The sequence below is a fragment of the Ochlerotatus camptorhynchus genome, unplaced genomic scaffold, assembly GCF_037179485.1.
Source record: "Ochlerotatus camptorhynchus isolate MF236.1 unplaced genomic scaffold, CSIRO-AGI_Acam_v1.1 ptg000069l, whole genome shotgun sequence".
Taxonomy (NCBI): domain Eukaryota; kingdom Metazoa; phylum Arthropoda; class Insecta; order Diptera; family Culicidae; genus Ochlerotatus; species Ochlerotatus camptorhynchus.
Genome location: NW_027040559.1, coordinates 454,224 through 742,581, shown reverse-complemented (window position 1 = coordinate 742,581; position 288,358 = coordinate 454,224). Strand labels below are relative to the sequence as shown.

At 41.0% G+C, this 288,358-nt stretch overlaps 6 protein-coding genes and 6 non-coding genes across 13 annotated transcripts in view; 3 read left to right on the top strand and 9 right to left on the bottom strand.

Annotated features, from left to right (window-relative positions):
• GatB (glutamyl-tRNA(Gln) amidotransferase subunit B, mitochondrial) overlaps positions 1–9,924 on the bottom strand; it is a 10,416-nt gene extending 492 nt beyond the window's left edge. Inside the window, exons 1-4 of the mRNA XM_065216846.1 lie at positions 9,773–9,924; positions 9,279–9,716; positions 9,072–9,220; positions 63–487 (exon numbers count right to left, since the gene is read on the bottom strand). Coding sequence (XP_065072918.1) covers positions 63–487; positions 9,072–9,220; positions 9,279–9,716; positions 9,773–9,867 — 1,107 coding nt within the window. The 5' untranslated portion in view covers positions 9,868–9,924. The remainder of the gene's footprint in view (positions 1–62; positions 488–9,071; positions 9,221–9,278; positions 9,717–9,772) is intronic.
• On the bottom strand, positions 1,966–2,037 carry TRNAG-UCC (transfer RNA glycine (anticodon UCC)). Its single transcript has one exon. It is a non-coding gene; the product is annotated as a tRNA-Gly (tRNA).
• On the bottom strand, positions 8,955–9,026 carry TRNAG-UCC (transfer RNA glycine (anticodon UCC)). The gene has a single exon. It is a non-coding gene; the product is annotated as a tRNA-Gly (tRNA).
• Positions 9,925–21,557: 11,633 nt separating the features above from the next.
• On the bottom strand, positions 21,558–23,371 carry LOC135697220 (zinc finger and BTB domain-containing protein 17-like). Its single transcript, XM_065216845.1, has 2 exons — positions 22,964–23,371; positions 21,558–22,853 (listed from the first exon to the last, which is right to left on the bottom strand). Exons 1-2 carry the CDS (start codon positions 22,987–22,989, stop codon positions 21,803–21,805), a joined length of 1,077 nt encoding a protein of 358 aa, XP_065072917.1. The 5' UTR covers positions 22,990–23,371; the 3' UTR covers positions 21,558–21,802.
• A 413-nt stretch (positions 23,372–23,784) lies between these two features.
• On the bottom strand, positions 23,785–23,856 carry TRNAQ-CUG (transfer RNA glutamine (anticodon CUG)). Its single transcript has one exon. It is a non-coding gene; the product is annotated as a tRNA-Gln (tRNA).
• Positions 23,857–28,662: 4,806 nt separating this feature from the next.
• Positions 28,663–31,089, bottom strand: LOC135697227 (uncharacterized). Its single transcript, XM_065216853.1, has one exon. It carries the CDS (start codon positions 30,852–30,854, stop codon positions 29,085–29,087), a length of 1,770 nt encoding a protein of 589 aa, XP_065072925.1. The 5' UTR covers positions 30,855–31,089; the 3' UTR covers positions 28,663–29,084.
• Positions 31,090–67,147: 36,058 nt separating this feature from the next.
• On the top strand, positions 67,148–131,484 carry Root (ciliary rootlet coiled-coil, rootletin). 2 transcript variants are annotated; one of them, XM_065216854.1, is made up of 12 exons: positions 67,148–67,744; positions 100,331–100,944; positions 101,002–101,167; positions 113,719–113,928; positions 113,998–114,690; positions 114,754–114,905; positions 121,903–122,584; positions 123,810–124,680; positions 127,742–127,927; positions 127,988–128,633; positions 128,696–130,507; positions 130,590–131,484. In XM_065216854.1, the coding sequence occupies exons 1-12, from the start codon at positions 67,148–67,150 to the stop codon at positions 130,669–130,671; spliced, it is 6,711 nt and encodes a 2,236-aa protein (XP_065072926.1). In that variant the 3' UTR covers positions 130,672–131,484. The 2 variants fall into 2 exon arrangements, with proteins under 2 accessions (XP_065072926.1, XP_065072928.1); XM_065216856.1 differs by lacking the exon at positions 67,148–67,744 and adding an exon at positions 100,170–100,253 and having other exon boundaries at positions 130,590–131,478.
• On the top strand, positions 98,852–98,958 carry LOC135697235 (U6 spliceosomal RNA). Its single transcript, XR_010517417.1, has one exon. It is a non-coding gene; the product is annotated as a U6 spliceosomal RNA (small nuclear RNA).
• LOC135697211 (uncharacterized) lies at positions 106,701–112,520 on the bottom strand. Its single transcript, XM_065216838.1, has 2 exons — positions 112,418–112,520; positions 106,701–108,703 (listed from the first exon to the last, which is right to left on the bottom strand). Exons 1-2 carry the CDS (start codon positions 112,518–112,520, stop codon positions 107,133–107,135), a joined length of 1,674 nt encoding a protein of 557 aa, XP_065072910.1. The 3' UTR covers positions 106,701–107,132.
• On the bottom strand, positions 115,080–115,152 carry TRNAR-UCG (transfer RNA arginine (anticodon UCG)). Its single transcript has one exon. It is a non-coding gene; the product is annotated as a tRNA-Arg (tRNA).
• On the bottom strand, positions 123,592–123,663 carry TRNAG-UCC (transfer RNA glycine (anticodon UCC)). The gene has a single exon. It is a non-coding gene; the product is annotated as a tRNA-Gly (tRNA).
• Positions 131,485–138,783: 7,299 nt separating the features above from the next.
• On the top strand, positions 138,784–247,723 carry DNApol-alpha73 (DNA polymerase alpha subunit B). Its single transcript, XM_065216860.1, has 5 exons — positions 138,784–138,874; positions 138,936–139,270; positions 246,006–246,088; positions 246,155–247,460; positions 247,529–247,723. The coding sequence occupies exons 1-5, from the start codon at positions 138,799–138,801 to the stop codon at positions 247,676–247,678; spliced, it is 1,950 nt and encodes a 649-aa protein (XP_065072932.1). The 5' UTR covers positions 138,784–138,798; the 3' UTR covers positions 247,679–247,723.
• Positions 247,724–288,358: the final 40,635 nt, after the last annotated feature.

Sequence of the window (288,358 nt, the reverse complement as noted above, 5' to 3'; positions counted from 1 at the left end):
AATTAAACAAGGGAAAACATAAGGGAACTACTGAGCGCCAAAGCACGTATCATGAATCTTACCACTAGAATGATGGCCATTTCCGGTGTGAGGTTGTGTACTTCCACTAGCTGCTTGCGCGTTTCCTCCGGCAGTTCCGGCAAGTTTGCACCAATCTGGACGGCATCAACCACATTTTCGGCATCACATTCGCCTTCGACGACGTTCACGTGCAGCGGCGGTAGGTTCGGTTCCGGCATAAACCTGTAATCCTGAACCACTTCCTTGTCACGCATCGCTATCGTGCGCTTCCCGGTGGCATCCCAGGCACGAGTTTCGTTGAAGATTCTGCCACCATCGTCCAGGATGCCGATCTGTCGTTCGATTTCGAACTCAACCGCCTGGGCAACGGCTCGGACGGAACCAATGTTTTTGACTTCGGTTCGCGTGCCCAGGGCAGTGTTTTCCTTGTGCACCGAAATGTTGGCATCCACTCGAAGGGCACCCTCTGGGGGACGGGGGAAAAGAAGTTAGGTAGGTAAAAAAAAATCGTCTCCCCGCGACAGTGTTTTTTTGCACACTGCCGTGACCAGGATTCGAACCTGGGTTACTACGGCCACAACGTAGGGTCCTAACCACTAGACGATCACGGCTACCGAGACATGTCAAACTGCGCTCCATAAAGTTATTTTTGAATTCAATGGGGTAGAACGTTGCTCATTGGCCAGATTTACGACTTTCGAAGTAAAAAATAGAAGTCTAGTAACAGTGCTACCAAAACAGTTGCTAAATTGATTAATTGATTCGAGCAGTTGGAAATTTGGTATGGATAGAAATCTCCTTATACCTTTTGGCAAATTTCTATTGCTGATTATTCATAAAATGTATAAGTCAACTAATAAGCAGACGCCTTGCTAAAAGTTAATGAAGATCATGTGTCAAATGAAGTTACCTTTTATGCATTCTTATAGGACATATGTGGTTTGTCTTAAGGAATGTATAAGGCTGATGTTTTGGCAAAAATGTATAAGTGAAACACATGAAGAAAATAATTGATTTTCGTTTCGTGTACGTTTTTCGTTTTTAACCTGCAGCTCTATGGAAAATGTTTGTTGCTCAACCGTCCTAATATGGCCATTAAATACAAGGAAGGACACGATTGACGGAATTATTTTGTCATACAATTTGCTTTACCACTTTGCATTTCTAAGGGACCACATCTGGTGACCTACTTAATGTACATACAAAGTTCAAAATTAATCTAAATGTTTGCTGCAGAGACGGAAGCTTCGTATTTAATTTTCAGATCTATTTGAAATTCTGGTTGGCAAGATTTGGCTTATCCGATTAAATGGTTGATATCTGGTTTGATAAACCGCATCGGCTCAAGCTGAAATTTTCACAGTGAAAAGATCGCCTCAATTTCACACATAACATATCTGACGTTTGGTGTTAGAAATAGAGCGATTTCCCCGAGTTACCTTTGTTACTAACGTAAAATCGTAAAATCGTAAAATGTTAAAATCGGATTCAACACGCGTATAAAACATTCCCAATCGATAGGTCTTTGTTCCCTCTAACCGAAGACACCATATCAACAACTTGATATGATGTCTTTGCTCTAACTCAACAGTTTGATCAAATTGAATATGAGAAATCGCATCAGCAAGACAAAATTTGAGGATGTATGTGCGTCTGGGTCTGGAGGGATTTCGTGAATCTTGTCCGACTGTACATATAGGAAAGACTGTACAGAATCATTACATTCGTAGCAGATTTGGGACGACCTCCTGCCAGAGATTTTATGAAAATGAAGCAATAAATTCTAGATTGTTCAACCTTAGCATAAATAAGAACCTATTTTCTCGAGGTTCTCGAAGACAAAATATCAACATATTGTTCTCCATGGTCAAAGTTCGATTGCTAGGAAACGTCATTTTAAACTGCTCGAATGATGTGATCCATGCAGACATGCAAAAAACATCCTGCGTCGGCCGGGAATCGAACCCGGATCAACTGCTTGGAAGGCAACTATGCTGACCATTACACCACCGACGCCTTGTCAATCTAGGAGAAAATAGCACATTTGTTTCTACGGGTATGACAAGCCTGCAATATTTCTGATCGATCGTTCTTGCAACTGCGCAGTCGCAGTGAGGGTGAAAATCTATTGACCACTTTGTCAAGCAGTTTTGGCGTGACTTTCTACCAGCGATTTCACAAAACTGAACCAACTAATTTCTATTTTTTTATGAAACGCACAAATGTTGGCTACTTTTCTCGAGGTTCTAGAAGAAAAACTCTCAAAATAATGTTTCATTTCAAAGTTCGAGTGGTAGTAAACGTCATTTTATCTGCTCGAATGAAATGGTTAATTGTGAGAACTATCTGAATATCAATCAGTTCCAGTGGTGTCAGATTTTTGTTGAGATTTATTAGGTAAATTAGAAATTAATGGTCCAGAATCATGAACATCTTTCTTGGTGGATTTCTTCAACTTGTGGATTTCTAGTAATCAGTCCACAATCTTGAAAGTTGGAAATTCACACCAAATTTGTGCAAATCCACGATTAAAAAAAGTTATGGATTGTGTCCGAAGCAGGGGTTGAAATGGTTGACATTTTTACTACATTCGCTTCGTTGTCGTGCACGACATTCCGTTTCTATGCGTACACTCATGCTCTAACGTCGTCTTCCTCACACATCACAAACGGTAGAATAACATTCGAGCAAAAAGAAAATCTTCAAATTACTATCATATGACATGTGTGATTTCGTTCTAATTCCTCAATTTTGTGGAAATTAAACCATAAGCTATTTTCAGAATTCAAACAAGCACAACATCAGCAGCTCATATTATTATAAAAACTAAAATACATACATTCGTGACGGTCTGCGGCGACAGTGTCGTATGACAGAGTCTGTCATATGACATTTTAATTTGCTACTACTGGCTATGATAGCTTGTTTTTCAAGTATCAAAGGCATTGATTATCACAGAAAATGTGTCGACTACTGTGACCACTTACAAGACTGGTCCGAAGCACGACCGCATTATTGACGTAGCACTACGAGATTGTTTTTGTTCCTCCATTAAATGAACAATATAAGGCCGTTCGCAATGCTGAGTTTCAAAATTGTTTCAAACTACTCGACAGTTCTAAAATTTGAAACTGTCGAAATTTAAACTGCAACACGATCAGTGCAACGCGCAGTTTTGAACGGTGTTTGGTATTCATCTACATATATGAGAGCGTGTGCAAATTTGGTTTGGTTCAGTGATGTGTAATCCAGTGTCAGGTAACGAGTTCGAACCACGAGAAGAGGTCCCGGACGATTCTGCTGACGAAACACGTAAAGAAAGAATGATTATTTATGGACATTGCTGATTATCTGATGGTCTTTGAAACAATTTCTGAGCAACCTGGTATCGTGGGTGCATATTTGAGAGACGCGATTCAAATAGTTGGCCAGTTCAAGATCTTCAAAATTATAATAAATCAACCTGAAGATATGAGAACAACAAGTTTTTGGAGATCTCTGATCACCTGACGGCCTTTGGAATATTTTCTGAGTCACCTGGTAGCATGAGAGAATATCCTGGGAGATGTGGTTTGAATTGTTGTTGTATAGTTTGAAATCTTCATCAGAATAATACCTGATCAACCTGAAGTCTTGAAAAAGTATCCAATGGATTTTATAAACATCTTAAAACACATGGAATAATTTATTAGCTGGCTGGTATCATATGAGAGGATATCTGACAGATGTGATTTAGATTGTTAGATAGTTGGATATTTTCAGAATGTTACCTGATCAACCCAAAGTCTTGGAAACATATCTAAAGGACTTCATGAAGATCTTAGAACACCTGCAGATCATTTGAATTATTTCTGGGCAGCCTGGTATCATATGAGAGAATATCTTCTTGATGTAAAAGACCCAAGCGCTTTCATGAAATTCTGTGAAGAATCATGGATTCCTATGAAGTTCTATAATATACTATGAAATGCCGGAGACGAACCAGCCCATAGCTGAAAGTCTCCTTAATAAAGATATTAAAAAAAATTATAGGGGAAATGGGACGGTACTAATGGATATTTTTGGTTGCTATTGAAAATTGAGTCGATTGCTGAATTTATGTATGGGCCCAAATTAGGGACACTTAGGCCGACATTACAAATATTTCCCCTACTATGGAATTCCTAGAACTACGATGGTATTCCCCGATCTTTTATGAAAATCACTTCTTTGAAATGACCTGAATTGATTTTTTTAAAATACAATTTCTATACAGTTTACTGTTATCTAATAATGTCTCCGGTTTTTTGGTGAAGCTATTCGTTATTTAAACAAAGTTCTCTGAACTTTTATAAAACATCCTCAAACCTCTCAGAAATTTCCAAAATGTCGGTAAAATTCCCGAATTTCTATTGAATCTTCTCAACTTCAATTAATTTTTCTGAACATTTAGGCCTTTCGCTATGCTGTTGTATTTTATATGCACTGCTTCAATTTGAACAGAAACGCACCCCTCGCAATGCTGAGTTGTAGTTTCATCATTTGAGCACTATTTTCACCAATTTGCAACTGTTCGACTATTCTGTTTTATTTCTGAGCAGATTTGAAACATGAATGGAACTCTGTTTCAAAATTGGTAGGAAGTATTTATAGATGTTTATCTTAAATGTTCAGAGAACTTCAGTAGTTGAGAGAATTCAATAGAAATGTGGGAATTTTGCAGAAGTTGTGGAAACTTCTGAGAAGGTTGGGATATTTCATAGAAGTTCGAAGAACTGCATAAAAATACGAAGAGCTTCACACACAAATCGGAGCACTTCATAGAGAACAGTAAACTTTATGGAACTTGTATTTTTAAAAAGTTTCAGGGAGTATCATTGAAGTTTAAGTAATTTCAAAGCAGTGAGACGTAATTCATAAGAGATCGGGAAAAATCATTGAAGTGAAGCGGTGCATTTGGCAACGTGAAGAGCTGCAGTATAGAAATAATATAGGTCTAAGTTAGCCATGAGTTATTTGAATAAAATTCGTTCTTCTTTCGTCGTCGCTCTAACGGACTAGACGCTATTTTACTTTGCTCCATTCCTCCCAAGATGAAGTTCTTTGAATTTCATAGTATATTATAGAACTAGGGAAATGCATGGATCTTTACAGAATTGCATTAAAGCGCTTGCGTCTTTTAAATCAAATGAATATTTTCTTATATGATATCAGGATGCTCAGAAATTATTCCAATGATCCTCAGATGTTTTGAGATATCCATGAAGTCCTCTTTACATTTTTATTTCAATACTTCAGGTTGATCAGGTATTATTCTAAAGATCTTCCACTATCCAACAATTCAAATCACGTTTATTAGATGTTCTCTCATGTTACAAATTTGCCTTAGAAATTATTCCGAAGACCATAGAAGGTGATCAGAGATTAAGGTTCAGGTTGTTTAAGTATTATTCTGAAGATCTTCAACTGTGAAACAACTTAAATCAAGTCTGTCAGATACCAGGTTGCTCAGAAATTGTTTTAAAGGCCACCAGGAGATCAGTGATCTCTATAAATAATCAACAATCCAAATCACATCCCTAAAATATTTTCTCAGAAATTATTTCATAACCCTTCAGGTAATCCGACATCTCAACTCTTTAAGCTGTTCAGGTACTATACTGAAGACATCTGGTTGATCAGGTACTATTCTGAAAATCCCAACCTGTCCAACAATTCAAATATTGTCTCTCCTCTCAGGAAACCAGAAGATCTTCAGGCGATCAGAGATCTCCAAAAACTGCTCTGGATATGTTTTCAATACTTCTGGTTGATCGATTATTCTGAAGATCTTCTACTGTCCAATAATACAAATCACGTCTCTAAGATATTCTCTTGTGATACCACGTTGCTCCTAATTTATTCCAAATACTATCAGATGATCAGATTCCTGCTAAAATCACCGAAGCAAACAAACTTTAAACACACACACACACATATGTGGGGATGCATACCAAACACCTCTTAAAACTGTGTTTTGCGCCGACCGTGTTGCAGTTTCATTTTTGACAGTTTCAAATTTTAGAACTAACGAGTGGTTTGAAACAATTTTGAAACTCAGCATTGTGAACTGCCTTACGAGAAACATCATTAAATACATCCAAAGAAATTTGAAACAGAGATCCATTTGTGTTTCAAACCCGCTCAAAAATAAAACCGAATAGTTGAGCAGTGGCAAATCTGGTACAAAATAGTACTCGAATAATGTAACTGCAACTCAGTATTGCGAACGGCCTAAACAAACATTAGCATACCCCGTGTCCTTAGTTTAGTGCATGTCGTATTACTCCATCACTATTGAGAAATGATGAAGTTTTCGGTTTTGATACAATTGTCATTTTTGCCTTCATCCCAAGGAACCGATTCTAACTGAAAGGTCCCGCTATTTATACCCTTCGGAGTGTTGAAACACCCTCCAAAGGAGCGCCCCCTTGTCAGTCAAAACCAGATTCCTTCCTTAGCAACAAAAATAAGCAATGACACCGATAATGACCATGCATCAGAACCCGAGTCTTAACAACTTCAAACTAGAAAACAACGAATAGAAGATTAGGAGTCACATAGATGAAGACTAACTCATTTTGTTTTGCTTGTTTCAAGTTCATCTTCGGTGGACAAAGCCGAGTATTGTCACTATCAACAAGCCATAAAAAGTAACAAGGACTAAGATGCGTTCCTTTGATTACTGAAAAATCATGATCCCCTAGTTTGAACCAGTCGGGACTAAGATTCGGTAGTAGATCTTACATCCCGTAACGTATCACGAAAAGGTGATCTACCCACGTTACGGGGAAACTATGCGCTAGCAGACGATTGAAAAATTCTACCGGAGTTGACCCTGACGGTATCCCGTCTATAGCTTAGTATACAGATCGACGCGAAACGAAAATTGAAGCACGCGAAAAATCATGAAATTTCGCTAGCGATAAAGGTTGTAAAAAAATGTTTGTGGAACATTTTCCAGTTTCATTTTTTCGCAGTTTACAGTTCATGTGAAACGAAATCGATCAGTTTACACCTCCGGTGAAGTGAAAATCTGACAGATACGCACTTTCTCGAAACGTCAACTTTTCGCTTAGCTGCTGCTCTTTTCGCTAGCGCTGCATGCGCGAAAAAGATACGATCCACAAAATTAGATTTCGCTGGATCGTATCTATTTACAGTTCAAAGCGAAGTGAAAAATTTGCCAATTGCGTTTTTCACGCAGGTGAAAAAATTAGTATTTTGTATGAGGTTTTCGCTTCGCTTCGATCTCTATACAGGCCTTATAGTGGTGAATAAATGCATCCGCTCTCTCACTCTCTCTACGCACCTCTTGCTACTGTGTTCAACCTTTCATCGGAATCAGGCGTGTTCCCAAATGTGGCATAGCTGCCCTCAAAACTCTTTGAGCTGATTGGTCTGGATTTCCTTTCTCACGGCTGCTCGCCTGTTTATCTCAGAGGATGGTTCCCAAATTGACGTAATCTACATGGATTTGTCAGCAGCTTTTGACAAGATGAACAACGAAATCGCTCTAGTAAAGTACAACAAATTAAGTGTTGATTCTGGATTACTCAAATGGCTACGTTTGCAGCTGGTGGGACGTAACATGTGTGAACGCATCGGCAACCATATTTCGTCTTCGTTTCCTGTAACATCTGGTGTACCACATGGAATCTGAGACAATTACTGTTATTGGTGTTTATGAATGACGCCAACTCATTTTTGTTTCACTATGTTACGGTACTATGAGAAGTCCTATGCAGATTACTTCAAGATTTATGAGATTAACGGGGAATTGGGTAGTTTAATTTTGAAAAACATGCCTGTTTTTATTCATCATCTGAAAGAGCTTCCTTTTCTGAGCACAAATATATTTTATCGATCCCATAGACATTCATCTTGATTTGTAAACCAAGTTTTAAATTGTCAATAAATTGAATTCGATGGCATTAATATCACTTAAATGACAGTTTGCTCCATGGTGAGGGGTGCTAAAATGGTGATGCTTGAAAATGTAATCGCACTGATTTAACATAGTTCTTGTGCACCAAAATTTATGAAATTTTGGATTTAGGTTCCATTTTTAATGTAGATTACGAATATGCGAAAACATCAATACCCCTAAACAACCCCATTAGAAAACGCCGAGTTCTTACAACAACAGTTCGAAACGTTTGCTGATTGATGCAGGAAAAACCGTATGGTATTAAACCCATCAAAGTGGTCAGTGATTTCGTTTACCCGCAAATGTTCACCGCTCATCCATAACTACAATTTGTCCGGAGTGTCTCTAGCACGAGAATCTTCGGTCAAATACCTGGGAGTCCTTTTGGACTCAAAGCATCTCGAACGCATCTTCCCAGCTGGGCTTCATATTTCGCTTCACTAATGGTTGCAACACAGACAAACAGACATAACACTCGCAATTGTTCATCGAACAAGCATTTACGGGTCAAATTAAAAGTATCGTAGTTGGTAGTATTGCCACCTGTGGCGTGCATCGTCAATTCCCTTGCGTTTGACGTTTACATACTAACGCCATCTGTTACGCCGTAGATCCAAGGCGGATAATAAAAGTGCCACACAAGGAAGAAGTGTTAGTTTTTTTTTACTAAAATGAACTTCCTATTTCAAAACTACCCAAATTTGGGTAGAATCCACCCAAATTGGTCAAAACTGAACCTACCCAAAAATGGGTAAACTATGTTGGGAGTGACAAGTCGACAAATGAACATAGTCGATCGGATTCATGATGATGTTGTTATTTGTAGTTATTAAATAACTAATAATAATAATAATTTTCTTGGTTCATTTTAGTGAAACCTCTGGTAGAAAGTCTCGTCGAAACTGCGGTTCGAAAATCCACATGTTTCCGAAGAAATGGCATCACTAAACAATTGATCAACAAAGCTAAATGCAAAAAAACATCCTGCGTCGGCCGGGAATCGAACCCGGATCAACTGCTTGGAAGGCAACTATGCTGACCATTACACCACCGACGCCTTGTCAGGTCCTCTGCTCGAAGCGCTATTTGAACCCTTGCCTACCTTCCATCCGGCAGGAACAGCTCCCCAGCCGGGTGAGAATCAGTATCAGCTCCTTAACTAACGCAGCAGCTTCCTCCCCCGTTTCCAAATCCGGCTCGAATACCAACTCCATCAACGGTACACCGGCTCGGTTGAGGTCCACTAGGCTCCTGAAAAAATAATAAATATAATCACACACAACCCCCGTCAATCTCGAAAGCTACGAACTTCCTTTCCACGGGATCGTGCAACGATTTCCCGCTGTCCTGCTCCAGCTGCAGCTGGAGTAGTCGGGCCGATTTGTAGTACGGCTTTCGGGTGACGCCCGGAATGAAAACCGGAAAAGTCAACAGACCTCCCCTCGCCAGGGGAGCTCGCTGCTGAGTAATCTGATAGCCGGCTGGCAGATCTGCATAGAAGTAATGCTTCCGATCGAACATCGACACCGGATTGATGGTGCAGCCCAGTGCCAGCGCGGTTCGCACCCCGAGTTCAACACATTTCCGGTTCAGCACCGGAAGCGTCCCCGGAATCGAAGCATCGAACAGGGAAACACAACCGTTGATGGGAGAAGAGAATGCCACTTCCGCTCCGGAGAACAGCTTCGAAGCGGTTAGGATCTGAGCGTGCACTTCCAACCCGATTACGCTCTTCCAACGGTTCGGTCTGAAAGCAGGTTAACACATTGGGGAAAAATATTGAGAAAACAAAGCAACACTTACCTGGATACTTCTTTGATAGCTGCTTTTGATGCATAATTCCGTTGGCGAACGTTGAAAATAATGGAATTCCGGCGAAACAACGCATTCCAGGACATTATTTTGTCAAATTTTATCTGAAAATTTATAGGAACTTTTTCGCAGACCGGCTGCGGAAAGATTTTTTGTGACAGCGCAACCACTGACCGCGGTGTTGCTATGAGTACGACTCTGTGGCAGAGGAGCGATGCAACATTCGAGCAGTTTTGTTTGTTGCATCCACCTTCGTATGCAACGTATACGAATACGAATCAGTTTCGTGATTTCGATGCCGTCGGGGCAACGTGTTGCGGTCGTTTCGGTTTTGTTTTTTGCGCGAATTCGTTGGTGAATGTGTCCTAAAATGTAATTAAAGGGTCTTAAAAAGCTGATAAATATCCACCAGTGTTGAATGTGTGATTAAAAAGTGTAATCTTGAACGATTATTGCATGCAAAAATGACCGATTGAGCTGGGATCGTAAATCGCAAAAGATTGAAAAGTGAGTAGCCATTTTCCTTAATTTGTGATAAACTGGCCCAACGGTTACTCGCAGCAGCGGATTGTTAAACATCATTTGAACTGATCTAATTACAAAGTCAGTAATGAAGAAAGGTCTTCATTTAGAAATGGGAACAAATCAAAATTAAAAAAAAAACATTCGCCGTGATCGGGAACTGCTGCATCAGCCGGTGTTTTTGTTTTGAAAATCGCTGCCAACCTTACGGAACCGAAGTGCACTTTTGTTTTGCTTTGCAGAGTATCCCGAGTAAAAAGGGATAACAAGCTTAGAACAATGGTATACATTAGGAAGGAAACGAAATTTTTGATTTGATTATTGCGCATTTCACACCAAACTGGACAGATAAGCACGTTTCCAGTTATTAAAAAAGTGTGAAAATAGTACGAGTTTCCGTCTAATCGTTTTGGTATCTTTGATGCAAGCTATAAGTGTTCCGAAGGCACCAAAACGATTTGACCGTACACTTTTATCACTTTTTTTTTGCATTTTTGGGGCAGTCCAGTTTCAGATGTAATCAGCAATAATATAGTTAATTTTTAAATTGTAAGAATCATTGCCCCTAATGTTACAACGGCGTAATCCGCTTCTTTGTTTTCCATTTCAGATATTTAATCAAACGCTTTTAAGCATCATGCGGTGAGAAGATTATGTTTTGTTCTATTGACGCAATTTGTCGGTACGGTGTTCGCGAGATTCTGCTTAAAGAACTCAATGTTGCCTAGACGATCAATAAAAATCCAACGTCCCTGCATTGAAGTGGGATCCAGATGCTCGGTAAAAATCCATTTACATCAACTGTATCCTCAATAAAAAAAACTAGTGGATTAGTGCGTCTCTGGGTGGCGTCTTATGTAAATGCAAGAATGGTAAAGTGTTAAAAGATAAGGGTTATATTTCTAAATCACGGTTTCGACTACCTGTAAAAACCGTAAAATCAGGGAATTCGCTAACTGGGCTGCGCTTTTAGCCCATAGTTAGCGAACAAGTACTGTAGATAAGCAGAGCAAGGCGTGACAAATGTTAACGACGCTGGATCTAGTTGGGTCAAACAAACAGTCATACCATTGAGTGGGTTCTTAAACAAGCACTGCTCTATTTTAGTTCTTTATTGTGTGCTCAAGTTTTAATATGTTGATGTTGCTCAAATGAAATAGGGTTAACTACCGCATTTCCGGCCTATTAAGCACAGCTCGCACTTAGTCTTTCTTAATCTAGCGCAGTTTAGCACCAAACGGAATGTTATTATTACTGATGGCTTCCAAATTTATTTACCTTTCCGTACGTACCGTAAGATTTGATAAAGAGATACCAATCGTTGAGATATTGTCAAAAGTCTAACACTGCTTCTTGACGCCAAACTCGGCCTACGGATTCTAAACTCGGCCTAACGCATTGCAACGCCATTGAAACGCCAATGAATTCACTTCGGCCTATCGGATGAAGATAAAAATTGATTCGGTCGGAGCGCTTCTTTTGTTTTTGGGAATAATGGGTGCAAACCTTCATATCACGCGTTCTCATTGACTTCGTTCGGTAGCTTATTAACTAATGTATCGTACAAAACGCATAATTGACTTGTTAACTCTGAAATCATGGATTTATTTGAAGTTGTCTGATCGATAGGCCCAAAATGGGCGATTAGGCCGAAGTAGTTCTCTACCCTATGTTTGGATTCAATGAAACTCAAGCAGGAGTTCAAGTGAAGTAAGTTCTTACAAGTTGTTCTCAGAGATGCTCTATTCGTCTCGAGTTACATCGAGCTTCAAACTGCTCGGATAGAAACTTTATTCATTCCTCATAAAGGGTGTTACGATCAAAATTTGATCGACTTAAGCTTGACGCATTTCTTTTAATTGAGCATTTAAAAAACCGTGAACGCCCCTCATTTTGTAGGTATGTGCGTGCAGAATGATGCCTCTATTCTTATAGGCTCTTTTCATGCACCACCAATGTAGAATGCGCTAGCCGATTTTGAGAGGAAATGTCATCCAATCCAATTGTTTACATCATAATGACGATTTTCAAATTAAAAAATAATGTTCATTTTATTGCACAACTTCCAAATTTCCATCGGGAGTGGTCTTATTTTTCGATTATCTACAGATCTGAATTGATTTACAACTGAAATAACCACACATTAAAAATCCGGAAGATCATAACCGGTGAGACAATTTCATAAATCTTAATTTTTCTCACCAAAAATATATGGAAGCACTATCCGGATCACTGCAAACCCGATACAGAAAACAAAATATTCCACGTGGATGATGATTTCAAGCACCTGCGGTGGATAAATTAATCAGTAAAGGTGACAATATTTCCCTTTTCCTATGATTTACGGTGAAAATTTCCACCTTCATCACTCTTTTGATGGTTCCCCTATTCACCGCCAGAAGCTGAAACAATCGCTTAGTTTCTATTGGATTCGCCTATCACGACATTTGCCCTTCACTTTTAAAAATGGCGTCCAAGCAAGAGGAGCAACACATCAAAATTTCGCACGCGCATCATGAAAATCCGAACTACTCGCACGCTGAGTTAGAGAAATCGTTAAAAGTGGACAAATCAACTGTTACCAACGGGGATCGTTTGTCGACAGCCAGGAAGCCGCAGCGACGACAAAAAGAGTGGCCTGCGGTTTCAATAGGAACTCCAACCTCTCCGTTCGAGATGTCACAAACAAGCTGGGAGTGTCGTCTACAACCGTGCATCGAGCTAAAAAACGAGCCGAACTGTCGACTTATAAGAAGGTAGTGACTCCAAATCGCGATAAACAAAACACGATGCTGACGAAGTTCGATTACGTGCTAATGGACGACAAAACCTACGTCAAGGCAGACTTCAAACAGCCTCCTGGGCAGGAGTGTTATACGGCAACCGGAAGAGGAAAGGTGGCAGACATTTTTTAAGAAAACTGTCGAAGTTCGCTTAGAAATATCTGGTTTGGCAGGCTATCTGTACCCGTGATTTTTTTTTTGCTTTATTATAGAGACTTACAGCCTTTAGCTGGTTCGTCTCTTTGAAGGATTGGGACTTCTGAGGGTTTCCCGGAGAGAGAAAATAAATAAATTACAGAGCTTAAGTATCTCAGAGTTCTGTGTCGATTGTTTTAACAGTAAGGAAGGTGAACGAAGCTGTGGTTAATTTCCGAGAGAGAGAGAATCGATGTCCGTAGTCTGCAGGGTTGTCATCGTTGTTCTTCCGTTTGACATGTCATTTAGAGAGCTGGTGTTGTCCAAGTGCCGTCGTTCGTTCGTTGTCGTGTCATTGTTCGTTGCGGGGTTCTACGTACAAATATTGATAATAGCCTGTGTCTTTAAGGAAGTCGAGAAGTGATCTTTCCCTGTCTGGGTCATTGGATAATGCGTCTCTGATGCTGAGACCGATACCGTATTGGTCTCGGAGGTTTTGATGTGCAGGGCAATTTATTATGAGATGTTCAACTGGCATTTTGGTTGAGCACCCCATACATTGTTTGTGGAATCCATCACGGGATCCGAGATCGTATGAGAATCTGGTGTAGCCGCAGCGTAATCTGGACAGTACTCTTTGGTCCTTCCAGTTTTTGGTGTCGGACCAGCTGTTAGCGACGCGATCGATTTACACGTGCGAAGGAACGCTATCGCTGCTAACAATTTATTTTATTTGTCGGGCGAAGGAGTACTCGACCAACTGCAAGTTGGAAACCTTGCTATTTTCAATTTTATTGAAATTCCCGCAGGACTCAAAGCTAGTTGCTCTACCAGGGTGAGAGCCTGTACCTATTGAGTGGAGAGAGTCTCAATCAATTGGAAATATAGTTTTTAGCTCAGAAATACCTTTGAGATTTTATGCCCAAGAGCCAGTACTCTAACTATTGTGAGAGCCTATTCTACTTTGGGAATCTACAGTTTTTCTTGAACTAGAAACTTACCAAGGAGTTTTCGGATGAAAACAACGATACAGCCGCATTGAGTATCACTTATGAACTAACTTTATTCTACAATTCTTTTCCCTTATATAGCGAAATTCTATCCTAAAAATGATCCTCGAGTAGAAAAATTCCTTAATCTAATGTGTAGGTGAAAATGAGACAACATTAAAAAACTAGATTCCTTCCTACATTTAAAGGGTGATACGGTCAAAATTTGGTCAAGGGAAAACGCGTGTAAATCGGTGAAATCGTTTATTTAAAAAATCAAATTAAATTTCTTTTTCAAGTTCAATTAGTATAAAATTCAGGAAAAATATTCAGTTAGGCTTCCGCTTTTCCAAATCCGAATTGCCGGGCCTTACGCTTGACCCCTGCCATCAGATTTTGTACAGCCACCTTGTCCAACTTCTTCGCCGCAGAAAGCCAGTTTGCCTTGAACTGCTGCTCGCCCTTAGCAGTTTTTTGGTCTTCTTTAGGTTCCGCTTGACAATAGCCCAGTATTTCTCAATTGGGCGGAGCTCTGACGTGTTGGGAGGGTTCTTGTCCTTGGGAACCACCTGCACGTTGTTGGCGGCGTACCACTCCATTGCCTTTTTACCGTAATGGCAAGATGCCAAGTCCGGCCAAAACAGTACGGAGCAACCGTGTTTCTTCAGGAAAGGCAGCAGACGTTTATTCAAACACTCTTTCACGTAAATTTCTTGGTTGACAGTCCCGGAAGCTATGAAAATGCTGCTTTTCAAGCCACAGGTACAGATGGCTTGCCAAACCAGATATTTCTTTGCGAACTTTGACAGTTTCATGTGCTTGAAAACATCTGCTACCTTTCCCCTTCCTTTTGCCGTATAAAACTCCTGTCCCGGAAGCTGCTTGTAGTCGGCTTTGACGTAGGCTTCGTCGTCCATTACCACGCAGTCAAACTTCGTCAGCATCGTCGTGTACAGCCTCCGGGATCGCGCTTTGGCCGTCGTATTTTGTTTATCATCGCGATTTGGAGTCACTACCTTCTTGTAAGTCGATAGTCCGGCTCGTTTTTTGGCTCGATGCACGGTTGTAGACGATACACCCAGCTTATTTGCGGCATCTCGGAGAGAGAGGTTAGGGTTTCGCTTGAAACTACCGGCAACTCTCTTTGTCGTCTCAGCGGCTTCCGGTTTTCGATTTCCCCCCGATCCAGACTTCCTGGCTGTCGACAAACGTTCCCCAAACACTTTAATTACATTTGTAACGGTTGATTTGGCAACTTTTAGCGATTTTGCCAACTTTGCGTGCGAGTAGCTCGGATTTTCGCGATGCGCGAGCAAAATTTTGATACGCTGCTCTTCTTGCTTGGACGGCATTTTGACAACTGAAGAGTGAATTCCAAAATCAAAATAGGAGCAACATTCTACACACACACACCTTCAAAATGAAGGGTGTTCAGGTTTTTTAAATGCAAAATTGAAAGAAATACGTCAAGTTGATATTGACCAAATTTTGACCGTATCACCCTTTAATGATAATTTGTGATGTTTAATAAACGCTGTCAACTGTTGACGAAGAAGGCAACACAAATTGTGCCTACCGATGTCAATCGCGGGATCAGCAAGTTGGAAAGATGGTATTGTGATTGTCGCCGGAGACCAAAGAAATCTTATCCACTGATGTTTGACAGCTGTATTTATTATTTTGTTGTTTCAAAGCTGTAAATGTTGATTAGAGGAAATGGCTCTAATGTTGCCCTATGGATCTAAGATTGGGTCAATCGCTAAATATCCGCTATTTATCAATTTTATCTAGATGAACGCGTCATTGGGACGGTACTAATGGATATTTTTGGTCGCTATTGAAAATTTAATCGATTGCAGAATTTATGTATGGGCTCAAATTAGGGGCATTTAGGCCGACATTACATCCATTTCCTCTGTTTGGTTTAGGTTTCAAATTTTTTTCAAAGAAAACTTTCAAATCAGTGGGCTTTTTCCACTTTACAGGCCACCAGAAAGTTAAGTTAGATCTTCAGGCACGTGTCGCTTTAAACAATTACTATACATTAATTCCTTGCCTAAGCATATAATTATCATTACTTACTTTAGATGATCAGTAATTATGGTGTACCCTGATCTAGATACAAATTCACGAATATCAATTTAATTTTCGATTGTAAATTACATTCTAAAGGAAAAAAAAACACTTCTTCACTTGAGCTCGTTTGAACGTTATTTATCATTGTTGCATTTGACAGCTCATCCTCCTTCGATCGATGCAACCAACCGGTGGAAATTAACGATTATAAATTGGCTCACTACTTGTCGGTTTGTCGGTGGTATTAGCAACAATCAATACGATACTAACGATTTTAAATTGGCTCACTACTTGACTAGCCTATTGGTCCCAAGCAAACGAATAATGTACTCCATTCTAGTCGAAATTCTAGTACTACATTATTTTTGTTTTGATTCGCTATGACAGTTTGACAGATAAAAAGAGGAGTTCGTGTATCTGCCTATATTTCGAGGGGTACTTCGATTAGCTTGGGACCAAAGTGAGTACCAGAGCTGAGCCAAAAAGTTGAGCACGTTTCTTCGGGACCTTCTGGTCTTAAAGTTACCTCTGTGGTGCAACTGCTGGCGATTAGCGTAAACACTCATTCTGTATCCTAGCCACGAACACGCGTACAAAATTTATGAGTTGGTTCGTGTTCAATCTATTTCGGACAAATTATTTTTATCTAGGTAAAACATTTCTATGGTTTTGACAGATGGGATCGCTGCACATTTGAATCGGCCGTTATGGATTCTCGATCAAGAGTTAAGTTTAAGTTTCATGTCGGTTTGTCGGTGATCTACACTCGGCAGGGTTGCCGATTCAGCTTCCACGGCGACATCCTCCCCCGGGTGCATCTTGGTGTCTCCCAAGGTTGCATTAGATTCGTTACCCACATCCAAAACAGCGAGCTTAGACGCTGGTTGCCGTAGCATTCCACTCGACGTCCTAACAAAAATTTGACTAACGCTTGCTTCCTTATCCTGGATCACTATATTCACGCGTCCTCTCACCCATTCATTACGAACGCCATCTTCAGCAGTTCACACCAGGTCGCCTTCACGTATGGCACGAACTTCGGTGAACCACTTTGCTTGTCGACGGATTACCAGCAAGTCTCTATTACTTTTTCGAAGGAACGTATCAGCTTTTGTAAACAATGCATTTGATCGTTGGTTTGACGTAACTAATACTACTATCAGGTAGGAGAAAATTTTCCCTTCTGATGGTAGTGTTAGGATACGTGGACGAGCTACCAGTTACACCAAATCAACGATCAAATACATTGTTTACAAAAGCTGATACGACCCTTCGAAAAAGTAATCAAGAAGATGTTTGCTGGCAGTGCTGGATAAAAGAATACTTAGAATACCACCGCTGCCAGAAAACTCGGTCTGACGCTGGATCTGCCACTACGTTTCCCGGTGCAATCCAGGTTGATAATCGATGTTTACCGCAAGGGCGTAAGGATAAGGGCGTCCGATTTTTCAGAATCGAGAGGCAGCTACGTCAGAGGTCTCGAATTAACTCAGCTTCCGACACCACCGTTTGCAATCCTTCTTAATTCAATGCTCCGTCAGGGTATGCAGCACCCATCGACCCATCGTTACCTTGACAGACTGCACGAGGCGCTCCCATGTGCGGGGCGTCAATGTCCACTTCGTAGAGTCGTTGGTGAAGGTTGCAGACAGTCCCTGGTCGATCTGATCTCTAAGAATTCGCTCGACACCCTGGAAATTAGTTCCGTTGTCTGAAAAGAATCATATTAAGTGTTCCACGACGGTTGACTGCGTAGGGGTAAAAGGGGCATAGTGAGCATCCCGTGCACCAGCTTGGACTTCCGGCCGTTCGGAACATATTGGTTGGTAGTAGGATCAATATCATAATAATATTGGACCTACTAGGTGGGCGTTGGCCAAATTTGGATTTTTCAGATATAATCCTAAATAGGACCTAGATTATTTAATACTCTAGTAACCTCAAGTCCGTGCTCTGTCACAATGTTTCATTGTGATTAATCAACACTCAAAAGGGCAAAATATCAAATTTGGGGTGAATTTGAAAGAAAGGGAACTTGGAGTGTAGAGCGCACTGCCCACTGGACGATTCTGAAGCCTGGCCAAGTGAGTGGGGTATGGGTTTATTTGATTGAACGTCATTTCCAATGTATATATTGATACATTCAAAGCATTGGCATTTGAGATAAGACAGAGATAGGATGCGGAGGGCCCGCTTAGGGGAAGCGTAACCCATGTTATGGTTTCCATTTATTAAATAGTTCAGAAGATAGGCTGGAAATGACAGGTTCATAGTGAGAAAATGTACCATATGGGGCCCGTTCACTGATCAAAAATCAGATTCATATCGTCAGACCCTGCTCAAGAATAAGGGGATTGACGATGTGTTGTCAAGTTTTATTTTGAATTTGCGTTTTGCATTTAATACTCTAGTAAATCTCGCGTCCGTGCTCATTCACAACAGTGTTAGGTGTCAATACTCACTGGGTCATATGTCTTAGACCAGTTCCAGATTAGTTTGCTATTAATATCTTCTGCATCGCAGTTCGCGATAGATTCCTAAATATGGGTTCTCTTTTCCGACCATAATAGTGTGAGGGAAGGGGGTGAGTTCTGGATCAACAATGGAGGGGGGCCCATCGGCATTTGTGGGCAGACCGTCCAGGGCCCGTTCCTCACGGATCGGGGGCTGCTCACGCGGGCCAACACCATCTTCGTGTAGGTGGAAGTTTCCCCTATCCGATGATGGTGTTGGTTTGCGTGGGTGGCCTTCGCTTTGTGAGTGGGGGGCTTTGGAGCGGTTTGTTTACGAGTGCTGATGGGCCCTTTTCTATTGTTGATCCAGAGTTAAACGTTGCGATATGAGAGCGAATAGAGGCAAATAAATAGGGAAGACAACACCATGACCCAAATAAGTAACCAATGCATGCGGCTCACACTTAACTTGTTCTATTTCTTTCTTTCTTCCTATCATGTACTAATATTAACTGCCTGAGGACAAATGGGAACACGACCAGAAGATCAATAGGAGAAAAAGAAAATTTGAACAAGAAAAGAAGAATTAAACTTGCACCGGCAAGAGGAAGCAGACAGAAAGGATCATGCCGGTTGGAGACAGCCAATGTATACTGGACGAAGCTTGTATCTAGGAAAAGTCGTATGTGCAGGAAACCGTAAGTAGGATAAGAATCGTAAAAGGTATGTGCTTGCTTGATAAGATCCTAACTTTACTTTAAATACACGGTAGGAATCGAATATCCATTTATGATTAAGGTTTTGCCCATTTTTCAGTGGGAGTGGCAATACTCATTGATGAGTGATTTATCGTACCCATTTATTAGTAACTGTTAGCAGCTAATGATTAATTGATTTACCTATTTTAGAATTACCTATACTTCACATCAGAACCTCATTTCCTTCAATTACTACTCCGTCGCAGCACACACCTTATATGGATCGCTAACCTTTATTTAGTTTCAGCATTTTCGACATTATAATCAAAAGGTGAGTTTTTAAAGTATAATTACCATGCATATAGATAAGTTAATGTACCAGAACCTGGACGGACACGAGCCTACCCAGGGGAGGACCCGGATACGACCACCCATGTGTGTCTAGAGTATCGCACGAGCTGACGAGTGCAACGGGAAGGACAGTAGGTGTATAGACTAGGGGGTTGGTCCCTAGATAAGCCTTCTTAGCGGAAGGCACAGCCTATGCACTGAACAATTACAATTACAATATTGGACCTACTACCAGTTGATTCGTTTCATGCAGCTAGAGATCCAGGACCAAACTGCGGGATGCTCACTATGCCTCTCCTCCCCCTACACATGAGATAAATGATGCAGTTGACAAGCTGTGCGCTATTTCCAAATGAACGGCGCGCACCGTCAAACAGATGAATAAAGCAACACATTTTTTGCAGTTGAATCTTCACAAGGAGCGAACCGAAAAATTCCACTCCTACATATCTGAAGGGACGAACATGACCGGTGAATCTGACTGCCGGTATAGGTTCCATAGGAAGAACTTGTGGTAACGACTTGCGGATTTTACAAAGCAGTTGCGGGAAACCTTCTTCACCACAGAACGGAGTTTCGGGATAGCATACGTCAGTCGTACGCTATCCCGATCTCATTGACAACCGTCTCCATGTTGCCATGCGGTGATACCAATCAATATGTAGCAGAGTGATTGGGTTATCCTTGGGGTGTATAACTGGATACAGTGTATCATACGGAATATGGTCTGATGTTCTAATTCGGCTGTTCTTGACCGTCAATTACAAGAAAATACTGGTGTAGGCACGCTGGATTTCTCTATCATTCTTTTTTCCCCTTGTAACCGTTGCTGCTCGTAGTTCATCCTGTTGAGGGCTTCCAGAATATTTCTGTTGATTTGATCTTGAGTTCAATCATTCGGAGCAGCCTTTTCCAGCGAGAGAATCTGCCGTAGTCGACTATAGGTTTGAATTTTTCTCGTTTGTAGTGGACACTGTTTGTCGGAACGCGACCATTCTTCTGAAAGCCGCAGAAAATCCGGTCCATGGAATCAATTTGAGCGTTGAAATAGGTCCGCTTCCCCACTTGGTCGCTTCGTTCGCAGGATTCATCTTCGTCGGGACCCATTTCCACTCATCAGCATACGTAGATTCGAAGATCTCTCTGACCCTATGCTGCACGTAAGGACGGTAGTTGTGCGGATCCGCCAAAATCCACGACAAAGCAGTTGATGAATCTGTCCAGAGAAACTACTTGGAGATTTGGACATTGTGGTTGTCTTGAACAAACTTCATCAATTGGGTTCCCAGCGCACAGCCCTGGAGTTCTAGTCTTGAAATCGTCCGAAAATAAACAACGCATGAGTAGGCGTTCTCGCTTGCGTCAACGAAGACGTGAAGTTGGGTGGCATTCTTCCCCAACATGGTAGGCAGCATCTCCCACTGGTTCATCCCAATCAGCACCGCTTCGCCACAGGTTTTGGATAAGTACCTTGCCATGGATTAGGAACGGTGCTAGATGTCCTAAGGGGTCATACAGAGCCATAACGCACCGACAGTCGTTATAATTCTAGGCGTATTTTCCTTCTTTAAACATGAGCAATCTTTCGAGTTATCCGACTGTGTTTTCGGCTGAAATTGCGATAACATTTCTTTCCTCAAGGCATCCCAATTACATGCCCAGCCCACAGTAGTTTGCAGGTGCCATGAGTCGATTAATTCTATGTTACTAATCCTATCTAGCTCAGTACGCCGGTGTAAATTCTCTACCAATTAAAACAATAAACTTACTTTTTGGTACATCGACGACAATCTACTATTGTAATGCTTTATTAGTTAAAATTATACTCTTTTTATCTTTGTTTGTTTTTCACGTGGGGTTAGCTCTACAATATAAATCTATATTTATATAAGTATAATATATAATAATTTTATGCTTTTCCTCTTCTTCCGTTCCGCTACTGTATGTCACTTGTCTCCACATTCTTTCATTGTGCATTTGCACGCTATCCTACTAAACCGTCTCATATCCCTATCTAAAGCCTCTCGGCCATGGCCCGGCCGACGATCTTCTCGCAGTAGCTGGTCTGGTGCCGCTTCAGATCCAGTATCCGGTCGAACTCCTTCCCACAGTAACTGCACTTGCGGTCCTTTTTGCGCATTTCCCTGTGCACCCGGTACATGTGATTCCGGTGCACGCTTCCCGACGAGAAGCTCACATTGCACTGGGTGCACAGGAACGGCCGTTCCCCGGTGTGGTAACGCATGTGGTCCTCCAGTGTGCGCTTGCTTTTGAACTGTCGGATGGGATCGGTGCACACTTGGCACTGGTAGCTTCGAATGTTCTCATGTACGGTTTTGATGTGGTTCTGCTGTACGTACTTAGTTTTGAACTGCGCCAGGCAGATGTGACACTGGAACGGTCGCTCGCCTGCGTGCAGTGGCAGGTGCGAAATCCACGCTTCTCGGGTGGAGAATTTTTCGCCGCACACCATGCAGCGGTTCTCTTCCAGATTGCTGCTCGGCCCGGTCGTCGTCGTCGTCGATTTGGAACCACTCGAACCGGTCGAAATGGTGCGAATTTTGAAGATGGCATTAAGGCTAGGATGCTGAAATTCCTCCTCTCGCATTTCCTCGGCAGTGAGCGTACTGCTGCTGCTTCCGATGTCATGCTCATCCTCGTCAGCTTCTTCCGTTTCTTCTTCGTCCTGTCGCTGCTGCTGCTGCTGCAGCTGTTTATCGGCAAGGTACTGCCTGCGGACACTCTCCAGCGTGTCATCCTCCAGTGGTTCCTGCTTAACGATCAACACCTCCGGTTCTATTCGGACCACCGCTTTCGTTCGGATGATCCGGTCGTACTCTTTCGTACGTCGGCGGAAGTGGTAGAATTCTTGCAGCACCTGGAGGCAATTCTGACAGGCGGAAGATGGGAAATCATTGTCCGCTGTTAGTTGAATGTCAGTGCACTCGAGAATGATGTCCAGCAGTTGCCGATTAACTGGTTCCAGCGTTGCCGGGTGAAAAATCGGAACCAGCTCCGTTTCCCGGAAGCAAAACCGACAATACGATCCGGGGGTCTCATTTGGTCTGTTCGATTTTCCAGACATTCCATTTTCATACAATGAGGAAGAGAGAAAAAAAAAAGTTGATAAATTTCACATCAGATACACAGCTGAATCTGCAGGAAAAACACTCACACATCACTGTAGATTGTCAGATCCATCGGATAGTCCGTGGGGCCGACTGCGGGCAATTCCGGTCGGTGAAAAACCGAATTTTCCGTTCCCGATCGAAGAGATGTGTCTCCTTCTTCTGGCAACGGGTTTGTTTACATTAGACTGACAACGACAACCAAAATGGGGGCGGGGAAGCTCGGTTCGCTTACTCGCTCTCTCTCTCTCTCCGGTGGTGGGCTTTCACTTCTTCACCGCGGTCTGCCGCCTGGTAGCTACTTTTGTGCTTACTCCTTTTGTGTCTTCTTGTCGTTGTGGTGCTAATGACGGGATCCGGAGCCCTCCTGCTGCTGCACATCAGTCGGTTGGGTGCGGTGGCGGATGTGCGGTACGGATTGTGTGTCAAAATCATAAGCTTATTTTCTACGCGCCGACTGTCGCGGAACTGTCAAAGTTGTTTGTTTCAAAAAGAGGAGACATATAACTGCTGCGGTGGTGGTAGTTGTGTTGCCTCAGAGAAAACACATGCACGGATGGTGTGTAATTGGAATGATAAGCTTTTTCTGCTTTATCGATCCAATAGGAAACATCGAATGAGGTTGATTTTAGAGGCGGAACGTTACAATTGTGTTGTGCGAAGACATTTGTGATGTGTGCTCTCGAACAGTGTTGGAAGTTCTATTCTGTTTTTATGCAACTAGGTATTTTATTGTGTGATGTAGCGTAGTTAATTAAACTGTAGAGTATTTGCTCTATATGTGTATCGATTTTTACTTGGTTAGCTGCGTAAAATGGTGATGATGGGAGATAAAAAAAAGCTTGCACTGGCAAAAAAAGACACCAGTAGGTTCCACCGAGATTTGAACTCGGATCGTTGGATTCAGAGTCCAAAGTGCTAACCATTACACCATGGAACCCGTTAGTGAGTGGGGTGGAAATAGTGAATTTGTTGATTGCCTGTCAGTACAAAGAAGCAGTTTGAACGAAAAATCATGTGGATCGTGCAAATCAAAATGATGAATGTTCCAATACCTAAACATTTCTTTTCAGTTCCAATGGATCATTTTAGATGGCTGAGTTTTGAACCCACCACAGTTTTCATTTGGCGCTACTGTATACGGACGAACCAATGTAAAATACTGTGGTAGCCACAGTACGGTGCTGTCAAAACCTCAGCATCTTCAATGATCCATTCATGATGAGCTTGAGGGATGTTGGGTTCTATCTACACCAACAATCTAAATCAAGTTTCAGCAAAATGGAATTACTGAATTGCTTCCAGCAAATGCAGTTTATACGGTTTATACTGAATGATACAGCAATCCAGAAAATGTTACTGAATGCTCAACTACCAATTTGATCTGTCTGTCAAAACAGGAATCTGTTTTTGAGATTCACATTCCAGCGTTTATTGTTTTTAATAGAAGTGCTCTTCTAACAAATTTATCGTGCGTATACTACCCTAGAAAACATAAAGTAAGAAAGTCTAATTTATCATTTTTCCAATTAAGGTATACCTACTTCCCACCTAATTTTAGGAAATACTAGTCACAAGATGTTCTTCCTGAATCGCTCAAATGAGTCGCAAGATCGCATGGCGTTGTGGCGAAACGATGTATTTAATCAGATCAACTGTTTGCCACGATTTTGTTTTTAAATAAATTATTCAATAAATATGAATGATGCATTACATATAGTGTAGGTCTTGGAGCAAGACCAGCTATTCCTCACGACAGAATGTTGAGTTCATTTTGAGTAACTCATGTTGCTCAATGTTCAAAACTCGCAGCAACCTGATTAATGTTGTTAATTGCTCAACTGTCATCTGTTAATAATTATTGTCAGTACCAAATGAAAAAGGAATTACGATTTGTGAATTAATGCAGAATCAGTACAGCATCATCGATAGGGTTAAATGAGGTGCGATCTTGTGAAATTGTTGTGCCTTGGTGTAGGTATTGCGTTAATTTATACCATTTAATAAACCGAAAATAAACAGATGAAATATTACATAAGAGGAAAACAAAAATATTGCTGGAAAACTAGCATAATGTTGTCAAAAAAAAAAAAAACATTTGCTGCAGCTTTATAAAAAAAATAACAGATTTACTGAAGCGGTAGAAGCATATTGGTGTGTATGGTGATCTAGCTCCTACCGCTTCTAACATATCGCAACAATAGGACTGTTTCCCCTAGTTCTATTCAGAATTCCTCTACCATAAATTAGGAAAATCCCTTGCAATTTTTCTTTATATCTGTTTTTATAATCTATACAAATCCTAACAAATGGAATTCGTCCTAAGATTTGCATCGAATTTATTTAAAATTCGCTTGAATTCTCAATAGAACTTTCATGTAATGTACCTCAGAAAGGTATTGAAATTCTACTCAGCATTATCTATATTCTTCTCTAAATGCCCTTGGAATCAACATCGAAAGTTCCTTAAAAATCTCGCGGAATTTCTTTGAAATTGAGCCCTCGGCATCCTTCTCAGAATTCCATTGAAATTCTCGTCAGACTTCACTTGAAGTTGTTTTTAGAATAACCATCCTCAGAATTCAATCGGAATTTCCTAGCAATTATCATCAGAACTCAAGAAATTCATCTCAGAACTTATTTGTAATATTCACTCGAAATGGACTAGGAATGCTTTTCACAATCGTCATGGTCTGAGGCGAATTGATCATCCAATGAATTCAATTCTGAATTATCCTTAATTCACCTGGGGCTTTTCTAACAACTACCTTGGAAGTCTTCCTACACACTTAGATTTTTGCCGAGATTGACACCACCGAGCGGGGCTCGGCATTTATTTATACTGAGATCTCAGCAAAGTTTATGTTGGTTGGTTGGTTGTCTTTATTAAGGAGATTTTCAGTCAGACGTTCATCTCCGGGGGGAATTTCAGGAAATTGTTGAAAACTTCACCGAAGATCTAGGGTAGTTTTGAGGAGAACTTCAAAGTAGTTTTAAGGAGAACTTCAGAGTAGTTCTGAAGAGAACTTCAGAGTAGTTTTGAGGAGAACTCCAGAGTAGTTCTGAAAAGAACTTCAGAGTAGTTTTGAGGAGAACTCCAGAGTTGTTCTGAGGAGAGCTTCAGAGTAGTTCTGAGGAGAACTTCAGAGTAGTTCTTAAGAGAACTACTGCAGAGTAGTTCTTAAGAGAACTACTGCAGAGTAGTTCTGAGGAGAACTTCAGAGTAGTTCTGAGGAGAACTTCAAAGTAGTTCTGAGGAGAACTTCAGAGTAGTTCTGAAGAGAACTTCAGATATTTCTGAGAAGAACTTCAGAGTAGTTTTGATGAGAACTCCAGAGTAGTTCTGAGGAGAACTACTGCAGAGGAGGAGGAGGACCAGAGTAGGTCTGAGGAGAACTTCAAAGTAGTTCTGAGGAGAACTTCAGAGTAGTTCTGAAGAGAACTTCAGATATTTCTGAGAAGAACTTCAGAGTAGTTCTGAGGAGAACTTCAAAGTAGTTCTGAGGAGGACTTCAGAGTAGGTCTGAGGAGAACTTCAGAGTAGTTCTGAGGGGAACTTCAGAGAAGTTCTGAAAAGAACTTCAGAGTAGTTTTGAGGAGAACTTTAGAGTAGTTTTTAGGAGAACTTCAGAGTAATTTTGAGGAGAACTCCAGAGTAGTTCTGAAAAGAACTTCAGAGTAGTTGTGAGGAGAACTCCAGAGTAGTTCTGAGGAGAACTACTGCAGAGAAGTTCTGAGGAGAACTTCAGAGTAGTTCTGAGGAGAACTTCAAAGTAGTTCTGAAGAGAACTTCAGATATTTCTGAGAAGAACTTAAGAGTAGTTTTGATGAGAACTCCAGAGTAGTTCTGAGAAGAACTACTACAGAGTAGTTCTGAGGAGGACTTCAGAGTAGGTCTGAGAAGAACTTCAGAGTAGTTCTGAGGAGAACTTCAGAGTAGTTTTGAGGAGAACTTTAGAGTAGTTTTTAGGAGAACTTCAGAGTAGTTTTGAGGAGAACTCCAGAGTAGTTTTGAGGAGAACTCCAGAGTAGTTCTGAGGAGAACTACTGCAGAGTAGTTCTGGGGAGAACTTCAGAGTTGTTCTGAGGAGAACTTCAAAGTAGTTCTGAGGAGAACTTCAAAGTAGTTCTGAGGAGAACTTCAGAGTAGTTCTGAAGAGAACTTCAGATAGTTCTGAGGAGAACTTCAGAGTAGTTCTGAGGAGAACTTCAGAGTATTTTTAAGGAGAATTCCAGAGTAGTTCTGACGAGAACTTCAGAGTAGTTTTGATGAGAACTCCAGAGTAGTTTTGAGGAGAACTTCAGAGTAGTTCTGAGGAGAACTTCAGAGTAGTTCTATATCGGAATTTTTATTACTTACTACGAATCCAACAGCACAATCTGTGTCAAAAATATCCTTGACTAAAAGGTTCATTCAACAACAAGTGATACTGAAGAACAGCGATCAAATATTAAATCGTTTAAGAATCTGGGAACATATTTAAAAATCTGGAAATTGACGTACTATTTCGGTGTATCTGGCAAAATGATAAAAACCTGGAAAATCCATATAAATCTGGAATACTGATAACGGCAATCGAATGCACACATGGAGTCTTATCGAACCCATCAACATATGGGCCGGGACCAATTGAACTTTTCCGCTGCTGCTGTTTAACTGTCAGACTTACCGCTAACATACATCAGATTCGAATGGATTAGTTCTGTTCCCGTACTTACTTTTCTGTAAGATTCTGTACAGAAAAAACTTACTTACAGAAAGCTGCAGCAACCTACAGTAAAAGCAAAAAATCAAGTTTGGGAAGAGACCTATTGTGTGCCGCTCGTAAGAGACGGGAACGTGCAATGAAAAAGACAGCAAAAACGAACTTGTCATGATATTCACAAAATTCTAGATGCATTCTTCAGAAGGTCCTATCTGCTTTTATCGATTCTCTTCATGGACTTTCTCTTTTGACAACCACGGTTACACAAACTTATATCGCGTTTTTTTGCAACACACACACGCTCATTTTCGATGAAGGAGGTTATCATCTAGAGTCCGAAACGTCAAACACAACAAGGAATCCCTAATAAAATGTGTATGGTTATTTTGCTTAACGACGTATTCAGGGTATAATCCAAACAATTTGTGTAATCGTTATATCATTTGGGTTATCGTTCGGGTATGGTATTTTTTTATTCAGGATGTTTTAACAGCCGATTTATTAACGACAGAGAAAGGCGATGAAGGGAATCAAAGATCAAAGCAGAAAGGACTATTTGAAATGTTCGTCGAGAACATTCTCTGCTGATTACGTTACAGAGCAAAAGGGATGCAAAAGTCTTCCCAAGTTAATCTCGTATTAAAATTACCTCAACGACTGTCAAAGAAAGTCATCATTGTATGATCATTGCCAACCGCAGTAACCGTAAATTAGTTACCGATGCATTCTGAACAGTCCCATCGACCTCGGACCCAAAATGGGCACCGCTGATTAATGGCAGCAGTGCGCGGCGTGGCATTATGGACCTTTGTCGATAACCTCAAGGTTGTTGTTCTCCTGTGGTGTGCAAAAGCCACACACATACAAACACAATCGATATCAGTTTGACGTGCAATCCCCTCGTCCCAAACGCAGCCCCGGACAAGTATTGACGAGCATGACGCAAATCCGCAAATCCCTTGGCAGCCCATCAGCAGCATATAGATAGTCTGTGACACAATTTCTTTCCTCTTCGCAGAAAACGATGCAGTCCAGTGAGGTTTGATTGAAAAAAAAACATTCTTTATTTAATTTGTACTTGCCATTATAAATTATGTACATTTTTGGTTAGACCCTTACATTGCTAAATCTCTTACGTTTGTATCAACCATTTTTTTTCGAACCATCCGTTGCCCAGCAACAGAGCCAAAAATTCCTCATGTCAAAGCCTGCTTAATGCATATAAGTAGATTTCTACACCGCACTAAAAACTAGAATCCGGATCCTAAGTCTAAGTCCCACTCATTCGCTCACTCATCAAAACATCACTTATCATCGCAAGTCTATTGCTTCTCTCTCCGTTCAGAAAATAATATTATAAAACCATAATCGAGTATTGGAAGAAATATTCTTAAAACAACTCAACGAATCGACACTGATAACACGCGTGGAACTGCGCGGGATCATTCGTCCGGCTCGTGGCCTATTGCACCGGCGCAGCGGCACGTGGCATCGTTCGTGTTCGCTGCCGTTTGTGCAGGAACGTTTTGACCGAGTTGAACGGCAGCTGGAAGTGGTAGTAGGCACAGTACGGCAGCGGATCCCAGTATACGAACAGGGCTTCCCGCTTGTCGATGACGGTCCCGATCAGCTGCTGGACGGCATCCACGCTGGGCCGACGAATCGCCTTCATGACGGTTTCGTGGATCCAATAGCGTCCTCCGTCCTGCACCAGTGGTCCGGAGTTTTGCCGCTTGAAGTGTGGACACGGCTTGCAGATGACCTTCGAGTGGACACCCGTGTAGCAGATGTAGGGAAGCGACACTCCGACTCGTATGCCCAGCGGAACGACCTCACCACTGGATTGACACTTGGCCAGGCGAAAGCTGATGTGACCATTCAGTGGGCGCTGGAGCCGGATCTTCCGAAAGAACTCTCTCAACCAGGTCTCTATCTCGACGTTTTCCTCCGGTACCAAGCTCCGCGTATCGTTCTGAATGATGCAGGTCACGTTCGCCACCACTTGGGAATCCTTAACCGTAGTGCAGGTTACGTACTGTGCTCCGATCACGTCCCTGATCACCACCCACTTCTGCATCTCACTGATCTCGTAGTTTAGCTTAAGATCACGACGATTCATCGGTAGAATGTACTTGGTGCGTTCCAAAATTCCCAGCAATCCGGAAGAAACCATCACGTTGCGATATCCGGAAAGCCACCCATTCTCGTACAGCCGGTTCAAATCTTCCTTGCAGTTGATTACCTGATGCGGAGGTAAGGCAATCTGGTTCAACTCGCATTTCTTCATCACCTGAAGGATGTCGTCCAGCACTGAGGTTTCCTGCGCTCCGGGAATGAAACTGGAGCAACCTCGCAGTTCCAGATGCGGTTTCGCCAGGGCATCGTAGTGAGCGGCACTTGTTGCACATACCGGAATGTAGTGGGTAGGCTGTTCCTTTTCGACGATTTCGCACAGAGCCGCAATGTATTCGTTGGACGTTTCCGGAGTCGGCCGTTGGATCGTGTAGAATTTGCTCACGGCAGTGGAAAACCTAGCCAGCGCGAACAGTCCTTCGAATTCGAACACGACAACCCGTGCTCCGGATTTGTAGAAATTCCGTGCCAAATGTAGCGACTGGATGGTACTTCCGCAGCTGATCAGGATGGTTCGCTTCTTGCGGTTGCGCTCGTGGGCCGGGGTATGCATAGCAACCAGAACCCATTTTAGGCAAGCCAGGGGCAAGGCGATCACCTTCCAGAACATCCAAAGACAGGCCGACAGCCAAAAGGCAGGAGCTGCCATCAGAAACGGACGCCAGGACAGTTGCATCAGTACTCCGAGAATCCGTTGAGCGATGGCAATCATCAGCAGCGGCCACCACAGGACCAAGCGGAGTATAATCCGACCGTTGGATATGCGGTACTTGGAAGCAGGATCATCCTGGTGCGGTGCCGATGCTGCTGATTCGGTCACCGAAACCTGATCCACGGCACGGTCTTCCGGGATCAGCATAAAGGTGCTGGAATAGTTCCTGCGTAGAGTCGACGGTGGCGATGACGACAGCGGGGAACTCGGCATCGGCGGTGAATTGTGCCGGGAAGCTACCGGAGTCCAGCGCGGACTGGTCGGAGCAGTTCGCGAGAACAACTTCACCAGATTATCCGCATTGTTGTTGTTGGACAGAAACATGCTTCCGCTGCTTTCGCTGCGGCCCCAAGGACCCATCATATTATCCTTGCCGGCGGAAGGCATGGTCGATCGCTTAGCTCTCTTCGCTTCAGAAATGTTCCAATTTCTCACTGTATTTTGGTATTCGATTTGGGAAATGATTTCCGGTTTTCAGCACATCACAAAATCGGAGGGATCTCAGTAGGTTTCAGCGCAGAGGAGAACAACTGGACCCAACACAAAGAATGGTTGAATTCGCGCGCAATCACGACCACAGTCGGTAGTTCGACGATCAATACAAGACTAAATGAGCTCCGGCCGGCGAGTTCCTATTTAAAATCTTGGAAAAGGGAAAGCGATAATGGCGCTACCGAACGACGATCGCGATGGGACGAATCCTCATAGGTGGAAGTGTGTGGGACGGACGGCAGTTGATACCGTTTGAACACCGAATCGAAGTGTAATATTGTTCAATAATAAAATCTAGCGTTCAGAACGATAAGGACCTCACGGCGATGATCGATTGTCTGCGTTGATTTTCTCTTTGCATTACTGCTGTTGAGTGAACCAATTTCCTGAACAATATAGTATGAGATTGTTGAAGCATCCAACGCACCGAGAAATGTTAATCCCACCTAGTTAGTAGCGAAAGAGAATCGATCATTGCAGCTAGGCCTTTATTATTCTGAACGCTAGCAATAATCTTGCCAAGACACAAACACACAAGTGGCAAAAGAATACAGTGGAACTGACAAGGGCTGAAACACCCGGAGAGACATAGAGTTATCATGTACTTTGGACCAGGGCTTATCGCCCGACCATTCTGAAAACCCTGTTGTGGATCCTGGTGCCTATTGACAACAGGAAGAGAAGGCGCTCAGGACCGATCTGCTCCAGAGCTATCCAATGAATGATGATGAAAACGAGACAAACACCCCCACTATGTGGGTAGTTCCACGCCTCACATCCCAGCCACTGCCGCGATGGTTAACCCAGGATCACGACCGTGTCCCGTGATTTCGGCTGTACGAAGTTTGCAGTGATCATGAACTTGAAATGTATGAAAGTAAATGTGACTTTGTTATCAGCTTCAGCAAGCAGAGAGTGCACACGGCCAGCGTCGGTGGTGGAGGCTGACTAGGGAGCTCTATTTTTAGAAGTTATTTTCACCGGTCCGAATGATCGGGACCAAATAGTGATTGACAGGGCCGACACACGGCTTGGGGCTGATTATGGAGAAACTTTCGACTGTTGAACATCTCAATTGCATGCACTCAACCTTCCGAATGCATTCTAAAAGCAGTCAACCGAATAAGGTGGTGAGGATTATGTTATCAAATATTTTGACCTGTTTGGAATTGATTTATGTAAACGGCGTTAATTGTACATCATCGGTTCGGCAGTGGATCGTGAGGTAACGTCAGATTGGTGTTTTTGAATAATAATAAATAAATTCAGCCCGATTACTGGGTGAGATGGTGCATGTTCTTAAACAATTATTGATTCTGGAACCATCTGAACCTGAATTCAACCAGATTCGAAAATAGTTCTCAAATATGCACAATCCGCCGGAAATCCAACGATGTGTGTGAACAGTTACTCTTGTTGTTTTCCTGGAATATTGGAAATTTTCTCGGTTGTGCGATATACATTTAAACTGGGTGATGCAGAGTGTTTTTTTTTTATTTCAATGTTGGCTGCGCTGACCTCATCGTAGGACGGCCTACCGAACGTGAAATGCGGAAAAAGTAGGGAATCCTTAAACCAAGGGAGAAATGACGGAAAAAAGTCAGAAATTCATTCGTATGAACGTAGTTTTTACAGTCGAACGCCCTAATTAAAGAGCAAATTGAAGTCATGAAAGATAAGTAGGCGTGGATTTCACGATTTTCGGGAATTTGTCGCGGATTTGAACATTCAGTCGAAATTCAATTTAATAGCGCGAATTGTTTACGGTAATTTTTAAAAAATATAACGATTTTCTTTTTATCGTGTATTATGAATTATGATGAACAGAGCAGTGATGCCAACATTCCAGTTTTTTTTGACGCATCCAGTCAAGCAGTTAATATTTAAAATTTTCCAGTTTTTTTTTGAGAATTCATCCAGTTTTCCATGACTAATAGCAATTTATTTTGAAGTATGATCACCAGGACATAATGATTAACATGCTTACACTTTAAACTTTTATATTGGATTGAAATCTAGAAATGAAGGTTCTAACTTAAATCGAATATAATATATTAACAATATGATCCACTTGTTCACTTAGCTGGCGAACCAAATTTTTAGCGATGGAAGCACATTTGTGGTCAAAAAAGCTACCAATGTATTTGTTTATCTTCACGAGGGGTAAACAAATTAAAATTTGTATAATATTTAAATGTATTTATTTCAGCATATTATTTTATTTGTTGAAAACAGTGACACGTCAGACAAATTTTCATGTAATATGCTAAACATAATTAGTGCAAATACTATGAATTTTATTTTTGTAATAAGTACTATATTCGCGCCCCTCGATTGTAATTTGATGATTGTTGCTGACCTTTTGTAACGATCTGGAATTTTGTATGAGTTTGTATATAATTTAATAGGTTTAAATTATATGAATTACATTTCTTAGGGTAGGCAGTAGGAATACAAAAGCATTTTTATGCTGAAATCTTTCCTAAGACGGGTCCATTTAATTTATGGATAAGGTAGGAAAGGGACAACGGCACTTCTATCGGCCAAGTTATCTTTCGTGTCTTTGGACTCACGAAAGTACACGATTGGTTTCGGGAAAAGATGGACTTCCGGTCCGTCCGAGTCTGACATTTCCTTAATCTGAGGATTCACAGGCTCGATCATTTCGTCCGTGACTTTACACCAATTTAGAAGTGTGCACGTTTGTTCATGTCCGTTAGTAGGCAAACTAGCTCATCTGGCTGAGCGGATCAGACCCGTCCAGCTGATTAAAGGGAGTCGATTCTTTTGAACAGCTCTTTAGCTCACCTTTAAATTATAGAAATTTTGACACATTTGTCACATGCGATGATATGATCGACATCGTATTACACGATGTTTCGCCTTTTCTCAAGCTATGCAATCCAGCAATACAGATTTCATTTCTGATGTTAATTCTTCAGCAGATTTGCTCTCACTATTCTCGCTTTCAGCTCTAGATCATCAGCTCAGATCTAGAGATGGAGTCCCAAGCTGTTCTTTAGACCCGATTCATTAAAGTCAGCTGATGACCCGCGGGTCATTTTTAGGAACCGCAGCTCATCAGCTCACTGATATCATAAGTCCAATGGTGTATTCAAATATGAGCGTGCATTAAAGGAGCGGAGCAGAATTTACGTTGGAATGGGAGAGACAACTAGTACTTCTCTCCCTCTCGTACATTCGCAAAATCTCGCCCCTCGCGTGAAATATCGCTCAGGACGGAATCCACCTTGATTCTCCAGCACAATTGCTCCCACTATTCTCGGCTTCAGCTCCAGATCATCAGCTCAAATCTAGAGATGGGCACTCGAGATGTTCTATAGACCCGATTAATTAAAGTCAGCTAAATTCCTAAAAAAAGAACCGCGGGTCATCAGCTCACTTTAGTGAATCGGGTGTTTAGAACAGCTCGGGAGCGGATCGCCCATCTCTAATAGTAACCGCCATCGTATCGGCGTGTGAAACGCCGAACCGCCGTTTGCCACCGTTATCAAATGGGTAACGCTTTCTACGCGGTCATCGAACGCGACACCGAGTGCGTCGAACCCGCCGACCGGTCATCGACTGTGACCGTTGGCAGAAACCCACGTAAGCTTCTTCCATCCATCATCTGGTGAGTCAACCAAGCCTTTATCTTTTTTGTGGAGTGGCGTCCGGTGAGGGCGCCACGGAGTAGTTATTTGCCAGTCCTAAGGCTGATGTAATTTGAGTCGCGTTTCGTGACGACTTGCCGAAACTCGTGCTAAAAGCTAAAAGCATGCGCGCGTAATTCGACGCTGCAAATAATTGTCACCAAGAGCACATGCCTTGGTAGAGCCATAGAGGTAACTCTAAGACTAGAAGGTCCCGAAATAACGTGCTCAACTTTTTAGCTCAGCTCTAGTACTCTCTTTGGTCCCAAGCTAATCGATTCATCCCTCGAAACATAGGAAAAACCACTAACCCCTCATTTTATCTGTCAAACTTTCATAGCGAATCAAAACAAACATTGCGTAGTACTAGAATTTCGACTAGAACGGGGTACGTTAATCGTTTGCTAGCTGAAGATTTAAAAACAGCCTTGGTGGTCCTTAAAAAGATCCTGCTGCATGGAAACAGGTAAATGAAATAATTAAAAAAATCAATCATATCCTAATTTTCAAGTTAACATTTTAGGTCTGGTTTGACTGGAAGTCAAACTTGAAACGGAGGTTGGACAACAATCGAAGGGGGCGGCCCCAACAAGATAGTCGAATTGACCTCGCTTGAAGAAAGGGTTATCGCTCTGAATGGGCTCACCGCAGCCGTAGATGGTATAGATGATTCTATTGCGTTTGGGGCTCCTCCAGCGGCGGACGAAAATAATAGTGGTTTAGCGAATGGTTCATTTGTGGGCCATGATCACGTCAACGAATTATCTGAAGTTGAAGTTCACGAAGAGCCCATCCGCCGAAGACAACCTGGTCAGCGGAGTTTGAGATTGCTGGAAACGCAAGTTGAACAGCAGCAGAATTTCCACATCTGTTGGAAGTTTTGAAAATTCAAGCGAAAAAGCTCGACGATATGGCTGACTACAAAAGAAAATTTCTAAGCGAATAATGAAAATCCTAGCAGCCCACGCCCAACAACTTCAGGAACAACGGCGAGACAACCTGGAAATGAAAAAAAAAACCATCTAGAAAAATTGAAAACCAAAAAAGAAATTCAAGCATTGAAAATTCAGCACATGCAAATCTAATATCAATTAATATTTTGTAAGATGTCAGATGATAGGAATGCATTTCCTATAATAAAATACAAAATGATAGGAATCATTTCAGGAATTTTGGATTGCGTCAAGTGTTAATCAAATTGTCACTAATGTTAGAACTATTCCGAACTGCTTTGAATTCAAACCCTCCTCCCCTCAAATGCTTGCGTAATAATTGAAGGGCCCAATACTTGGGAGTCGCCAATTAGGTCTAAAGCACTCAATATTACCATAGAGGTAACTCTAAGACCAGAAGGTTCCGAAGAAACGAGCTCAACTTTTTGGCTCAGCTCTGGTACTATCTTCGGTCCCAAGTTAATCGATGCACCCCTCGAAACACAGGAAAATCCACGAACCCCTCATTATCTGTCAAACTTTCATAGGGAATCAAAACAAACATACACGCAAACCAAAAATCTATTACAAGGAATGTTAGTTCCGTTTCCTATCATCCTCTGTTCATGAACATCGCAGCGAATGTTAGAAGTTGACCTTACAGGCGATGTAATGGTTTTTTGTCTTTTTCATTTTGTGTTCTATCTACGCTTTCGACTATACCAGTAAGCTTGTAGAACGACGCACATCGTAGAACAATGTAGAATGACACACACACTTGCCTAGAATCTCTCCAGCAGAAAAAGCATACGAAGTCAAGTATGCGAGAAAATGAGCGCTTCATGTTTGCTTTTAGGCTATCCATATTCAGGAGCATGGAGAGAGCAGTGGAGAAAGCACAGGTCTGATAATCGAAGCGTTCTTGGTTCGAGTCCAGTCGGCAATCGGATTCCTATTTTTTTCGACATAACTAATTTACCTCACTAATACTCTCTACATTTTTCGGTCTCCAATTTTCTTGCATTGGACCGGTTGGGTGTAGTGTAGTACTGGAATTTATACTAGAATGGGGTACGTTAATCAATTTGCTTGGGAAAATAGGCTAGTCAAGTAGTGAGCCAATTTAAAATCGTTAGTTTCGTATTGATGATATTACCAACATTGGTCTTGTTCTCGAATATTAAAGTAATTTGAACGATTCCAAAACCCTGTAATTGCGCTCAATAAGACCACATCTTCGTTTAGTTTGTACAATTCCATTGCTGAGATACGTGACCTCATTCATTTCGTTACTCACTACGGTCATATGATGGCCCGGAAAAGATTCCGGGAGCCCTGGGAGAGGTGGTCAATTTTTCACTCCAAAAAAAAAACTCATCGAGCTGCATATCGTTGTTTTGAGAATTTTTTGGGCCTTAGAATATTTCTTGGATCGCATAGTGGCCCCGGAACAGGTTCTGGAAGCCCTGGGAGAGGTGGTATATTTTCAGCTTTGTACTGCAATATCTCAAGGCCCTGATGATTTAGATGAATGATTCCTCAGGGGTTCTAGGACTATTGAATGGTGGACAGGACGACTCGGAATCCTCCCGCCAGGTGGTGCTAATGAGCATTCAAAACGAATATGTTTTGTGCTACTGTATCTCAAGATTATGATTATTAAGACGAATGGTTTCTTTCTCAAATTTGATCAGGAGGACAAGGACTGCTGGATGGTGGAATTGTGGCTAGGTGGCGCTAGTGAGCATTCAGTGTCAATATATTGTTTAGTTTTATCTCAAGATCCTGATGATAAAGAAGTATGATTATTGATTTCTTCAGTAAAGTTGATTAAGAAGACAAAGGCTGTAGGATGGTGGACAGAACAATTCGGTATTCTTCCGCTAGGCGGTGCTAGTAAGCATTCAAAGCAAACATGTTTTGTACTGCTGTATCTCAAGATCCTGCGTATTTAAATGAATGATGTCTCCGGCATAGTTTATCAGGTAGCCAAGGGCTCTACAGTACAATTCGTAATTTTGCCAATATCAACATGTTTGTACTGCTGTATCTCAAGATTCATTGTTCATCATTTATTAGAGTATCATCATAGAGGTAACTCTAATACCAGAAGGTCCCGAAGAAACGTGCACAACTTTTCGGCTCAGCTCTGGTACTCTCTTCCGTCCCAAGCTAATTGATGCACCCCTCGAAACAAAATCCACGAACCCCTCATTTTATATGACATAACGAATCAAAATAAACATAGTGTAGTACTAGAATTTCGACAACAATGGGGTACGCCATAGAAGAACTATTTTGCTCGACGCATTTCTTCATCCGACATGCGTATGTTTATCCACTGAGAACAAATTTTCCTCTCAAAAAACAGTCAGCATTTCTGAAAGGATCTTTGAAAACGTTGGCTGAGCTACGGCGACATCAAACTTTTTTCCGGTTCAATGCTGATAGCTGCTTTCGGCAAAGAACCGAAGACAAGATGCGAGTTTCTCCTTCACGGAAAGGGCTTCTTGCCTTTGAGGGGGAAATTCGTCAAGAATTTCGTCAAAGATGTACAGAAATGCTTCCTTGTTCAACCGGAAGTTTTTGATGAATCTAAAACAAAATTACAAGCATTAGGACACAGTTGTAGTTGTAAACAATTATCTTAATGCACAAGTGTTATTTTATTACTTACTCGGTATCCGGCAGCTCCATAATTTCGGTAGTATTGCGCAAATTAGACCGATGCCCTCTCAAAGAGCGCAGCTCTTCCTGCTCTGCAAAGAAGGCCAACATTACAGTATCCATCCCTTCGATTTAAACGCATATTTATCTGATAATCTAATTCGATTTCTCAACTTTTTCAACAACAATTCATCATAACAAGTTTGTTCACATCGAACGCTGTTTATAGTCCTCTCCAGCCGGGTTCGTATTGGTGCGAGTTGCGTGTGTTAGTGAGATGAAATTTTTTGTTAGCTGTGAGAATTTTTTTGTTTGCTGTAATGACTGTCATTCTAAAGTAAAAATAAACAACAAAACGAAAACAAACCCTACGCTTGCACGGTAACTTGTTTTGACAGTTCTGGTTGTTCCGATTTGTTTCGAACACTTGTGTTGATGTGGCAACACTCTTTCGCATACGAATCGCATTCGAATACATTCGAACGAAAACAAGAATACTTTTTTCGAATTCGTTCGAATCGGTTCGTTCGTACGAATGTCGGATACGGCCGTAAACAAAAATAACAAAAATTACACATTCAAAGTAACGACACCATCAGGTAGATGAGTGATTCCTCTACCAGTTGGTAATGTTAATTTGTAGGAGTGAGCTTTAATTGGTTAGAAATGGTTGTCATTGTTTATAAATGCAGTTTCGCCCTAATGAAATGTTCGCACCGTTAGTGCAGCAGTCGGAATCACCAGATTTGCACCGAACTCTGCGAAATAGCCTGAGAATAGTGAGAATTTACTTACCGTCCTTCGTCGGTTCCATCTCCATCGTCGTGCTCCGTCGATGATAACATATGTCCCATCATCTTAGTTTCATCATCGTCGCTGCATCTGTAGCAAAAGAAAAAGCAGAGAAACCAGCCCCATTCCGTGATGCATATTCCATGAATTTCCCTGTGAGTCATCGGATAATAGTGATACCTGGTATCAGGCGTCGAGGGCATCGAGGACTTTGGATTCGGGTCAGCTTCGAAGCAGCAGAATCGTGATGTATCCTCCAACAGCAATGTCGAATATGAAGAAACCGAAATCCCGAATAAGGATAACGACCTCTCTAACAACGAAAATCCTACACCCCAAAAGAAAATGAAGATGTTCATTCACAGTGTGCTGGACGGTGGACAATCAAAGAAAATTTCATGATTCTGTCACGGATGCATTGACATCGTTCAGCAAAAAGTCGGGGGATTTAGTACACTACAACCGGTAGAATCCTGGAACTCGAATTAAGTCGTTTGCAGTAAGAAGTATGTCCTTTGTATTTGATCACACTCTGAAACAATAAATAAAATAATAAAATCCCAAGGACTGTCATGATTCAAAACTTCTGTGGTGCAACCGATTATGCTCGGAATGCTTAGAGTAGCTTCTCTCATACGTGTTGCAGAAATCCATGAGTTCTTGGGACTCTAAATTCCTGTGGAGACGCCCCTTAAAGGCTGTGGAGCTGCCTAACCTGTTCTGTGGAGTAACTGTTTAAGTTATGGCTTAATCATCTTTTAATCAGCTCAAATTGTTCAATTGCTCCGATTCCGGTGAATCCCAACGAAAATTCCTCTAAGTTCTAACAACTAGGCCCATTCTACGAGTCATCTGACTCTCTATCCCTCTGTAAGGTGACTCTCCATTTGATTGGCATGGAGAGTCACCTCACATAACGTGACTTTATTCACATCACAAGTGATATAGAGTCACAAGAGGTTCTACGAACTTTGGAAAAGTTTTTCGAACTAGAAGAAATTCCTGAGAACTCCAGGAAAGTTCTTAGACATTCAGAGAAGTTCAGCGTTCTTCTGAGAAGTTCATCGAAATTCAGACAAGTCCTACAAAATTCTCGATACATTTTAAAATTTTGAAGTCAACTTCAGAGGAGTTCTGTAGGACTTCTGTAAACTCCGAAAAAGGGAGTCCTTTGCACTATAAACAATTTCTTAGAAACTTAGAAACTCTGAACTTCAGGAAGTTATTCGAGATTCAGAAAAGTTCATCGAAATTCAGACAAGTCCTACAAAATTCACGAAAATTTAAAAAAATTCAAAGTCATACTTCGAAGTTTAGAGAAGTTCTGCAGGACAGTAGCGTTAATTTTCCTGAAAAAAATGCTCACGTTTAACAGTTTATTATCTTTCATGTTATTATGGTGAAATTTTCAGAGGGGTTGTCTATTACCATTTTGAGTTGTGGATTTTTAAAGTATTTGAAATTCGAGAATTTTTTTCTGGCAGTTCTGGTTGTTTGTTTATAACTCAGAAAAGGCATGATACACCACTTTTGAATTTTCACCAGAGAATTATTTTTCTCTAAGCATGAAAAATTATAGTTGGAAAAATATAAACATTTAAACATTTTCGAGGGTGGCATTTTATATTGACTGCTGAATTCGGTTTTGAAATCTGTGTTAGGGAAAGCACTTTTTACAGGTAAACGGTGATAATTTTGATCATTATTGCCACAGTTGGACATTTGTTGTAATTGATGATTTTAGCAGATTCGTAGAAAAATTTCCAATCGATTGGCTTGTTTAGAATTAAAATACAATCGCTATTGACAGAGTTATAAGTGTTCAAAACCTGACCTCTTTTCGTAACGTAGTCGATTGGTTTTTTTTTTAATTGCACCCCCAATTTGGTGCCGAAAAACGTAAACGTACGTCAAAAAATCCCCAACTGTCATGTATAAATGAATTTTGGGGTCGTACTATAAACATGTGCTCAATCCATGATACTGATACTAGTGATATTAGAACAAAATATCATGCTTGATATTGATTTGACAAGCTCCTTTGATATTTCGAGACTATTCACAACATGTAAACATAAATCTGAGAGTTGACTCGGCATAATAATGATTCAGTTGCACATCGTTTTCGGGTCACGTTAACTCACGTTCGGTTTCCATAAACGCACTTTAAAGAAAAAAACGTGAAACGACTCTTTTCACTTTTAAGAAAAGTATACGACCGTATTTTCAATATATTTACAATCAACATAATCTACAGACCCTAGGAATTCTGGTGGTACCACAATTTTTGGAATTCGTCATTAAATGGTTAAGATATGTCATTGCCAACTTACCGTTACACGTTTTTCGGAGGCTCCGTTTTTTCCCACCGTATTCGGAGTGTTAAGAGATCAGTTTTACAATCAAACCCATTGAAAGTTTGACTTAAGTCTAAGATCTCATAGAATATCAAAGCCTTCATGTTTCGGACTTTAAGTCCAAGATCTAGAAACTTTTCAAAATGCCAAAATCCCAGTCTCTACCATTTGATTAATTTCAAGTTCGTAACCTCACATTTCAAAGTTTGGCATTTCAAATATGTGTTTTCTAGTTGTTTCTAGTTAAACTTCTCACGTTCCCTAATCCCCACACCATGTCCGGAATATTTAATTTTAAATAAAACAACCTGAACCTTGAAGATTTTTTTAAATCCAGGATCATCGTATTGTCTAAGCATGAAATCTTAAAAAATCTAACCTTCAGAATTTCCATTTTCATACCAAACCTTGAACCTTTATCGTTTTTCTGTGGCCATGATCTCGAAATTTGTTATGGAAAAATTGAATTCCCTTATTATTTCCTCCATAAAACGCTTGAAAATCTGTTGTGTAGAACACTCTCTGAATGCACTCTACAATGCTCTTCATATTCTAGCAATTCCCCGAAAAATACTCACTATGTATTCTCCTGAAATTCCCATAGGAATTCGTTAATTTTGTTCAGAATTCTCATTAATTCTTTGAAATGCTCCTCATTATTTTGAATTTTCTAAAAATTGTCAACGGAGTATCCTTGGAATACTCCTAAGAATTCCTTAGAAATTTTTCTACAAATGTTGTTGGAAAAATTGGGCAAAATGGACGATTTATGCGGTCGGCACAAGATGATCTCCTCTCCATTCGATTCCCCAGACATTTTTACAATAGTCAAGTGCATCATCAGTAATTGCAGTATCTGGGGAAAATCGGATGAAATGAACAATTACTGAGGTCTGCACAAGATGATATCTTCTCGATTTGATGTGCCAGACAGTTTTACAATAGTTCAACGCATATGGGACAATATTGCTAGAACAAGTGGGATTAGTGTATGATATTCAAGGTTTCTTCCGGAACTAAGGGGAAATCGTGTCAGAAGGGCCACTTCCTGAGGTCTGCAGAAGATAAAACCATCATCATTCGACTACGTATTCACTTTTGTTTACTTAAGATAAGCAGGGCTCCTATGTAGCGACCTTCAATTACGTGGAACTTTGGGTCCCTGCATCCCCACTGTGGTAAGTAACTTTAAAAAATGTGGACATCCCTCCTCTCCCCCTAATCTCTTTCATAATTTATCTCCCTTTGGGCAGTATCAGCACCACTTCTAGGGGGCCACCCACATTAGATCTGGATCTGATGCGTTGCGGCAAAGTGACAGTTAAGTCTATTGTCTAATTGTCAAATTTACGCAAACGGATCTAATGTATCCTTTTCAAAACTATTTTCTCAAAACTCAAAATAAATTTGGAATCAACAATACCACGCAATACAGCCTAGTTGATAATTATTATAACATGTTATGTTATTAATACCGATAATAATCGAGTTCGACCTGTACTCGCCACTTTGCACTTAGATTAGTCATCTCGGCGGCGCACAATCACATTTGTTCCAGTTCATAAAAGAAAGATCGCACAGGTCATCAACCGCTCGCTCGCTCGCCACACGTATATGATTGACTGCCGGTTGGCTGCAGAAGAAGTACATAAGCCCATAATGCCTACTCGACTTACTGCTGTTGCTCTTTCTTCTGCTCGTCTCCTCCCTGGTGAACATTGCTCCCATCTCGATCAGCTTTCTTCAAAACAGAAAGCTAGCATTGTTTTGCTAAGGTTCGCACATCAGATCGCAAAGACTCCATTCGCTGCCAGTCGTTGGTCCGCTGGACCGGTGCTGGTGAACGCGGTGTGGACATTGGGCTCATTCCATGGACTTCTAATACGTTCAAATCTCGCTGGTGAACTCTTTGAGGTCAAACCAAATCAAATTTTGGGCAGTCTTTAATTTGCACCTACTGGAATATTAATTTCAATCCAACATCAGTACACCAATGCTAATGGCAGGAATGTGTCAATAGGACTAATCAATTCGTGTATTGGGGAACTGGGGTAAAATGGTTTGAACCGTGAAATCATGAAAATTATGAACCAAAACATAAACGATTGCAAAGGTGAAGATGCATCGATTGAACATGTGTGCAAAATTGATTGATATTTTGATGAATGACCACTTAGAAACGTCAAGGGTTAATTTTACCCACCATGCCCCCATATATCTCCTCGTATATACACGTGCAGTACCCGTATCAGCTGTTGACTCTGTAAATGCTAGTAGCTTGGTGTGTTCCGTGAGGTACATCTTATAAACAGCCTATTGAAGAGGAGGTGCGGAAACGGCTATATAAGCGACTGTGCGGTTGTTTACATCGTGTGGCCGCTGTCATCCCGGGACATAATTGTTATTTTTCGTGTACTCTTTTTGTTTTTGCCATAAAACTTGCGCGGATCTAATCTTAGCAAATGATAGTCCATTTGAATAATATACAGGCACATCTCGCTGGTTGGGCTACCTTTAATTGTCCGATTTAAAACGTAAAAACATCGATGTCATACCCAAAATCTCCACAGAAACGTACGATGTCGAAGCTTTACGAGTTTAACAGATCGGCCCATCGACGAAACTCCCACACTAGTTGAGCTACGCAATTAGCTCATCTAGCAATTAGAGCGATTAGACTGTAGGTATAGATTCCATCTTTCATCTATCAATGTAAACATTATTTCTATATTATAGTATCGCTTGTGCGAAACAATAACATAAACATAGGGAAAGACGGGGTAAGACCACCATCCTTAGGAAAAGATTTAGAAGCTCAATATGACCATTAATGTCATACACTGAAGGAATAAGCGTTCATTGGACATTAGACTGATGCCAAATTTGAAATTTTCGCTCCACAGTGTTCAAACGGTTTCAAATCGGGTCCTGATTAGCCTCCGAAAGTTAAAACTCATTTGATAAGAAACTGACTTGGCACAAACCATTTGAAGTTTATATGGAAATTGCTATGGGAAAACAAAACTTTTTATTCATTGTATTCTAGTCTTTTTACATATTGTACTATCAACAAATTCTACTGCTATCCTTATGGGAATTTTTATCAGCTACAACTTTGCAGAAAATCGTTTTTCAGCCAAACGTCAAATTAAATAGTAATTAATTGTTTAAGAGATTGATAACCTTATGGCAAGATTAAGCAACTGTATTGTGGGCAACACTGTATTCTGCAGTGGGACATAATAGCCATGATTTTTGTCCTCTATTCTACGCGCCATAAACACCAATGTTGCCTGCTGAACAGATGATTGAGCATAATCATAAGACATCAGTGACTTTAATCATTAATAATTTTTGTTCCTTACATTTGATCGAAAAGTGGTCTTAAACAAAAAAATTTTCAACAACCTCAGCTTTCAAATTTTCTAAAGTAGAGTGAACTGGTGAATTTTGAGATATATATGAACCAAAATTATGGTTTTTCCATAGTAATTCCCATATAAACTTCAAATGGTGCCAAGTCAGATTCTTACTAAATGAGTTCATATTTTGGGAGGCTAATCAGGGTCCAATTTGGAACCGTTTGAGCACTGTAGAGCGAAAATTTCAAATTTTGCATCAGTCTGTTGGACATACATAATAAATTTGTCTGATTTATCACGTTTTTGAAGTTTCATATTTTTTTTTTGAACAACAGAAATCTCTAATCAATAATCAAATTTTAATTATTGATTTTTGTTTGTGTAAAATTAAATAAAATTGATTAAATGCGCACTTACTAAGTTTGGAAAGTTATTGAGAAAATGAATTCGTATTTGATTTATGTTGATTTTCAGTATACTTGCAAATAAGCCACTTTTGCAATTACGTATTAAGATGTGTCATATATGCAAACAACAACCCATATCAATCGAAAATCATTTCAGAAAAAAACGTAATCGGTTTTTGTTATTAAATAAAACATAATGGCGCTTGGGACATTTTTACGAATGAACTATGAACTTCAATTTTTTTACGAACTTCAAAAAAATCTATGAATTGTTGAAAACATATCCAATAGTCTTTTCTGAAATCTTCGATCAGCTGGAAAACCTCTGAATAAGTCCTAATCAACAAGCAAAGTGTGAAAGAATATCTAAAAGTCTTTATTTTAATTTTGATCAATTGAGATATTAAGAAAAGTATTGAAAATTTGCCCTATGGACTTTGCTGAAATCTTCGACCAGATTTTTTTTCCATTACTTCCCAATCAGCCTGTCATATTGGAAGAATATCTGAGAGACGACATTTGAAATTTTGAATAGTTGGAGATCTGCACAATAAAACGTGATCTTTTTAGAGCTTCGCTACATTATAGAGATCTTTGACCAACTGAAGGCCTGATTAACCCACTATCTTGACATAATATCATACATGATTTGAATAGCTGGATAGATTTTATTAACTAGTTCGTTTATTTACTAATCGTGTGTGACTCTTTGCGGAGCCAAAAAGTCTTAATTTTTTAATTAACATTTTTAACAGAAGTAAATCTAGGTTAGTATTGGGTACCAATTACTCGTGGCGGGGCTCGAGGTTAATGGGTAACAATTTCGATTGGAAGGATCTAGGTAGGGAACTGGTTTCCTAAGCCTCTTTCATATACTACTCTCGAACGGTTGACCAAATGCTGGCTAGGCAGGGGCAAGTAGCACTTAAACAGGTGGATAATAAGACTGGGACACAACGGCGCCGGTGGTGTAGTGGTAAGCGTGATTACCTCTCACCCCAGCAGGCCTGGGTTCAATCCCAGTCGGCGCCGCCGGGATGTTCTGAGGCATAACATCTCTGATCACGCCTTCCTTCGGATGGGAAGTAAAGCTGTTGGTCCCCGGTTCATGAGTTGATGGGTCGATAGGTAGGGTCCAGGTGTGGGAGCTGCCTTCCTGGCACGTCGGTAGCATTGGTGCTCAGCACGGAAAACAAGATCGACGGAAAAAACAAACCATAGGAAAAAATAAGACTGGGACACAATGGCTGGAACATGTGTACAAAGGAGGGGATGGTCACATCAGACAAACAAAGGAATTCGTAGATCGCCTGCATGTAGGGAAGATCACGGGTTCCCAATACATCTCTTACTTCACGGAAGGGTTGTCTACCTCGGGCCACTAGGGTATCCAACAGTGGTGCTCTGGAGGCGTCATTACCCGGGCAATGCCAAACTGCGTGATCGATGTCATCATAACCGGTTTTGCACCTATATTGCTGTCAACGAGGTTTGTTCTGTAGAGATGTGCTTCAAGCGAGTAGTGGTAGACATAAGTCTTAACATCACGCAAATGAATCCCCGACTTACATCCAGACCTTTGAACCACGCTCTCGAAGAAACATTTGGAATAATGGAATGTAACCACCGCCCAAGAGAATTACTTGTCCAATCGTTTTGCCAACTTAGAAGAGAACTCTGACGTACTAATGGGAAAAATTCATCATTTGAAATTCTTCTATCATAAATCTCGCCTTGTTGTGCGCCCACCTTTGCGAGAGAGTCTGCCTTCTCATTGCCTGGGATTGAGCAATGTGAGGGGACCCATACAAAGGTAATCATATATGATCTTTCGACCAGCAAAATCATCTGTTCCCTTACCTTTGAAAAGTTTCATCGACCGAATAGCCTCATTCTAACGGAAACTATCCGAGAAGATGAAGTAATGGTCTGTGGGCATGTCGGAAATCATCCCCAATGTGAAGTTGATTGCTGCTAGCTCAGCAACATAAACGGAACAAGGTTCCTGAAGTTTTCGAATGGCATTGAATACACCGAAGCCAGTGGATCCATCAGTGAAAAATCATCTATTGAGATAGGTCGAAGATGATCTGGAACTCCTTGAACAGTCTGTTTCATGGAGAGATCATAGTCAATGGGGGAACTGTAGTTAGCAAAGCGTACAACAGGGAGGTTATAGCACGGAAGCGAATACAACATATTAACAGGCAACTTTGCCTGAATCCGAGCGACAGACACAGTAGCGCTGTGCTCGAGCGAAGGTGGAAGCAAAGCATAGAAAAATCAGCAAATGCACGAACCTTTCTTCTGAGGATGGAACCTTTGCTATCCCATCCAGTCGTTTGAGAAAATGGAAGAGATGCCAGTCTTCTTGATATGTTGTCTTCGACGGAAGGCTAATATCCGATGACATATAACTAAGGTAAATTCGCACGAATCTAGACTGGTTGATCAATTCGTGCATTGCTTCGAAGTTGTTACGGACACTACATTTGATCAATACTCTTAATGAGAGCTCCCAGAAACGGTTCTGCAGGGGTTTTACGCCCGCTAGGACCTCTAGGCTCATATTGTGTGTTGAATGCATACAGCCAAGGGCAATACGTAAACAACGATATTGAATACGTTCCAATTTGATTAGGTGGCTTTTTCTAGCCGAGAGGAAGCAAAAAGAGCCATACTCAATAAGTTAAAGAATAGTCGTTTTATACAGTTTAATGAGGTCTTCCGGGTGAGCACCCCACCATGTCCCGGAAATTGATCGTAGAAAGTTGATCCTTTGTTGACACGTTTGTTTCAAATACGTAATGTGGGTATCCTAAGTGCATTTTGAATCAAACCAGACTCCAAAGCATTTGAGAAGGTCAAAGATTGGGTAATGTCTCTGCTTAAAAGAATTATACGCAGTTGGGCTGGAAACCGCTTCCTTGGACCTCTCACCTCTTTATACGTTAGGCATAAAATACCTTGCTGTTGTGCAACTCTAGAAACATGTTTCAGGGTGGCCAGCAAACCGGGAAAACCGGGAAATATCAGGGAATTTGAAAAGTAACCGGGAAAACCGAGAAAAACCCGGGAATCCGGCGAGAGAACCGGAAAAATAAATTAACAAAGGAACATTTTTTTACACCAGAATTTCGGAATAAACCATTAAAACAGAGTGATCCTTTACCAAATGAATGTCTTGATCTATTTGCTGCATAATTTCTTCAGTTTCCCATCTTATTGTATTTAGAATTTAATCACTCAGCAATATTGTAAATTGTCGCTTCAATTGCAGATGTAAAGTGCATGGTCCTAATATTGAAGAGTCTGGACTTTGGAAACAAAAATTTGAAAAACCGAAACTGAATTATTCTTTTCCGGGGTTTTAATTTTTCGTTGTTCAAAATTCTCATGATATGAATTCCAGAATTAAATTGGAATTCTGCTCTGAAATAAACCAGAAAAGACTCTGCGTAATAATTACCGTTGAATTCTGTTTGGAATTCCCTTGAAACCCCTTCTAAGAATTTAATTGGAATCCTTCTTAGAATTCTCTTGAACCTTTACGGAGACTTTGATTCCTTTGAAAATATTTTCAAAAATTTCTTTTAACTCTGTTCAAAAAGCAGATTTTTTTCCAAATTTTATTTAGAAACCCCTTGGAGTATTTTAAAGAATTTCTTTGTTGGAGTTCTGTGATGGATCTAGGGTTGAAATTATTGCCAGAACAATCTTAGAACTCTGTTTCGTGTTGAATTCTGATCATAATTCGCTTAGAGTACTTCTTACAGTTCATCTGTGTTTTCCTCACGATCCCCATACAAATCTCCTAAGAATCATGTGGGAATTTTTCGCAAAGTTTTGTTTTTCACAACTCCTTTTTAAATCTTTTAAAATTACCTAAAAATTTAATTTAGAACTTGCATTCTTCTCCACATAAATTCATCAAACAATTTCTAAGGATTTCATGTCAGAATAATTCTGGGATTCTGCTCAGAACTTCTCCTTCGAAAACTGTGTGGGAATCCTTCTCAATATGTGTTTGAAATCAACACTTTGAATTCTTTTAAATTTACTTAAAATTCCAGGGTTTGTCCACTAAATTTTATAGATTGTTTTGTAATTTGTTATAACCCTTCAAATGCTTCCAAGTGTCAGAGCGTGACAATTATGACTCCACGACTCATAAGTATGATATTTTTTTTCGTTTTTTTTGTTGAATATTGACAACCGGGAATTTCAAAATGAAAATTCACTGGCCACCCTGATGTTTCGAGCATGGTAAACAATGCTTAAATTAGGCTAAGCGTTGAATAAAAGATGATACAAGCTATAAAAACATAGTTTATTTAAGAAGCACAGCTTGGAATCCATTATTTATAATATCATAAGTGACGTAGCTACATATTTACTTAGATCCAAGATTAGTAGCCATAGCGGTTAAGTAATCTATCAATGAAAACTTGGCATAGTTTTGATCTATATCTCGAAATCAATCGCAGAATTAAAAAAAAAATCACCCATTTGTTGTAATATATTCTTACACACATATTGCAATTGTCAAAGAAGAAAAGGTTTTCCTCCACGAACAACTCATGAAATAAAGAATGGTGAATTCCGTGATTTTTCATTCAATAGCAAAAAAACAACTAAAGTTAAATAAAAGATGATGCCAAAGAACAGCTCATGAAATGAAGAATGGTGAATTCTGTGGTTTTTCATTAAATAACAAAAATTATACCTGCTGCTTCCAGGAATTCCTCCCATACTTTTCGATACAATGATTCTGTTTTTGTTGTCATCAGAATGAAAACTAGCGGACTCGTTTGCTGATGTGAGGGAGCGATACTTCCATGAACAGTGACGAGTTGCCGAAACAAACAAGGAACTGTGGCAAACGTACCATCTGCAGCCCAATACTTTGCCTGTCCAAGACGTCATGAGCAGGGCCCGACAAAGTCACTTTCAATCGAAAATCGTCAAGCGACGACGAAGCTGTCACCATCACTTTCAATTGAAAGTCATTCTGTCTTCTCTTCGAGCAGATAGATTCCCTTCAACATCAACAGAACCACTTTCGATCAGTTTTCGTCCTGTTTGTTTTGGCTAGACACGTGTTCATTTCGCCTTTCATTGTCAAATGACCTTACTTTCGCATTGAAGCGATGCTGTTTGATCCAAATTCGCACAGTTTTTCTGACTTTTGTTCACTCGGTTAATTTTAGCGCATGCGCAAGATCTGTGCACGTGGATGTCAAATGTATCACTGTCGGGTGGTTTGTTTACCCATCAATATGGGTATTTTGGGAATCGGGGTGACGTCCTTAGGCCGGAAATCGATATCCGACGACATTTTGAAATCCATGATGGCAGCTTCCGATTTCCGAGAAAAAGTGGGAAACACTAATGCCGACCCATCAATATGGAATCGGGGTGACGTCTAGAGATAGGAAATAGATATGTGACGCCATTCTTAAATCCAATATGGTGGTCTCCATTTCAGACAAGTGGAAAATACTGTAAAATACCCTCAATATGGGTATTTTATGAATCGGGATGACGTCTAGAGAATGAAAATCGATATCCGACGCCATTTTGAAATCCATGATGGAGGCTTTCGGTTTAAGAAAAAGTGGAAATTCTATCAAATACCCATACATATGGTTTTTTTTTAGAATCCGGTGAATATGTCTTCTAGTGAATTTGTCATGTGGTATCAATGTGGGTATTTTTAAAATCCCAGTAACATCTAGAGACCAGCAACCGATGTTTGACGTCATTTTAAAATCTAAGACGGCGGCTTTGGGTCAGAAAAGTGTGAAATACTGTCAAATACCGATAAATGTGGGTATTTTTTAAATCGGGGTGACATCTAGAGGCATCGATGCCCGATGCCGATGAAATTCGAGATAGCGTCGAATATCGATTGTCTTCATTCCGAAAATACCCAGATATTAGGGTATTTAACACTTTCTCTGAAACCCGATGGCCACCATATTGGATTGCAAATTGGCTTTGGATATCGTTTTTCAGCATATACGTATTGTCCCCGTTCGATAAATACCCATATTGTAGGATATTTGAAACTTTTTATGCAACCCGATGGCTGCCATCTTGAAATTCCAAAATGGTGTCGGATATATATAGTAGGATATTATACACTTTTTCTGAAAACCGATGGCTACCATCTTGGATTCCAAAATGGCGTCAAATGTCAATTTACGGCATCTACGCGTCATCCACGTTCCGAAAATACCCATATCTTAGGATATTTTACACTTTTTCTGAGCCCAATGTCCGCCATATTGGATTCTAAAATGGCAACTGACATCGATTTTCGGCACCTTGGCGTCATCTTCATTCCGAAAATACCCATACTGTAGGGCATTTGAGACTTTTCCGGACTTAACTTAATTTCGTTAATTTAATTTGCGTTCAACCCCGAATTGAAGTGAAAGTGGACAAAACGAAGAAAGTAGTTTTGAGTCATTCATTGCGTCAATTGAAACAAGTCTTTGCTTCAAATGAAATGAACTGCCGCACTTGACGAACGAAACAAGCGATAGTGAAGTCATGTTTGACAGGAGGAATGTTTACTGTGACTCGATAACAAGAAACACAATGACTTACACGAAAATGATATTACTCGAAGTGAAGCGATTCTGCGGAGAGTTCATTTTCTTTTCTTTGTATCGAAGATGCAGAACCCTGGTCATGAGTCCCAAAAATTAAGGCTCTTTCATTATTTTCACCAAAGTCACCAATCAATAGACGGTCCCCATTATCATCCTCCTGGAATTCATCGGGTAGCCCTAATAAACAAACACCACAAACGAACTGTATCCCGGAAGGGTAAACTATCGCACAAATGGTTTAGATGATATCCCGAACACGTCGTTAAGCTCTCTTTTATTGTTATTTCTATTAGGGAGATTAGGCCTAACGTCCGTATGTCTAACGTCGTGTGCCCCTTCGGGAGCTACCAGGTGTTTCATAACGATGAAAAATGTTGCTAATCTGTCATCTATTGAATATTTGCAAGAAACTTGACGATCTCATCATGACGAACTGGCTGTGGTTCGTCTTACCATGCCGGGCGTTCTTACTCCGTCTTCCCCTAAGTGTATGTTTTTGTTTTGCACATTGGACCCCCCTGCTTTTCTTATGGTTGAAAGTAAACTCTTTTAATCATACAGTTTGTCAATGTGTGCGATGCGAGGTCCAGCCTCTCTAGAAGCTTCTGCTTCTAGGTGACCGTTCTGGAAGGAAAAAAAATATTTTTCGCTCCGCTCCAAATGTCAATCACCTCGAAATATGTTTTGACGAAATTGGAAAATGACACCGCATATCCGTCGAATGTTGTTGTGCCATTTGCATTTATTATGACACAAGAAGATAGGCGCAGGTACATAGCATCTCGGAATGTTTGCATTCGTTTTCTAGCGATAAAAGTGCGAGGAAAGGTAATGTGGCGTTTCTTTTTTTTTTTTTTTGTTCTGCTTCGATCGCTTTTTGCTATCAAAGTTAAGTCAATGCACGCAATTCGGAAATAAAAAACAATAACATTCGTTTCCCTATATTATGCGGCCTAACTGTGTGAGTGCGCGCAAAATGTATGCTTTTTAGCTAGTCGTGTCGGTGCTCGGTATATATATATGGGCGAAGGATAATCAAGAAGGGATCTATGCATGCCCGATGGGTTGGTAGAAATGATCTAGCATTCCATCCATATCAAAACAATGGGGGGTGAGTGAGTAGTAGAAGAGACCATAAAATAAACAAAATCGCTCGAAGCTAATAAATAACAATGTTGATTCGTGCGCGGTTCTACCATTAGAGGTAACGTTCTAGGAGGTAACTACTTGCCTCAATCGTTTACTGTGTGTAGCCAGGATTTTACCGGAGAACACAGGCGTTTGTGAAAATGGACAAAACTGCTGTCTCTAACATTAGTTTGCTTTAGGGTTGAAAAGATCACGGTTGTATATTTAAATTTGTGTATGCATATTTTATTAATGTAATCATATCAAAATTTAATGAGGAATATTGCAAAATTTTGCTGGGAAAATGTTACATATCTCGAGTAAGTCAATGATGAATTCCCTAAAGGACGTATCGTTACTGGTCACCATAGCCGGTCGAACTCCAGACGAAACAAGAACAACACTACCATTCATACTGGCGACAACGCTCTGATGAGACAACGAAACCTTACCCCCAAGCTCCTCCCCTGATCCTATCCTTCGACAATGTACCTCTCTAACCTCGGGTAAGCCGCGAGTATTCGGCGCAACTCATACTAGACATAGAATTAAGTGAATTTTGTTACAAACAAAGAACAATGAACTATCGGCTCCGTAAAGCTAACGCGATTGAGTCTTCCAAATAAACGAACTAGTTAAAAAAAAATAAAGGACGTATCGGCAACGCAAGCCAAAACCACCAATCAGTAAAGTCTCCTCAACATGATATGGTTTTACAGGGTGTCTACTACCTGGAAAAATCTGGAAAACCGGGAATTTACAGGGAATTTTATTTTTTCTGGAAAAACCTGGAATATTCAGGGAATATTGGTTCCACCAATTATCACTTCATTCGTAATTCAAAAGAAGTTTTTCGTTCAGTTTCTCGAAACGTTTCTTAAGGACACTGAACTTGACAAGCATCTGACAGCTAAGATAACGTGTGCGAACGCTCGCTCTTCGCTGATTTGTATGTGGAGGATCAAAATCGTCGTAAAAAGGAAACAGCCGAAAAAGAGAGACTGGCAACCGTCAAAAGGAAGCATGCGAAGCATGTATTGTATAAGAATAAGCATGCCAGACAGCAGGTCTGAGACCCAACATAGAATTTTTTTTGAGCTTCAGAGAGGGTCGGAGATCTACTGAGAAATTTGTTGAGCTTCAGGGTAGTTCGTAGATCTTGAGAACAGAACTACAAACAAATTAAAAGTTATTAACAGAAATTCATAAAAACAAAATCACAAGAAAGGTCGTAGATCTTCAGATAAATGTTCAAAGAAATTTTCAAAACTTCAAGCAAGCAAAAATAATTTCAAATCAATTTGTAAAACTATAATAATCTTCAGGGAAATTAGCATAGCTTCAGACAAGTCCAAGAATCTACAGTGAAATATAAAGTATTTCACAGAAGTTTGAAGATCCTCGAAACATTATTCAACATCAGAAAAGTTCGTAGATCTTCAGAACAAAGCTACATAACTTTGAAAAAAATTTCAAGACTTCTGAAAAAATCACAAGAATCTCAGAAATGTTAATGGATCTTCAGTAAAAATTGCAGAACTTCAGGGAAGCTCGGCGATTTAAAAAAAATATTTACACGATTTCAGGAAAATTTGTAGATCTTGAGAGAGACATTTAAAACTACAAAGAAGCGCAAATATTTTCAGATAAATTTTGACAACTTTAGGTAATCTTCAAGGAAATTTTCAAATCTTCAGGGTAACCCGAGAGGAATTTACAAAACATCAGAGAAGTTTGCAGATCTACTAAGAAATTTATTGAACCTCAAGTTTTTTTTTTTGTAGATCTTGGGAATATAGCTACGGAGCTTAAGACAACTTTACAGAACTTTAAAGATATTTGCAGGAATTTGACAAAAAGTTTTACAGTTTCACACAAATGTGAGATTTTCAGAAAAATTCGTTAAATGTCACAAAAGCACCTCAATTCCAAAAACAAATCGCAGCGAAGTACAAAAGTACAATATTTTGGAGAACTCCATGGAAGTCGGAAATAGATAGATTTAAAGAACTTCAGAGAAGTCCGTAGACCTTAAGAGAAGTCCGTAGACCTTAAAAGAAGTCCACAGATCTTAAGAGAAGTCTGTAGAACGTCAGAAAGTTTGTACGTGTTTAGAAAAAATTGCAAAACTTCAGCAAAACTCACAGATCTTCGGGAAAGTTCGCCGATCTTTAGATCAAGAATCCACAAAGAAATTTAAAGAACTTTAGAAATGTTCGGAGATCTACTGTGAAATTTATTGAACTTCAGGGCAGTTCGTAGATCTTTAGTGCAGAAATATAGTACTTCAGAAAACTTTACAGAATTTGAAATAAATTTTAGGAACTTCAGAAAAGTTCAGAGGGTAGGTCGTACATCTACTCAAAAATTAGCAGATGTTTAAATAAATTTTCAGAATTGTACTGCGGTTCTTAGATTTTGAAAGACATTTACAGAACTTCAGGTAAGTTCGCTGATATTTGCACAGCTTCAGAAAAATTAGAAAAACTTCAGAATACTTCCTAAAACTTCCGGAAAGCTCAAAAATTTCTAGATAATCTTTTAATACTTTAGAAAATTGTATAGATGTTCAGAAATATTTGCAGATATTCATTGAATCATGAAAATCTGTAGAGAAAATTACAGAACTTTCGAGAAGTTTGTAGATTATTAGAAATTTTGTGAACATCAGAGATAATTGTTGATCTTCGAGGATCTTAAATCTTCAAGGGTTCAGGAACTTTGTAGATTTTTAGGAAAATTTGCAGAACTTCTGAAGGACACACAGAACTTCAAAGAAATCTGTAGAACTACCGAGACATTTGCAGATTGTCAGGAAAGATTGTTGATCTTTAAAGAAATTTTACCGGAGAACAGAAACAAAACTTCAGGGACGTCAGAAGGTTTGAAGACCTTGCAGAATTGAATTGTTAACAGAAATTTTCAGAACTCAAGGAATCATGTATATCTAGTGAGAACTTTTCCCACTAGCTTGTCTAAAGTTGGTATCGACATCCTGGCGAAGTTTTGAAATCCATTTTCATCTTCATATCGCAGCTCTTGATGGACAAGATGAGCCAAATCCGTGCCGGTGTTCCTCTTGAGCAACCATTCCCTACACCACAAAGTTCACCTTCTCTTTCTCATTTTATTTAAAATAATAAAAGCAAATACGTCTGCCGAAACTAGAGCAATTTTCCGGTAATTCATGATGGAAGTATTTACTTTTGATTCCTGATACAATTTTGTTTTGAAATCTAAATTGACAGTTCTCTCGACATGTGCAAGCAGTGTGAACACCAGCAAATAGGGGGGCTCGACAAAGTGTGTCGAAAATAAATTCGAGCAGATTTTTCATTATGGCGGCGGCCAAAATCAGACCAAGAAATCAGATAGTCTAAACGGACCTTAAGAGATTTTAGACATGTGAAACCATGATTTATTCTGTCTTAATCTTCCAAACAGAGTTGGACTCAAACATATTATCAAAATGATATTTTGTTTTTGAAAGCATATTGTTATCAAATTTTGATATATCGTTTTATCGAAATAGTATAGACAGGTTTCTTACTTGTATTTATATTCTTGAATTAAAAAAATACTACACAAATACCAAAAAAGAATGTAATATTGATTGACGTAATGCATGCTACTGTATGAATAACTAATGTGATTGCAAAACCCAAATACAATACATACAATACAATACAATATTACCCATGGATATAATTTCTTTTCGCGAATTATGTGTAGGATAAATGCACCAATAGTGGAGGTACTTTAGTGCAATGTGTTCCTATGGTGGCTTATAGAGTCTCCCTAAGCCGCTATAGAAGTACATTGTACTAACGTACCTCCACTATTGGTGCATTTACTAAACATAAATTGTATAAATTAATATTAAACAACCTATGTGCATCTGTTCTGCTGTAATATTCAATAGCTTTTTTGCTGTGCCGACTTATAAGTACCAACGCCCAAGTTTGAACAATCGAAAATAACATAAATCAATAAGTACATAAAAGGGATTCCAGATGGATAAATAGATAAAATAATAATGTGTATAATTTGTATGTACCTGGAATTTTTTTCATCCGACCTGGAAAAACCTGGAAAACTCAGGGAATTTGATTCCTTGGATTGAGTAGACACCCTGTTTTAGTTTGCGTGGGCGTGTTAAGAATTTCAACAAATTGACGTTTGAAGATTTGTTTACAAAAGAAGATGCTTCATTTTGAAAATTCATCCTTGAAATAGTCAGAACCTCGAATATTCAGCAGTTTGGACAAATTGACGTGTCAAGCCATTGTTTCCACATTCAGTTACGACGTTCAATAGAGCTAATAAACTACAGAGAAAGAATAGCGCTGCTGCTCCTATTGTTCTGATGTGGAAACATGCCGGGTACATGTCAAACTAGATAGCGTTTTCTCGCTTTGACAGTCGTATCCCTATAAGGAGCAAGTAAAATATGTTTCGACCAAGGGGTAGGTCACTCCGAACACCAATCTTGGGTCATCTTAATGTCAGTGTGCCGCAAATATGCCGCAGGTTTGCCGATTGAGCCAGCCATAGAGCAAGCTGCGATTGTTTGTAACACACCTGACACCTTGAATGTTTTGGTTTGAAATCGCAAGGATAAATAGGATTGAGAATGACGCGGGAAGAATGTACGAAATTTTGGTGTTTTGTGTTCATATTAACTGCTAGATCCTCTGGTATATTCAATTAGAGCATGTTCCTGAATATATATACAGTCAAACAGCACGTAATGTTGTGAAAAACTTCAATGACAGTTGCCATCAGTACTCTCATTTTATTTACAACAATCCAATGCCTACGAGATTGTGTCGAATGTGTGCCGATGGATGTGCCCAAGCTGTGCCGAATCTAATTTCAGCACAATGTGCTGAGTGACTTACCCCTTGGTTTCGACAGTGACGGTAGCGTTATTCTTCCTCTATAGTGTATTAGCTCTATTGAACGTCGTAACTGAATGTGTAAACAATGACTTGGCACGTAAATTTGTCGAAACTTCTTAATATTCCAAGTACTTCGAACGTCCTTGTGATTTTATCTTCTTTATTGTAGTTCCTAAAACTTCCTTTCTTCTTTGAACTTTTTTCTGGCAGTTCCTCAAACACTAATTTTTTTTTTTTCAAAAGTCCTCAAACTTCATTTTTTGCCTATAACCGAGAGAGACGACTCTATCTGCGATCCCACGTATTCTCAAGTGTTTGAGTTCCAGATTCAGGATTTTGTCGAAACCTGGGGGCCTTCATGTTTTCATATGGTTTGATGTAGGCCAACAGTTCGTTAGCCGTAATCTCGGAAGGAATCCTGATGGAGGTTGGTTGCGTTTTCAGCAACCTCAGCTTCGTGAGGGCTCAGGTTTTGTCCGAGATTATAGGAGCTAACGAAGTGTTGACCTATTGCAGCAGCCTTCTCCTCAGAAGCTATCAGAGGAACCACTGGGTCGCCGGGATTCAAATAACAGACTTAAAGTGGTCATTTTATACGATTGTTTCAGGCGGCTGGTTCGGACTCACGCCGACAGTTCGCTCACCTGAGGACGGGACAGAAGGACCAATGTTTCAGGCGGCTGGTTCGGACTCACACCGACAGTTCACTCACCTGAGGACGGGACAGAAGGACCAATGTTTCAGGCGGCTGGTTCGGACTCACGCCGACAGTTCGCTCACCTGAAGACGGAACGGAATCTTCTTCACACGCTTTCTTATAAAACTGTGTAGAGGAATCAAACACACAGTCAAAATTAACGGGGTAACAAATTTTTTATTGATCATCAATTAACAATGGTTGTTCGGGGAATGAAAATTTTCTCCGATCTCGCTTCATGGCTTACTGATCTCCAACAACGATAGATGAGGAGATGAGAGTATAGAGTTGATAGTTCCGATCAGGGGTTGAAACAGTTGACGTTTTTTACGACACTCGCTTCTTTGTCGTGCGCGACAGTCTGTTTGTAATCGTACACTCATGCTCTACCGTCGTCTCTCTCACACAACACAACCGATAGAATAACATTCGAGCAAAAAGAAAATTATCAAATAACTATCATATGACATGAGTGATTTGGTTCTAATTCCTCAATTTGGTGTAAATTAAACCATTTATGATCAGAAATGTTGTTCCTAGGACATCATTGCTTGCTATTTTCAGAATTCACACAAGCACACAAATCTGGTTGATCATCTCTCTTTACCAAACTCCCCAGTTGGAGAGGGATGGTAAGGGGGTAATTCCTTGTATAATTTACTGTCAGAAAAATAAAGACCTTCAATCTAGGTCAACTGACAACATCTAGAATTAGCTACATGGGCTTACCCCAAGGTTCATGTGTAAGTCCCTTACTTTATAATTTCTATGTCAAAGATATTGATAACTGCTTAGATAATCGATGCACTCTTAGACAGTTTGCAGACGATGTCGTGGTTTCCCTGAGAGGTCCACGTGCGGAAATCTTGCAAAGACCATTGCAAAATTCCCTAGATAATCTGTCCCTCTGGGTCAGAAATTTGGGGATCGAGTTTTCACCGCAAAACACTGAATTGGTAGTGTTTACAAGAAAGCGGTTTCCAGCCCAACTGTGTCTAAATTTTTTAGGCAGAGACATTACCCAATCTTTGACCTTCAAATACCTTGGAGTCTGGTTTGATTCAAAAAGTACTTGGGGTACCCACATTACGTATTTGAAACAAACGTGTCAACAAAGGATCAACTTTCTACGATCAATTTCCGGGACATGCACCCCACTCGGTAAGACCTCATTAAACTATATAAAACGACTATTCTTTCAGCTCTTGCTTCCAAGAAAAATCCACCTAATCAAATTGGAACGTATTCAATATCGTTGTTTACGTATTGCCCTTGGCTGTATGCATTCAACACACAATATGAGCCTAGAGGTTCTAGCGGGCGTTAAACCCCTGCAGAACCGTTTCAAGACTATTTATGTCTATCCATATTTCTTCAATTTAATTAAAAATTATCTTTTAGGAAAATCACCAAATATTCTCGCCAAACGGTTATTATCTGGTTGGTTTATTTTGAAGGCTCAATCGTGTTAGCTTTACGGAGCCATGATCATTATCAAACAACACTATTAAAATTCAGAATGTTTTGCTGTGGCAACATCTGTCAATTTCTCTGTTAGTTGAACATCCAAACTATCTGGATCGTTTTATTTACTGATTATTGATTTCTAGATGTTCCAGATTGAAAACTGCTTTCGTCCGGATTAATGCTAAAAACAGGTAAAACGGTTTCAAAATATTGTAGCTTTCAGCTAAGTCATACCGAAATTTACCAAATGTAAACAATGACTTTAAACGTTGATTTCTCTAAAAATAGACTCATTCTGGAAAACCGCTACCAGCGTCTGAGAGATAATTTGCTCTATCAGATGATATAGCTAGTTTGTGGGGGAGAGGTAGCTCATCGATTCTTCCGGTTCGCCTCCTAGCATCGTGCTTTAAGGTACCAGGCGATAACCAGGGTAGTTGATCGATAGCTCGATGACGTCATTTCGTTGGCGTCTGCAATGGGAAATTCTCATAGCAGGCGTTGACGATGGGACGTTGTCGAGTTGTTGAATAGCAACTATCGTGGTAACTCACCGATTACCTGTCGATCTGCCAAATTTGGAAAGACGTCTGCATTGAATTGTCTCATATAATAATATTCCGCCCACTATATCACAAGAAATTGCGAGTAGCTGAGTGGAATGGAGATAAGTTAAGCATTGGGTACAGGACCAAGTCTCCCCTGGGTGGTGCCAAAAGATGAGCATCATGAGAATCATCAAGTTGCCATAAGGCACGGAATGAGACTAGTGCATGGCTGGGTAGTCAAAGTCTTCCATTCGTTAGTCATTTCAGGTGGATTATAACAGGTTTAGGTTTAGGGTGGGCGTTGGCCAGATTTGGATTTTTCAAATGTAATCCTGGATAGGACCCTGTCATTGAACGTCGCGTGAAAGGGGAACTTAATGAAGGCCTAAGTACTTTTTCGTAGTTTTAGTTTTCGGAGTTGAAAGATCGTCGGTTGCAGTGGCCTGCTTACTGAGCAGAAAAACGCTGTCCCAGGTCCTTACATATCAAAGAGATTTATGGTAAAATCGCTTGTATATCGTGTATTTTGCGAAACTCGTTGTTGTCGTTGGTTCCGGGTTTGAATGGATACACAAATTTGAGCAACGGTATTATGTGATATGAGGGGCTCGGTGGCCTTAGAGCAACCGTTTTTGCTTACTGAGCTGAACATCATGAGTCTAATCTCAGGCCCATCCACATTCAAGATTCGTCAATCGTTTTATTTGTTAATATGACTACATGGTAATAACAGCAACTCGGTGATTAAAAAGGTGCTCGTCTGCCTAGTGGCAAACGTTTTTGCTTACTGAGCAGAAGACCGTGGGTTTAGTCCCAAGCTCCTGCGCGTTATATGATCGTTAGGACATCAATTCAGCTTATCGTTTACCAAAACGAACCCTGCTGCAAACCCAACCCTCTTATCCAACATCCCAGTGATTCCTCGTGGAAGTGCAGAGGTGTTCTCGGCTTCCATCAAAGCGAGTGTCATGTCAACACAATCCTTCCCATTCCTTTCTTGACCTGTGTTCGGGCGCGGCCGGCGCTGGTATTGCCTAATTTAAGATCACCAGTTTTTACACATTGAGGATGATTGCTAGTCCCAAGCATCGTCTATTGGTTCTCTGTGTAATTACAGCTGATCTGGCAGTAACAGAGTAGCAACCGTGGGCGGTCAATCAAGCTCAAGCAAGCTCTATCAGATGATATAGCTAGTTTGAGTGGGTGTGCTGTAATTTGTGAACTCGGCTCCAAAAACATGTTCAGCTGTTCCTATCATGCAATATGCTTAATAATACTTTCTTTTAACAGACTATGCAGGAAAATTAGGCCTAAATATGAATTATTATTATTTAAAATTATTAACGAAAAATAGATTCGATGAAGAGAATCGATCAATGTAGATTTTGATCTACTTTTACTTTTCTACGTTTGACTTGTATGCCATTTCTCATGTTGGAGAACGTCCCGGTGAACTCAAATCTGCACAGTAAGAAAAAAGTAAAATTAAGTTAACTTTCACTCAACATGTGGCTTCCGTGGGGCTAGGTACAGTTAAATTAAACTAAATTTTGAGCAATCCTGATCAATAATCCACTGAGTGAAAATTACCTAACGATCAATCGAAAGCAACAGTGGAGTACGAACGAAGGCGACGGAGCACACATAAATAACAGCATCGACGGAAGCGCAGGATGCTATGACTTTCATCCAAAAATAAGTTGAAAGTACCCAACGGTGAAGTACTTTAAACTAAAAATTGAATTCTTTTCTACTTTGAATCGCAGCGTGTTTTATTAAAATTTTAATATATTGAAAAAATATTTCCATACATTCTTCGTTAGTTTTTTTTATGTATATGCACGGAAAGTACTATATCAATCGATAATGCAAAATATTACGTTTTGAGCTTAACATTAACAGAAAATGAACTTTAATATGAGTTCATCTATTATTACTCAATAGATGAGTAAATTTGAACTAACGCCACTTTTCTCATAGAACCCAACATTGAGTTTTTCTAAACTTAATTTTGAGTATTTTTTTCTTACCGTGTATGCAAATCGATTACCCAAATTTGTGTTAATGATTCCAGACGTATTGAAAGTTTGCTTCCTATCAGTTGCTGGGGGGGCAGGTTGCTGTCAAATACGAACAATCGTCGCCTACCTCGTATAACTGGTTCCAAACGACAACAAAGCCATAAGCAATGATGGTTTGTTGATATTTGGAACAAAATTCATATATGGAAAATCAGTGAGCGTAAACAGGTGAGGCCCAGTAAATTTATCGTCTCTTTCGTTCTCCGGCTGATTAAATGGATGACGGAGTTTAATGTCACGCTCCTTCAATCGTTGACACAGTGGGGAGAACGAAAGAGATGACAAACTCAATGAGCCTTACACATTTACATCTCATTGATGGATTTTCAGTAGGCCGATTTGACTGCACATCCCGCCCCTGAACAGTTGTCAATGTGGTATGTAAAGAAGGATGACCGATATAATCTGCCTTTCCTTTTATTTGTTTAGTTCACCTTCAAGCTAATAGTAATTCAAACTACACTGGAGTCGCTTTTTACGCGGTTTTTTTTTACACGGTTTTTTTTACGCGGTTTCGGAATTCACGCGGTTTTTTTTTACGCGGATTTTGTTTTTTTTTACGCGGATTTCAGAATTTACGCGGTATATCGTTATACACTAGAGTCGCTTTTTACGCGGTTTTTTTTACACGCTCTTTTTTACGCGGATTTCGGAATTTACGTGGTTTTTTTTTACGCGGATTTTGGTTTTTTTACGCGGATTTCAGAATTTACGCGGTATATCGTTATACACTAGAGTCGCTTTTTACGCGGTTTTTTTTACACGGTCTTTTTTTACGCGGATTTCGGAATCGTATCACCCGCGTAAAAAGCGACTCCAGTGTATAGCTGGAAGGCTTTCTTGATATCATATTATATTACGTTATTGATATCAACTATAGTCTGAACGTAGTATAATGTAATGACGTCATGATAGGCGTGTAAAATGCATGTTAAAGTTGATAGTAGAGGGTATTAACCTCTATGGTATTACCAACCGGTGGAAACTAACGATTTTAAATTGGCTTACACTGGACCAGCCTATCGGTTCCAAGTACATCGATGAACGTACCCCATTCTAGTCGAAATTCTAGCACTACACTATGTTTTTTCTTCTTATTCTTCTTTCTTTTATTTAACGTCGGTCTTTGTTCCGCAATCTAGTGCCAATCACCGACGGTCATCGATTGTCATCCATTGACGGCAATCGACTATGCAGTGCAGGAAGACAGCCTCCTCACACCCGCGTACAGGGTGGCCAGACCTAGTCCTACCGATTTTCGGGATCCCTACCGATTCACAGACGAAGGGTTAAAAACTACCGATTTTTCACTTTTCCTACCGAGAATCACAGATTTTTTGTAATCTTGAAAAATGTTCAATACCAATGTTTTGTTTTCCGTGTAGTCAGAACTAGCATTAGAATTATAAATATTGATTTCGACTAGTTTAAAGCAGAATAACTGAAGGACAGTATATTTTTCTGGAGCAGAGTCCCCCCCCCCCTCGCTCACAAAGGTTTCAAGTATCGGGAAAACCTTCTTAAGATGGCCTACCGATAACTACCGATAAACGTTTTGAGAAGCTACCGATAATGAAAAAAAATATCTGGCCACCCTGCCTGCGTAGGACATCGCACCCATTCAACACACATGGGTCGGGACCAACGGCTTTACGCTTATCACTCACCACCGGCGTCGGTCACGCTATGTTTGTTTTGATTCGCTATGAAAGTTTGACAGATCAAATGAGTTCCGATCTTAGAGTTACCTCTATGGTATTACTGTTGTGTCTTTTCAGAAACATATGGGAATTCGGGAAGTGAACCATATTGTTAATTTATAATATTTGCAAACATACCTTAGGGGAAATGAATGTAATGTCGGCCTAAATGCTCCTAATTCGGGCCCATACATAAATTCAGCAATCGACTAAATTTTCAATAGCGACCAATAATATCCATTAGTACCGTCCCAATTGACGCGTTCATTTAGATAAAATTGCTAAATATCAGATTTTTAGCGATGGGCCCAATCCTAGATCCATAGGCCAACATTAGAGCCATCTCCCCTATAGCATCGTTTATTTTTATAATCAGGTCCAGCGAATCCAAACACATAAAGCAACCAACGATACAAACAAAACGGTTGCTACGACTACCATGACAAACTCGCTCTGTAACATAGCTCGATCCGAGTGAGACGGATAATGATATATTGCTTGCCTGCTTTGTTGCAATATACACTGAAGAGGACATAGCTTGATATGAATCGAGAAAAGACATAACAAAAAAATTCCCATTAACACACGTGTATCATGTTCGGCTTTACTTCGTGAAGCAGCTTGTAAACAATTTGCTCGTTTCCTTCTACCGCCCCGAGTGAGTTGTGTCGCACGGGCTGCTTGTCATGAAAAAGAGGGAAGAAGATTATATCATTATTGCTTTGCACTTTTGACATAGCGTTATTATTCGGTTCGTTGATCGCTTGTCATTTTGTCATTTGGAGATATTTTTGATTCCTTGATCAGGTCAAAACTAATCGTTTCGTTCAAGCTAAAACTTCCCAACAACTAAAAAATTCTTTTAATATGAGCAAAATTTACCCAAAGTGTTTAGTAGACGTATTGCCTATTTATATAATTCTCATTTTTTTCTCGAATCAATTGGATTCGTTGAAGATAATTTATAATTCAAATTGACAGCTCACCAGTTTCAGACCAAATAAGATAAAAAATTATTAAATTAAGACTTGACCTTCACCGGTTTGCCTGAGACTTTGAATTATGTGTTATGGACAATCATTCACATTTTCGCAAAAAATCGGCCATTTTGAATCTTGTGATTTTTTGACATTTATCAATAAATTGTAGCCAGATTGCAGCAAAAGCAAGCAGCCTACTAGGACGGAAGTCTTCCACGTTGGCCCTTTGCCTACTCAACCACTCAAGTTTAGGTAACTTTAGTGAATAAATTTGAGTGTTTTTTCCTGGTAAAATTTACCAAAAAAGTGCTCACATATGAATTTCGATAGTTGATTCTTACTGTGTATAATGTTTTCGCTCATTTTCAGCCATGTTGAGCCCACTGTGCCTGTCCCTGGTCTGCCGTTGGTTCAAATACGATGTAGGTATGGGGCACGGCTAGATCAATGCGAGGGACCTCCATTGTCGAATCGGAGAATGGGCTCGCTCGAATTTTTCCAGATATTGAGGTATAGCAGCGAATCGGTTCCGTCTTGTTTTGTGTCGTCTGTGTGATTTTCCGGATAATTTATAGCTTGCGGAAATCTGGGTTGCTACTCACGAAGGTTGTCATCGGGCGATGATGATGGTGGCGATTGAATATAATCGACGATTTCCTACGATGACACGGAATTGATAACAGCATTTAGCAATCAAGCAAGGAAATATTATTTTGATCAACACACGCAGCGATAAAATTTCACGACATGCAAATCGTATCTATTAACCTAGCTCATTTGAAACCATCGATTGCTTCGGCACGCAAATATGCCTAGGACTGTTATATTACTTACGCAGATACAAAAGTGGAACAGATTTTCGGTTTGTTGCAGTTGCCTTGAATCGTTGAACGATGGGAAGTTGATCTAACTTGACCTGGAAATATGTTTCTAGGAACGCAAATATTGCTCATAACCTTTGCCCCCACAATATTCGTACCGAATCGACGCTCCTGATCACAACGGTGGAATTCAACATTCGGAGGTATGCAGATTTCGCTTCTGGGTAGCCAGACTAGCAGACAGGTACGTGTCATTGTTATCTGCTGATTCATCACTGGTGCCAAAGTTACCTCCCGCCCTACGTAAATGCAAAACGGTAACTTTCACCGAGGGGCCCTAGCTCAAGATTTGAGTGGTTTCACTGTTTGGAAACCAATACAAGTTACTTAGCACGTTGTTGCACCCCTCGGGCACCGTAACATTTCCAATCTAATTCTAATTTATCATTAAAATACCTTCGCTTTCAAAATAGCACTAATGCATCGAAGGCCTCCGTACGGGAAATGCTTTCACACCTTGATCCTGGAAATGGAGACCATTCGCCATTCCGTTCGAGTGTGTCCTTCGGTGTGGTCGCCGTTTTCACCCACAAAAAAAAATCATCCCAGATCTTCCCTGAGTTGCAGCATTCCTCGGAAAACTTCCTACGCCAATCTCTCACACGTGACATACTTTCGGGTTTTTCGAAAAGTCGAATTTCGTGCCACGCGCGTTGAAAACATTCAGAAACTTCCCCCCACAAAAAGGAGGACGGTAAAGTTTTAAATTACTTTCGCGAGCATTTTTCAAGAAGCGACAAGCATGGCCAACTGCTCCCCTCGTACATCACCCCTCCAACAACGTTCCGGATTGTACCACCAGCAAAACGAGAACGACGACGACGACGACGACGAAGACGGTCTGGAGCACGTGGTGCCGTCCCATATCGGTGCCAGATCTCGACGAGGTATTCATTCCGGTGAAAGCAGTGTTGCCAACCAACGGCAAACAACGTCACCGCCACGGCGTAGCAACCACAACAACATCCAGCGATCGTTGGACCTGCTGAAGCACTTTGTCGCCCAGGAACGGCGCATGTCGGGCCGCAGGGACGTGAAGGTGGTGTTCATCGAAATTAGCGAACTGTGCTGCGCTACCAAGGTGAACGATAAACAAATTATCTTCTGTAACAACTTCCAACGGGACGAGCCTCCTGCTGTGGGTCGCCGTCGCGGTCTTGGGCCATCAGTTCCTCGTCGTTTGTCAACCGGTGCGGAAGGTTGTTTTCGGATAGTGGCAGCGGTAGCGGTCGATAGTAGTCACTTGCTGGATTTTTTGCTGATTGATGAGTCTGTGAGTCCTGCGTCGGAGTTGGAACCGGAGGCGGAAATTGGTCGCCTGGTGGAACTTCCGGCTAGCGGTCCGGCCGCTTGGAGTGATTGCAGTGACAATTCCGGTGGTGTACGGCTAGTGCTGGGCAGTAGTAGTAATAGTGCTGGGATTAAAGCAAGTGGTGAACGTGGAAGAAGAGCTGGGCAAAGGTGGCATCCAGATAGCCAAGGATTACCGAAAGGGAATTTCAGGCGAACCTCGCTGGGAAGTGATTACTTTGAGCAGTTCTGTGTAAAGTGTCGGATTTATCTGTTGGAAAACTTTCAAAAGTTTCGGAGCAACTTTTCGATCATGTCACGTGTAAGTATGCCGCAAATGGGAGTGGTGAAATTAATGGGTGGAATAGTAGTTCAGTGTGGCCGCAACTTTAAATGGATGAAAATGAGCCCATCTTGCCAGGTTCAGGCCAGCGAAAAAAAAATTTGATTCTTACTGTCATTGCACTGATAATGAAAATTTGGAAATGTGTGATTGAATCGTACGATATTTAGAAAAAAAAATCCAGGTGTCTGATATTTCTTTGATCAGCAAATTAAAATAATTTCGACAAGTTTCAAATTACTGAAAATATGCACTGTACTATAATCGTCCCAGAAAATTATCAGCTCAGGGTGAAAAAATTTTTTTTTTTGCTCATCTGCAAAAATTGAGTTCGTATTGATATGAAGAATCATTCTATTTAAAATTATCTTTTCAAAAAGTTTACTTATTGAAGAAAGCAAACTTATTGGACGGTAGCTAGAAGCTTCAGCTAGATTTTTATCCGGCTTCAAAATTGGAACAACTTTTGCATTTTTCCATTTAGGGGCTGTTCATAAACTACGTAGACAGTTTAGGGGGGGGAGGGGTTGATAATTATCCACGGCCCATACAAATTTTAAATTTTTTGTATGGACAATTGTCTACGCAGGGGGAGGGGGGGGGTCAAGAATTAAAAAAAACTGTCTACGTAGTTTATGAACAGACCCTTATCAGGAAAGTATGCCAAATGGAAACATCTGTTAAATAATTTTACCAAGAAAGACAAGGTACTCTCTGGGAGTTTTTTGATGAGGATATAGAAAATTCCATCATCACCTGGAGCTTTCATATTTTGAAACTTTTTAGTTATAAACCTTACTTCGTCCAAATCAGTCCCCCAGGAATCATCAAAAATATTTTCCCGAGAAAAAATATTCAGATAATCCCGAGCAACCTGATTCTCAATAGGACTAGTAAGACCCAAACTGAAATTCTGAGCTTTTTCCGAATTTGTGATCAAAATTTTACCACCTTCTTTAAGCGCTGGAATAGGCTTTTGAGCTTTTTTTTCAAAATTTTTGTGAGTTTCCAAAAGGGTTTGGAACTCGGGTCAAATTTAGAAACATTATTTTCAAAAGTTTTGTTCCTCAGGACAGAGAATCGCTTTTTAATTTGTTTTTGCAAATCCCGCCAGATAACTTTCATGGCAGAATCGCGTGTTCTTTGATAATGTCTCATACAGACATTTTTAAGACGGATCAAGAGCTGAAGATCGTCGTTTATTATAATTGAATCGAATTTAACCTAGCATTTTGGTACTGAGGCAGCTCTTGCTTCAACTATAGAAGTAGTCAGACATTCAAGGGCATAATTAACTTCATCTTTGGTTTTAAAAGGAATGTTTGGATCGAAGTTATATTCCATAAATGTTCGATATTGCTCCCAATCCGCTCTATGGTAATTGAAAGTAGAGCTGTTGGGATTTCAAATTATTTCTTGGGATATTTCAAAAGTTACTGGAAGGTGGTCAGAGCCGAAGTCAGCATGAGTAACCAATTGGCTACAAAGTCGTCATGAATCAGTTAAGACCAAATCAATAGCTGAGGGATTTCTTGCAGAAGAAAAGCATGTTGGGCTATTTGGGTATTAAATAGTGTAATAACCTGCAGAACAATCATCAAACAGAATATTACCATTGGAATTGCTTTGAGCATTATTCCATGAGCGGTGTTTTGCATTAAAATCACCAATAATGAAGAATTTAGACCTATGACGGGTAAGTTTCTGGAGGTCACCCTTGAGAAAATTCTTTTGCTGGCCTACGCATTGGAATGGCAAATAGGCAGCTATAAACGTAAGTTGTCCAAATTTTGTTTCAACAGAAACTCCCAAAGTTTCACAAACTTTGGTTTCAAATGAAGAAAGAATTTTATGTTTGATTCGTCTATGCACAATGATGGCAACGCCACCACAGGGTCCATCAAGACGATCATTTCTATAAATAAAATAATGTGCGTCCGTCTTAACCTTATCGTCAGGTTTAGGGAACGTTTCAGTTATAACGAAAATATGAACTCTCAAAAAGTTAAATAACTCGTCTTCGTTATCTTTAAGAGCTCGAGCATTCCAATTTAAACTATTTAATGATTTAAAATCCATTACTGAATTTCAAAGTCATGACAATATTGTTCGCAAATTCTACTCCAGTTTGAATAGCTTCAAACATGGCATATCAGCAATCATGTCAATTAATGATTTCTGTAAAAATTCCATTTTAGAAGCAATAATGCTTCCGAAGTCAAAATTTTCAAAATTTCCATTAGAATTACGTTGGTTAGTATTTTAATTTCTACCCGGTGCAATAGCAGCATAGGTAGCTCCATTTACTCGTTGAACATTGTTAGCAGCGAGGGGAGTAGGTATAGATGAAAAATTTGAAGCAGGGGTGATATTTGTACCTACGGGTACGAATGTAGAATTTGTTCCTCGCTGACCGTTGTTAACAGCAGAGGAATTTGTACCTGTTCGGAAACGTGGAGCGTTTCCTACCTGTCGCTTAGAACGAGATTGTAGGATCGCTTTGCGAGTCTTACATTCCCAAAAAATGGATTTGTGGTTTTCACCACAATTTGAACATTTAAATGTCTTAGGATCTTCCTTCACAGAACATTCGTCCTTTGCGTAAGAGGAATCACCACAATTCATGGATTTAGCTGCCATGTAGCAATTTTTAGTTCCGTGCCCCATCCCTGGCACTAACGGCACTGAGTGAGGTTTTGGAAATTTCATCCAGTCTTCCTGAAGTGTTCCCACTTCACTCGGACATGGAGCATAAGGCTAGCTTTTTCTAAGGCCTTAAGTTTGTTTAGTTCACTAAACTTGAAGTGAACTAAATAAAAATCATTAGAAATCCCGTTGCGCGAATCGCCAGGACGGGATTTCATTTTCATTTTGATTACTTGAAGTGGCACAACTCCAAGTAATTTAGCCAGTTCATCTTTGATCTGATCCAGGGATTCACCACTGGGCAGTCCTTTCATGACAACCTTGAACACACGTTCAGTTTTGGTGTCTTAAGTACAAAATTTGTGCTGCTTCTCAGTAAGCCAATACACTGCATTCACCCCGACGTCTAATTTGTAGTGAAAACTTAACTTTCACGAAGTTCAAAAGTAACATGCAAAGAGCATGGAAATCGCAAGTGGTTAGGGGGAATCTTTTCCTTCTTGGCATTAAGCCGGGAAAGTTTACTAGAAGTTTTCCTGGATTATGGATCATTCTCATCATCCGTGAGCAAATCAAATTGATTGCTCAAGTTAATTTCATCAGAAGGGGGATCAAGAGTTTGCCCTTTTTTTTGCGCTTAGGCGCCATGGCGGCAGTAAATTTTTATCCAAATCGACTTCCAAGCAGATTACTATAAGAATCTGAAGGAAGTCGAAGAGGAATTTTCCAAATCGATATCCAAGAAGGATTACCTCGGGTAGGGTCCAAACAAGAATCGAAGAGGAATAAGAGTTGAAAAAGGTAAACTTTTTTACAGGTTGAGCACTGAAAAGTGCTGTTTAAATTTGTCGTAGCTTTAGGTAGTAGTAACACTTCCTTAAGCAAAAAGCAAGTAGATCCGCACGGCAAGAGAGCACGATGCGGATTGGGAATGCTCAGATTGATTCTGTGATCAACAAAGCAACCTGTGGTTATGCTCCAAAACTGTTGGTAGAAAATGGGGTTTGAAACCAACAATGACAATGTGGATTTACTCATCAGTAATCCATCCAAAAGTAACTTATGCTTCGTTAGTGTGGTGGCCAAAAACGAAAGAGGCTACCGCACAGAGGAAGCTGGCAAAACTACAACGTCTAGCATGTATTGCTATAACGGGTGCGATGCGCAGCACCCCATCAAAAGCGTTAGATGCAATTCTCAATCTACTGCCCTTGCATGAATACGTGCAACTAGAAGTGGAAAGAAGTGCTCTAAGGCTCAAAAGGTCTAAAAAAGTCATGCCTGGTGACCTAGTTGATCACCTAAGCATTTTACAATACTTCCAAAGAGGACCAGTGATGAGTACACACAGAGAAATGATTTTTAAATTCAAATGGATATATTTTTGGCTCAGGGCCTAATATATTTTTGGTATTGATTCAAATATATTATTCAGTTAATCCAAAGAAAAATATTTTTGAATCAACAAACCGGTTGTAGAGTCAATAATCTGTTTGTTGATTCAAAAATATGTTTCGTTGAAATAGTGATACAATATGTTTGAATCAATAAAAAAATACATTAGGCCCTGAAACAAAAATCCATTTTTCTGCGTGTATGAATGGAGACTGGATGAAACCAGAGGACAATTATGACACTCCCTTCAACGTATGTGAAATGTTGCGTTCGGATTGGGAAGTCGGTGGTTCTAGCGTTCGTCAAGGCTCAATCATATTTTTCACAGATGGCTCAAAAATTGGAACACAAACAGGTGCATGAATCTTTGGCCCTGGAACAAATATTTCAGTAGCGATGGGACATTGTCCAGCAGTGTTTCAAGCGGAAATCGTGGCCATACTTGAATGTGTAAGTGTTTGCCTAAGGAGAAAATATAGATGTGCAAATATCTGTATTTTTTCTGACAGTCAAGAAGCACTAAAAGCGCTTCATGCGTACAAATGTACATCAAAGATTGTCTGGGAATGTATTCTGTTGTTGCGACAGCTGTGCAAACAGAACTCAGTAAACTTATATTGGGTTCCTGGACACTGTGACATTGAAGGGAATGAAAGGGCAGAAATTCTGAAGTAGACCCTTTAAATTAATCTTCAATTTAAATTCCACTGTTTGACATGGTTAAAAAAATGTGGTATACACGTATGTTCTGCAAAACCATTTCATCCATTACTAATTGAAAGAATCGGCTCAACATAATCAAGGCGCCCGATAGTTTGACGGCAGTGGCATTTCAATAGCGATTTACGGGGTAACCTATTTCATCAAGCGGAATATTATTTGGCAGAATATCCTATTTCGCGTAATGTCCTACCTTGCAGAAATGTTATCCTAATTCCGCAAAATAGGATTCTGCAAATCGGAATTGCGCCAAAGAGAACTTCGCGAAATAACTCTTTTCGCAAACATACGACTCCGAGTAAATTTTTCAATTTGTTGATTTTTTTCACACTATAGAGTTTTATATTTTGATTTATTCTGATACATGTGCCCTGATGCATCTATTCTTTTAGCAAGCAATGAATAAATTATAAGTTTTTCCAGAAATGAGCGCTGGTATCAGTGGACTAAAAATGCTTCGCACTAATGGCATGGTTCCTCTGTCAAAGAGCATTACCGCAATAATATACTGGTTAGCATTGACTGACGGGGTATGCTTTAATTTCATCATTTGCTTGTATTAAGTATCCATAAGTCTTAGCTATGTAAGTAAGATAAGGGCGTAGCCAGGTTTCCAACTAGAGTTACTTTGGCAGTGGCAGTGACTATGATGTCTTATTAGCTAAACATCGATTTCAGTGACAAGGATTCTTCGTTCACTGTGTTTCATGACTTTGACTATTCGGTCAGCGACAACTTCAACCCCAGTTTCTGTTATGTTAGGTACTATCCAAATACTTAGTTTTTTCTACCGAGCTCGGCTGAGAAAATTTCGGCAGGCCATTACCACTTGTACCTGTATAACCTCTAGTGCTACATGCATTCCACAACCAAGTCACTGGTATCACATGTTGTTCAACATTGAATTTATGAAGTTCTTGTAAATGTAAGAAGATTAATTACAGATTATCGAAAAAAAAAGTTAATTAAAAATTTTTGCATAACATTTTTTTGAAACATTCACAAACCGGAAGCCACCATCTTGGATTCCAAAATGGCGTAAATCATTGATTTCCGGCCTCTGCATGTCGTCTCGGTTCCAAAAATATCCATATTGTTGGCTATTTGACAGTTTTTCACAGAACCGGAAGCCGCCATCTTGGATTCAAAAATAGTGTGAATCATCGATTTCCGGCCTCTGCATGTCGTCTCGGTTCCAAAAATATCCATATTGTTGGCTATTTGACAGTTTTTCACAGAACCGGAAGCCGCCATCTTGGATTCAAAAATGGCGTGAATCATCGATTTCCGGCCTCTGCATGTCGTTTCGGTTCCAAAAATATCCATATCGTTGGCTATTTGACAGTTTTTCACAAAACCGGAAGCCACCATCTTGAATTCCAAAATGGCGTGAATCATTGATTTCCGACCTCTGCATGTCGTCTCGGTTCCAAAAATATCCATATTGTTGGCTATTTGACAGTTTTTCACATAACCGGAAGCCGCCATCTTGGATTCAAAAATAGTGTGAATCATCGATTTCCGGCCTCTGCATGTCGTCTCGGTTCCAAAAATATCCATATTGTTGGCTATTTGACAGTTTTTCACAAAACCGGAAGCCGCCATCTTAGATTCAAAAATGGCGTGAATCATCGATTTCCGGCCTCTGCATGTCGTTTCGGTTCCAAAAATATCCATATCGTAAGCTATTTGACAGTTTTTCACAAAACCGGAAGCCACCATCTTGGATTCCAAAATGGCGTGAATCATTGATTTCCGACCTCTGCATGTCGTCTCGGTTCCAAAAATATCCATATTGTTGGCTATTTGACAGTTTTTCACAAAACCGGAAGCCGCCATCTTGGATTCAAAAAATGGTGGAATCATCGATTTCCGGCCTCTGCATGTCGTTTCGGTTCCAAAAATATCCATATCGTTGGCTATTTGACAGTTTTTCACAAAACCGGAAGCCGCCATCTTGGATTCAAAAATGGCGTGAATCATCGATTTCCGGCCTCTGCATGTCGTTTCGGTTCCAAAAATATCCATATCGTTGGCTATTTGACAGTTTTTCACAAAACCGGAAGCCACCATCTTGGATTCAAAAATGGCGTGAATCATTGATTTCCGACCTCTGCATGTCGTCTCGGTTCCAAAAATATCCATATTGTTGGCTATTTGACAGTTTTTCACATAACCGGAAGCCGCCATCTTGGATTCAAAAATAGTGTGAATCATCGATTTCCGGCCTCTGCATGTCGTCTCGGTTCCAAAAATATCCATATTGTTGGCTATTTGACAGTTTTTCACAAAACCGGAAGCCGCCATCTTGGATTCAAAAATGGCGTGAATCATCGATTTCCGGCCTCTGCATGTCGTTTCGGTTCCAAAAATATCCATATCGTTGGCTATTTGACAGTTTTTCACAAAACCGGAAGCCACCATCTTGGATTCCAAAATGGCGTGAATCATTGATTTCCGACCTCTGCATGTCGTCTCGGTTCCCAAAATATTCATATTGTTGGCTATTTGACAGTTTTTCACAAAACCGGAAGCCGCCATCTTGGATTCAAAAAATGGTGGAATCATCGATTTCCGGCCTCTGCATGTCGTTTCGGTTCCAAAAATATCCATATCGTTGGCTATTTGACAGTTTTTCACAAAACCGGAAGCCGCCATCTTGGATTCAAAAAAGGCGTGAATCATCGATTTCCGGCCTCTGCATGTCGTTTCGGTTCCAAAAATATCCATATCGTTGGCTATTTGACAGTTTTTCACAAAACCGGAAGCCACCATCTTGGAATCCAAAATGGCGTGAATCATTGATTTCTGGCCCCTGCATGTCGTCTCGGTTCCAAAAATATCCATATTATTGGCTATTTGACAGTTTTTCACAGAACCGGAAGCCGCCATCTTGGATTCAAAAATAGTGTGAATCATCGATTTCCGGCCTCTGCATGTCGTTTCGGTTCCAAACATATCCATATCGTTGGCTATTTGACAGTTTTTCACAAAACCGGAAGCCACCATCTTGGAATCCAAAATGGCGTGAATCATTGATTTCTGGCCCCTGCATGTCGTCTCGGTTCCAAAAATATCCATATTGTTGGCTATTTGACAGTTTTTCACAAAACCGGAAGCCGCCATCTTGGATTCAAAAAATGGCGGAATCATCGATTTCCGGCCTCTGCATGTCGTTTCGCTTCCAAAAATATCCATATCGTTGGCTATTTGACAGTTTTTCACAAAACCGGATGCCGCCATCTTGGATTCAAAAATGGCGTGAATCATCGATTTCCGGCCTCTGCATGTCGTTTCGGTTCCAAAAATATCCATATCGTTGGCTATTTGACAGTTTTTCACAAAACCGGAAGCCACCATCTTGGATTCCAAAATGGCGTGAATCATTGATTTCCGACCTCTGCATGTCGTCTCGGTTCCCAAAATATTCATATTGTTGGCTATTTGACAGTTTTTCACAAAACCGGAAGCCGCCATCTTGGATTCAAAAAATGGTGGAATCATCGATTTCCGGCCTCTGCATGTCGTTTCGGTTCCAAAAATATCCATATCGTTGGCTATTTGACAGTTTTTCACAAAACCGGAAGCCGCCATCTTGGATTCAAAAAAGGCGTGAATCATCGATTTCCGGCCTCTGCATGTCGTTTCGGTTCCAAAAATATCCATATCGTTGGCTATTTGACAGTTTTTCACAAAACCGGAAGCCACCATCTTGGAATCCAAAATGGCGTGAATCATTGATTTCTGGCCCCTGCATGTCGTCTCGGTTCCAAAAATATCCATATTATTGGCTATTTGACAGTTTTTCACAGAACCGGAAGCCGCCATCTTGGATTCAAAAATAGTGTGAATCATCGATTTCCGGCCTCTGCATGTCGTTTCGGTTCCAAACATATCCATATCGTTGGCTATTTGACAGTTTTTCACAAAACCGGAAGCCACCATCTTGGAATCTAAAATGGCGTGAATCATTGATTTCTGGCCCCTGCATGTCGTCTCGGTTCCAAAAATATCCATATTGTTGGCTATTTGACAGTTTTTCACAAAACCGGAAGCCGCCATCTTGGATTCAAAAAATGGCGGAATCATCGATTTCCGGCCTCTGCATGTCGTTTCGCTTCCAAAAATATCCATATCGTTGGCTATTTGACAGTTTTTCACAAAACCGGATGCCGCCATCTTGGATTCAAAAATGGCGTGAATCATCGATTTCCGGCCTCTGCATGTCGTTTCGGTTCCAAAAATATCCATATCGTTGGCTATTTGACAGTTTTTCACAAAACCGGAAGCCACCATCTTGGATTCCAAAATGGCGTGAATCATTGATTTCCGACCTCTGCATGTCGTCTCGGTTCCAAAAATATTCATATTGTTGGCTATTTGACAGTTTTTCACAGAACCGGAAGCCGCCATCTTGGATTCAAAAATAGTGTGAATCATCGATTTCCGGCCTCTGCATGTCGTCTCGGTTCCAAAAATATCCATATTGTTGGCTATTTGACAGTTTTTCACAGAACCGGAAGCCGCCATCTTTGATTCAAAAATGGCGTGAATCATCGATTTCCGGCCTCTGCATGTCGTTTCGGTTCCAAAAATATCCATATCGTTGGCTATTTGACAGTTTTTCACAAAACCGGAAGCCACCATCTTGGAATCCAAAATGGCGTGAATCATTGATTTCTGGCCCCTGCATGTCGTCTCGGTTCCAAAAATATCCATATTATTGGCTATTTGACAGTTTTTCACAGAACCGGAAGCCGCCATATTGGATTCAAAAATAGTGTGAAAAACCGCGTTATTTCGAAAATCGTCGTAAAAAAAACCGTGTAAAAAAAGACTTCAGTGTATTACCAAATACCTAGGGTAGGTGTTCCAGTAATAGTGGTGTATCTATAGTTGCGGTATGGAGGTTGTGCCGGAATAGTGAGGAGGACCCGGATAAGATTATTTTTCATCGGTAGATGTCCTAAAATAAAGCATATTTGCCCAAAAGTGACGGAAAATAATTAATTTTTCTTAAGATTTTCACTCCTTTACACCTATAGTTCCGGTAGTGTTCCTATAATAGTGGAACCCATAAGAAACCAACGCATTCCACTATTATATGAACCAAAGTTAGCAACTACCAAAACTACTGGAACAGTGTTCCTATTAATGGAGGATGAGTTTTCTAAAATTGTATGCAATTTTATTACAGTGTAATATTCAAAATAGAGGTTGAAAGCTATAGATTGACGTATAACAATTGTGTGTACATCGTATATTTATTTTTTAATTGATAAATTGGCTTAGTACCTCCACTACTGGCTCACCCACCCTACCAGGTTTCGAAACATAATGTTTAGAAATTTGGAAGTCTGTTTACAGTACTATTATCCATTTGATATCGGTAGTGTTGAACATGCGGGGCCTATTGTAAAAAGTGGCATTGGAATGGACGTGACTTCCTAGAATAAAGGGTGTCCACGATGAAATTGCCACACACAAAATTGATTCGCAAAATTCGAGTTTTCATCCGATTGCCATCAAATTTTCAGAGATTGAGAAATAACTATTAAACTTCATTTTACCATTTTACTCGTATTTTATTTACAGTCCACACGCAAATGCCCGCACCTTGGCCTTAACCCCGGCCATAAGATTCTGCACAACCTGTGAATCAACCGTTTTTTGCATGTAAACCCATACTTTCTTCAGTTCCTCGACTGTCTTCACTACCTTAGGTCGTTTAAGAAGGTGCTGCTTCATAATCGCCCAGTACTTCTTGATAGGGCGGAGCTCCGGAGTGTTGGGAGGGTTGAACATTTTCGGCACGAAATTGACCTTATTGTCCGCATACCACTTCAGCACGTCCTTGGAGTAGTGGCATGAGGCCAAATCCGGCCAGAAGATTGTTGGGACATTGTGGGCCTTCAGGAGAGGAAGCAGCCGTTCATCGTGTCCTGGGTCACGAAAGGTGCACTCCACTTCCCGCACGTGCAGATGGCTTGCCAAACCAGGAATTTCTTCGCAAATTTGGACATCTTCTGAGTGCGGACATGCTCCGGAACGCTGAACTTATACTTGGCCGTGAAAAACAGGTTGCCGGGGATCTGTTTGAAGTCGGCCTTCACATATGTTTCGTCGTCCATGATGCAGCATTCAACTTTCGTCAGCATGTTGAGGTACAACTTCCTGGCACGGGTTTTGGCGGACTTGTTCTGCTTCTCGTCGCGATTAGGGGCCTTTTGTACCTTGAACGTTCGAAGCCCAGCCTTAGTTTTGGCCTTCTGGACAAAACTTCGGCTTAGGTGCAGCTTCTTAGCCACATCCCTAACGGAAGCGTTCGGATTTCGGTTGAAGGCCCCAACTACGCGGTTGTGATTTTTGGTGTTGTACGGAATACTTTTTCCTTCACTTCTGGGCTTCCGATCGGTGGTCAACCGTTCCTCGAACCGCTTAATCACTCGCGACACCGTGGAATTCGCGATTCCCAACGTTTTAGCGATGGAACGATGCGAGAGATCCTTGTTCTCGTGATGAATGCGCAAGATTTTATCACGCACGAGCTGTTCTTTCGACTCCATTGCCGCGAGTTTTGATCACAGGACTTTAAAACTTACAGGATGTAAATAATGCACTATGAACTAAATCCACCCAAATTTTCATTAAATTCTACCCAACGGTTAAAAAGTTAGAGCAATTTCATAGTGTGGCAATTTCATCGTGGACACCCTTTAGGTTGCAGTAACTGCAATAGAGCTAGCACCTACTAATCCCCGGACTTAAACTGCTTGCAATTATCATCATTTAAACAAATAAGGTAGAGAACTACTTCGGCCTAATCGCCCATTTTGGGCCTATCGAGCAGAAAACTTCGAATAAATCCATGATTTCAGATTTAACAAGCCAATTATGCGTTTGGTATGATACTTTAGTTAATAAGCTACGGAACGAAGTCAATGAGAACGCGTGATATGAAGGTTTGCACCCATTATTCCTAAAAACAAAAGAAGCGCTCTGACCGAATCAATTTGTATCTTCATCCGATAGGCCGAAGTGAATTCATTGGCGTTTCAATGGCGTTTCAATACGTTAGGCCGAGTTTAGAATCCGTAGGCCGAGTTTGGCGTCAAGAAGCAGTGTTAGACTTTTGACAATATCTCAACGATTGGTTTCTCTTTATCAAATCTTACGGTACATACGGAAAGGTAAATTAATTTGGAAGTCATCAGTATTAATAACATTCCGTTTGGTGCTAAACTGCGCTACATTAAGAAATACTAAGTGCGGGTTGTGTTTAATAGGTCGGAAATGGGGTAGTTAACCCTATTTGAAAACATATTGTTTCCATCATAGCACTGTCGGACAGTGGAAGTTAGATTGAATACACACACACTAATTGAAAGTGATTTCATTCTAAAAATTAAAAGTGGTAAACGCTATCTTGATTATTTTCTTATGTTATTGGGTGTGTTCTGATGTGACATTATTTTAGATCACGTTCTACTCTGTTCATCTAGTACCATTATCTACGTACTAGCTAAAAAGGTTTACGATTGTCTGTCATGCGTACATTTTACATCGTCAAGAAGTTTAATTCTCTTGTAACGACTAATGCCTGTGACTGTGTGACAGACATGATTGTACTAACGTTGTACTCCTTTAAGCTAGTGCGTCGATTGTGATACTAGATTAAAAGAGTATGACGTTACTACAATCCGAGGGGGACGACTAAGATGCAGGAAAAATTTCGCTTTTCTTTTGTGAGATGCGCGCACGCTTAATAGCTAGAGAGAAGATTGATGACGATTTTGAAGATTTCCTGCAAAAAGGTGAAGAGTGATGTGAGAAGATGAATTTAGCTGCAATGTGTCGCACCCCTCGCTACAATCATGTCTGCCATGATATAAGTCTTATGTCATCCGACGTGTTCTGATGCAACATTTTACATCACCAAGAAGTTTTTTCCTAATGTAACGTCTTATGTAGATTTATGTACTTGGATGTCACATTGAAATCTAAGTAAATCAAGGCTACGACGATACACATTGTTTGTTATAAATATTTCCATTGATTGCTGCTAATGAAAATTTCCTTTTGTACTTTAGTGGAAATTTACGATTTGAACTCAAGGTTGCGTGCATAAAAAAAAATCAAGACAAATCCCGGTCACCTGACCGGATGAAGCGGATTGAACATTTTATAGCTTATTTACAAGTTACATCGGCCTTACAGCTTCCGAGTATGTAACCATTTGGACTTTGACCCGTACCTTTCGGAATTCGCTGCCGCCAATTACGACTTTAGATAGGATTTGTTCTAATAGGTAAAATGTACTTTGGTCCATATGATTGTACGTCTCAACTAGTTTACTTCGACGCTTCCCAACCAACACCAGCACGCACATACGACGCAGCGAGACGCATAGGGCAAGGTTTATTCGTCAGTAATGTCCAGTTTACGTTTCACAACGTCGCAGTCATTCTAAATCGAACTTTGAGTTTGATCCTTGAGAAATAATCGCAACAAACTAGTCTGGCCGACGACGACGACGACGACGGCAACATGATCACCGAGCAATCACCATGTGCGCTCCTCACACACTTTTACACCGTGTTTATTATTGTGACTAAACGTCTTAAACGTTTTATTTGAGTTGGAAGCTTCGATCATAGTTCACTGGGTGTTGATTGTTGATGGAATCCCCATCCATCGCCTACTGTGCAAAGTGCCTATATCGATTGATTTCAGATACATGGTGCTGGATACTTCAAAAGTCAATGTGCACATAATCTGTAATGGCGTTAGCACGAAGCAACAGCACTGAAGCGCTAAAGACAGGAACATCGCGTTGCAAGATTGCAATCGCGGAAGGAAGACGATTGTTGTTTGTCTGAAAAGTTTTCCTTCCGGGGTTTGCTAATTATATTTGTACCCATGTCCGTTGCATGAAGGGTAGGTAGGTGTGCTAGGTATTCTTGTTCTAATTTTCTAAACCGAACCAAGGTTGCTGAGACGAGGTGGTCTTGTTTAGGCATTTCCGCTCTTTTGCTTTGAATGCGTTTGAAACTGTTTTGATGATAAAATATTCTTCAATGTTGAAGCAATGGAATGTCAACAGGCTCTTCTCCCCACCTAATGAGAGGTTCTACCTGGCATACTATGTTTGCAAATATAAATATGAAAGACACCTAAGAATTCTTTCAAATACCTTGATTCACCGTGATAAACCGGAGGGACACAGCGAAGAACAAATCGATTGCAGGTGGAAAGTAGGTTGGGGCATTTGCATGCAGAAAATTGCTCTATTATTCGCCACATCTGCCGGCGGTAGCGGTGGTGGGCGCTAATGTGAAAACATTCAACCGATTAGAAAGCACCCGCTATGGCCACTACACGGATTGAGCTATTCTATCGTGATGGCATAATGGCTAGTAAACCGCAGGTTTGCGGTTAGGAAATTTTTAAACAAATTACCATCAACAAACACTAACATCAGGGAGACTACGGTGAAAGGATTCGCGTGCCGAAGCAGCGCGGAAGCGATAAATTGAATCGGATGGAAAACTTGCTCTGACGGTAAAGAGCAATTTGTAGCTGTCAAAAATGTTTCGATTTTCGACGGGCACGGGCAACAAGTTGCAGCGCGCTGACAGCCGCCGTCAAGAATGCTACAACACTTTTGAAATTTACGCTACAAACGAGTCTTGAGTCTAGAACGATGCGGAAAACTACGGAAAGCAAAGTTCAAACTTTAAATCATGGAATAGTGAAGAAGCGCCTACCATCGGTCACGTAATCGTAGCAGCAGTCAGTCTTGGTGAACATTGATCAAGGCTGACTTGACTGACTCTGAGTCTGAGTGTGAGCAGCACAGGTTATCAATCCTAGTAGACTATGGGCAGATGGAAACAGAGAAAGATTTAGTTTTCACTTTCACAATTTGAGCTAAACTAAAGTGAATCGAGACTAGTACGGGGAATATGGTTTCCAGGAGATTGAACGAACTTGCATTTGCCAAATCAGCGAAAATTCCGGCAAGCGCCTGCCTCCTACGATTCGTCCGAACCGGTCGGTACAATCGCAGTCGGCCACGTGATGCCTGCTTGATTTGTTCAAGGCTGTGGAATCTGCTTATCAGTCCCAGGCTGATGAACAATAAAAAACGAACTTTGCATATTCGTAAAAGCACTGGGCTGGATTCACCGCCATCAGCACCTGTCAAGGTAGCAGTTTTGCGAGTCCTACTCATTTTAAGTTAGATCTACAGAACCGATTTCATGTGTACGCTGAAATCGATCAAATTTTGCCCCGAGCAACCCTTCCCACCTTGTCTTGGAATCTACCCTATAAATCATCCGCAAAGCGGAACTACAGCAGGCCACGGGAGTTACTCATTTACATGCTAGGTTGTGGAACTACTCGACGCAGGCAAGTTCCTAAATTTTGGACGATTTTTTCTTCCCTCCAAGGTTGCGTGTGCGATGAGAGTGGTAACGAAGACAGAACTGCCACCCTCGTTTTACTTTCTGCCGCGTGCATTGTCTTTCGATGCGGTTGTTTGTTTATAGGTTAGGGTCGGGGGTTATTTGCCCATAAATTTGGCTTATGCGACCGATTCTTATTTGTTCCAACCCAAGGCATGAAGAATTGAGAATGTGTACAAGGAAGATGTCCGTACAATTAACTTTGTTACGGAAATTATAGCCAAAGTTAAACGAAATTTCACGGCACGATGAGCAGTTTGACAGTTGTAGGGCAGTGAAGCAGCTCTGTGTGGAAAAATTACGCTAATCCCACTATTTTGGATTGACGTTAACTATATCGATCACCGAATGTCGGTGAACTGCTTATATCTTCGTTCCGTGTGCTGTCATCACCCATCGTAAAACGGTAGTACTTTTGCACTATTATTGTGAGCCTATCACCGGCATTGGCAGCAGCAGAGGAATGAGGTGGTGGAGTTTTATTATTTTTTAGCAACGCCACTCCGTTACTAGGGTAGTGATTTATGTAGTTTTTCCCCCGCAACCCACTCACATCCAGTTATGTTGAACATAAGCAAACTGAAATTCCTGATTTTCAAACATTATTTAAATGCATAGTTATAAATCAATCGCAGCAAGCGGTGAAATCCTGAATGCAGTTCTGTCTGACGGAACGAAAATTCCCATCACTCCTCCACCGCATGCTTTGATAATGAATTAGTTCCCGTCACGCGGTGTGTTGATAAGTTGCCATCCAAATCACAACAAATTCAATACATGCAAGAGAAAAAAAGTATAACTGTTAATATTTATCAATCAACGGCTAACATGGACAGTGCGGTGATGACCCGTGACGTTTCATCGGTTGCACACATGTTCCTATTACCACCGTGTAGTCAAAACAAATAAATCTTGGGGAAATTTTTCAGAAAGGTTCTATCTGCGTGACTGTTTGTCACTATTAGCTTCGCTCTAAGGTAATTTTATATTTGGGTTGAGACCTATTCTACAAGCTAATGGAATGTTATTGTTCACGATGTATTGCTTACATTTAAACTCTAACGTAAAGTAGGAACAGTACAGACCAGAAAGTATCAACGACTTCAGATAGGACCTTTTGAAAACACTGCCTTGAAATTGGATTATGAAATCGATTGATTGCATAAATGAAGAAGAATCCTCATGCCGGATTTCATGCAATTTGGTAGAGCAATATTACCTTAACCTCGTTGGCGAAAGCGAAGCGGAATGGACTCCGTCCGTCACGTAGTCCATTTCGGCGCATGTATGGGCACAACATAAACAAAAAATCCAATCCAAAATTCCGCCCGTTCCAACATGACTAGGTTTCCCCTTGCATCTGACTAGGTTGGTTGCATCATATTGTGCGACGGACGGACGCGTCGTCCTTATCAGCCAGTTCTTACCAGTTGTAGGGGCCCGACACAGAAGAGTAGTGTACAATTAACTGCTACTTAATACTGTTGCCAACGCGCGAAAAGCACGTGCTAATCACGAGTACTCGGGTCCATAGGCAATTAAAACTTGGCCTCTCGCCCGGCTTCCACTCACTTGCTATAAAAAATTGTTTTTTTAAGAATCATGAAATCATTGCATTGAATGATATTTTGTTATTGTATATTGTTCAAGCGGAACAATGCATTAGGTCCTAAGTGTAACATTGACTGATTCCCTTCTTCGACTTTCTCTTTGCATCCTCACGACCATATTAAGACAGTCCCAGCTATTTTCATTGAATTAGAAGCTATTATCTACACACCAAAAAATTCTGAATTTTACTGGCGATGTAAACATCCATGCATTCATACATGTAAACTTCCTTTTCACGTAAACTAGTAGCTTGCAAGAAATGTTGCAAACAAAAGTGGACAGTTGCATACAATATATGAAATATTGCATGACATGTCTCATAAATTTACACGATCTATAATCTAAACTTGTTTGATATATGACGCTCCATTTATGTGCATCATAGTAACGGAAATTTACACTACTTTTTTTAGCTGTGTAGCTTCTTATACAACAAACACGACAAGAGAAGCGATCACTGTTCATTAGGACCTATTGCATTGTTCAGCTTGATTTAACAAATCTTTTGATGAAAGTGGCTCGAATATGTAGATTTCGGCTTTCTGTCCCCCACAGTAACACACAGTAATTTAAAGTACTTCATTCGAAAAATATAAGCGTTTTAAAACTTCCTCGCCGTGCAACACTTTTTAAAATCTGCCAAGTTTTAAATGCCTATTTTCAATCCGTTCTTCAGTTCGTATGCCTATACAGTACACAGCTGGTGTAGTCACCCAAGATAGAAGATGTCGAGGATGAAGTTCGGACTTTGAATAGACGGACAGTCAACCGCAACGAACGGTGAAATGTAACTGCTTTTCCGGTACAGACAACAGTTGGCAGCGGGGATGATGTAATTTAAAAAAAATGTAAGATTATCTTCAACTGTTTTGGTAATGCGCGATTAAACTGGACGAGACTGGAATTCTGATCCGAAGCTAATCGCATTGTACTTAATTTTTCGGTGATATTTTAAATCAGGTGACATTTTGAATCAGAAACGCACATTTTCGTGCTTTTATTGCTGCTGGCTACGGCTTATAAACAAGTGAGTAGAGTAAGGACTGTGAAAATCGGCCAAAACGAATACAGGAAAATCACCCGCGACGCAGTCGATTATTTGTCTTGCCCGTTCTGTAGTATGAGTTCAAATGATACATTCTACCAGGATGTATACACGCTTTTACCTGATTTTTGGACATTTTTTTTTTACTGTAACTGAAAAATATTAGAAGTAACCCGCAAATATGGTTGCAGATTTGGAGAGTGTGATAAATTTCCTTTAAGAATTCATCAAGATTTTATGATTTGAGTAGCTAAAACGGATTAGGTAGCAAATACGTTGCGTGACGCTGCAACGTTTTGTACTTTTTAACTACACTACTCAACAACTACGTTTTGAGTTACTCAAATCAGAAAGACTATATCAATTCTTATAGGAAACTAGCTGAGTGTGCCTGGCCTTGCTCGGGATTCAATATTAGCTTGAGATTATGCGCCAATTAAAAAAAAAACATGCTATATTGTACGTAGCCTTCCCCCCTTATCTAAGGGGCTAACCCCTATTACCTCCACATGCCAAATTTGGTTCCATTTGCTTGATTAGTTCTCGAGTTATGCAGAAATTTCTGTTTCGAACCATCATAAAAACCTTACCGCCAGTATCACACCCAACGTCAGTGCCTATACGCAAGCGTACTACGACGCGGCTCTCAATCAAATGAGTGACCAGTGTGATACTATCACTGCTAGACTAGATCTTTGGTTCGCTCATGCAGTGGTTTATCAGAGAGTGGAAGCTTAGTAATCCCCATTGCCTGCCCATGGCGCCATTCTATCGTGGCATGAGCCAGCAACGCTGGCCCCAAACATACCGTCTCCAACACTCCACTATAAAGCATGAAATTAAGCCCGCCCACCAACAACAAGGTGCAAAAACTAGCCAAGGGGAGGGAAGATAGTATAGCTCTATATATTGAATGGCTATGGGTATTCCAAGTGCGCTTTGAATCAAACCAGACCCCAAGGTACTTGAAAGACGATGATTGAGTAATGTTTCTGCCCAAAAGATTAGGTTCCTATAGTTATGCATGGAGACTGTAACCAACGCTTTCACGGTTACAATCGTCCTCTGATTACTGGGGCACTTAGCATTGGAAAAAATGTATATTGTAAATAATTAAAATTGTTAGTAAATGTCTAGGTATAAAATATTTGTCTGTATATACTCCACGTTGTGTTTGAGAGACGAATGTTTTATGTCTAGTAGCCCTAGGTTGGTATTTTGCGGTTTTGTATATATTTTGCATTAGTTAATTGGTTTTGTACTATTTTTGTTTACAGTTTGTATTAAAATCGAATTAAAATATAGGATTAGGGAATTTAGCATTTGCTATAAAATTTAAATTTAAATTTTGAATGTTCGCAATACCAACCTATGAAAATAAAATTGTTTGTTGCTGTCAAACCGTCATCGAACAGGAGACACCGATATGCCACGTATGCAGCATTGTGTATGGGCTTCTATTATTGTAGCGGTTCCCGAAAACCTATATAAGGATTCTGGGGACAAAAGCACGGGATCTTAGATAGTGTGTTTGCCCGGAGGAGTGACGTCGCGGCTTGTCACAAGTTACACGTGAATGCGTTTCGAAACAGTTAATTAAAATTCCGATCCTAAGGATCAAGAAAATGATCGACTGGTGTCACCACACACTCGCCAAGGGCTGGTCGATCCGTCGAGTGAGGTCATAGTGTGGTGTTTAATTTTATTCGGTCCACGGTTTTTTTTTGCCATTTAAATGATCTTTATTTCTTGTGATTGTGTGGTTTACATGTATGAATTTTTCAAGTGACACAGATGCGTCTTTTCAACTTTAGTACAGTGAGATTTTAATTATTATTTACAGTTCCTAGTCCTATCAGGTCTATTTTAAAGTATGACCACCTTGGTGGGATTGGTTTGATTTGAATTGGAAAAAGGAGTCTACTTATAACTACTATTTACAACTACAACTAACCTTCAACTACTATGTACACCTAACCTACTATATACAAATTGCTTATCAAAGCATGTTCTGATAAATTACATTTTTGTGCAAATTTAGTCTTAATTTCGTTAATTTTGGAATCTATTTTGGCAATGCCTGCCTCTTCATGTAAATTTGTTATTCTAGTGTCGAAAAGACGATCAAGAACCATCCTCAGCACTCTATTCTGAGCTACCTGAATTTTGTTCCTGTGAGTCTGTGCACATGATTCCCACACCGGAGCTGCGTAGAGGATCGCAGGTGCTATGATTTGTTTGTAGACGGCCAGTTTGTTCACCCTTGAGAGGCGGGATCTGCGGCAAATCAGCGGATACAGACTCCTAACCAAGGCGGAACACTTGACTACGGTTTTCTCCACATGCAAGCGGAATAGGAGCTTTTCGTCAAACAACATCCCGAGATAGGTTACTTCGGCGGACCACTCAACCCTTGTGCCATCCATGATTACAGTACAAGAGGGAGCCGGTTTTAGTTTGGGTGATTGTCGATGGAGGAACATGATTGTTTGTGTTTTGGAAGCATTGATTTTGATTTTCCACGTGGTGGCATAATCAGCAAAGGCGTTAAGGCATCGTTGAAGTTTGTTCGTTATTTCGCGAGGCATCCTTCCTTTGACGGCTATTGCGGTATCATCTGCGAACAGGAAAAACACGCAACCGTCTCCAAGGGGAGGAATGTCGGAAGTGTAAATGCTGTAAAGCAAGGGGCCCAGCAGACTGCCTTGCGGGACTCCTGCTGGGATGGAAAACGTGTCTGAAAGACAACCATTCAACGATACCTTAAACGACCTTTGCTGGAGGTAGCTACGGGTGATTGTAACAAGATGCAAAGGAAAGTTGAAGTTACAAAGCTTGTATACAAGCCCATTGTGCCAGACATTATCAAACGCTTTCTCAACGTCTAACAATGCCATGGCTGTAGACTTGGATACAGCCTTGTTACTTCGGATGTTATTCATCACCCGTACTAGCTGAACCCGAACTGTTCCGGTAGGAGAATGTTGTGTTCCTCGACAAACTTGAGCAAACGATTGAGAATAAGTTTCTCGAACAATTTGCTCAGCGCTGAAAGGAGGCTGATTGGTCTGTAGCTTGAAGCTAGCGTTGGGTCCTTCCCGGGTTTGCGGATAGGTATGATTTTCGCTGTTTTCCAGATACTTGGAAAGTAGTGCAGTTCCAAGCATCTGTTGAAGACAGCAGCCAGCAGAGAGTGAACCTTCATGCTGAGATTTTTCAATACTAGGTTGAATATTCCGTCAAACCCGGGGGCCTTCATGTTTTTGGTGCATTTCAGCGTTGAGCAAATCTGTTCCACTGTGATTCTATCCTCCGGAGGGATGGCACAAGGGGAGGAATCAAGGTTGAGTACGCATTGCTCAACCTGAACTTCGAGCGGACTTTGGATGTTGAAGCCAAGCAAATGCGATTTGGCAATATGCTCACCAATCGCATTTGCTTTCTCCTGAGGGGTGATTATGAGCCGATCGTCATCATTTTCATCTTTGAGTGGAGGAATGGGTTTGGGGTGCGTCTTTAGGACCTTAGCTACCTTCCAGAATGGTCTGGAGCGGTCGTCCAGATTCTGGACAAGCCGCCCGAAACTTTCGTTCTGGAGTGAGACCATTCTGGAAGCAATCTCCTTGTTCAGATCGGCCATTTCACGTCTCCTCGCTAGATCTCCGGTTCTCTGGAACTGGCGTCTACGCACATTTCTCAAGCGAATCAGTAATTGGGTGTGGGAATCAATGGCAATAAACTTACCCCTCACAGGAACTCGTCGGACGCACGCCTCGTCAGCCACGGTTATGGCTTGGTGGAGTCCCTCCAACGCGCGGTCGATGTCCTCCACGGTGTCAAGCGACGGGTTGTCGATGATGTGCCTGTCTACCACGCGTCCAAACTGGGCCCAGTTTACGCGATGGTAGTCCTTGCGCAGGCTTGAAGCAGGAGCCACGTTGCAGCCCAGTTCAGCCACCACCGGTTGGTGGTCGGAGCTGAGTTCGTTCAATGCTACCGGCTTGGACAAGCCGATATTTGTCAGGAACAGGTCTAGCGTCGATGGGTTGCCAGCCGGTGAGATAAATGTTGGCTCATCCGAAAACCAAACGGAGTACAGCCCATGCTGTGAGTGGTCGAACAGCAGACGACCGTTCTGGTTCTGCTGGTAGTTCCGCCAGGCCTCATGGCGAGCATTCAGATCTCCTCCAACTATGAAGCGGGAACCGGTACGGGTGATGGTGGACAGGTCTTTTTTGAATTTAGCCGCTAGTCCACTGCTGGCGGCACACTGTCGAGGGCAGTAGACGGCGATGAACTGGACGTATCCAGTCGACGACTCCACCTCCACACCAAGGGCCTCGATGATAGAGGTGCGGATATGAGACAGAGTGTGGTATTTTATTCCTTTCTTGACGACGACCGCAACACCACCCCCCCCCCCCCCCTGGAGCTGGTGCGATCAAGCCGAATAATGTTGTGGTCAGGCAACCAGAAGCTGTCGCCGGACTTTAGATGGGTCTCTGATAGGAGGCCCACGTCGATACTATGCTTGCGGAGGAAGTCAGCAAGCTCGAACTTTTTGGCTCGTACAGAGCAAGCGTTCCACGTGACTATAGTTAACGGTTTAGACGCCATACCGAATGATAAACTTACCGAGCACTTGGATCTGTTCGGGTTTGTTGCGGCACTGACGAAGAGCGCTGGTCATGTCGACGAAAATCTTCATCAGCTCATCCGCAGAGAAGAGATCGGGATTGGCGTTTTGTGCTTCTGGTTGTCTCCAGAACCCAGGGGGGGATGGAGAGCTTTGTCCAGCTGAGGCACCAGACGTTTCTTGACGGGGGCCGGATTGCACCCGTGGATTTGCTTGACCGTGTTGCGTACCACGAAGAGGCGGGAAGTCCTCCACCCTGAATGCCGGAGTGTTTTCCTTCTTCCGTCCTGGTTGGCTTCTTGTGGACGCTTGCTTTCGGATCCGCTTGAAATCCTCGCGTTTGGGACACTGTTTGTCGGACCCTTGATGAGCTCCACCACAGTTGGCGCATTTGCATGTTTCCGACTCGTCGACAACGCACTCGGAGGAAACATGATTTTGGGCGCATTTGCCACATCGCGGATTGATGTAGCAGTTTCGGGTGCCATGCCCGAAATTCAGGCAACGCTGACACTGGGTGACGTCGTGACGGCCGCCACGGTATGGCTCCCATTGAACAATGATGAAGTTGATGGAGCGGATGGCCTTCAACGCATTGAGCGTCACCGTTCCCTTCTGGAAATGAACCAGGAAAAGGCAATCCGGGTACGTTTTCACGTTTTCGTCTCTCCTCGTCATCCGGAAGACTGCGATTGGGGCTAGCTTGTAACGGTCCTTAAGTTCTTCTTCGATCGACTTGGGGTTGAAGTTCGGTAAGCCCCTGATGACTACCTTGAAGGGCTTCTCACCGGGGATGTCATGTGTGAAGTATTCCGCCCTGGAATCCTTCAGGTACTTCACGGTTGCTTCGTACTCCGCTATGGTACGCAGCATCACCTTGGTGCCGATCCTGCTCAGCTTGAATTCAGCTGCAACGCCCAGCGATGTGAGATCGCTAATGAGCGTGTTGAGTGGCACTTTCATCACCACCAGTGGAGGAAGCTTGACTTTTGCCGTACTCGGGACGGCAGAATTTTCATGCTCGACGGTACCGCCGAATTCACCGATGTCGCTGACGTTCGTCATGCACAGCAAAAAAATAATTTTGATATCACGTCAAAGTGAATGCACTACAATCATGTCGAAAATATGGTGTAATATTACTTGCTAAAAAGGACAAAATTATCATTAATACAATGCATGAACTGACATTACGCTGCTTTTACTGCATTTGTTTATTTATGTGGTCATAAAAATTACATGAAATTTTCGACATGATTGTAGTGCATCCACTTTGATGTGATATCAAAATTATTTTTTTGCTGTGTGGTGTCACGGCCACTCCTCACCATCAGACTGGCCCTGATTCTTCTTCCTTTTCTTCGTCCGCTTCACTTCCGCTGGTAGGGCATTCCCAACATCGGTGGGAAGAGTAGCGTACCTATTTGTGATAGGTACGCACGAGCTACCTTCACCACTATTCTCCACTTTCTCACGGAGCTTGCTCCGGGAGCGCTGCCTTCCCATCACACGATGCAACCGGCACTACGACACGAACAAACGCGCAACTTGAACAACTCGACTGAGCGAGCCAAAACCGGACTAAACTGCTTGACTACTACACTATTCGAGCCTCAGTTGGAACCATAAGGCCGTTCGCAATGCTGAGTTTCAAAATTGTTTTAAACTAATCGACAATTTTTTTTTTTCTTTATTTAAGAGATTTTTAGCCTTAGGCTAGTTTATCCTCGACAATTCTATAATTTGAAACTGTCAAAAATAAAACTGCAACACGATCAGCGCAACGCACAGTTCTAAAAGATGTTTGTAATCATCAAGTTCCATAAACTTTACTGTTTTCTATGAAGTTCATAGAGTTGTTTGTGAAGCTCTTCGAAACATCTTTAAATACATACAAAGAAATTTGAAACAGAGTTCCATTCGTGTTTCAAACTCGCTCAGAAATAAAACAGAATAGTCGAGCAGTTGCAAATCTGGTGCAAAATAGTGCTCGAATAATGAAACTGCAACTCAGCATTGCGAGAGGTGCGTTTCTGTTCTAGTTTCAAATTGAAACAATCCTTATAAAATACAACAGCATTGCGAACGGCCTAAATGTACATCAACTGGACTGAATGAGTGAAGTGCAAACGATGGAAGATCCCGTGCTTTTGTCCCCAGAATCCTTATGTAGGTTTTCGGGAACCGCTACAATAATAGAAGCCCATACACAGTGCTGTTCTCCAACAGCATCTCCAACAGAGCGAGAGTGTTTCGCTTTTACCCGACAGGGAAGAAACTGCTTTCCGTATTTCGCGTTGTAGCTTTCGGCCGCGCTCGACTGCTTCATATTTCTTCTGTATACTAGTTGACCGGGGACGAATGCTTTAGCGAACCTACGATGACGGAGATTGTATTTCGACGTGGATGATTCATGCGCTTTGTTCAGATTCCGGCTGACGATATCGTACAGATTTGCGAACATTTTCCTTCGTTCTTCTTGTTGCTCCGGCGAGAGTAAATCATTATGGCGAGCCAACTGATGATCCGTTCCGACTTCCGACAACTCGTGACCGCGCTTGATGAAGAACGGTGTGTAACCAGTCGAAGAGTGAACACTACTGTTAAGGACCATTTCGATCTCTGGGATCTTGGTATCCCATAATCGTTGGTCGTCCTTCACGTAGGTCCTAATCGCCGCGTTAATCGTCCGATTGACCCTTTCGACCGGGCTCGCCTGCGAGTGATATCTAGAATTGAGCCAATGTGTAATTTTGTACCGATCCAAGAGCTCCTTAAATTCTTTCGAAAGGAAACAACTCCCATTATCGGAAATTATGATCTCCGGTACCGAGTTCCTCAGAAACCATTGGTCCTTCAGAATGGAGCACAAAGAAGAGCTAGCCACACTCCTGACAGGCTGTATCATGACCCACTTAGAAAAGTAATCGGCCACGACCAAAATGTGAAGTTCAACCTAAAATTTAGATTTGATTAATTATTTGAAAGTTCTTTGATTGTTTTGTATTCCTATTGTTCTCATTGTTCAAATAATCCGCTTTTTTGTCTCATCCAGTAATCAGAGAAAAAGGTAAGTTGAAGTTTTTCCAGGCGACTCCATTGTAACGACCCTTAACCACAACTATCATCAAAAGAGGCACATGTTACGCCCACCCCAGACGGTTGCCGTGGCTTGACCAGCAACTAGGGGCTTAGAAAGGGGTCCATCTGACCCTGAGGAAGTAAGAGATAGTTTCACTGGCGCCCAACGCAAAAGAAAAAGTGGTTTACTCCCAAGTAAACCCCTTTTTCAACCGGTCTCCTGGAGGAATTTCAACGAACCATAGTCCATTTCAATTATCGCGTAGTCATCAGTGCGATTTTGATCGAAAAGTTTATTTTGTGGAAAGGTTGCGGAAGGGAATTTGCTGGTTATTGCGGATGATGATAAAACCACTCACCGATACCGATTGCTTGGTTATGGAAAATGATCAGAAACACAGAACCAGTATTGAAATAGCCTACTTACTTCGTCAGTTGTCAGCATTGAGTTTTGAGTCAAGTTGTGTTGCATTTCTTTCTTAGAAGTTCTGTAAATGAGTGATTTCCCCTATTTACATCTAGTAGTTTTTTTATTTATTTATTTGCATGATTTTTCAATTCACAATCTTTCAATAAACCAACATGGCACAATCAACCCTTACTTTCGATGAGGCTAGCACCTTGTTGATGAAGTGGTACCATTGCATGAGGGTAGATTACCTCACTGAAGAGGAAATCAATGATGAATTAACGGCACGTCATGTCATGATCACCAGAGACATGAACATTGCTCGTAAGCGTAAATTTTTAAGAGATAGCTTGAGGGCTGAGGGTGACGGAAAAAATGAGAGTTCCTTTTACGTCCCGGCTGACCCTAGGAACGGCTTGAATGAGTGTTCACAACGCTGTGCTGATCTAGTATGCCAATTAGAATCCGAACAGAATGAAGATAACAAACGCGTTTTGCAGCACCGTATGCTACATTACGGGGCAAACATAGTGAGATTGCTGGCAGGGTCAAGAGGTTCGCCCAATCTTTACGGTAGTATGCAGGATCTCATAGTAGAAATTGTCTCAGCAATAGAGCAGTTGTTAGGTCAACCGTCAGCAAGTGACGATCCAAATCCAGGTGACGATGATGATGACAGCGAGGAGAGTGAACACGAAGGTGGTGATGGCACTCAACCAAACGACAAATCAACGCAGTACAACATGCGGCCGGTATGGAGACAAAGCGAGCTTGATATGATTCACTCACTGCACGATAGGATCTTTACCCTGGAACAGGAGTTGAACAGACGGAAGGAAGGAAAGGATGCCGCTATTCAGACTAATTTTCCACCTCAAGCATCTCCAAACCCTTTCGATTCGTTTAGTTCAGGTCACAATTTTCAACCCCTCAATTTTCCGGAAAGTTTTTTCCATCCTCGAAACGAACCAGTACGCAATCCGATGGTCCCAGATTCGTTTCACCCTTTCACACCCCGTTATCCAAACATTGCACCGGCACCTGCTCCAGCGGCTGATCCAGCTCCGAGGCCAGTAACAAACTCCTTGGCAGCTCAGTACTCAACACCGTTTCAATCGCGCCATACTTTGCCGATATCCAAGTGGAATATCAATAAGTATAGCGGTGATGATCAGGGGTTGGGATTGAACGAATTCCTGGAGCTAGTTCAAGCCTTGTCTCTCGCTGAACACGTGACAGATCGAGAACTATTCGAGTCCGCAGTACACCTATTCACGGGATCGGCCCTGAAATGGTACATGACACAACGGTCGACCGGACGGTTGATGAATTGGGAGCATCTAGTGTTTGAGTTAAAGCGAATGTACATGCACCCGGACCTAGATGCGTTGATCAAAATGAAGATCTACCAACGGTGACAGCAGAAACAAGAATCGTTCCATGAATACTATTTCGAGATGGAAAAGCTGTTTCGAACGATGTGCGTGCAGATTCCAGATCATGAGAAGGTCCAAATCCTGCAGCAGAACATGAGAGTCGACTACAAAAGGCAGATGACGTTCATTCCGATAGTGAACTTGGAGACACTCGTGGCCGCCGGTCAGAAGCTAGATGCGCTGAACTTCTCGGCCTATAACAATATCTTTGGCAACGAGAAAACGATACATGCGATCGGAAACCAGGACACCGCCAGTAGGAATCGCCAGAAACCAGCCCAGCCATACGCTCAGCAGCAAAATCGTCCGTCAGTTAACCAGTACAGGAATCAACAAAACTCTTCAAACAAGTCGCAAAATCCACCTCCTGGGCTCAGCTCTAGCAACTCTCAAAATCCACTTAAACCACCGGCTAATTCAAATTCTCAAAAGAATTCGGAACAAAAATCGCCAGTTTCAAGGTCTTCAGGCATTTCTATGCGTCCTCAAGTCACTTTGGAACAGGTCGTTAACGGACATAAACCTCCGAATTCAAACACCTGCCTCAACTGTAGAACACCCGGCCATCACATGGTAATGTGCCGCCAACCTCGTCGTCTTTTCTGCGAAAACTGTGGTTTAAACGGCTTCCCTACTAGCTTCTGTCCATACTGTCTAAAAAACGGACCACGAGCGAACGAAAATCGCCGTTCGCAGAACCCGGAAGCGTAGATCCACCTATTTCAAATCGGAATCCTCCAGTCTACTGGGAGCGCCCTATCGAAGACTGCTACTCCCGTACAGAACAAATCTGTCAAATAACTTATCCGTTTCCGAATGATAACCGTCCCTATGTAGCCGTTAAGATTTATGGTGTCCCTTTAAAAGCTCTTTTGGGTAGTGGAAGTAATTTTACTATCATCAGCGAAAGTGTACTCGCTCGATTGAAGCCGAAGAAACTTTTCATAGTCCACCCAAACACATTTCCTTACGATCAGCAAGCGGCGATGAGCTCGAAATTCGTGGCCAAGTTCACCTTCCTTATCGTTTCCTCGACAGGATTAAGATTGTTCCGACCCTGCTTGTCCAGAATTTGTCCCTCGACTGTATATGTGGCATGGATTTTTGGAGAAAATTCCAGATCCAGCCCACTATACTACAGAGCGGGTTGTTACAGGATCCAGAAATCGTGGCGTCTACTAATCCGGTCATGGTAAATACGATTTTATCAGAGGAAGAGAGCCAACAGATCGAGGAGGTCAAACATCTGTTTCTCCCAGCAAGAGCAGGACAGTTGACTATCACTCCGCTCACCAAACAAGACTCAATACACAACTATAGGAACCTAACGCTTCTAACGTACCTCAACGATAGGAGCGTTTACCCTACCGCTTTCGAGTAAACACTACCAGTTCAGTTTTGTGCGGCTAGAATTCGATCCCTAGATTCCTAGCCCAAGAAGACAAGTTATCTAAGGAACTTTACAATGGTCCTTGCAAGGACCTCTTACGGAAAACACACCGTCACATTCTGCCAAATAGTTGTCGATATCTTTGACATAAAAGTTATAAAGAAGAAGGCTGAGACATGAGCCTCCCAACAAACAATTTTAGCTGCAGATTAGCTTATACAGCCAAAATTTGCCTTATGCAGCTAATTTTTGCCTGTATAAGTTAACCTGCAGCTAAAATTGTTTGTTGGGCTTGGGACAGGCCCATGTAACTAATTCTAGAAATTACCAGTTGTCCAAGAGAAAATTTCATTTGCTTTTTTGACAACAAATAGTACAAGAAATTATTTAAAATTGCAGAACGTCCGCATCTGTGCAGATTGTCTGATAGAATTTCGATTGAAACTGAATCAAAAGCTCCCCTAAGGTGGGTTTAGACAGGGCAAGTCAATTGATCAAGTCAGTTGAATTCAACTGACTTGATCGCGAATTGAACGTGTAAACCATGCCATTCAACTGACTTGATCAACTCACTTAAATTGAAAAAAGTTGAACCAGGCTCAACTTTTCAAGCCAATTGAATTCAACTGAGTTGATCATTTGACTTGGTATAAAGCTGGGCTCTTGTGAGAACATCGCGACTAAGTTGCGTCGTACGGCTGACCAGGGCCCCTTCTCCAATATTCATTAACGTTTTTTTTTTGAAGAATAAACATTATGTTTTTAATAAAAAATACTGAATCCGTTGAAAAAAAAATTATTTATTAACTATGACTGAAAAATTCTCATTTTTTATTGAACACCCGTTATTGTTGATCGATTGTCTTCATCGATTTTCTCTTTCGAGAATAACCCGACTGCAAATAATGAATTTCCCATTCACTGTGTTGTTTCAGGCGCAAGCTAACATCATCTTCATTGTGCTACGAGCTTAGGGAGAAGTTCGTTTATGTTGCCGTGGTCGATGAAGAGAATCGATCAACGAGGATAGGCCCTGATGTTAAGCATCTCGAACTATAGAATTAAAAAACATCTGGGATATATATTTATTTCTGGAGAACTGGCAGCGCTGCACAGAAATGTGTATACCAAAAGAGGGGAAACCGGTAAAGCTAACGATGCCTTTCTGTATCGATAACACTTCTCGTGCCCTATATTATAAAAAGCTACACCAATGCCCCTTCCTCAAGAAAGTTCAAAATTCAAAACTCTTTTAATTTTATCCTGAAGGGACTCTGGAATTCGTTCCTTAGAAGACCCAAATAATCTGAACCTGATATTTAAATTCGCGACGAGATGTTGTTGATGTTGATGATGTTGTTAACGATTACTGTCACACTCATTCAGCAGATCGTAGTGGATGCATATCTATCAAGATTAAATTTTCAATCTGCTTTTATAAACAAAGATTAAAACGTCAATGCGTCGAAACTTAGGTAGGGTGGTGTTATTTCGCGTGGGTGAGCTAAGAGTTTCGACAAACTGAGACGTCAGTCTTTGTTTACAACATCAGATACGGCTATTTGAAAATTCATTCTACATACAGAATTGTCAAACTAGTGTAGATGTTCCAGCCATGGCTATACGTTCTCAGTATGCTGTGTTTCAATTATGCGGGTATTTCATAGGAACGTACAGCCGTAGCATCTACCCGAGTTAAAGTAGAACACACTAGAATAACGATAAGGCCAGGTGACAACAAAATGATCCTTCCATCCAGTATTTATTAAGTCCTCATCAAACAGTGACCATATAAAATGTCAAAGATGATCATCAAATAGGCTAAATCACTTGAAATGGAATCATAACCAATGGAAATACACCGGCATTTTACAGTGCTTTTCCGATTTTGTCAGCCCCTCCGCACATTAGACCTTTTCCCCCCGCTAATTTTACATTCATCGATTCGCACGGCAACCTGAAAAGAAACCCATTAATGAGTAAAATTTCATCGATTTTGAATTAATGTGGCTCAAAAATACTATTTTCACGACAATCCGTTTTCGTGTACAGATTATTCTGTGTCGAAAATTGCCGACAGTAAGGAATTTTATGTAGGTAGCAGTTAAACTTGTACGTATGCGGCATCACTGTTCACTCCCCTTTAACCCTCTTTTCTTTGACAGTCGCAGTAGGCTCCGTTCATCCATCGCTAGAACTGTTTTTGCGCTTGCTTACTATATATACTCGGTTTGTTTCCTTCGTACTTGTCCTAGCTTCGGCTGGACATATACTAAAATTGGAACGATACAGAGAAGATTAGCATGGCCCCTGCGCAAGGATGACACGCAAAATCGTGAAGCGTTCCACATTTTTTTGCCAAATTGGCATTCGATGTTGCTCCGGTGGATGGTCCCTATATCTGAATGCGGCGTCGACAATGAACCTGCTGCACGGCCAATGAGTGCGACCCAAATTTGAGTTAGGTTACTCATAAATCGCAAAAAGTGCAGGAACTCTCAGCGATGAGAGTTCATGTTTTTCTAGGTTTTTCCAGGAAAAAATCCCGAATATTGAAAAGTAAAGATTGGATTCTCTCAGTCTATTGGTACTACTATACTACTTGGGTTGATCTCATTGACCGTGGATTAATGTCACCTGAAAAGCAGGACAATCAGCCAACTGTAACCGCGTAGTGAAGGGCAAGATCGGTCCAGCTTAAGGTTACTCACAAGGAACAATTCAGTCGACAGACCATTTTGATAGTTTTGTCCCTTTAAATTGTGGTCTCGTTTCCAATGTATTCAAATATAATACCAAGCACGAGTTTTGTCCCTTTAAGGTAGATTCCGTCTCCGCTAATGCACGTTCAAATCTGAATACACCATAAAACTCGCTTCCACGAGTTTTTCTATCTTCCTCCTCCCCTCGCTGCTTTTGTCCCACAAACTATTCAATACGAATAACCTTAAGCTCAACCGATCTTGGTGAATTGGGACTGAATTTTTTACCGTTCAAGGGGTGATTTTTATGAAAACGTCCAACCGATACAGCACGAATTACGCTCAATGCAATCCAGCGTTATTTAACGGTATAGTGACCAACACACTTATTTGATTTATATCGTGTTGTGGTCAGCACCCTCGCACCTTTGGAACCCTCTGATGTTGGATATTCTCACTTGTGTCATATGTGTGGATAGCGCATCGACGGTCATACAATAGAGCAAGGGTGGAAATTTAAAAGACCCTTCGTTGGTCGCTGACGTCATACATTCCACGTGGTTAGATTGAACCAGCAACGAGACAGGTATCAGCGGTAATTACTGTCCTACTTGGAATGCGTGGAAAACTCTCGCTCGGTGTAGCCTACTGAGGTAGGCTATAGAGGCTGCTTTTGGGAGAGGGGTATCGATTTTTGGTCACTTGGCCGGCCCCCCTTCTCGTGAGAAAGCGGGTGAGAAAGCAACGAATGAAATCGGGCGAGATTTGTTTGGGTTTTCCTTGGCTTGCCCGGGCAACGAATGCGGCGTGTCTGTGTCCAGTTGTTGTGGTCAGACTCAATTATTATTACATTCAGTGCGGTGAATGGAACTGAGGGTTGAGGATGTGCTCTGGTTGCTTGTTTGGGTTGTACTGGTGATCGTGATGAAGAAAGCAGTTTCTTTTAGAGTTGGTTAAATCTTTGAATGTTCGGTTTGGAGAGTCACTAATCGATGATTTTGTGTTTCTATTTTGTTGAATTGCAGTTGGGCGGCAAGGAATGCGCGCCCAGTATAGCGTCGCGCCATCTAGGTGAAGGCGGTGGCGGCGCAGGAGGAGGAGGAGGTGGGAGTTCCGGCGATCGTAAGAAGCCTTTCTCTCGTCCGTTCAGCAAGTCTCGCCTGGAAGCACCGACTGCCAGTGGTAGCGGCAGAATGTCCAGTCCATCACCGACGGATACCGGCTGCCTTATGCGGCAGAACAACGAGCTGCGTCAGCGTTTGCAGGAGGAAGCCACCACCTACCGACGCCGGCTGGAGACGTACAAGCAAGCGCAAAACAACCAAGCCGCTCTGGTAAGTCGTCTACAGGCAAAGGTCCTACAGTACAAGCAGCGTTGCAGTGAGCTGGAGACGACTCCCACGTCGAGCACTTGCCCAAGCTACAACACCAACAGGGATCACTCTCCGGGTAGACATCACGGTCCACCAGCGTCGGCGGTGGCACCTTGCAGCAGTTCGGGTGCCCCACTCAGCTTGCCGCCGTGTCCGGTGGCCCGAGAGCGTTCCCGGTCGCGATCTCGCTCGCAGTCCCCGTGTCGCAAGTACGCCGACGGAAGCCACGACGAAGTCCGCCATCAGCTTGATGAGGAACGACGAAGGTGAGTTTGCAACATGTCGAATATTCAGCAGAAAGTTTGACCGTGGTTTTATTTTAGATGCGAAAAACTACTGGTCGAGAACTCCTGCCTGCGGCAGCAGTTGGAGGAGTCCCATCGAACCAACGAAGCACTGACCAACGATCTCCAAAAGCTTACCGTCGATTGGGAAAGCTTGCGGGATGAACTACTGAGCAAGGAGGACGAGTGGAAGGAGGAGGAGCAGGTGAGTAAACTCGGAGCAGATGTTCGTAGGATGTTTATGTGATCTCTATATGGGGGTACACTTTGTGAAAACTAAAAATGGAACATGCAACAAAATTATGAAAGATTTTAAACGTTAATAACTCAACTTCCCCTGAACCAATTTCAATAACTTTAACACCAATCGATCAAAAATAGTTTTACGCATCTGTGAAATTTAAGACTTTATCATTTTTAAAAAGGTCATGTGCAACTGTTGCTATGATAATTAAAATTATCACCGATTACCTGCGAAAAGCGATTTCCCTAACACAGATTTCAAAGTTGAATTCCATCCGGTCTCACCAAACGGTGTTTATTCGTGCTCTTCGTAAGTCGCTGTGGGCCATCTATGTCAAGCGCGTCATACTAAAGAGTATAAACAGAGAGAACCCCGCTCAAATTCCTATTCCCACACAAAATGCAAGCTCCTCCTGCAGTTAACAAATAAGATTTATTATATAAGACCACGTAGTCCTGCGTCACCACTGCTTACAAACCCATAGGGCTGTCTCTTGTAGTTTTTTTTTCGGATTTCAGAACACTACTACACACTAATCCAGACCTCTGCCGTTGGGTAAATATTAATCTAGGTAAAAGTTAAACAATCAGTGAAAAATCCAACAATTAGTAAATTTATTCCGAACTTGCTCTGCTGTTAAAAAACCCGGTAAAATTCTACCGACTTCGGTGATCTGAATTAAGTGTTCAGGATGTCTATGAGACTCAGGGATGCCAGGTGTATTTTGGAAAAATCTTCATCAAGATGTAAGAAATGTCTTCAGATGTCTTCACCGCTACTTTTCACATTTGGGGGTGTTCAGATTTATAAAAATGAGCCTTTACGGCAGATCTGGGAAGTCAAGAAAACATCATTCGATATCAGGGAACTACGTAAAAGCTCAGGGAACGGTGCAGATTTTCAAATAGTTTCGTAGACCTTCAGGAGACTTCGTAGAACTTCAGGAAACTTCGCATCAAGAAATTACGTAAAAGTTTAGAAAACTTTCTAAAAGTTCAGCACAGTTCATCTTACTTTGTGGAAGTTAAGCAAACTTCAAAAAACTTACTTAAACTTCATAGTGTGTGGTTATCAATTAACTAATCTCTATGGATTGTAACAGTGGAATGAATAAATCTTCAATAACTGTCTTTACAGACTACTGTGATAATTTCAAGTTTCAGCTGGTTGCTGTGATTGTTCGTTAACTCAACACTTCTCCTTGAACTATACAGGCAGTACGCCAACTGATGATCGATGCTGGTTTGGTGAGCATGTCCACAACCATATGTTCCATTGGACAGTAGATCACGGATAGCATGCCTTATGGAACAAGATTCTTAGTGAACTGGAACTTGGTGGCTTGCTCTTCGATTTTGCTTGCTCACCTTGTCTAGTAACTTCTCTCGGGTCAGGTTTAGCGTCAAAGCATCATCAGTTCACGTTTCGAGGGCACTAGTCAACGCTTTGAATGACTTCGGCAATGCTCGCAAGATAAAGGTCACCATGGTGTCTTCTCCCAGGTCCTTTCCATCGTGTACAGATGCTCCTTTCTCGTGTGATAGCCGTCCATATTTTCACCTTCCGTGTATCGGGTCTCCGTTGCAATAGGACAGAGTGGCCTTCTGATGGTGATTGGCCAACGCTGCCCACGCTTCCTTCGAGCATTTTTCATCTCCTTCTGTCCATGCTGGCGGAACTCCCGCCACTGCTTCACCTGCTCCAGCTGCCGGTGGGTTGTTCTTCAAGTAGGTCCTCAAACCTTCCCGGATTAGCAGTGCTTCAGGGCGAAGCTTCCATGCTTCGTAGTTTGCTTTTCGCGTTAGCTTTACGGAGCCGATAGTTCATTGTTCTTTGGTTGTAACAAAATTCACTTAATTCTATATCGAGTAGGAGTTGGGCCGAATACTCGCGGCTTACTCGAGGTTAGATAGGTACATTGTCGAAGGATAGGATCAGAGGAGGAACTTGGGGGTAAAGTTTCGTTGTCTCATCAGAGCGTTGTCGCCAGAATGAATGGTAGTGTTGTTCTAGTTTCGTCTGGAGTTCGACCGGCTATGGTGGGTGACCAGTGGGCGACGATGAGACTCATCGAGACGGGGGGACAAGACAAACAAAAACTAATACAGAGAGACAAAAAACAAAGGAATTAAATTCTTATACTAGACATTTGAAAAAACACATAAACCGACTGCTTACAGCAGATATTGCGAGTTCCCAACACGTCTCTAATAGGAACATAGGGTTGTCTTCCTTAGACCTCAAGGGTATTCAAAAGTCGCTCTCTGGCGGCATCATTATCCGTACATTGCCAAATTGCGTGATCGATCGTGGAATTCTTCAGATCCATCCTATCGCAGGTTTGGCTCCGGTCTTCGAACTTCCAGAAACTTCTTTAGGAAAAAAACTACACGTTGCTAAGGGCCCATAACCTGTTAGCAGAGCGTGGTTGAAAATTAACTAATCTCTATGGATTGCAACAGTGGAATGAATGAATCTTTATTAACACTCCGAACAAGATGCTTCCGGTAAAACGTGTAACGGCAAAAATGTTTGAAAATTCATAGTTCAGCCATTTATTGACGAATGTCAAATCTTTTAGCGCCACTTGATACTACATATTTTATAGATTTATTCGGATTCAAAAGATTTGAAATCTGCTGACAAATTTTTGAGCAATTATTTTTCAATCATTGCCAATTTTTCATTATATTTTTTTTCCGGAGGCATCGTGTTTGGAGAGTAAACAAATATGTCAATCGCTGATTTCTTGCGAATAAAAGTATAATCTCGCGAACAAACTATTCCAAATGACAGAGGAATCATTCCTCTAAATGAGTGTGTTGTTAGTTTTCTGGGCTGAGTTTTAATTCGCGAGAAATCGGTGATTGAAGTGTTTGTTTACAAAAGCAATTACGCCCAAATCTCAAATCACTCCGGAGTTAACTGATTAACTGGTTACAGACTACTGTGATAATTTCAAGTTTCATATGGTTGCTGTGATTTTTTTGTTAGCTCAACACATAGAGATGCAGAAAATTATGTAGAAGTTCAGCGAATTTTGCACTTCGTCAAACATAATTGAACTTTGTAAACAATTAAGGCCCACGCACATTAGATCAGGATCGGACGCGTTGCGGCAAAGTGACAGCTAAATCTATTGTCCAATTGTCAAATTTACGTCAACGCAACGCAAACGGATCTAATGTGGGTGGCCCTTTAGCGAACCTTCGACCAATTTATATAAATTCTTTGAAGTTCAAGGGATTTTCTAAAAAGTTCAGGGATCATCGTAGAATTTCAAGAAAACTTCGAACTTTATAGACCTTCAGGGAACATGGTAAAAAATCAGGAAACTTCGTATGACTTCGTAGAATGTCAGGCAATTTCGTAGAAGTTCCGAAAACCACGTAGAAGTTCAGGAATCTTTCTAGAAGTGCAACAAATGCTTTAGAAGCTAAGCGATTTATTTTAAGTTATGAAGTTTTTTAGAAATTTGAAGAAGTTAAGTCAATTTTGTAGAACTGAATTGAACTTTGCCAAAATTTAGCGAACCTTAGATAAATTTACGGGAATTCTTTGATGAAACATAGAAAAAGTTTTAGAAATACAGCAATTTTTTTAGTAGCTCAGCATTTTTTTTAGAATTTTAGTGAACTTAAGAATTTCATTAAACTTTGTAGAAGTGCATTATGGAGAAATTCACCGAATTTTGTAGGAGTTCAGTGAAATTCGAAGAAGTTTAGTTAATTTTGTAGAAAAGAATTGTACTTTGCCAAAATTTAGCGAACCTTCGATAAATTCAGGGAAATTATAGAAATTCTTTGAAGTTCAAGGGATTTCCAAAGAAGTTCAGGGATCATCGTAGAATTTCAAGAGAACTTCGAAAACATTCTAGGAACTTTAAAGAGCAGGCAACTTCAGGCAACTTCGTAGAATTTCAGGCAATTTCGTAGAAGTTCAGGAAACTGCATAGAAGATCAGGAATCTTTCTAAAAGTGCAACAAATGTTTTAGAAATTAAGCGATTTTTCTAGAAGATTTTTAGAAATTTGAAGAAGTTTAGTCAATTTTGTAGAACTGAATTGAACTTTGCCAAAATTTAGCGAACCTTAGATAAATTAACGGAAATGCTTTGAAGCTCACCTCGCAAAGCTTCAGGTATTTCATAGAAGAAGTTTTAGAAGTACAGTAAATGTTTTAGAAGTTCAGCATTTTTTAGAATTTAAGTGAACTTCTAAGACATTCATTAAACTTTGTAGAAGTGCAAAACATTATGGAGAAAATCACAGAATTTCGTAGAAGTTCAGCGAAATTCGAAGAAGTTCACCGAATTTTGTAGAATAGAATTGAACTTTGCCAAAACTTAGCGAACCTTAAGATAAATTCAGAGAAATTCTTTAAAGTTCACATCGCTTCACACTTCAGGGACTTCAAAGAAGATCACAAATTCAGCAAACTTCGTAGGTAGAAATTCAGGAAACTTCGTAGCTCAGTTGGTTATCTTTATTAACGAGACTTCAGCTAAAGGCTGGTTCTCATCGGAGGAAACTTGGTAGGAATTATTGGAGCTTCATAGGAAACTTTGTTAAAGTGGAAACTTTGTATAAGTTTGGGGATGTTCATAGAAGTTATGAGAAAATCGTATAATTTCAGGGAATCATATGAATGTTTTAACACATGTCAGGGCACTTTTTTGAAGTTTAATGGACTTAGAATGGATCAGCGAATTCCGAAAAAGTTCAAGAAATTTCGTGGAACTTCGCGGAAAATCCAACTAGAAGGTAGAAGTGCAGCTAATTCCGTAGAAGTTAAGCTAATTACGTAGCGATTCGAGGAACTGTGTAAAACTTTATAGAAATGCAAGGAAAAAGTACATGGAATTTCGGCGAAGTTTAAAAAAATCACCGTAAGTTCAGTAAATTTCTATGAATTTCAGGGATCTTAGTTTCAGTATAAAGAACTTCCCGAGCACGAAACCATAACAAACCGATAACATTTGAATACCATAATCAGGTATGATACCATATTTTGGTATTGATTAGTTACGACTTAAATGCATCAAATAACCTACGAATACCTACATGAGTTATTAAACCTTATTTTGCTATTACTCAGTTATTGAGGTGTTTTGTAAATCACCAAACGAATAACTCAATAAGCTACGTGATATTTCAGTATTTTGGAGTTCGTAAAAAGCTTGTTGCAAATCAAACGTTTTATATTGTATAAGTTGACATAAGAAATTATTAACATTTACTTACAATGTGTTTTATTTTCATTCATATGATGATAAAAGTTCTGCTGATTTTTTTTTTTAAATATCATAAACAAATTGTGTTAATCAACCTGAATGATTACTTTACATTTTGAAATAAATTTGATTTCCTTACATTCATGTATAATTATCATATTTATGCACTGACGGATTGATTTATCAACCTTAATTATCCTTAAGTTGTCACTTTCATTATATATGTACAAATTATCAGAAACTGGTTCAACTATAAGTTGTATTCCTACAAAATAAGGCTGTTCATGCTTGTCACTGAGAATGCTATGAATGTTATAGAAATATCCATTTTTCCAAATCCAAGAATCATCGTATCGAAAGTTTTGGCATGTTAATTTGGTACAAAAGCTCAATCCATTGAAAAATATTTTGCTCTGGGTGCTAAATTCTGATTCCGAAATTCCATCTTCGAATGTTACATTGAAATCACTAGAAAACAAAAACCGTTTATCAAACTTTACCGATGGATGGTTTTTTTTCCAGAGTGATTGAACCCAAGGGTAAATAATAGAATCCTTTGGTGCGTGAGTCATGTGAACCAACCTGTTGAGACGATATTTTCGTTCAATTTGTATAATTGGTTTGTTGTTACCGCTCCTAAAGTTCAACAACATTCCATTGCCTGGAAACAAGTTTTCCTTTATACAAATTTTTACTAGAAAAACTCATAAATAATTTTACCTGATTCGTATGAAAAGAGCGAGCTATTGTATAATGCACCTGTGTTACGAGCCGTATATCCAAGATGCGTTAGCAAATGAATGTTATATGTCATGTTATCTCTTCCAAAATGTGCTTCAAATTGTCCAACAAATTCATCAATACGTTTCTCACATGCATCAATTGTTGATTGAGCTAGATTGGGATCTAGCAATAGAAAAACTACAGATGAGAGCTCTATTAGGTGATCCAGAAACGGTTGTTTCAATATTCCATATAGTGACGGATAAACATAATGCAGCAAAAAAGCCTCCCATTCATTCGCTTTATACCGTTTTTGTTCATCCAATGGTCTCGGGTTTCTTGGAAAACTGCTAGGAGGTCGGAAACTTTGCATTCGTTCGTTAACCACTTGGATTTGTCGCCCAATGTAATAATCCTGCTTGTGATTTTCAGTCTCGGTGTACAATGCTATTATCTGCTTAATTACCCCCAAATCCACGGCGTGCATGTAATCAACTGGATATCCTGCTATGATGTCAAAATTCTCAATGTACGTAAACACGGATTTCCCCATGATTCCATATGATTCCTGTCCTGTGCTATTAACTTCATCCATTTGTTTTCGAGTGATCATGTTTTCACGCATTTTCGAAGCCTTTTGAGGGTAACATCGTCCATTGCGGGTGCTTCTAGTTTCTCCTGGGTGAAGACACAAAGTGCAACCATGCTCTCCATTAAATTGCTTGCTGCACTGCACTTTACAACGAGCTACTGAATCTAAACAGTTTTGTAAAAGAACAACTTTGTATCTTTCGCCTCCAATTAGTATTCCTTCTTGCAGTTTTCGCAGCTCAATGCAAAGATATTTGAATAATAAATTTGGGTTAGGCTCTCCTTTGGACAACCACAAACCTGCCACCATTAGATTGTTCTTTTGGAACCGAATTGCTGGAGGCAAATTGTTCAACGTAACGAAAATAGGATACAGAGGTTTCCTGGTAGTAGATCGGAAGGGTGCGGCTCCATCGGTATTAATACTTAACGTAAGGTATTTTCCTGGTTCATTCTGCAATAAACGACGCGCAATCATTCCACGGTTCACATCAGCGATTCCATCACGATCGATGACCTTTGTGTATTGTTCGATTTCAAGTTGATATTTTTCAAATGTTTCCCTTAATTGAGGTTCAATTGAAGTAATAAGAAAAAAATCATTTTCAGGAGATTCACAGATAGGACATGTTACAGCTGATTCCGGCTGATTAGCGCCATAATCATATTGACAATTGATGCAGAAATAGATTCTGACTGGTGTACACGAATACGCATCGAATAAACTTGAAAAAGTTTGAAATGATTCTGGGAAAGTTTTAGTGCCTGTAATTATATTCATCATCCGCAACAAATCTTCCAAAGCTTCCTGTGTAAGGCGATGTCGAATATAATAATTCAGTAACATAAATAGAATCTCAACCGTGAGTAAATCAGAATGGATTTGAAATTGTTTGGAATGATTTTCAGAGAATATCTGAAAGTAGTGAAAGTAGTAGTAAATACTTTTTTCTTAATATGGTAAATTTAAACCTTGAAAAAATGATTCCAACTGGTCGATCGATTTTGATCCGCGTTGAGTTGCCTTTGCTCTTCGTGTAGAATGTTTTGCTTACTTGACAATGTTTCTTGTGGAACGAGCGCATGTACTGTAACTTGTACACTCTCTCGATCTTGAGCATGTTGAACGGAAAGGTCTTCTGGTAGGTCTGTCACGTCTTCTGCGAATTGGCTTGGTGGATTATGAGCCACAGGTGTTGTGATATTTTCATGCGAATCATCATCTGCTTCCACACAGGAATTGTTTAATTTTCTTCGATAATCAGCACTGCAGCTTGACATTGCGTTCACGATGGTATCCACGTCATTTGATGTGTCCTGGGTCCGATGATGAACGTTAATTTTAACCTTTAATAACACATAGCTTTAAGTTTTGCAAGCATTTACAGTGATCATATATTCAATTACCTTTTTTTCGTACTTCCGCCCATCATTAGACGGTGATAGATAATAATTCCGTCTTCTCCGTGGTTTCATAATTTAGTTTTTGCAAAAAACGTTGAATATTTTTTATAAAAACTGACTGCCTTTTTAAAAATAACAACTCCTACAAACAACATGCAATGTTGACACGATGTGCGGTATATATAGGTGAGGCAGAAGGAAACTGATCGACAATTCCGCTCTCACGGTGTTGTTATGCATGATACGACATGACGTCACGTCGAGTTATGCATAAGAACACTGTAAGAATGAAAGCATCGACTAGTTTCTTTCTGTCACACCTATAGACCTGTGCACGGGTGAACTTTAGTTCATCTACTGACATTTTTTTGACACAACAGCGGGGACCTGTTTACTAAAAATGAACACGGGAGCATTACCGTAATATTTGAAAAGGGCCTATCAACTTTTGTAAATAATTTGCTAGGTCGTTTTCACGAGAACCGAAAGTACGCCCACGAAACCAAGAGCACTATCGGAAAGGGAAGAATTTCATTTGCCCGATGGTGTTGTTAGCTTGCGTGAGCGTATTCGGTTCGCGCGAAAAAGGCTTAACAAGTTTTGTGTACATAAGTTGATAGACCCGTTTCAAATGTTACGTGAGTATTATTCATGTGTTAATTTTTAGTAAACAGGGCCCCGCTGTTGTGTCACTTTTTGTCGAGTGAGTGAACTTAAATCCATCCGTGCACTCGTCTATATATACACGCTATTTTGTGGCTACTCATTTTTGAGTCGAAAATCACTCAGTCCATCCAAAAGGGAAGTTAGCTAAAAATGAGTAAACATGATTTTACTCAAATTTGAGTAAACGAGCCTATGGAGGAAACTGGGTAACGGTTACTCAGATTATGACATTTATCAACTGAGTAAACCTTACCAATATCGGTAGAAACGAATGAATGCCCCATGAATGCTTTATATGTATGTAATTGGTTTCGTCCAGGAAGAATATTAAATAAAATATTGTGAAAATGATAATTCTGTATTTATTGATACCAAAGAACTATTTGTTAGAGTTGTATACGTAACCAACTAGCTACTGATAGCTTTCACCATCCATTTTATTACGTAGCTGCTCCATTTTCACTGTTTCACTTCTAAAAACTAATTTTAAACTCACTGCGCAAAGATCGCCCGTTCAAAGTGCGCCATTTTGAACTTAGGAAAAATTGATATCAGAACCATTTACCCACAATCTGGGTAGATCCAACTCATTGCAGTAAAACCAGTCTACTCATTTTTTGACAACTCCATACAGCATGCAAAAATGAGTGCGATCTACCCAGTCACTGAGTAGTCCACAAATAGCGTGTACAACACATATCGGTGATGACAGTTGAATGGAATGTAGTTTTTTTCTTAAATAGGTGGTCTACGTTCACAATATAGGTACACTGAAAACAAAAGCGAATTTAACATGCTGTGGATGCATACCTGAGATTGGTCTTGTTTATTTTTTTTTTTGTTTTTCGCTGAAAGTATTATTATGATAACGATTTCTATGATAAGTTGTAATCAATTATTGACAAACATATTTCAATTACTCCAAATAAATCAGAAAGTATTTGAAAATGTTTTTCAGAGAATACCATAGAGTTTACTCAGTCGCCTTAAATGTGGGTAGTTTATAACAAACGTGCAGATATTTTTTTTCATATTTTGCAATAACCATAAGAAGTGCTTAACAACCCATTCTGGTTACCACCCCAACTTTATGTGTAATGATTGCACTATGTTTGGTATGGTCCATGTATGGTAATCGTATATTAGGAAGTGCACGATTGGGTGAACCTCACTTAACTTGACAAATAAGGGTGGTTTGTTTACCAAAAAGTGAAGCTGAAAAGAGAGTGCGGGGCAAGGACGTACCACCCCGTTCTTACCCCACACCCTCTCTTCACCTTCACTGTTTGGTTAACCTACCACAATCATCTTTCAAATTAGGTAAGGTTAACCCGCTCGCGAGTACTTTTTTCTTATCGTGAAAATTTTCTTCAGTGCATTCATTTCAATGTGACAACCTCAATTGTGCTGATGAACCACTATCTTTGCTTTCACTTATTTACGCGTTTGATCTCATCCTTCTTTCTATTACGCTGTGTTGAAAATCTTCAAAAAAATGGCAAAAACTAGGAAAACTGTCAACAAAAAACAAGTGCAAAAGGCAGCCAATGCTGCAAACATGTGTGTCCTGGAAAATGTAAGTATTTATAACAAAATATCTCAAAGGAAAGTTTTTGAGACAATCATAACATCTGCACGTAACCTCAAATATTCTGTTCTGCCATAATGCATCGTTTGCATTAAATTTGTCATAAATGGAGATTTTTAGCTTAATTTTAATATATTTTTTCAATCTTATTTCAGCAAACAATCGATCCCCAGCCTGGTCCTTCGACCAAAAAACAGCGGAAGATAATCGAGGTAAAGACGATTTTAAAACGAATCCCAACACGCGCTTTCCATAACCTCAAATTGCTTGCAATGAAAAGTAACTTTAAAATATTTACAGCAAACAATCGAACCGCTGCCTGGTACTTCCGGTACTGCCGGTACGTCAACCAAACTCAAGGAAAAATCGATAAAAGTTTCAGATGAGGTAGGTTTTTCAAGTGTTTTGTTTAAATCCACGAAGATTTACACATAACCTATTATTTTTAGCCTATGGACTTGAGCACTTCGATATTTGAGGCAGTATTTGAGCATCCTGAACTCGGTGACATGAAGACGAACATTTTTGAGGAGACTGCAACACAAGTTACCACTGATATTGAATCAGTTGATCCACTGCAGGTGAATCTCGATACGGTTCGTCATGCAGACATTGCTCATTCTCAAGCAAGTCAAACTGCTGCTAACATCAACGATGATTCAAATCTCCACAAAGAATGTAACGCTCAGATCGAAAAACTACAAGAACAAAATTCGCAGTTAAAGGAGGATAATGCGAAGCTTAAAGCTGAGAATACGCAGCTGTCATCCCTTAATTTCAAGCTCCAACATAAAATGGTTCAGGACAACAATCGTTTGTTGGTTTTTACAGCAGTTGATGGTTATCCATCTTCTGAGTGGCTGCTGCGAACATCACAAGCTGCTAACAAAAGTGATTACTTATTTGTCAAGGAGCTTGTGATGATGCTGTGGCCTGATGGAGTTGGTCACGCCACAGTAACGGGCCGCAGATCAAATAATCCGAGCGGAAAGAAGAAACGCACTGACGCAAGTGTGGAAGAAACTTCAGCGTCGTCAGTAGCATCGTCGTCAAAAGCAGCATCATCCTCAGTAGCACCAGCTTCATCATCCTCATCAGAACCAGCACCATCGTCAACGTCGACAGTTGTAGACGATCTTCCCTCAAAGTTGGATCCACAGAAAGTGCAGTACATCGTAGGTATGTAAACAAAAGATACCTTTAGGAAGTTGTAATAAAGCTTAATTGTTTACAGATCGTCTGCGCGAACGACGGCAGCTTTTACAAGACCCACCCGGTGTCGCGAACGATCTGTCAAAGAAAGCAATCACTCACATTACTCGGACCCTGGCTAACAATCCAGCACTCAAATCTGTCGATCGCTGAAGAGCGGAGAATCCGGTATTATTAATTCGTTTCAATGAATTTCTTTTAAATTTCATGTAAATGTGTTATGTTTCGTTTTATCATACAGGACCAAAACGATGATTTTTTACAAAAATGAATGTAAGAATGTTAAGTTTTTACAAATAAACTTTTTTTTAAATTCATAGATGAAAGGTTTATTTTGGTGCTGAACAGGTACAAAATAAATGCTTAATTTGGTATTTTTGTGGGCTTTTTACTAACAAAAAAAAATACCAAAACGTGGTATTATACAAAACACCTTATGGAGTTATTGGTTAAGTATTGAAGACCTTCAGGATACCAAAATATGTTATTCTAACGATAAATGGCATTGATTATTCGTCAGTTATTATAATAACAAAACAAGTGATTATATTGGTATTCGAAGAACATTTCTAAGTTATTATTTTTGGTATTTTACCTCTTATGTCAGGCTCGTCAATACTTTATCAAGGTATTCAGTTATGCTGTATAGCATACCTGAGTATGTTATTCATCAGTTATTTTCTTCTGCTCGGGTTCTTAACAGTTTGTTAGAGATCTTATTTCAAAATAGCTGAATGAATTTTCTTAAACCATCTGGCATCCCTGCTTACATGAGTATTCTTCTTTATCGGCTTATTCATCCGAATAACGAATAACCCCCACCCAAGCGACACCTATCGCTACAGCGACGCACTGCCGCGCATAGACTACCAATGCGGTGAACTTCATTTAACTTAGGTTCAACATCAGGGCGTGATGAGTAGGTCTGCTCAGCAGCTCGATTGCTGATGCCGGTTGCCTCCCAATTTACCTTGTTACGAATAACAGCCGGCAGAATTGGTCTGATCCTGATTCAACCTCCCCCCCATACAATGAATACACACACACGATTCATCCTAAATGAATGATTTCTGTTTCCCTCTGCCCCCTGACGAAGGCCTTCAACGATTACTACAACAATGAACACACCCGGCTGCTGAAAATGTGGCGCGAAGTGGTCAACGTGAAACGCATGTACAAAGAGATGGTCTCCACCACCAAGGTGGAACTCGGCCGGATGCATCTGGAGCTGTCCGGTACCGGCCGGGAGGTGGTCGGTGCCTGCAGCGGCGTTGCCGTCAATATGAAGCAGACGTCAAAGATTGAGGTGATTCCGCCGCTTTCTTCCGTTGAACACTGTCCATAAATTTGCGTTTGTGTAACCTCTTTGTTGCAGGAAGCCCAACAGATGCACATCGAACGGGAGAACCTGGATCTCAAGTCGCAGCTCGGCGACCTTCGAATGCAGCACGAAAATGCCAAGCTAGAGATTGCCCAACGTGATCAGCGTCTGCAGCAGATGCTTCAAGATCTCAAGCTCATGGAGGAACGCTACGTCCAGGTGGAGAGCCAAGCCGGACAAACACAGCGTCTCAACGACGAGTTGGAGCGCCTGCAGGGCGCCTTGCGCGACATTGCCCATGCCGTGGTTCAGGACGCGGAAACTTCGGCCACAGCCGAAGCGGACACATCCACCCATCATTTGCACCTGTCGCAGTCGAGTGGTATGCCGGCCCCGCCCCGTTCCCCGAAACGGGGTACCATACGTTCGTCGCACGCGTTTGCCGAGGGAACGATTTCGGCGGTGCAGGCTGCTCTGCACAAGTACCAACTGGCGATCCACGATCTACAGGTTAAGTTGCAAACGAACACCGATGCGCTGGCCGCTACCAGGAAGCAGTTCGAGAACTGTGAACACACACGGGACGTGCTGACCGGGAAGGTGGGTGAGCTGACCGAGAAGCTGGACTCGGCCAACCATCAGCTGTCGGAGCTGTACAAGGAACGGGACAGCCTGCAGAAAACGCTGGACGGTCTCCGGACGGATAAACACAGCGTCGAGAGGGGCAAGGCGGAACTGAATTCGATTGTAATTGTGAAGCAGGTGGGTAATTGAGGCAGAATTGAATTTCGATGAGTTTTCTCATTTTAGGTCGACAGTTTAAACACTGACTACGAGAAGCTGCAGAATGTGAACAGTAAGTTGCAAAAGATGTACGACTCCCTGGAGGAGGAAAAGAAGATGCTGGAATGTGAGTTGCAGCGGGTGCAGAAGGATAAGGATATTCAGGAAATGAGTCTAAGGTAAGTGGTGATACTGTTTACTCTGGTTTACCAATATGATCGCTGTGTCGTTTCAATTTTAGTATATGTCCAAAACAAAAAACTATGATTTTGCACAAGCAATTTTGTTTTAAGTTAGGTTTGGTTTGTGTGCCAAAAATATCAAAATTACAATAAGAAAAAAATAATTGAGAGCGACCGTGACAGGACTCGAACCTGCAATCTTCGGATCCGAAGTCCGACGCCTTCTCCATTAGGCCACACGGTCAGGTGATGTGAGGCTGTTCAGAGACTCTTTTGAGCGGGAGCTCCTTGTCGATGGAAGAGACGAAAGATAGGTGCGACGGGAAGAGAAAATAAAGGGAACTTTCAAATGTCAACATGGTAAATACAGTTAATCATAAAGTTGAGCAGCTTTGAGACGACTTTCTAGCAGCGATTTTATGAAAGTGAAGTGATAAGTTCATGATTTTTCTTGCTTATCATAGCTAAGATCCTAGTTTTTTTCAGGTTATAGATGATTTTTTTTTTTTAATTTCCCACGGTTCAAGTTTGAGTGGTAGGAAATGTCATTTTAAACTGCTCGAATGATATGCCGGATTATGTATACCTACCTACTATACACATGTACTGGGTCGCTGATGATGGTGTGAAAGTCGGTAAATAAGGTAATAGCTTTCTTATTGGAAGCAGTGTTGCCAGAATTGCTAAATGATTACTATTATTTTACAGTTTCCAGTCTAATTCAGACACCCCAAGATTATTTAAACTTCAGGTGCAAACGCAAATGCAATCCACTAAATGTATCCCTATAATTGATGCCTTCTAACAAGAATGGCTATTATAATCTAATTGGTTTCATATAATGGGTCCCTACAAATGTTATATCCTAACTGGAATTAGTATACGTGAAGATTTTTCAGAGTATACTATTTCCTAATTAACCACTTCATTCGAGCAGATAAAATGACGTTTACTACCACTCGAACTTTGAAATGAAACATTATTTTGAGATTTTTTCTTCTAGAACCTCAAGAAAAGTAGCCAACATTTGTGCGTTTCATAAAAAAATAGAAATTAGTTGGTCCAGTTTTGTGAAATCGCTGGTAGAAAGTCACGCCAAAACTGCTTGACAAAGTGGTCAATTAGTTTCCAATGTATTCCAATTAGGCAAGTTGGATTTTGTCCCTTTAAAATTGCTTCTGCGAGTTTTTCCACCTAACCTGAAGTTTAAACGATCTTGGTTACTTCATATTTTGCCGCTCTTGGCAAGTCCGTCACATTAAAAATCATTTACATTCATTCCGTCCCTAATAAATATTTACACTGAAAAAAGTTTTCACTTAGTTTCTATTAGGAACGCACATAGTACTTTTCCAAAAACAAAAACAATGATTTTTACCTGCATATCACATAGCTTTAGAAATTCTATATGAGAAATCATATAGATTTCATTGGACACATAACGTTTTAGTGGTGCAATTTCCAATCATGGGATCACATTAAAGTTAATTAATTAATTTAGCTTTATTTAGGAGGCTTTCCATTAAAGTTATGTGAAATTCACATGGATATTTTCCACTGGTTATGTGATTTATTTTATGAGTGTACATATTTACATTCATGCGCCTCTACCTTTTTTCATGAACAGAATTTCGTAAAAATGATGCATTAAGCTTTTTTTTTTTGGACTTTAAATGACCTATATTTCTTGAATTTGTGTGTTTTACATGTAAAACTTATCAAGTGACACAGATGCGTCTTTTCAACTTTAGTTATATTAAATTTTAATAATTATTAATTACAGTTCCTAGTTCCATTAGGCCTGTTTAGAGAATGACCACCTTAGTGGGATTGGTTTGTTTGAAATTGGAAAACGAGACTACTTAAAACTACTATTTACAACTACTATATACACATAACCTACTATATACAAATTGCTTATCAAAGTATGTTCTGATGTATTGCATTTCTGCACAAATATGTTCCTAGTTTCGTTAATTTGAAAATCTACTTTCGGAATGTTAGCCTCTTGATGGAGGTCGGAAATGCTGGTATTGTAAGGACGACCAAGAATCATCCTCAATACCCTGTTCTGCGCTACCTGAATTTTGTTCCTGTGAGTTTGTGAACATGATTCCCACACCGGAGCTGCGTAGACAATCGCTGGCGCAATGATTTGTTTGTAGACAGTCAGTTTGTTCACTCTAGAGAGACGAGATCTGCGGCAAATTAGCGGATACAAGCACCTAAGGGCCTGTTCATAAGCTACGTAGACAGATTTTGGGGATTCTTGACCCCCCTCCCCCTGCGTAGATAATTGTCCATACAAATGTTTTTAAATTTGTATGGGCCGTGGATAATTGTCAACCCCCCCTAAACTGTCGACGTAGTTTATGAACAGCCCCTAACTAGATTGGAACACTTAACTACTGTCCTATCTATGTACGAGCGGAAAAGGAGCTTCTCGCCAAATAACATTCCAAAATATGTTACTTCGGTGGACCACTCAACCCTTTTGCCATCCATTATTACAGTACTCTTGTACTGTTTTAGTTTGGGAGATTGCCGATGGAGGAACATTATTGATTGGGTTTTGGAGGCATTGATTTTGATTTTCCACGTGTTGGCATAATCAGCAAAGGCGTCAAGGCATCGTTGAAGCTTGGGTCCTTCCCTTGACGGTTATAGCGGTATCATCTGCGGACAGAAAGAACACGCAACCGTTGCCCAAGGGAGGAATATCGGTAGTGTAGATGCTGTATAGCAAAGGGCCCAACAGACTTCCTCGCGGAACACCTACTGGGATGGAAAATGTGCTTGAATGGCAACCATTCAACGATACCTTGAACGACCTTTGCTGGAGGTAGGTGGTTTCGGGTGATTTTTACAAGATATGGTAGAAAGTTGAAGTTACAAAGCTTGTACACAAGTCCGTTGCGCCAGAGATTGTCAAACGCTTTTTCAACGTCTAACAATGCCATGGCTGTGGACTTGGATACAGCTTTGTTACTTCGAATGTTATTCATCACCCGAACTAGCTGGTGATTTGTAGAAGGCCCGTTCCTAAACTTCTCCTCGACAAACTTAAGCAAACAGTTGAGAATTAGTTTCTCGAACAATTTGCTCAGCGCTGAAAGGAGGCTGATTGGTCTGTAGCTGGAATGAGATGGATCCTTACCGGGTTTGCGGATTGGTATGATTTTTGCTACCTTGCAGATACGTCAAACCCGGGAGCCTTAATGTTCTTTGTGTTTTTCAGCGTTAAGCAAATCTGCTCCACTGTAATAATGGACGACAAAAGGGGAGGCGTCCAAGTTTAGTACACATTGTGCAACCTGATTTTCAAGCGGACTTTAGATGATGAAGCCAAGCAGATGCGACGAAGCAATGTGGTTGCCAATCGCATTTGCTTTCTCCTGCGGGGTGATTTTGAGCCGATCGTCATAATTTTCGACTCTGAGTGGTTTGGGATGAGTCTTCAAGACCTTGGCTACCTTCCAGAATGGTCTGGAGCGCTCGTCCAGATTCTGGACAACCTGCCTGAAACTTTCGTTTCTGAGGGAGACCATTCTGGAAGCAATCTCCTTGTTCAGGTCGGCTATTTATTTTATTTTTTACACAGATCACCAGTCCTCTGAAACTGGCGTCTACAAACTTTTCTTAAAAGAATCAATAATTGGGTGTGGGAATCAATGACAACAAACTTGACGAGCACACGTCTCGTCGGCCACGGAAATGGCCTGGTGAAGTCCTTCCAGCGCCCGATCGATGTCCTCTACGATGTCAAGTGGCGGATTTTCGTCGATGTTGACGTGGTGGTAGTCTTTTCGTAGGATTGGAGCAGGAGCTATGTTGACGCCGACCTCAGCCACCACCGGTTGGTTACTTACCTTACCAATCAGGCTAAGGCCTTGTTGTTCTCTGCTGTCCGAAGAAGTCGTCTCCACTCTGCTTGATCCATGGCCACAGTTCGTAATGACCATGGCCACAGTTCGTAATCTGCGAAGGGTCCGCAGGTCACCTTCTACTTGGTCGATCCACCTTGCCCGCAGCGCGCCTCTTCTTCTTGTTCCTGTTGGGTCACTTTCTAGAACCATTTTCACTGGATCGTCGTGCGGCATTCTTACGACGTGCCCAGCCCACCGTAAACGCCCAATTTTTGCATTGTGGACGATGGATGGTTCACCCAGCAGCTGGTGCAATTCGTGGTTCACGTTCCGTCATCCATCTGCACTCCACCGTAGATGGTACGCAACACCTTCCATTCGAAAACACCAAGGGCGTGTTGGTCCTCCACGAGCATAGTCCAGGTCTCATGGCCGTAGAGGGCCACCGGTCTAATCAGCGTCTTGTAGACAGTTAACTTCGTGCGGCGGCGAATTTTATTCGACCGGAGCGTCCTCCGGAATCCAAAGTAGACACGATTCCCTGCCATAATGCGTCTTTGAATTTCTCTGCTGGTATCATTATCGGCGGTCACCAGTGAGCCCAAATACAAGAACTCATCGACCACCTTGATTTCGTCACCGTCAATCTGAACTCGGGTGGGAGGCTAACATTGTCTTCCCTAGAACCTCTTCCTTTCATGTATTTTGTCTTTGATGCGTTGATGACAAGTCCAGTCCGCCTAGCTTCAGCCATCAGTTTGATGTACGTTTCTGCCATCGTCTCAAAGTTCCGTGCCATGATGTCGATGTCATCGGCGAAGCCAAGAAGCTGAATTGACTTCCTGAAGATCGTGCCACTCGTGTCTATCCCTGCTCTTCTGATCACACCTTCTAACGCGATGTTGAATAGCAGACACGAAAGTCCATTACCTTGCCGTAACCCCCTTCGAGATTCAAAGGGACTCGAGAGTGTCCCCGATACTCGAACAACGCACATCACTCGATCCATCGTCGCCTTGACCAATCGCGTCAGTTTATTCGGAAATCCGTACTCGTGCATAATCTGCCATAAGCTGATCTCGATCGATTGTGTCGTATGCGCATTTGAAATCGATGAACAAATGATGTGTGGGCACGTTGTATTCGCGGCATTTCTGCAGAACCTGCCGAATCGCGAAAATTTGGTCCGTGGTAGCGCGGGCACCCATGAATCCCGCCTGGTATTGCCCCACGAACTCTCTTGCAAATGGTGACAGGCGGCGGCATAGAATTTGGGAGAGTACCTTGTAGGTGGCGCTCAGCAGTGTGATCGCACGGTAGTTGCAGCAATCCAACTTGTCGCCCTTTTTGTAGATTGGGCATACGACACCTTCCATCCACTTCTTCGGTAATATCTCCTCCTCGCAAAACTTGGCAATTACCCAGTGCAGCGCACTAGCCAGTGCTTCACCACCGTATTTTAATATAATACAAAATGCTACAGCTAAGCGAAACAATTTTCTAGAATTTGTACAAAGCAGTGTTGTAACAGGTTGTATTAGCTATCAAAAGCACCAGCAAACGCACCGAGAAACGTTAGTTCAAGTGAGTTATTAACAAAAGAGAAATCGACGAAGAGAATCGATCATCGCGTTTACGCCCTTATGCATGCTCACTGTCGAAATCTCTTGTTCATTTTTCAAGACGTTTCTCAAATATTCTCCCAAGATGACAGATTGAACAGGTACCTAGTAAAGAGCCTGCATTTATAAAGAGACGACATCTTATCCATTTGAGACAGGTCTTCTGCTCGATTTGAATGGCTTTTCCTATGACTTTGACAGACAATAGATTGTTCCAATTTGACATGTCGCCTCTTTATAAATTTAGGCTCTAGGTACTACACTCGTGTAAACTCTACAGCTTCATGTAACCGATAATGAACGATCGTCGGTCATAGCTTGTTGGGGGAAGGTGGCCTTAGAGCGACCGTTTTTGCTTACTGAGCAGAAGATCGTGGGTTAAAACCCAAGCCTCTTAAGGCTGGCGCACAATGCATAAGTTTCCGGGTTTTTTGACAGATAATGCATGGGCTAACTGTCAAAAAACCTGAAAACTTATCCATTGTGCGCCGGCCTTTAACATTACTGAGTTTGATAGGGTCGCGTCATTTGCTTAACAGGTTTTAAAAGATCGCATCAGTTTCCAATATGAATCCATATCTAATTTACCCTTCCCACTAACAAAAACGTCCTTCCCGTGACAACCGTGCAGATGTAGAGGTATATTCGGACACTGAGAATGGATTGCTAGTCCCAAGCCCCATTCATATGGTTCTTTGTTAAAATTTCGCTAAACCTGGTCAATCACGGAGTAACAACTACTGAAATGTATGGTCGTCAATGCTCATGCTCATGCTACGTCAAATTCAAGCATCATTTCTGACAGTTCTGATTTATTTTCTAGGGGCTCATGCATGAACACTTTGGATAGTTGCCCTTCACCAAGTGGGTTATGGGTTTCGTCCAACGAGCGAAAGTTGATTGTATTTAAAAGATCTCCAGCTATTTCAAGATTTCAGTAAAATGCTGTTGATATTCAAGACGATCAAGACATATGAAGTCAAAGCAAAAATCTTCATAATATGTCTGCTTAAAATGAAAAAAAAGAACCTTCGGAAGTTTTCTTCAGTTTCAGCATGTCTACAAACTTTAAAAACATAGCTTTAAAATGTGTGTCAATCTGAAATTTATTGCATAAAATCATTGGTAGAAGGTCGTTCCAAAACTGCTCAACAATATGATTATTAGCAAGAAATCTATCATGGTCTATTAGTATCGTTCAAAATTATCACACATATCAAGTTGCAAAGTAGAAAAAAATATTTAATCAAAAAATAAATGAACCGTTCAGTATTCGGTGACACCGTGCATTCTAGTAAAAAAAAAAGCGTCTCCCCGTGACAGTGTTTTTCACACTGCCGTGACCAGGATTCGAACCTGGGTTACTACGGCCACAACGTAGGGTCCTAACCACTAGACGATCACGGCTACCGAGACATGTGAAACGTTGCTGCCTAGAACAGTATATAAGCGAACGCCCCATTCAATCATTCATTCCTCTCATTTTCTCTCATTTTCCCACACCAGAGCCGAGGAGGAGCGTTCGAGCAGACTGCGCGAAGAAACCATCACCCTGCGAGAGGAACTGAACAAGCTCTACCTGTCGCGTGACTTGCTCGAACAGCAACGTATCGAATCGGACGGGCTGCTCAACATGATTGAGAAGCAAAAGATCGAACTGGAATACGAACTGGATCGGATCATCAACGAGAAGGACGGTCTGCATATGACGCTGGAGAAAAAGAGTTCCTCCAACGGGCACCTGGAGGTGGAAATAAAACAGCTCAAGGCGGGCATCTTTCAGCTGGAAGACGAGCGGAACCGTTTGAAGACGCAGGTGTCCGACCAGGGAGTGGATCTAGCGGCACTGAAGAAGGAGCTGATCTCTGCCGAGCAGGCCAGGTTGGAACTGGATTCGGACAAGTTGGCCATCAGCGAACGGTTGAAGTGCCTGGAGATGGAGAAGGATAAGATTGACCAGGACTTGAGCTGTGTGGCTCGGGAGAGGAACGATTTGAGCAATCAACTGGCGGCAATTTCCCGCAAGAAGGAGACCATTGGGGAGGAAGTGATGCGCTTGAGACAGCGACTGGAGCAGGCCAACGAAATGAACGCCAGATTGAACCGAAATCTGGAGGATCTGGTCAAGGATAGCGAGGAAAAGGCGGTTGTCATCGAGGGGCACGAGAAGGAGCTGCAGAGGTTGCAGGTAAGTTTGTTTTCATTCGCAGCGACCACGACCTTATTCTAAAAATCAAAGGCAAATTTTCATTACATCGAAAGTAACAAAAGTAAACAAAGTCGAGCTATCAGTGTCAATCGATGCTCCTGCTATTACACTATATACTGTCCGAATATAGGATCACATCCCATTTTTAAATTTATTTACCAGTCAAATTGCTTTTTGACGTAATCACCTTCCGATCAAAATATTTTTCGATGTTACTTAAGTCACCCGATTTCGATGGATATGCCATTTGTCTTAAGTACCAGAGTGCAGAGAAACCCGTGAAAAGTGTGCATTCGTCGTTTCGCCTTCTCTTTATTAAAGTGAATAAATCAAACTGTTTGTTACTAAGATGATTTTTGGTGGTCCTAAAATGATGAATGGGCTGCACGTAAGAAGACGTGATTGATAATTCTCCCAAATATCCTGGTAAATAAACTTTGACTTAAGTAACATTAGGGGCCACCAAATGACGTATAATAACTTTAGACTCAAAAACCAGTATTTTTTAGCATTAAATAGCGATCTGCTTTCTATGATTAAAACCCTGTTTAATACGTTTAACTATCACCATGAGATTATATGTGTTTAATTGGAAATACGAATAATCGGTCATCAAAACAAAACTTTATTTTTCTCGGATCGGTGTGAATGTTACTTTCGACATAATGAAAATTCGCTCTTGAATAAGTAATTAGAGTTCACTTTCATAAAAAGAAATAAGAGTAAAAATAAGTAACATTAGGGGCCATCAAACGACGTATAATAACTTTAGACTCACAAACCAGTATTTTTTAGCATGAAAGCTAGCGATCACTGATATTATACGTGTTTATTTCGAAATAGGAATAACTTTTCGGTCATCAAAACAAAACTTTATTTTTCTCGGATCGGTGCGAATGTTACTTTCGACATAATGAAAATTCGCTCTTGAATAAGTAATAATTACTACAGTTATTAGAGTTCAAAACAAAAAACAAAAATGATCCTGCGTCGGCCGGGAATCGAACCCGGATCAACTGCTTGGAAGGCAACTATGCTGACCATTACACCACCGACGCCTTGAAGTAGGTAGCGTTCATAGCACTACCGACTCGGTGGCCCTTCTTTACCCATACTCCCTTTTTTCTTTACCCTTCCTTTTTGGTTCATTTCCTGACCCAAAAACACCGAAACTAATTTCTTCTCCCACCTCCCATCCCATCAGGAGCAACTGGCGTCGCTTCGCAGCGAAAAGGATTCCCTCGAGGCGGTGCTGTTCGACACCAACACGTCCCTCGAGGAAGCCGAAGCCCGGAAGGATGCCCTCGAGCGGGAAAATCAAGATCTCCTAATCAAACAGGAATCGCACAAAGCACTGATTGCTCGCTTGAACAAGGATTTGGAAAACACCGAACGTCGGGCGCAGGACATCAAAATACAGCTGACCAATGCTGCCGCCAATCAGGAGGCGGAATTCCTCCAAAAGTTGTCCAATTTGCGTACCTTCGGGGAGGAGAACATCAAAAAGCTGAACGAAGAAAAGGAAGCGATTCGCAATTCGTTGGAAAAGCGAATGAGCCAAACCTTGCAGGCGTTGGAAAACTGCAAGGACACCGAGATCCACGCACTGAAGGACCAGTTTGAAGCGCTTCAAATGCACCTGGAAGCACTCAACCAGCAGCACGAGGAGGTGATTCTGCGGGCGGAAAACGAGAAGCAACAGGCCCTGCTGATCGCCCACCGGGATAAGCAAGCGGTGATGGAGAAGTTGGACCTGGTCACGCGGGAGCTGAAGGTGGAACTGGACAACAGTGACCGGTTGAAGCGTGAGATGAGCGCTCGGCAGGAGAAGGATCGGACGACGATCGGCTGCTTGCGGGACGAGATTACCAAGATGCGTACCAAAATGGAGGAGGCAAGGATTCGCGCCGAGGAGGAGCTCAATCGGTTGGAGGTGATACAGGGTGCGCTACGGGATGAGAAGGACACGGCACTGAAGGAGATCGAGGAGTTGAAGGTCCAGGTCCGGCTGACGGAGGACCGATGCGACGGGGTCAGTTTGCAGCTGCAGGACACGCAGCGGAAGCTGAAAGAAGGTGAGTGGAATGTTTGGGATTTAAATATTTGCACTCGCGTGCGGATTGCTTGGCATCGACGGATATACTACATGTAGCTCTTTTACTCCTACGGGAAAAATGCCATAAGCAAAGCAACTGTCAGTCTACACGGAGAAAAAATACTACCCAAAATTTGAGTTCTTTTTACTTAATATTGACTTCAGCCTCTCACTTGCACTCGTTATTGTTGTCAAAAAAGGAACGAGAGATTCGACCCAACGATATAGTTCAGCCCAATAAGCTACTTTTGAGTAAATTGCATATTCTCAAATTTGCGTGAATTAAACTTAATATTGGGTAGAATATACTTAAGAGTAGGTAATTTTTTTTGCTGGTGTTAAATGAAAACTACTATATGCGATTTACTCAAATTTGGGTTATTGGGCTGAACCCCGGAATTGAGGGAAAAGTACTTAATTTTGGGTTGTTTTTCATCTCCGTGTATGTGCGGTGCACTGCTCCTTATGCTTTCACTCTACCGGAAAATCCCATAAGAAACTGTCATTTTTTGCGTGACTGGTCACCATCAACTGGTTATGGTAAACTCGAAAATTATGTACTTTTTATTTTGGGTTGTGCCGCTGTAAATAAACTGCTAGTGATTTTCTGCAGCGGCGTTGATGTCGGTGGAGGTTAGTCCCTAATACAATATGTATGGTTAATTTGCTTAACTACGTGCTCAGGGTATCATTTATGAAATAGTTCTATCATTTAGGTTATCGTTCGGATATGGTATTTTTTATTAGGGATGGAATTCACACAGAAGTGAAAATGAAATAAGATGCTTGCTCTCTGCAGCAGACATGTAGGTTCATTTTGAACTTAGTCCATTAAGTAGATCGCCAGATGTTTGGCCGTGAACTAGTGAAAAAATATGGACAATGGATTCCGTTAATAGAGTCCTTAAGTTTATTCCGACACCTTCTAGAAGTATTTCCTGACTTTCTCCGGAAGTTTCTTCTGAATTCTGCCAGAAGTTCCTGCTAACTTCTACCAGAAGATTTTCAGGCGCCGCCGGAGGTTTTATCCGGCTCCACGTAGAATATTCTACCGACTTATAAGGATTTTTTTTTTCTTCAGGAAATTTCTATCAGCTTCCCCTGGAAGTTTTTTTTTAATTTAGTGATAGTTCCAGTATCCGTGAAATTGTTTCCCACCCGATAGGATCTATTTTAATATTTGCTTAATACACCATCTGTCAAAATTAGAAAGGAAAAAAAAAAATATGAATTCAAATAAATTTTCATGCCAGAAAAAATACAAGCGATATTAGTTAGAAAATTAGTTTTTGACATACCGCCCAAAAATTCGGAACATCTTCGGCCATCCACTGGCCACTACAAATTTTCAAATGATTTATTTAAACTGCTATAAATTTCCCGTCAAATGCATTCGGTTACATCAAAATTGGTTTATTTTTCGAAAAGTTAAAGCTATTTCAATATTTTTCGACTTTTTCAAATTGAGACTTTGGACTTTTCTGCATGACTTTGCATAAGTTCGCGGAACTTCCCCCAGAAGTTCGTGGAGCTTCCCCAAAAGTTCGTGGCATTTCCCCCAGAAGTTCGTGGAACTTCCCCCAGAAGTTCGTGGAACTTCCCCCAGAAGATCGTGGAACTTTCTCCAGAAGTTCGTGAATTTCACCCAGAAGTTCGTGGAACTGCCCAGAAGTTCGTGGAACTGCCCAGAAGTTTGAGGACTTGCCAGCAGTTCGATTAACTTGTCAGAAGTTCGAGGAGCTTGCCAGAAATTCGAAGAACTTGCCAGCCAGAAGTTCGAAGAACTTGCCAGCCAGAAGTTCGAGGAACTTGCAGAAGATCGAGGAACTTACCAGAAGTTCGAGAAACTTGTCAGAAGTTCGAGGAACTTGCCAGAAGTTCGAGGAACTTGCCAAAAGTTTGAGGAACTTGCCAGAAATTTTCTCGGTACTTGCCAGAAGTTTTTTCAGAACTTTCCAGAAGTTTGAGGAACTTTCTAGATGTTCGAGGACTTGCCAGAAGTTGGAGGAACTTGCCAGAAGTTTTCTCGGTACTTGCAAGAAGTTTAAGGAACTTTCCATAAGTTTGAGGAACTTTCCAGATGTTTGAGGAACTTTCCAGAAGTTCGAGAAACTTGCCAGAAGTTCGAGCACTTGGCATAAGTTTGAGAATCTTTCCAAAAGTTTGAGGAACTTGCCAGTAATTTTCTCGGTACTTGCCAGAAGTTTTTTTGGTACTTTCCAGAAGTTTGAGGAACTTTCTAGATGTTCGAGGAACTTGCCAGAAGTTTTCTCGGTACTTGCCAGAAGTTTTTTTTTTCGGAACTTTCCAGATGTTCGAGGAACTTGCCAGAAGTTCGAGGAACTTGCCAGAAGTTCGAGGAACTTGCCAGAAGTTCGAGGAACTTGCCAAAAGTTTGAGGAACTTGCCAAAAGTTTGAGGAGCTTGCCAGAAGTTTTCTCGGAACTTGCCAGAATTTCGATGAACTTGCCAGAAGTTCGGGAAACTTACCAGAAGTTTGAGGAACTTGCCAAAAGTTCGAGAAACTTGCCAAAAGCTTCAGTGAAGTTGCCGACATGTTTCTTAAATTTTCAGATGTCTTGAAATTTCTCACTATTTTCCAGAATTTAATGGAACTGCCTTAAAATTCTCGAAATTTATCTGGGGTCTCAGAACTGCCCTGTAGATCGCGCAAAAAAATCTCAGAACAGCCCCAAAGGCCACGTGACTTCCCTTAAGATTTTGCAACTCAATTGAAGTGTTGGCAACTTCTGTAAAGTTCCTGCATTTTTTAAGCTAATCGAACGGCTAGACTTCAACTCAGACGACCATAAGAAAGTCAAATATGGTTAAACTTTTCTGTCCTAGAAATAACCAATAGGATTTTGATCCATATGCATCCGTTTTCAGCTGCATCAGGCTCCCTTATTTTCGAGTTCCTTGTTGACAAACGCAAAATTTCGAAAGCTCGAATCGTCTGAAGCTTTCTCCCGAACTGGTTTTCCACCAGTCGCCCAAAACTCGCTATTTTCCATCATAAATCCAACTAAACCTTATTGCAGCGGAGAACTGTATCGATGCGACCAGAAAGGACCTAACCGATACGCGCAGAACACTGGCAGACAGCAACATCGAACGAGACAAGTACGCTAACAGCAACAAGGAACTGCGAGGCCACGTGAAACGGGTCGAGGGACAACGCCGGGAGCAGGCTAGATCTATGGACGACGCACTACAGAAGATTGCAGGTTTGTACATGTACTTCCCAGTATTTTCCGGCACCAATTGACCAACGCTTACCCCTGTAGGACTCGAGGAATCCCGGAACCTGCTCGAACAGGAAAAGGTTCGTCTGCAGACCATTCTCAAGGAGACGGAAAACAACATGACCAAGCTCAATCAGGATCTGTCCACTGCCCAGACGGATATTCACAAGTTCCAGTCCCAAACGACGCAGAACGACGCAGCCGAAAAGGAGCTACAGGCTCGACTAACCAACGAATCCGAAGAGAAGGAACGTATCGTGCAGGAACTGCATCAGATCAAGAAACAAATGTCCGATTTGGAGGGTTCGCTGTGTGCTACTCGTCAGGAGCTGGCCCGAGCTCGGTGCAAGGCGAATCAGGACGAACACCGGTTCCACCAGCGAGAGCAAGAGCTTTGCACTCGCATAGAGGAAGGTAGGGGTCGAGAAAAGCGGTTGGAAGATCAGAAACACAATCTGGAGGTCTGCTTGGCCGATGCTACCCAGCAAATCCAGGAGCTGAAGGCTCGGTTGGGTGGTTCGGAGGGTCGAGTTCGCGCTTTGGACGAGCAGTTGGCACACTTGGAGGTTATCAAGAAGGAAACGGAGAATAAGCTGAGCTCGATTGGGCATACGTTGAGAAGGATTGCCGGAATTCAGATGGATGGATCGGTCAGTTTGCCGTACCGACTGCTGAGTCCATCAAGAAGGTAGGTTGAAGCGGTGTGATTTGTCTAACTCGCTGTAAACTTCCCATAATTATGCATTGCAGATATAGCCCGGCTCGTGGTCGCAGCGATCGGGATGAGTTCCATCATCATCACCATCATCACCATCAGCAAGAAACCAGAAGCCTCTCCGGGGACAATGCAATCATCGACGTCGATCCGGAAACGGTACGCAAGGGAGTGCGCACCTTGATGCAACAGGTTGCGCAAATCGAACGCGAGCGGGACGATTTCAAGATGCAGCTGTGCACGGCGAAGAAGCAACTGCACGATAGCGGTGACAATCAGATGCGATTGGAAGGTAAGATTTGCAAGTTGCAGCAGCACAATCGGGCTATTCACGAAGATAAGACCAATTTGGAGGCCAAACTGGCACAGAAAACAACTGCGCTGCAGACAACGGAGGAGACGCTGCGCCAAAAGAGCGATGATTTAAATATAACACGAGAGAAGGCCGCTCATTTGGAGCAATCTCTTGGATCAACCACTGAGGAGAAGAACCAATTTGAGGAACGTTTAGAAAAATGCAGACAGAATGCTTGTCGTTTGGAATCGGACAAGCGACACCTGCAGGATGAATTGGCTCGTACTGAAGGTCGCGCTTCGAAGTTGGACCTCCAGCGGGTCGCTCTGGAGGGAGACATCCAGCGCTTGCAGATGGCTTTGCAAGAGAAGGATTGTACCATCAGAAACCTCCAGGAGCGTTTGGAAAATCAGCAAAGATCTGGAACTCAACTTGAGGATCGTTGTGCTGCGCTCAAGAGTACTGTCGACCAATTGAAGGAACGGCTGCAGGCGGCAGCCATTACCGAAACCGAATTGCGTGGAGAAATCGCCGGGTTGCACCGTCACAATACCGACCAGGGTCATACGTTTTCACTGGGACAGGACAAGCTCAAGCAGTTGCAGAAATCGTTGACCAACAGTGAAAACGAACGTCGAGTGCTTTCGGAACGTTTGGACGCTTCGCAGCATACCATGAATGAATTGAGACGCAATCAACAGGCGGTTCAAGATCAAACGCAACGCTTGCAGGAGCAAGTGGCTGAGTGTGAGGTTCAGAAATCGGCACTGGAGTCACAGCTGAGACTGGCCAAGTGGAATCAGGAAAATGCCGAGCAATTCGGTAGTGGTACCGGTGGAGACCAGGATCTTGCTCGACAGCTGGTCAACTCACAGAGAGATCGTACTGAGTTGAAAAATAAGCTCGAGGCCATGAAAGAGAAGGTGCGTCACATGGAGAACGAGAAACTTGGTTTGGAAAAGAGCGGCAGCAAATTCTCCGGTCAGGTTCAGTTTGATCGTTCGGAAAAGAGCGGCTTTGGGGATTCGGGAGAGTTTGATTCGAACCGGTTGGAGTCTAGTGGTTACGGAGTTGGCGGTTCCGGCGGTGGGAAATTCAGCTGTGGTCTCGATCACGCTCAGATAGAGCAGGAAAGTCGTGAGCTGCGCATGAAGGTGCGTCGCATGGAGACACTGTTGGCTGAGAAGGAAGCGGAATTGGCTCGGGCCAAGGCAAAGATGTTGGAATCTCCGAGCAAGTCCAGCACCGGATACGGTGGTGGAGGTGGTGGCAGTGGCGACGTCGATCGCCATCGGAATGCGCAGATTCAGGCCGAGCGACTGTTGGATGCTAGGGAACAATCGCATCGGCAGCAGGTGCTCCGGTTGGAGAATCAAATTTCCATGTTGCGGGAGCAACTGGCTCAGGAGGCGAAGCGTCGACAGATGTACATTCTGAGGAGCTCACGAGCCGGAAGGGAGATGCAACATTTGCGGCAAACGCTTGGAGATTCGTTGAGAAACGTAACGCAGGAGCCAATCGATTCTTCGCTGTTGGAGAGCGAAGCTAGAAGGTAAGTGCGACGGGTTTGGGTGGGACGGTGAAGGACGGGGGTTAATGAGGGTGTTTGTTTTGTGTGTTTTCATGTCTTGTAGATTGGATAGCGCTGTGTCGATGAGCTTGCCTCCAACTTCCAGCCGAGATTTGGATCGGAGTTTGAGCCCCACGTATCGTTGATGTCGTAGGTGTTGAATAATATTACACTCGAAACAGTTTGGATCCGTCTATGGTTAGGAATTTTACAGAACCCAAACCAAGGATTATAGTTGTTAACTCCTTGATCACTGCTAGCTGGTAACGGGTGACAACCGTTCGTGACAAGCAAAGTGTTCATGTTATGTGGAAACCAAAGCACGGGATCATAATTTTATCTAGTCCGTAGATTGCGAAGTCTTAAAACTAAAATTGAGATCGATAAAATCACATAAAATTGACAACGTACAAAAAAAATCCACATGGAGTTTAGTTGTAAAATTGTTCGGGACGTATCAAATTAGAATGCATTATGTGCGTTGCACTCAGACATTCAATCGAAATCAAAGTATTATTTTTCTGCAGTGCAGTGAATTCATCACTCGGTGCACTCGCTCATTGATGAGTGCAACGATGAATTTGAGTTCATGCACTGACGAAAATTTGGCAGGAGAGCGGGGCAATGTTTACTAAAAATGAACACTAAGGCTGCGTTCCATTTGGTGAATTTTCACTTAAATTTGACAGATAGAAAATTTTCAAATAAACCTGCTATTGTACCAGACTTATTTCTGACAGACCAGGAATCAATTTTGACAAACACCTTCTCGAAAATAGGATGATCAACAACAGAGGGATTTTCGAACATCTTAATTTATTTTCGAAGTGTCAAATTTAAGTGAAAATTCGCCAAATGGAACACAGCCTAAGGCTGTGTTCGATTCGGTGAATTTTCACTTAAATTTGACAGATGGAAAATTTTCAAATAAAGCTGCTATTGTTCCATACTTATTTCTGACAGACCAGGAATCAATTTTGACAAACACCTTCTTGAAAATCGGAAAATCAACAACAGAGAGATTTTCGAACATTATAACAGTGCTAACATTTGAAAACGGCACAAAAGCCATTTGTAAACAAATGGTTTGTGGGCCCTTTACTCACTACTTGAAGTACACCCACGCGACACAACAGCAACATCGGGTAGGGGAAATTTTCCCCTTCCTGACGATGCTTTTGGTTTGCGTGGGCGTTCTTCGGGTAGCGAGTAAAGGGCCCACAAACCATTTGTTTACAAATGGCTTTTGCGCCGTTTTCAAATGTTAGCACTGATAAGTTATTTTCGAAGTGTCAAATTTAATTGAACATTCAAGACCAACAATTGAAATGGCCTCAACTTCAATTTGTAAACAAACCTTGTAAGGTCATTTTCTCGCGAACCAAAACCTACATTCGGAAACCTAAACCACAATCGGGTAGAGGAGAATTTCCCCTACCTGTTGATTCTGTTGTTTTGCCTTGGCGGACTTCGGTTCGCGAGAAAATGGCCTTACAATGTTTGTTTACAAAATGGAGTTGAGGCCTTTTCAATTGTTGGTCTTGAATTGACCAAATGGAACACAACCTAAATGTTCATTATTCATGAGCATTGCTCCGCGCTCCTGTCAAATTTCCATCAGTTCATGAACTCAAATTCGCACCGTCGTCGTCTATTGATGAGTGCACCGATGGTTTTAAGTTCACTCACTCGAGAAAAAGTGGCACGAGCTGTGGCCAACATTTACTAATCATGAACACTAAATGTTCATGAATAATTAATAATGAACATTTAGTGTTCATGATTAGTAAACATTGCCCGCAGCTTGTGTCACTTTTTCTCGAGTGAGTGAACTCAAATCCATCCGTGCTTTCGTCTATTGATGAGTGTACCGATGGATTTGAGTCCACACACCGATTAATAGTAGTTAATGAATGCACTGATGAAAATTTTACAGGAGAGCTGGGCAATGTTTACTAAAAATGAACACTAAATGTTCATGAATAATAAACAAATAATGAACATGGAGTGTTCATTTTTAGTAAACATTGCCCTGATCTCCTAGCAAATTTGTTCATGCAAATTTTAGTTCATGCATTGAAGAAAACATGACAGGAGAATGGGGCCTTCCCGAGGGGGACGACTCTATCTACGCTGCAGGAAAGATTGTGCTTTGCTGTGGCTGCATGCAAGCTGATTAGATAGAAAGAAGATTGATGACGATTCTGAAGATTTCATGCAAAAATATGATGCGCGATGCAAGTAGATGCGAGAAATGAAAGAAATTTTTCGAAGATTGATCGAGAAAATCTATCTAAGAAAAAATCGACTAAGTTCACATAAAGGTTAAAGATTGAGATTATGCCCGACGGTGCAAAACCTTATTTTAAAGTAAATAAGGCTCTCATTACCTGTCACATTTCATTCGGCGAGTGAACTCGAGTTCATTGGTGCACTCATCAATAGTCAACAAAGTTAGATTCAAACCAGTCAGCGATAGGCACAAGCGTCTTTAATTCACTCCAGGATCATACTTCATCCGATACCTTCAACCGATTGACTTCGATATGCCAATCAATCGCTTGTAGGATCGTTGAAGTTTAACTAAAGTAGTTTTTATTTTTACGAACTGGGAATTTACAAGAACCGTCAGTCCAACTGTGAACTGTAAACAAATACGGAAAACAGCTGCCGGAGGTGTCTCATGGATAAAAGGTTTAGACCTAGTCAAATTTAAAATACTGCCCGAAATCAAATTCTGTGATGGCTTCCACGGACCGCTCATCACAGAAGTGAAGCCTGTTTCATCATTTCATTATGTTATAAAACAAATTGAATGAAAGCGTAATTAAATTAAGAGATGAACTTCCAGAAGTTCGTTAGTTCACACTTGACACAAATCATTGATCGGATGAAACCCAATCACCCCCACTCATGACGACAACAATCTTCTCTAAAAATGACATTACTAGTCCCCTTTCCATTCGCAGGAAAGAAGACATGTAGCAAACTCATATTCCGTCGGTTAATATTTAGAACAACAAAAAAGAAAACATATAATGAGAATACATTCCTAATGTTAGCTGTGGGACTCCACCTATTCTTTGCAAAGAATACATTTCAAGATTGGCTGGAGTCTTTAGTAGAAACAGTAGATGCTATAATATCTGCACTCAGCCATTCATATTGATCAGAAGCAATCAAACAGTCAAGCTTAACGGATGAACAGACTAGAGCCGTGATTCCGTCTATTTCCCATCATCGAGCTTTTCTCATAATAGTTAATAGGCTAAAAACGTTAAAGAAAATTATTTGCTAGAATACTACTTTTGCACTCGACACATTTGTAAGGGGAATATCGGAACACACCTAAACTATAGTTGATGTCGTCACGAAAAGAAACGAGTTCGTGGAACTCTCTCTCTCAAGCTACATATTCCATTAATCTCCAGTAATAGTTCCTGTAACACAGATTGCAATGTTTTTCTTTCCACTCCGTTCATGGAATGTATGGTAATCGTAATCTATTGAGTAATTAATCATGTTGTTTGATAGCACACCTATGTACATCGTTACATAAATCAATCATTCTAATCCGTAGTAGGTACTAAAGAAAGAAAACAAAACATATAACGAATTAACAGAACAAGCGTCGAAATCATATTATATTACATCGAATATAAATAAACCACATGAACAATCATTTGTTTGGTGTATTTCCCCGTTGCAATGAATATCACAGCCTATACACTTACGAAAAAAGAAATCAGGATTAATCAGGATGGTGTTTAGTTGTGAGGAAAGTTTTAAAATCAAACGAAAGAAAGTCGACACTGACATTAAAAATCGGAAATTTTGGAAGTAGTGAGCGTGGTTTGGGATGACCTTCTGTGGGCACTCGACAAAGAACGTAGTGTCTCTACAGGTCCTGATTCGGTAGGGTATCCGATGATCCAACGTCTGCCTGTATCCATCAAAATCGCGCTGTTGCAGCTTCTAAACCGAGTCTGGCGTAGTGCCGTTTACCCTATCAGCTGGCGAACCGGAATATATAATGCCGATTCCGAAGCCAAACTGTTCTGAATCTGGACCTGCTGCTTTCCAGCCTATTAGGTTAGGTCATCGGGACGAACACTGCTTGATAGCATCGCTTGATCTGTCGAAAGCGTACGGCACCACTTGGCGGTACGGTATTTTGCGCACTCTGCGGAAGTGGCAGATCGGTGGGTGCTTATTTAACGTGCTGAACTGGTTCCTCGCCGACAGGTCTTTCCGGGTGAACGTGGAAGAACATTTATCGGGTGAAATGACATTGGAGAACGAAATCGATATTTTGCTGGTGGTATGGAGGAATAAGGAGCGTCCTCTGTATCGAGATCTACAGGCTGGAGTGAAAGCTGTCGACAAGTAGGCGAAAAGCGTCGGCTTCAGAATTTCCGCAACAAAATCAAGCATTTTCTACGGCAGTCCCAACGCCCATCGAGAACTCAGCAACGATATCCTCATCGACCGCGCAGCTGTACCAAAGACGAATCAACTTAAAGTTGTTGACGTCAAACTTGACCGGTCGCTGTCCTTCAAACACCATGGCAAGATAGTCAAAACCACGTGCGACTCTATGCTGATCTTGAAGATGATCGGGGCTAAACTTCCGCGAGGGCAACGCGATTCTCTGTTGTGTATCGGATCGGCAATCGTCACGTCGCGAGTTATCTACGTTCGTTATTTGAGCGAAGGATACGTGGTGCAGATTCTTGCCTTGGGGGCGTACGTCACCAGTCCGATTCCAGCGATCATTGCTGAAGCAGGTACATTACCGTTCAATCTAATGGTTCTGCAAGCTATAATTCGTGTTGCAATTCGTTTGATGGAGAAGGATTCTAGGAATATCGATCTTCCAGTTGTAGAACGAGCGTCCTATCGCCTGGTGGCGGTTGATGTGAAGCTTCCAAACATGCTGTACGGCTGTACGGACACGTCTCGCCAACCGAGAGTGGTACGAACCCAAACCACATATTTTTTGGAATGTGAAACGGCAGGTGAAAGCTCCAGATCCCCCGAATACAGTGCGTCCCATCGTGCTGGCAAACCGGTTTAACCGTGCTTTGGCCATTTATACGGATGGCTCTAAGGGTCACCCACATTAGATCCGGATCTGGCGGGTTGCGGTAAAGTGACAGCTAAATCTATTGTCTAACCACAAACGAAGTGACAGACGACTAACTGGCGAAGAAATCCATTAAAATAATGTGGTTCACTGTAATAGAATTTTCTTGGAAGCTTGTGCCATCAGCCACCAGATGGGTTAGTTTTTTTGTTTTGATTTGAACAAAGTTGATTTTGTGTACAATGATTCTTTGACAGTGTGCAAAGAGTGTATCATTTTGTCAATTTTTTATGCATTTCAGTTTTGAGTAGAGTGAAAGAGATAGAACCAAAACATTCTAATACATTTGGTGAAAATACTGGTACAATCCAGTAGTAGTGTTGCCATGTGGTACAATCCAGTAGTAGTGGTGTTGCCATGTGGTACACTGAAAAATTGAAATAGCAGGTTAGTCACCAAAGTTTTCGAGCCGCTCCGTCTGTCACTTCGTTTGTGGTCTAACTGTCAAATTTACGTCAACGCAACGCAAACGGATCTACTGTGGGTGCTGAAGTGCGAGAACATAGTTGGAGCAGGTGTATTTAGCAACAACATTCGCAGTAAGAGCATCACACGAACGTGTAATCATTCTGTCTGATTCGACCAGCTGTCTGTCGACCATAGAGAGTCGAAGATCGCAGCATCCGTGGATCCAGGAAATCGAGCGCTTTTACGTGGACTGCCGATCTACCTTTGTTGGATCCCTGATCATGCCGGAATCTGCGGAAACAAAGAAGCAGACCGACTGGCCAGTGAAGCACGAAACAGTCCACTAATCAACGTTAGCGTACCAAGGAATGATTTTTTTTTTATAATGCGTTTATTTTTCCAGGCTCATTTGCTATAGCTTTGCGGAGCCAATATTAATTGATTAGATTACAAAATTACTTAAAACTAACGTTAGTAAAGCGGGGGCCGATTACTCGCGGCTATCTCGAGGTTAGGGGTGACAAATTGTAACAAATGGATGGCAGGGTAGGGATTGTGAACACAAGGTTTGGAGAGCAATGTGCTCTTGATCTCGAACTAAGCGACACTCTGATGAAAAAGACAAACATGGGGGTACATCGATGGGCAGCTAACAACTTGGGAGAACACAAGATGACACTAACTACTAAATCCTCAGATCTATCCGTTTTAAAACCAAGGAATGATGCCATCAAGAACATGAACCAAGTCTTTCATCAGCAATGGGAAGCACGTTGGGCACAATTGACAAAAGGGAAACGAACGATCAGTACAGTTCTGCCGATTAACGCGTACTTACTTGTCTACGCATCGGTCATACTAGGCTTACGCATGAGTTTCTGCTAAAGAAAACATCTCCGCCAGCATATCAATGCTGTGGTACCGTTGATGAAGTTCGTCACATTATTCTGCACTGCAGAAAATCTGAAGCGACCAGGACGATACGGAATCGATTCCACAACCCCTTATACCAACAATCAATACGAAGCTAACGATTTTAAATTGGCTCACTACTTGACTAGTCTATTGGTCCCAAGCAAATCGATTAACGTACCCCATTCTAGTCGAAATTCTAGTACTAGGACCGAAGAGAGTACCAGAGCTGAGCCAAAAAGTTGAGCACATTTCTTCGGGACCTTCTGGTCTTAGAATTACCTCTATGCTTATACCATACAGGTAACTCTAAGACAAGCAGGTCCCGAAATAACGTCCTCAACTTTTTGGCTCAGCTCTGGTACTCTCTTCGGTCCCAAGCTAAACGATTCACCCCTCGAAACATGGGAAAATCCACTATCCCTCATTTTATCTGTCAAACTTTCATAGCAAATCAAAACAAACATTGTGCAGTAGTAGAATTTCGACTAGAATGGGGTACGTTAATCGTTTGCTTGGGACCAATAGGCTAGTCAAGTGGTGAGCCAATTTAAAATCGTTAGTTTCGTATTGATTGTTGCTAAAACACTATTCTAATTTTCCATTTTTCTCAACAAAAATATTTCTGAACACCAGCACGGGGGATCTGATGAAACGATGAAGAATTAAATTTATTATTTTTTATTATAAGTTAATGGAAAGAAAAGTGCAGGATGTAGGATTATAAATAAATCAATAAGTAAATAAATAAATAAATAAATCAATAAATAAATTATTAAATGAGTAAATGAGTAAATAAGTACGTAACTAAATAAATAAATAATAACTAAATAAATAGTCAATTAACAATAAATAAATAAATAATAAATTAATTAATAAAAAAAATAAATGTATAAACACTAGATTAGCCACTTCATTCGAGCAGTTCAAAATGACGTTTACTTGATTTGAACTTGACAAGATTTTGGGATTGTTTCTTCTAGAGCTACGAGAAAAGTAGCCAACATTTGTGACTTTCATAAAACACTAGTTCATTCGAAAAGTTGAAAATGACGTTTCCTATCATTTAAACTTCGAAATAAAACAATATGTTGTGATTTTGTCTTCTAAAATCACTAGAAAAGGTCCAGTTTTGTGAAATCGCTGGTAGGAAATTTCGCCAAAACTGCTTGACAGTAAAGTAGTCCATTGTAAATCAAAATTTGATTTATTCAGTCTTCTTCATTCCTTTATTTAACGTCGGTCTTTGTTCCGCAATCTAGTGCCAGTTACCAACGGACATCGATTGCCATCCATTGACGGTAATCGAATATGTAAGGAAGGCAGCTTCCACACCTGCGCAGGATATTGCACCCATTCAACACACATGGGCGGGGACCAACGGCTTTACTTCCCTTCCGGAGGAAGACGTGAACAGAGATTTTTATGCCACTTTACCACTTTTTTGCCAGTCCGTTTACGGCGCCGGCTGATTTATTCAGCCGAATCATCAAAATCATGAAATACATGAATACAGCGGCACGTACACAACGGCGCGCGGACTGATTTTACCTCTGAATCACCCCTTGTCGTGCTGCTGCTGTCAAACATAAAATTTTCGCTGCGGTGCGTGTTGTTTGATTTTTCGCCGTTTCGCGCCATTTTCGTCCGTGTTGTTTACTAATGCAGCCAATGTTATCGTCGTTTGGAGTTCGGTAACGCGTTTCAGTTTAATTTATTCGATATTTCCTGTATTTATATTAAATTTAAGTTCGCCAACTAGCCGAAAAAGTGTAAATAGTGTGAAATTTCCAACCGGTCGCTTGAAATGGTGTCACTCGAAAGCATTAGGGAGCAGTTTGACGAGCTCGGGATCGATCCCTCCGATGAGGTGTCTAACAAGTGTAAGTACCTGTAAAATTAACTGGACCGCATTTTAACGATCTTCTATCCTGAAAAAAAAAGGTATCGAAATCTGCACCCGGTACGGCATTGACGATCCGATCGAATTCGTGGAAACATGGATGGCATACAGTGTGTCGAAGCTGAGCGGAGCGGAACCGACGGTTGAGTATCTGCGCGACATGGAATCACACGAGTTCGCCAACAAGGTGCGGAAAGCGCCGGCACCGCCACCGTCCGCCGTGAGCCGCGTCAAGCATAGCGCGGGGTTTTCGTCCCCGAACCCCAAGGACGGGTCGGGTGGTTCCAGTGCCGCTGGTTTGGTGATCTACAACAATATGGAACTGGACTCCATCGAGAGCGATGTCCTTGGATCGTACGGGTGCATCACTCCGAAGGTAGGTGCCAATGTTGCTAGCTTCTCATTAGTTTGAAACGGTCATGCAATTTATAGAAACGGGTTGTTGGTTAAATTGCGGTACTTTAATATACTCAGTCCGAGTGTGATGTTTGCGATCAACATGTGAATGTAGGCATATATACTATTAAGATGTGTGCAGTGACCGTGCTTATGTTGCTTTTAGCATAGCTAATGCTATAAAATACTGTGGTTTGATTTTAGCTCTGCTAATTTGATGAGAATGTTCTGAGAAGTTTGAAGATCTTTCATGGGATGAAAATTGCACGTTGTGTGTGCAAGTTTGGTAAACATTGCAGATATTCAGGAAGCTTCCAAGAGAAACATATAGGGGAAAAGTTGGCTTCGGCAATACCTTAACCTATTATCGTCAGGGGGGGTAAACAAAGTCCTAGAGCACTCAAATTTGGCCAATAGTTGCTCTGAAACACAATGTATCCACATACCAAAATTATAGGTTAAGGTATTGCCGAGGCCAACTTTTCCCCTACTTTTGAAGCTTCTGAATTCTGTGAAATATTATCAAGTTATTTAACATTCCTGAAGTTGCCTCAACTTTGCTGCTATTTTCTTATAGTTATCTAGTACGCTTAAGCTCTTCACCTTTCTACATTGTTAAAAAAACTCCCTTTTGGATATTTCCTGAATTTTTAAGATACCTTAAGTATTAGGCCAGATGTCAACAACCTGAACGTCATTTGGCCGAGTGCTAGTATGTCGAATGCTATTTGGCGGGATGTGATTAGGTCGAAGGGGTCATTAGGCCAAATGGTCAAATGAGTAAAAGTATTTTTTTTTATTTTCATATTGACCAACTCCAATTAGTAATTTCCAGTGTTTTCTGCGAATTTGGAAAATTTCCCGGTTGTACGATACACATTCAAATTAACCATACAATTCAATGAGCTGAAAGGATCACTAAGTTAAATAAGCCATTCAAAATACAGCACAATTTGCCTATGTTTTAACAATTTTGGCAATTCGCATAGATCTCTACAGAGTTCTTTTAAATTTTTCTCATAAATTTTCTTTAACATCATTTCCTTTCACATAATTCTATTCGGAATTCCTCTAAAATAAGTTTTAAAGTATCTTTGGGATTCCCTTTGACATTTTCTTAAGTTTTCTTAGAAAGTATTGTTTGTGCCGAGTATGCAAAAAGGAGAGACCTACCTGTGAAAGGGAAATTACAATTTTTCCACCACAGAGACGTCCCGTTTTCTTATGCAAAATGATGGATGTGCGTCCAAAAAATGCAAGAAGTCTTAAAAAAGCAATATTTAGTCATTTTTGTTTTGCTCAATCGGTAGTTTATAGATACATTTGCAACATATCGCGTGAGATCTTTCCTTTATTCTTCTCTTAACTTTCATTCCATTATCATGTGAAACATTATATTACTGGTACGGGAGGGTCTACCAGGGCACCCGATTGAAGCGAAATGGATGGGGAGAGTGGAAATGCCAACTTCCTGTTTTTAAGATTTTGTGAAAAGACGGCGGGCTCTTCTCCCCACTCATTGGGGCATCCTCCTGTTGGATGGCCTGTTTTTATCGGTTGTATAATCATGTTGTTGGAAGGAGATTCTCATTTATCCCGTGAATGCACGTGGGCGATGTTGTTCACCCAAATCGTTCAGGTTCAGGTTCAGTACATCAGTTATTAAACTTGATCAAGTCGAACAGCGAGGATAACCCACAGTCTACCGACAAAGACAAAGCTATAGTGGGTAGTTCCATATAATCATCATCAATCGGTTGATAATAGATACAGTTCAGTCAAATTTCGCTCGTTGGGCTATGTTTAGATGGGCTACGTTTTAGTTGGGCTGTAGCCCATCTAAATCTAAGTTAAACGTCATTTTTGACAGTGCTATTTCTTTTTCAAAGGGCTCATGTATGAACAATTTGGATAGTTGCTAAAGAATTATGATGATAATAAACAATCGGTGTATCCCTCAACCAATTTGCAGCTTGACAGCTCAGCCCAACTAACGAAAGTCTTTCACTAATAATAGCGAATTCGTTTATTATCGGGGTTAACACCAGTTCCAACCCAGTGCGAAACCGAACTTTTTGTCAGTGTGAACCTCAACCTGAGCTAGGTTTTAAAAACAAACGAGCAAACTGACGTTTGTCAGAAATCAAACAGACCCAATCTTGATACCCGATCCAGGTTGGAACTGAATAATAAACGAATTCGCTATAAGTGGGCTACAGGTTTAGCCCAATGAGCGAAAATTGACTGTATACCAAGAATTGATTGGAGGGGTTCATCGTTAAAATGTTCTGATATACGCGATCAATTGAAAAATTTCGCTAAAAATAGGTGTAGAATTGTGCACCCCATTTATTTTAACTAGCGTCCTGAACAAAACCATAACTTAAGTTCGCTTAGATTTTCCATATGCACACCAGTACACCAGTGTATTGTGTAGTGACAGAATTGTGAACTTATCTACTCACTATTCGAAAAGTTTTGTTTATTTGAACAACTTTTTCGGTGAAAGCAACTTCACAGCTGGTCAGGATTTCAGTTGTACAATGCATGATCATGATTTCTAGTATTTTCACCGGAAGGTAAGGTTTTTTTGATTCCCTGCTGAACATACAATTTGTTATGTGTAGATAAATTTTCCAAATTCAAGAATCCATCAAAAAAGATCAAGCCTCAAATGATTCGTATCTAAGACCGTAATGTTTAAAAAGCTCCTTAGGGGTGATGCACATATTATGTCACGCTCTAAGGAGGAGGGGGTTTTTGATTTTTTGACAAGCAATGCATCAGGTATAGGAAAAATGTCACGAAAGGGGGAGGGTGACATAATAAATGGATCGCCCCTTAGTTGGAATTTGTTTTTGATTCAGTTCCAACCTGGATCGGGTATCAAGATTGGGTCTGCTTGTTGTATGTCAAACGTCAGTGTGAACATTTGTTTTCGTAGCCTGGCTCGAGTTGACAATAAGCTCGAGTTCGCATGGGTTGGAACTATAGTCGCTATATTCATAGTCTGGCGGATAGAATCTCGGGAACCAATTGAGCTGTCAAATAGCGGAACCAATCGAGCAAATCACGACCAACAACAGAAAAGAGCACATCAGCTACTCCGAACAAAATTTCGGAAACCGTTTTCTCGTGACTAAAGGCTCACCTACACAAACAAAACGCCATCTTTAGGTTGTGGAAAGTTTCCCCTATCCGATGATGCTGGTAATTTACATTCGATTGGCGAGGAAAGAATAATCAGTGTTTTGTTTATAAAAATTGATAGTACCTTTTCAATTGTTGGTCTACGATATATTGAAATGGTTCCGCTTTTTGATAGATCGAAATTCTATCCGCCAGACTATGAATATAGCGACTATAGTTGGAACTGGTTCGCTATAAGTCCAATCTATCGCTTTCCAACATTCGGTCTAATGAATTAGTGCCCTTCGAAAAACTTCGATGATTCTAGTAAATTTTCAAATTGTTTTGTCTCTGAAACAAATTTTGACGATTTTCTGCAACTAGAGTACCATTTCTTTCGTTAGCGACATCTAGCGCAAAAATCAACCATGCCGATATTCCTTTTAACTTAGGACCACGTCTTTGTCGAAGGTTAAGGGGTACGAAGCAACGTCATGAAATCATGTAAGGCTTTAAACGTTTATAACTTGGTCATTTATGGATGGAACTACATTTATTAATGTATTGCTGATTGCATTTGAAAATGGACTGCCCAAAAATGCAAAAAGTGCTCGTTTCCGTCAAATCGTTTTGGTGTTTTGAAAGCACTTATTCCTTTCATCATAAGGAATAAGAGCTCCGAAGACACCAAGACGACCTGACGGATTCTCACACTTTTATCACACTGTTTAATATGTAAAAACGCAGTTGTTTGTCCAGTTTGATGTAAAATGCTCAGTATCATTTAAATCAAATTTGATGTAAGATTTGTTTGGTATTAAAATTCTAACTGTTAGTCATTATTACACTATTGAAACATAAACAAACTTGCTTGCTTGCCTTGGCTAGCGAGTGTGGATGATAGCAATTTCCATGTTTGCATAATTTACTTAACAAATTTTCATAAATTTAGCTCTGACCAATTGTTGTCTAAGAGATACGAAACGAAACAAACAATCAATTTTTCAGCATGTTAAACTGCCATAAATCTGCTGTTTTAATAGCCAAAACCCAAAAAAATTCTTACAATTCCGTATTATACCGCATACCCACTAGCATATGTTGAACCAGTAAAGAATTTGGGAATGTAGCATCACAGACAAACAGACATAACTCTTAGAAGTAAATTCTTCAAAGAAATATCGTCAAGCGTATTTTGCATGCACACTAGCACCCTTTATCATGTACATTCCCAAGCATTGTTTTGCAACTGGAGCATATCTCCTAAGCATAGCATATGCGATTGCACAAATTGTGGGGGGCTATATAATGGTCAACCAATGCATTTTGCAGAAAATATCGTGTGTTGCCGTGAAAAAACACTTGGGATTAGTGGTTTTTCCCACACATCCCAATTTACAAAACAAGCATCGCATTATACACCTGGCCACATCCTTACAATCGCAGAGGATAGAAAGGAAAATTATTCCAACATCTACTTAAGAAGGTGCAGGGAACCCATACTACCTACATAGATGTCTCGGGATGGAACATTTGTGTTAATAGGGAGTGGAATATATTTAGGAATCTCTATTCGGCAATTTAAAGTAAAGATTCTGTGAAAATGCAACTGGAGCATCCCTTGTTCATACAATGTTTTCACTAGTTACTTTTCCCCTTGTTCTGTCAACGCGTCAGCTGTGTTGAATAAAAACAAAACAGTGATGTCGGTTCTACGAAATTTGCTGTACATCTATAGAATTCTTTGAATTTTGCAGAAATAGACTTCTCTGACGTTTGTGAAATGCACAAGTATTAGTGCAGTGCTTTGGGTAAATTGTAAGTTTAGTGCAAGAAAACCTTTGAATTTACCTAAAGTTCTGCTCTAATACTTGTGCAATTTACAAATGTCAGAGAAGTCTATGGGGCTGTTCATAAACTACCTTGACAGTTTAGGGGGGGTTGACAATTATCCACGGCCCATACAAATTAAAAAAAATTGTATGGACAATTGTCTACGCAGGGGGAGGGGGGTCATGAATCCAAAAAAAAACTGTCTACGTAGTTTATGGACAGCCCCTGTATGGATCCGTAGAAGAAATTCACAGAAGCTCAGTCTTTTTTAGGGATTTGTTTTGATTGTTTAATGTGATTTTTCTTTTGCTAGAAACATGTGGTAGTGAACATTAATGAGTGCCCTTTCTACCACAGCTCATCACTTTAATATGTACATAACAAACACTATGTATCAATGAATGTTATCCATGATGTATTGAACACCACTACTAATAAAATGATTTGTTCTCCAGACGAATCTAGAACCACACTACCGTTCATACTGGCGACATCGCTCTGATGGACAACGAAACCCTACCCCGAAGCTCCTCCCTTTCCCTAACCTTCGATAATGTACCCCTCTAACCTCGGGTAAGTCGCGAGTATTCGGCCCAACTCCTACTAGACATAGAATTAAGTGAATTTTGTTACAAACAAAGAACAATGAATTTTATCGGCTCCGTAAAGCTTGAGCCTTAAAAATAAACGAACTAGGGTAAATGTCGGCTTCGGCACCCATTGACTGTTTTCGGCAACCAAAATTTAAACGTTAATTTCACTATGTTTTACCATCAACACACTTCCCTGAATGTATCCAAACGATTCTTTAGTCTTTCAGCTTCAATCTGATTATATTTGTAGGACCGAGCAATCCTGTTATGCCAGATTTTTCTTCAAATGAAGCATACGTACTACAAAATGGGGCTGATTTCGAGTTGCCGATAATAGAACAGCTGGTTAACACGCAGTTCAAATGGAAAGGTTGCCGAAGAAAAAGAGGCTGACGACAATAGTCACACTCACCTGAGAAGTTTGGAGCGTTGTAAAAACGCTTTCAAACAGTTTTGAAGAATTCTGTCGATTGGAATGGATAGAGAAGCAAGCAGCAGATGAATTGAAACAAACAGACACGTCAAATATGTACGTGACGCTGTGAAAATGCTATTATAAGTGCGGACGCTGCTTGGATTGACGAGAATACGTAAATTCCCCTAGATAAAAAATGATTTGTTCACAAATTCTGTCTACAGCGTACAGCGTAATATTAAACATCAATTTTTGTTTGGCACCAGACCAGACCCCGGTTCTAGAAATAAGTCCTCAGGATCCTGCACAGGTAATCAGGTACCCTCATTCTATGCAGCGCTTCGGCGATGGCCTCGCAGCTGGCGCTGTTGAACGCATTCTTGACGTCAATCGTTATCACGGCGCATTATCGATCTCCTTTCCGCTTCTGTTTGGACGCCTTCTCGGCTCTCTCGACCACTGTCCGAATTGCATCCACCGTCGATCATCTCCCCTTCCGGAATCCGAACTGCCTCTCCGACAATCCGTGCTATTCGTCAGCCTGTTTAGGATGATCCTCTCCAAGAGTTTTCCGAGTGTATCCAGCAGCCAATACGATGCTGGATCCTCCGGTGGATTTCCTGGTTTCGGCAGCAACACTAGCTTCTGTATCTTCCACCTGTCAGGGAAGTGACCCTCGTCCAGGCATTTCTGCAGCACCATCCCGAACATCTCCGGGGCCGCCTGGATCGCCACTTTCAACGCTACGTTGGAGATTCCATCCGGAACGGGAGCTTTCTTCACCTTCAATTCTTTCGCCACTGCTACGAGTTCCTCGTTGGTGACTTCGATGGTATCTCCTTCTCCGTACGATGTAGATGGCCAGGTCGTTGGGTCGTGCTTCGGGAAAAGTCCTTCCACGATGACTTTCAGCTTCTCTGGGCACATTCCAGCGGGCATCGTTGGACCTCTGATCTTCGCCATGCTCTCACTAACGTTTCTGTCAGCTTGTTCGCGTTCAGAACCATGCGGCTCCTGTCCACACAGAGTGCCTCAACGAAAATATCCTTGTCGAAAGCCTTTGTCTTCCAAGTTCTCGTCCTCCGTACTGCCACAGAATTCCGTTGGCCGATGCTATATCGCACACTCTCTAATCCACTGCCCAAGTATTGAAGTCTCCTCCGACGACTACCGGTCGTCGTCCGATCAGCTCTTCGATAAGTCCATCCAGCATCTCATGAAACTTCTCTATCGTCCATCTGGGGGTGCGTAACAACTACATATGAAGATTCCGTTAATTTTGGCGATCACAAAACCTTCGTACGAGCTCGCAACCACTTCTTGAATAGGGTATCTGCCCTTAACTTGTATAGCCGCCATCCTAGCTCTATCCGCCACCCAGTTACCGTTATCGGGAGGGGCTAGATACGGTTCCGCAATAACTGCAACATCGCACTTTGTTTATGGTGTCGACTGCCACAACAGTTGCTGTGCAGTGTCGCAATGATTGAGGTTTATTTGGGTTACCTCCATTACTGTTGGCCTGCCATCGCCTTTTTGTATGCTAGGCATTTGAAGCCTTCCGTCGTATGATCGTTACCGTTCTCTTTTTTGCAGAGCATACACCTCGGTTGCTTCGTGCAGCCTCTTGCAATATGGCCTTTCTCTCCGCATTTCCTGCAAGGATCAGATCTGGCAGGGCCATAGCAGTTCCTCGTCTGGTGACCGAATCTCATGCACTTGAAGCATCGCTCCAATTGATTGGTAACCTGAGGAGTGGCTTTCAGCGAGCACACTGACCAGCCAACCTTGGCCTTGCCCGTCTCCAACAGCTTATTCGCTGCAACTGTGCCGCCGTACGCCTTCCTCATTCGGATTGACATCGGAACATCTCGCAGATCGCAGTGCACTCTCAACGCATTTCTTAACTCCTCTTCTGTAGTGATCTCGTCCAGGTCCCTGGGATAGAACTCTTACGCACGCCCCTTCGCCAAGAGATTTTTCGACGAGCTCCTTGAAGGCTGAGCTCTTGATCGCAGGATCCTTCTTCAGCTCAAAGAGCATCTCGCATTTCTGGGTGCGCTTGGTTTTCACCACTTTCTCTCCTAGTTGCTTCAATTCCGGATCCTCTCGCACCTTCCGGAGGATTGCTGCATACGACGTTTTGTCTTTTGCTTCGACGATCAGAGCATCGCCCTTACTTCGCTCCCGACGAGTCCTGGGTAGGTTCTGTTCTTCTTAACTTCTTTTTCCTTCCTTTTTTTCCACTTCTCCTTCGGCTTCTCGACGGTACGCCATCCATCCTCCTTGTTGTCTTCCTTGTCGTTCTTGACTTTTTTTAAACTCCTCTTCCTGGCGTTTCCCTTTTCCTCTTCTCCGAGCGTGGATTTCGAGGTCCCTTCGGCGTCTCCTGTGTTTCAGCTGCTGCTTTCTCCTTGGCCTCGATCAGCGCCTTTTCGGCAGTCACGGATCTCGTCCTCAGCGCATCCTGTTCACGTTCGGCAGCAATCATGGCGGATTTGATGCCCGTCAGCATTTCCTTTATTGCCTTGTGGACGTTGCTCTTATCCTTGACGAAGTCATGGAGTTCATTTATCCTCCTCCTGACCTCCATCAATACTTCTTGTGGTGTGTTACTGCTGGATTTCAGTGTGATCAGCATAAGACCTAGCTCTCTCCTTGGTGTCCTTGCTGCTCACCTTGGGGCTTATTGCTGCTGCTAGAACTCGCTGTGGCCTCCAGGTTCAACACTGGTGATCTCTGCAATATCCCGCTTCTTGCGAACACGTTCGCTTCTCCGTTTTCACTTTCTGGCGTCTTGCCGTCGTCCTTCATATATTTTTAAGGGTTTTCTCATTTTATTCTTTTTTGTTTTTCCTCCGTTTTTTTCCATTCTGTTGGGTCCCCCTCCGGGCCGCAATCTCCACTCGTTGTATGTAGTCTCCTATCGTAATCCCATGGTTATCTATGCAAGCAGGTAGGTCATACTACTGGGGGCCGTGTTCAGAGCCAGTTCGGCGTAAGTCAGGAATGTTACATCTGAGCCTACTACTCACCAACCATCAATTGGTGACGAGTTTTGAACGTATCCGGAGGCCTGCCAAGGTTTTACCGGGACGGGGGCAGCCGTACTATTAGCCCACTCGCTATTTCAAGAAGGTGTCACCCTTCTTTACTCAGGGAGTAGAATAGTACGACTGTCAGCCCTATAGCGTGGTATCCAATCCATTGTGCCGTGTCGTGTCCATAGTTCCATGCCGTGTCCAGTATGTCGTAATTAGGATCTTAGGGGCTGTCCATAAACTACGTAGACAGTTTAGGAGGGGGGGGGGGTGTTGACAATTATCCACGGTCCATACAAATTTTAAAAATTTTGTATGGGCGATTGTCTACGCAGGGGAGGGGGGGGGGTCAAGAATCCCAAAAAACTGTCTACGTAGTTTATGAACAGGCCCTTACTGGCGTTGATCCTAATGTGTCGGTTGGCACTGCTGCGGGTTGTCGAAGCATTTCCTCTATCGCCGTGCTATGGTTACCGCGCCAGTGTTCGCAGTCGCACCCCCTCGCTTTGCTATTGGACAACATTGCCCAGGCTACACCACAAGGAGGTGTGAGGTAGGAACTTGTGAGGATCAGAGCTACGTAAAACGCTCTTCCCAGGTTGTCAACTCACCATTTGTAGCCCGTCTGTCTGTCTGTCTGACCCTTATAGACTCGGAAACTACTGAACCGATCGGTGTGAAAATTTGTATGCAGGGGTTTTGGGGTCGAGAAAGGTTCTTATGATGGTTCGAGACCCCTCCCCCCTCTGTAAGGGGCCTCCCATACAAATGAAACAGACATTTCTGCATTACTCGAGAACTATTCAAGCAAAAGGAACCAAATCTGGCATATGGAGGTCATAGGGGGTATCAACTTAGATCAGAGGGGGGAGGGGGCTACGCACAATAGCATGTTTTTTTAATTGGCTCATAAGCGCAAGCTAACATTGAATCTCGAGCAAGGCCGGGCACACTCAGCTAGTATAAAATAAATGACAAAAACATTCCCGAAGACACTACACGGTAACCGTAAAATGCTCAATAATGGCTATGAAATATGCATTTTTGACGGAAAATGTAAATACTCATTAAATGGATATTTTTTTTCCATTAATGAGTATTTGTTACTATATAAATGAGTAAAAGCTATTTATTTGTGAGTAAAAGTTACTCATAAATGGGTGACTTTTTAACTCATTTAATGGGTAGTTAAATTTTCCCTCGAAAATGCATACTTTATAGTCATTATTGAGGATTTTGCGGTTACTCTGTGCATTCAGGGCTGGTAGCAGGTCACTTTTTAGTGACTTGGTCACTATTTTCAAGCCAGTCACTAAAAAGTCTCTTTTTTCATCAAAAGGTCACTAAAGTCACTATTCCTTAAAATTTAGTCACTAAAGTCACTTTTTTACCACCGATGTTGAGAGTAAAAAAAAAAACTTCAAAAACTCACATCAAATCACAGATTGATTTGGTAAAAAATGTGTGTTAGAAAGATTCATTAAAAATGCGTGTAAATTCTGACGGACAAGAAAAGTTGCGAACAGACGGAAATGTTAACTGTAAAATTGATGTTGACGAAATCACTAATATTTTTATTTGTTTGATCTCGAATTGGTTATAGACCTATCACAAATTGTAAGAGGTTTTGCAGGTTGCAATTGTCTCAATTTGGTTATGTTAGAGATCTCGAATGTTTAGGCCCAAAAAAATGGTCCAAAACCAAGGGGTAGGTCACTCCGCTCATCAATTCTGGGTCATCTTTTTTGTCAGTGTGCCACAGGTTTGCCGATTGTGCCGGTCATAGAGCAAGCTGCGATTGTTTGTAAAATACCCATCCCGGCAACCCGGTATTTCTGACACCTTGAATGTTTTGTTTAAAATCGCAGGGAATCGGATTGAGGATGACGCGGGAAGTGGCGGGTGTGCGAAATTTTGGTGTTTTGTGTTCTAAGGATAATAAAAGTTCTGTGTTTTAGGGTTTTATAATACCCTCAAAGGCAGAACAGAAACCTAGCCTTTCGTGATGTGAAAAGCAACGGTCTATTAGCAGCCGGAAAGAGTTGGAACCGGTGGGGAACATGGTTCAAGATCGACTATAGAGGATGATGAATAGACTTCTGTAGTTTTTTTGGTGTGAGTTGCAGCATTATTTGAATTAAGGGTATTAACGAGGTCTGATTAACTGCCTCTGTCTCTTGAGCCCACTCTAGAACCTACATTTCGTATTTAGATCTATATTTTAACTGCTGGTCTGAGTTCCTCTGGTATATTCAATTAGAGGATGTTACAGTTGTCTAGCAGTGCTCCCATTTTATTTAAAATGATCCAATGCCTACGAAATTGTGCCGAAGATGTGCCGATGAATGTGCCCAAGCTGTGCCGAATCTAATTTCGGCACAATGTGCTGCTTTGTCCAAAACTCTAAAATGCATCCCTAAATGCGTAATTTTTCACGATCGAGATTTTTAGACCTAGACGCATTCAAATTTTGTTTTATGTCCGTGATCTTTCCATCTGGGATAATTTTCTTCGTTGCACAGTAATGAGAGGTTTTTTTGAAAACTGCGATCTAGAAAAGTTGTCTATGTCCCACAGTTCTGAGTTTGTTTCCTTGTGTTACAGAAGATTCTCTTCTTGGAAGGAATGGAGACGACCAGCAGCTACAAATAGGAGAACGATTTTTTTTAATTAAAATACTAATCGCTTATCGCATCGCTTCATCAATATCCTAGATATTTAAAATTGACTGTCTTAATAAAATTGTCAAAATTTGTCTAAATCTTTGAATTTGAACATTTTTCTCCGTGCCTCAATTTTGCGATCTAATCATCAATGTGTGCTTTCGATGCTTATATCAACTTAGTAAATAGCACTGATGGAAAAGTTCGCAAAAAATCACTATGACTCGCAAACTTTTCGCTTGGTGAACTTCGTGAAATATCGCGAACTTTTCCAACACTGGTAAATAGTTTGTTTAAAAAAATGCTTATTCAATTGATATTTATTTTTTGAGGATAATGGGATCCATAAACCGTTTGTTTTATTTTTTAGAAACATGAAAAATGCGGGTTTGTGAGTTTATAAAATTTCTCGAAGTGGCAATCGAAATCAATGGAATATTGAAACCATATCTTTCTGACCAATAAATGTCACTATTGGTTACTTTTTTATTGTTTAAAAGTCACTATTTGGTCACTATTTTCGTTATTTTAGACACTAAAGTCACTACTATTAAATCACATACTCACTACCATCCCTGTGTGCATTAGGGTGGATCACAATGCCCTGTTCCCCACTGCACTTCCGATGTATATTGAGGAGGTCCCCAACAACGGTGTCAAATTTGAACGAATTTTGTTATGACCTGGATTTGCGGGAGAATTTTATATTTTGTATGGGAAACGAAACGAACCTATCCATTTGCTTGCCAAAAATGTAAATATCGCTCAAATTTCACCAACTCCCGGAAATAGATTAGGAATACTATGCAGAACAACTTTGTCGAAGGTTGCCAATCGATTAGACTAGTTATTATTACATTAATTTAGACCTCTTTCTCCGCGCATACCTACATGAGCTTGTAGGTGGAACACTTGGTCTAAAATGAAAGTGCGTTTTGTGCACGAATGTGCGTAATTTTTCATCAGAAAACAAGGCGTTTCCGTGATGGGAAAAATGGTTTCCCTAACACAGTCGCCGAATGTTGATACCAAGCACAATGAGCATACAAGACCTATATTTATGTCTTTTGATGCAAATTTTAAGCCCCTCCTATTAAGAGAATTATGCAAAAAAAAAATCTTGCCGAATTCTCTTCATAGAAGGGGCTTAAAATTTGCATCAAAAATAATTAACGTAGGTACCGTCCGGTAGGCTCAGATTCAGTGATTGATGTGTTTTCCTTAACACATATTTCATTTCCGCACCGCCTCGCGCACCGCTATCATCTCCAAGAACATCGAGGAAAAATGTCCACAGTATTGTTCTAAACTGGCTCCCAAGCTTCCAACCCATCAGTCCTTTTCAGGACCACAAATGACTAATGAAAGCGTTAACTAAAGAGTAATAGAGCTCTAGCTTGTATCCAAGACATAATCGTCCATGATTGACTTGTACTCAAAAACAGAACTCTCAAATTGCTTCCGAATTTCAACCAACTGAACTTTTTCACTGATCTGATATCGAGTTAAGAAATCAAATCTACGATCGTGTCTTGGATACATCCTCTTACCTCTTTAATTCAGAGGACTTTAAAATGAAGGTCAAAGTTTTACCATAAATTACCGAACACGAAAACCAAATCTTAGTGTGTAGCTTGTCTCTGCAGTCGACCGTGTGATGGCATTTTCCACGCCATGGCTTGCAGAAATTATCATACGTTTAATCACCCATTTTACCTTCCCTCCCGGTAAATGACCGCAATTTGTCAGAAGATTCAAACGATCCTCATAGTTTCCCTGTTTCAAGCGATGAAAAATGCCCATTTAACTAACGAGTCGAAAACACCCGCTTTACCTGCCTAATAACCTCGCTGACTTTAAATAGTGAAAGACCCATTTGTAAAAGCCTTGTTCGTTTCTCGTCTTGTAATCTCGAGCGCCGTTTAGCACTTGGCAAAAGAAAGAACCCGTTTTCCGATCCTCCAAAAGTCACCCAAAGAGGCAGCTGGTCGACTGGCATTTAACTAATTCCACCCCATCAACTTTGGGAGGAGGATTGGTGCAACAACCCAGCAAAATCCTAACCTGAACGACGACGGATCAAGCGCTGGGTTGTTGTGTCGGTTCGGTCTTCTTTCTGCCATTTGCGAGTGACCTCATTTTCGCGCAAAACTCTTGCTTGCGGCACTTCACGTTGAGTGTCCAAAAGAGACGTGGATCATCAACAAACACAACTCCCAAGAATTGCTTTCATTTCTGTTTCTGTTTTTCTACATAGGTGAGAGCCACCAAGAAAAGAAGCTTCGGAGTTCAACAGAATAACCGGAGTTGACCTCACGACCAGTAGGGTTACCAGATGGCTGGTTCAATAGTGAGCGGCATCTCCATTGTCAAGCCCATGGTTGGTCGCCGGGGAAGCTCGCCTTGCTCTGCGGTTGGGAGTCAATGTGCGCGATGTTATTTCAGCTCGGTTTCTTATTTGCGCAAAAAGTGATTTTTGTAAAGAGAGAGGTCACCGTCACGAATTAAGAGGATTACTTGTGTTGGTGTTGTGCCGAGGTTCCAACAACCCATGATGATGATCGAGAAAAGTCTACCATCATCAGCGAGTGGGGTTCCTCGCTTGGTGGGATTGAAGTCGTTCTCTCTTCACTTCACGGAGAAGCGATGGAAAGGAACCGTATTTCTATATACAAGTGCGTACATAAGAAATCCTCCCCAAGCGTCTACTACCTACCATCAAAAATTACCACTGGATGGGAAGAAGGTACATACAGATTTAACTGTGGCTTAAATAGACGCTCAAGAAGACGGTTATAAAAAAAAAAACATTCAGCGCTTACCATACATAAAAGGGGTAAAAGCAAGCGTCGAAGAATTACAGGTTCTTCTTTTACGACGCCTGCTGCTCTCTGTTGCTCTTTGCTCCCGGCCCCGGTTCATTCTTCCGAGAAATACGAGAGCACACATTTTTAATGTCTGTGCCGGTGGTGGAAGAGTAGAGGCATATCATTCCTCTAGCGCAAAAGCAGCCTAGCGATAAAAAGCGGTTATCTGTTGTACCACAACGGAGCAGCACAAGAGGGAAAAAAACCAAGTACATGTTTCTTACGTTTTATAATGATCTCGTGTTTTCTTTTTTTTTTTGGACTTTCCTTCTTTTCTGGTGCTGATGGCTGCTATGCTAGAGGTTCTTCTCACACAGGTACCCTCTAAACAACATATCTCTTGTGGTGCTCCATTGTGTTTGGAATCGTCTTTCGTTCGTTGGGTTGCACGTTTTGCGCGCGAAATACGATTTCGAAACGTTCAGGCTGCGCTGGGGTAGGGTGGCAGCGTTGCCAGGTAGTTTCGATAGCAATTTACTGTCATATCCGTTGTTCGTACTACACAGCGCTTGTAACATGTTAGAACTCCCAGGTATGGTCAGTGTTTCGTTTATCGGCATCCCCACCGGTAACGATCCGATTTATGACCCATGGCAGGGTGGCCAGTGAACCGGGAAACCCGGAAAATAACTGGGAATTAGTCGGAAAAGTAGTCAGGAAAACGCAATCAACCTTAGCATACCCCATCAAACATTGAAAGTTGAATAAGAGCTTAATCAAGAGCAAAAATATGCGTCTTCAGCTTAATCAGTTCACATTGTTGGGACGTTCATTCAAATTATAGGCAGTATTTTTTTTCGTTTATACTGCAGTGCTAAGATTTGACATTATCATTGAAATGCTTCACGCACTATTGACTACATTAAGGGGGGTGAGTTTAATTTTTCCTCAATTTAGCGTGACATAATAAATGGATCGTCCCTAAGGGCGTAGATGCTTGTTCATTTTAACGGCTCCATGGAATTGTTTTGCTTAATTATTTTAATGTTGTTACCAGTGGCGTTGCCTTAACCTCAATCTACCCTACCTGTGCACCAAGTCTCAAAACAAACAATTATCAAAATATTGCTTGCAATGGATACATATCGAGAAGATTAAGTGTATTTTTCAACCGATTCGAGTATGAATATGGCATTAAATCTGGAGTTGGTTGGAAATGCTAACATGAAGCTTTAGTTGATGATTTATTAGCTAGAGAATGATCTTTAGAAGAGGGTAGGTGGATAGTTCCGTTAGAGTACGGCAGTATGAAAATTGAATAGAAGTTGAAAATGAGCGAAGGGCCATTAATGCGGCAGTTTTTCAAGAGAGACGCATATTTTTGCCTAACCCGTACGACATACTTCAAGTCCCCGCGTACATCGTACGGGTTAGGCAAAAATGTGCGTCTATCTTGAAAAACTGCCGCATTAATGGCCCTTCGCTCATTTTCAACTTCTATTCAATTTTCATACTGCCGTACTCTAACGGAACTATCCACCTACCCTCTTCTAAAGATCATTCTCTAGCTAATAAATCATCAACTAAAGCTTCATATTAGCATTTCCAACCAACTCTGAAAATCGTTAACTTCGCATATGAAGTAACATAAAAACACTTTGAATGGGATTAAATCTGGTTTTGAAAGTTGGTGCACTGCACACGCACAGGTAAAAAGTGAGGTTACGGAACGCAACTGGTTGTTACAAATTTACAGGGTGGCAAGTGAACCAGGAAAACCGGGAAAAAGTCAGGAATTTATTTTCACCTGGAAAAACCAGGAAAATAATCTTGTTTGTATAATTTAAATAAGTTTTAAATTTTATGTATGTCAAAGTTTCTTTTTATAATCAGGTCAAAACTAACCATTTTGTTCAAGTTAAATCTTTCACACAACTAAACATTGATGAACAAAATTTATCCTGAGAATTTAGTAAATATATTTTGTATTTATTTTTAATTTAATTCTTTTTTTCGAATCAATTGCATGTATGATGTGTGCTTAATTGATAGCAGACTTAAGCAGTGCCGATGCCGACGCGTAACTACTTTGAAGTACCTGTGCAACATGTTCAATAAACAAGTTCTATTTCTAAAAACTTCAGATAAGGTCTTCGAACTTCATGCAAGTTCTACAAAATTCGGGAAATTCTTACAAGTTTCAGGAAAATCCTGTGAACTACTGTGATGACCTACGACGGTCAGGAAATCTCTCCGAACCTTCAGAGAAGTTCTACAAATTTCAGAGAAGTCTTACGAACTTCAGGGAATCTTTAATCTTTGGGAAATAACTACGAATTTTACAGAATTTTCTACAGATTTAATGTAACTTCTACGACATTTAGGCATTGCTTAAAACTTAAGGATAATCCTATGACACTTATGGATTTTTTTCCGAGCTTCAGAAAAGTCTTCAATACTTTTGGGAAGTCCTCTGAACTTAACATAGTTCTCCAAGTTCAATAAAGTTCCTAGAACTTCCGAGAAGATGATTGAACTACAGGTAGTCCTACGAAATTCACGGGAGCTCTCCAAACTTCAGGGAATTTCCAAGAAATTAAGGAAAAACCCACAAACTTTTGAAAAACCCTTCGATATTTAAAGCCTTATTAACTTCAGGGAAGCTCTTCTAAATTTAGGGTCCTCATATATTCAGTTAAGTCCGTCAAATTTCAGGGAAGTCCTCAGATCTTCGAGAAAGTTCTTCGAACTTGTAGGAAGACTTACGAACTTCTGAGAATTTCTACGAACTTCGTGGTACTTCTGCGATATTTAAGAAATTCCTATGAATTTCAAAAAACTCCGAACTTCAGGGAAGTCCTAAGATCTTAAAAAAAATCCTTCGAACTTCGGGGAAGTCCCATGAAATTCAGGCAATACAAACTTCAATGAACCCTTCAGGAAAGACCTTAACGCTTCAGGGAAGTTCTACGAACTATAGGGAGTTTCTATGAACTTCAGCAGTCAGTCTTTTTAATAATAAGAGTTATTAAACCAGCGTTGTTTATGAAATCTTTTAATCATAGGATTTTGAAATCAATAATCATGTTGTAATCAAAATTCCGCTAAATAAGATCCTTAATCGTTGACAATTTGCGGAAAATTTAAACAAACTGGAAATCCGTAAAATTGTTAGAAGCAAAGGTTTGTTTAAAGAGTCCTCATTCATATCACACTTCGCAATTTCACCTTGAAATAAACTAGCCCGTTGGCTAAAAATCTTAATATTAAAGTTGAAAAAATCTCAGTTTAGGGGCTTATAGATCTCTAAATTTCAGACATTAGATAGGACTCCGCGCTAGTCCGTCGTATCTCAGCTTTTCTTCGTCATACACCCCTACAATCGCTTATTTTACGGGTTATCGCAAATATTGCAGTGTCAATCGTAATTAGTCTTGTAAGCAAAGATGTTTTTGCAAAAACATGAGTGAAAACGCTTTGCTATTATAGTTTTAGCACATAGGGGCCTCATAGCCTAGTCAGTAAAGGCACGGTATTACCAAGCCGGAGGCGGCGGGTTCGATTCCTGGTCCGGTCGAGGGAATCTTTCGGGTTGGAAAATTTCTCGACTTCCCTCCCTGGGCATAGAAGTATGATTGGACTTGCCACACAATCATATCAATGCAAAAATGGTACAGGCATCGAAAGCTCTCAATTAATAACTGTGGAAGTGCATTTAGAACACTAAGTTGAGAGCACGCAATAAGCTAATATGCGCTAAGCAATAAGCTTGAAATGCGAATAAGAAGAAGAAGACATAGAACGGAAATAGGCGCCATGATACGACGAAGTAGCGCGGCTCCCTACTAGCTTCTTTACAGCAAACAATCAGATAAAGATTTCACGGGCATTCACAAGAACCTTAATACCTATTTTGGTTTGTGAAATTCCGCATTGCGCGAAGAATGATGGTACAAGGATTCACTTTTTTTTATTAAAAATTGTTTTTTAAATACATCGTTTTTAAAACCAGGAAATTTTTAAATCATTGACCAGGAAAACTAGGAAAAACCAGGAATTTCAAAATGGAAATTCACTTACCACCCTGAATTAAGCTAATAAAAAACTGCACATGTTCGTGACTGACAATTGACATGGTTTCCATTGAAGATGACTCTTAGCTGAGTGTTCCACATTACGAACTGCTCTTTTGTCATGACTTGTCAAAAAAAATACGATTCCCGGTCCGGTCTAGGAATTTTTCGGGTTGGAAAATTGCTCGACTTCCATAGGCATAGAAGTATGATACAGGCATCGAAAGCTCTCAATTAATAACTGTGGAAATGCATCTAGAACACTAAGTTGAGAGCTCGTAATAAGCTAATTTGCGATAAGCAATAAGCTTGAAATGCGAAGAAGAAGAAGAAGAAAAAAAAACACAATTCTGAATTATCATGGTAAAAGTTGACCTTAAAATACCAAAATCGCTAGTAAAATGCCAATTTGAAGGAACCAGTGGGCGCCGCGACCTATAGATTGAGAAACAGTTAGTTACTTGTTTTATCTCAGATTTGGAAGCATGTAATTTTTAAATATTGAAATGATTTACATATCAATGTATGTAGCAGAACATTTAAAGTAGATCACAGCTCTTAAAACATTTAAAAACAATCAAGGTGTTTTTATGTAACTTCATACGTGAAGTTTACGATGTTCAAAGTTGGTTGGAAATGCTACACAAATATCAACATGAAGCTTTAGTGTGATAATTTATTAGCTAGAGAAAGTTCTGAAGAGGATAGGTTGATAGTTCCACTAGACTACCCATAATCGCACATCAGTCCCATGTTTGCTTGATTTCCTATCCATATGGGACTGATAATCGGTCATGGACAGTAGAGTACGGCAGTATGAAAATTGAATAGAAGTTGAAAACGAGCGAAGGGCCATTAATGCAACAGTACTAGTCAAACGCACACTTCTTTACCTAACTCATACATTAATAGTATTTTTTTAAATCTACAGCAAGAGTTTGGTTAAATAAAGCCAAAGCAGTGTACAAACAGAAATTCTTGCTCTTTTTGGTACATAGTTTCCACAAGTTATTACTCATCAATAGTTCAAATCGTCTTCCCTACTCCAATCCAGATGTAATGTGCATGGCCTTTGAAGAAACTTTCGCTCTTTTAAATTCTCCTCCAATTTTTTAAATTTACATCATAATACGATTTGTTTGGTATTTTTCTCGGAACTTTCTTGAAGCTCTTTTCTGATTCTCTTTCAGCATTTCTTTAAAATTATCCTGAGATCACCATTTAAATTATGTTTCTATTTCTCTTGAAATCCTCCCTAAAATTTATCAGCTATTGACCTCACCTTTCCTATACCATTTTGGGACTTAATCTCATAATTAAGATTCTTCGTTGATTTTTTTCCTCAGAGTGGCCAGCGATCCGGGAAAAGTGGGAATTTGAAAGGTAGCCGGGAAACCCCGGGAATTTTGACGGGAGATCCGAGAAAAATCAATAAACGTTAACATATGGTAAACTTTTTACGTAAGTGTTTCAAAATCAATTTGTTATACTTAACTTATCTAGCTTAACATCACGTTAGCATGAGTATTTGTGGAACAAATTGATTATTTGAGAATAAAAAATCACTGGCACTTGAACGCAACTAGCCAAAAATTGTCCCACACTACTGATTAACTCTTTCCCGCTCATGATTAGTCTGGAGCAACATGTCTTTTTTGCAAGGGGTAGGTCACTCCACACACCAATCTAGAGCCAAACTTGTTCTCGCAAGGATAACATCGGTCTAGCGACAACCAAGAAGGAATGCTGGCGTGATGGATCGTGAGCGGTCTCAGCCGTCCAACAGGACACAACAAAGAAAAAAATCCGGAGCAACCGGAAGTGTCCCCGCATCCAAAACCGTTGGATGCGACAATTGAACGGCCCCGAAAAAGTCCAATATCGTGTTCAATAAGAATTCCTTCTACTGACGAATAAAACGCGACTACTCCAACTGTAAGGAACCAGAGTTTTCCCATGATGATTCGCTGCAGAAGGTGGATTGCATTCTGACCGCGGTCGGCGTAGACGAGGAAACCATATACAGCAAACCCACCTCACTGCAGAACTGGCTGCTGCGAAAAGTTCATCTTTTTCCTGACCAGTAGAAGAAGTTCGGGATGGGATGGGATGGTTCGGAATAAGAACGACAAAGACAAGGCCAATTTTGAAAAGCTGTTGGAGGCGATCAAGGGATCGCGTTCGGTGTCTTCTCCAAGGACAACTTTCCGGGTGAATTCTGTGCATCGTGGCGAGCCTTCGTCAAAAACAAGAGCTTCGACACGGTGGACATCAGCGTCCCAATCGGGTACATTATGTGCTTCAAGCCTCCTTGGTTATCACATTCAGTGCTGCAAAATTTCGACAATACACGGTGATACTCAAAGTTCTGCTTTGGTCACTCGTTTGAGCTAACAGTCATCGTCAAAGCAAACCATGTCAATTGTCAGTAGCATTTTTGTCAGTGACGAACATGTGCTGATTTGTTTATTAGCTAAATTTGAAAAGAAATTAAATGGCTTGAGCAAAACAATTACATTGATCCATTAAAGTGAATAAGCATCTACGTCCTGAACCGCTTGGATAACAATAATGTGTCTCAGAATGCAAGAAATTACACTTTCTGTTATCAGATGAATCTTTGTCATTGACGAAAAAATGAATGAGATTTTGACAAAGATTTTTTTGAGGATCAAGTCTATCATTGACTATGTGAAAAACAATTTTGTCAATATCGCGCAAAAGTCTGTCAATGACAATGACAAATCTCAGCACTGATCACATTATCAAGAAGGCCTGCCTGGTGACGGTAGGCGTATTCAACAAGTACCTCAAGGATCACATCATGGAGATTATCGATGTTGATAAGAAAGTACAACATGCTAAACTGTCGGAGGGTGTCGAGCAGGCTCTGACAGACAAAAGGTACGTCTCCGGTGTGGATACCAACTAGTTGGACATGTGCTACCCGGCGATTATCCAGTCGCATTCAACGACAAGAACTATCTGCACTTCGAATCGATCATCTGTGCTCTGGGTGCGCGTTACAAGTTCTACTGCTCCAATGTCGTCCAAACGTTGCTGGTCAATCCGACGGAAACGATTCAGAAGCACTACACCTTTCTGGAAGAGGAACTGCTTAAGGTGATGATTCCGGATAAAAAACTCTCGGAGGTTTTCGACGTCGGAATGGATTATGCCAAGAAGGAGGATCCCAAGCTAAGACGTTCGGTTTTGCCATCGGCTTGGAGTTTCGGGAGAATTCGATCATAGTACCTCAATCGAATTTAAATGTGAACCGAGAAGTGAATTGCTGGTCTGACTTCCTCTGGTATATTCAATTAGAGTATGTTTCTGATATACACTGTCAACCAGTTCGTAATGTGGTGAACAACTTCATTGACAGCTGTCCAGTAGTGCTCTCATTTTATTTGATGAAAAAAAAAATACATGCCTACAAAAAAAATACATGCCTACAAAAAAAATACATGCCTACGAGATTGTGGCGATGGATGTGCCCAAGCTGTGCCGAATCTACTTTCGAGTGCCTTACCCCTGGCTTTTTTGACATTGCACAGTGGTCCAGAATGCAGATTTAGGTGGAATGATATGTTTTGAGCCTGAAATTTAAATTTTAGACTAAAAGTCTCTTCTACAAAGTTGTTCCTTATAGTTATGCCCTCATTTTTATGACAATAAATTCTAGGGTGGTTCCTATTATCATTAAGATCAAAAATCTAACTTATTTGTTTGAATAAATTAAGGCATACATTCTTCGACAAAGTTATAGCTGAGTTAATTTCAAGCAACTTTGTAGAAACTAATTTTTTTGTATCTCTTAAATTGGCCGATTTAGAGCTATTTTCTTGAATTGAGTTAGGGTGGTTCTAAAAAAAAACTGTTGCTTTGCTCTAGTTTTCTTATTTCGAATTTCTCAGCAAAGGTGTCTTCAAATAACTTTTAGATCTTCTAGAGACTTTTAAAACTCTTTTAGACGAATGTTTTATAGCGAAATTTGTTGTCTGTATCTCTTCTAATAAAAAAGATATACCCGAATATAGTAAAAAATATGAATAAATTCAAATTGATTTTGAGTTTAAAAAATAACATAGGGTAAATGTTGGCTTCGGCACCCATTGACTGTTTTCGGCAACCAAAATTTAAACGTTAATTTCACTATGTTTTCCCATCAACGCACTTCCATGAATGTGTCCAAACAATTGTTTAGCCTTTCAGCTTCAATCTGATTATATTTGAACGATCGAGCAATCCAGTAATGCTACATTTATCTTCAAATAAAGCATACGCACTACAAAATGGGGTTGATTTCGAGTTGCCGATAATAGAACAGCTGGTTAACACGCAGTTCTAATGGGAAGGTTGCCGAAGAAAAAGAGGCTGCCGACAATAGTCACACTCACCTGAGAAGTTTGGAGCGTTGTAAAAACGCTTTCAAAACGTTTTGAAAAATTCTGTCGATTGGAATGGATAGAAAAGCAAGCAGCAGATGAATGTAAACAAACAGACAGATCATATATGTGCGTGACGCTGAGAAAATGCTAGTAGAAGTGCAGACGCTGCTTAGATTGACGAGAATACGTAAATTCGCCTACCTCCAATTTTTTTCATATTATTGAGAATAACATACGCCCTTTCAAATGCCGTAGGTAAACTTTTTTTTTTTTTGCCCCAACCAGAGATATTAACATTTGAAAAGTGCATATTTTAAGTATAAAAATGTCAATAACTCTTGATCGGCGAAAGATATTGACAAGCTTTGTGCGGCAAAAATTTGCGCCTTTTTAAGATCTAAAAGTTATTTGAAGACACCTTTGCTGAGAAATTCGAAATATGAAAACTAGAGCAAAGCAACAGTTTTTTTTAGAACTACCCTAACTCAATTCAAGAAAATAGCTCTAAATCGGCCAATTTAAGAGATACAAAAAAATGGTTTCTACAAAGTTGCTTGAAATTAGCTCAGCTATAACTTTGCCGAAGAATGTATGCCTTAATTTATTCAAACAAATAAGTTAGATTTTTGATCTTAATAATAATAGGAACCACCCTAGAATTTATTGTCATAAAAATGAGGGCATAACTATAAAGAACAACTTTGTAGAAGAGACTTTTAGTCTAAAATTTAAATTTCAGGCTCAAAACATATCATTCCACATAAATCTGCATTGTGAGCTATGTCTTTTTGAAAATACAAGCGATTTTTGTAAAACATATTATAACATAATCTGTATTAGTTCCTCTATTATCAGAAGAAAATCCAGGCTAGTATCTCAAGACACTCCTTGGAGATACTAATTATGTTAGCAAATCAATAATGAAGCAGTACTAACGTTAACATTGCCCCGTAACGTGGATATATCACCTTTTCGTGGTACGTTACGGGATATAAGATCTACCTCCGAATCCTAATCATGACTGCTTCAAACTAGGGGAACAGGATTTTTCAGGAACGCATCTTAGTCCTTGTTACTTTTTATGCCTTGTTGACAGTGTCCACCGAGGATGACCTTGAAACAAGGAAAAAATGAGTTAGTGAAGCGGTTAAGAGTAGGGTTCTGAGGAATGGTCATTATCGATATCATTGCTTATTTTTGTTGGTAAGAAATCCAATTTTGACTGACAAAAGGGCGCGCCTTTGGAGGGTGCTCTCACTCTTCGAAGGGTATAAATAGCGGGACCTTTCAATTAGAATCGATTCCTTGCGATGATGGCAAGAATGACAACTGTATCAAAACCGAATACTTCATCATTTGTCAATCGTGATGGAGTAATACGACGTACACTAAACTAAGGACACGGGATATGCTACAATATATCAAATTACTGGTCGCAGTGGTTTTATGGCCTGAACGGAGGAAGAACGTTAACATTCCCTCCCCTTGGCTAGTTTTTTAACCTGGACGTTGGTGGGCGGGCCTAATCTTATGCTTCATAGTGGAGCGTTGGAGACGGTTGGTTTAGGTCCGGCATCGTTGGCTCATGCCGTGACAGAATAGCGTCATGAGCATGCGATGAGGATTACTGAGCTTCCCCTCTCTGATGAACCATTGCATAAGAGAACCAAAGTTCTAGCCTGAAGTGATAGTATCACACTTGTTACTCTTTTATTTGAAAGCCGCGTTGTAGTACGCTTACGTATAGGCACTGACGTTGGGTGCGATACTGGTGGGTTTTGCCGCAAATCACTCTTATTTTATTTATTTTTACGCAGATAGATTTATTTGGGTTTGCAAGGGAATTATACTATTGAAATATTTCAGAAAGTGCCCAACAGTACTCCTTCTACTTGCGTGACAAGCTTTCGTTGTTGTTTTCAATGAGGTATTACTCAGGGAACAATGTTAAACACCATTTTTGTACGTGGTATTGCAACTAATCTTATGTGTGCTTCATTTTGATTTGGGATAAGTGTTTGAACTATGGCTCGGGATTTCCACTGTGGCGTGCTTCTATTGTGACATACTTACGTATTTTTGTGGTGCGACATAGTGAAAGCGTGTGAGCATAGTTGGAGCATATACCCTATGTAATTTAAAAATCAGCTAGGAAACTAACTTCAAAATGAAGCATTTTTGTCACATGAAGGTGTCACCTGGGACGAACTAATATATATTAAATATAGGTCAAAGTCAAAAACAACTTGAAACACGTTAAATTTTAGATTACATTCACAAGTGCAGGTACTTAATAAAGCATGGTAGGTAGATTAGAGATTTTAATTATTTATTAAATTAGACTAGAGATATCATAATCATCAAACGAACTTAAATAAGAAAATTTAGACAGCCTAGTAGCATTAAGTGGATTAACAGAAGAGTTAGGATGCGGAGGGTCCGCTTAGGGAGGCAACTAGCCTTTAAAGCAACTGGCAACTAGCCTTTTCATGTATTGTCTGTTTATTTTGATTATTGCTTTAAAATATCAATTTGGTATATATGTGAAGGATGAATCAGTAGGAGATGGATTTTCGGTTTCTTTACATTTAGCATCACTATGTGTTATTCCTCAAAACCCCCCAATAACCGGCCTCTTCAATCCTTTCCTTTTCCCATGGCGTTCAAGTGGTCCGCATAGACTATTCAGCCATTACCCGTCCTTTATCCTCGGCTTTGGATTGACTTGCGCTCCCATTGCCCCACCAAACGCTGCAAAATGAAAATGAAATGAAACAGAGGAAGAACGTTAACATTAATAAGGCTCGTTCTATTCGTTAGGGGCCTCCCTTAGCTCAGTCGGTAAAGGTGCAGCTACAAAGCAAGACCATGCTTGGGGTGGTTGGGTTCGATTCACGGTCCGGTCTAGGAATTTTTCGGGTTGGAAAATTTCTCGACTTCCCCGGGCATAGAGTATGATTGTGCTTGCCACACAATTATACTAATGCAATTGATGAAAGCTCTCAATTAATAACTGTGGAAGTGCACCTAGAACACTAATAGCGAATTTGTTTATTATTCAGTTCCAACCTGGATCGGGTATCAAGATCATCTCTGCTTGTTTTATGACAAACCTCAGTATGATCGTTTGATTCTAAAACCTACCTCAGGTTGAGGTTCGCACTGCCAAAAAGTTCGGTTTAACACTGGGTTGGAACTGGCACCAACCCCGATAATAAACAAATTCGCTATAAGTTAAGAGCACGCAATAAGCTAAATATACTATACGATAAGCAATAAGCTTGAAATGCTAAGAAAAATAAGAAGTCTATTCGTTGCAAAATCAAACAATTTTCTCGTTTCTCCGTAAAAATGATTCAACAGCTATTCAGACAATCAAAATTGTTTTGAGCTTTCAGTTCACCGATTTTAGTTTTAGTTTAGCTGTTTAATTTAAAATTTGACATTTCGATGTGCAGTTATACCAGTTATAATCGACTAAAGCTTAGGAAATGACTTAACTTTTTGAAGAGTGTGCAGTTTGAAGTTAAACATATTGTGCTGAGTAATATTTAAGTGTTTAAACTTTACCACCAAATCTATCCCAAATAGCCATGCAACGTAAAGTCACCTAAACCTACACACCTACACGCAAAATTTTGCTGATTTTAGACTTTATGAAAGGCCAGCAAAATAATGATACTGACTTTTCCAGCAATTTCAACATCTGTCAAAATGACAACATTTTACTGAAAATCAGTGCTGATTTCAGCAATACTTATGTACTGATTTTTTCAGTAATCCAAAATTCTGGCATTTGGCAGCATTTTGCTGATAAAACTATTAAACTCAGTAAATCAAATTTGTTTTCACTAGGAACATCCAGCTTCTGTAAAAGATCATTAATACAAAATAAAGACAAAATCGACAGGCTATTTTCCTTGTATAATTTATTGAATATAACCAGTGTCCTACCTACATAATTTTATTTATTTGTAATTGTTTTAATCTCTTCCTCCTCCTGCGGTGTTGACGATGGTGTACGAATGCAAAAATACTTGCGACTGTGATGTTAACAGTTTGACAGCTCTTTACTGTGTGTCCAGCAAACCGTTTATGTTAGCTGATTTTTCGGTAAAAAAAATCGTTTGCTGTTTTTCAGTAAAGCATTGGATTGCTGATCATGATCCAGCAACCCGTTTTACTGATATTGAAAACTTAATTTGGTGTGTACACACCAAAACTCTGAATCGAGCTCCAGCAAAATGGATTTCTGAACTTATTCCAGCAAAACCACTTTATACTGAATAATCAGCATGTCAGAAAACGTTGCTGGATTGGATGCTCCGATGCTGGATTGGATGATTGAGATTCACATTCTCGCGGTTATTGTTTTTTGAATGTGCGCTTTTTAACAAATTAATCATGCGATTACTACACGGATAGAAATCTCCTTATACCTTTTGGCAAAATTATATTGTTGATTATTCATAAAATGTATAAGTCAACTAATAAGCAGACGCCTTGCAAAAAGTTAATGAAGATCATGTGTCAAATGAAATGTATAAGCGATCACACATACCTTTTATGCATTCTTGTAGGACCTATGTGGTTTGTCTTATGGAATGTATAAGGCTGATGTTTTGGCAAAAATGTATAAGTGAAACACATAAAAAAAATAATTGATTTTCGTTTCGTGTAGCCGAATTGACCAGGAAGAGAGCCGAAGTAAGCGAATTGAATTGATCATTTGATAAATTAAGCAATATTTCCATATAAGTTTAGCACTCTTCGCAAGGTGTTCTACCTGGAATCGCAAGCTAAATGAGTCAATATTAAATGCAAGATCGCATGTTTTCACCGTATTAATTGTTTATTATGTACTTGGATTTATTTAAATAAACTATTGAATAAAGATTTAATATAGTGAATTGCATTTCCTTATACTTATTACGAAAGCGAAAACAAATGGATAAAATATTACTGATACTCCAGTAAACGTGGCAAACAAAAATATTGCTGGACATCCAGCAAAGTACTGTTAAAAGACATTTGCTGCAGGATCAGCAAAAAAAAAAGATTCAGTCAAATGTTTTCATTTTATCAGAAGCTCAAATTGCTGAATGTTTCAGTAGCTTTATTATGCTGGAAAGTTTGTTGATTTTTAGTCCAAAATCACCAACATTTTGCTGATTTTCTGCGATTTGAATTTGGTGTGTAATGCGTTTTGGATATTGAACATTGTCGGCGTTCGATACCTTCTAGATTCATCCAAATTCGTCAAAATTTATCGGACGCCATGTTCAGAAAGAGCTTCAAAGTTCCTCCCAAAGCAGAGTTTTACAATGTTTTCCGCTTAGCTCTCGTTTCTTCGGGAACAATAACAACGTTGCCGCTTAAGTGCCCACTTTTAATGAGAGATAATGTAAAATTTCAGCATGAAATAAGAGGAGCTTCAATCCATATAATTTCCTCTCGACGTGTCTTCGCCGTCCTGCATCTACATATTTTCCTATATAAACTTTTACATAAAAGATAAACCCCCTCGTCGTACCCGGCTCCACCCGGCTACACCTGGCTTCATCAAAAGAAGAACATAACCTCACTTCCAACCTGTAGCTTCTCGCCTTCTCGGTTCGATCGCGTCTTCACCGGTCGTTCGAAAAAAAAAAGCCTTTTTCTTCGCAATCGACACACCAATACCAAATAACATTTTTCCTCCTGACCACCGGTCAAACACACCGAAACAAATTGAATGTACATACACTTGAAGAAAGAGCGAACGAAATGGAGATATAGCGAGGATCATCGAAATGATGATGGTGATGATGATCGTACCACCACCCCACCGGCCGACCGATGATAATGACAATGATGATTACAGGTAATTTTTACCTGTAGCGCGCTACCCCGCCGCCTACTCTTCAACCCTCCCCTCGTCCTCTCCCGAAGCAACAGCCAGCGTCTTTTGCTGTCTTTGTCTAGTGGCTGTGAGGCTCTCCACGTATCATCCAACACACAACGCCAAACGATCTTTGAATAAAAGTTGAACACACTCTCCGTGACTTGAGAGTTTCTTATTTTCCTCTACGTCTACATCTTCCTATTGAATATGAGTGAATGTGTGTCGGTATAGGAAGCATCGTGCAGATCGGGCTTGATCATGCTTCCAAGGGGGGAAGTGCCAGGCTGTGCGAGGGTTTGAATAAAAACGAACAGGAGGAATACAGGTGATCTGAGTTCGACGCTCACTCCGATGCTGATTTACACAGGCTAGGATGGGATGGGACGGGATGACGCGGGGCCAGGGGGCCACTTTGTACAATCATGATGTGGCTTTTTACAATAATTTTTGCCCGACTCAAAACCGTTGCGATTGTACTCGGTGTGTGCTTCTCCTGTTGTATTGGCATCAGGCACTTGGGCACCGACACCGGCCGACCGACCGACCGACCGACGTAACGATCATTTTCCTCGAACGACTTAAATCGTAGCTTTGACTGGAACCGCGAATAAGTCGCGCAACGATGCGGCTGTACGGTGTGTGGTTCTGGGCCGTTTGCGCAAACGGCGACTTTTGACTCTCTGACAGAGAGTCTGGTTTCAAGTGGGGGGGAAAATTGGCAGGTATAGGGAAATTGCATCGGGTTGGGAAATTCAACGGGGTGACGTGATGCAGCGATTATTTGGAATTGGATTGCAAGTTGCGAATAATAGCACGATAATGGTTTGCAACATCGTTTTTTTTTTGCGTGGATCCCAAGCTTACCTACCAAAAGGCTCATTTGAAAAATAAATTTTCGATCTAACGTGTAAATATAAAATTAGTATTCAATAGTTTGAAATAGCATTAACTAACCTGTGAATGATGCTAGTTCACTAGCTCACCAGCTCAACCAATTAGCACGAATTTAAGTTGCTCCTGAAATCTGATGCTGGTAGACTCTGATGCCCTGTTTACATTATGCTGGCTTCTTTTTTGTACAGCAAATCCGCACAGATGTAAACACCACATAAGCAATATTCAGTTTTTTACACTAGCTATAATTCAGGGCCTTCCATTCATTTTGACTAAAAAAATGTTTTAAGAAATTATGGAATAATAAGATATTATGAAAATATTTTGATTATGTAAATAACAAGAAAAGATTGTTAAGTTTGTGTTTGACACAAAATACCTGCCAATTTTGCTACATGAGAGTCGCAATAAGCGATTTTGTAATTTATCTCACCCACTCTTCGCTCTTCACTCTTCGCGAAGAGGCGAACAGAAAAACGTTCATTGTGACTCTGTCAAAGCTAAATTTGCAGGTTTTTTGTGTGAAACACAAACTTTACAATCTTTTCTTATTACTTACATATACAAAATATCATCATAATATCTTATTATTCTATAATTTCATAAAACATTTTTTTAGTCAAAATGAATGGAAGGCACCCTGAATTAATAAAGATGGAGGGTGATTCATTTACGGTGTTGTTGTAAGACGCTTTGGACAAATCTAACAGACCTTTCGGTTCTTTAGCTATTGGGCAGCTAGAGAAATGAGCTGTGAGCTGTCAATTTGTTAGTTATATATAGTTATGTCAGAAAGCGAAGTGATTATTTTGCTTTAAGTTTCGATTTAAAAATCGAGTTGAAAGCCGAAGACAAATGACCGAAACAAATATCAGTGTGCTCAGAAAACGAAGCTCTTTCAGATCAGCGCTGTGGAGTCGGATGAAAATCCATTGTAAATTAACCGACTCTGTCAATATCCATGGGTTACTGGCCAACCGTGTTCCAAGCAGAAATTCAAGCAATTCTTGAATGCTCTGTAATATGCTTGCGCAGGAATTATAAACATTCGAATATCTGCATTATGTCTGATAGTCAAGCAGCATTAAATGCTTTAAAATCAGCAACATGCAATTCCAAACTCGTATAGGAATGTGCAATGTCACTTCAGAAATTGGCCTGTCAAAACCAAGTAAACTTATATTGGGTTCCTGGCCGCTGTGGATTGAAGGGAATGAAAAGCCGATACGTTAGCCAGGCTAGGATCATCTCAGCAATTCATAGGACCAGAACCATTCTGTGGAGTTTCTACTTGTTCTCTTAAAATGGAGATCAAGAAATGGAAAAAAAGTTGGAAGGGTTGTATTTGTATACTAGACCGCAGGGTTGGCGTTGGATAACGTCTGTTATGTGTTGTACTTAATTGTGTATATTATATTTTAGGAATATTCCTTAATAACTATTTTGCGAAAGTTTGGTGGCCCTGAAAAGGGCCGTTTTGTTGGGCTGATGTTGTTGGGTTTGCTCTACTCTGTCGCCCTGGAGGAGCTTTGGAATGATGTTGGTAGTTCGAAGACAGACAGCATCTCCCCTTCCAGCGTTCCCACACCCCAGTATAGTCCCCAAATTTAAGTGTAACTGTGATATTCTGGAAAGAAATTGTCTTCTAACTAACTCTTTGTCGAATTATTGGTGGCCCTGAAAAGGGCCGTTTTGGTTGTGGTTGGGTACCGGATGGCGATGGCGATTTTGATGAGCGGTTTGCATGCCGGGCGCTTTGCTTCAACCACGAGTGCGGTGAACTCCGGGTAAATATTATTACCGGGAAATCCACTCGAGATGTCGAGAGGGTAGATGGTTTTTTTGGAGGTTGTGATGAGGACGATTTTGGAACGGAACGGGTTGTGCTCGATGATACATCGTTCTTCTTCACACAGTCTGTGAAGACGAGTTCGATTCTGAAATAAGTTTTGTAGAAATGCAATAAAAATGGAATCTATGGCTCTGCGAAGATTCAACTTTCGATATTCAAGTGTCGGAAAGGCATTAGAAAATTAATTAATTAATTAATTTAGCTTTATTTAGGAGGCTTTCAGCCTTAGGCTGGTTCGCCTCCGATTAGAAAATTAATCGTTAAACTCTTTCTTGATAATGTTGTGGCCCTGAAAAGGGCCATTTTTCCAACGCGCTCGGCGTAGTTGCCCTTGCGGAGCAGACGGTGAATACGACCGACTGAGAACTGCAGCAGCTGGGCATTCCATGACCGTGGCCCAGTATACCGGAGCACTGGCACCAACGCACTCGGCGTAGTTGCCCTTTCGCCCCCAGGCTCTGCTTCCGCTGCTCTGGTACTGCTGCTCTGCTGCTGGGTCGACGATCGGATAGACAATGATGGAACGGGCGACCTTGTTGGACGCTTATATAGTAGAACAGAAAATATCAGAGGTGTCAGATACTCGCATCTGATGTCTCGGTTGGAGAAAGTATAAGAATATAAAAAAAATCAATCGATTTTCACCATATTTAGACAATGGTTTACTTTTAACCATTTTACAATAGTTTACAGAATGAAATCAACAGCAAATTGCTAGAAATATTCCCAATCGATTGATGCCATTATCTCGTAAATCTATCGAGAGACGGTTGAGTTATTATCGTTCAAAATCTTTTAATTTTTCGTAACGCATCCAAAATGACTGTTTTCAATTTTGTACCCCCGTATGTTGCCGAAAGACGTTATCCAACGTCAAAAATGAAAGTGGAGACCAATTGGAACAACACTTCCATTGCTAGGCAGTCGAAACGGTTCATAATTCCGAACATTTCAAAGACTAGCAAAATTCTTGAATTATCAAAGAAAGATCTCAGTGTCTATACTGGTTTGATAACAGGACATTGTCCATGTAAATATCATTTGAAGGTAATAGGAAAACTTGAAGAGGATATGTGTCGATTCTGTGGTATAGAAAAGGAAGACTCTGAACACCTGCTATGCTCTTGTGCAGCAATCTTCAATAAAAGGCGTATTTTTCTGGATAAGGGGCTGGCAGAACCCTTTAATATTTGGAATGCAGGTCCCAGTAAAGTAGTACATTTCATTCGAAATGTAATACCTGGCTGGGAAAATGCTTTTGGTCAGTTTATGTCGGTCGCTTTACAAAATAGTGATACGACATAACTGATAAAGCAATATAAAAACGGGGAATATCACAATAGATCAAAGTAATGGTCACAGTGATGAATACACCCAACACGCAAAAAAAAAACCGACTCTGACTCAAATGATAGACCAGGGGGTGTAACAACTTTTGTAAACAATGAATTCTATTGATGCTTTCTAGGAAACTTAAGGCACGCCTACGCAGACCAAGATAACCATCGGATAGGGGAAGTCTTTCCCTACGCGATGAGGATGTTGGTTTGCGTGGGCGAGCCTTGAATTTCTTCATTTGTAACAAGGCGAACCATGTAATTTGTCAGTGACGATAATGCTGTCAGTGACGAGCATGTGCAGTTTTATTATTAGCTAAATTTGAAACGAATGTAAATGGCTTGAGCAAAACAATTACATGTAGCCGTTAAAGTGAACAAGCATCTACGTCCTGAACTGCTTGGATAACAATAATGGAACTGTACGAAATTAGACTTTTTGTTACCAGGTGAATCTTTGTCATTGATATTTTGACAAAGGTTTTTTGAGTATCAAGTCTATCAGTGACTATCCCAAGTAACAATTTGGGTTTTATGAGGGTACTGTAGACCATAGTTTAGACTTGTAGAGTGCTTCAAAACCACAATAAAACTTACAATGTTACTTGGGATATGAAAAACAATTTTGTCAATATCTGTCGCTGACAATGACAAATCTCAGCGTTGATTTTAATTAAATTTTTCCAAGGCTAATGCTTTAAACCCAAGGGGTGGTTACTCTGCACACTTATTTTGCACACTACACAACTTTTCTCTCAGTGTGCCGCAGCTGTGGCTGTACCCACAGTGCCGAGAAGTCATTGAACTGACTTTTGTTTGCTTGTGAATAAAGCCTTGTTTGGCAACCCGGTATTTTAACAGCTGTTGTTTTTGTTTTGTTTTTCAATGTTTACAAAAACGACACGGACTCCAGTTGGGACTACACATTGGAAGAAGCCGTCTCCAAGGATGCCTGCAACGGACGAGCCACGATCCTACCATCTTCGGCGGAAAGCCGACCCCGTAAAACGACCGTCAATCTTTAATCAACCATCATGGTCCTAAACCAGCTCTTCTGGGAGCCGGCGGAGGAAACGGATTTGCACCGAATTTTTCACCGCCCGAGTTTCATCCGTCGGAAAACTGGAAACCAACACCGGCCGAAACACACGTCGGACTGATGAAGGACGCACCGCTGACCCGAAATGGACCAGCCAACTTCATTCAACCGGCACAGCAACGGACTCGATAACAACACAGCCAACACCGATAAGCTGTTCAATCTGTTCTGCCTGTACGAAAAAGTTGTCAAGATAAAGTTCCTGAAGAGCAAAGAGAGGGTACCGCCATATTCCAGATGGGAGACGCAATCGCAGTCGAACCAGTCGAACGCAACATCCAGCACTTGAACAACATTCCAATCGGAAATGATGGTAGCAAAATTCAGATTGTATTTTCCAAGCAGAACTACTTGTCAGAGTCCATCAACCCCTACACTCTGCCGGACAATTCGATAAGCTTCAAGGACTACAGCGCCTCCAAGAACAATCGCTTCCTTTCATTGACCCAGGCCAGAAAGAATCGCATTCGGCCACCGAGCAAGATTCTCCACTTCAATACTCCACCCGTTATATCCGGATTGTTCGAGTTGCCGAGCGTAGCCCTGGTGGTGAACGCCATCATGAAGTGCAACCACAGCGCGATCGATCACAAAAGGCACACAATTTCCGTTCATTATGAAGTTGTGATTCTGCTCGTCCAAGACGATGAACGGTGCGTGGAATAACAAGAACATCTAAAACATGGGCATGGGTCGGCAGCGGCCGCGACAGCCTCCGTCGTGGCAGCAACGTCCGGTCGTGTGACGTCCATTTCGGTGACGGACGGCTGTCTCAAATCCGAACACGATGAACCAATGTAAGATGGAGTCCATGTCCTTAGAAGGAAAGCAAGTTAGTTTGTCAGCTTCGATTCGAGACTACATACATAGCGGAAAATCGATCTTGAATAACATCCACTTATTGAAGGGAGAAAACATTGAAACAATATCAAAGCTAAATCTAAGTCACAGTCCATCGTCCGTCAAGACATAAGCTAAATAGTGTATTACTAGAGCCTCGGCTACACAAATTAGCCATTTAGCTCCCACAGCTGCGGCTGCTTCCAATGATACTGCTGCTTTGGTTGCTGCTGCTGACTCCTCTAAAATTTGTCAAAAGAAAGTTGTAGGAGACGGACCAGCAGCAGCAGCCTTGGGAGCTGCATCGCTAGTTCGTGTAGCCGTGGCCGGAAATCTCGGTCCGGTACCGATACCGCTGTCAGCTGTTCTTTATCTAGGAGGAAATGTGCCGTCACCGGTGTAACGATTTTGATAACGGTGTGTTTCTATGCAAGCGATTGTCCTGATTTCTTATGATGGGTGGTCGGAATGATTGTACGCAGTCCGGCGCGAAATGATGTACCTAGTTCTTCGGACAGGCATCAGGATGTGCGCTGACAATTCGATTTAGGAGAATCCATGGTGAGACTTACTGGAGATTCACGGTTGTGTTTGGAAAATAATTTGATTATATTGAGGCAACATCAAAACAAATTTTGAGGAAAAAGTTCAGTTTTACCAGTAATTTTAAAGATCAGAAAAATTGTAACCATGGGTGACAAACAGTGACAATGACTGTGCCCAGGTCTGCCCAAGCTTGTTTTTGGCACACTGTGCTGAGTGACCAACCCCTAATTTAAACCTTAATTGTTGTTTTTACTTATGTGTGTGTGTGTTCAATTTAATTCCCACTGGACAGCTGTGTGGCTACGGAAGAAATCTGCTTGTAATCCCCATGTTTGAAATTATTGAAAGCAGGGTTAATACGGGTCTTAGAAAGTGTTAACTCTACTTCAGATACTGTAACCCATGTTCAGAATACTATCATCAAATAACTGACGGTACGGATACACACTTCCAGATTCAAAAACAGTGCTCTTGAGTCCGGCACGTATTTAGTTGTTCAACGAAATGAGCATGTAAACTTTGTGTATGATAGGAATGGTCTCACTAAGCTCGTCGATATGATGCCAATTAGCTGCTCGAAAAAGACGTCTGGTCCCTTTAACCATCTTGAGCCGAAAATTCATGGATCTTCTTTGAGCGGTTTTTTGTCGAATTCAACTGATTGCTCTTCGCAATGAGCGTTGCTTAACAGTTTTCAATAAACACTACACGGAATACCAACCAAAACTACCCGTAACACGAAAAAGCAGATCAAAATCCGGGACGGGACTTGACAATTGAGCTTCTCATTCTTCTTAATGTTTTTGAAGAATGCCCTTCGGAAAATTGTTCGTGGTGTTTGACGAAGTTGACTAATGATGCCAGGAATTTAAAATATATTTTCTATTTTAATTTGGATTTTATTCGGAGTTTCTACCGTAGTTTAGCAGCTTGAACATCATTTTTGCTCAACATAATAAAAACAACCATAAACAAACAACAATATTCATCGCTTAAAACACGCAGTGCACTCAATTTTTCAACTTTCCTTTCGCAAATATAAACAAATATCAACGCCATTGACGTCAACATTGATTCCGGTATCACTGCCAGCCAGATTGATGCGATCCCTCTATCCTTTTTATTCCACGATTGCTACTGTCAAATCGACCAATCAGAAACTGGCTCGGATTTGACAGCAAATTGGCTCGAAACCGCTACCCGATTGTCAAGTCCCGTCCCAGATCAAAATTAAAAAAAAAACAGGGGCAACAATATTTGCGTCCAACTTCGACCACATTACACTTCGAACCTCCTTAACAATCCTTAATTCAAAGAGATCCATGTTTGCGAGTATTTGCTCGATGCAAATGCTGAGTAAAAATCTCCAGTGATTTATGTTACGTATTCTGGCATATCGTGGGAAGATATTTGAGAAATACTGCCAGGTTAGGTAGTGCATTTGCATGCTTTTGATTTACTAACATAACAATTATGCCAAAAGGTGCAATTTACTTCAACGCGTTTTCTATATATTTAATCCCAGTGTTTCGATGCATCATTTGACACTTCTTCTGAAATCGGAAGTCATCATCTTGAATTTCAAGATGGCGTCGGATATCGATTTCCGGTCGATTTCAGAAATACTCACATTAATCGGCATTTTCACACTTTTTCTGAACCAAAGCCGACATCTTAGATTTTAAAATGGCGTCAAACATCGGTTTCTGGCCTTAAGACGTGACTGGGATTTAGAAAATACCCACAATGAAGGGGATTTAACAGTAATGACAGTATATCTAACTTTTTCTGACACCAGAAGTCGCCATCTTGGATTTCAAGATGGAGTTTGACATTGATTTTCGGTATTTACGTGTCATCCCCATTCTGAAAAATTCCCATATTTTAGGGTATTTTACACATTTCCTCAAATCAGAAGCCACCGTTTTGGATTTCAAAATGGCGTCGGATATCGATCTCCGGCTTCTAGACGTTACCCTGATTCTATAAAAACGTATGTATGGATATTTGATAGAATTTCCCACTTTTTCCTTTAACCGGAAGCCACCAAAATGGATTTCAAAAAGGCGCCGGATATCGAATTTTATTCTCTGGACATCACCCCGATTCCATAAATAAATACTCTTATTGATTTGTATTTCACAGTATTTCCCACTTGTTCTTAAACTGGAAGTTTTTTTTTTTCTTTGGTTTGTTTTTCCGTCGATCTTGTTTTCCGTGCTGAGCACCAATGCTACCGACGTGCCAGGAAGGCAGCTCTAACACCTGGACCCTACCTATCGACCCATCAACTCATGAACCGGGGACCAACGGCTTTACTTCCCATCCGAAGGAAGGCGTGATCAGAGATGTTATGCCTCAGAACATCCGGCGGCGCCGACTGGGATTGAACCCAGGCCTGCTGGGGTGAGAGGTAATCTCGCTTACCACTACACCACCGGCGCCGTTGTAAACTGGAAGTCACCATCTTGAATTTCAAAATAGCATTGCATATATTTTTGCAGCCACCCTGATTCCAAAAATACCCAAAATGGCGTCGGATATCAGTTTTTATTCTCTAGACATCATCTTGATTCCAAAAATACCTGTGTTGATGGGTAATACCTAGTATTTCCCACCTTTTCTTAAACTGTAAGCCGCCTTTTTGGATTTAGAAATTGCGTCGCATATCAATTTTCGATCTCTAGGCTTCACCCCGATTCCAAAAATATCCATATTGATTGATGGGTCGACATCAGTATTTCCAATTTTTTTTCCTGAAATCGGAAGCCACCATCTTGGATTTCAAAATATCGTCCAATGTCGATGTTTGGCCTCTAGACGTCACCCCGATTAAAAAAATACTCATATTGAATTGTAATTCACAGTATTTTCCACTTGTTCTTGAACTGGAAGCCACCATCTTTAATTTCAAAATAGCATTGCATATATTTTTCCAATCTCTAGTCACCCCGATTCGAAAATACCCATATTGAAGGGTATTTTACAGTATTTCTCACTTTGTCTGCAATCGGAAACCGTCATCTTGGATTTCAAAATTTCTGTTTTTATTCTCTAGACATCATCTCGATTCCAAGAATACCTGTGTGGATGGGTATTACCCAGTATTTTCCACGTTTTCTTAAACTGTAAGCCGCCTTCTTGAATTTAAAAATTGCGTCGCATATCAATTTTCTATTTCTAGACTTCACCCCGATTCCAAAAATATGCATATTGATGGGTCGGCATCAGTATTTCCATTTTTCTTGAAATCAGAAGCCGCCATCTTGGATTTCAAAATATCGTCCCATATCGATTTCTGGCCTCTAGACGTCACCCCGATTAAAAAAATACTCATATTGATGGGTAAACAAACCACCCGACAATGATAAATTTGACATCCACGTCTACGTCACAGATCTATACGCATGCGCTTAAATGAATCGAGTGAACTAAATAGCCTACACGAATTCGGATGTTGAAGGGGATCTGCTCGAAGAGAAGACAAATGACTTTCAATTGAAAGTGGGGGATCTGCTCGAAGAGAAGACAAATGACTTTCAATTGAAAGTGATGGTTGACAGCTTCGTCATCGCTTGAAGATTTTCGATTGAAAGTGACTTTGTTGGGCCTGGATGAATTTCAAATATTAAATTGTTAATAGAGTTCTAAATGGTTGCTAAGTTGAGCAGAAATTACTTTTATGATCAGCAGAAAATTAACTTCCACTGGGTTTTGACACATCCCTGAGTTGAACTGTGATCGGAGGGTTGGTATAAAGCAAATTCAATCTTTTAGTAGATGCTAGACGTTGTTGGTTGTAGCAAAATTTAACCTTCTACTCACCTAGTAGGTTAGTGTGTCTCTGAGCAGATGCTTTACCTTATTGACTCTGACATAATGTAACGTCAAAGTAGATTGGTGCGTCTCTTGATGGACGCTTAATTTAGTTGCCTCCAACAAACAACAAACCTTTTTCGTGTAAACTAAAAGATACGTAGACAAGCAAGGTAGTCAAGGTGCCTAGAGTGGCATTATTGAGCTTTGTAGATCTTTAAATGCTTAAAAGCCTGGTTACGTCTGAAAATCAGCTTCTCAGTAAGTTCTTGCATTGTGATGGTTTTTTGATTTAATTAAGTTTCTATAATGGACGAATTTGAACTTCTTAGAGCTGCTCAGATAGAATCAACATTCATTCGTCAGAAGACTTATGTTAAACAATCGTTACAAATTGAGTCAAAGCTGTTTTTCTGACTGTTTCCGGACTTTACACAAAAGGCAGAAATTCATCTGGTTCCCCTCCATCTAGCATTTGAAACCATTGTCTTTAATCCCGTTATAACATACAGTGGTGGCCTTTAAATCAGCACAATAGGCCGATTTTCATACAAACTAGCCAACTTTGGCGTGTTGCAACTATGTTTTGTTATGATCAATTGAGCTGAAATTTTGACACAGAACTACGAATATGCTGAATTTTGCGTGTACGTAGTATCAAATTATTGGAAGCGCTTGCCCGAAATTGACGGGCTGGTTGAAAATGCCAACTAATTAGCACATTTAAAATTAAAACTACTGCTTCAAAAAGAACTATGTTTCGTCAGCTGTGTGCAAAGTTATTAGCAAATGAGCAGTTCGTTACCAAAACTGTGTATGCCAGGCATGGTGAGAAGTTTCTAATAAGCCCTCCTAGTTCCTCTGTATACAGAACAAATCTGATACTATAATCAGAAAGGCTCAGTCTCCTGAAGCAGCCGATTACATCATGGAAGTTCTATTAACAACCAAGAATTAATCGTTTGTGGCATGCTGAAGCATTATGAAGGTGATATGTTTCACTATAGGAAATCATCATAGTTGCAGATATAAAGAGACTAAACATAACCCTTTGCTTCTCCGATTTTCTGTTATTTTCTAGATTTACTCTTTGTCCTGTCCAAGGATGAGGGGCTTGATGATGATTTGTCAAGTGTCGCTATGATTTTTTTTTTTTGCAATTTGAAAAAATTGTAGTTTTTCTCCAGTTCATTGATTTGAAAGGTTCATGCGAGTTAATTTCACGGAGCCGTAAATTGTAGTTTTATCATAATTTTAATATTAGCATAAAATAAAATAGTAATTTTAAATTCGCTTTTGTAATGCTAAGGTAAATAGTTTGCTTTGAGTGTAAAGTTAATTTATAAGAAAGTTCTAACAGTTTTTTTTTTGCACTTCGTAACTTGACGGGTCATACCTCTAACATAGTAGCAGTGACAGTGTCGCATGTCCTAACAACAACTGCCTGCGACTAGTGTTCGAGGGGCCGACAGGGCTTAATACGGGTCAATACTAACAAAACTCTAACACTAACATGACCTCGAAACTAACGTTCATCTATTGCACTAATAGTTATAATGTAGTTGTACTTTCCTAATAACCCATCTATCACGGACAAACAGACATAACACTCGGTTGGACAGGTTGTTCATCGAATGCGCATTTGACGGTCAATTCGGGTGTTTTTGGTTGGTGGTGCCGCCATCTGTGGCGCGCACGGTCGGTTCCCTTGCGTTTGACGTCTGCACACTAGTGCCATCTGTTCAGCGTACTATCCATCACATGATACTCAACAGATGGCGGTGGTGTTTTAGTGACTATGTTTTGTGGAGAAAAATATTAAATGTGTTATTTCTGTTTGCCTGTGCATCTATGTTTCTTTTTCGTTATGTGTGTGTGTGTGTGTGGGGGGGGGGGGGGGGGATTAATGTAACCAATACTAATACCTTTCTTTCTGTTATTTTATTCGTTTTCTATATCCCTTCACCATCACCCCATATCTCATCATTTTGACGAGAGATGACTTACTTGCATGGTGCATGCCCAAGTCGTACTTTAGGATAATATGCTGAGCGTGGTTCTATCACAGATCAATAGAACTGAGGAATAATGAGGTAAATTCTACACAGTATTTTAAAGGAACCAACTCTAAGCAGGTAATAATAGCAATTAATAATCAAACAACCATAAAAAGGTAAGAATGAATTTATTTATTTTAAATACAGTAATGACCCGATTTTGTCAGCCCCACCGCGCTTCAGATTTTTTTTCTTTCAATAATTTCACATAATCATAAATCTAAATTTTTCTCATTCGTCATTCGTTAAGAGGTATATTTAAAGTATACTTTGGTGCAATAGGTTCAAGAAGATTACTGAAAAAGGGCATGGGTTTTGTAGAACATTGGAAAACATTTTCAAAAAAGGGGGTTGACAAAATCGGGACATTACTGTATTCCATTTGCATTTACATGATTAATCACATATTTCCGGAGAGCTTGGAGGTTGGAGCGTAGTTGCTTTTGTAGATGGGCACGTCATTTGTCGGTTTCTCGCGGATTGGGGCTCAGTCTGGAAAAACTAATAACACAAACAGGTAGAAGAATAGTTCCTCTATGATTTGTTATAGTTTGTTTGCAGGATTGTTCTTTTGTTCGCGGGAGGCCGACGATTGACGTGTTTGTTTGCAGGGGCGATTGCGCCCGGATCTCGGGGTTCTCTAGAATTAGCTAGAATCCTGCTTAGAGTACTTCGGAAATTCATATGCTGAGATTTTTCAAATTTCTCTATACATTTCACAGGGTATCGACTACCTGGGAAAAACCTGGAAAATCTGGGAATTTAAAGGAATTCGTTTTTGGACCTGGAAAATCAGGAAATTTCATTCAAATTCAGGGAAATATTTCTTAATCACAGAAATTTATTAATGAATATGACTTACTTTACTAGTTTCAAACAACTTAATTACTCGGTGTAGTTTGAGGATGGTTGTTCATTTCATATTTAAAATAGAGTTGATGCTTTTTGGAAAATTTCAAAAGCAGTTTTTTCCGACGCATTATTTCAGATTGAAAAAAGCTCACACTATTCGATTCCTTTTGATATTTCACACAAAATGACGCGAGTTTTTTGCAATCTAAAATAATGCGTCGAAAAAAACTGCTTTTGAATTTTTAAAAAATTCATCAACGTAAATTGAACCTTATTGCTTGATGTTGCATTTTTGTAAGTTGAGCAAGAATTGATCAAATAGAAGGATAGTTTTGTGATGTTGCGGGACACATTCCCAAGTTGAACTGAGATACTGAGAGATGATAAAAATCTTTCCGTAGACACTAGACGTTGTTAGTTTTAGCAAAATTGAGCCTCCAAATGCGTATGTGCGTCTATTAGTAGATGTTACACCTAATTGCGTCTGACGAAGGGTGCATTGGAGAGCTTTTGCGTAAATTCAAGAATGGTAAAGAGTTAAGAAAGAGGCTGATTTTTAATAACCTTAATAACCTGATTTGCTCAAAGAATCAACTAAATGAAAATTTAGGATAATGGTCTTGCTTGGGTGGATTTTTTCTTTGATTGCTTGGAGTAGCACTTTTATGATTAAATAATGACTCAAAGAAACGTAGACAAGATCTCTTAAGTAAATGTTCGACTAACATACCTTTCCTATCCCTACCAGTTGTAAGGACGTGGCCAAGACAATCCTTAACTGTTGGAGCGGGATATGTCTTTATCTGGGAGATGGTAATTATTTCCTACTTACTATCTGTCCAGTAATAGATATCCGTCTTGCTCTTAATAGTTTTGAATTCGTACCACCTACGATGTTGTGCAACTTGTTCGATGCTAATACTAATTCAAAGAAACGTAGACTTAGAAATACCTAATCTTACACGTGACGGAATCCTTCTTTGACAGAATGGATGATACGTAAACAAACATGTCATGTACAATTAAGGTGCTCCGAAACTGAAAAGTTCGAAGGTACGTTTGATTGAGCTGAATTTCGCGTCTATTATGACTCAATTTTATGTCAAAATTGACGCTCGTATGTGTCAGTGTGTAGGTCTTCATTGTAAATCTGGTTAGCTCGGAAGATTAGCTTCTCTGTGAAGTTTTAGTATTGCAATTGTGATGAAATGAATTTACAGAATTTTGATGGTGAAAGCGTTGTTCTTACGATTTCCCATTATAGGAATCTGGCCACGAACTAGCGTTTGGCTAAGCGTATCATCCTTGATAATTTTCTTGTGGAGCTGGATCTCAAATTGTACTCAAGAGAATACAAATATAAAGGGATTAAAGACAAGTGTTTCATATGTAAGATTTAGGGGAACTAGGTGAATATCTGTCCGTAGCGTTGAGTTCGGAAACAATTATAAAATACCTTCAAAGCACGGTTGAAAAAGTTATCGATATTTAACGAATTTCAACAAGGGAAAAGTTGAGTCATAGTGAGTGGTGAATATTTTAAACACTGCTTCTTAGGGTGAGAAAATCTCCATGCCAAGGACCTGTTCTCATATCATGGAGTAAATCGAGCAAACGTGCTGAAAATTGGAGCGATTAAGCAAGCCTTGTTTGTAGATTTATATTGAGATGGTTGCAGTTCCCTTCACACATCGCTATTGATCACGAATTGAACTGAGTTGTGGATTTAGAAAAATGCGGTGCGTTTCCGTTTTTGGCAACACGCGATTTCTGTCTTTCCTACATTATATAAAATGTATCGAACGCTTTATTCGATTTGAGATTGTACTGGACCACTCTTCATGGGTTAGAGTAGAAGAGTAGTATTTCATGAAAAAAATGTCCAGAAAGCACTACCCAACTAACAATTTTGACTGCAGACTAGCTTATACAGCAAAAAATTTCCTTATGCAGGTAATTTATGCCTGTAAAGGCTGGTCTGCAGCTAAAATTGTTTGTTGGGTATCACATATCTGAGGAAAGTAGTAGCTGATGAGGTCGTGTTGACAAAACCATGTAGGCACTGCATCTGGATTATTTTTTTTTTATTTACTGAAATATCAGGGAAATTGGTTTTATTCATTGAGCAGACACCCTGTTTTAGTAGTTAACAGCAGTGATGGATCGCTCTTTTGGGGCTTTTTCTTTACTTTTGATTATAGAATGGTAACGTAAAATCAGTAGTAAACAGTTTAGTTGGGAACTGACTCACTAGTTGACACCAGAGTACAAATAAGGTTCTTCCACGAACAACTCAGGACCGATACCAGATAGAAGTTTTCTGTCTTAAGAAAAGTTGTTCTATAATAACGGAATCTTTCTTGGGATTATTTATATAGTTTAGAATCCTTCTTAGAGTACTTGGGAAATTCAAATGCATTATAGTAGTGAACAGTTAAGTTGGAAATTGACTCACAAGGCGGCGTCAGGTTACACATAAAGTTTTTCTTGTGATAATTAGGGATAGAAACCAGATTGAACTTTTCTATCTTCTGCAAAGTTGTTCAAATGACTGAGACCCATTCAGCAATGAATATTTAAGTTGGAAATTGCCTTAGGTGGCGCCCGAGTAGATATAAAGTTCTTCTTGATATTACTCAGGATTGAAACCAGATATAAATCTCTTGCCTCAGCAAAGCTGCATATCAAGTTTTTTTTTCTAATTCAGCGATTCACTCTTATAATCGTCTATAATTTCTGTTGGGATTATACGGAATTTTTCTTGGGATTTTTGCCGAGATTTGCACAGCCGAGTGCTCGGCAATTAGTTAACTGAGACCTCAGCAAACATGATGTTTGCTGTCTTAGATTCAGCAAAACATATTCCGATACTCAGCAACCAACCGTCACTTTTGCTGAGATCTCGGTAGAATATATTTTCCGGGAGCTCGGTTGTGTAAATCTCGGTAAAAATTGCTGAGAATCGGCAAATGAAATAAAGTGTGAAATACGTTCAAGCTATTTGTTACACGTTCTCAGCCAGCTGTACTTCCTCTGCCAATCTTTCTGGTGAGATAGTTAACAAGTCAAACTCGGTGATTCCACTTATTATTAATAAATTATGCACCATGTCGAAAAGATAACAACTTACGTTTATCAGTAAATTCACTAAATCCAAGGAAATCTTCAAATCCAGCAAAAACTCGTCGACACCATGTTAGATTTTGTTTGTGCCACCACCATTTAGAAATTTTCACACCAAATTCATGTAGCGGGCCGGTGGTGTAGTGGTAAGCGTGACTGCCTCTCACCCCAAAGGGGCTGGGTTCAATCCCAGTCGGTGCCGCCGGGGTTATTTAAGATTATTGTTAATGTCTGAAGGTTACGTGTTTTTTCCAGTGTAATTTTGGTGACAAATTGTTTGAGTGTAGATTGAAACGTCAAACATCAAAATAAAACTGTCAATAACCATTTCCGCCTTTCTAATTTGGCTATGCTAACAATATCCTCATTGCTTTTAATAGAAATTTTCAACAGAAAAAAAAAAACGTTTGCAAAATCGAAGTATGTATTCCCGGTTTCTTTTACAAAAATCTTTATGCTTTCCGTCTCTGACATATCGGTTGCGTAACAAAAAGAGGTACTCTGCTTAAAATTCAAAACCCATTGGCCATATTTCAAAATCTAGATCACCTCATACGGACGACGGACGGACAGGCCACGAAGTGATACATCAGCCGGTCGGTCGGTGCTGCGGTGGTGCTGAAGACCAAGACCACGACCACGACCAACCAACCATTCGCCTTCCTACAGCCACCGTTCCGCCTTCCCAGCCTCCCCGCATCATCCGGGGAACAAAGGAAACAACTTTTCGAAAGTCGCCGTCCGAAACGCGGTTGGAGCCAAAAGATCCGTTGAAGAAGGAAAAAAGGCGCGCTCACGTCTGAACTCGTGCAAAACCCACCGAGCTCCTCGAGCAGGCCAGCGCAAAAGGGGGAAAAGGGATTCTGCAAACCAGTTCTGCGCCAAACGTCGCTGTCAGAGATGCTGTGTGCCCGTTTGGCTCCAATTTCACCGTTGCTTGGGAGCCTCACCACCACACACCACACACCAGTCGATGGCACTCGACGAACACACAAGCCTCGCTCTGCTCCCCATTATTATTATTGGCCACCAGCCTGCCAGCAGCGGATGTCTTATTATAAGAGCATATTTCTGCGCGAAGGCTCCCCCATTTCCCTCCTTTTGTCTTCTATTTTGCTCGGGGAGCTGCGCGCTTGGTGGAGTTGGGATCGCGCTTCTGCTGATACCACCTTCGAGAGGCTGGCTGATGAACAACAAGATCTTTCTGGCCGTTGCTCTTTCCATCGTGCTCGCTGGATGGCTTTGTGCCCTTTTTAATGGCTTGAAAACTCGACGCTGACTGGCGCAAAAAAAAAAGAGAAAGAAACGAGCACATGGAATGAAGAGTGGAGTCGAGGAAAAAAGTTGCAAATTCACACAGGTATTTATCTGTCGTTCCTTCATCTCCTGTGATTCTCCTGTGCACGGTGAAGGTCCGGGAACCGGATCATCAAAAAGAAGAAACCCGGTAGGCAAAGGGTAGGTCCTCGGACGTGGAGGGGCAACGGACGTTCGAGAACTAGCGCAACCAAGCGAGTAAAAAAAACTTACGGCCTGTACTCACACACACATCGGAAAAGTCTTTAGAGCGAAAGGATGTGTGCCTCTACAATGACTGACTAAGGCCCAGGTATAAATCGAAAGGGAAGGAAAATAAGAAATCGTGATGTTTTGAGAATTTCTTCGAGGTGATTCAAACCTCACCAGGGAACTAAAGAGTAATAAGAAAGACCAACACTAACGTAGTAATTATAGCAAGCCTTGAGTTTTGAGTCAGTCTCCAGAGGCAATCTCTCTAGACTTACTGCGATGGTCACTTTTTTCTTCCAGATCGAAGCCGTTCCATCATGGCCTGCTGCGGGCTACCGAGCAATGACTTCTTCTTTGCTACAACAACAACAAGAACGGCTCAACCAGCGAGCCGAGTCACGCTCACGTTCCTCCTCTGAGATGTTTTAAAAAACACTTCAACCCAGCAACGAGTGACGAGAGCCCAACAAGCCTTCATTGTGTGGTGTGGCTTCTCTAGCGACTTCACCACCGTTCTACGGTACCTACGGATGTGAGAAGGCAACAATTTTCGATTTTCCTCCATGACTTGAAGGTTTTCGGATTTGTTTTTCTGGCGGGAACTAATCGGATACGGCCGAAAATTAGACTTTTTTTTTAAAACTTTCGAGCCGGAGATTCTCAACGGACACGGAGCGACGAGCGGATTAGTTCTGCTCGCCGGTCGTGTAGGTTGCTCGATCAAGTGGAAAGTTTCTGGAAGGAGAATTCGATGGCTGAGGTACCGCTGTCGGTTCAGACAGTTTTTGGCGGGACTGTTTGCTGTAACAGTTCGTTAGATATACAAAAATAATTCAAATTGCTACCAACGCCAAGTTCGTTATTTCAAATATGGTAAAAATTTCCCCACACAGAACATGACCCAGGTGAAACGAAAAGAAAAAATCTTCGTTCTATAAATCGTTGCCCGTTCGATTTTTCTTCTTTTCTGGCATCCTCATCATCGTCATCATTGCGCTACCGTCATCAGTCAGTCAATCTTCAATCAGCAATAGCTCGGAAGAACTTCAACCTCAAAATTACCCGCCCGGCGCGTTTCACTCACTCCGTCCATCCCCAACCCCCATCAACGGCTCCCCAAACCGTACTCTTAACCAGCGACAGCCGGGGTGTGCACACGTAATTACACAAGGCAGGTGGGTGGTGGTCGGTGGGGACGGGGAGAGAATAAAAATTGCCTTTATTTTTTCCAATAATAACAATTGCCCTGTTCTTTGGCTTTGCTTTTGCTGGTCGTCTATTCAGTGACTGTTGGTTAAGGTAGTTCTGTGGAAGCGGGGTTACGCGAGGATGCCGCAAAGGTGATTGACGCAAATAGAATATTATCGAAGTACAACATTAGCAAATGGAGAAAACTTAAGCGTCTTAAAAACTATGTCACCTTCAGCAATATTGTTGATGACCAATTCCAGGCTAAATAGGGTAAACAAAATAAAATTTACGACTCGACCTTCACCGATTTGTCTGAAATTTTACATAATTATGTGTTATGAGCACTCTTTTACATCTGGTAAATTTTTTTCAAAATTACGTCTTTGACGTCACCAAATCAAAAAACGTCACTTTTGATCGAAATCACGTCTGAGACAAAGTTGTTTTGAAAAGTAAAGTAATTTTGGGGAAACTACAGGGTGCGCCATATGTTATGTCAGTATGTAAACATTGAATAACTTTGACATTTGTTATCCAATTGACTTGAGTAGACAAGTTTTAGAAACGTCATTTCAGCACAATTTTAATCATGAATCGCTTCACACCGAAATAATGTGCTGAATTTGTGAAGATGTACATTGAAAATAGTCGTTCAGTTGTGTTAACTCAACGTCGAAAATATCGTGTCAAAGAGGCACCGTCTGACAACACTATTCGTCGTGCACTGCAAATCAAACAATTCATATTTTGTAACGAAAATTCCCTGGACGTCTGGTATAAAAAAGACGATGTTGACCCAGATCTCCAAGTTTGACGCCTCAGACCGTTTACGAACTCAAGGCAAATATTCGTGCCGTATGAAAAATGCGAACATTACGAATGTTCAAAGTCATGGACACTTGAAATCTGACACAAATCGTAGAACAAGAAATTTTGGTAAAATGTTGAAGCTTTTTTTGTGTTTTTTGACGTAGACTACGTCTTACGGGAAGGTACAGGGGGTAAATCTAAAATTGCGACCATCACGAAAAGGTGTTAAGTTTCGAACGCTTATATCTTTGTCATTTATAGATGAAATTAAAATCCGAATACACCAATCGATAGGAAATAACTCTACAAGTCTACTGAAATAAATACTTTTCCAATTTATCACTGTTTTCATGATATAAACGTTTTCCTCAAACCCAGTCGTCATAATCGAGTATCACTTGGTTGCGCTTCGCGAACCTGTAAAGATATAAATCACGCTTCCGCTTAAGGTACAGCAGCAATCAGTAAAATCAGCATCGCCAGCAGTAAAAGGTGAAATATTTCCTCTCTCTGCCGTCGTGCAGATTATTCTCGCACCGAACGGTTGGCTTGTTTGGCGCAATGCACACTGGCACGTCCGTCTCACACCAATACAAATCCAGCCTCGGTCACGTCCCGGAAGGGCCAATGTGAATTGTGATTTTAGCGGAGCCTTACTAACGTGTAGCAGCAGCATTGTCCGCAGAAGGAGATGCAGTCTTTGCCTTACAACGAGTCATAAAACAGTGTCGTCTTGCAGAAAACTTCCTCGCAGGGGACGGCGTAAAAAGCGGATCACCTTGACAACCAGCGGTGAGATGGAAGGAAACTCACCGCTTCAACGAGCTGTTTTTGCATTAAGCTCAGTTCGCAGCGGTTTGTTTACCCTTTTATAGAGAACAACTGGTACAAGTTTGATCAAAGTAGTCGATTGCGTTCAGAAATAACGTCAAATGGAACTCGAAAGAAGAAAAAATATTGTGCACACACACCTGGAAAATCCGGAGTGGTCCGGTTCCAAGCTGGCTAAAGTGCTGAAGATGCCGAAAACAACAGTTTATCGAGTGCTCAACACCTACAAGAAAACCCTGAGTGGAAAGGAATCGGCGGACCTACGAAAACACTGGGATCATCAGCTGCGCAGCAAGGTGTTCAGGTGCGTTAAACCCATCTTTCGATCCGAGATGTAGCCAGAAGGTACAGATGTGACCAGGGAAGGATACAAGTCGTACAAAGCCAGTAAGTATCTGAACCGGCACATAAAGCAGAATGTCGTGGCCAAAAAGCGTGCAAGGTTCTTGTACGACCGTGTTTTGACGAAACACAAGAACTGCACTTTGATCAATGACGAAACATACGTCAAACTCGATTTTAAGTAGCTTCCCGGTCAAATGTTTTACATTACGACTGGACGTGTCGATGTCCCGGGAAGATTCAAGTTCGTGTTTGCCGACAAGTTCGCGAAGAAGGCCATGATTTGGCAAGCGATTTGCAGTTGTGACCTGAAAACGGAACCATTCGACACATCCTCGACGATGACATCCCAAGTTCACATCATCCGCAAGCATAGGGACAAAGTCATCTTTTGGCCCGATTTGGCCAGCTGCCACTACTCCAAGGTGGTTCTGGAGTGGTATGCTGCCGACAAGTTCGATTTGTCCCCAAGCTAATGAATCCTCCGAATTGCCCGGAATTTCGACCAATCGAAAAATACTGGGTAATTTCAAAGCAGCGGCTTCGACGAAGCGGCGGGGCAGTCAAGGACATTCAGCAAATGCGGGCAAAATGAAGGAAACGCGCTGATTCCGTGTCCGTTTCCACTGTGCGGGCGCTGATGGGCTCCATCAAGAGGAAGGTTCGAGATTTCGTCCGAACTGGAGAAATGTAACCACCTAATGCTGTAACTTTGAAATTTAAATAAAAGTACTGTAAAGCAACCATTAATGGACTTTTTAAACTTATTGAATCACGAATTACAGGTATTTTTGTGCGTACCAGTCTACTTTTAGTCAGCCTTTATAATAAAAACGAAAACAACTTACGAAGAGGAGTAATTCTCGCTGAAACCAGTCCTCTTTTTACATGAGGTATGGGGCTGTCCATAAACTACGTAGACAGTTTTAGGGGGGGGGGGGGTTGACAATTATCCACGGCCCATACAAATTTTAATTTTTTTGTATGGACAATTGTCTACGCTGGGGGAGGGGGGGGGGGCGAAGAATCCCAAAAAACTGTCTACGTAGTTTATGAACAGGCCCTATTCAAAAAAAAAAATTCGGTGCTCCTCCAGAAGTTCCAGTTTTGAAATTTTAAAAGGTTGAATTTATGGACCCCTTATATCTGATTGCAATTTGGGAACTAAATGTAAAAGACTATGTAGGGTAGAGAACTACTTCTGCCTAAGCGCCCATTTATGTAAATATGTAAGGCTCTGTAAATTTGCCATTTCTTTCGTTCTCCCGCTGTTTAAACGGTTGGAGAAGTGTGACGTCAAATTCCACCATCAAATTAATCAGCCGAAGAACGAAACGAACGACGACAAATTTACTGGGCCTCACCTGTTTACGCTCATTGATTTTCCAAATGTGAATTTGGTTCCAAACATCAACAAACCATCCTTGCTTGGAACCAGTTCTGCGAGGTAGGCGACGATTGTTCGTATTTGATAGCCAACTACCCCCCCCCCCCCCCCCCAGGGAACCACTAGCTATCAAAATGTTAGGAGGCAGTTTTGAATGCGCCGAATTTCTTATTATATTTTCACAGTCCATTTTTCGAAATGACAGGATGTTATGAAGAGCTTTGAGTGTGTTGGTTTATTTCCTTTAAATTCCGTTATAATTGCTTATCTTTTGACAGATACGCGTAGTTTGTCTTGCAGACTTCATCAGTGCCAAATACTCAACACCGCTGGCAGTTGGCACTGATGAAGTCTGCAAGTAGTAGACGAAATACGCGTATCTGTCAAAAGATAAGCAATTATAACAAAATTTAAGGGAAATAAACCAACACACTCAAAGCTCTTCATAAAGGAATTCCGTTAAGAGGAAAAGATTGGCAGGATGTTGTTTGCCACAGTCGTCAGGTAACCGACTTCTGTCAAAGCTTATTCATGAGTTGAATAAGACAAGTCTAGATAAACATTTCAAAAGGTCCTATCTGCATTGATTAATTCTCTTCATCGACTTTCTCTATCGTTGATAAGTCTGAAGCAAAACATTTCCATGTTGTATTTGACGTTTTGGACGCTAGATAAGAACCTCTTTTATCAAACTATGTGGTTAAAATAGCCCGAAATCTGTTTGCATAGCAGTGCTTATCAAAAGAGAAATTTCGCGGCAGTCTTCCAAGCAATTCTAGATAGAGCTGGAATTAGGACGTAACAGCCTTTGTAAACAATGACATCTCTCGTTGATTTCTCGAAATTCAAGGCACCCTACACAAACCATCATATCCATCGGGTAGGAGAAGTCTTCCTCTACTCGATGGTGATGTCGATTTGCCAGGGAGAGTCATGATCAAAGTTCAAGAGAAGTCATTGTTTACAAAAGCTGTTACGCCCTAATTCCAGCTCTATCTAGATTTGATCTAATTTATATGGCTGACCCTAATCACATACAAAAAATCAGCTCAATTCGATTAAGGACAGCCGAGACCGTCCACCTACCGCAGTATTCGGGGGATTCAAGTACTGTGTAGTTTCAGAAAAGAGCAGTTCCAGGACAAATGACAAAACAAAAATTGGATTTTTGACTCGATTTTCTTGGATGTGTATGAAATTTTGCATAATTGTTAGTTATGGGCAGTAATGGATCGCTCTTATGGAAGTTTTCCATTACTTTTTAATACAGAATGCTTGCGTTAAATCCAATTGCATTTTCAGTTAACCCATCTTAAAATAGATAGTTAAGTGCTATTAATCTCCCTATCCAAATTTAAAATTTCCGCACCGCAGAGCCACACTTAGCGTTTTCACTGAAGGTGCACTCGAGAGCGCTGTCAAGTATACCTTCAGTGCAAACACACTATAAATTCAATTGGATTTAACCGAAGACAACATATCAAGAAGACTGGCAACTCTTCCATTTTCTCATACGTCCGGTATGAGACAAGCAGAATCGCGTCATCTGCCGCTCAAAGGTAAATGCTCCGAACGAATTGGATAGCAAAGGTTCCATCCTCAGAATAAAGGTTTTTGTATTTGCTCATTTTTCTATGCGTTGCTTCCACCTTTGCTCGAGCGCAGCGCTACTGTGTCTGTCGCTTGGATTCAGGCAAAGTTGCCAGTCTTCTTGATATGCTGTCTTCGATTTAACGCTAAGTAATGAAAAAGTCTCAAAAGAGCGATCCATCCCTGGTGATGGGAAATCATTCACATTTCTAGATATACATTTCAAAGGGTCCTATCTGTACTAATTGATCAGCTGCAAAGCCTTTCCCTGTTATATTTGAAGGTTTGAACGCAAGCTCCTTTATCAAACTATAGGGTGTCTCAGAAAGTATTAGCAAAGTTTATTATTGGAACAAAACAACGTTATGTTGAACTTAAATTTTTAATTCATCTATATGTTCTCTATAGTATTATCTTTCAATTGAATGAAAATAATCCGCAGTTCCTTTAATTGTTTGCCAAGGAGCGAACTTTTGATCTGACGCTGCTAATGACCTACAGCACAGATTCCTTGGCGATAATTTTGGCCAGTCTTTTTCAAATTCATTGATTGAATTAGCTGTCTTAAAGTGTTTCCGTAGATATCCTTTGGAAAAGGCCCAACAAGTTTCGATTGACAGAGCCTCCGGACAATTCGAAGCACTCATCTCTTTTGCCACGTATTGCACTTTGTTTGCTTTATACCAAGCTACCAGGTCTTTTGAGTAGTGCTTTGACACCAAATCGGACCAAAATAGTAATGTTGACTATAGTCGTTATATTCATAGTCTGGCGGATAGAATTTCGATCTATCAAAAAGCGGAACCAATTCAATATATTGTTAACCAACAATTGAAAAGGTACTATCAACTTTTATAAACAAAACGTTGATTATTGTTTCCTCTCCACTCGAACGTAAATTGCCAGCATCATCGGATAGGGGAAACTTTCCACAGCCTAAAGATGGTTTTAGTTAGCGTAGGTGAGCCTTGAGTCACGAGAAAACGGGTTCCGAAATTTTGTTCGCAATAGCTGATGTGCTCTTTTCTGTTGTTGGTCGTGATTTGCTCGATTGGTTCCGCTATGTTGACGGGTCATGGGCCGCCGATTAAAACACTCCCGAACGTAAATTTCAGTGTTCATCTGTGTGTGGAGATCTTCGTCACAAATAGCTTTGGCAACTTGCCACACTCACATATTACACCAAACCATGGCCTTCTTACCAAATGTTTCGGTAAAAATTTACTTATCGGCATCGTCAACTTCCTGACCAACCCGAACTGTGTAGTATTGGTCTCCCGAAAGCGTCTTCTAGTCAATTTGACGTATGTTTCATCGTTCATGTTAACACATGCCAATTTTCCACATAGCAGGCTATCATCGATCCCTCTGTTTGACGGATGCAGTTTGTTTCTGGCTCCGTTTCGGCTTCTTCTGCTTCTTGAACGTTTTCAGCCCGTTGGACATTACTCTTCGATGTTCTCAGTTTTTTAGTCAAATCTCGAACAGAGGTTCTTTTTTGTTATTGACGAAAGCTTGGTGATCTTCTGGTCCATTTTTCGGTCCGCCGGTCCTGGGTTACGGCCAGATTTCGATGCGTCCTAGACGGTAACTTCTTCACCGAACTTCCGGATGGCAGTTCGGACTGCTCCGATACTTACTTCCTCCATTTTAGCCAACTTCCTTACTGATAGATTGAGAATGGTGCACCATCTGTTTGCGCAATACGTAACAGCTACGAGGATGCATAAATTTCTTTCAAAAGACCATTCAAATGGTCTTGGTAGCCTCATAAAAGAAGATGGGATATTTACTGCTGCCTCTTCTGAAACATTGGAAGAAATGATAAGGACTCACTTCCCAGGGTTGACTCCTTTGGCGGCTGAAGAAGAACAGGACTTTGACAAGGCAAGCCTTGCCTTGTGAAATCTTCGCACCATCTAGAGTTGAAAGGGCGTTGAGTTCTTTTCAACCTTTCAATTCTGCAGGGAAAGATAAAATATTCCCAGCATTACTTCAACAGGGAAAAGAAGTACTCATTCCCCTCTCAACTGAACTATTAAAAGCCAGTGTGGCTTTGAGCCACATACCAAACACATGGAGAAAGGTTCGAGTTGTCTTCATTCCAAAAGCTGGAAAAAGGGATCAAACGACTCCGAAAGCCTTCAGACCCATAAGCCTTTCCTCTGTTCTGTTGAAGACAATGGAAAAAAACTGTGGATGACTTCATTAAATCAACAAGTTTAGCAAGGTTACCTCTTAGCAAATTTCAATTCGCTTATCAATCAGGTAAATCTACGATAAAATCGAGAAATCGCTTGAAGCCGTGGTTACTTTTCTTGACATTAAAGGAGCATTCGATTATGCATCCTCATATAGCTCAATGCGTTCAGGTATGGAAGCAAGGGGCTTGGATAACTGCATTATCGAATGGATAATGGCGATGCTCACAGATCGAGACATTTCTGCTGATCTTGGAGGTGCGCAACTAACTATAAGATCGATGAAGGGTTGTCCTCAAGGAGGGGTACTATCACCCTTATTGTGGTCTTTAGTAGTGGACGAACTTCTTAAAAGTTTAACGGAGCAGGGTTTCGAGGTGATTGGTTACGCAGACGATGTGGCCATTATAGTGCGGGGAAACTACTATTTCAAATCGGTTACAAACTGCCCTGAACATGACCTTCCATTGATGTAGGAGAGAGGGCTTAAATGTAAACCCTTCAAAAACTGTCATAGTTCCTTTCACCAAAAGGAAAGAAAATATGTTGGCACAGCCTACTCTAGATGGAGTTCGAATTCAGTTCGCGGATGAAGTTAAATACCTAGGTGTTACTTTGGATAGGAAACTGAACTGGAACTCTCATCTTGACAAGGTTATTACTACTAAGGCTGCAAATCCGCTATGGGTCTGTGGTAAAGCTGTGGGGAAAACGACTTAATAAAAATATACTGGATATGGTGGCCCAAAACAAATGAAATAACCGTTAAAAAGAAGTTAAGAAACATACAAAGACTTGCTTGTATTTTTAAACTACAGGCAGCAAAAAGTGCTTTACAATTTAACCGTCAAAATAAACTTTTATATGGTGACTTGGTAGGACATCTAACGATCCTTAATGGTAATTATTGCTGTTTTCTGCTCGATAGAACGGAAATGGGTGATTACGACGAAGTAGCGCTCAAAAGCTTTACCAAGCAATAAAATCACAAGAGTGTGTTATTCATTTTCTATCACTAGATTGACATTCTAAAGCATTTTGCCTGATGATTAAAATCCATCTTTTACGCAAACCATTTGAATATCGGTTGATGTCGGTTTGAGATAATATTTCGTAAGACCACCTTCCTCAATTCGTTGTTCTAGATCGTCTAGTAACGGCTGGTAATAACATTTAATCCTTCTTGAAGCACATTTCCACAAAAGCCGAAAAGTAAACATCTATCGTTATGTTATTCAACTAAGCCAATAAAAACTAATGTATTTTTCTCTTTATTTATTTCCAGGTAAATATTTCGCAGATGCTAATGCCTAAGTGCCGAACGAAGGCAACATATTATTTGAGTGAGTAGAGCCAATTCCGTTTGATGGATTTGTAGGAACTAAATGTACGAAATCAAGGCGACCTACTTTTCTGTACAGGCGGTTGATAATTTCCTGAATAATTCTTCCAAACGGATCCCACCAAGGCTACACATTTTCGCTTACCCCGGCCGTCGTCGCGCGCAACGCAAACGAAACGAACGTCGTTCTACCCTCGGGTGAAAATATTTACATTTAAAAAAATCTACTTTTTCGCTGATGTTATTCAATTTTTCCCCCTTTCGAATCATTATTGTGGCTGGCTGGATGTGGACGGATGGATTGTGTTCAGGTTCAGGAACGAAACAAAGCAAAGCGCGCGCTCTGCACAGTATAGAGCTACACACATTCTCAAGGACAAGCCGTCGACCAGAAGGAGCACACACGTATCGGGCAGGAGTCGGTTTCGAGGTTCAAAGGAATTCTCCTCCGTACACAACTACCGGTACACAGACGTAGAAGTAGACATAAGACGACGACGAAGACGGCACGGATAGCACCAAGACACATGGAGCCATTTTGAATGCCGTTGAAACAGAGCATAGCAGCGCAAATTTACAACCGACAAAAGGCTGGATCTTAGCAGTTAGGGTTGCCATGCGGTTTGGCTAGGTTTGCTGTTGCCACGTGCCCTGATTGCGCTGGATTTTTGCTAGGACTGCTTTAGTACAGTAATGACCCGATTTTGTCAGCCCTTTTTGGGAAAATCTGTGCATTTTCAGTGGTCCTATCCCACCAAAGTATACCCTAAACATTCATTGAATGAGAAAGGTTTGGAATTACGGTTGTGTGAAATTTTTAATCGATAATAGTATGATACCCCGAGGGGCTGACAACATCCGGTCATTACTGTAATTGATAGGGGTACTATGTAGTTCCAGTAAATCCTCCTGGTAACCTTAACTATCAAGCGTCCTCCCGAGTCTTGTCGAGGGATTCTTCAGTCGGGCTTTGCTTTCGTTGCCAGTTTCTTCGGGTCGTGAGAGACTCTCGTCTACCGTAGGCGGGAGATAATTTGTTCCATGATAGTAGATTAGTACCAAACTAATTTTGATGTTTGTACTGAAGCAACAGCGAAACGTGTTTTGGGTATCAACGGAGAACACTCATCAGTGGATGCCGGCAGTATATATTTCGTGCTTGGGCCTCACATTATGTAGCCATGACGAAATGACTTCATCATACAAGCGTTCATAGGAACAACTTCATCCTGTTTATGTTTTTACTACTTGGCTGCTTCCTGGCCTTCCGTTTGGGGTAGGAATTCATCCGGTACCCCTCCGTCTTGCACAAGCAACACTTGTTCCTGATCCCATCATAGAACATGTTTCCCGTCCGATTGATTATATACTTATATAATTGAGTATGCACCTCGTACACCTGTGAACATTTCGAGGCCCAGCCATAGCCCTGTCAAGACTACTATTCCATGAAGCTGCCACCATTCATGGTAACGTTATTAACCACAACTTTTTTTTAAAGTAACGGTCACGTGGAAAAATGCAAACGTGACCTCATCAAGCAAGAACAACCAGTTTTTGGTTCCATGTAAATTTAGGTGCTCTGAGGTGGTTCACCTCCGCTCAAATCTTAAAACTGTTTTAATGCTTAAGCGGAGGTGAAAAATCGACCCTGAGACTGACACATCCGAGCTTCACTTTTGATATTGCATGATTAAAAACGCAAAATTCAGCTCCAAAACCATTTTTGGAAGAATTCCAAGATTATTGAGGGACGAGCTCCAGGTGCATTGTGTAACGAGAGTTCTGAGAAGAATTCTATGACGATTGGATGAGGATTCTTGGTGCAAATTATAATAAAGTTCTGATAAATTATTTTAGCAAATCCCCCTCCCCATGGACATGGAGGTTGACGGTACTGGAGCAAAGGGTTATGTTTAATTTCTTTAAATTTGCAACGATGATGATTTCCCATAGTGACACATATCACCTTTTTAATGCTTCACTATAGATGAGTGATTTTCGAAGTTTTGAATTCGTTAGATGTTGTAATGGAGGTTTGTGTTGTTGGATGCGGGAGGAGATTGGAGGGCGGGTGTTTGACGCATAGAGCCTGTCAATTTCGCTTTCAGAGTGTCGCAGTCAGCGGTTTTATGATTCGTGAGCGCTCGCGATTCGTAGAATCGTTGATTGTGACTGCCAGTGGATTTGGCGGGTTTTGTGTGTCGGACGCTTGCTTTTTGGCCTTTTCATGTGTCTAACATGTGCAGAGTACCATTATAGCGTCTAATGGTTTTGAGATTCCTGGTTGCGTGGAATATACTTGTGAGAATATCTTTTTGAGATTTTAGTAGTCACGTTTTGTTTGTAGTTTATATGTTATTTCTTTCATGTAATTATCATAAATAATAGTTATTCAATAATAGATAATTCATCCATATATTCAATAATAAATTTACGAATGACTATAATTTGGATACCTAACAATTGGACAGAATCACTAGCAAGAATAGGTTGTGTTCGCCTTCGAAAATATCGATTCGTTTTTTCAGGGTTGTAGTTTTGGTTTTCATCAGTGGCCCGGCTCTGATTGTGAACGATTTAGGTAGTATTTTTAGGTAACTATTTAGCTTTTAGCACAACTTTGCTACTACGAATCCACAAAAGACATTAAATTGGAGGCGGATTCTGGTACGGAATTACAGGCTGCTATTCTGAGCAACTTATCTTCATAAAATTAAAAATTACATTTAGGTATTAATTAGCAAATATGAATAGTAGTTAACTTTAACATAATTTTGATAAAACAATCATTTCATCCAGTTCACTTTAAAACAAACAAGTATGAAAAGAGATTGCTTAGAATAAAGATAAAAGTAATAAGCGCAATATTAAACGACATTAAATTTGAATCTGATACGGTAGGCCATATAACAGAGTCGATAGCCATTGCAAATCAACCATCTCTACCTGCTTATTTTCCTAACTTTCACTATTATTGCTGTTACTCTGACTATCCCCTATGTTCAACAGCTTTCCTTACTATCCGGTATCGTAAACAGGATTCATTTGACCCCTGTGGTTATTATTCTGTGATGCCAAATCTATACCTCTACCCTGGTGCAGTATGGACAGCGATTTTTCGCTGGTGACTTGGCCCTATGACCCCCTTCTGTGCTTGAAAATGAAAATGAAAATGAAAATGATAAATTATTTAAGCGGGCGATTTCTGAGGCTGATCCCAAGAGAATCCTAAAAAATTCGAATGAAATTTCAAGAAGAATTCCAATAGAATCAAAATGGTACTGTGAGAAGAGTTTTAAATGGTATTCTGAGATGGATTTTTTGTTGAGAATTCTGAAGAAATACCATGGAAACTCTAAAGAGAATACGAATTCAGGGTCCAAGATCATCCAATGAAGACAAGGAGTACTCAGACAGTTGGATATTCAGCTTCACGCGGAAAGTTTGCCCGGATTCGATGTCGGTTCAAACCAACGTTCTTGATCGTCCGTCGGGTGGTAACGAAATAGATTCCCCGTTTTCGATGGTGGAATTCTCACTTGCTCTCCTCTCATGTGACAACTCAGCTCCAGGAATGGATAGAATCAAGTTCAACTTGCTCAAAAATCTCCCAGACGTCGCGAAGAGACGCTTGTAGAACTTATTCAATCAATTTCTGGAGCACAACATTGTTCCGGATGACTGGAGGCAAGTAAGAGTTATTGCCATTCGAAAACCCGGTAAACCCGCGTCGAATTATAACTCGTACCGTCCCATCGCGATGCTGTCCTGCACACTAACTTTAGATTACTGGAGTCAGTAAATTTTTACTGGGTTTTTGAATTGCGGATCGCTAAGTAATCATCACAGCAATAATGTGCAGTACCGAACTGTCCGTAAAGTCAATCTGTCAAAAATAACTGTTCATTCAGTAAATGGTTCGAGTTGCGTTCAGCAATGTTAACTGGAAAGCCCAGTATTTTTTTGTTTATTTTGCTGTAGTTTAACTGACTAGACAGTTATTTTGTTCATTCTTGTACCGTTTTACCCAGTTTCACACTCATTTTAGTTTACCGAAGTCAGTAAAATTTTACTGGGTTTTTGAACTGCGGACCACCCAACTATTAGATCGGTTGCAATTTTGAATACCGAACTTCCAGTAGCAGCAAAATGGAAATGAAACGTTAAAGAATACTATATGTTCAGTAATGCATATAAAACCATTATCGGGGAATCAACCGATGACATCAGTACATATGATCAAAATAATGTTGATTGAATATAATGATTATGATTGCAGCAGCATAAAATTCATCAAACGCTTTCAATATGGCTCATGATCAATAATGTTGTTTCGAAATTCTACAATACTTTTAACTGCATACGGTATCATTTGGCGTACAGAACGAACATCGTCTATTTGAACAAAAACTAATGAGAATACAGAACATCATCTATACATTAGTAACTTACCTGAGTTCGATCAGTTTCCTATGTAAAAGTTACAGTCAACTGTACATAATTACGTGGCAGCACTTTATTTGCCCAAACTATCCAAGCATTGTGTCTTGTGTCAAATTGCACTGTTCATGATCAGTTATATGCACATCAACATTGATGAGGATTCAGTAAATACTATATAAAACTGAGTTGGTTGGAAATGTTAACATGAAGCTTTAGTGTGATGATTTATTAGCTAGAGAATGATCTTTAGAAGAGGGTAGGTGGATAGTTCCGTTAGAGTACGGCAGTATGAAAATGGAATAGAAATTTAAAATGAGCGAAGGGCCATAAATGCGACAGTTTTGAAAGATAGACGCACATTTTTGCCTAACCCGTACGATGTACGCGGGGACTTGAAGTATGTCTCCAAGTCCACAGGCCTGTTGTTGATGGTTGTCTTGATGAAAATTGCTCGCTAAGGCAGCTTGCAGATGACGGCGTTGTGTCCGTTATAGGGCCAAGTGCACCGGACCTGCAAGGACCATTGCAAGATACCTTAGACAATTTATCTACTTGGGATATGAAGCTGGGTATCGAATTCTCTCCGGAGAAAACTGAGTTGGTTGTTTTTTTCTAGGAAGCATCCTGTGCAGTTGCAGCTTCAGCTAAGGGGTAAAACAATCACTCAAAGTATTTTTTTTTTTAAGTATTTAGGTGTCTGGTTCGATTCCAAATGCACATGGGGGAAAACATATTGCGTAGGTATCTGAAACAAAAATGGCAGCAAAGGATTAATTTTCTTCGTACAATTACCGGAACTTGGTGGGGAGCCCAACCGGAAGATCTGATCAGGTTGTACCGAACAACCATCCTTTCGGTTCTAGAGTACGGTAGTTTCTGTTTTCAATCCGCGGCAAAAAGACATATTCTGAAGCTGCAACGGGTTCAATACCGTTGCCTCCCAATCGCGCTTGGCTGTATGCACTCGACGCATACGATGAGCCTCGAAGTACTCGCGGGTGTCCTTCCGGTTTCTCATCCGTTGTGAAGTAATGAATCCTTTGGTAATAGAACACTTTGAAAGCTGCTCGACCGAAATCATCAAACAAGATTCATGAGTTTGTACATGACGCTGGAGGTTGGTCCTTCTTCATTAATCTCCAATCGTGATTGCTTTCAAGCCTTCTATAGTTCCTCTGTAAATTTTGATCTGACCATGATGCAAGAAATCCATGGAATACCAGATCACCATCGGTCGATGATAGTTCCCTCAATTTTTTGCAATCAAGTACCACCATGTAAGTAACGATAAAAGTTGTTTCATAGATGGGTCAACCATAAATGCTTCCACTGGATTTGGTGTGTTTGATCAATTTCATAGCGCCTCCTATAAACTGCACAAACCATGCTCCGTATACGTTGCGGAACTCGTAGCTATATTTTACGCAGTAGAGCGAATTGCCTCACTACCTTCTGACCATTATTTCATTTTTACGGATAGTCTTAGCTCATTGGAGGCTATTCGTTCAATGAGGCCGATGAAGCACTCCTCGTATTTCCTGCCTGAAATACGATCTAAACTGAGTGCTTTATCTAACTGCTCCTATACTATCACCTTAGCTTGGGTCCCATCTCATTGCTCAATTCCGGGTAATGAGAAAGCGGACTCGCTAGCTAAGGTGGGCGCTATGGAAGGCGATATTTTTGAGCGACAAATCGCCTTCAACGAATTTTTCTCCATTGCTCGCCAGCAAGTCCTCATCAGTTGGCAACAAAAATGGAATGATGGTGAATTGGGAAGATGGTTACATTCTATTCTCCCACAGGTGTCGAACAAACCATGGTTCAAAGGATTGGACATGAGCCGCGACTTTATAAGCGTTATATCAAGGCTTATGTCCAATCACTGCTCGTTAGACTCGCACTTTTATCGAATTGGGCTCTCAGGCAGCAATTTATGTGCGTGTGGTAGTGGTTATCACGATATCGAGCATGTTGTTTGGTCATGTACCTTACACCGTGTTGTCAGATCTGAGTTATCCACATCCCTCAGGGCCCGAAGAAAACAACCCGGGATACCCGTTAGAGATGTCTTGGCGAGCCGAGATCTCGACTATTTGAATTTAATTTATGTGTTTTTAAAACGGATAGATTTGAGGATTTAGAAGTTAGTGTCATCTTGTGTTCTCCTAAGTTGTTAGCTGGCCATCGGTGTACCCCATGTTTGTGTTTTTCATCAGAGTGTCGCTTAGTTCGAGATCAAAGGCTAACCCAACAAACAATTCACAGTCACAAATAAGGATACACATTGAATAAATGCTGTATAACAGTGTACAATGCTGAATAAAACAAGATGTCGCATTACGTGCTGAAAAAAGCTCATTGAGATCGATAGATGCGCCTTTACTCCGCCGTTTGCTCTGATATGATTAATTTACTTATTAAAAGCTTTATAAACGTTGACTGTCTTTCTGATTCAGAACCAGAAGTTTGATCTAATAACAAACTGAATAAGTGTAATTTTCACATACATTGTCGCTTTAATTCGACTGTTTTCAATAGCTTTTTTTTTTTTTTTAACTCTTTATTTGTTCCAAATTCAAAATAAATTACATTTCATTTTTAACCTAGGTGCTCCAGTTACTGCAGTAACGTACCAGCCTTAATTGTTATGATATATATCTAAGTGTTTTTACATTGTTTCTGTCTTGGCAATTCAGTATTTTAAACAGATTTTTTAAACCTGCATGTCAGTATAACAATTGATAGCTTAAAACTAAATAACTAAAACTAAATCTTATCTAAGTATAAAGGGAATTAATCGTTGCAATTGAGGATTGTAACGATTTTTGCCGGAAATTATTAATTATTTTGTTGGACATTTGTGCTAAAGTCTCAACATTCGAAATTCTATGTACTTCGGTAGTACTGTACCAGGGAGGCAACTTCAAAATCATCTTCAGAATTTTGTTCTGAATCCTTTGAAGTGCTTTTTTCCTGGTAGTGCAGCAACTAGACCATATTGGCACAGCGTAAAGCATGGCCGGTCTAAAAACTTGTTTAAATATTAGAAGTTTATTCGTCAGGCAAAGTTTGGATTTCCTGTTTATAAGAGGATACAAACATTTTATATATTTGTTACATTTGGCTTGAATGCCCTCAATGTGATCTTTAAAAGTTAATTTTTGGTCAAGTATTAATCCAAGATATTTCACTTGGTTTGACCAGGAAATTGGAACTCCGTTCATAGTGACTATGTGACTACTACTAGGTTTCAAAAACGAAGCTCTAGGCTTGTGTGGAAATATTATAAGTTGAGTTTTGGAAGCGTTGGGAGAAATCTTCCATTTTTGTAAATAAGAAAATATCTAAACTTTTCTGCAGTCTGCTGCAAATAATACGAAGACTTCTTCCTTTAGCGGAAATGCCTGTGTCATCAGCGAACAAAGATTTGTGGCAACCCTGAGGCAAATCAGGGAGGTCCGAAGTGAAAATGTTATACAATATAGGCCCAAGAAACTCCTATAAGCCCAAGAAACAGGTAGTCGATTAGATTTGGAATTTTGATAATTTACCTGCAGAGTTCTGTCAGTTAAATAATTTTGAACTAATTTCATAATGTAAAGTGGAAAATTAAACTTTTTCCATTTAGCAATCAAACCTTCATGCCAAACACTGTCGAATGCTTTTTCTATGTCTAGAAGAGCAACTCCAGTTGAGTGGCCTTCAGATTTGTTTGAACGAATTAAATTGTTAACTCGCCTATGGCGAAATCCAAACTGCTCATCTGCAAAAATTGAGTTCGTATTGATGTGAAGAATCATTCTATTTAAAATTATCTTTTCAAAAAGTTTACTTATTGAAGAAAGCAAACTTATTGGGCGGTAGCTAGAAGCTTCAGCTGGATTTTTATCCGGCTTCAAAATTGGAACAACTTTTGCATTTTTCCATTTATCAGGAAAGTATGCCAAATGGAAACATCTGTTAAATAATTTTACCAAGAAAGACAAGGTACTCTCTGGGAGTTTTTTATGAGGATATAGAAAATTCCATCATCACCTGGAGCTTTCATATTTTGAAACTTTTTAGTTATAGACCTTACTTCGTCCAAATCAGTCCCCCAGGAATCATCAAAAATATTTTCCCGAGAGAAAATATTCAGAAAATCCCGAGCAACCTGATTCTCAATAGGACTAGTAAGACCCAAACTGAAATTATGGGAACTCTCGAATTGCTTAGCAAGTTTCTGAGCTTTTTCCAAATTTGTGATCAAAATTTTACTACCTTCTTTAAGCGCTGGTATAGGCTTTTGAGGTTTTTTCAAAATTTTTGTGAGTTTCCAAAAGGGTTTGGAACTCGGGTCTAATTTAGAAATATTATTTTCAAAAGTTTTGTTCCTCAGGGCAGAGAATCGCTTTTTAATTTGTTTTTGCAAATCCCGCCAGATAACCTTCATGGCAGGATCGCGTGTTCTTTGATATTGTCTCCTACGGACATTTTTAAAACGGATCAAGAGCTGAAGATCGTCGTCTATTATAATTGAATCGAATTTAACCTCGCATTTTGGTACTGAGGCAGCTCTTGCTGCAACTATAGAAGTAGTCAGAGATTCAAGAGCATAATTAATTTCATCTTTGGTTTGCAAAGGAATGTTTGGATCGAAGTTATATTCCATAAATGTTCGATATTGCTCCCAATCAGCCCTATGGTAATTGAAAGTAGAGCTGTTGGGATTAGAAATTATTTCTTGGGATATTTCAAAAGTTACTGGAAGGTGATCAGAACCGAAGTCAGCATGGGTAACCAATTGGCTACAAAGATGACATGAATCAGTTAAGACCAAATAAATAGTTGAGGGATTTCTTGCAGAAGAAAAGCATGTTGGGCTGTTTGGATATTGAATAGTGTAATAACCTGCAGAACAATTATCAAACAGAATATTACCATTGGAATTGTTTTGAGCATTATTCCATGAGCGGTGTTTTGCATTAAAATCACCAATAATGAAGAATTTAGACCTATGACGGGTAAGTTTCTGGAGGTCACCCTTGAGAAAATTCTTTTTCTGGCCTACGCATTGGAATGGCAAATAGGGAGCTATAAACGTAAGTTGTCCAAATTTTGTTTCAACAGAAACTCCCAAAGTTTCAAAAACTTTGGTTTCAAATGAAGAAAGTATTTTGTGTTTGATTCGTCTATGAATAATGAAGGCAACGCCACCACAGGGTCCATCAAGACGATCATTTCTATAAATTAAATAATTTGAGTCCTTCTTAACCTTATGGCCAGGTTTAAGGAACGTTTCAGTTATAACGGCAATATGCACGTTATGAACTCTCAAAAAGTTAAATAGCTCGTCTTCATTATCTTTAAGAGATCGAGCATTCCAATTTACAATATTTAATGCTTTAAAATCCATTACTGAATTTTAAAGTCATGACAATATTATTTGCAAATTTTACTCCAGTTTGAATAGCATCAAACATGGAGTTAGATTTAAGCATATCAGAAATCATGTCAATTAATGATTTCTGTAAAAATTCCATTTTAGGGGCAGTAATGCTTCCTAAGTCAAAATTGTCAAAATTTCCGTTAGAACGTTGGTTAGTATTTTGATTTCTACCCGCTGCAATAGCAGCATAGGTAGCTCCATTAACTCGCTGAACATTGTTAGCAGCGAGGGGAGTAGGTACAGATGAAACATTTGAAGCAGGGGTGATATTTGTACCTACGGGTACGAATGTAGAATTTGTTCCTCGCTGACCGTTGTTAACAGCAGAGGAATTTGTACCTGGTCGGAAACGTGGAGCGTTTCCTACCTGTCGGTTAGAACGAGATTGTAGGATCGCTTTGCATCTTGAGTCTTACATTCCCAAAAATTGGATTTGTGGTTTTCACCACAATTTGAACATTTAAATTTCTTAGGATCTTCCTTCACAGGACAGTCGTCCTTTGCGTGAGAGGAATCACCACAATTCATGCATTTAGCTGGCATGTAGCAATTTTTAGTTCCGTGACTGAGTGAGGTTTTGGAAATTTCCTCCAGTCTTCCTGAAGTGTTCCCACTTCACTCGGACATGGAGCATAAGGCTAGCTTTTTCTAAGGCCTTAAGGTTGTTTAGTTCACTAGACTTGAAGTGAACTAAATAAAAATCATTAGAAATCCCGTTGCGCGAATCGCCAGGACGGGATTTCATTTTCATTTTGATTACTTGGAGTGGCACAACTCCAAGTAATTTTGCCAGTTCATATTTGATCTGATCCAGGGATTCACCACTGGGCAGTCCTTTCATGACAACCTTGAACACACGTTCAGTTTTGGTGTCGTAAGTAAAAAATTTGTGCTTCTTCTCAGTAAGATACTTGAGAAGACATTTAAATCCGTCCAAGGTTTCAGCCAATACACGGCATTCACCCCGACGTCCAATTTGTAGTGAAAACTTAACTTTCACGAAATTCAAAAGTTCCATGCGAAGAGCATGGAAATCGGTAGTGGTTATCACAATAGGGGGAATCTTTTCCTTCTTGGCATTAAGTCGGGAAAGTTTACTAGAATTTTTCTTGGATGATGGATCATTCTCATCATCCGTGAGCAAATCAAATTGATTACTCAAATTAATTTCATCAGAAGGGGGGTCAAGAGTTTGCCCCTTTCTTTTGCGTTTAGGCGCCATGGCGGCAGTAAATTTTTATCCAAATCGACTTCCAAGCAGATTACTATAAGAATCTGAAGGATCGAAGAGGAATTTTCCAAATCGATATCCAAGAAGGATTACCTCGGGTAGGGTCCAAACAAGGATCGAAGAGGAATAAGAGGAGTTGAACAAGGTAGAAAATTTTTACAGGTTGAGCACTGAAAAGTGCTGTTTAAATTTGTTGTAGCTTTAAGTAGTAGTAACACTTCCTTAAGCAAAAAGCAAATAGATCCGCACGGCAAGAGAGCACGATGCGGACTGATTTTCAATTGCTTTAATAAAATGCTTTATTAGACGTCTTATAAATGTTTTCTAGCTCCATTATTAGATTTCATTGCATTGCTTTACAATATTGCTGTATAAAGGTGAATACAGTCAGCAGAATAGCTCTTATACCACTATGCATCCATGTTTTAATTGCATGCTTTATAAATGCTTTACAAACGGCGTATTCATTCATTATTCCACAACAGTGCTTCAGGTTAACAACAAAACGAAATTGGTAGCATAGTGGTTACCGTTTCCGCTTTCCAAGTAGAAGGTCGCGAGTTCAATCCCAGCCTCAACCCTTTTTTTATTTATGTTCTACTCCTAATTAATTTAAATCGTAATCATAAATCGTATCACTCACGACAACCAATTCATAGATTTATAGAAAAGAATAGCATCCTTTCCATCAAAATTTGAGAGATGGAGAGGTAACGTTGGTCTAATGTTAAATAACTATGAATGAATTAATCATTCTCACATCTCCTTGAATTAGCTAGAGTTACGGCTGGAAGTGCTGATAGGTTTTCAGATTCAAGCTTTTATTGCTTATTTAGCTGCTCATATGATGTATTCTAGGATAGCTCAAATGGCAAAGCAAGCGGCTGGTGATCGGAAGGTCATGGTTTGAATCCCATATAACGACATGTGTGTGTGTATGTATGTTTGTAATAAATTCGACAGAAATAATGACACAACAATCACTAAACGTGAACAAACCCTGCTCTGTGCCGTTCTTATTTTCGGAATAATTATCCCGTAGTTGAATAATCGTTTAATAAATGTATAATGATGTAATAATTAAATACTATTTCACATGAGAATCAAGCGTCTATATACACCTTTATACCAACGCTGTTTAAGGAAGTACAGATGTCTAATAAACGCTGAATAATCAAAAATTTGATCGAATAGGCTCTGTTACAACTCTTGTAAGTCGAATAAAAACTTCTCTACATACCTTATCTTATTGAACATCAAATATTTCGATGTTGTGGTTGAATAAATTCTCCAGATTTGTGTGAACAAAGCCTGAACAGAAGTTATTTTTTAAAAGTAGTACAAGTATTATTAAGCATGAAGTGGAATAAAATCGTCAAGAAGTCGTTTCTTCAATAGGCAATTGTTTGTTGGGAATACACCCTCCTCCCCTTCTACAACTACGTATATGAGAGAGAGAGAGCTATTGTTTTTTAAGTAATGAATCTGAACATACCAAGTGTAAACAGGCTAAGCACCTCTTTTTACGGAACCATATGAGACGTCTGGGACTTTTGACAGATATCAAGCTGAACAATGCATTAGGTCCTAATTAACCTCCTCCTCTGCCCCAGAAATAACGTATACATGGTGATGGGAGTACACCTGCCCACAAAGCTCACATGACTCTTATAAAGTTTGATTACATTCTTGCTTCAGCAACCCAGTTTTGGCATTATTAATATCAAATAAAACACTTTTTCGAGCATCACGCTCGATGATTTACATTATCCGCCTACTAAGGTTGATGTTTCGACAGTTTCATAATTATAATTCTTAATTTGTTTTCAGTAGGTGGCAATACCTTTACTTGTGGTTCAAACAGTAACTACCTAAGTGACTTCTGAGCTCTTTTTTTGAATGTTTGGCTCCCATTTGACAGTTTGACTCGGCTCCCAGATGACAAGCATTTTGAGTTAGTTCGCAGCACTCAGCTGGTAACATGACCGAAGGATGCAAAGAAAAAGTCGACGAAGAGAATCTGTCAATGTTACTTAGGACCTAATGCATTGTTCAGCTTGATATATTCACGAAGACACTCGAACCTCTACACGGTAAGAAAAAAGTACCTAAGTTAGGTGGTTTTGCTCCTCCGTTTTTGACAAACATTAGAAGGAGAAAATGAGACAAACTAGTCAAAAGTAAATAAAAGTGAATTGACCCACTTTTGCCTACTTTTGACTAGTCTGTCTCATTTTTTCCTTCTAATGTTGTCAAAAACGGAGGAGCAAAACCACCCAACAGAGGTAGTAAAGTGTGGGAACCCATCGTTGAGTATAATCATATTTACCTACTGTTGGGTACAACTAACTTACTTTTGGTTAAAAAGCCAGTGGAATATTCCATACGAACTGCACACAAGTAAATGAAAATTACTTTGACCCGCCTTACCTATAGCCGCTATATTCATAGTCTGGCGGATAGAATCTCGGGAACCAATTGAGCTGTCAAATAGTGGAACCAATCGAGCAAATCACGACCAACAACAGAAAAGAGCACATTAGCTATTGCGAACAAAACTTCGGAAACCCTTTTCTCGTGACTCAAGGCTCGCCTACGCAAACTAACACCATCTTTGGGTTGAGGAAAGTATCCAGCTGGGTGACATGCCGCCATGTTATTGAAACCAACATCTGAAACGTCACAATTCCAGTGTGAACTGCAAAAAAGGCGTGACTGAATTTTCTTATTTTTATCATATGAAATTGTTTTCCCTTTTATGCCATATAAATGGTTGACTTCGTGGTAGAAAATCAGAAAATAATATTTTATGAGTCCTAAGTTTATTTTTTACAAAATGTTAAAAAAATATTAGGAATATCCATAATATCAGTCACGCCTTTTTTGAAATTCTGGCTTGAATCTTCTATTTGTTTACAAATTATGAGCTGTCAGTGGGGCCCGCAATTCGCGGCCCGCAGCGATGTTAGCTCTTTTCAAGGCAAGGCAAACAAGATAGAGATGCCACCCAGCTGAAAGTATCCCCTATCCGATGATGCCGGTAGCTTGCGTTCGATTGCGAGGTAAGAATAATCAACGTTTTGTTTATAAAAGTTGATAGTACCTTTTCAATTGTTGGTCTAAAATATATTGAATTGATTCCGCTTTTTGATAAATCGAAATTCTACCCGTCAGGCTATGAATATAGTGACTATGGCTTTACCTACTTTTGAGTTCCTGCACTATACTACCCATAATCGCATATCAGTCCCATCTTTGCTTGATTTGCTATCCTTATGGGACTGATATGCGATTATGGGCAGTATAGTGTCGAGATGAGTGAAAAGAACTTAAACTTGGGTACTTTTTCTAACCATGTAGCATGCAAGCTGGCCTCGTAGTTGATCTCTAAACCCCAAACAAAGTTCTTTTCCCATTAGTTGAATGCAATTCCAAAGCAACCCCCACTGACGGTATCTCTCGTGTCTCTACGGAGCTGGAGAAGCAGAGCAATGGATGATACACGGGCCCCGGAGAAGTGGTGCGTGCGTCTGTGTACGTGTACGGCGGAGTCGGAACGGAGAAACAAGCTGACGGCGCACTTGTGTGCGGTGATGTTGGCCTCGCTCGGATCGGACTGCGGCGGCTGCCGGTGGTGAGAGCAAAGGAAAAGTTCAGGCCCGCTTTCAGTTTAGCGTCGTCCCCGGTTGAGTTCGTGAGCGTTTGGTCTGTCCGTCCGTGCACGCGCGCGCGCCAAGCCGTTACACTGAAGTGAGTAGTGCTTGCAGGCTGGAGAGAAGAAGCAACAAGGGTCACCGGGTGACCCCCAATCAATCACGCCGCGCTCGAGTGTGCAACCCGCTTCCGGGGGCGGTGATCCTTTCGGGCGGCCAGGAGGACAGAAAATAAGACACATATACCGGGTGGTGTGTGCAGATCGATCGGGGAATCCGGGAACCGTGGAACCGTGGCAGCAGCAACGCTTGGTTCGTTCGCATTGCTCTCACAGAGTGTGTCCCCCGGTTCTTCTAGTGTGCAAGAAAAACTGATATGATAAGCGTAATATAAAACATTTTTCATTTACTGCGAAGTGGCTGTTTGTGAGAATGCGCTCGTTGTGGCTTAGCTGCTAAGAAGAATTGGATTGAACACATTCGCCGTCGCGGAACGGGACGGGTGGAGTGTGTTTGTGCGATTGTATTTGCTTTAATTAAGTCGTCGCTCAAGCCGGACATGGACACGAAACGGTGGTGGTGATGGTGGCGGTAGTGGTGGAGCGGCCACGGCGTCGATGACCTCGGAATGATTTTCGAAGGAAGATCGCGGTCTCTGCTGTGCTGTGCTGGAACTTGCCATACAACGATGGCGACGACGACGACGTTGACGATCGGGTTCTAATTACTCTGTATAATAGTGTATAGTGGTGGTTGACGCATGCGCTCAGCGCGCGCAAAAACAACGAAAAAATGGTGATGTGTGAACAATATATGGAACAGGGAAAAAAATGCCCAAAAGAACGCATGCGCACGCGCTTTATACAAAGAGAGTAGTTTAGGCTTGTGTGACACTAAATACAACGACGACGACGAGCACGCGCGGTTGCCGGTTAGAGGAGGTGATTTTGTATTCTGGAGCGCAGCTCTGTGTAATCTATGCATACAGACAGCTGTGTAGAACGTTTATCGTCTCGAGTCAAAGCAAACACACATTGCAGTCATATGTGCCTCACGCGGGTGTTCCGACCTATCGCTAGCTGCTAGAGTTCTAGAGTTCCGAAGTGCGCGCCGACGATAGACCGTCGCTGTGGTCGTCGACGGTATGTTTATATTTGATTTGACACTTGTTGATCGTTCCAGTGAAAAACGGTGATAATTTTTCGTTTCGCTCGGCAAAAGACGCGCTCAAATGTGGAGGGATATTGGATGTATAAAACACACGAATTGGCGCTAGTGTGAGCGCAAATGCCAATAGCCTACATCCAGGGGATGGATGTAGCAGAGGAAGCAACGAACTTTTCAAAAGACACACACTCAGCAGCAGTAAGAACAGAACGTGCAGAATAAGAGAACACCCGACACAGGGTGCTGTTTTGGGAAGAAAAAGAAACCGTGTAGCAGGAAGGCAAGGCCCCATGCAATAAATGAGAAGCGGCGGCGGAAAGGAGGCAACTCTCAGCAGTATAGGGACAGTAAAACTGCTGGCGGTCAGCTTTAATAGGCCGAAAAAGGAAGAAAAAGAGCAATTGTCGTCATCATCATCGTCATCGGCATCGTGGTGGTGATCAGTCATCAGTCATCATCGCTCCCTCTCGGACGTCATTAATCTTCCGTCTCTATCGTCAAAACAAAACGAAGAAGCGGCCAGAAGAACCACCTGGAGGGAACAGAATACCTGACTCAACTAATAAGATGTAGATGCGAGAGCGATACTGGACACACACACACACACACATGCAACGGAGGATAGCAACCAAGTGGATGATAAAATAAGGTACCTACCTCTACAAAAAATGTCCATAATCATATATAATGTGAAAACTTGAACTTGATACCTTTCTGGGCGAGAGAGAGAGAGAGGGAGAGTGCGCGCGCGTAAATGATGAAGGGGCCGTTTTTGCGGCGGCCTAAGCGCGTCGTGTAACTGTTATTATCTGCGGTGGTGGTGAAGAGCACTGGCGCATGATTATATATCTGATGGCTTTGCTAGATGTGACCATAAATGGCAGAATTGTCGAATAGTTGAAGAACTGAAATCTGGGTTTGCAACCTCGTTGGATTGTATCATTACAGTCAACTCTCCCTATCTTCATATCCTTTAGGGAAGCATAAAGTTAGGGAGAATGTAGCCCGAATATATTAATCGCATATCTTCTTCAAGGTGAAAGGGGACGTCATTAATTTTCAAACATTTAGAAGCAATTTCTTCGTTCAAGATCAAAATTTGGGGTAAGAGGGGTATAATGAGCATCCCGCACTTCAGTTCGAAACCAATTAATTGGTAGTAGGTTCAATATCACCATTGCAATGATTAATGTCCAATTAATTTGTTTTGAACCACAGAGAATCTATGGCCAAAGGACAGGAGGCTCACTATGCTCTTCCTTCCCCATACGTTCATGAAAATGTGTTTATTGGACCGTACTTGTCTATCGGAACACAGTGCACACATTCATCAAAATATAAAAGTAGGGGAAATGGATGTAATGTCGGCCTAAATGCCCCTAATTTGGGGCCCTTACATAAATCCAGCAATCGACTAAATTTTCAATAGCGACCAAAAATATCCATTAGTACCGTCCCAATGACGCGTTCATCTAGATAAAATGGATAAATAGCAGATTTTTAGCGATGGGCCCAATCTTAGATCCATAGGCCAACGTTAGAGCACATTTCCCCTATATGTTTAACCATCTTGATTTATTTTTGAGCATACTTGCATGCTTCTCAACCGCGGTTTTCAAATACAAAACTTCTGTAACAAATCAAATTTTTCGATTTTTTTCAATTTGAAAATTTGGACAATATTGAATCTTACATTTCTCGGTTGGGTGTATGAACCTTAAACAATAGCCTCCCTCTCTCTTCAAGCAATCCACATGGTTATGGACACTTCCAAACTTACAGAAATAAGAATTTCCCGAATACCACCTACCGAAAGCAATCGAACTGAATGTCTAAGATGATGTGGAAAGTGAGAGATTGAATGTTGAAATTGGATTGAAATTTCTGTAGTATTGGATTTGAGTAAGTAAAAGCAAGAAGCATGGGGTAAATGCAACAATCACTTGATGCACTTTAACCAGTTTAACTGACCATACCATACACTCATAAAATAAATCACATAACCAGTGGAAAATATCCATGTGAATTTCACATAACTTTCATGTGATCCCATAATTGGAAATCGCACCACTAAATCACATGAACGTTATGTGTCCAATGAAATCTATATGATTTCTCATATAGAATTTCTAATGCTAGGTGATATTCAGCTAAAAATCATTGTTTTTGTTTTTGGAAAAATTCTATGTGCGTTCCTAATAAAAACTAAGGGAAAACTTTTTTCAGTGTACCATTCTGAGCTGTGAGGGATCATACCAGGTGACTCATTGCATAGTTGTTGATTTGAATAGTTGCATAGTTGAAGATTTTCAGAACAAAACTAGATCAACCAGAAGCCTAGAAGACCAAGATCTCTGATGACCTAATGGTCTTTGGAATATTTTTTGAGCCATCTTGCATCATGAGAAAATATCCGAGAGATATGATTTGAATCGATGGACAGTTTGAGATCTTCAGTCAGTGCTGATAAAAATAATTTTTCATCTTCACTCAACTTAGCTGAAAATGAAGACAACCTCAACCGATAGACCAACTACCTGCACACTAATAAAAATTCAATGATTATTTTTATGAGTCCCACACATGAATTTTTGCAATGTGATAAACAAATGATATATATGTGTCGCACACATAGTTCTTATGTGTACACATAAAAGTCATGTGTAACCACACATACTATTCATTTGAATCATAAATTTCATGTGTACTTCTGAGTTGATTCTGTTTATGTGTGAACAAATGAAAATCATGTGAAATTTTACATGGAAATTCGCTGATAAAAATGTGTCGAATTTTATGAGTGCATGAATCTGAATTTTGACATATCAACATTCGTTTGATCAACGCAACCTCTGAGTATCGAAGTAGACAATTGTGTTTGTCCATTCGTGGCTGCATCTTCATTATCACCTGTGTCGTTGTTAATATTAATATTCGTCTTAATCTTGGTGGGGATGACTTTGAGGATCAATTGTGAAATGATTATTTTCATGTACCTAAATATAGAGTACACGGCCAATGAGAACGACCCAAATTTTAGTTCAGTTTACTCATAAATCGCATGAAGTGCAGGAACTCAGCGGTTAGTAAATTTGTCTCATGCTTTTCCAGGTTTGTCCTGGAAAAAATCCCGAATATGAGAAAAGTAAAGATACTACTGCTAGACTGAGTAAAATTTTCATCAATTTACCTAATTTTCCGGCAGATTTTTGGGGTTTGCCACAGGAAAACATGAATTTACTCATCGCTGAGTTCCTGCACTTTTGGCGATGATGAGTGAACTAATTTCAAATGTGGGTCGTTCTCATTGGCAGCATACATATATATATAGATGAAACATTATTGCCTCATGCTGAATTTATGATAATATCGAGGTTTCAGACTCTGGGGTGGACAATATTCAAAATATTGAGGATCGCTTCTGATGTTGATAGCTTTGGGTTGGATAATCAAGCATTGGTGTGATTGTCAATAAACGCGTAATCACTGATGAATAATGAACTCATTTGTTCATTTCGCTCGTACGTGACGGCTAAAATTTTCAAAACAAGCACAATTCTTCTACACTGCACACTTAGAAAAAACTAATGTTATCGTTAGGGAATCCATCTTTGACATAAAAGATGAGACGTAAACAAGCATATCATGCAAAATTAAGTGCTACGAGACTAAAAAGTACGTCACTCGACGAAAAGTACGTTTTGATTGAGCTGAATTTCGCGTCTACTATGACTCAAATTTATGTCAAAATTGACGCTCGTGTATGTCAGTCTCAGAGCACCTAAATTTACATGATTTTTTTCTAAGTGTGTGGGTTGAAGCGCTATTCCTTGCGTGCGATGGTAAATCATGGTAAAAACAGACATTGTCTTCAGTACAATAGTACCTGTTCAACTTGAAGTCATGAAAACATATCCAGGAGATCTTAAAACACATGAAGGATTTTGGAATGATTTCTAAGTTGCCGTTTTTCATATGAGAGAAAATCAGAGAGATGCGCTATGGATTATGGTATACTTGGATATATTAAGAAACGATACCTGATCAATCTGAGATCAACATCGTGAGGTTTTCAAGTTGATCTCTTATAACTTGGTATTTGTTTTTCCTTGATTTGTTTTCCGTCGACGTCAGGGAGGCAGCTGTCTCATTATGGACCGGGGACCAACGAGTCTGCTTTCCTCTGCGTGATCAGAAATTGTATGCCTCAAAATCCCGTCTAGGATTGAACTGAGGCCCTTTGGTGTGAGAGGCTATCACGCTTGCCACTACACCTTAAAACTTGCTTTTATTTTCAATAATTTCGGAGCAACCTGAAAGATATTTCTTGGATATGTTATCTGCTTACTGGGCAGTTGAAGATCTGCAGAATGATACCTGATCAGCTGCAGTCTAAAACAAATATTTTGTGGATATTTTGGAGATCTATGATCACTTAGAGGGGAGGTCTTAGGAATAATTTCTGAGCAACCTGGTGTCTTGAAAAAATCATGGGAGATGTGGTTGGAATTGTTGGATAGTTGAAGGTTTTCAGCATGATACCTGATCCAACTGAAGTCTTGCACAAATATTTTGAGGACTTTTTGGAGGTTTCCGGTCACATTGGTGAAGGTCTTAGAAATATTTTCAGAGCAACCTGAGAGATGTGATTTCAATTGGTGGGCCGAGGAAGATCATTAAAATGATACATGATCAAGCTGAAGTCTTGAAAAAAAATACCTGAAGAGTTTTTGGAGATGAATGAGCACTTGGAGGTCTTTGAGATAATTTCTGAGCAACCTGGTATTTGAGAGAATCACTGGGAGATGTAATTTGAATTGTTGGGCAGTTGAAGATCTTCAGAATGATACCTGATCAAAGTGGAGTGTAAAACAAATATCATGAGGATTTTATGAAGATCTCTGATCACTTGATGGCCATTCCAATAATTTCAGAGTAATCTATTTGACTTTTCAGCAACAAGTTATTATTATTATTTTACTTTAGGCCAAGTGTTCCTCGCATACCTACAGGCGTTTATCTGAGCTTGTAGGTATGTGCGGAACACTTGGTCTAAAGTAAAATAATAATAAATTTTTGTCTAGAAGTCAAATCGATTTACTTTTTCCGATAACGTTGTTCCGTTTAGTATACTCAATCTATATCCGAGATTTGGTCAGAACTGAGCTATTTTTTGAAAGGTATCTGAAAAATTTTGTTCTATTTCCCATACATTTTCCCGCAAATCCAGATCTTAACCAAATTCGATCACATTTGTGAGTTGTTAATTTAACCCACCCTAGTGCTCATAGATCCAGTCAAAATTGTGGGTGGCTTCAGCCATTGTTGAAGAAAGTGAGAGGCAAATTAGTGTTTTCCAGCTATTGCTACACGGCCAATGAGATCGTCCAAATTTGAGTTCAGTTTACTCATAAATCGCAAAAAGTGCAGGAACTCAGCGCAGAGTAAATTTGTCTCATGTTTTTCCAGTTTTTTCTCGATGAAAAAAACTCCCGAATATGATAAAAGTCAAGATTGGATTCACTAAGTTTATTGGTATTATTTCTAGAGTGAGTAAAATTTTCATCAATTTTCCTTATTTTCCGGCAGATGAAAACATGAGGCAAATTTACTCATCGCTGAGTTCCTACATTTTTTGCGATTTATGAGTAAACTGAACTCAAATTTGGGTCAATCTCATTGACCGTGTATATGTTGAATCAGGAATCATCTATTAAACTGTCCTTGATAAAGGGCAACGAAAAAAAAATGGCCGACTATCCGGGTGATTCGATTATTCGGAGTGAATTTTTTTCGAGCCTCCGGATAATCGAGTCCGACCTGTACCTGAATTCGGAACTACCTGTTAATTCTGGATTTTGCCTTAAGTTCTGTTTAGAATTTTCTTGAAATACTTCTCAAAATTACCTGGAACTTCTAATTAAATGCCTTTGGAATTCTCCGCAGAATTCTACAATTCTCCTCAAACCTCATTTGATATTCTCATCAAAATTATTCAGGCAATACTTCGAATTGTTAAAATCCTAAAATGTTGTCCAAACACAAGGGGATGGTCACTCCGCACAGTGTGCCAAAAACAGATATGGGCAAAGCTGGGCACACTCAGTGGCACTGTTTTGCACCCTTGGTTAGAAATTTGTATGATCTTTAATGTTTCTGGCAGCACTGTACTACAATTTGATAATCAAAGTTGTTGACATAATCCAATTTTTGGAAACCACACTCGTGAATTATCGTCCAAGTCCCGCCTTAAATTCATTAAAACACATAGCCAGCGCCTGTTCGAAGTCGTACATCATTTCGCACGAGACTCTGCTTTCACACATTTGGACCACCGCGCATACCAAATCCAGGACAATCGCTACTGTGCTGAAAATTAACAACATCCCACTCACTTATCCCACATTCCAAACCGCACCGGTTACGATTAAAAAAAAAATATCCTCCGAGAAATTTAATCGGCCAAATTCTCGGCAAATATCTTATCCCTACCGGATGCATGATACGTAACGCTACCCTCCAGCTCCGTAATCAAAATCGTTACCCAGAGCTACAAACCCGTCCACATTTCCTCATTTGAGCTTTATCTGTTCCGTACATTATGAACAACTGATTGTGGATAATTTCCGGAAAGTCAATGGCCAAACCAAAACATTGTAGCAGTCAGAATTACCTTCCAACTGAAGCTGCTCGTCGTGAATAGTTATTGTTCGCCTGATTGCTTCCATCCACGGCGGTGCTGCTGCTGCTACACACTTAATATAGCTCGGTAAAATCTCGAAAAAGCAGATTACCCGGCATTTCCTTTTGCTGATATCTCTGCAAAGTATCTGTTTGTTAGCTGATATCTCAGCAACATGTTATTTGTTAGCTGAGTCTCGGCAATTGTTTTACTGAGTCTCAGCAATATAAATTGCAGAACTACTCGGCTGTTGGAATCCCGGCGAAAAAAATTAAGTGTGTACACCGGCCATTCCATCGTACAGCATAGAAAGTTGCAACGGTGCAACAACGTTTCGCAAATCTAGAAAAAAATTATCCCGCTGCTTAAGGTCCGTGTCTCGGTTCGCGTACTCCTAGTATTATTCTCGATTTCAGCGAGCAAAACAACCAATTCGAGCTGTCAAAATACCGGGTTGCCAAACATGTAATTATAGATAGAGCTGGAATTATGGCGCAACAGCCTTTGTAAACAGTGTCTTCTCACGTTGATTTCAAGGAATTGAAGGCATGCGTACACAAACCAACATTTCCATCGAGTAAGGAAAGTCTTCCTCTACTTGATGGTGATGTCGATTTGCCAGGGAGAGCTATGACTTTTGAGAAATCGTCGAGAGAAGTAATTGTTTACCAAAGCTGTTACGCCCTAATCCCAGCTCTATCTAGAATTGTTCACAAACAAACTTAAGTTAGCTCGATGACTGGTCTATCGGCCGAGCTGTCAGCACTGCCGGCACACTTGAGGCAAACTGAGAAAAAAAATTGGCGCAAAATGAGTGTGTAGAGTAGAGGGACCACCCTTTGTCCAAACCCAAGAGTGAAGTTTTTGGTTTTCTAAATCTGGGATCTTAAAATTTACGCCGTATTTGAAATTTTACATTTGTCAAAGTCTAAATTCTTGAAAAGTTCAATAATTTATTTAAAAAAAACTGGCATCCCTAATAAAAACAAACCATACCCGAACGATAACCCAAATAATTGAACTATTACACAAATGGTATGGATGGACGTGTTCAGGTCGTTAAGCAAAATAACCATACACATTTTATTAGGGATAGCATTTTGAAAAAAAAAAAAAATTCTCCTCAAAAAATCCTAATCCGAGATCTGAAATGTCATTCCATTGATTTCATTGTATTCTGAAGGTACATATGTCTATGTTCAATCAATCACTTGAACATAGAACATGTTTATATTTGGTCTAATGACCCATTCGGTTCAGTAGCCTTCGGTATAGTGACTTTTTAAACATATTTAGCCGTTTATATGAAACCCAAAAAAATATGTTGGGCACCCGGGAAAAGCATTTTGTAAACAAACCTTGTAAGGCCATTTTCTCACAAACCGAAACCTACATTCGCAAACCTAAACCACAATCGGGTAGAGGAGGAATTTCCCTACCTGGTCATTATGTTGTTTTCCTTTGGCGAACTTCGGTTTGCGAGAAAATGGCCTTACAAGGTTTGTTTACAAAATGGAGTTGAGGCCTTTTGAATTGTTGGTCTTGATATGTGAATTTCAGATAAAGATAATTAATTTTGCAATTGGAAAAATATCCTGTGCGTTCGCAATGGAACCTATGTGAAAACTTTTTTCAGTGTGTACATTATCATCTTCTCCCAAGGGGTATCAACTCTGCACACCATAATCCGTTCCGAGTAATCGAGCTGTGCCAAGCGCTATGCCGAAAGTGGTTTCAATCAAAGTATGCCTATCAATATGTCAATATTCCATGAGTTTGGCAACCGCGAGAGTTATGACTTTCTTTATTGTGTTTACATTCTCAATTTATCAGATGGATCAAGGCATGCATTCAGCTTCCCTTCCTTCTTATTGGTGCGTTTGCGGATCGGAAGGTGGAAGAGGAAGTGGAAGCCATCAAACCTGTACGGTGTTCAACTCGTCCACCAGATTCCGGCTCGATGTCGAAACAGAAACGAAGGCGTAACCCGATCGATGATGGATGAAAACTGTCAAATTATTCCCGACTAAAGTAACTCAGAATTTGAACGGGCGAGAATTCAATCCCATCCTAGGAGCAACGTCCTCAGGCCAGTTTTTAATAAAGCCTCAAATCAAATTTTCAGTAATGAGCAAGGCCTTACAGTTGACCGACCGGTAGACCACCCATCGTTCTGGGGTCCCTTGAAACGAGCTAGTTCTACGGAAGGATGATGACAGAGATGCATCAGCAAAATTACCGGATCTGGTAAAGAGGATATGCTTGATGTCGGACTCTCGTGGAATAGAATGTAATTGCATTTTTAACTGCAATGATCCGTTCCTATTAAACCTATACTACTGAACTAACGCAATCGTACTCCGATTCAGGTCTGATGGAATATGTGAGGTTAATACCCATTGACTTCCCCCAGCAGTACTGGGACATCATTCAAAATTATATGGACATCCCTATAAAGTCCTGTGGATATCCCATCGTAGCCAATATCAATTGAGATCAATGACTGCGAACGTTTGTAAACTGACGCTCATTGTCTCCAGGTTTGTTTTTGGTTTTCATGATCACGGGATCCAACCAGTTTGCACCATAGGTAGCTTTTGACCAACTGTCGGTCGGTCGCTGGAGGTAACCAGTTTCAGCCATCTTGACTGCCGTAGCGACAAGACCCTTTAAACTAGATTGAAGTCAATCCCGAATAGAAGCTGTTCTGGATGAAATCACGAGCCACTGGGATTTTTGCTGTGAATCGGATGAGACGGACTGAGTTTTGCTAGATTTAAAGAGGTATCACGGTTCAGAGAATTCTTACAGATTTTTTCGGAGCGATCCTCGAAACCGGTTTATTGTTCTTGAATTCTTGATTGAATCGTTGTTTTACTAGTTTTATATATGACAACAAATTCTCTCAATAGCTTCACTTTCGAGTAAATAAAGTATTCAACCGAGTAGTCAACATTAGCAACGGTTGGCAACATGTCAACACTCAACAGTATATTATATCGTTTGTGTGCTACTAGTCAAAGTGAACCCTATAGTGTCGAACAGTGTGCCGTGCTGTGTTTTGGCACAGTGTGCAGAGTTGATTACCCCTTGTCTTCTCCTTTTTTACAATCTCACTAGAATTTAAGCTAGCTCTCAAATTAAACAGCTTTTCTGTGCCTATAGCCAATATATAAGCAGAAGGGGTGGCAAATAATTCCCAATCTGATGCCGTCTGTCAATTTGTTCATTTGAGAGCTGTTGTTCCTTCGGGGCATCTTAAATAAGTAGATATACTTCTTCTTCTTATTATTTGACTTTATTACGTCCCTACTGGCACTCCAGCCCTCAACTTAGTTTTCTAGATGCACTTCTACAGTTGTTAATTGAGAGTTATTAAGCTTGTACCATTTTTGCATTAGTATAATTGTGCGGCGTTACCCATTCTAGTGGAAATTCTAGGTGTAGGACAGTTTGACAGATAAAATGAAGGGTTCATGGATTTTCCTATGTTTCGAGGGGTACATCGATTAGCTTGGGACTGAAGATAGTACCAGACCTGAACTAAATAGTGGAGCACGTTTCTTCGGGACCTTCTGGTCTTAGAGTTACCTCTATGATCATACTCTACGCTCAGGAAAGTCGAGACATTTTTCAACCCGAAAAAATCCTAGACCGGACCGGGAATTGAAACCAATTGGCCTCCAACTTGGTCTTGCTTTATTCAGGGTGGCTACTGAACCGGGAAAACCGGGAGAACCAGGAAATAAATAACCTTGAAAACCCGGGAATTTGATTGGAACCTTAAATGTTAAATTGGCTAGAAATGTTTTTTTCTATAGTACAGAATACCAACAATTAAGGCTGTCATCGAAACAAAATTAGCAATGTCTCAGAGTCTGTAATTTTGAATATTTTTGTTAAATTTAGAACTTTGAAAACTGTTTGTGCCAATGGACTGTGGATTTCCCCTAATTTAAGATCTCACATTCCTTACTATTACACTTTTCCGAAATTTATAGCCTTGAACAGTTTTCCAAGACCAGGACCTTAAAATTGGTTTTCAAACGAAGTCTCTGAATTTTGAGTATTTTGGTCAATCCTGGATCTTGGAATTTCTCGGTACGGAATCATGAACATTTTTCAATGTTTGAATTTACTACAGTACCCGTTCGATTTTGGCAACAAGCCCGAAAATGTTGTGCTGGCTCAAATTGAACAGTTTTATCTAGAAATTTAATTAATGATTTCGTTGATTTTGGACCACCGTGAGCCATATTTATCACATAGACAAAGCAATTATTTTCAAAATCCGTTATAACTTATGAGTTGTCTGAACTGACGTTCGTCAAATAACTTCATCAGCTCTTTTGCACTTCCTCATAACAAATTATGCCCTTTGTGATCAATTGGAAATTCCCTCTACTTATATCGGAAAGCATTCAATCTCTCCACACACTTCCGACAGCATAAGCAACAGCGACAGCCGAAGGGTCGTCAACCTTTCCACTCTTGTGAGGAGATTCAACTTTCCTTCCGTCATAGATTACCTAGGTGTACAACACAAAAGCCATGCGAGCTGAGCTCTGACAGCGTGGCGTGAAACTTTATTGGTTCCACCACCTCTCCGCGCCGTTTGCCGGTCTGTTTCTCTCGTCATTGTTGCATTTTCGCCATGATTACTGTAAGATGACGGCAGCGGCGCCTTGGGATGCGGGATCGCTTTTCCCTCGATTAAAAAGTAGATCAAGTCGGAATGAGGGCTTGCTATAAACTGTAGGGACACTAACTAGGAGAAGCACTCAATCACAGACGAACAGTCGGTCGTCGTACACGGATTTAACGTTCAATTTAAATATGATTAGTTTGGTGAATGGTCCATTACAGTGCTGGCATCGGATCACTTTGACGTTTCCACACTGGAAACGAAACTAACTCAGAGTGTGAGTCACTTTTACTCATTCGTATGGGGAAATTTCTAAAAGCGCCAAGTGACGTACGATTTTAGAAATATCTCCATACGAATGAGTAAAAGTGACTCACCATCTGAGTTAATTTCTTTTTCAGTGCATACATTCCATCGAACTTGTATGCAACATTGTTTGAGACTTGTCGTTTGTGAGTTCCGTGACGATATTTTTTGGGAAAATTTATTTAAAGAGTTCCGTCTGTTTGTCTGTGACTCAGCACCAGCGATCTTTTCCATTTGGCACCTCCTATAAGTATATTTGCATAGAGCGAAAGAGTTAAATGACTGTCGTGATTTAGCGATTCTGCTGATTCTGGATTCGGTTCTCACGCTCCTTCGTACTTGCGATGGGGGGGCTCAAATTCAACCCTAACTGCTGCTGCTGATGCAGTTTAATCCTCCCATCTTTTGTCACGCTTACCCGCGCAACGATTTACTGCGCCGCCGCCGCCGCCGCGGCGTGAGAAGGAGTTAAGCGGCGGGATGTTGTTGTTGTTGTTGTTGCTGGTTCTGCAGACAACATGCAATGAATCACTCAGCTCACAACAACAATTCATTCACACAGGGCATTGATTCCAGTAAGTAGAAGAAGGGGAATTGCTCTCGAATTCTGCCGCAATGCCGCTCTGTGGTGCAATGCACTGCTGCACGAAGTTGAATGTTGTGACTGCAGTTGTTATGCATTATTGAATTATTGAAAATGGGTTGCAATTATAGTTTGTATGGGAAAAAATAGATGGCGAAGGTATATTTCTGATACAAGGATAGATGTCCCCATTGGCGTAGGTAATGGGGCCCCTCTCCAGAATAATGTAGCCCCCTCCAGAATGTTTTGAAGATTTGTATAATTTAAATGGTTGGTATGGCACCCCTATTAGCTAGGCCAATGGATGTCCCTAATGTTTTTCCTCTGAAAATTACCTGAAATTATCTTCCGGTTCTTCCAAGAAGTTTTTCCCGACTTGTCCGGCAATTTCTTCTGACATCGATCGGATGTTTTTTTTTTCTAACTTCAAGTTGAAGCCCTTTTGGTTTCTCCAGGAAAGTTTATCGGACAAGCTTTTCTAACTTCACCGGGAAGATTTCGCCCTGGTCTTTCGGTTGTTTCAACCAAACTCTTTCCCTCGAAATTTTTTGCTAATTTGCCCTGGATAATTCTCCCGATTTATTCTCGAAGTTTTTTCCGGAATTCCCCAGAATTCTTTCTGACGTCGCCCAGGAGTGCCTGTCTTCTGACTTTCTGTTGTAAGTAAAAAATTTCTGGTTTTCCCAAGCAGTTTCCTCCGAACTAAGTCAGGAGGTTTATTTCAGCTTCCGTCTTCTCCAGGGGCTTTTTCAACTTCAATTGGAAGTTTCTCCATATTTTCTCTGACTGGCCTGGTTTCTCCAGGAAAGTTTATCGAACTTCCTTCGAAAGTTTTCTAACTACACCCGAAAGATTATTCGCTGATCTTTCGGTTGTTTCAACCGAAATCTTCCTTAGGAATGTTTTGCCAACTTGCTCTGGATGATTCGCACGATTTCTTTCCGAAGTTTCCATTGGAAGTTTCTCCAGATTTCCTCCGGCGTTTTTTTTTCAACTCACTATGGAAGCTTCTGTCAAGGTTCCCCTAGCATTGTCTTCCGATCGCTCAGGAAATTGTAACTGACTTCTGCCGGGAGTTTAATTTCAGTTCCATCAGAAAATTCTTCCGACTTCTCCTGGAACTGTCAGGGTAACCAGTGATCCGGGAAATCGGGATAACCCATCGATTTCAATGACAAATAGGGGAAAAATACACTTCGTGTCCTCTCGTGAACAAACAAGATTTTGGATTGGACTAGATTTTCAGGACAAGGTAACTTTGAAGAACTATTTAGAGAATTTTAGATTGTTTTCCACAGATGTTGAGGAGATGAAGGTATTTCAGAGAAAACTTCCAATAGAGCTTTGGGAAGAACTTTAATGGCGGTAAGCTCCACCGAGGATTTATTCCAGATTTTAAGAATCTAGATTAAATTTCAATATCCCATACGCTCCACCGAGGATTTATTCCAGATTTTAAGAATCTAGATTAAATTTCAATATCCCATACGCCTTTTAAATAGAAACTAAGCGATCGATTCAACCTCTGGTGGTGAATATGAGAACTTCAAAAGGAGTGTTGTGAGCAGACATTTTTGCCGTGAGACATTGGAAGCGGAACACTTTTTCACTTTTTCTGATCATTTGATTCATCTGAGATGCTCGAAAACTTGTTGGATAGTTGAAAAATTTAATTCTGTATCATTTTTGCAAGGATTCTGCTAGTGTTCAGGAATATTTTTGTTGAGAGAAATGCAAAATTCCAATAGTGCCTCAGTGGTTATGATCTTCCGGATTTCTTGTGTGTGAATAGTTTAGGTGCATATCAGTTCAGATGTGTGGAAAATCGTAAAATAAGACAATTACTGATGGAAATTGGCAACATGTTCAATGAAAAATGCTTGAATTTGCGTTGTGAAAAATCCTTCTTCTGATGTAAACAAACGGTTTGATTGAAGTTTCCTCTTGAACTCGCGTGGTGCCCTCTACGTTGGTGGTGCATTAAAAAGGACTATTTGGTAAGCACCAAGAGAGGATTTGCCGACCAGCCCAAAATACTCACCATGAGACTTGATGCTTGATCAATCCGCAGTGCAGCACCTTCGAAATAATCTTCTTACAGTTACAATATCCAGCTGCCTCAGAAATGTATGGTCGCATACTTGCATTGTCAGGTGGCGCCTCTCTTGCGTACTCTTCAACGAGCCCAAGTCTGGATCAACAATAGAAAAGGGCCCATCAACATTTGTAGACAAACCGTTCCAGAGCCCTTTACCAAAGATATCTAATTAACAAGATATCCCACTATTCAATTCATCATACATGGCATATAGTTACCACCCTTATGTGATCGCAGTGATATCTGTTGAGGGCACATTGAAACTGTTGGGAGTTCCCCGTCAACTTTACCACCAGGGCACAATAACTGACAGGTGTCAGCATGACAGATGTCAACGCGGATGTTGATGATCAGGCGAGGGAAGAGGACGATATCATCCTCGAAGTCATCATCATTATATTGCGATTGCAAGATTCTTACTTGTTTGTGATTGCTTCGATTTTCAATCATTACCACTTTAAACGCAACAGAACCACTTGAGAAGACAATCACACATCCAAGCGCTCATCATGATGTGCTTGTAGTATGTTTTGCTTTCGAGCGAAAGAGTTTCCAATATACCACCGGTATCAGTAAGATGCAAATCTCTAATAGTAATTGATGATTTACGGAGCTGTTGTTCAGCATAATCTTAATAAGCATAGAAGGAAACCCTTCCCTTTCTCTAAAGAATTATTCCAACAGCCACTGGAAATGCAATGTATCGAAATCATTGCTAAACGTAAAAAAATATGCCGTCTTCTTTGGCCAACGCAGCACGCATTCCATTCAAAAATTACGTTGCAATATACATTACTTTCCTATTTTATAACGTAGGAAGTATATGACAACGCCGGTAGAACAAACGTAGTTCAACGTTGTCTCGTCACAAACCGTTTGGCGCTATTATCTGTCTCTATAAATTCCAAAGAGTGAAGGGGGTCTGCCTTTACTCACAAAGCGAAGGCTACCCTCGCAAACCACCACCATCATCGGATAGGGGAAACTTCCACCTACACGATGATGGTGTTGGTTTGTATGGGCGGCCTTCGATTTGTGAGTAAAGGGCTTTGAAACGGTTTGTTTACAAATGCTGATGGGCCAATCAGTCCAAAACACTCACCCTTAAGTCACTAACAAGTCCTCACCTTTAAATCAATCACTAATAATCCGACGAGAACTTCAGAGAAATTTCGACAAGAAGTTTCCAGAACTTGCTTGAAGTTCGTACAAGAATTTTAGAGAACTTCCCGAAGAGAAATTCAGAGATCTTCCGACAACCAGATCTGAGAACTTTCGAAGAGAAGTTCAGAAACTTTTCGCCGAGAAGCTCAGAGATCTTCCAACGAGAGGTTCATAGAACTTCCTTGAATTTCCTACGAAAAGTTTTGATAAATTCCAACGATAGAGGTTCACAGAACTTTTGAAGGAAATTTCATAAAACTTCATTAAAGTTGCCTGAAGTTCCGACGATAAATTTAGTATATTTCCGTCGAGAAGATTAAAGATCTTCGGATGACAAGTTAAGCGAATTTCCGACGAGATATTCATTGAGCTTCCGACGAAAAGTTCACAGAACTTCAGACGTGAAGTTCAAAGAACTTGCGACGAAAATTTCACAAAACTTTCGGCGAAAAGTTCCCGGAGCTTCATTAAATTTCCCTAAACTTATAGAACTTCCGGCAAGAAGTTCATAGAACTTCCTGGAAGTTCCATCGAAAAGTTTAGAGAACTGCCGACGACAAGTTCAGAGATCTTTTTAAAAGATTTAAATTCCCTGAAGTTCTAAACGAAAAAAAAATGCAGGACGATTTCCCAGTCTTTCAGCTTAAATTTTATTAACTTTTGACGACTAGTTAATAAATCCTGTTATACCAGGTGTTTCTTCAAATTAAATAATAGAACATCTGGTTAACACGCGGTTCAATCAACCGGTGGAAACTAACGATTTAAAATTGGCTTACTACTTGACTAGCCTATTGGTCCCAAGCAAATCGATTAACGTACCCCATTCTAGCCGAAATTCTAGTACTACACTATGTTTGTTTTGATTCGCTATGAAAGTTTGACAGATAAAATGAGGGACTCGTGAATTTTCCTATGTTTCGAGGGGTGCATCGATTAGCTTGGGACCAACGAGAATACTAGAGCTGAGCCGAAAAGTTGAGCACGTTTCTTCGGGACCTTCTAGTTTTAGAGTTACCTCTATGATATATTGTTCAAATTCTTCTCAATTGTCATTTTTGATCAGATAAGTCGTTTTCAAGTTGATTTTTTGAAAAAAAAAATCCATTTTCAGATACGCCGTTTTATAAAATTACTCTTGCGAAAAATAATTATATTTAAATTAAAAATGCAACCCTGGATGGTAACCAACAAATGAGCAAAGTTTCACTCAAATCGGAAGCAATCATGTCCAACCGGTTTGCTATTTGACGTGGAAATGCTCTTAAGCCTGTGCATGGAATCTTTTATATTAATTCAAAAAATTTACTAGGCTATCATAGTTTACCATCTTTCATCTGCTGACTATAGGGTTTTGCCTTCTCAAACTTCTCGATCCCGCAGACAAAACTAATCCTTTCTTTCCCAGATAATTTCCAACTCCTTCCTCCCTCGCAGTCTTCTTCACTCTCCCATCCAATCAGCCCTCCATCACCAAGGATCCGTATTCGCAGGTATAGCGAGTTCAAGACTCTCACAAGATTAATGTATAAGGTGTGCTTGCTTAAAATTATGAATGTATTTCACCGAGAACCCTACACCCCACCCTTTCTTTAAATATAATCGCATAAAACATCCTTATCAATAAGTTACATAGTCCTTTAAGAGCTTCGATTCTGTTCTAGCTCTCTTAGATCTTGTAGGTCCTTCCGTTTCATCAGTACTTACATCTTCACAATGGGTTTCCTTCTCCTTAATAGGTACAGTTTCTTCAATCGATGGGGCTGAATCTTCATCTGCATCAGAATGTAAAACAAGATCACTTGGAATGACTTTAAGATGCGCTGCGCTTCTTCTGATTTGTTTTCCACTGGAAGATGACAGCAATCTAACGTCTGTTCCTCTTTTCTGGACTACCTCAAACTGCTCTGGTGAAAAATCAGTACTGAGTTTGGTTTTCTTTCTAGCCTGCTTAACTAAAACCTGATCACCAACTTGAATTTCACTTGGTTTTGCTTTCCTTCTGATGTCAGCATATTGCTTTCCCTTCTCTTTCTCGACTCTGTCCCGATCCCTTATCTCTCCGTCTTCAATTTCCACTGATGGTACACTAGGAAGCTTTGTTCGTAGGCGACGCCCAAACATCAACTCGGATGGTGGCTTCCCAGTAGTTGTGTGGTTAGCGGCATGATACATAAGCAGGTACTGACGTAATTCTTTGCGCCAATCTTGACCAAGCTCCTGCGCTATTTTCAGTCGTTTCAATATTGACCGGTTTTGTCGTTCAACTTCCCCGTTCATTTGAGGCCAATACGGGATTGTGTTAACCAGCTGGATTCCATATTCATCGCAGAACATTTTAAATTCATCCGAACACAGTTGTGGACCGTTATCTGCGCTCAATGATAGCGGTACTCCATACCGGGAGAAAACGATCAGAAGTTCATCGATGGTTGCTTTGGTTGAAGTATCTGTCATCTCGACGACCTCCACGTATCTGCTATAGTAGTCTACACAAACTAACAGATTTTCACCTTCCGGCAGAGGGCCTAGAAAATCAATAGCAATTTGCTCCCATGGCCGTGATGGAAGTTCCTTTCTAGTCATTGGTTCTGGGGGATTCGGAGCCGCTACCAACGAGCACCCGCGACATTTTCGTACAAATTTCTCCACATGTTGGTCGATCTTAGGCCACCATACGCATGATCTCAAATGTCCTTTCATTATCCTTACTCCTGGATGTCCTTCATGTGCGAGTTCAAGAACTCGTGTCTGGAGATTTTGAGGCACAATAATGCGGTCAATTCTCAACAGGACATTATTCACCTGGCAGAGCTCATTGTGAATCATTCGGAAAGATAACGGAAGTTCGTCAACTATTCCAGACTCCAGAGAGTCAACCACTTGCTGGATTTCTGGATCCAGCCTACTAGCTTCCGCAATCTCGTCCCATTTTAGAGCTGCTATCGTAACAGTAGCGATAGCGATCTCACTGATTGTTAACTCTTCCGCCTCATCAAATGGTCTTGCCACTTCTGTGGAAAGTCGGGAGAAAACATCGGCAAGATTCTCTTTACCAGAGATGAACATCACGGTATACCGAAAACCCTGCAAGCGCAGCATCCATCGTTCGATACGGGCACAAGGACGTGAGGTATGCGAGAACAGGAACGTCAGCGCATTACAGTCAGTAAGTAAATTGAACTCCCTTCCGATCAAGTAGGTTTGAAAACGTTCAACACTCCAAACAAGCGCTAATGCCTCTTTTTCCGTTTGGCAATATCTGCGCTCGGTATCTGTTAGCGATTTCGAGGCGAAACAAATAACCCGGGACTCTCCAAGTTTGTTTGTTTGTATAAGAACCGCTCCCAGTGCGTATGGGCTGGCATCTGCAACAACGGATGTATCTTCTTCAGGCTTATAAAATCCCAGACTGCCTGCTTTGGAGAGATGCATTTTAATCTCTTCGAACGCTTTCTCTTCTTTCTCACCCCATTGAAACTTGATACCCTTCTGAGTTAAATTTCGAAGTGGCTCGTCCAGGGTAGCCAAGTTGGGTATAAACTTCCCCATGTAGTTAGCAAGACCTAAGAAGCTTCTTACTTCGCTATCATTAACGGGTCGGCGAGAATTTGAAAGCGCATCCGTCTTTGCAACAGAAGGTTGAATTCCTCGATGAGATATTCTGTATCCCAGAAAATCGAAATCAGTTACTCGAAATTTGCACTTGTTCCAATTTAATAAGACGCCTCTGTCTTCGAACCGTTGAAGTATCTACAATATTACAAATTATAAAAAAAAAAACAAAACACAAAAAATAACATGTTTAAACCTTAGTATCGTAGAAAATTTATTTAAATACAATAAAAAAATAAAATAAAGAAATCATCGAAAAATTTATACCTTGTTCAAACGGCAGTCATGCTCATCAATGGTACGTCCCTCGACACCCACGTCGTCAAGATACCAATATGCCCCATCGCAGTCAGCAAGAATCTCATCCATAGTCCGCTGGAAGATTTCCGGTGCAGAAACAAGGCCGAATGGCAAACGCTTGAATCTATATAGCCCTCGGTGTGATATAAAAGTCACGATGTCTCTGGAGGCTAATCAAATGTATTTCACCAAGAACCCTACACTGACCTTCTGGACGTGAAACCTCCTGGAGTAATCGTTGTGTTCTTTTGACTAATCGGTTGGACTTACGTCGTCCCGTAATCCTTCAAACTCACTCTTTCTTAAATCATCACTGCGCAGTTTTCTAATTTCAATAAATTTGAGAACCACCCTCTGGGTCTGACTCTGCTGCGATTCCCCGCCCCTTCGTAGTGTGTGGCCGACCCACCTCCACTTGCTTTCTCGAGGGGCTCCGTGACCTAGTGGCGACCGCAATTAATCGCTTCCGTTATATGGGTTGACCTGTCAAAGGTCAAACATCGATTGCTACCATGAAGGTTTGGCATCAAAATTTGACGTTTGTCCTCCTTTTAGCTGTGCTGTAGCCCAACCGACGAGACTTGCCTGGTACCTCTGTAACGAGCTTGATTTTCGAAACTGGACGCGGTAGCTTTAACACCATTCGAACAAGATGAAAAAATACGTGTATCTAGTTAATTATCTACCTATTTCACTAGGCAGTAAAGAGTAATAAAAGAAGTTATACACTTTTCAGAACCAAGCAACGAACCCCTCTTTCTATATTCGATCAGCACAAGCACCTTTCTCATACACATTTCAATTTCAAGAAAATCATAAAACATGAGGCCACACACCAAGTTCTTCATGAAGTTCCCTCGTCCGTTAAACCGACCAACTTTACCGGAGCCAATTACCTCCGTTTGGATCAAGCTTCTTCGTGACGGTCAACGGCCACCGATCCGGTGAGAATCCCATCGCATCAAAATGAGGGGAAAAAAAGTGGATTAAAAAGTAATCAAGAAGATAGGGTAGACCGAAAATCCACGCAAGCATGCATACTTCAATTGGACGTTAAAAGAAAAAAAAAAAGCAAGCGAAGATGGCCAAAGAGCACAGAGAGGCGACGTACAACAATGTTTTTTTTTTTTGTTCCCGGGAATACGCGTTTCTTTCAAGATTCGAAAGGAATTTCTTGCAGAAGCAAAGCAGGCCGGCGGCAGCCGCCATGCTATAAAATGAATGATGATGATCTTCATCATCATCATCGAAAAAAAAAACACCGGCTTGCTTCGACCAACGAAACGAAAACCAAGAGAGGACCCGATCCGATCCGATCGAATCGGACTTGAGAATCGTCTGTGCGATTATCAATCTACTACGACTACCACCAGCAGCACCAGCGAATACCGCTCCATCGGATCCGTTCCAGATTTGACGCCTCTCGTATGTGCGGTGAACGCCAAAGTGTGCGTGAATGTTAAGTTTTTTTTTTTCAATAGCAACCGGAGCCGATTTGTACATAACACACCATCAACAAAGCAACAACGTATGGGATCGACGGTCGATGACGTCCCGACTGCTTCTTTCTTCGCGCTTTGCTGGATTCGTGCTGTGCACAGACGCCGGCGCGGAATCCGGAATGATTTATGGCCCCAGCGATCATCGATCAACATCACGCAGCACTATTCGATCGACCCGGATGATCCGGTACTACTACTACCAAGCGCGATCGCGACCGCTGTAACCAAACTGTTGTCGATGGGTGTGAATCTAGTGTTTCACATGATCTTCCAATAGCCTGTGACTAGATCCACACTCATTAACAAAAGTTTCTGGGAAGCATCGTCATCAGGTCGGATCGCGCGCAGCTGACTGTGAAAAATTGAGTGTTATTCTAGTACCGCTTGAAGCCGCCAACGGCGGCAACGCCTCCTTTTGTTTCGTTATTATTTTTGCTTCCTTTGTGTTATTGTTGTGCTTCAAGCTTCAAGACCTTCATTTGCATCGTCGAGTAGTGCTTGGCGAAAGAAAGGCCTTTTACACAATTCCATTGTTATTGTACGGTGAATTCAATAGTTTACATATTTATTAACGATTTAAATATTCCACTTCGCGCTTTTGAATTCCGACTTTCCGAAGAAACAGAAGTAACCATTTTTTTTTTGTTTTTCTTTGAATTCAACAACCCTCCAGTGTACGCGAAGAGAGAATGAGCACTTACTTTAAAATGAGCAGGTGTTTCGGCAGCATCTTCCTTTGGGGCTTTCCGCTTGACCTGGCCTGCCGACGACGACGACGACGATGACGGACGAGTTGGAAAGGAATGTAGCTTGTTGTTGTGCCTCCCTCTCGCTCTCTCTCTCTTTCTGTGTATTGAAATGTAAAATTTGCATTTGCTAAAAAAACAACATGCAATTTGAATCGCATGTCTGTGAGTCTGTGCTGGACGTAAGTGGCAGGTGTTGCGAGAATCGTTGGGTGCAATACGACAAGTTTTATGGTGGATTTTATGAGTTATAATCATCTACCTAGATGGGTACTTACCGACTGGAATGAATAATTATCGATTAACATTTCAAAAGGTCCAATATTCTCATTGATCGATTCCCTTCATCGACTTTCTCTTCTGATAACGACTGTTATGCAAACTGATGTTGAGCTCAGTTTGATAAAGGAGGTTCTTATCTAGCGTCCAAAATGGCAAATACAACAGGGTTAAGGTTTTGCAGCTGAGTTATTAATGACAGAGATCGAGTCGATGAAGAGAATCGATCAATGCAGGTAGGACCTTTTGAAATGTTCTAGAATTTTATTAAATTCGAGGTAGTTCGATGGTCATTTATGGTTATGAAGCTATCAAAGTTCTTTCCTCGAAAAAAAGAGATAAAGCAAATGAAGGGACGTATCAGCTTTTGTAAACAATGCTTTTGATTGTTGGTTTGGCGTAAGTGATAGATCTCCCACGTATACTGATACCACTAAAAGGTAGGGTAAAATTTCCCCTATCGGATGGTACAGTTAGCATTGGTGGGCGAGCTACCAGTTACGCCAAATCAACGATGAAATGCATTGTTTACAAAAGCTAATACGTCCCTTCGAAAAAGTATTCGTGAAATATCACATCCACTTGTCTGTGTTTCATTGATCTATATATTCAGTCGTTTAATTCGTTCAATTCGTCGGTTGTAGAATTGTACTTCCAGTTCCAACAACAAGCTCCCGCGCTTTGTTCGATTCATCATCAATTAAGGCCGATGTCAAAACAATCATCTTTCATTTACTTACTTGATGATCTAGCTCTAGTAGCCATCTATACAGTAGATGGAGCTTTCGATGGTCCTCTTCATCGGTAAACGGGACAGATCATATTTATTCGTTCGTTGCCTGCCCAGTAATATCTGGAGAAAGATAACTTCATGGGAACCTTCATCTACCGGAGAGGAAATTATCTTCCTTTTTGGCTTTTCCATTTAAGTGTACGCTCGTTTGTATGCGGCCGGACGGCGACGACCAGTTTGCCTTCCGCTGTCCGCTTTATTGTCCAACTCCAAACGAAGAAAACAGATGGAAGCGATTTTTTTTTTTCCTTCAATCCTAGACTACTACCGACCGCATAACTGTCGAAGAGATAAGAAACCACCTCTTGCACAAACGCGATCGTTTGTTATTCTTCGCTTATCGATTTGAGTTGTTTGCAATGGAATAGAAACAAGCAGGAAATCCACTGGAAATGAAAAAGATTTAAAGTTGTTGAAAATTTAAAAAAAAAGACATCAAAGGCACCGCAGCGCCATCCCTTGGCTTCGCAGGAATCGAACGTTCACTTGTCATCCCTCAAACATAGATGGCGACCGGGGGTCCGGGTGATATTTTGAATGGAAAACATGTACGTAGGAACAACGATGCAATTCAATGAAACTGGTACACGCGGAAGTGCAAATCAACCGACGCAATCTTTCTCTGTCATCTCGGCAAGACCAGGACCGACGTTAGAAAAATGGAGCACGATTTTCCAATCCGCTTCGACGTAGCTTAGTAGGCGCAGCGCCCTTCGGGCAAAAATCGTGACGCCTCGTGGAAACAACAAAGAACCATTCAAGTGCCATCCTCTAATGTATTTCTTGGTGTGTGTGTTTTTTTTTAAAGAAGATAAAAGATGAACTCTGTGCATTGTGCAGTTGGATGCTGCAGTGAAAACTGAAGCGAAACTCAATTTTCGTCGGCGTGCATGTATCTGGTGCACGGTTTTCCAGTTGTAATAGCGCTTCGTGACTAGATTACATGCTCGTCTATGAAGTTGAGATCCGGCAACGACCTCCCGATGGGGGGGGGAATCCCAACAACCAGCAGTCGGTATAGTGCTTTTCAGCAGTGAAGAAAGTGTCCAATCAGTGCAGTGATAGTGTGAATAGTGTTCTTTGTGTAGCTGTAGAGCTGTGGTAGTGTGAAGCTGATAGGTTGCTCCATGCGAAAATTACTCCACCAGATAGCGAATTCTGGTGTAGAGGAGAAGAGTGTCGGCGATGGAGATGGAGATTGGCGTTGCGAAGTACTTGCGGGGTTGTGAAATTATAATTGGTTGTCCGCTAGAAATCAATGACCACATACAAAACGGTTGTCGGCTTGGTTTGCGGCGAGAGGCATACACGCTATTTCGAAACTATCCAAATTTTGGTAGAATCCACCCAGATCGGTCAAAATTGAAGCTACTCAAAAATTAGTAAACTAAGTTGGGAGTGACAAGTTGGCACATGGACAATAGAGCTTTTTGACGTTTAATCGGCGCACACTACTGCACCATTTAAAGCGAACGAGTGCGAGCAAGAGGGAAACAGATTAGTGGGAAAACAAACCATGCATTCATCCATGTGTGCTAGAAAGAGAAAGACGATTAAACGTCAAAAAGGTCTATATAAACCTGCACGGCGAATGAGAACGACTCAAATTTGAGTTTAGTTCACTCATAATCGCCAAAAGTGCAGGAACTCAGCGATAAGTAAAATTTGTCTCATGGTTTCCTGTGGAAAACCAAAAAAATCTGTTGGAAAATGAGGAAATTGACGAAAATTTTATTCAGTCTCGGAGTAGTACCAATAGACTGAGTGAATCCAATCTTTACTTTTCTCAAATTCGGGAATTTTTCCCTGGAAAATCCTGGGAAAACATGAGCCAAATTTACTCATCGCTGAGTTCCTGCACTTTTGGCGATTATGAGTGAACTAAACTCAAATTTGGGGTCGTTCTCATTCGCCGTGTGACGAGCAAAGGACAATTTTGAGGAAGGTACGAATCGGACCCGTGTCTCCTTGATAATCTTAAGTTGACGATGACGGGAGCACAGACAGTGGTAGAAAAAAAAACAATAGCTGCATTATCAAAGCCAACGACTAGATGCTTAGGTCAGATGGCGACTTGAGTGTGTGACAATGGATAGAACCGTTCCGGCACTTTCCTTAACCTCAATCGACCTGTGCACCAACTCTCAAAACATAAACATTCATCAAAATATTGCTTGCAATGGATAGATATCGAGTAAACTAGAAGATTAGGTGTATTTGTCAACAGATTCGAGTATGAATATAGCATTAAATCTGGTTTTGAAAGTTGGTGCACAGGTAAAAAGTGAGGTTACGGGACGCCACTGCATCCATTGATGTAATATTGTATCTGCTTTTTGCTATTGTGTGTGTGTATGTGTGTGTATTCAATCTAACCCCCACTGGCCGGCAGTGTTATTATGGAAGAACTCTCTCTACAATGTCGCATTTATGGTCATTGTAGACAGCTTTAGTCCGGGAGTTAGAAGGTGATAGCTCTATTGCAGATCCAACAACCAATTTCAGAATGTCTGGAGAGTCACGCCTATTCCGAGGCTACTTTCACTTACAATAAGCCCCGCATGTATGCATCACCGTTATCAAATGGATATTGGTATTACATACACGCTTCCTGGTTTGAAAATATATTTTTTCAAACCTGGCATGTATTTACTTTAATTTTGATATATTTTTTTTAATAATTGGAAAGCTCTCACCATATTCTGCTCTTCCGCCGTCGTTGATTACTTCTTTTGGAATCCCTTGGACTTTTTCTCTAACGCTTCGTATATCATTCCGTGCCTCACCGGCAATTTCCTTCCGTAGATCGTCCTTGGTTGGTTCTAATATGATTCCGCCTTTTTTGGTCGGTTTCATTGAATTGCCATGGTGATCTGGGACGAGGCTCACGTCCAAAGTCGCTGTTCCACCGAGCGCTCCGTGTTCGAAAAGAGAATGAAAGAAATACGAAAGGGATCAGTTTCAAGAAGTGACAGTTTCATCACATTCCCCAACTAATGATAGTCAAGCAAAGTAAGAATATACAAGCTATATTGCGACTATATAGTTACTTGGGTACTCATATGGCCGTCAGAATGGTTCATCGGACCGAAGTGAAATATTTCTGAAAGTGATGCGTTATATTTCTCAATGTTATGATTTTATCCTAACGTTACCTCAATGTTATATCACAGACAAACAGACACAACACATTGAACATTTCTCATTGTAAACACACCGTCATCTACAGAAGGCTGTAGTGTGTAAACGTCAAACGCAAGGGAATTGATTATGTGCACCACAAGTGGCGGTACTACCAACTAAGAAACATTTAAATTGACCGTTAAAAACGATTTCGATGAAGGTTTTAAGAGTGTTATGTCTGCTTGTCTGTGATCATACCTTCACTATCGCAACTTCGGGTAATCTGCGAAAGTATTTGCATTTTTCTCAGGCACTTTTGATCTAACTGCAATTACTCTCTCATACTCGAAATGTGCCACGACCAAATTGGCACAACGACGCCCTATACGCTCTCTGACCGAAGCGCAGGGAACATTGTATCTGCTTTTTCCTATTTCATCATTATTTCATACATCAGCTTGAATTACATTGATCGATATTACATTTTTTTTTTTTGCTGTGTGAGCGAATCGCCGATCATTCCTTTTGCCAGTGGTGGCTAGGGGAAATAACCTTCACCGCCCTCACCAACGGGTGAGTTTGGTAAAAGGAATGCTCGATTCGATTTGTACCTGTATCAACATTGTCCTTTGCCCAAGGGGTAAGTCACTCTCGACACACTTTTAATAGGTGGCATTTTTTCGCAGTGTGTCCCAAGTGTGCTGCAGCGGCACAGCCGGCAGTGCCGGTCATTAAGCCGACTGTATTTGTTTTAGTGAATAGTGAATATTTGGGTATGCTTGGCAACCCGGTATTTCTGACAGTTCGAATGTTTTGAAACGGATTCGAAGCAGCTAGAGACTAGAATTCAAGCTGAACATTGCATTAGGTCCTAGGTAACATTGATCGATTCTCTTCGTCGACTTTCTCTTTCGTTAATAACTTGAGCACAGAACCGTTTCTTGATTTGTTTGTCATATTAGATGCTAGATAAAAGCTTCTTTTATCGATCTGTGTGCTGAAAATACCATGGCCGTGGGGATACAAAGATAAAGTCGACGAAGAGAATCTGCCAACGTTACTTAGGTCCTAACGCAATTTTCAGCTTGAATTGCTACGAAACTTTGCCTTAATTTCGACTGCTTGCTAGTGGAATTGATAAGGACTGCGGAGGAAAACAGTAGCATGAAGAATAACAACGTGATAAAAAGCCAGGGAGCCAGGGTAAGTAGGTCACGAGATCGTAAAATGATTGGACACTACCACATTGTTGGTTTCGAGTTCGAGTAAGGGAGAACAGCCCATAATGCACCCCTGGGGTAAAATGCCCACTTATAGAAAAACAGCGGTAACTTTTCCTCAGATGCATTTTCCGGGTAACGGTTTGTGATTGTTTTCAACTGGAGGTTTAACAAATAATTCTTGATCATAAAATCATGTATTGACCTACTGATTCCTTTAAAAAATTGCATTTTGTGCAAAACAGGACACAGTTGTTAAAATCATCGACTGTAAATTAAGCTTTTATCACAGACAAACAGACATAACAGATTGAATATTTCTCACTGTAAAACATCGTCGCTGAAACATTAGCGCCATCTGTTGAGCACACTGTGGTGGGTAGTACGCTGAACAGATGGCGGTAGTGTGTAAACGTCAAACGCAAGGAAAATGACTATGCGCGCCACAGGTGGCGGTACTACCAACTACGATACTTTTAAATTGACCGTTAAATGCTTATTCGATGAACAACTTGAGAGTGTTATGTCTGTTTGTCTGTGCTTTTATCATCATGTATCACAAAAAAAAAATTAAAAAACTTACGTTTCGTATATTTTTTAGATATTTTATTTGATGAATCACAGTTTAACATTCTATTGAGATTTTTAGACCTTATTTCTGATGTAACATAAAGAAATAATCATTTGAAATACCGCATCCCTTTGCATTATCTACTTGCAGGGGTTATGGTTTGTTTACCATGAGGTGCATTTTACCCCAATGTTGTGGTGCGTTTTGGCCATTGTTGTCGTGCGTCTTGTCCCAATGTTGTGGTGCATATTGCATCATGAATCAGGCGTTTTGCCCCGCTATCATTTTGGAAGCAATTTAAAAAATACCTTGAAAGTCATAGAAAATCATCCTTTTGTAGTTCTAAATCACTTGATCTTTGTAGAAAACATGGTAATGAACCAAACGCCATTACTTTCTTCTTGATTTTAGCTTCCATTCGCCAGCCATTGACGATTTTGCTTAAACGGTGTGTTTTGCACCATCCTACCCTAAATGCGTAGAGAATGATGCAAAGCGATTGTGTGGGAAGTTTGAACGGCTCCCACAATCATAAATTTCTTTTGTGCTAAATCCATAGCCAAAGATGTCCCCGGGAAAAGTGATCGAATGATCGGATTGTACCCCTACCTAAGTATCCTTGCTCCAGCATTGTGATCATTGTGATTATCATGGTGTAGATACCTTCTATCTCTGCCTCGACAAAAATATAACGCGCTGGCCAGCACCAATGGTATCAGCTACAACCCCATATAGAAACATTATGCTTCACGACTCAGGTTTTGACTAACCCCTCCCATACTTCCTTCCCCAACCCCACTCGGTTTTTCCAGCTCGTTTAGTTTTATTTTCCAGTAAATATATCTAGATAGAGCTGGAATTAGGGCGTAACAGATTTTGTAAACAATGACTTCTCTCGATGATTTCTAGAAACTCAAGGCTCGCCCAAGCAAATCAATATCACCATCAGATAGGGGAAGTATTCCCCTACCCGATGGTTATGTTTATTTGCGTGGGCGCACCTTGAATTTCTATAAATCATCGAAAGAAGTCATTGTTTACAAAAGCTGTTAGGCCCTAATTCCAGCTCTATCTAGATATAATCATATTATTTTTTACGATTCAAAAACGAAGAATACTGTTTATATCTTGGCCTTGATCTAGGCTTTAATGCGAAAATATTTCTGAACGAATCCAATTCAGTCGTTTGAGACACGGTTTTGATTCTACAAGTCAAACAGAATGTAAACAATGATAGTAATATACTGCCCATAAAAGCATAACTGTCCCATATGAATAGGAAATCAAGCAAAGATGGGACAATTATGCGAGTATCGGCAGTATAGCAGTGTTGCTAGTTTTGTTTAAATGTCATGTAAATTTCTGACCATGGGTGCCCATTAGTGTGCCCAGGTGTGCCCATATTGTGTCGTATCTTTTTTCGGCACACTGTGCACCAACGCCTTGCCTTTGCCCGTTTTCTACTTTCTGTTTCCTTCGAGATTCGTTCGTTTGGGGCTCGTTAGTTGGGTGTTCGCTAGTTGGGCCATGACCCAATTAAAAATCATCTGGATGTCAAAGTAGATTTGACAATCAACCATAAATTCCTCCTAGGGGTAAGCATATGCGTTGTAAACTGTGCATTCAATGTATTGAATGTAAACATATGGTATTTGTTCGTAACATTTGAGTTTCATTTGAAATTCCACAAGAACTTAAACACATTTAGCACATCAGTATTTTGCTTTTTCCATTCAGGTTAAAGCAACTTGCTTCAATCCAAATTATTTTTTGTTCAATCTTCTTAACCGCAACAAATGTTAGCCTTCTGTCAGTTGTCCCTAATACACAGCACCAAAACATCATCCTGGCATCGAATGATTATTGCCTCACTCAAGCCCTATAACTATTATCAGATGATTTTGAGAGGATCTTCATTCGATTTATCACCTGTTGGAATATGAACAAACCAAATGACAATCATCCATATAACTGATTTTAGATCGATTCGCGAAAACCAAAGTAGACATAAATTAAACATAAAATAATCGGATAATCGTACTGTTTCCAATTAATTACTAAATTGAAATTATATTATCGATTTTCGGATGAAAATCAGGTGCACAACAATAAGTTACTTTACAATTTATTTATGATTATATTATTTACAAGTTGTGATTTAAACTGAACTGGCGGGTCCTTGAGAGACGAATGACGATGGCGAGGTAGAGCCAATTGAAAGGCAAAGATGTTTTATACAGCAGATTGATGTTGGCTTCGTAGACAGGAGTTGTCAACGATGTCATTACAGGAGCGATTGCTCGAACTCGTGGGAAACGTATCCGTAGGTTGCTATGGGGCCTGGGAAATAATGGGAAAACTTCATCATAGTCTCATCGTGCATGTGCGTCTGGAAGGAAACTTATCTTCTGGTCTCGTTAGTAAAATTGGTCGACCACGACGTTCTGGATGATCCAGTTGCGCTGACCGTTCCGAATGCTGACACTCTTGAACATTAAATGCATGTGGGTTAGCAAAAATGATACGTATACTTACATCTGAGCATTTCAATTCTCTTATGACCTTTGAAAATATATAACAACTTTGCACTCAAGTTTTCACATAACGTGTGTTGCCATTTTTCTTCGGTTATAAAAGATTTTATAGTTGAAATCAAATGATTTTAGCTATGGGACTATCTCAAATGATATTCCATTCGTTTCCATACTGAATGTTTTTCATTATATCTAACATATTTATTGCTAACGAAATACATACGAAAACGTGTTAATATTAATTCACCAATCATAAGAGCATCACATGCTTCCGAATAGAAAATCATCCGACTGATTTTGTCATACGGTTTTCAGAAACATTGAAATTGGATGCAACTGAATGATGTTTCATTCTATAAATGGAAGGTGATTTGGTTCAGTGTAACGAATCAGCAATAGAAATTTGCCAAAAGGAATAAGGAGATTTCTATCCGTGTAGCGAATCTCGGCGGTATACAATTTTCACACTGCCGTACGAAAATCGCAGTAGACCGCGCTTGAAATCTGACGTGTTTTTCTTTTGCTGCGTATTTTTCGTCAGCAAATTAAACTTTTATTGCTTTGAATTTGTTAATTTATGTGCTGAAATTTAGTTTCAAGTGTTCATAAAGTTATCATTTAGTGATATATAGTGTTTTTCCTGTGTTGAGGCGTAAAGTTTTGAAGCCAAATTTGATAAAAAAAGAGGGAAGAATATAGCAAGTTGTAACGAACTCCGATTTGAGCGTTACATTGTCTTAGTCCTTGCCGTTGAAATTTGGTTTAACCTATGTTAGCCTACAAACCACATAAGCGCCACTCCGATTTGGAAGACGTTTGAGGAATGTTTAGTTCAGGGATGCCCGAGCTGAAACTCTGATTCTCTAGGCGAGTTATTGTTGTTACCAAACCGAATACTACGACGTACGGAAATCTTGAGTCCAGTTCAAATTCAATCCGTGGACCTAGTCAAACACGACGTAAATTAAAAAGTTAACCGACTTACTTGAGTTACCCTTAGTGGAAAGTAAAAACAAAACCTTTCAAGGTAAAGAAAAGATTTAATACGACCGATAAAGAATTAGGTCCTAGCGAATTTCAGCTTAAAAGAGTTAGATCTATTTATCTTCGAGATCATTATCTTTTCAGGGTGAACAATTCTTACCCTAACGCCAACCAGCTCGTGATTGGCCGATTTGAAGTGCGAACTTCAAAGGCATTCCCTGCTGTGTTCAACGTTCTAAGCACAAGATAGGAACTTGTGCTATCAAACTGTGTGGCAAAAATAGCACCAAATGCATCTGCGTAGGCGTGGTTATCAAAAGAGAAAGTCGATGAAGAGAATCGCTCAAAGCAGATAAAGGGTGATACGGTCAAAATTTGGTCAATATCAACTTGACGTATTTCTTTCAATTTTGCATTTAAAAAACCTGAACACCCCTCATTTTGAAGGTGTGTGTGTGTAGAATGTTGCTCCTATTTTGATTTTGGAATTCACTCTTCAGTTGTCAAAATGCCGTCCAAGCAAGAAGAGCAGCGTATCAAAATTTTGCTCGCGCTTCGCGAAAATCCGAGCTACTCGCACGCAAAGTTGGCAAAATCGCTAAAAGTTGCCAAATCAACCGTTACAAATGTAATTAAAGTGTTTGGAGAACGTTTGTCGACAGCCAGGAAGTCTGGATCGGGGGGAAATCGAAAACCGGAAGCCACTGAGACGACAAAGAGAGTTGCCGGTAGTTTCAAGCGAAACCCTAACCTCTCTCTCCGAGATGCCGCAAATAAGCTGGGTGTATCGTCTACAACCGTGCATCGAGCCAAAAAACGAGCCGGACTATCGACTTACAAGAAGGTAGTGACTCCAAATCGCGATGATAAACAAAATACGACGGCCAAAGCGCGATCCCGGAGGCTGTACACGACGATGCTGACGAAGTTTGACTGCGTGGTAATGGACGACGAAACCTACGTCAAAGCCGACTACAAGCAGCTTCCGGGACAGGAGTTTTATACGGCAAAAGGAAGGGATGTTTTCAAGCACATGAAACTGTCAAAGTTCGCAAAGAAATATCTGGTTTGGCAAGCCATCTGTACCTGTGGCTTGAAAAGCAGCATTTTCATAGCTTCCGGGACTGTCAACCAAGTAATTTACGTGAAAGAGCGTTTGAATAAACGTCTGCTGCCTTTCCTGAAGAAACACGGTTGTTCCGTACTGTTTTGGCCGGATTTGGCATCTTGCCATTACGGTAAAAAGACCATGGAGTGGTACGCCGCCAACAACGTGCAGGTGGTTCCCAAGGACAAGAACCCTCCCAACACGCCAGAGCTCCGCCCAATTGAGAAATACTGGGCTATTGTCAAGCGGAACCTAAAGAAGACCAAAAAAACTGCTAAGGGCGAGCAGCAGTTCAAGGCAAACTGGCTTTCTGCGGCGAAGAAGGTGGACAAGGTGGCTGTACAAAATCTGATGGCAGGGGTCAAGCGTAAGGCCCGGCAATTCGGATTTGGAAAAGCGGAAGCCTAACTGAATATTTTTCCTGAATTTTATACTAATTGAACTTGAAAAAGAAATTTAATTTGATTTTTTAAATAAACGATTTCACCGATTTACACGCGTTTTCCCTTGACCAAATTTTGACCGTATCACCCTTTAGGACCATTTCGACAGTGAGCATGCATAAGGGCGTATAAGCGATGATCGATTCTCTTCAACGATTTTCTCTTTGCATTGCTACAGCTAAGCGAAACAATTTTGTAGAATTTGTTCAATGTAGAGTTGTAACAGGTTGTATTGGCTATCAAAAGCAACAGCAAACGCACCGACAAACGTTAAATCTAGCGAGTTATTAACAAAAGAGAAAATCGAGGAAGAGAATCGATCATCGTGTATACGCCCTTATGAATGCTCACTGTCGATTTGAAATATTCATTTAGGCTGTGAACCATTTGCCGAGTTAAATTTAACTCGTGGTTAAAAGTGACATTTCGAAAGTTATTTTCTATGTTCGAAAATCCCCGTGCTGTCGATCGACCGGTTTTCGAGCCACGGTTTTCAAAATTTAACTTCTTGTCTGTCAGAAATAACCATGCTCGGATAGCAGGGTTCATCGATAACTTTCCATCTGTCAAATTTTAACCAAAAGTTAAAAAATCCACCAAATGGTTCAGAGCCTTAATAGTAAGAGGCCAGTTGTCTCCTCTTCCTCTTAGCTTTGACTCCGCTTATAGACCTTTTTGACGTTTATTCGTTTGTCTCCTTCTACCACACAAGAAAGAGGTGATGGTTTGTTTTCCCACTAATCTGATTTCCTCTTGCTCGCACTCCTTCATTCTAAATGGTGCATTAGTGTGCGCCGATTAAGGGGTTACGCCTACCTGTAAACTTTCAAAAAATCGATTTTTTTTTAAATTGTCCTAATCGAAAGTATATAAAGTCAAGAATATTTCCTCAAAAGATCAAGTTGATCCGATGAAAATTGTGAAAGTTATGCGACGTACAAAAATATTCACTTATAGTGGACTAAACCCAACTTGAAACTTTAAACGCGATTATCTCGGAATCATATTTTCAAAACCGGTGCCAAAAATTTCTCGAAATGTATACATTCGATTCGTCCGATTCGTTTTGATTTCTGTTCAGTACTATTTTGTGCAGTCCACGATCGTTCGGATTTCGTCTATCATTTAATTTCGATTTTTTACAGCCGATCAAAGACAAATTTTAAGGATCAAAAATCGGCACTTCAACTTTGCAAGGCCGCCATTTTGTCAAAAAAATCAAGGACTAGTTTAACACACACTAGCTTAACGATTTGGCATGATTTGGCATTTGGGCACCAGGACCTCGTTTTTACAGCATCGACTGATAAATGTACCATTTAATGTGTGTTCAATAAACGGCAGAAAACCGATTTTCAATATGTTGCGTCGTTTTCGAGAAAAAAAATTCAAACTTTCGCTTTTTTTCGGTCTTACAGGTAGGCGTAACCCCTTAAACGTCAAAAAGCTCTATAGTGATTGCTGAAGTGTGATTGTGTCACTGATTTGTTTACACCAGGAAAATTTTCCCGCTATGATTTTTTTTTCTCCTGATGAATACATTTTGCGTAAACCAACCTCTTTTCCGTGAATATTTTCAAAACACATTCTGTCATGTACATAACCTCTAAAAGCATTTTTCCCCCTTCTCATCTACCCCCCAGGCAAAGAAACCAGTATCCCGACTGCATGGACAGACTCCCGATCGCAGCAAAGCCCAGTTCTCCCCTGCCAGTTACTCTCCAATGTAAGTTTACATCATACCCCCTTTCCCCCGAACTTCTCTTGATATTCCCACTTCCCTCCTCTGCAGCACCTCCAAGAAATCCCAGGACCAGGATGGACCGAACAACTCCGGCAACGTGGTCTACACGTTCGGCAGCGGGCAGCTGCTCAAGCAAATCAGCTGGTCATCGGCCCCAAGCCGACGCCCCCTCGCCATCGAGGTTCCTCTATTCAAAGGGAATAACCTAACGGACGGTGGTGCGCCGGCCTCCGGAACTAAATTCATGAGCGACGAATGCAAATATATGTACGATTCCAGCTACGACCGGGTGCTGATCCTGGGCGATCGAATCTACGAAGGTGGAAAGCAAATATGCCAAAGGCTGGCTGAACTACGCCTGCAGGAGAAGCTGACCCAGCAAAGTCAGCAGCCGGAATCGGCGGGAAGCGAAGAAGAGATCGCCAAAGATTACCGAGAAGCTTGTATGGTGGAAGAGGTAGCCATCCATCACGTGGACTATCCCAGTACCGATGTGATCAGCGTGATGGGTAGGATCGTGGTGCACCCAGAACGGAAGGACGATCGGTTGGCGATCGTAGATTTCGATGAGATGACCTTAAGGTACACACAGCTGGATTTCAGCAAGATGAAGTTCTGGTCGGTTTTCCCGGGGGAAACGGTCGTTCTGGAGGGAGTCAACCCACGGGGGAATGCGTTCGAAGTTCGAAAAATACACCACGAATGCAAGCTGGAACTTCCCCAAGCGCCAATGCAGCTCGGACGGGAGCTCAAGATGGTGATCGCCGCTGCTCCCTTTACCGATAAGGAAGACCTTCTGTACGAAAAGCTATCCGACCTTCTCACCTACTGCAGCAGCAACTGTCCGGACGTACTGATCCTGACGGGCCCGTTCGGAGATAGCAGCAATCACCTGTTCAGCACGATCGCCGAAACCTTCGAGGAATACTTTGAGAAGATCATCGTCAACATCATGAATTCGGTCTCTCCGAGCACCGAGGTTCTGATCGTCTCCAACCACGAAGACATCATATCGATGTTCGTCTATCCTTCCTTCCCGTACAAAATCAACCGATACTTCAAGAACCTGCGCTTTCTGCCCGATCCGTGTGTGGTGTCGATCAACGGTCTGCAAGTCGGAATCACAACGGCCGACGTCATCAAGGATCTCTCCGACGCCGAAGTGAGCGGCGCTCCGATGGGGGACAAAGTCAAGCGGGCCTTCAACTACCTGTTCCACCATAAAACGTTCTATCCGTTGAATCCGCCGTCAGAAAACGTCCCGCTGGATGTGCATCTGTTGAACGAGTTTGGCAATCTTCCGCGGGTGCCAAACATGATGATCTGCCCTGGGGATTTGAAGTGCTACATCAGGGTGAGTTGTGTAGTCTCTCGATGGTACGAATCAACTTGATATTTGACTTTTTAAATCTTTGATTTTAGGACGTCCACGGATGCGTTTGCATTAATCCAGGTCACCTGGCGGATCAAGTCAGCGGGGAAGGAACGTTCGCTCGAGTGGTGGTCCATCCACCGGAAACGGAAACGGCCGCACCGATGAACTATGTTGTTTGTCAGGTGGTCAAATCGTGAACCTGGTACCTTAGATATTAGTTGTTACACTCATAATATGTTTTAGCTTATGGTTATTTTTTTACAATAATGATCAGTATCGTATAAATGAACCGTACAATTTTAAGCCTTTAATTTTGAAAGAAAAAAATCCATGCCCCTATATCGAAAGCGTTGTGATTTAGGCACCGACAAACCTACAGCAGGGGCTGACTTACACGCTAACTTGAAAGTACTCATTAATGAGTAAAAAAAAAGACCCATTTTGAAGAAAAGTGGCTTAACTCATTAATGATTAAACAATTTTACCCATTAATGAGTATCTGTTACCCATTAATGATTAACAATTACTCATTAATGGGTAACAGATACTTATTAATGGGTAAAAAATTTACTCATTTAACATGAGTAAATGAGTTAAGCCACTTTTCTTCAAAATGGGTCTTTTTTAACCATTAATGGGTACTTTCAAGTTAGCGTGTATACCCGAAAATTGTAAATGGCCAATTTAAATGTGCAGTGATCCGAACTGTCAAATCCATATAGGATTTTTTGATCTAGATAAACACCTCTATTCCCGTTTTCGTTCGAATCGTTCGTTCGTACGAACGACTCGATTCGAACGAGTTCGAAAACGGCATTCTCGTTTTCGTACGAACCCGTTCGAACGAAAGCTTTTTCGAAAATAAACAGTGTTAGTGGTACCAGATGCACTTTGACATTTCCTAACAATTCTAAGCATAGACCGCGCATGAAATTGACATTATTCGGTCAAGTGGACTGTCAAACGATGTCAACAAAACAATAACATTGCTGAATTTTTTTAGTTGAAAATTTGAAAATCTTACTGATTTGAAAAGATAACTTCCTGATGTCTTCTGAGAAGTTGTTAAGCAGAAAGTTGGCCACCTTTTAGGACGATTCAGTTTCCGGTAGGATACAAGTCTGTTCCTGTGGATGATCCGAAATATCCGTAAAAGTGGTCAATTCATGAAACTGATCCTAGAACTCCGCGGTTTTTTCAAAACCACTCATAAACGTCTTATTAAAAATGAATTCGGAGTTGTGACTGGAATATGGACCCTGCGGACCACGAGATGGTTCACCGGAAGATCCGGAACATCAGAAAATTGGTCAATTCATGAAACTGATCCTAGAGCTCCGTGGATTTTTCAAACCACTTATAGACGTCTTATCAGAATGTATTCGGAGTTGTGACCTTAATTTGGACTCTGGGGACTACATGATGGTCCACCGGAAGATCCGGAACATCCGTAAAAGTGGTCAATTCATTAAACTGATCCTAGAGCTCTACGGATTTTTCGGAACCACTCATAAACGTCTTGTCAGAATGTATTCGGAGTTGTGTTCAGAAATAAGAATATGGAGACTACAGAATGGTCCACCGGAAGATCCGGAACATCCCTAAAAGTGCTCAATTCATGAAATTGATCCTTGAGCTCCACGATTTTTTAGAAAGCACTCATAGACATCTTATCACAATAAAAACGGAGTTTTGACCAGACAGTTTATACTGGGGACCACGAGATGGTCCATTAAAAGATCCGGAAGATCATTGCAAGTGTTTAATTCATGAAACTGATCCTAGAGCTCCACGGTTGTTTTTTTTGTCAAAACCACTCATAAATTAATATTAATAATAACTCAATAAGACGATGTTTTCAAATGGCTTACTGAATAAATTTTGATGTGATGAATTAAAAATATAAACTTTGAAGCTAGTCCCTCGTTAACTTGTTACTCCAATGAAACATCTCCAAGAAGTCAAAGGAAATAAGTCCATGAAATCCAAGGAATAATATTCAAAAATTCCGATAAAAGTGACTAAAAGTTATTAATTATTTAAATATCACCTAGAAATCATCCATGATAATAAATAAAAAAATGTGTCTATGAGCAGTTCTAAAAAAACCATAGAGTGCTTAGATCAGTTTTCTTGACCTATCCACTTTAATGGATGTTCCGGATATTCCGAAGGACCATCCAATGGACCCTGGGGTCCATTTTCCAGTCACAACTCCGAGTTCATTCTGATGAGTTGTCTATTATTTTCCAGAGGAGCGTTCATGGTCTGCAGGGTCTGTTTTCCGATCATAACTCCGAATTCGTAATTATAAGACGTCTACACACTTAAATATTTTCGCCGAGATTCCAACAGCCGAGTAATTCTGCAATTTATTTTACTGAGATTCAGTAAAACAATTGCCGAGACTCAGCTAACAAATAACATTTTGCTGAGCTGTCAGCTAACAAACAGATATTTTGCAGAGATATCAGCAAAAGAGAATGCCGAGGTAATCGGCTTTTGGAGATTTTACCGAGGTAGATTAAGTGTGTATGAGAGTATACGAAAAAAAAACGGAGTTCTTGGATCAGTTCCATGGATTGAGCCTTTTTACGGATGTTTCGGATCTTTCGGAGGACCATCCACTGTACAATGGTCCCAAAGCCGTATTTAGGAAGACAAAAATGTTTGCGCCCATACCGTCAGTTTTAGGTATATAGTGTCTTGGGGAAAGATTCTTCATATTGTTTGGCCGATCTTTTTATGTTAGTGAAATTAGGGTAGTCCACAAAATTGGAGATTTTAAAATACATACTTTTTTTAATTATTTGCGATAGACCAATGCAATTTTCTAAAAGTTGTAGAACAATCAATTCGAAGCAATTTTGCTCAAGACACCAAATTTTTATCTCTTAAAGTTCATGAGTTATGATTTTTTAAACAAGCAGGTTAGAATGGCCCATAAAAAAAAGATTTCTCCGAATATCTTTCCATTAGTTCATTTCTCGTAAAAACCTTGTTTTGGTTACATTAAGAACTTATGATGACGCATATTTTTGCTGAAGCAACTAGGCTGCTATCTTTTTTTATTATTAGAAAATTAATGGAGATTTTCTTCGAAAAAATGATTCTATTAAAATGACAATGTCTCTAAATGGAGCAAACCGATTTTCAAACTTTCGATTTCATTTAAAAGATCGTGTTTTTTCAGTATTTGTGGGAAAACTGTGAGAGCGTTTTTTGTTTAAAGTATTAAATTTAATAAAAAAAAAATCTATTTTTTATCAAAAACTAGCCATAAATTAACCATAAGGAAATTCAAATTAGTGGCTTCTGCAAAAATATGCGTCATAAAAAGTTCTAAAAGTATTTGGAATAATGTTTTTACGAGAGGTTAGGGTGGCCCCTAGAAAATCAGCTTTCTTTAAATATTGTTTATACGTTGATCACCAATAAAAATATTTAAAGAAAGATTTTCTAGGGGCCACTCCAACCTACTTGTTTAAAATAACCATAAGTCATGAACCATAAGAGATAAAAAGGTGATGCCATGAGCAAAGTTGGTTCAAATTGATTGTTCTACAACTTAAAAAAAAACTGCATTAGTCTATCTCAAGTAATAAAAAAGGTTGAATTTTCAACTCACCAATTTTAAGCACCACCCTAATTTCAAATCGGCTAAAAAATACGAATAAGCTTTCCCGAAGACACCATATACCTAAAAGTTATGGTTTTGGTGCTAATATTTTTGTCTTCATAAATACGGCTTTTATCACAAACGAAGTGACAGACGGAGCGGCTCGAAAACTTTGGTGACTAACCTGCTATTGCAATTTTTCAGTGTACCACATGGCAACACCACTCCTACTGGATTGAACTAGCATTTTCACCAAATGTACTAGAATGTTTTGGTTCTATCTCTTTCACTCTACTCAAAACTGAAATGCATAAAAAAATGACAAAATGATACGCACTCTTTGCACACTGTCAAAGAATCATTGTACACAAAATCAACTTTGTTCAAATCAAAACAAAAAAACTAACCCATCTGGTGGATGATGGCACAAGCTTCCAAGAAAATTCTATTACAGTGAACCACATTATTTAAATGGATTTCTTCGCCAGTTAGTCGTCTGTCACTTCGTTTGTGTTTTATGGATGTTCAGGATCTTCCTGGTGAACCATCTCGTGGTCCCAAAGGTCCATTTTCCGTCTAAGCGTTCATATTCCGGTCACAACTCCAAATTCATTCTGATAAAACGTTTATGAGTGAGTTCGCAAACTCATGGAGCTCTAGGATCAGTCTCATGAATTGACAACTTTTGCGGGTGTTCCGGATCTTTCGGTGGATCATCCTGTAGTCCCCAGAGTCCAAATTATAGTCAAAACTCCGAATTAATTGTAATAAGACGTTTATGAAAGGTTTAAACAAAAACATGGAGCTCTAGGATCAGCTGCATGAGTTGACCACTTTTACGGATGTTCCGGATCTTCTTTTGAACCATCCTGTGGTCCCCACAATCAATATTCAGGTAACAACTCTGAATTCATTCTGATAAGACGTGTATGAGTGTTTTCGGAAAGTTCACGGAGTTCTAGGATCAGTTTCATAACTTTACCACTTTTACGGATGTTTCGGATCTTCCCGTGGACCATCTTGTAGTCCCCAGAGTCCATATTCCAGTCAAAACTCCGAATTAATTGTGATAAGACATCTATGAGCGGTTTCGAAAAAAAAACACGAAGCAGTTTCATGAATTAACCACTTTTCAGGATGTTCCGGATCTTCCGGTGAACCATTCCATGGTCCCCAGAGTACATTTCCCGAACACAACTCCGAATTTATTGTGATAAGACGTCTATGAGTGGTTTCAAAAAATCCGTGGAGCTCTAGGATCAGTGTCATGAATTGACCACTTTTACGGATGTTCCGGATATTATAATGGATCATTCCGTAGTCCCCAGGGTCAATTTTTTGTTCATGACTCCGAACTCATTCTGATAAGACGTCTATGAGTGGTTTCAACAAATCCGCGGAGCTCTAGGATCATTTTCATGAATTGACCACTTTTACGGATGTTCCGGATCTTCCGATGAACCATCCCGTGGTCCCCAGGGCCCATATTCCAGTCACAACTTCGAATTGATTCTGATAAGACGTTTATGAGTGGTTAAAAAAAACCACGGAGCTCTAGGATCAGTTTCATGAATTGACCACTTTTATGGATATTCCGGATCTTCTGGTGAACAATCCCGTGGTCCCCAGAGTCCATATTCCAGTCACAACTCCGAATTAATTCTGATAAGACGTCTATGAGTGGTTTCAAAAAATCCGCGGAGCTCTAGGATCAGTTTCGTGAATTGACCACATTTACGGATGTTCCGGATCTTCCGGTGAACTATCCCGTGGTCCCCAGGGCCCATATTCCGGTCACAACTCCAAATTCATTCTAATAAGACGTTTATGAGTGGTTTCGAAAAATCCGCGGAGCTCTAGGATCAGTTTCATGAATTGGCCACTTTTACGGATATTCCGGATCTTCCACAGGATCAGTCCACCGGAAACTGAATCGTCCCAAAAATTGGCAAACTTTCTGCTTAACAACTTCTCAAAAGACATCAGGAAGTTATCTCTTCAAATTACCGTACAATCAGTGTTTGGTCCCAATTAGCTCTAATCCCATATGCTACGTGTATTCGTTAATGCCGGATCGACCGTACTATAGGAATCCAGTGGATTCAGTACTATAGCAATCCGGCAAGAACGAATCCGCACTATAGGAATCTTGACTGTATATGGCTATGGCAATGTTTTGGAGTCAAAATTAAATACATAAATATTTGTTATGTAAGCTGTTACAGAAATGCCTTTGTCCAAAATTTTCTAGTTGTTTCGATCCTTTTTTTAATCTAAAATCTATATTTTTATTGCATGATTTTTCAATCAATTTCCATATGAGATCTTTAACTTCACGTAATTTTAAGTAAAATTATTACTATCGAACACCAAAAATTTGGTTGTAGATCTTTTTGTACACTCAGGCCATCCTATATAAAAAATACCATACACGAACGATAACCCAAATGATTGAACTATTTCACAAATAGTTTGAATGATACCCGAACACGTTGGAGGCGAACCAGTCTCAGGCTGAAAGCCTCATTAATAAAGATAAATCAATCAATCAACCCCGAACACGTCGTTAAGCAAATTAACCATAACATTTTTATTAGGGATTACAAAAAAAATTCAAAGTTTTTATCCCTTGGCTGTCTCGATTCTCGATTCGCGAGTTTGGAGTGACGTTTGGAAAGCGGACAAAAAAACGCATTCGTACGAAAATGGGAATAGCAACATCGTTCGAACGAACGATGTTCGAAAGTTAGAATTGCTTCGAACGAAAACGGGAATGGGAAATTGCTTTCGTTTCGAACGAATCCGGTTCGTACGAAAACGGGAATAGAGGTGAAAAATAATTTGTCCATAATAGATCAGACACGGAGTCAGATGTCAGTAGTGTGCTTTGGTCAGAAATTTTATACGCCTTTTTAATAGAAACAAAGCGCCCGCTTCAACATCTGGTGGTAAATAAGAGAACATCAAAATGAGTGTTGTGAGCAGAAATTTTTGCCGTAAGGCTGGGTTTAGATAGGGCAAGTCAATTGAACAAGTCAGTTGAATTCAACCAGGTCCCTGGCAAGGTGACGGATAACCTTAGTTTCACGTACTCACTTACAAATAGTAGATGTCGCCACACAACATAAACAAAGGGATTGTCCTTTACCGCCGCAATGACATTTCTCTATGGGAATCCGACTTTTTGTTTCTCCATGTGTGGATGTCAAACAACTGGCAAGAATGCTATGTGATAAGAGCGAATTTATTATGTTCGTGGTGAAATGAAATAATCCAAACAAATTGAAACCGATTGATGGAGGTTCATTTTCTTAAATAATCAAATGACAATAAAAATACTTTGCTGTCTTCTATTTTATTTTGCTCCTGAATATAATCAGCTAGAGGCTAGAGGAATATGCCAAAACTTTGGAAGCATGAAGAATTCTATCCGCAAAAAACTTACAAAATTAATTATATTTCGCGGTGAGTAGTTGCACAGAACATTTTGTAGATCCATTTAAAATTGAAGAAATACATACAAAATACACAAAATATGTTCATAATGAGCTTCTAAACCGAATAAATTGAAGTGATAATCTTTTGTTACGCCCATCCGTATCATAAACGTTATTGCTCACCAAACTTGAAGCCTCAAGAAACAGTTGAGCCCATAAATTTGTAAGTTCTATTATTTAGTTACACAGCTATGGGCATACTGACAATTAAAACACAAATACCACGAAGAACCCTGAAAAATGTAGTGATCATATAAGTGAAGTGATTGTTAATCAGAATTTTCTAGAATATCAGCTAAAATTGAGCTCACAGATCCGTTGTAGCAAGATATATAAAATTCAGTAAAATTGAATAATAAATCAAATCAGGCATAACATTTGATAACGGCACAAAAGCATTTGTAAACAAACTTTCTAAGGCCCTTTACACGCGAACCAAAGTAGGCCCACGCAAACCAATACCACTTTCGGAAAGGTGATAGTTGCCGCTATCCGATCATGTTGTTGGTTTGCGTGGGCGTACTTTGGTTCGCGTGTAAAGGGCCTTAGAAAGTTTGTTTACAAATGCTTTTGTGCCGTTATCAAATGTTATGCCTGAAATATTTAGCTGATGAAGAATGAATTTTAAACTTTAATTTCGTTTACTGTACATCATTTCCGCATTCGCCCTTTTCAGATAACACTTATGAAATTTGTGAGTTTGACAGAAGCACCAGCACCAAATTGTCGGGGTACACTGGAAATATACTGGAGCTGTCAAGTTGCCGCCGTGTTGAATTCAACTGACTTGAACGCGAATTGAACGTGTAAACCATACCATTCAACTGACTTGATCAACTCACTTGAATTGAAAAAAGTTGAACCAGGCTCAACTTTTCAAGCCAATTGAATTAAACTGAGTTGATCAATTGACTTGCCTAGTCTAAACCCAGCTTAAGACATACGAAGCGGAACATTTTTTTCACTATTCCTGATAAATTGATTCATCTGAGATGCTCCGAAACCTGATCTACAGTTGAAAATTTAAATTCTTCATTAGTTTTTGCGTTCAGGAATATTTTTGTTGGAATAACTGTAAAATTAGAATTTTGCTTTAGGGGTTATGATCTTCCGGATTTCTTGTGTGTGACTAGTTTAGATGCAAATCAGTTCAGATCTGTGGAAAATTGTTAAATAAGACAATTACCGATGGAAATTGGCAAAATTTTCAACGACGAATTCTTGTAAAATCTTCATTCTGATGTAAACAAACGGTTTGGTTGAAGTTTCCTCACCGACAAACCGACATGAATGACCATAGCAAAAACAATACAATTTCTGACCAAAGCACGCCACTGACATCTGGCTCCGTGTTCGCGGGAAATATTAAGCTAAACCATGAACCCATATGCAAAAGTTATGAATTGGTCCGTGTCTGATCTATTCTGGACACATTATTTTATCTAGATCATAAAATCCTATGGTTTTGACAGTTCGGATCACTGCACATTTAAATCGGCCGTTTACGATTTTCGGGCATAAGTCTGAATTAAGTGTCATGTCGGTTTGTCGGTGGTTTCCTCTCGAACTTGCCTGGCGCACTCTACGTAAAGCACCGACAAACCAACATGACACTTAATTCTGACTTGTCCGAAAATCATAAACGTTCGATTTAAATGTGCGGTGATCCGAACTGTCAAAACGATACGATTTTTTGATATAGATAAAAATAATTTGTTCAGAATAGAATCAGACACGAACCAAGTCGTAACTTTTGCATGCGGGTTCATAGCTTAGCTAAATATTTCCCGGGAACACGGAGCCAGATGTCAGTAGTGTGCTTTGATCAGATTTTTGTTTGTTTTTGCTATGGCCATTCATGTCGGTTTGTCGGTGGTTAAAGTCGGTCGATTCGAATGTGCAGCGATCCCATCTGTCAAAACCATAGAAATGTTTTATCTAGATAAAAATAATTTGTCCGAAATAGATTAGACACGAACCAACTCATAAATTGTGTACGCGTGTTCGTGGCTAGGATAAATATTTTCCGTGAACACGAACACGGCGGCAGATGTCAGTTTTGTGCTTTTAGCAGAAATTTCTTTGTAATTTGTATGATCATTCCATGTCGGTTTGTCGGTGGGCGTTGGCCAGATTTGGATTTTTCAGATATGGTCCTAAATAGGACCTAGATTATTTAATACTCTAGTAACCTCAAGTCCGTGCTCTGTCACAATGTTTCATTGTGATTAATCAACACTCAAAGGGGTAAAATATCAAATTTGCGGTGAATTTGAAAGAAAGGGAACTTGGAGTGTAGAGCGCACTGCCCACTGGACTATTCTGAAGCCTGGCCAAGTGAGTGGGGTATGGGTTTATTTGATTGAACGTCATTTCCAATGTATATACTTACCTTACCAATCAGGCTAAGGCCTTGTTGTCCTCTGCTGTTCGAAGAAGTCGTCTCCACTCTACTCGGTCCATGGCCACAGTTCGCCAGCCTCGTAGTCTGCGAAGGGTCCGCAGGTCACCTTCTACTTGGTCGATCCACCTTGCCCGCTGCGCGCCTCTTCTTCTTGTTCCTGTTGGGTCGCTTTCTAGAACCATTTTCACTGGGTCGTCGTGCGGCATTCTTACGACGTGCCCAGCCCACCGTAGTCGCCCAATTTTTGCAATGTGGACGATGGATGGTTCTCCCAGTAGCTGGTGCAATTCGTGGTTCATTCGCCTCCTCCACGTTCCGTCATCCATCTGCACTCCACCGTAGATGGTACGCAACACCTTCCGTTCGAAAACACCAAGGGCGCGTTGGTCCTCCACGAGCATAGTCCAGGTCTCGTGGCCGTAAAGGACCACCGGTCTAATCAGCGTCTTGTAGACAGTCAACTTCGTGCGGCGGCGAATTTTATTCGACCGGAGCGTCCTCCGGAGTCCAAAGTAGGCACGATTCCCTGCCATAATGCGTCTTTGAATTTCTCTGCTGGTATCATTTTCGGCGGTCACCAGTGGGCCCAAATACACGAACTCAACGACCACCTCGATTTCGTCACCGTCAATCTGAACTCGGGGTGGGAGGCTAACATTGTCTTCCCTAGAACCTCTTGCTTTCATATATTTTGTCTTTGATGCGTTGATGGCAAGTCCAATCCGTCTAGCTTCAGCCTTCAGTCTGATGTACGTTTCCGCCATCATCTCAAAGTTCCGTGCCATAATGTCAATGTCATCGGCGAAACCAAGGAGCTGGATGGACTTCCTGAATATCGTGCCACTCGTGTCTACCCCAGCTCTTCTGATCACACCTTCTAACGCGATGTTGAACAGCAGACACGAAAGTCCATCACCCTGCCGTAACCCCCTTCGAGATTCAAAGGGACTCGAGAGTGTCCCCGATACTCGAACAACGCACGTCACTCGATCCATCGTCGCCTTGACCAATCGCGTCAGTTTATCCGGAAATCCGTACTCGTACATTCAAACCATTGGCATTTGGTATAAGACAGAGATAGGATGCGGTGGGCCTGCTTAGGGGATGCGTAACCCATATTATGGTTTCCATTTATTAAATAGTTCAGATAGGCTGGAAATGACAGGTTATAGTGAGAAAATGTACCATATGGGGCCCGTTCACTGATCAAAATCAGATTCACATCGTCAGACCCTGCCCAAGAATAAGGGGATTGACGATGTCTTGTCATGTTTTATTTTGAATTTGCGTTTTGCATTTAATACTCTAGTAAATCTCGCGTCCGTGCTCATTCACAACAGTGTGATGTGTCAATACTCACTGGGTTATATGTCTTAGACCAGTTCCAGATTAGTTTGTTATTAATATCTTCTGCATCGCAGTTCGCGATAGATTACTAAATATGGGTTCTCTTTTCCGACCATATGAGAGCGAATAGAGGCAAATAAATAGGGAAGACAACACCATGACCCAAATAAGTAACCAAAGCATGCGGCTCACACTTAACTTGTTCTATTTCTTTCTTCTTCCTATAATGTACTAATATTAACTGCCTGAGGACAAATGGGAACACGACCAGAAGATCAATAGGAGAAAAGTAGCGAGAAAATTCGAACAAGAAAAGAAGAATTAAACTTGCACCGGCAAGAGGAAGCAGACAGAAAGGATCATGCCGGTTGGAGACAGCCAATGCATACTGGACGAAGCTTGTATCTAGGAAAAGTCGTATGTGCAGGAAACCGTAAGTAGGATAAGAATCGTAAAAGGTGTGTGCTTGCTTGATAAGATCCTAACTTTACTTTAAATACACGGTAGGAATCGAATATCCATTTATGATTAAGGTTTTGCCCATTTTTCAGTGGGAGTGGCAATACTCATTGATGAGTGATTTATCGTACCCATTTATTAGTAACTGTTAGCAGCTAATGATTAATTGATTTACCTATTTTAGAATTACCTATACTTCACATCAGAACCTTATTTCCTTCAATTACTACTCCGTCGCAGCACACCTTATATGGATCGCTAACCTTTATTTAGTTTCAGCATTTTCGACATTATAATCAAAAGGTGAATTTTAAAAGTATAATTACCATGCATATAGATAAGTTAATGTACCAGAACCTGGACGGACACGAGCCTACCTAGGGGAGGACCCGGATACGACCACCCATGTGTGTCTAGAGTATCGCACGAGCTGACGAGTGCAACGGGAAGGACAGTAGGTGTATAGACTAGGGGGTTGGTCCCTAGATAAGCCTTCTTAGCGGAAGGCACAGCCTATGCACTGAACAATTACAACAATGGGTGACCTCACCAGATTTTTATTTGAAAAAGTAAGTTTTCCCATAGAAAATCCTATGTAAAATTAAAACCGCTGGCGCTAAAATATAGTTCCACCGACCGACCTGAAATTTTACACTGCCATTCTAGGACCCATAAGGCGCCCGGAAATCATACTGGAACGAGAATTAATTTTTTTCATATATCCGTGTCCTAGCCTACTGGGTACTGGACTTCCGTTAGTACAGGAGGCGAACGATGATTACGAAGGCGACCGGGCTGGTTGTTGATTGTGGCCTTCCGACGGATATTAATGAACTCCACTCGCTTGGGACATCCGCGATTGGAGGCTTGGTGGTTTCCACCGCAGTTGACACACGTTGGCTCGATGTCATCGACTTGCTCACAGGACGCAGTTGAGTGAGTTCCAGCACACTTGCCGCAGTTTGCCTTCATGTGGCAGTTTTTGGTGCCATGGCCATATGAGAGGCAGTTCATACACTGCGTTACATCACGATGTTGGGGTTTGTAATGCTCCCAACTGATGATGACCTGAAACAGGTCCCGGATTTTGGATCTCAGAGCCGCAAGACTGGTAGATCCCTTCGTGAAATGCACCAGGAACAACTGATCACGGAAGCTGGTGTTTTGGTTGGGACGCCGGTTCATCTGGAACACGGCCTCAGGTTGGAGCCCAAGCCGCTCCAGCTCGGACTTCACCGCAGTCGCCTTGAACGACGGTAATCCACGCATCCTTCAGTGGCTTGCTCGATGGCAGATCATGCGTGAAGAAGTCCACGTTGTTGTCCTTCAGGAAACATCGTATTTGTTTGTACTCCTCCAGGCTGGAGCACATGATTTTGGTACCGATGCTGCAAAGCTTGAAGCGAGGCAGCAGCTTGTATTTTGCCAGTTCGGCACCCAGCTTGGCAACATCCTTCACCGGCGTGAAAAGCGGGGGAATCCGCTCTCGTCTTGCAATGGGAACGGCGTCACCATAGCCATTTTCTTCCGGGAGTACTGCATACTGGTTGGCATGCAGTACTCGTTTTCCGGCGTCATCCTGCGACGCGCTGGGCTTGATTAGCAACTTCTTTGAAGGGCCCGCTGCTGGCTCATTGGCACGATTACGCACCATTTGTTTCGTGTTTGCAAGTTCAATTAAACTTGCCAGAACGCGAGAAGGTGGCGACACTTCCACGGCGCAACGCGACAGCACAAAACGAAACAAAATCGAATCGAGAACTCGAGCGAAAATACGTACTGAACAGCTCGACCGTCGAGCAAAGAATGTGACAATGTGAATGCTTGACTTAAATGATCTTTATTTCTTGTATTGTGTGGTTTACATGTATAACTTATCAAGTGACACAGATGCGTCTTTTCAGCTTTAGTTCCTTTTCAATTTAAATTATTATTAATTACAGTTCCTAGTCCTATCAGGCTTGTTTTAAGAATGACCACCTTGGTGGGATTGGTTTGTTTAAAATTTGAAAAAAGGAGACTACTTATAACTACTATTTACAACTACAACTAACCTACAACTACTATATACACCTAATCTACTATATACAAATTGCTTATCAAAGCATGTTCTGATAAAATACATTTTTGTGTAAATTTAGTGCTAATTTCGTTAATTTTGGAATCTATTTTGGCAATGCCTGCCTCTTCGTGTAAATTTGTTATTCTAGTGTCGAAAGGACGATCAAGAACCATCCTCAGCACTCTATTCTGAGCGACCTGAATTTTGTTCCTGTGAGTCTGTGCACATGATTCCCACACCGGAGCTGCGTAGAGGATCGCAGGTGCAATGATTTGTTTGTAGACGGCCAGTTTGTTCACCCTTGAGAGGCGGGATCTGCGGCAAATCAGCGGATACAGACACCTAACCAAGGTAGAACACTTGACTACAGTTTTCTCTACATGCGAACGGAAGAGAAGTTTTTCATCGAACAACATCCCGAGATAGGTTACTTCGGCAGACCACTCAACCCTTGTGCCATCCATGATTACAGTACAAGATGGAGCCGGTTTCAGTTTCGGCGATTGCCGATGGAGGAACATGATCGCTTGTGTTTTGGAGGCATTGATTTTGATTTTCCACGTGGTGGCATAATCAGCAAAGGCGTTAAGGCATCGTTGAAGTTTGTTCGTTATTTCGCGAGGCATCCTTCCTTTGACGGCTATTGCGGTATCATCTGCGAACAGGAAAAACACGCAACCACCGTCTCCAAGGGGAGGAATGTCGGAAGTATAAATGCTGTAAAGCAAGGGGCCCAGCAGACTGCCTTGCGGGACTCCTGCTGGGATGGAAAACGTGTCGGAAAGACAACCATTCAACGATACCTTAAACGACCTTTGCTGGAGGTAGTTACGGGTGATTTTAACCAGATGTAATGGAAAGTTGAAGTTACAAAGCTTGTATACAAGCCCATTATGCCAGACATTATCAAACGCTTTCTCAACGTCTAACAAGGCCATGGCTGTGGACTTGGATACAGCTTTGTTACTTCGGATGTTATTCATCACCCGCACTAGCTGGTGATTGGTGGAGTGCCCCTTTCTGAACCCAAACTGTTCCGGAAGGAGAATGTTATTTTCCTCGACAAACTTGAGCAAACGATTGAGAATGAGTTTCTCGAACAATTTGCTCAGCGCTGAAAGGAGGCTGATTGGTCTGTAATTTGAAGACAATGTTGGATCCTTACCGGGTTTGCGGATTGGTATGATTTTTGCTACTTTCCAGATGCTTGGAAAGTAGTGCAGTTCCAAACATCTGTTGAAGATAGCGGTTAGAAGAGACTGCACTTTCATGCTGAGTCTCTTCAAGATCAAGTTAAATATACCGTCAAACCCGGGAGCCTTCATGTTCTTGGTGCATTTCAGCGCTGAGCAAATCTGTTGTACTGTAATCATATCCGCCGGAGGCACGACACAAGGGGAGACGTCTAGGTTTTGAACGCATTGTGCAACCTGATCATCGAGCGGACTTTGGATAGTCGAGCCAAGCAAATGTGATGAAGCGACATGCTTGCCGATCGCATTTGCTTTCTCCTGTGGGGTAATTAAAAGCCGATCGTCATCATTTTCGACTCTGAGAGGTGGAACGGGCCATTTCACGTTTTTTGCCCAGATCTCCAGTCCTCTGAAACTGGCGTCTACGAACATTTCTCAACCGAATCAATAATTGGGTGTGGGAATCAATAGCAACAAACTTACCCCTCACAGGAACTTGTCGAACACACGCCTCGTCTGCCACGGATATGGCCTGTTGGAGTCCTTCCAACGCCCGGTCGATGTCATCTACAGTGTCTAGCAGTGGATTTTCATCGATATTGCTGTCCACCATTCGTCCGTACTGCACCCAGTTGACATGGTGGTAGTCTTTACGCAGGCAGCTTCTAGCAGGAACCACATTGACACCGACTTCAGTCACCACCGGTTGGTGGTCGGAGCTGAGATCGTTGTGCGCCTCCGGCTTAGATAGTACGATGTTTGACAGGAAAAAGTCCAGGGTGGACGGATTTCCCGCCGGAGAGATAAAAGTTGGTTCGTCCGGAAACTGCACAGTGTACAGTCCATGTTGTGCGTGGTCGAACAATAGATATCCATTCCGGTTCCGCTGGTAGTTCCGCCAAGCTTCATGGCGGGCATTCAGGTCGCCCCCAACGATGAATCGGGAGCTAGTACGGGTGATGGCGGTCAGGTCGTTCTTGAATTGAGTTTCTAGTCCATTGTTGGCGGTGCACTGGCGTGGGCAGTAAACAGCGATAAACCAGACGTTTCCAGTTGGTGATTCCACCTCCACACTAACGGCCTCGATGATAGAAGTGCGGACGTGGGCAGAGTGCAGAACTTGATTCCCTTTCTGACGATGACCGCTACACCACCCCCCTGGAGCTGGTGCGATCAAGCCGGATAATGTTGTGGTCAGGCAACCAGAAGCTGTCGCCGGACTTTAGATGGGTCTCGGTTAGAAGGCCCACGTCGATGCTGTGCTTGCGGAGGAAGTCGGCAAGCTCAATCTGTTTTGCTTTTACAGAGCAAGCGTTCCAGGTAGCAATGGTTAGCGGTTTAGACACCATACTGGACTTACCGAGCACTTGGATCTGTTCGGGTTTATTGCGGCACTTACGAAGAGCACCGGACATGTTGACGAAAATTTCCATCAGTTCATCCGCTGAGAACATATCGGGGTTATTGTTTTGCGCTGGTGGTTGTCTCCAGAATCCAGGGGGGGATGGAGAGCTTTGGCCAGCTGAATCACCAGAAGTTGCTCGAGCGGAATGCACCCGCGAATTCGCTTGCCTTTGCTGAGGAGCACGAAGAGGCGGGAAATCCTCCGTCCGAAATGCCGGGACTTTGTCCTTCTTGCGTCCTGGTTGGTTGTTAGTTGCCGCCTGTTTTCGGATGCGTTTGAAGTCCTCGTGTTTGGAGCACTGTCTGTCGGAACCTTGGTGAGCACCACCACAGTTGGCGCATTTTAATTCCACGGCTCAATCCGCAGGGCAGTCGAAAGTGGCGTGGTCTTGAGCGCAATTGCCACAGCGTGGCTTAATGTTGCAGTTGTGGGTGCCGTGTCCAAAGTTCAGACACCGTTGGCACTGAGTCACATCACGCTGGCCGCCACGGTATGGCTCCCAGCGGACGATGATAGAATTGATGGAACGGATGGCCTTCAGCGCGTTGAGCGTCACCGTTCCCTTCTGGAGGTGTACCAGGAAAAGGCTATCCGGATACGCCTTCACATTTTCGTCCTTCCTTGTCATCCGATAGACGGCACTTGGGGCCAGCTTGTACCGGTCTCTGATTTCTGCTTCGATAAGCTTCGGGTCGAAGTTTGGTAGGCCCCTAATGACGACCTTGAATGGCTTCTCACCGGGAATGTCGTGGGTGAAGAATTCCACCTTCGAAGTCCTCAGGTGGGCGACGACCAAGTCATACTCCGCTTTGGTACGGAGCACCACCTTGGTGCCGACTCTGCCCAACTTGTATTCGGCTTTAACGCCCAGCGTCGCTAGATCTGCGATGAGCTCATTAAGATGGGCATTTTTCACTACCAATGGAGGTAGCTTCACTTTTGCCGCACTCGGGCCGGCAGAATTTTTGTTGCCGATGGCGTCGCCGAAATCACCGATGTCGCTGGCGTTCGTCGCAGTGACATCGGACTGGCCTCGATTCTTCTTCCTCTTCTTGCTGCGTTTTTCCAACACAGCTGGCTCGATATTCCCATCCATGGGGAGAACAGCAAACCTGTTCGAGGTAGGCACACCGAAGCTTCCTTCACCGGGGTTCTGGACCTTCACCGGGCTTCGCGACCGATGCTTCCCCATTTCGGGGCACACACACACGCACGACAAACCGCGAAAGAGAGCGCGAACACTATCGCCACGTACTTTTCAAACAACTCGAGAGAGCGAGCTAACACCGAACTGAACTGCTTGACGATCAAGCAGAGAAATGAGCCTGTCTAAGCCAATAGCGTAGTTAACCTGTTATATAGACAACCAGCTCTGCCGGTACCATATTTTCTCGCTTCCCATTGGCTAAATATAGTCGTGATGAAGCAGCTTTGTCGATATTGGGAAATTCTGCGTGATAACATCCAGGGCCTGCCATCCGTCGTCTGGCTTGACGTGGTGGTTTCAAGCGTATCTCCGGGCTGATCTACGAGGAAACCCGAGGTGTGCTGAAGGTGTTCCGATAAATTATGATCCTTGATGCCGTCACCTGTACTCCCTGTACTGAACACGCCAAGCGCAAAACCGTCACGGCCATGGATGTCGTCTACGCTCTGAAGCGACAGGGACGCACTCTGTATGGTTTCGGAGGATAAAACTTATCACCAACGTCACGGCCCTGAAAAGTTCGAGGGGGGTGACTCTATCTACGATGCAGAAAAGATTGTGTTTTGCTGTGGTTAGCTGCACGCACGCTGAGTAGATAGAAGGATGATTTATGTCGATTTTGAAGATTTCCTGCAAAAAGATGAAGCACGATGCAAGTAGATGCGAGAAATGAAAGATGATTTTTCGAAGATTGATTCGCTAGTGTGAGATTTTTTGAGCATCTAGAACTGAGATTTAGATGTGTCGCCCCCCTCGAAAAAGTTAGAAGTCATTTCAGAAAAGAGTTAGAATAGAATTTGTATGGAGTATCCCCTGCTTCCAAGTTTGGTTACAGGATTACAACTCTGGAGAGCAGCGGCGCCGGTGGTGCAATTACCTCTCAACTCAGGTGAGCGTAATTACCTGGGTTCAATCCCAGTCGGCACCACCGGGATGTTCTGAGGCATGACATCTCTGATCACGTCCTCGGAAGGGAAGTAAAGCCGTTGGTCCCCGGTTCATGAGTTGATGGGTCGATAGGTAGGGTTCAGGTGTGGGTAGCATTGGTGCTCAGCCTAGGGGCAGATCACTTGAGGTGCATTTATTATAACAAAAAAAAAATTAAATGCATTTTCTCAGTGCATTTTTTGCTGTGTGTAGTTCTAAGTTACACTTCCCACCAATAAATGCATGTACAGGGGTTGTGAGAAATATAGGGTACTAGCAAAATTTTGTTCGACTTTGGACTGTTGTAACTTCGTTGAATATTGTTCGATTTTTAATCTTCAAGAAGCATTCGACTGAAAAACTAATCAAGTCTTATGGTAAGGCAATAAAAGTGACCATGGTTACCGGATACCGGAGATATTTCGGGTTTCCTGACGGCATGTCTGAATTGCTAAATTTGTGATGAGTTTTTCTCAGGGTGTCCGTCACTTACCTGTGTTTTTTGTCCATACGCCAAAAATAGAAACATTTCCAAAGCAAATGACGCACCAAGAGCTAAAATCGGCTCAGAATCAACCGAGATATGGCCATTTCCCTGGAATCGGTCCTGAGGGCGGGTTCTGAGTGCGGTCAGTTCTTTCATTCACTCAAAACATGCCATGTGACACCTCTTTCTTCATGATTTTTTACCAATAAGCTTTCTATAGACTTTAAATGGAGCATTGACCACATTGGCCACTTCCGGAGCCATTGGAGTGCCCCCGGGGGAACCTGTAGTAGGGGACAATTGCATTATAACACCAAAACATACCGTACGACACCTCTTTGTTCATGGTTTTGCATCAGTAGCCTTTCTATAAAGTTGAATAGGACCATTACTTATATTGGCCGCCTCGGAACCACCGAAATACCCTCCGGGAAACCTGCAGTAGGTGATTGCATGTTTACGCCAAACTGTGACATACAATAGCTCTTTCTTCATGGTTTTTCAGCAGTAGGCTTTCTATAAACTTTAATTGGATCATTGATGGGGCCCCACGGAAACCTGTAGAAGGGAACAATGGCATTTTTACACCAAAACATTCCGTATGGGAGCTCTTTCTTCACGGTTTTTCATCAACAGACTTGAATTGGATCATTGACTAGATTTGCTGCTCTCGGATGTCCCTGGGGGGGGGGGGGGTCCCTTAAGCAGGAGACAATTACGTGTTTGAACCAAAATATGCCATGCAACAGCTCTTTCTTCATGATTTTTCATCAAAAAGGTTTCTGTAGAAGTGGATTATTGACCATATTGGCCAGTTTCAAAACCATCGAGGAGCCCCCGGAGAACCTATAGCAGAGGACAATTATATTTTTACAGCGATACATGCCGTACGACAGCTCTTTTTTCATTACTTTTCGTCAACATGTAAGATGTGACGATATGACAAGTTTCGTATACTCCGATGAAAATTCAATAATAACATTTAGAAAAAAAAATTCGGAAGCAAGGACTAGCCTTGGACTCGTCAGGGAATTGAATCGTACGGATCATGAATTGTTTCAATAGGTATTTAATACCACTCGTCAATTAAAAGTTTTTCCAACTTTTTTACAGACGTCGATGGTGGGAACACGCTCCTCACTCAAATGGGAAAGCAACGAAAAACAACGCATTTTACTCCAGCGGTGCATTTTAGTTCATCCTTACTTAAAATTAAAATTATGCTTTTGTCTTCGTTCATGTGACTATGCAGCGTGTGAGTGGTAAGATCAGATTGAAAAAGAGAAGAAGACAAAGATGCATATTAATTCTTTGCGATTCGTTATGAAAAATGTAAACAATGAACATTGCGACCAAGTAATCATAAAGGTAGCCTTGATGTTGACTTGCATCTGTATTAGTATTTCGAAAATCAGTTGATAACATGTTTTCCTGTTGTTGTGATCCATTCAAAGTCTATAGAAAGCCTACTGATGAAAAACCATGAAGAAAGAGGTGGCATGGCATGTTTTGCTGTAAAAATGAAATTGTACCCTACTGCAGGTTCCCCGGGGGTACTTCGGTGGTTTCGGAAGTGGCCAATGTGGTCAATAATCCATTTAAAGTCTTAAGAAATCCTACTGATGAAAAACCATGAAGAAAGAGGTTTCGCACGGCATGTTTTGGTGTAAAAATGAATTTGTCCCCTACTACAGGTTCCCACGGGGGCACTCCGATGGCTCCGGAAGTGGCCAATGTGGTCAATGATGTTGAGAAACAAACTGCGGTGATATTATCACCATCGTCTTGTGGAGTAAACAATAACAATTTACCATTCAACTGATAGATCGGTACTGACACATCGGATGACAATTGTCAGTGTAAACATGAGAGATGCGAGCCGTAACTGTTACTCGCATATGGTATTGTATGCAATATTGAATTTAGTGGTCAGCTAGAAGCTTTGCCTCTTTCATACAAACTTGCTAGTAGTATTTGAATGTGTGCTATCTCATATATAGGCAATAGGGAGATAGGGAGTGTGAGAATGTGAAGCAGAAATGAACTATGTAAATAATGAACTATCGATATTGTACCATGTCTTCGTAAGATAACCTGACGTATTGAGTTTCAATAAAATCAACCTTAAAACCCAAAAGTATTCTCGAAGTGTTTATTGCAATTCTCGAAACACAACAAATGATCCATTTAAAGTCACATGGCAGTTTTTGAAATTGTACCCTACTGCAGGTTCCCCGGGGGTGCTTCGGTGGTTCCGGAAGTGGCCAATGTGGTCAATAATCCATTTAAAGTCTATAGAAAGCTTATTGGTAAAAAAAACATGAAGAAAGAGGTGCCACATGGCATGTTTTGAGTGAATGAAAGAACTGACCGCACTCAGAACCCTCCCTCAGGACCGATTTCAGGGAAATGGCCATATCTCGGTTGAGCTCTTGGTGCGTCATTTGCTTTGGAAATGTTTCTATTTTTGGCGTATGAACAAAACACACAGATTAGTAACGGACACCCTGAGAAAAACTCATCACAAATTTAGCAATTTAGACATTCCCTCAGGAAACCCAGAATATTTCCGATATCCGGTAACCGCCTCACCATATAACTTGATCAGTTGTCTAGTCGAATGCTTCTTGAAGATTAAAAATCGAACAATATTCAACGAAGTAACAACAGTTCAAATTTGGACAAAATTTTGCTAGTACCCGATATTTCTCACAACCCCTGTATATACATGAAGGGTTTTGTCCTGTTTTGTTGTTCGCTTCGGTTTGCTCAAATCCACACTCCTCTGACTTGAGAAAATTATTCCACAGAAAAAAATCCGTCGAAATTTCCGGTGGCAGCATTAAAAATCTCCACCGGAATCGTGCAGAGCCTCCTCCACGAAAAACGCTAGAAAACTCCGTCGAAGCTCCTTGGAACCTCCTTTGGCAGCACCAATAATCTCCACCGAAAATTTTCGGAACCCTCTCCGCCGTGAGTATCTGAAAACTCCGTCGAAACTCCCCTCGAAAATTCAGATGCTGCCAACGGAGGTTCCCAAAGACTTTCGATGAAGTTTCCACGCATTGTCGGCGAAAGACGTTCCGCACGATACCAGTGAAGATATTGGATGCTGCAGATGGAAGCTCCAGACATTTTCTCGCGTTATCGATGGAAGAAGTTCGGCGTGATTTCGGAGATTTTAGATGCTGCCAGCGGGAGTTCCTGGAAGTTTCAACGGATTTTTTTTTGCCTTCTCGGCGAATTAATTTCTGCATGATTTCGAAGACGATTCTAGCAGCTACCAACGAAGGTTCTAGGAACTTTGTCATGTTCTGATACAGGGTTCATCCACCAGGATTACGTTTGACTTGGTTTGACTAAATAAAATACATACGAGTTCGCCTACATTGAGTCTGTTGATGTTGACAAATTAATATATTACAATGTTATTAAAATGCGAAATTTCTTGCGATAATGGCGGACGAGGTTCCATATGGTTTCGGTGGCTATTTATGATGCTGCCAGCGGAGGTTCCAGGGAATTTTAACGGAGTTTTCTCGCGTTCTCAGCGGAAGAAGTTCTGCACAATTTTTTGATTCTGCCAGCGGAGATTCCAGTTTCAACGGAGTTTTCTCACATTCACGGTGGCGATTTTCAGTGCTGCCAACGGAAGTTTCAGGAAATCTGCACGGTATTTTCTGTTTTAGGTGGAGGAGCTTCCGCATGATTCAGATGGAGATTTTCGATGCCACCAACGGAGGTTATACGGAATTTCGGCGGAGTTGTCTCGCGTTCTTGACGGAGCAGGTTTTGCGTGATTTTGATATTGACAAGGGACATTCCGGAGGGAGCTTCTTCACGATTTCGCTGGAGAGTTTCTTTGCTGCCGGAGAAGGTTGCAGAGAGATTTTCGTGAATTCTCTACTCTGAGTTTTTTTTTTTCCTGTTGTGTTTGTTTATCTTCGCCTCGATGCATGTATGTATGTATAGGTGTCACCGAATAAGCGCATCCTTTGTTTTGATGTTCACATCCCAATGAATGGTTGATGCAAACGATGGAAATTAAATGCATTTGATTTAAAATAAATGGTTATTCAATGGGCATTCTAAAAGTGAGACTGCTCTAGTGCTCAGCACGGAAAACAAGATCGACGGTAAACAAATCCAAGGAAAAAACGGGGAGCATTTTGTGTGGTCGTTGGGGGCGTGTGGTTCTGAATTGGCAGCAAAATGTTCCGCAATTGCATCCTCCCTATTCGTACACGCTGGAGGATCGGAGGCGAATGTCACTTCGACTTGTTTCGTCTAGGAATCATTCTCTGATGACTGTGTTGGGGAAGCAGCATATGCATGTACGTAATTGGTGGATTTGTTAGTTATTTCGTGGCTTTTGGACAATGCCTGAAATTTACCACTTTTTCAATAGTTTCAATTTGAAAATCAACAGTCAAAAGCATTGTTATCGATGCGTAGAAATGTTTCTGATCGATTGGTGATATTTTTTTTTGAAATTGGTCCAGGGGCAGCTAAGTTTTTAACGTTCAAAATCTTTCATAATTTCATTTGTCGGTTTTCATTAAAAAAATCTCATCTGCTCAAAATTGTCCGCAGTATTCGGTCACTGGATACCACCACTTCAAAGGATTCAGGGATTTCGAAGCTTTCCACTTGTAGCACAACCGTTATTTTTTTTTTCCTTTTTTATTCTTATTGTTTTTATTAGATTTTTTTTGTTTACTTCTTTCCCTCTCATACATATTTTTGATACAAAAAATGTCCCTCTTTCGGGTTTCTGTTTCTGTTTCTGTGTACAATATTATTTCTACTTGGAGGTTGATGGTGGTGTAGTTTAGCATACGTTTTTGTTTTCTTGCTTATTTGATTCATTAAAACTACAACTTTTACAAAACACGTTCGTGAGAAAGCGCAACTCGGCTTTCACTTTTCAACCATAAAGGTATTAGTTTCAACCTAACCGGGCTGGTTTTGTGCTGTTTCGGTTAAATGTTAAAGTTTTCTTTTATTAGCCTTTTCTGAGCTGGGCGTTACATTTTTCAAATTTTATCCTCTCCATCCACAAATGTTGTAAACATTGCATCATTTTACACTTATTACAAAACATGGAAAATTATACAAGTAACAGCAGAAGGGGTGTTTACCCTTCGACTTGTAATGTTTCCACCGATTGTTCAACTTATAGAATAAAAATGAAAAAGAGTAGTTTCCCTTCCAGGATGTGGAAGTGACGACGACGACGCGGTTCAATAACTCAAATATGTTTGTTTTCTTTACACAGAAATAAGCGTCTCAAAATGATATTCTAAACTGTTTTGAAGATTGCACAGGCGGGACATGGTCTGGCGCTTTGACAGCAATGATCCAAGCTGCAAATCTTCACCAGGATTTTTTGTACTATTTTGATCTTTCGTGAGGAAGAAGATGATATGGACTTAACTAAAACGTATTCCTGTTTGAAAAAAAAAACGGTCAACTGATATTGATGTTAGAAACTTGCTTTCTACGAAACAATCTTCGTTTCATTTCCTTAATCTTATGCACAATAGTATTAAAATAGTTAGACGCGAAAAAAAAAATACTGCACTGGTCATTCTCATTAATCATTGTCTTGCTTGATTTTTTGTTTGTTTTGTTTAAATTTGTTCGATTAGAACCACGTTGGGTAGAAGGGTTAAGGTGCTTTGTTGAATCCTAGCTAAACACAATTTGTTCGGCTCTCTTGGGCTCACAGTTGACAAACAACAAAATGACTTGTTTTTCTTCTGACTTAGGGGGTAAATTAAGGGATTTTATACAAGAGTTCTCACTCTCTCTCTCTTTCTTTCAATTACTCACGCACACGTTTCTTACATCAAAAAAAGATTAAGCGTTTAAGGAGTACAAAAATATGCCTGTTCCGGTTCTGAAGCGGAACGTAAGTAGAAAATAAGATTTTTCTTTTGTACAAAAAAGGACTAAACAGTAACTTAGCGCTAAGTATTGTTACCGGCGGGTAACATGGTTTTCCTTTTTTGATTAGTACACGGGATATAGCTGTGTTTATGTTAGGGAAATAGTTTAATCGGTAATGGTCAATTTGAATTCGTGGGCGGGCGGTATAAGTGGTCAGACGATCGAACAGCTAAACTGTGAGTGCAGGTGGTGGTGGTGGCGATATCCGCTGAACTCGAAGAAATTGTGGGCGGAAACTTCCCCTGGAGAGAGTGACTGAGCCCACGATGAATGAAGTCCGAAGTAGCAAGACGAGGTCGAGCAAATGGATTCGAAGTGGTTAATGTAAATTACGATTGCCGATTGAAGCAATTATCTATCGGTTTTCGGCCGTTTTGGCTGACAGCTGACGCGGTGCATGTGGGAATTTCGTTTTCATCCGATTTGAGTTTTTCGTTAGATTCGCGGTTGCAACTTTCACAATGTGATTGGCGAGAGAGCGATTTTAAACGCTAGTTAATTGGTTGGGTAAAGTGCCTTTGAAGATGTGTAATTGAACTGAATGGGTCTGTAAACTTCCTTAAGCGAAAAAATCCGGTAAGCCTGTTCTCCGTCGATCCCGTATCAAATTCCAGAACCGACCGGTATATTAGTTCTCTTCCGGTTAAAGACGTGGCCGACGCGCACAAGAACATGTATCTGGCCAAGCATCCTGCTAGCGTTATGGTGTTTGAATTGGTGGCTTCCGATGGCAAAAAAACGGACCCGGTGTTCATTCCAGAAGGCAACAAGGTCAACACGGAGGTCTACATCGGGATTTTAAGTAAAGAACAGTACGGTCCAAGGCCAAATGTTGTATTTCAACAAGATGGGGCTCCGTGCCACACCTCGAACCGCACTCAGAAGTAGTTGCAGGAACATCTTCCGTTCTGGGCGAAGGATATGTGGCCGCCATCCAGCCCCGATCTTAATCCGCTGGATTACTCAATATGGCGCGTCATGAAGGCCAAGGCCTGTTCTACACCCGAGTACAGCAAGCCTCAGACAAACATTGACCCGTACCTGGAGAGAAATTGATCAAGACTACATTATTAAAGGGTGATACGGTCAAAATTTGGTCAATATCAACTGGTCATCACTCTAAATACTTAACTGACAACGACTCACTTCTGCTAATATGGCGTATAATCGAGATCAAACTCGGGGAAGAGACATGGATGGAACACCTCCAACTCGGACCAGTAATAATAGTCGTCGGGCGCTATCGCGACGAGACTATGAACGGATGAACACGTTCAACGAAGGAAGAAACACCGACACTGGAGACCAGTGGAACAGAATAGCTGAGCCAGGAACTAAGCTTCAAGCTAGTGAACCCAAATGGCGTCAGAATCAACGGAAAAATCCGAAACAGAAAGGACCAGGAAAACCAGCTGAGAAGATACCTGGCCGTTCAACAACGCAGACGGAGCCTCAAGATGAGGATTTATATACAGGAGAAGTTTTAGGAGCAGTACCAGTTCGGCATACAGTGTGCCAGAATTATGACTTTGCAAGTTTTTCAACTGTGCTACGTGCTACGTATGATCATTCGCGTACTTTGGAATCGCGTTTGGATCAGATGTGCCCTTTCCCCGTTTTCCAGCATTCAATGGCTGTTTTGCTAAATGCTAGGCTTATGTCCATCCAGAGGAATGAGCTAGCTCACCCATCCCTGACCAACAAACAGGATGCATTGGAAGCTATCCGCGCAAAGGACATGCTAATACCTAAGCCAATTTTTGAATATTTGAATTCTATTGGCCAAACACTAACTCCGACTGGAGATAAAGTGTATTTGAATATGCCGTCAATCTCGATACCACAGGGGCCTATCAAAGAAACGTGCAGTAGCGGAACTTTTGGACCCATCACCGCTGAGAACCATAACGTCTATGAGGCAAATTGGAGCCCATATGTGACGAAAGGGTTCATTAATGCCACTTTGCAATTTAATCAGGATGGAGGACCAGCTAACTGGATTCCGCTCCCTGAGGCTTGGATCCCAGAAGGAGGGACAGTCAATGAGAACATGTTGGGATGGCAACCAACCAATTTGATACATCGTAATGGTATAGCAAGAATGCGCGAATGTAGTTTCGCCAACGATGACACAACAGCTGGAACGTTGTGTTATAGCCCAGAAGCCACCGCCCTTACATCTGAAGTATGGTCCCAGATCAAGGGTGTGAAGATCGTAAACGCAGTTTTTGAACATTGGTGGCTTCCGATGGCAAAAAAACGGACCCGGTGTTCATTCCAGAAGGCAACAAGGTCAACACGGAGGTCTACATCGGGATTTTAAGTAAAGAACAGTACGGTCCGAGGCCAAATGTTGTATTTCAACAAGATGGGGCTCCGTGCCACACCTCGAACCGCACTCAGAAGTAGTTGCAGCAACATCTTCCGTTCTGGGCGAAGGATATGTGGCCGCCATCCAGCCCCGATCTTAATCCGCTGGATTACTCAATATGGCGCGTCATGAAGGCCAAGGCCTGTTCTACACCCGAGTACAGCAAGCCTCAGACAAACATTGACCCGTACCTGGAGAGAAATTGATCAAGACTACATTATTAAAGGGTGATACGGTCAAAATTTGGTCAATATCAACTGGTCATCACTCTAAATACTTAACTGACAACGACTCACTTCTGCTAATATGGCGTATAATCGAGATCAAACTCGGGGAAGAGACATGGATGGAACACCTCCAACTCGGACCAGTAATAATAGTCGTCGGGCGCCAATGCCATTACGGTAAAAAGGCCATGGAGTGGTACGCCGCCAACAACGTGCAGGTGGTTCCCAAGGACAAGAACCCTCCCAACACGCCAGAGCTCCGCCCAATTGAGAAATACTGGGCTATTGTCAAGCGGAACCTAAAGAAGACCAAAAAAACTGCTAAGGGCGAGCAGCAGTTCAAGGCAAACTGGCTTTCTGCGGCGAAGAAGGTGGACAAGGTGGCTGTACAAAATCTGATGGCAGGGGTCAAACGTAAGGCCCGGCAATTCGGATTTGGAAAAGCGGAAGCCTAACTGAATATTTTTCCTGAATTTTATACTAATTGAACTTGAAAAAGAAATTTAATTTGATTTTTTAAATAAACGATTTCACCGATTTACACGCGTTTTCCCTTGACCAAATTTTGACCGTATCACCCTTTAATTGTAAGGTCCCGCTCGTTATACCCTTTGGAGTATTGGAACACCCTCCAAAGGCGCGCCCCTTTGTCAGTCAAAAATGGATTATTTCGCAACAAAATCAAGCGAGTCTTAACCACTTAAAACTAGAGAGCAGTGAATGAAAGATTAGGAATCACGTACCTAGATGAAAAATAACTACTTAACTCTTGTTTTCCTTGTTTCAATATCATCATCGGTGGACAAAGCCGAGTCTCTATCAATAAGGCATATAAAGTAAAGAGGGCTCAGATGTGTTCCTTTGATTGTTTTGCCCTTTTGCCCTAGTTTGAAGTAGTTCAGAAAAGGCTTCCGTGGTAGATCTTAATGCCAGTAGCGCACCACCAAAAGGTAATCTACCAGGCGTTACTGGTCAATTCCCAGGACGTTTCTCCTGAGAATTTCTTGGAACTACACCCGGAAGATTAGCTACTATTTCCTCCGGAAAATTCTTCCAATGTCTTTCAGGTGTTTCATACGACTAACTCTGGAAATTGCTCACGACATTCTCCAGATATTGCTCCTAACAGTGTTTTCCTGGAGTAATATCACCGACAAACCGACATGAATGATCATACAAATTACAAAGGAATTTCTGCTCAAAGCACAAAACTGACATCTGCCGCCGACGGTGACGAAATCGAGGTGGTCGATGAGTTCGTGTATTTGGGCTCACTGGTGACCGCCGAAAATGATACCAGCGGAGAAATTCAACGACGCATTATGGCAGGGAATCGTGCCTCCGGTCGAATAAAATTCGTCGCCGCACGAAGTTAACTGTCTACAAGACGCTGATTAGACCGGTGGTCCTCTACGGCCACGAGACCTGAACGCGGAGGAGGCGAATGAACCACGAATTGCACCAACTGCTGGGAGAACCATCCATCGACTACATTGCAAAAAATGGGCGACTACGGTGGGCTGGGCACGTCGTAAGAATGCCGCACGACGACCCAACAGGAACAAGAAGAAGAGACGCGCAGCGGGCAAGGTTGGTCTAAGTAGAAGACGACCTGCGGACCCTTCGCAGACTACGAAGCTGGCAAGGTGTGGCCATGGATCGAGTAGAGTGGAGACGACTTCTACGGACAGCAGAGGACAACAAGGCCTTAGCCTGATTGGTAAGGTAAGTAACCGACCAACTCATCTTCTCGCCAAAATGCAAGAGCTGAGCACCGACTTGAATATCACGGAAGATCTAATGAAGATGTTGTTCCTACAACGAATGCCTGCGGATGCGAAAGCAGTTCTAGCTTTCTGCGAAGGGGAACGATCGGAAAACTTGCTGAAATGGCCGACAAAATGCTGGAATGTCCGAAAACATCACAAGTCGCAGCAACGCTGAACTACCGAGCCAGATTACATCATTGGCTGCGGAAATCCGCCAACTCAAAACAACACGAGGAACTTCCAGGAGCCGAACGAATTCGAAATCCAGTCGCACTGGAAATGACGATATCTGTTGGTTTCTCAGAAAATTCGGTAGCCGAGCTCTCAAATGCAGAAACGATTCACTCGAAACGGTGGGAGTGAACGCATCACCAGAAAGTCGCCGTATTCTACTGTATGACCGCACTTCGAACACGAAATACCTTATCGATGCTGGCTCGGACGTTTCGATCATTCCGGCTACAACAAAATATGGCAGAAAGGGAGCCACACCTTATGATCGCCATGCAGCCAGTGGAACAAAAATCCACGTCCACGACAAACGTTTTGTCACAACACGACGGATTTGGGTCTTCGACGTCGTTTCCACTGGCTTTTTCTTGTAGCGGACGTAGGAGTAGCGATAATTGGTGCCGATTTTCTTGGAAGTTAAGAAGTGAGTGAGAAGAGTATCCGCAAATAAACAAGTGGTGAATCTACAAACGCTCTCGATTGATTTCCTCGAAAAGTCTCGTGAAAGAACCGGGTGGCCGGTTACTTTAACCAGCTGGAAGGCGTCCGGGCGACGACCGGGTGCCGTCTGAGCTGCAGCCCGTCGGTGGACGGATGATGCCTATCGACCCAGTCGCGCTTGCTGGTTCCTGTCATCTTAGCCGTTCTGGACCTGCGGTCGAAAATGGTGATGGGGGCTTCCAACCTCCTTTTTCAGGCAAGTATGTGTTCGATAGAATCATTCCATTACCTGATGACTTTTCGTGTTCCAGCACAGCATTTCGCCTCTCCGATTTCATCAAAGCTTATCATCACACGAATAAACTCTCCAAACCAGAATGCACGGCCTGTTGCCTAATGGAAGCCCCTGATCCACTCGACTCAGTCGCGCTTGCTGGTTGCTGCCATCGTAGACGTTCTGGCCCTGCAGTTGAGCTTGGTGACGGGGTCTTCCAACCTTTCACTTCAGAAGGATTGCAAGAACACTGCATCTTGCCTTCGCCTGACGATATTGGATGCAGACACGGCGAACCTAGTGAATGTTCTACTCCATGCATCGATGACATCTCTAATGGCCTATCACCGATACCAGAACGCACTGCCTATTGCGTTATGGAAGCCCCTAGCCCTCTTGACCCAGTCGTGCTTGCTGGTTCCAGTCGCCTCAGTCGTTCTGGCCCTGTGGTTGAGAGTGGTGACGGGGTCTTCCAACCTCCTGACACTGGCCACTCTGATGATCTCCACCAAAACTTGCGAATCTACTACCAGAACGTGCGTGGACTAAGGACAAAAATTGACGACTTCTACCTGGCTGTTGGCGAAAAAGAATACGATGTCATTGTTTTGACGGAAACGTGGTTTGACGGCTCAACAGTAAAAAAAATCGAGGAGGTGGAGTTCTCATAGCTGTTCCTACACATCTTAGTAGCTGTTTAGATTCATCAACCATTTGCAAATCACTAGAGCAAATTTGGGTGAGAATTGATATGAATGGTTGCATCATCAGCGTCGGAGTTATTTATATTCCACCCGATCGGAAAAACGATCTCAACGATATTCTACTGCACATAGACTCAATTGGTGCGGTCGCCGTTGGTCTAGGAGCTAACGACATGGCTCTTCAGTTTGGCGATTACAATCATTCAGACGTATTTTGGATATCAAATGAAAACGGTTACTCTTCTGTGGACATGGATCGTTCCCGTCTTTCAACCGCCAGCTGCGCATTGGTGGACGGATTCAACTTGCATGGATTATCGCAGCTCAACCAGATTGCAAATTCAAAAGGCCGCATCCTCGATCTAATACTTGCAAATGACATCGCTTTGCCTAATTGTACGGTTTCAGAAGCCATCGAACCACTGACTTCTATTGATATTCATCATCCAGCCATAGAGGTTGCATTATCCCATCCGGTCCCAGTTTCATACGAAGCGGTGCATGATAACACCAGTTTCAATTTCCGAAAGGCTGATTTTGCTGCGATGAATCAAGCTCTACTTGCTATCGATTGGAGTTACCTTAATTCATTCCAGAACTTGGATGATGCTGTGGATTTTTTCACGAACGCTGTAAGCAGTATTATCGCTGAACATGTACCTCTTGCTGGAGCTGCACAGAAACCACCCTGGTCAACCAATCGCTTGCGAATGCTTAAACGCCACCGTTCTTCAGCCCTTCGAAAATATTGCAGCAGTCGTTCGTTGCACTTAAAACTACAGTTCAATCGTGCAAGCCGAGCATACAGGAACCACAACCGTTTCTTGTACGCTCGGTACATAATTCGGATGCAGCGCAACCTACGTACCAACTCGAAGCAATTTTGGTCGTTTGTCAAATCTAAACGTAACGAAGAGGGTCTTCCTTCGTCAATGTATCTAGGAAATCTCTCTGCTCACTCAACTGCTGAAAAATGTGAACTCTTTGCATCCCAATTCAAAGTGTCCTTCAATAATTTCGCTGCGCAACCTGCTCAAGTTGAAGAGGCAGTTCGAGATACTCCACAGGACGTCTTGGACTTCGACAATTTCTACATCGATGAAAATGAGGTTGCGAGGGCAATAAGTAAACTGAAATTCTCGCTATCTGTTGGACCTGACGGAATTCCTTCAGCGATGCTGAAAAGATGTACTTCTGCGCTATGTCAACCTTTGATGAAACTCTTCAACCTTTCGTTTCAACAAGGAGTGTTTCCATCGAATTGGAAATCATCGTTCTTGTTTCCAGTTTTCAAAAAGGGGGATAAACGAGATGTCAGCAATTACCGTGGCATAACCTCCTTGTGTGCATGTTCAAAGGTATTTGAAATCATCGTGAACGACGTTCTTTTTGCCCGCTCTAAACATTACATTTCGGTTGATCAGCATGGATTCTATCCAAAAAAGGTCGGTTGCTACAAACCTTGCTGAATTTACCTCTCTGTGCATTCAAGCAGTCGATTCTGGGAAGCAGGTGGACGCTGTCTACATGGACATGAAGGCTGCTTTCGATCGGGTTGACCATAACATCCTTCTGAAGAAGCTGGAGAAGATTGGTGTAACGTCTGCTACAGTGGATTGGTTCAGGTCGTACCTAACCAACAGATCCTTGTGTGTAAAAATCGGTTCAAGTCAATCGGAGATGTTCGTTAATCAATCTGGCGTACCACAAGGGAGCAACCTGGGACCACTGTTGTTCTCCTTGTTTATCAACGATGTGTCACTGATTCTGCCACCGGGAGTGCGACTTTTCTATGCTGATGATGCTAAAGTCTACGTCATTGTTAACAGCTTTGAAGACTGTCTCGAACTGCAGAATATCTTGAATTCCTTCGAAAACTGGTGCACAAGGAACTGTATGACTCTCAGCATCGAGAAATGTCAGGTAATCACGTTCAGCAGAAAGTTCAAGCCAATCGTATATCCATATTCGTTATCCGGGCAACCTCTAGCGCGGTACAACGTATTCGAGACTTGGGAGTTAGTCTCGATCAAGAACTCACTTTCCGGTTCCACTATGATGACATCATCTCTAGAGCAAACAGGCAGCTTGGATTCATTATGAAAATTGCTAGTGGATTTCATGATGTTTTCTGTTTGAGGTCATTGTACTGTGCTCTAGTACGGTCAATTCTGGAATTTGGAGCAATCGTTTGGTGTCCTTATCACGATAGTTGGATTACACGAATCGAATCTGTACAGAGGAAGTTTGTACGTTATGCTTTCAGGAACCTTCCATGGCGTCATCCTCAGCATCTGACACCATACCAGGATCGTTGTCAACTACTCGGAATAGAAACGCTGAAAAATAGACGTCAAGTTGCTCAAGCGATGTTCGTCGTTAAAATCCTCAGGAATGACATTGATTCACCATCCTTACTAGCAAGAATGAATATCTACGCCCCCGAACGTTTACTACGACGACGAAATTTCCTACAGTTTGAACCCCGCAATACCCTATATGGACAGCATGATCCGGTTAGATTTATGTCAGCTACCTTTGATGAAGTTTTTCATTTATTCGACTTCAACGTACCGGTGTCCACGCTGCAACGACGGTTTACTGACCATTTTCGTAATACTTGACTAAATTTGTGTAATTTTATTTATGTATATTTGTATGAACCCTACATTATGTTATTCATTAAGACAAAAAAGTGTCAGATGAATTATATCAAATAATAATAATGACCGGGGTTCGATCGGACGGTAAGGCTTATCACTGTGCACGTGGTCACTGATAGCAGGGTGATCGTCACCAGGGGTTGAAACTGTTGACGTTTTTTACTACACTCGCTTCGTTGTCGTGCGCGACAGTCTGTTTTTATTCCTACACTCATGCTCTACCGTCGTCTCTCTCACACAACACAACCGGTAGAATAATATTCGAGAGAAAAGAAAATTATCAAATAACTATCATATGACAGAGTAATTTCGTTCTAATTCCTCAATTTGGGGTAAATTAAACCATTTCTGATCAGAAATGTTATTCCTAGGACATCATTGCTTGCTACTTTCAGAATTCACACAAGCACAACATCAGCAGCTCTTATTATGAGAAAAACTAAAATACATACATTCGTGACGGTCTTCGGCGACAGTGTCATATGACAGAGCCTGTTATATGACATTTGAGTTTGGTACTGTACTATGATAGCTTGTTTTCCAAGTGTCGGAGGCAAAAGCAGTCGATTATCACAGAAAATGTGTCGACTACCGTGACCGCTTACAAGACTGATCGTCACTATCGAACATTTACAGTGACTGACCGCGGGACGACACACGAGCACACGTCTTGCTACTTCGGTGGTTGGCTACTGACTTCATCAGCCTCCGTTATCTGCTCACTCTCCTCCATCGTGGGCTCAGTCACTCTCTCCAGGAAGAGTTTCCGCCTACACTCTCTTCGAGTTCAGCGGATATCGCCACCACCGCCACCTGCACTCACAGTGTAGCTGTTCGATCGTCTGACCCCTTATACCGCCCACCCACGAATTCAAATTGACCGTTGCCGATTAAACTACCTCTCTAATATAAACACAGCTAAATCCCGTGTATTTAATCAAAATAGGAAAACAATATTACCCACCGGTTACACTATATTTACAACTGAAAATTTAAAAATAAAATGCGATCCCTCGTCGGAGAGATTGAATCGAAACTAATGAATGAACAGAATGAACGATGACGATTGACGATGGATAGTGTGCTTGGGTGAGAGATTTAAGGTACTATTCGATATAATGGGGGGGGGTTGTACTTTTCAGATTGAATTGTGCGGAGATTGTATCACTTTTGGAGTGCGGTTTCGTGCGTTTGTTTGCTTTTTTTTTTCGGTGAAAAGGAAGGTGCCGATTACGGTCAGTGTTTTGCTTGTATTGCGGAAATCTCGTACAACCAAAATTCCGAGGTAATCGTTTGGCTCGTAATTTCAGCAATCGTTCTTGACGGTGGATGAAAAATCAAGAGGATGTTCTGTTAAAAATGTAGCAGGCGTATTCAGCACGGCGGGTGAGGTGAGGTAAGCAGTATCAACGAATTGACGTTTGAATCATTTTTTTTTACAGTGGCATGGGCAATCATTTACATTAATTTGCCTCTATCTTTTTTCATCAACAGAATTCCGTAAAATGACGCATAGGGATTTTTTAGGTTTTGATTTTAATGAATTTAAGCAAAGGTAAAACTGGCCATGCGATACCTAGTTTTCAGGTTTGCAATTACAAAACTGATGATGTACTAAAAAATATTCCATACGATTTGACAGGTAGCAAAACGTCATTATCATGTTTCACATCATTTCCATCTGCTGGTCGACCGTCACGTAAATTCATCAGTTAGCGACAACTTTTGTGAATAACGCAAATCTGTTTCTCTTATGTGTGATGAAACAGAGCGAACAGAACCCACTTTTGTTTTTCAGTGAATGTAAATTACATTCACTGAAAAACAATAACAAGTTCTGCCCGCTCTGGTTCGTCTTGCATAAGAGATACAGAGTTGAGTTATTCACAAAAGTTGTAGCTAACATCAAAACCTGTAAAAGCTTAATACGTCATTTTATGAAACTTGGTTGATGAACAAAGTTAGAGGCAAATGAATGTAAATGGTTTTCCATGCCTGGTTACGGGTATTTGACATTGGGGCTTATTACGGATGGCAATTCACGGTGAAAAGTTGTCACTTATCGTCAAGGTGAAGTGATTCCCATTTGATTTGTACGGTAATCACGGCTCTTATTCTGAGTATCATTTGCTTATCACCGTGTAATGACACCCGTAATAAGGCCCAATATATCCGAGAACTGGGCTGGCATCGACCTTGCTGGTAGCTTCGACATCGACGCAAGTTGTGTCTTCCCCATACATTTTTGTCGATAGACGCGTCGTTTAAGCCGAACGACGCACCTCATAAGTTACATGATTGCTAAAATGAACGTCTGTCGCGTTGTTACATTGTAATGTTGTACAAAGTTGTGAGTCCATCAATTATCGATCTGATGAGCACACAATAGTTGTCGGTTTTCACCGCTGGTTGTCGCTTGTGACTTCGTTAAACCATTCTTGAGTTGTGTTCTTCACTTATCGACGCTACTTTAGGGGCTCTTCATAAACTACGTAGACAGTTTAGGGGGGTAGGCAATCATCCACGGCCCATACATTTTTTTTTGTATGGACAATTGTCTACGCAGGGGGAGGGGGTCAAATCCAATGAAAACTGTCTACGTAGTTAATGAACAGCCCCTAAAGTCGCGTCGATAAGTGAAGAACGCAATTCAAAAATGATATATGACTTATGAGGCTCGATCGATAGAGCTATGGAATGTTCTACAAAGTTATCCGATTATCAATTAGCTACCCAATGATACCATTTTACACACTCCCGGTGTTCTAACCACCGACAAACCGACATGACACTTAATTCTGATTTATGCCCGTAAATCATAAACGGCCGATTTAAATGTGCAGTGATCCGAGCTGTCAAATCCATAGGATTTTTTGATCTAGATAAAAATAATTTACCCAGAATAGATCAGACACGAACCAATTCCTAACTTTTGCATGGGGGTTCATGGTTTAGCTAAATATTTCCCGCGAACACGGAGCCAGATGTCAGTAGTGTGCTTTGGTCAGAAGTTTTATTGTTTTTGCTATGATCATTCATGTCGGTTTGTCGGTGTTCTAGCTTCCAAGCTGGCGACTTCCGGTTTGTGAAAAACTTTCAAACACCCAACAATATGGGTATGGTATAGTAAGGCGGAACCATTTAGGAATCCAAACTGGTAACTTCAGGTTTTCTTAGATTCAAGATAACGCCCCTCTGGTTTGTGGAAAACTGTCAAATACCGAACAATATTAATGTTTTGGGAACGTTGACGATGTGTAGAGGCCGGTAATCAATGTTTGAAGCCATGCTGGACTCCAAAATGGCGACTTCCCTGCCAACTGCCAAATACTCTACAATATGGGTATTTTCGAAACGGTTCTTTGACGCCATTCTCGAATCCAAGACGCCAAATTCCTTGACGAAATTGAAGTAATCGACGAGTTCGTGTAATTGGGCTCACTGGTGACCGCTGAAAATGATACTAGCTGAGAAATTTAAAGACACATTGTGACTGGGAATCGTACCTACTTTCGACTCCGGAGCAATGCTGATAAAAATAATTTTTTCTTCACTCAACTTAAGGCCTGTATAGAGATCGAAGCGAAGCGAAAATCTCATACAAAATACTACATTTTTCACCTGCGTGAAAAACGCGATTGGCAAATATTTCACTTCGCTTTGAACTGTAAACAAATACGATCCAGCGAAATCGAATTTTGTGGATCGGATCTTTTTCGTTCACGTTAACTTTTTTCACGCATGCAGTGCTCGCGAAAAGAGCAGCAGCTAAACGAAAAGCTGACGTTTCGAGAAAGAGCGTATCTGTCAGATTTTCACTTCAGCGGAGGTGTAAACTGAACGATTTCGTTTCACATGAACTGTAAACTGCGAAAAAAGGAAACTGGAAAATGTTCCACAAACATTTTTTCACAACCTTTTTCGCTAACGAAATTTCATGATTTTTCGCGTGCTTCAAATTTCGTTTCGCTTCGATCTGTTTACTAGGCTTCACCTGAAAATGAAGACAACCTTAATAGATAGACCAACTACCTGCATGAATTTAAATTTTGACATAACAGCATTCTCTTGATCAAGGCAACCATTGAGTATCGAAGTCAACATTTTTGTTTTTCTTCATTCGTGGCTGGGTGTTCATTATCATCTCTGTGTTGTCAATATCAATATATTCGTATTCATCTTGGTGGGTTATGATTTTGAGGATCAAATGCAAAATGATTTTTTTTTCATTTGTCACAAATATAGCGCTCAAGAACGTGTCGTTTTTACACACAGATCGATGGCAAATTATTGCCTCATGCTGAATTGATGTTAATATTTATATTTTAAGCTCTGGGGTCGACAATATTCAAAATAATCATTTTGCTCAAAATGAATTTGATTATTTTTCGCTTCTGATTTTGACAATTTTGAGTTGGATAATCAAGCACTGGTGAATATCAACAAACGCGTTTTCGTTGTTGTATAATGAACTCATTTGTTCATTTCGCTCGTACGTAGCAGTGAAGATTTTCAAAACAAACGCAATTCATCTACACTGGGTTGAAGCGCTACTCCTTGCTTGTGATGGTAAACGATAAAAATCAGACACTGCTCCGGAGAACGCTCCGGTCGAATAAAATTGGCCGCCGCACGAAGTTGACTATCTACAAGACGCTGATTAGACCGGTGGTCCACTACGACCACGAGACCTGAACTATGCTCGTGATAGTGCAGATAGATGACGGAACGTGGAGCAGCTTCTGGAAGAACCCTACGAGGCTGGCGACGTGTGGCCATGGATCGAGTAGAGTGGAGACGACTTCTTCGGACAGCAGAGGACATCAAGGCCTTAGCCTGATTGGTAAGGTAAGTAAGACTTCCGGTTTGTGAAAAACTACCAAATACCCAATACATTAGCGTCTCGTAACCTCACTTTTTACCTGTGCACCAACTTTCAGAAACATATTTAATGCCATATTCATACTCGAATCGGTTGAAAAACACACTTAATCTTCTAGTTAACTCGATATCTATCCATTGCAGGCAATATTTTGATAATTGTTTATGTTTTGAGAGTTGGTGTACAGGTAGATTGAGGTTAAGGCGACGCCACTGACCCTACAATATGGGTAGGGGTATGGGTATAACATAACCCCGAATGACCCATTACCTCGAATTCCAATACTCTGAATGATTCCACTATCCCAAAAGAGAAGTTCTCGGAATTTCTGGGAAATTCAAGGATCTTCTGAACAGTTCTTGGAAGGAACTTCTGGGAAGCTCACGAAAATTACGGCTAGCTCTCGGATGTTCTTCGAAGTGCATGCATCTTGTAAGAATCTGTCGGAAATTCTGGGCAGTTCTCGCAATTTTTGGGAAGTCTTCAGAATGTAAGTCCGTCCCATAGCACAAAACAGCAAGCCGAGAAAAACGCGTTTTTAGTTTGCTTTGTACTGTTGCTTCTTATGTAATGGGACAACCCATTTGGCTGTTTTTCCAAACTTTTCCAGAACAAAGTTGTTGAGTTTATTCAGTATCATGAAACTAGGGGCGATTAGCTACCACTTCCATTGAAAACCTCAGTTTTGACAAAAACGCAAATGGGACAGACTTGCAAAGAGCGGCAGTAGGGGAATTTACGTATTCTCGTCAATCTAAGCAGCGTTCGAACTTCTATTAGTGATTTCTCAGCGTCACACACATACATGACAGGTTTGTTTGTTGACATTTATCTGCTGCTTGCTGTTCTACCAATTCCAATTGACAGAATTGATCAAAACGGGTTGAACATGTTTTTACAACGCTCCAAACTTCTCAGGTGAGTGTGACTATTGTCGGCAGTCTCTTTTTCTTCGGCACCCTTTCCATTTGAACTGCGTGTTAATCAGCTGTTCTATTATCGGCAACTCGAAATCAGCCGTATTTTGTAGTGTGTATATTTCATTTAAAGAAATATATGGCATAACAGGATTGCACAGTCGTAAAAATGTAATCAGATTGAAGCTGAAAAGATAAGGAATCGGCTTAATACATTCAGCGAAGAGTTTTAATGGGAAAATACAGTGAAATTAACGTTTCAATTTCGGTTGCCGAAAACAGTCAATGGGTGCCGAAGCCATAATTTACCCTATAATAAGTACTCGAATCTTCTGGGAACTGAAACAATTCAAGAACAACCAAACGATTCCGAAAAATTCCCAGATATTCTGAGAACATACCAGAAATGTCTAAAACTATCAAAAGTTTTCGGAATTTCGGAAACTTTGGAGAATCTCCTGGGATGTCTGGGAAGTTCTAGGGTCTTCTAGGAAGTTTTTGGGATGTTTAGATAGGACATGAAAACTCTGGGAAAAATTAGAAACAGTCGGATCTTGTTAAAAGTTCTCGGAATTTCCTAGTATATTTCATTCTGGGTAATTCCCGAAACTTCTGGAAAGATCTCGCATCTTATGGGAAGATACCGAAATTTTTGAGACGTTCTTTGAATTATTGTAACGATTCAGAGAAGTTCTTGCAATTTTTAGAAAAATTGCAGATCTTCTGCGAAGTCTATCTGGAAAGTTCTCTGAATTTCTAAGAAATTTGCCGATCTTCTAGGAGGTTCTCGAAATTTTTGGAAAGTTCTCGGAATTTCTGGGAAATTCAAGGATCTTCTGAACAGTGCTTGGAAGAAACATCTGTGATGCTCTCTCGGATGCTCTTGTAAGAATCAGTCGGAAATTCAGGGCAATTCTCGGAATTTTTGGGGAGTCCTCATAAATTCTAGTAAGTTTTAGAATCTTCTTGGAAATTCGCAAATCGTCTAACAGGTTCTCGGAATTTCTGGCAAGCTTTCGGAAACTCTGGAAAGCACTCGAAACTGATGAGAAGCTTTCGCATCTTTTGGGGAAGTTCTCCGCTCTCCGAATTTTTTAGATACTTTCGGAACTTGTTGTAACTGCACGGATTTTGTTGGTGAGCTCGCAGATTTTCTGAGAAATTCTCGAAAATTCTGGAAAGCTCTCAGAATGTCCGGGAAGTACTCGGATTTTCTATGAAGTTTTTGGAATTTCTGAGAAGTTGTGAAATCCTCTGGGAAATTCTCGGATTTTTTGGAAAGTTCTCGGAATATCTGGGAAATTCAATGATCTTCTGAACAGTTCTCGGAATTTTCGGGGAGCCCTCATAAATTCTAGTAAGTTTTAGAAGCTACTGGGAAATTTGCAAATCGTCTAACAGGTTCTCGGAATTTCTGGCAAGCTTTCGGAAACTCTGGAAAGCTCTCGAAACTGATGAGAAGCTTTCACATCTTCTCGGGAAATTCTCGGAATTCCTAAGAAGTTCTTCAATCGTTTGGAATCTTTATGGAACTTCTGGAAAGCTCTCCGAAATTTTTAGATACTTTCGGAACTTGTTGTAACTGCACGGATTTTTTTGGTAAGCTCTCAGATTTTCAGAGAAATTCTCGGAACTTATGGTAAGCTCTCAATATATCCGGGAAGTACTCGGATCTTCTATGAAGCTTTTGGAACTATTGAGAAGTTCTGAAATCTTCTGGGAAATTCTCGGATTTTTTGGAAAGTTCTACGAATTTGCTAAGGACTTCGAGGATCTTCTGGGAAACTGTCGGAATTTCTGGGACTTTCCAAGACATAGAAGATCTAGATCTAGTAGTAC

Coding starts and splice junctions, on each gene's coding strand:
- LOC135697220 (XM_065216845.1), bottom strand. CDS start 22,989: ATGGATCTGACAATCTACAGTGATGT. Junction 22,854..22,963: donor CTGACAATCTACAGTGATGT/GTGAGTGTTTTT, acceptor AAAATCGAACAG/ACCAAATGAGACCCCCGGAT.
- LOC135697227 (XM_065216853.1), bottom strand. CDS start 30,854: ATGCCTTCCGCCGGCAAGGATAATATGATGGGTCCTTGGGGCCGCAGC.
- Root (XM_065216854.1), top strand. CDS start 67,148: ATGTCGGGCCGCAGGGACGTGAAGGTGGTGTTCATCGAAATTAGCGAA. Junction 114,691..114,753: donor AGGCGGAACTGAATTCGATT/GTAATTGTGAAG, acceptor TTCTCATTTTAG/GTCGACAGTTTAAACACTGA. Junction 127,928..127,987: donor CGCACTACAGAAGATTGCAG/GTTTGTACATGT, acceptor TTACCCCTGTAG/GACTCGAGGAATCCCGGAAC.
- LOC135697211 (XM_065216838.1), bottom strand. CDS start 112,520: ATGGTGCTGGTTCTGATGAGGATGATGAAGCTGGTGCTACTGAGGATG. Junction 108,704..112,417: donor GAAGTTTCTTCCACACTTGC/GTCAGTGCGTTT, acceptor TACCATATTAAG/AAAAAAGTATTTACTACTAC.
- DNApol-alpha73 (XM_065216860.1), top strand. CDS start 138,799: ATGGTGTCACTCGAAAGCATTAGGGAGCAGTTTGACGAGCTCGGGATC. Junction 246,089..246,154: donor CCTGCCAGTTACTCTCCAAT/GTAAGTTTACAT, acceptor CCTCCTCTGCAG/CACCTCCAAGAAATCCCAGG. Junction 247,461..247,528: donor ATTTGAAGTGCTACATCAGG/GTGAGTTGTGTA, acceptor CTTTGATTTTAG/GACGTCCACGGATGCGTTTG.